The 288,358-nt window shown below is 45.1% G+C and overlaps 1 protein-coding gene and 1 non-coding gene across 2 annotated transcripts; one reads left to right on the forward strand and one right to left on the reverse strand.

Moving 5' to 3' along the window:
* Positions 1-31,480: 31,480 nt before the first annotated feature.
* Positions 31,481-31,851, reverse strand: LOC147693591 (small Cajal body-specific RNA 2). The gene has a single exon (XR_015299663.1).
* A 475-nt stretch (positions 31,852-32,326) lies between these two features.
* POLD3 (DNA polymerase delta 3, accessory subunit) lies at positions 32,327-179,321 on the forward strand. The gene is made up of 12 exons (XM_086933813.1): positions 32,327-32,569; positions 57,490-57,545; positions 58,547-58,649; positions 84,503-84,542; positions 85,064-85,196; positions 88,243-88,492; positions 91,431-91,503; positions 121,804-122,014; positions 140,226-140,329; positions 152,984-153,081; positions 172,329-172,407; positions 178,282-179,321. Exons 1-12 carry the CDS (start codon positions 32,513-32,515, stop codon positions 178,473-178,475), a joined length of 1,398 nt encoding a protein of 465 aa, XP_086789939.1. The 5' UTR covers positions 32,327-32,512; the 3' UTR covers positions 178,476-179,321.
* The last annotated feature ends 109,037 nt before the right edge of the window (positions 179,322-288,358 follow it).

The following is a 288,358-nucleotide window of genomic DNA, read 5'->3' on the forward strand; positions in this document are numbered from 1 at the left end:
TTTCCTCATTTGCTGACCATTTTATAATTCCAAAGAAAAACCTCGGGACGGAGAGAAAAAAAATGAAATACCTAAATTAAGCAATACAGAGTGGTCAGCAGACAGGCTAGATTGTTATTTACATCCACACATATTAGAACCACTTTACAGAGTTTGCCAGTGAAAGCGCTTTCTTTTTTTCTTCTTTCTTTGAACAACATTGTTTTCCCATGGTGGGGAAGTGCACCATTCATAAAGGGACTGCAATACCTGGTTGATGGGTGAAATGGAAATGTTTAATACAATCGTTTTCAACTGTTTTAATTATTTTAGCTTATAAAATGAGTACTGCGGCTATGTGTTCGGGGATGTGATTTTTTTTTTAACCAAACTGCTTACATTTTGAAAGGATATAAGCAATGGACATTGAAACGGGTCCCTTCCTGGTCCTGTAGCCATGTCCTGAATTTTTCAGGAAAAATCACTTCAATTTCTGAATAATGAGTTTAAAACTGTTAAGGTAACCATGTTGTTCCTGAATACATTTCACATGATTTGCTTATTCTTGCATTCCTTATGGGTGTTTGCTTTTTTCAGGATGTTCTTAATTTTTTTTCAGGCAGCATTTTACTGTTGTGTAGTGCATAATTTGAATTTAGTTGCAGCACAATTGAGCGGTAGCTGAAGGCAGTGCAAATTTCTCTCAGTGGGGCACTATTGTGTTCAGTGTGGGAGAGGATGTGGCACTCTGGACAGAGCTGCTGAGTTTGGAACTGGCGCACCACTTTCAGCCTTCATGACCAGTCCACCGGACCGCACTCCTGACCGAGCTAATTCCGATGCTAAACCTCAGAAGGACCAATAGACCTTAGAACCCCTGATGTTTTAGCACCCGCAGGTGGACCCTAACAGTGGCAAGTGTGAGTTAACCTTGAAGGCCTGTCCACCCCAATCCATACTGCAGTTCACCTCCAGTCTTGCGAGCAGGCATACAAAGAAGCACACCCTAGATCGACAGTGACTGTCACTGAGGTCACAAGATCCTTGATGCCAGTCCACCTCACCCATTGGTACCTCCATTGGCCTATTTCAGCAGTAGTGGTGCAACTTACCAGGGGTTGTCAATGTAGGATTTGCATGCACACCAAACTTAGGGGGTGATTATAATGGAGGTGGAACCGCCACATCGCCCCAACAGTGGCGGTCCCACAGCCATCGGTGACTGCATCTACGCCAACCATATTACAATGGCGGGTGGTTCCCTGGTGGTCAGAAAGACCAACCGCCACGCACCCGACTGGCTCCTTGAGCCCGCCAGCGCGGAGGAGGGGCTTGTGGTTCCTACAAGGCTGGTGGTACCTACCAGCCACCACAGTAAGGATTACGATACCCCTTACCCACCAGCCTATCCATGGCAGTTCCCCCACCATGAAATTTTGGTGGAAAGGGACATTGGAGGCCCATAGCGGGCCCCTTTCCCCCAGACATGGGACCTGGGGGGCATCTAAGAAGCCCCACTACATATCACTGCACCATGTGGCAGGCATTGCATTGTGCCTGCCACGTAGTGCAGTGATATATGTAACATGTCAGTTTTTACATTGCGGCAGATGATGCAGCCAGCGGCACCTGCTGCAATGAAAAAGATAGGCACGGCGAACGCCATAGTGGCGGTCGCATTGTAATGCCTATCGTGGGGCCGCCACCTTGAAGGCTAGTGGCCCCATTCCCCGATTCGATGGCGGACGGACTGAAGTCCGCCGGCCTTCGTAATCAGCCCCTAAGTTTGCAAACTTCATGGTCTCTGCTTCATGCACAAACACTTTTAACATGCGCAGCCTTCTTTCGGGCCTCTGGAGTTATGCAACAATGGAGTCCAAAATTATGTTGCAGTGTTGACTAAATGATGCAACAATAAAAAGGCTGCAGTGTGATGTGGTGCATTTTAACACCATCACTGCTATTGATATTTTCCTCCCGTCATCAGCGTGCGAGGAGGCTACGCCATGACGAGCCCAGCTCGTCATGAGTGTGGAAGGGGTTAAGATACTTTATTATTTTAACATATTTATACATTCTAACAGCCTCTGCAAAGCTTTTGCCTCATTAGTACCTGTGTAACATACAAATGCAGCAGAGGGAAAGGTGACCAGTCAACCTTTGCAAGGGGCCCTGCACTTCACAGAACATAAGTCGCATTTCTTTTAGTCATTTTTGATCCGTTTGAGCTACAAAATTGTTTTGAGTCAAATTGTTAGATTATGCAGCAGATGATGTATTATGTGGCAAATATGATACAGTACTGTAATGGTTGTGCACAAGCGATTGAATTGAGGGAAAAGGATAGACTTTGTAGCGTGCCACAGAGGTTTTACTCACTAGACCATGGAGTATTAGGCTATAGCTTGAAAAAAAGCACACAATTTCATTCTTTAAAGGACTATCCTAGCATGATAGCCCCGCAACATCATCACAATTGTACCACACGTTGAAACGCACAGCCCAGGAATTTAAGAGCACAGTTTAAATCGACTCACAGCGTTTTTCAACCTTAATTAACTTTTTGACTCACATGAAAATGTTTTTTAAATTCGAGCACTCCTTGGAGAATTATGAGCACGCTGGGCACAAATCGCATATATGGCAACCTGGATTTTATTTATCACACCCAGCGATAAAGCACACAACGAGAACCACTCGTTTTTGCATAGATAACAAAACGCCTTTTGATAGAATACCATGTTTAGATACGAAATCTGAAGGGTGGCCCCTCATTTCATTTAATGTTCACTTTCAGATATCCCCTGACGAAGTGCATGATGATGCACGAAATGCATTGGGAATAATCTCTCTGTAAGAAGTCGCTTTTACCACAGCAGAACAAATGTGAAAAGCTTGACAAATTTCAAAATACTAAGGAAATTCATGAATTGAATGAATAAATTAATACATGATTCTTTTACCTTGGATGATCTGCAAATTATTTTTGGAATACTACTTTGAATAATAATTAACCACATCACTGCGTTCCCATGCTGCGCCCAGAGGGTCATCCTTTGAGTTCAAGGGATGCTTTTTTCAAGTTATAGCCTAACACTCCATGGTCTAGTGAGTGAAACCTCAGTGGCACGCTACAAATCCTATCTTTTTCCCTCAATTCAACCGCTTGTGCACAAACATCACAGTACTAATCTCCCTGCCCTATAATGAACTAGGGCCTTATAGGATAGGTCATGCCAATCATAGGGGTACCCTAATCCATAGTGCACCCTAGTGTATGTAGGTCTTTCACAGTATCTTTAAGTGTCTCTTTCAGAATAGCACTGGCCCTGTGCCTGTTCAGGCAGAGGCCAGGGTCAGTCAGAGTCAGGTACCACCAGTACCAGTCAGCAAAAGGTTGGGGAGGGCACAGGATGGCTTTGCAACACTAAAGAAGCACAAACTCAGAATGTAAAACATAACACCATGGTTGGGGGTTCTCTTTTGAATAATCAGAATTGATTTCTATCCTAATTAACTCATTTTCCAACTTTAGGATAAGGAAAGACTGGGGAAAAATCATAATGTTCTAATCTATACCTTGAAGTTTTCATGCAGCTCTTTGATGACGGTTATAAGCTCACTGTTCAATGTTAGGATTTTAACGTATAAACTGCAATTACTAAAATAATGTCTCAGACAAAAGCAGTAACTCACTGACCAATTTACATGATATGCATTTTGTGATCTGCGTGCTACACATTCTTTGCAGCAGGCATATTAACCCACTGTGGCTACCTTACCATGAGTCAAAACTTCCACTAGACAAACCTCCGATCTCTCTCAATAAAGAACATTAATCAGCAAAGTTATCTTCACATTTTTATTGTTGCCAGAAAATTGCTGGAGACCAGGAATGCAGCAGCAGGTACTTTTCAAATCATAATGCACTTGCAAACACGACGCCTCCACCCTAAGTCAGCGACCTATGTTTGCTTGGTGCAGCAAGATTCATATACATGGTTCTTTAACATTTGGTCTGATTACTATATGAATGTAAATAACAATAAAGCATAAATGAAAATTGTTACAACATGCCTGCTTTTCTCAATATTTCACTTCGAAAGTATGCGATTGTATTTAACGGGCAGTGATTTGTATGGGGTCACTGGAAAGTCCGCAAGGTTGTCCCTGTCCCCCCAGAATTTTTGTGTCTCCTACGCCCCTGCCCCCGGGAGTATCTCTATGCTTCACACTGGTTATCATGGGATAGCACTGCCATCGCTGGGCTATGAAGAGGAGGGGAACCCAGGAGACAAACCTTGACAAGCACACTGCTTAGAAACCGCAGAGGCCACATCCAAGACTCTACTGCCACCTGCTGGGCACACCGTATTTTAACAAAACACTGAACATTCCGCATCATTGAATGACAATTACACTGCACTGTGCAAAGCTCACAACGAACTAACACTGGCCTCGTATTTTAGGTAGACGACAGGGGAAGCGCGAACAAACATGTCGTCTAGAGCTGTTTGACCTGAAGGTCCCCGAACATATAGAATCAAGGTATATATTTTATATGTGGGTTGGAACGTACACAGGGACAGGCAAACTGTTGGACCACACGTCTAAACTGTACCACCAGCAGCTAAGCCACAAGGGCGGCCAACCCCAGATGGAAACGCGAAGATGATTTCATGTTTTATGTCATTTGTTGTAAATGTAAAAATACCAATAAAAATGTTTTAAATATATATATATATCCTTTGCTTCTTTGCTGTCCAAACGAGAGAGTTTATCGTATCCCCTCGTTTTCTCCGTTCACACCCTCATTTTCCCCTCTCACAGGTATTATGCCGACAGGACGGGGATACAGGAAAGGAGCTCTGACCCGACGTGGTTCAGGCAGGGCTTTAAGTGTGATGAAAATACAGGGGAGGTGAGGGGGAAGGGGGTCTCTAAGGGGCGTGGCATATGTAATTAATTGCGTGGCTTAAAAACACCTAAGCTAAAAACCTGTGCTTAGCATAGTGTGCCGCCAGACTGGTACTTTGCTCTTTCTGTCATTGCCTCCAGATATATAATCCAACAAGTAATATTACATCTACAAGCCAGGACTATTGGTTTTGCCAATGTTTGTTAGTTGCATAAGATAAATAAGCAGCAGCAATGGTATCTTTGTATACGTAGGTAAAATGCTTCAGTTTTGAAATGATGAGACTGTGAAAGACCTACACGAGTCTCTTTGACCTTACATCAAAGGCAGTGGAGGGTGGCACTCCTGCAGTTAAGGGTTTACTTCACCCTGAGGGTGAGGGCAAAAATAGAGGGTCTAATAGGGAGCCGTCTCAGCACCTGCTTTTTAGAACTGTTGAGCACCGGTAGGACCCGGCCCACTTAAAGCCTTGACTTTAGAGTAATTAAAAAAGGCCTAGCAGTGGTTTAGGGGGGGTCAGCCGTGCTCCAGCCTTGAAGCAGAACATACATTCGGGACCTACGGTAAACTGCAGCACTGATGTTGGGTGTTTTTTCCTTGTGCTGGACTCCCTAATAGTGGCCAGACCTCCTCGGACAATGTCTGACACCAGTCCACACCGTGAGAAATACAGGGATCACTTCAGATGAGAAGCGTTCTCTCTCCACAGATACTGAGAAATTACCCGGCTTCTGTTATCTAAAAAAACATTATTAAAGGAACTTCTCCCCTTTATTCCAAAGTCAGCGCTTTCTGCTATTATACAAGCATAGGTTGGCGCTAGGTTGGACTATGGCTCGCGCTCTTGCTTGGCCTTCTAAAATACGCACCTAACAGCAGGGCCGGCGCTAGGCATGGGCAGCACTCCAGCCCACAAACATGCAGGCAGGGCCGGTGCAGGTAAGAGCGGTGGGGGGTGGGGGGGGGGGGGGGGGGGGGGAAGTCCGCAGACAACGTAATAGAGAAAAAAAATATATTAAAATCACTTACCTTGCGCTCACCGCATCGCCAAGTCATCGATGCGGCTAACACAAGGTAAGTGGTTTTATTTATTTATTTATTTTCCCTATTCCATTGTCTGCCGACTCCCCCACCCTGCCCTGCCACGCCCCACTGCTCTTACCTGCACCGGCCACGACTGCCAACATGGGACCCACAGCGGTGCACCACAGCCAAGCCAAAGGGCCTAGGGATGCCACCTTTCAAAGAGAAAAATACCGGCAATTTCTTTTGTTTCAATACTCTACATAGGCCCAAAATCGTAGGTATTCAGGTGTAACGACATTTCTGCTTTTGTTTACTTTAATTGCCAGTCTGGGATCCTCAGCAGCAACATTTTAAAGTGCTTTCGATTCATATTTGCTATTTAAAGTATGTATGAATAATAAATAAAAATAATGGTTTTTGGTGATTTTGCCTATTAGGTACCGCAGGTGCCAGTAGAAAACCGGCCAGGTGGCAACCCTAGCCAGGCTCACCAGTCCTCTTGTGCCCCTTGCTCATCTAACTGAAAGCAAGGTGTCTCATTGCAGTTGTGCCCAGGCCTCACTGCTATGATGTAGCAAGGCGGAGTCCGGGGGGAGGCTCCTACGGTCTCAGATGAAGGTTTGTCCTGCAATCAGATCTCCTGCCCTGCTGCCCACACAGAGGCACCACAGGATGTAATTGTCCAGCAGTTTAGCTTCTCCACAGGTTTAACCCTCTCAGATGCTCTTAGAGCTGCATAAGAGGCGCTTGTATGTGGCTGAAACACGTGAGTCGTCTGCACCAAGCAGCTTCTGGAGCAGGGTCATCTATTGAGATGCTAACAGCACCGAATGTGGTGGGCTCCGGGGGAAGCAGAGTCGCAGACTAGTCTTCCCCCGGGGTCTTTCTCGCAGGGGGGACAGGCTGGGGTCAGGGGGTGGGGTTTGGGGGTGGGTATAAGAATACAGGGAAGGAAGGTGGCTTCCTCATCCTGCATTCTGGCACCATCGGGAGGGTCAAGTTTAGGAAAGGTTTAGTAAGGGTTTAGCCTAATGAGTTAGTGTATAGGGTGCAGGCAAGCGGCGGTTTCAGCGGAGCCACTGGTCGGTGGTGTCTGGTGTCGGCGAGCGGTGAGTCGCGCGATGGCAGTCGTATCTGATGAGCTCTCGGGGGCTGCTGGGGCCGCAAGGCAGGCCTAATACTGTTGGGAGGGGGAGGGGGGTGTGGGCCCCTACCAGTGCCGGTTGGCTCAGGAGACGCAGGGATGCAGGCAGGAGGCCTGGTGGAGGGGGCCAGGCCCACAGGGGGTGAGACGCTGCAGCAGGTGCCTGCATTGGGTACAGTTGAGCTGGGAGGTGCAGAGGGGCAATGAGAGGACGCTCCCATTGACCTCTCTCATGGTTCTTGTGTGAGCACCCACACACAGGGGGAGGTGCTGTTAAAGGTCAGGGGGAGCCTGTCCGGGTGGGGAGGCAACCAGGCAGCCTTTTAGTGGGGTGGGCCCATGGGGCCAAGTGCAGGGTGCGGGGCCCTGGGGGATTGCCCACCCCTCCTCCCGCAGTGGGAGGCCATGCCAGTGGAGGAAAGGATCAGGGAGCAGTGCCTCCTTATCCAGGAGATGGAGGCACGCTGGGCAGAAATGAATGCTGCCAGGGGTGGGGAGGTCTGGGACAAGATGGCAGTGGGGCCCCCCTACACCAACCTCTGAGGAAGAGAGGTGGGTGGAGCAGGAGGAGAGGGACAGAGAAGACAGGGGCAAGTGGGAGTGGGCACGAGATGATGGGGGGGCCACCGTCTAGGTTAGGGACAGCCAGGACGGCTCTGAGGCCCGATGGTGCCGGGGCCCGCCCAGGTTGGAGCTACCTGGGGGGTAGGGGGGATCCAAGCCAGCAAAGGTCGGCAGAGGGTGGGGTTGCATGGCGGGACACAATACGGCCTCTGGACGCCGGCTTGAAGCAGCAGGGGGTCTGCGGCGGCCTTTCCTCTAGTGCAGGAGTGGGCAACAGCGTCGTGTGTGGCAGGTGGCAGCGGTATTAGTGCGAAAAAGAATAAAGGTGTGAAAAGAGCAGTGAGGGAGGTGTTGTGGACACCTGTTGAAGTGGAGCCTGAAGTGGAACTGGATTATGACACAGAGAGTGATGAGCTGGAAGACGGGGAGGTGAGGGATGACGAAGACAGGACAGTAGGGGCAAAGAGCAACAGCAGGATTGGTGTTTTGCATGAAGCAAAACCAACGAAGGCCAAGGCCAAGGCGGAGACCACCAAGGAGGGCAGCACCAGAGGAAAGGCGGGAGAGACACAGACGGCCTTGACAGGTGAGGGGCATGGTGGGCGGCTTGGGACGGGAGTCCTAAAGGGGGGTGGAAGAAGGCCTGCCGGTCGGTGGGGGTGGGAGACAGGTCTGTGAGGGATTCCATAGTGTCACCACAGGGAGGAGCAGATGGGGGTGCCAAGGGGAACGGGGTGGGCAAGAAGGTGGCAGTGGCGGGAGTACAGACAGACAAGACGGACGGGTCAGATGACAAAGGGGGAAAGGGCGAAGACAAACATCCCCAAAAACTGCCATATATGGGACTGGCGATGCCACTTGGGTCACATTTGTCGGATAAGACTAGGAGTAGAATATGGTAACAGGAATATGTGGATGTGTTTAAGCTATTGTACAGAGAAATACAAGCAAAGGAGGGCTCTAAGGAGGAAGAATGGGAACTTACGAGACGACCCAGGAACCCGATGAACATGGAAAATTTGACATCGGCCTTTCTCATTTACGCAAGTATTTATTTCGAGAAACATCTGAACAGGGCCATAGCACTACTGAAGTACATGGATATCATTAGGAAAGCCCAGATGCATTTTGGGGGTTTTCCCTGGCTGAGTTACGATGAAGAATTCCGGGCTAGGATTAGCGTGAACCCTGATAAGCGATGGGGGGAAGTGGATCAGGAACTGTGGATACTGTGGATGTCTTCCACGCAATCCTCAGTGTCTACTCACACAGCCAGCAGCTTGCCCGTCACGTACCGGTCCTTTCTGCCGCATCCCACCCATCGAGGGAGGGGAGGAACTACTGCCAGTCCAGGGAGTGCGGGCCACCAGCCAAACCAGGTAGCAGCAACACGGGAGCGTGTTTGAGTTACAACAGGGGTTATTGTTCCCGTTACCCCTGTAAGTTCAAGCATGAGTGTTCAAGTGCAGGGGACGACATGGGGACATACCCAATGCTTTACCTTGGCCATGCCTTCAGAACAGTGGCGGTCCACGATTGGAAGGGGACAGACTGGGAAGAAGGGCACCTACACCAGGTAAGGTGGAGGCGATGGGCCCTTGGCTCTCGCATTACCCCGACACGGAGTCGGCGTTGAAGATTCAGTGGGGTTTCACTGAGGGCTTTCGGGTGTGAGGAGATGGGTAGACAACTTGAAATCAGTCAAAGAATTGCCGGGGTGGTGGCGGCCAAGCTGAAGAAGGAGGTGGACGAAGGCAGGATAGCGGGCCCGTTTGTCGACTAGCCTGTGGACGTCTTGATCATTTCCCCACTGGGAGTGGTGCCTAAAAAGGAGAAAGGTGAGTTTTGCATGATACATCACCTCTCGTGGCCTGAAGGGCAGTCTGTTAATGTTTTTATCGCTGAAGCAGACTCAAGAGTGCTCTATGCCTCTGTGGATGACGCTGTCGCCTAGTGTGTGAGTCGGGGCGGAAATGGCGAAGTGCGACGTAAAATCGGCCTTCCGCCTGCTGCCCATTCACCCTGCGGACTTCTCCCTCCTGGGGATGCAATTTGCAGGTGCCATCTACGTGGACAAGGTGCTGCCCATGGGGTGTGCGATTTCCTGTGTGTTTTTTGAGATGTTCAGCACATTCCTTCAATGGGCTTTTACACAGATCAGCGGGCATCAGGAAGTCTCTCACTACCTGGATGACTTTCTCTTTCTGGGCAAGGTATGTTCAGGGGACTGCGGCAGGGCACTGTCACAGTTTCAAGAGATGACACAATGCTTTGGAATCCCTTTCGGGCCTGAGAAAACGGCTGGTCCCAGCTGTAGACTGAAATTCTTGGGAATTGAACTGGACCCTGTTCAGTGGATAGCTCGGCTCCCTAATGCAAAGGTGGCAGAAATACAGGCGTGCCTGTTGTGGGCGATTGGGGAAAAGAGGATCGCATTGAGGGCAATGCAGGTACTGTTGGGTATCCTGAACTTCGCGTGCAGGGAGGTGAGGGCGGGACGGACGTTCTGCAGACGGCTCGGCCTGGTCATGTCGGGTGCAGTCTTACCACACCACAGAGTTCGGATCTCCATGGGGGTCTGGGCGGATCTGAGAACGTGGCTGACTTTCTTGCCTGATTTCGATGGGGTGTCACTGGACTTTGTGGAGGAGAAAATGGTTTGGCAAGTGCAAATGTATTCCGATGCAGCTGGGGCAGCGGGCTTTGGGGTCTTCTGGGATGGTAGGTGGTGTGCAGAGGACTGGCAGGCCCATTGGGTGAAGCCAGGGGGAAGCATTGCGTGTATTGAGTTTTTTCCCCTGGTGGTAGCGCTGGAGGTGTGGGGTTCTGAATTCCAGAATCGGTCTGTACTGTTTCATCTGGATAACATGACTGTGGTTGAGTTGGTCAACTAGCAGAGAGCAAGGGATTTGAGAGTGCTGCGTTTGTTGCGAAGCTTTATGCTGAAATGTCTGAGATTGAATGTGGTGTTTCGAGCAAAGCATGTCCCAGGGGCAAATAATGACATTGCGGATGCTTTGTCTCATTCACAGTGGCGGCGGTTCCGGCGATTGGCACATGGAACAGACCAGTGTAAGACCAAGCTGCCGGACGCCATCTGGGCCTGGGGGTAGTGAGGGTGATAGGCCTAGTGGAGAAGTCTATAGCTGACACCACGAGACGGACCTACAGATTGGCCTGGCGGAGTTTGGATCCTTTATGGGCTGGTGTGGGGAGACGTTGGCCGGAGACCACTCAACTATGTAACAAGGAGTGTTACAGTTTGTCTTACATTATATGGACAAAGGTCTGTCTTCCGCGAAGATTGAAGGGAAGTTGGCAGGAGTGTCTTTCTATTGCGGTTTGTTTTTTTGGTTTGATCCCACAATGGATGTGATCATTGGTAGGGTACTCAGAGGTAGGGGCAGAGAGAGGGGGGGTGGGGAGGAAAGGGGTGTTAAGGGAGGCGATTACGTTTAACTTGTTGGTCAGACTAGTTGAGGCGTTACCTCTATGTTATTATGACTGTTTTGAGGTTGTGGTTTTTCGTTTATGTATGGTGTGGATGTTTTTTGGGGCGTTCAGGGTGTCTGAGCTGTTGGGTACGAAAAGGGTAGGTGGGAGGAGATATGAGAAGTTTAGGTTGGATGAGGGTCACCTGGGGATTTGGTTGGGGCAGTCCAAGACGGATCAGTTGGGCGAGGAAAATGGCTTTGGCTGAGCAAGAGTGGTTGCGGGGGAGTGTGTCCGGTGGCTGAATGGCGGAGGTTTCTACAGGCGATGCGGGCTCCAAGTGGGGAGATCTGTCATGTGTCTGGGGCACGGGTGACAGCGGCACAACTATTGGTGGTTTTGCGCATGGCCTTGCGACGGTTAGGGATGAATCCGGCAGGTTTTGGGACTCACTCTTTCCGTATTGGGGCGGCGGCAGCGAGTCTGGGTTGGTCCTGGGATGGGATTCGGCAGATTGGGCGATTGAAATCTAGGTGCTGCGAGCACTATGTGCATAAATAAGGGGACTTACATTGGGTATTGCCTGACGGGGGGTGATGGGGGTTTCAGGAAGTGTGATACTAATGCATTTTTCTCGCCGTAGGTTGCGTGGGGGGCCAAGACGGTCATGTGGATCGTTGGTCACTCGTTTGTGCATTGGCCTCCAAATATGAGAAGCAACAGGTGTACGGCCGTAACTTGGGACTCAAAGGAAGCCATCGTGAGGTGAATTGGTGGGGAAAAGGGGGGATGCGATGGGGGGCACTATTGCCCTGGCTCACGAAGATGTTCTCCCAGAAAGGATGCCCGCACTTGTTAATACTGTATTTGGGAGAAAATGATTTGATTCGGCTGTCGGGTTACAGCTGATGCAAAAAGACTTGGAGATTATGAAACAAAGAATGGCGGGGACCTGCATTGCATGGACAGAATTTGTTCCTCAGAGAGTATGGAGAGGGGCAATTAAACATGGGGCTGTTGAAAAAGCTCGGAGAAAGCTTAACAGAGCGATGAGGGTTTTTTGTGGGGAGAAGGACATTAAAGTGATTGCTCATTCAGGACTGCGACTGGAAGAACCGCTACTGTTCTGGGATGACGGTATGCATCTTTCAAGAATGGAAAACGCATATTATATGATGAGATGAGGGATGTGGTTAGCAAATTACGGAATGAAGCTAATTGGTGTAAGAGGGTTGTTTGAGTAGGAGGGCGAAAGATGCACATTATGACCCGGGGAGGGGGGGGGGGGGGGTCAGGTAACTGTCCTAAAGGGGGTTCCCTGGTTGGCGGTACTTGGGAGGGGTGGGGAAGTCACTGATGGGCGCAACCATCCCTCGGGGGGAAGAGTGAATGATGGGGGGGCTGGAGGCATGAGTGTAATGCCAGGTGATACAGGGGAGAAAGCTAGAAGAGAAGTAAATAAATGGATGAAGAACGGAACGGGTCATGGAGTGGAATGAGAGGTGAGTTCGGACTGGGTGAAGGGAGTGAATGGATGAAAAGGTTGATGTTGGGGGTTTGTTATTGCTTATTTGTTATTTGATATGTTGTGCAGCCTGGTCCTAATAAATGGCCTTTTATGCTTAAACATCAGCATGGACTGTTTATTACGCGATGGTGGGTACAGGGGAAGCAGAGTCGCAGACTAGTCTTCCCCCGGGGTCTTTCACGCAGGAGGGCCAGGCTGGGGTCAGGGGGTGGGATTTGTGGGGTGGGTATAAGAATGCAGGAGAGGAAGGTGACTTCCTCTTCCTGCATTCTGGCACCATCAGGAGGGTCAGGTTTAGGAAAGGCCACCTGCCCACACTACAGTTCTACTAGGGTTTGGGAGCTGGGTAGGCTAAGAGTGCCAGGTTAGGAAAGGTTGCAGGGTTAGCGGTACTTGGGAGGGGTGGAGGAATCACTGACGGGCGCACCCATCCCTCGGGGGGGAAGAGTGAATGATGGGGGGGCTGAAGGCATGAGTGTAATGCCAGGTGATACAGGGGAAGATGCTAGAAGAGAAGTGAAGAAATGGATGAAGAATGGAACGGGTCGTGGAGTGAGAGGTGAGTTCGGACTGGGTGAAGGGAGTGAATGGATGAAGAGGTTGATGTTGGGGGGGGTTTGTTATTGGTTATTTGATGTTATTTGTTATTTGATATGTTGTGCAGCCTGGTCCTAATAAATGGCCTTTTGTGGTTAAACATCAGGGTAGACTGTTTATTGCGCATTGTAAGGTTGTATGCAAATTAGATGGCCCTCGCACATTCCCATTCTGCCTGGGGCCCCAACAATCCTAGAACAAGTCCTGCTTTACTGACTTCAACTTGTGCAGAACAGCACAGAGCTTGTACTTCTTGTACTACTGCGTCCTGGCTAGATTGCAGAGCACTCGAAATCCTTGTCCTAGCGTGCCTGCTGGTGCAGAAAGTGTTTATCTACTTTGAAGAATGGCATGGTATTGGTCCGGCTTTTATCAAGCCAATGTTCTGCAGCGGCGTATCTGCTTAGATGCCCCAAACAGAGAATGATCAGCAGGGGGTGGGGCTTGTATTTCAGGCAGCAACCCTCTGGAATTCTATACCATTAAAATTATGATGCCAAACTGACCTATCAAGTTGTTTGAAACCCATCAAGTTTACATCATAGATGGATTCAGTCTATGAACTACTCTTGCAGCGCCAGGACACACTGGTGCAATCATGTGCTTTAGAAACACATAAATAAATAAAGTAATTCGCTGATGATGCAGCAAGCAAGAGTGTGCTGCTATTTTAAATAGTCATTGGCAAAGACATTTGGTCTGGTTTTTCATTAGATCTAGCGTTTGCATTAGCAAGTCTGTACGTCTGGTTGTATGGGTGGATGGATGAATGAATGAATAATTGCCAGAGTGCATCACATGGCTGATGGTCAGCGCTTGCGTCTGATAATGGAGTTTTGGGACAAAAGGCTGCAGTTTTGAATTCTCATTGCACCAACCTTGCTCTTTTCCTTTCCGAAGCCACTGAGCGCCATAAATATGGGCGATAGTAACACATTTTATTTACGGTGTTACAAACAATCACTGGCAAAGCCAATAGGTCTTCCAATTTTATAAATCCAAGTAATACTTCCGTGGTGAGTTTCATTGTGTGGATCGGTGAGTAGGTGAACATGATCATGAGACCATGATTGGATGGATGAGTGAGTGCATGGCTTTAGTGAGTGTTTGGGTGCATGGATAATTAATATGCGAATGGGTGCAACAGCACAGAAATAGAAGGGACAAGGAAGAGGCACAATGAGGTAAACTTCAACACCAACAAAGCAGAAGTAACTATTGAAAAGTGTTAAGCAACATTATCTTTTAGGGGTGGATTGCTTGTGCCACGAATAAAGGGGCTACATTATGGGTGCCCTAGCATCGACCTACTTTTGATGAACATGCTAGTGTAACAGCAGCAGGTTGTACGACCTGCACAGCCATGAAAAACAATGGATCACCGTGCAGTGGGACTGGAGACTCCGAGAATGTGAACCAACACCAACACCGCCAGGCGAGTTCTCAGTGTCCTTTGGTAGGAGATTGTACAACAGCAGGATCTGGACATGCCGGTTGCAGGGCATCCAAGATGCAGTGGGGCTGGAATAATTTTCAGACTGAGGGCTGCTATCAAGTTAACATCACAAAAGTCATAGGATTGTGAACAAGCATTTGCAATGCAATAGGTCTCACATTTTAGAAACTTTGACCTATTTGTATTGTAAATGACAATGCATTTTATTTATGTGTTGTTTTTTTAAACACATAAATGACAGGCATTGTCGTTTGCAATGCCAGTACCTCAAAATCTTGCAATTGCGAGACCTATTGCATTGCAAATTCTTGTTGGTTAGTAGCTTTCAGGGCAACACAGCCGTCCAGCAGTAGTACCACTACCACAACAAATGTCCCCTTTACAAGCAATTGGAGTCTGATGGCGGAGGGGTACTACATTATGTAAGTAAATTCTAGTTTGTCAACTGTTAGAAAAGGGATTTGAGTAACATAATTTGAGATGTGCACAAAGGTTAGGGAGTTTCATTTCTCAGCACTGTTGTCAGAAATGCAGAGAACCTAACACTATATGCATATGTCACAAGTAAAAGTATAACATATCTTAACCCCATGATACTCCGTGGCAGGGGTCCCACTTAAGGCAACATCAGAAAGTGGTCTCTCAAAAAATCTGAATATGTAAATTTACCAAAACTGCACATCAGCTTCCTCCACACCAGCTCGTCTGAAACTCTCAGAGATAACCGCCTAAGTGCTTCATGCAACCACTATTTGCACATAGAATGTGAAATAATCTGAATGGCTTCCTCATTAAAACAGAATGGTTTTGTCTCCCATGATACTCCCAGTTGTTCGCCTGTTTGGGGGTGACTAAAGCTGCAGCGGCTTGCGGTGCTGAATGGCTTGCCCGTGAAGTTGCCTCTCTGGTAAGCTGTTATTCTAACCATAAAAGGTAAAAAGAAGGCAATTTTAAGAATTGGGTTCAGCTACAGCAAGCCTGAGGCAGAGAGGCTGCCGAAGAAAGACAGAAATGAGCAAGGTGGTATCTCTCCTTGTGCACGCGCTCCATGCACTCGGGGGTGGTAGGTTTCAGATCCTTGTACAAAACTCCAAAAGTCCGGGAACGGAAGTGTTTATAATGTTGCCTCTTCCATAGTTGCGCTTGTAGCTTGGTGGTACTGGTAACTAATAATGTGGTTGGTGTTGGTGAGGGAGGGTTTAAGAGTAGTGGAACAGAAAATCAAGTCAGGCCTGGTGGGGGTGAAAGGTTAGTGAAAAGATTTTTTTTTAAAGCGAGAATAGAAAGAATGACAACGGATCGGTGCGAGGCCCAAGACAAGAACACTACACAGGGGAATAGCACAACATGTTATTGTGTTTTGGTTTCTTCAGTTTATTTGTGTAAACTACCATCATGCGTTTCATTCTAGCAGGAGTTTTGGACCAACGAGTATCTTCTTCCCGTTTGGAAAAGAGGCTTTTTTTAACCAAAAATGTTCACACTTTGGTATGTACCTCTGAAAAAAGTAACTACTGCTCCAAAGCAAGAGGATGGGAAATACTGTGTGCCCAAAAATTATCCCCTGGGCTGTTCCCACTCGTGGGCACAAAATTGTGCAAAGTACATTTTACAAGTGTTCCATTTGAGTGTTCTAGTTCGTGCTTGGGTTGTGATGGGTACAACGGGGAGAAAGGGGCTCGATCCAGTGTCTTGTACAGGGGTGGGTCGATTTCATTTGTTGTGAAAGAAAGGATACACCAAGCCTCATTTGACCACATGTTAACTTGTATTGAGTAGAGAGGACACACCTCGCCTCGTACACCCCTTACCTGGCCTCACTGCTACAAACGGACTGTGCAGAGCACACGGAGCGCGCAGATCAATGGCAAACACATGGATGGTTGGAGGTAACTCAACCCTGTCCCTGGAAATGTAACATACCATTTTGAACATGCCTCAATGAGGCATTAAATCAAGATGGACATGCAACCCACAGAGAGGATTGTGATACGAGGGTGGAAGGTGCATATGCTGGAACCAGTCACTTGGTCTGCATCAATAAGCAGGGCAGGAGCAGATTTGTTGCAGCACAAGGTGAAGTGTCATACATCTGCACAGCCCACTGCCTGTAAAGGCAAATGGCTCCATCTGCTGGAGGCACCCTGAGCAGGCGAGTGGTTGTTGGGTGTCTGTGGAGCATATGATACCAAAATGCTGCAGAGGGAAAGAAGACTGGTCTTCAAGATGCCTATGGCCTATGGAAGTCAGGTGCGCTGCATCAGCGTGGAGATGCCTATGAACTGAGGCATCAGTTCCATCTGTACAAGAGCAAGAACGGTGCAGGATCCACATCACCAAAAACATATATGTTGGAGCACTTGAGACGGTGTCACTGTCACCATGCTGCCAACACAAGCTACTTCAATATCTCTCTCTTAATGCTTGTTTCCCTGTAAAAACAAATGTTCCGCCAAACAAAAAGCTCTCCAGAACTGCAATGAATACTGTTTTCAAATCTGAAAGAAGTAAAATCGGGAACTAGCACAGGTTTTCCGCTGTTCGCTACAGTCCTCAACAGTTTTCCGCATTAGGTGAATGAATGAATGAATGGTGCATTTGTTTAGCACACGACCTCAGGAAGAGACTTCTAGGTGCTTAAAAGCCACATTACCCACGACAGAGGTAGGAGTCTAGCAACATCATTATTTGTTAAAAAAAATTGGATTTTACCCGCTTTTTGAAGCTTGTGTAATTGGATTAGGACTGAAGGGGAAATGGACGTCAGAAAAGAAAGTGATCAGCCTTTCTTGTCTATTTTTTAAGCTTTGGTGTCTTGATCAATCGTTGAGATTTTGTTCACAGGAGACGAGAAGGGAAATACCAAGAAAACCTGGTGGTCCTGTAGGAACCTGATGGCGTGCGATGACGCGAGATAGCTAATTATATTTCAAATTAATAAAACGACACAGACACTGAAATAAGTGAAGTGACAGCACCATAAAGGCATGATTGAAAGGAGTAGAAAAATAAAAAATAAATGCAAAACAACTATAATGCTTATTAATAAGTTGCAATAACAAGATTACATATGAATATAATGTTTTATTATACATTTATTGGTGAAATAATACAAACCTAATGAAATGGTTTAGCATTTCTATTGCCTTTCATTGTAACACATCATGGAAAGATAGTCGTGCAATTTTGTAACAGAAATAGGTATAAAGCTGAGACTTTTAATAATGATAGGAGGGATCAATATGAATATAGAAAACTGGAAACAAATTTAGTGAAATTATTTTTTAGACTAATTTACATGTATGGATGTTGAAAAATTGTAGAAGTATGCAATTTCTAACGTTAATCATTTTCATGTAATAATCCTTTGGTGAAACACTACTATTATTTCTTAATATGAAATGTTTGAGTTAATGCATTATATTTGAATATCATTTGAAGTGTATTTCATTGAATCTTGACATTTGCTCAATTAAGGCTTTTAAACATGTTCTTTCCTAAATTGAATTATTTCATAGCTTAATACAATGGATGTTTCATATTTTCCCTGAATGTTGCTTTGTTTGTTCTACACATGTAGCATCTTGCATTCTTTAATGACATTCTTTTAACGTTCAATGTGAAATGGTTGGGTGAGAAAATTTATATTGAACATTTGCCTGACACCATGGATGAATATATTGTAAATTCTCATTGTCAACAAACCTGTGAGGCCCGGAAAGTCAGTTGTTTCCCATGACCAACATATCAAAATTTTATTCAGAATTTGAACGAGTGATCAACCATTTGATGACATGACCATAGTGGAGTGATAATACATCATAAGAACATCAGAAGGACTATAAATGATGGATCAAGGAAAGGGGGAGCGGAGCACTTTTTGGCTTTTTCTCTCAACCTGCCCAGAGCCCATTTGAGCTTAAAGCCCCACTTGCTCTTTTCCTCTGCGAGAGGACCAAATGCTTTTTCTATGATTTTATAGAACCATCCTCTTGGTTCTTATCTTTTGGACTACCTTTGCTAATGCTGCTGTCTTTAGCAAATAGACCGAAATCCTTCTTTGCCGAACTATCGATTTTTCTATTCCCCATGTTTTAGCCTTTTGCTAAAGATTTTGCTTACTGAACTTTCAGGACTGCCTGGTGAGCAATCAGATTTTGTCCCATGTTCATAGACTTGCCCTTAGAGGACTTGAATGCGACTCCATTTTATCCATCTTTTGCTTTAGAATTGTGAATGATGTTAGAAAATGCAATCATCCTTCTGCCTTGGACGGTGGTAGAAATCTGTAACCTGAAATTTATGAATCTACAAACCATCCTCTACCTTTAATGGTGGTAGGATTATGTAACCTGTAATTGAAGTGAATCCGATACCCATCCTTCTGCCTTTATTGGTGGTTGGAATCCAGTAACTGTGATTCTCTGATAACCATCCTTAGGAGAAACTGTGACTAAATGTGTGGTATTATACTACATGCTGTAATATTTTTGACTGAAATGCTTACTATGTTACTTACAAGAACTGATTTTAGATCATTAATACAATAATAAAATTGCTTCATTTGCTTAGGTCTATTATTGTGTCCTGATGTTCTTTCATTGACCTGTGCTATTTGAATTCACGGTAAGCTACCAATTCATGGTCCTCATTGAGTGGCTAACTTGGTTCTGGACACCCTAACTCCTACCCCTCCTAACAGCAGTGAAAGATCCATCAGAGGACCAACGCCTCTGTGGTAAAAGGTAATGCTGCGATTTGTCGAATCGTCAAAGGACCCAGTAAGGTTAAAGTGAAGGGAAGAAAGTATGAGGAGATAAGTGATCATTTTTAGAATGCTTTCGCTGGATCACATGCAGTGCAATATTTTATGGCAGAGACAGAGCGCTTTAAAGAGACTTCTCTGGGCAATGGATAGCCAGTGCAGTTGTCTTGGGTGGGTTGAAATGGGTACACTTCTTTTTGGTCCTAAGATGGTCCGTGATGCAGCAATTTGCACTAACTGCATTTTGTGTCACAGTAGGTAGGTTAGCCAACCAATAATTAATTTCAACAATACAGCCTCGATATTATAAGGGCTGGACTAGATCTTTCCTTGATGATGTTGGAAGGAAAGTATGGATCATCCTGATGGCTGCTAGAAGATGAAAATAAGAGCAAGTGAGAGACTGGATATGTTTTTCAAAGTTGCATTTGCAATCAGCCATGACTCCTAGGTTTCAAGTTTGGCAGGAGACTGTAAAATATATAAGGAAGTGAACCACAAGTCACTTGTCCATATGCTTTGCTCTTCATAAATATGGACTTCAGTTTTATCACCACTAAGTACCATACAGTTGATTCCCTTCCAGTAATCCACTTCCCCAAGGCATGATGAAAATTATTGGGATGTAACTTTAGTACTTCCATCCAGCCTTAAGATCAACTGAGTGTCGTCAGCATAGGCATAGAAGTTAAAGCAGAAGGAATCAATTGATCTGATAGAGGGGATCATGTACAAATTGAAAAGTGTCGGACTAAGGGCAGAGCCCTAAGGGACATCAGTTCAAATTGGCTTACTTTGGGGATTGGAAACTGGCTATTCAGAGAGCTTGAGTATTGTCTTTTAAAACTAACTCTGAACAGTGTGTATGTGATGCCAAGCCAATAGCTGTGAATCGTTTCAACAGTATTTCATGCGAGATGATTTTGAAAGTGGCCGATAGCTTCAACAAGACCATGGATGCCACTTCTCCATCAAACCATTCCAAGACCTGACTGAACCAGGTAAACGATCAAAGTACATTTCCAAGAAACCCATGAGATGACAATTCACCATGGAGTCTGTGATTTTAGTGAACAGAGAAAGAAGAGAGATAGGACAATAATTTAACAGTGCAGTAGGATTAAGGGTAGATTTTTAAATAACTGGGTTACAGTAGCTTTTTTTCCACAAAGTAGGAACAATAACCCCCAAGAGAGAAGAATTGAAGAGATCAGTCAAAGTGGGAATGACTGGCTGTAGCAGGGAGGCTGGGCGGGAATTAAACATTGCTCCGGTTCAGGACTGGTGGAACCCTAACTCACGTCCTGCCTCTCTTTCATCGTCCCGGGAACCGTGGGAGTCGGACTCGGTCAGCTGGTGGGAGCAGCCCGGCCCGCAAGGAGAGGAATGTACCTTTTACGGGGCCGGCTTCGAGGCAGCGACACGCCCCCCTGCAGCGTCAATGCTATGCCAACCAATCAGCGGAGGAGAACCGGACAGGCCCCTGGATGACGTGCAACCAATGGAGCCGCTAAGAAGCCCGAAAGGAGGAAGAGCGGTGTGCAACGACACCGAGGCGGAGAAGAGCGGAGAGCGAGCCAACGTGGAGAAGAGCGGAGAGCGAGTCGGCGTGGAGAAGTCCGAAGGAAGCGAGACGGACAGAGGAGCAGAGCCAGGAGGCCAACGTTTCCGCTCAGCGCCCAGCCACGCTCACGGAGGAGTGTGGCTCTCCCAGGTGCGTGACCGGGTAACCGGGTGGCTGGGGAGGCGGGGCGCCTCCGTGTAAATTTGTAAAAAGACCCCATTCTTCCCTGCCTGCTTGACCCGTCCCTTTCCCCGCCATCATCTCTCCCCGACCCTTACTTCCCTACCTGACCTAGTATTTTCCCCGCACCGAGCACAGAGTGTTGATAAGCGCACAGGTGTCCTCACTTCCCTGGTTCCCCCTCTTGGGTATAACTACTCTCCCGAACACCTTACTGAGAGTGTTCTTTTCTCTCCTCCCCGCATGTGGCGCTGGAACACCACAAGGGACGATGACCGCGCCCCCAGAGAACAAGAGCGGAGGCGTGCAAGTCCAGGAAGATCCAACACCCTAGCTGACACCTTGGATCCGGCAGCCCTAGCCCGCGAAAGTCTCACTCAGAGACGCAAAAAGACCTTTATAAAAATAAAACCTTCTTTAGCACGCTCCCGAGTCAGTGTCCCTCCTTCTGAAGCGCCACACTGGCCCAGTACTTTTTTTTTTTTACAGTTTTATATAGCACAAGCTAGACCCAAACATTGGGTATCAGAGCACTTTACATGAGCACCAGTTTTGTTACATGAGGACAAACTCATTTGTGTTAGGCATGGGGAGATTAAGTGATTTGCCCAGAATCATAGGATGTTGAGCACCGCTGCTGAGACTCGAACCTGGTTCCCCAGCTTCGAGGTCGACCGCTCTAGCCGTAAGGCTACACCCTCTCCCCAAAATGGAGTAGATGGCACGCATCATTGGGGAAAGAAAGGGTGAACAATTTAAACACATTAGCAGTCTGGTTCGTCGTGGCCAACTCAAAATGACCACACCTTACTTGTGGTTGTTTGTGATCATTAGTTTGTCCTAGATGTTAAGTCAGCTTTACAATTGTATCATGGAAAAAATTGGATAGGGTGTTGCACAGGTCTTGTGGTGCGGGAGGGTCACAATTTGCCGCAGTGAAGGATGTGCCATTGTGTTATAGAATTTTAATGTTTAAATTCTAATGTGATTTTTTTTTACCTTACAATATGGTTGTAATATGTCTGTGCTTTCGATAGTTTGTGTTTTGTACTGTTGTAAGAGGTTTTTCTCAGGGTTTCCCGACTTCCTCCACAATCTCTCACTTCTTTTAAATTTTCGTTTGACTTCTTTTAAGCCTTCTGTATCCACAGGCTTTTTGGCCAATTTATTCTGTGACTGGAGGAGTTTCTGTGGAATAATATTGCCCAGAGATGTGGATATCCACTTATTTATAAGATTTGAATTGACCTCTGGGTCCAATGCTGGGAGTGAGGGGGAGGGAACACTTAATCCCTTGCTCCTCGTCTCACAGCCAAGCTTTTATCTGGCTTGCCCCATCATTGCAGACAGGAGGGGTGTAAATATAATTTTACCTTTCCAAAACAAATGAAATAAAATTAACTTATTTTCCGACCAGATCACCCACTTCAGGGTGCCAAATAGGATGATGTATGACAGAAAACCAGATCCAATTAATGACCAGGCGAGTGTGTAGAGCTGGGAGTCAGGAGTTGCAAATCTATGGCACCACAGGATTTCTAACTTTTCATTTGCATTATCCATGTGCACATTGAAGTCACCAAGAGCTAATCATTGGCCAGTAGGCATGCAGTTATAATTTCAAGGAGGAAGTTAAAGACCTGGTCCTGGTCGGCTCTATATGAATATTAATGTACACACAGAGTGAGGCGATATTGTAATACTAAATGTAGATTTTCTGCATCATCAATAGGGAGGGTTCTGTAGGAATTAATTTTTAAACTCTCTTTATTAATGCAGATCACCCGTCCTCCTCGTCAGTCAGGCCAGTCTAGGTGATTAATATATTGTTCAGGGATGGCCTGTTGGGTTTCTGGTGCAGAATTCGACTTGAGTTGTGTATCAATAGAGAATAAACAGCCCAAAACATGGTCATTGATGCGTTCATTTATTGCCAAGCAATGCTTGACCAAAGAACAGGTGTTAATAGAGGCTCACTTGTTCCTGGCCATAGGGCTCCATGTCTATCTAGAATGTTTGTCAAATATCAGTCTGTATATTTAGAGCTGGCTTTCTGTCAAATATATACTTCGAAAATGTTGTTAAGATGCTCCAGGTGTAAGCAGCTTACGGGGTTAAATGACAGGATAAAAGAAAGTCTCTACTGGCCTTCGGGTGCAACCAGCAGCATGCTTGGTTCTGGGGTCAGCCAAGGCGCGGATAGACGTGCTTTGGCAAACCGTCGGTGCACCAGCGTTGCGGATGCTGCAAAAAAGTCATACATAATGGCTTCTTGTCAACATCTGGAGCTCTAATGTCAGTTTGTCTCCTCCCAAAATAGTGCTCGTGCTGAACATAAAAGAGGGACTAGTGGATAAATTTAAGGAGAACTTGAGAGACAAATATTAGCTGACCAGCTCTCAGATTCTAACAAGGTACTAACAAAGTGCAAGGTGTACCTAACAGGGCAGTAGCTCTAAGTGCAAACAGGATCTACTTCTGAAATTTTCTCTGCGATACCATCTTTATGATGGAGGAAAGTGTATTTATGGAATTTCCTCATTTAGGACTTCCTTTAGAAATTAGATTTTACACTACTGCCTAACTCTAAATTAGCAAACACAAGATGATGGATGGAGTGCTGAAACTTTTCAACCACTAACCCCCAGTCACAGATCTGGGTTTAATCCATCATTCTTTTGCTCATTCGTGGTGTCTCAAATCAAATTAGCTTGCTACTTGCCCCCCTTCTAAACACTACCATAAGGTCTGGGGACTTCCCGTCAGCATGGAAGAAAGCATGCGTCAGACCCATCTGAAAGAAGCCCTCCTTGGACCCATGTGATGTTACAAGCTACCTACCGATCTCTTGCCTGCCTCTGGCGGCTAAAGTTCTAGAGAAAGCTATAAACTCAACAAAATCTTTTACTGAACTCTAATAATTTGCTTAACAGCTCACAACATGGTTCCGCTCTGGCCATTCCACTGAATCTGCATTGGTCATGGCCACAAAGGAAATCCGATAGCAAATTGATACGGGTGGCAGGGCAGTCCTAATCCTACTTGACCTATCTACCGCGTTTGACATGTTAATCATGTAACTCTCAAGCAACGGCTGAAGGCAAGTGGGATCCGAGACAGTGCGCTTGCCCTCCTCACCTCATTTCTGACAGGCAAAGAACACATGGTATGCTGGGATAACCTTAAGTCAGACTCATTTCACCTCCCTTGCAGAGTCCCACAGGGGTCAGCGCTTTCGCCCACATTGTTTAACGTATATGAGACTCCATTGGCCAAACTAGTCAAAGACCACGGCTTTTCGCTTGTATCATACACTGACGATACGCAAATCATAATTTCTGTATCTTCCGTTGGCTAGGTTTCTCAGCTGTCTTGACCACATCATACAATGGATGCACCTTAACTTTCTAAAATTAAATACTCAGAAGACGAAGGTATGGAGTTCTGCACTGGTCCTCCCATTTGGAACTCTACTTGGTGGCGGACAGTGGCTGAAGTCTGTCCGTCACCAGTGGCCAAAATGAGAAACCTGGGAGTTGTCTGACACTCAGCTCAGTTTCTCGGGACAGATTAACCAAGTTACCTCAACCTGCTACTTCAGGCTAAAGATACTGCAGAAGATTCTTCAGTTTCTCCCAATGGAACTGAGGAAAACTGTAGTGGTAGCGCTCGTATTATCTTGGATTGACTACTGCAAAAGACCTTTACCTAGGGGGTGATAAACGGCAGTTAACCAAGCTACAATTTCTGCAGAACGGAGCAGCCCAAACCCTACTCAACATCCCTAAATAAATCATATCTGGGGTCATAAGGAATCTCCACTGGCTCCCAGTCAAGGAGCGGATTGAATTCAAGGCAGTATGTCTGGTACATAAAACCTTGTATGGCGGTGGACCAACAAAATATGGACTATGGCAAACTAAGCACCCCTGGACACGCACTGAGATCAGCTAATCGGGAACTGGTCAACGTTCCGATAATCAGGAAGTCAAAATGGGAAGATAGATGCATCTACTATCTAGCCTCCTAGCTATGGAACAAGTTGCCACTGTACATTAGATTTCAACCTGTTCGGACAAAATTCTGGGGCTTACTGAAAATGTGGCTCTTTTCCACACAATAATGACCGGGCCTTCTGGGTTCCACCTCACATATTTGTCTCCCCAGCGCCAAGACGCCTCGGCAAATCGAGCGCGTTATACATTTCTTACTTACCACTATGCCACTCCAGTTTGGACCCAGCCATATGCAAATCAGTCTTGACCCTGCTCCTCATGGAAACAGTCCAGGCCAGGCTAGCTTGAATCCAGTGGCACAGCAAGCAAGGGACCTGTGTATCGTATATTGAGACATTTGCTTTCTTCTAAACAGTGGATTTTTTTCATTTTAGATTTAATTTATATTATGGCCACCTTGTTCTCCTCCCTCCCTGCCTGGTGTTTATTGGTTACTTACTGTAAACCATCAATGTGTTCCCCGAAGAAATTGGGTGGACGGCTAACCACCAGAACCGAAACACGCATCTGCACCAGCGCCTTGAGGACACCAACGATTAAAACTTATATGAAATTTGTACTATATATAATGAGATAAAAGCGAATTTATATTATATTTAACAAGATGCCATTACAGATTAATTACTGATACACTTTTGGATTGGATCATCCTGGTCAGTTTGTTTCCTTGACCCTCGTTTAGGATGATCTATTTAAGGATGTTCGATGCTAAGGCTCTATATATGCTTTGTTTACATAGTATGAATGGTTGTGTAGTAGTTGGGTATGAATGGTGTGTGTAAATTCTGAGTGATAGTGAGATATGTATTTTGATTCTTGGGAGGTTTGTTGGAAATATATGTTTGATTAAGCACATGTATTGAATGCCCATATAAATAAGAAAAAAACAATTTTAAATATATACATTATTGATAGTATTTTGTGTTTTTGATGGGTGCCTATGTCCACTGGCATAGATACATTGGTCCATCACTGGCACAACCTGGTTTTAATTGCTGCCAAGATGCAGTCGTACTGGCATTATGAAACCAATTACAGAAGGGTAGAATGCTCAAGCAGAAGACAATGTTCGGGCCAGTGATTTACAAACATGGGGACTAGTGAGGGGCAGTTACAAAGCAGGAGAGGAAGCAAGCATATAGAATACCCTTCAATGCAATCTGGTGGGTAGTGTTACGCCTGCCAACTGTTGGGTAAACTAGGAGCACTCCTGAGAAAAGTACAATTATAGAGCTTTGCTACCCTGGTTGGAAAGCATTGTGATACATGGATACTTAATAGATAAAGAAGAGACAGGTATGCTGACATATGGACCAACTGCTGCGCAACAAGAGTGATGTTCAACAGGCTTGTTTGACATACAGCTCATGTGCCCCAACATGCCACACTTCCAGTGCACTGCCCAAAGACCACACAAAAAAGTGAAGTGATTAGCAAAGGAAATATTAAAGAGCCAGAGCCCATTATGGAATAGCAATATTCCAACCTCAACAAGAGATAATCATGGACTAAGTGTGAGAGGAGAAAAGGTACACCTTGTCTGGGAGTATGGGTTGAGGGGTAGGAGGGGATTAGACGCACAGGCTACATGAGGTGTTCAAGAGAGTAATCACTATGAAAGGAGTCTAGGTTTGCACATTATAAAAATACGTATTTTACATAAAGAAGTTCTAAAGAAACAGGGGTAGTGGATAGGCAGTAGCAGTTGTTTGCAGCAAAATATGATAAATTGTTTCTTCAATTCATGGGCCACGTACCAGGCAGGAACAAAACAATATTGTAATTTCATGTAGTACAGAATAAAAATGAAATACTTTTGCCATGTAATAGCAGGTTCCGTTTTGGGGATACTCATTTTAAGAAACCAGGAAGAATAAATGTTTGAGTTAGACCTGCAATGATTTAGTACAGACATGCATTTTTTTTTAGTTTGTAATCTGCAACTAATTTTAAGAAATGCAGATGAAACAATTATCCACTGCTCTCCCTTACTTGCAGGCTAAATGTCAAGAGCTCACAGCAGGTATATTGGCCAACCAAAATGTTTAGTCTTCTGCTTTGTGTACTGAAATCATGCCTGCAGTATAAATGTGTTCATGTATTTTAGTAATGTGTAATGACCCACAGCATTGTGAATGGAGCCAACAGTGACTCTCATCACTTATCGATTACACATCATGTACAGACAACTATGCAAATATATGAAGATCCCTTGACTGTGGGGGCAGAAGATTTCCCTTTTCTACTGGGGATGTTACGCGATTTCTTTTTATTTTTGTTGCTCATTGGAACTTAAAATGATTTCTAGGATTCTGTATAACTTGCATTTGATCCTGAATGACAATTTAGTCTGCATCGCCTAACTTCTTGAACTTTGTAATAAAACCCATTAATTTTCCCTCTAAACTACAAAGAACTCGGTTTTTGAGTGTTAAACATTTCTTGTAATTGCAACTCTGATAAACAGATATTGGCCGGGTCCTTTTTTGTACAAATTATTCCATATGAGAGCCGCCTGAGGTAAATTTGGGGGTACGTTTTTTTTCTCCCACAAAGCTATGCAAAAGAATCTCCCCCCTAAAAGGACCATATCTTCTAAGCAGGTTTCCCCAACCAGAGAAAGAGGAATATTGCTCCTGAACACAAAACATGCAATAATCACCTAAAGAAACAAAGAAGGGAATCCAAAGGAAGGAGTATGACTCAAATCAGCCTATCTTGTTGCCAAATAATTAAACCAAAATACAGGCAACAAGACTACGGACCGTGGAGACTTGCTCATACACCAAGGTTTATACCTCAGCAATCGAGTAGACTAATCTCTGGAGGTTACACTGTCTAGAAAAAAAAATGTAGAAGACTCCAGAACATAATACCCTGAGATGCCAAAATACATTCAGTTAAGTCTATTAGATGTGCTTGTTTTTAACAGTGAGACACTTTGGCTCAAGCTTTATCGAACAGGTCACCCTAGTCAGACCCTCCAGGATTTCACAATTTGCAAATAAATCACGAAATATGCAGTTTTGTAAAAATGCTGCGATTTTTACAAAACTGCCCGCGAAATTTTGAAAATGCAATCTTTTTTTGTTGAGATTTTACCTCTCAATTCCCCACTTTTGGGAAACGAGGACCTCGTGTGGCCATTTTATGATGTCCTCAATATTGACTAAACTCATATTAATCAACGAAGTAAAACATTAGGGGGAAGGCAAACTTTTTGCATAGCACTAAACTCTACCTCGGTCTGCTCAGATCACCTGACACACACTGTCTTTTTCTTGGAGACACTCACCTATTCAACAGTTTGCTTTGTCAACACCTTGCTGGCTTATCAGGCCAAAATAGCACTATATCGAGTAGAAGCCTCCATGTACAGATCCCAGGCACACTGTCTGCCTTTCGCCTAACATTTTCCTTGGATGTGGAAACACCTCACAGACCTACTCATATGTGAACCTGTGTACCCCTCACACATATTCTTTGTCCTCTCACCATTAGCAGTGACCACCGGCAAACGTTTTGATTCCACCTGTAGATCCCCAGACTATAGAGAATCATGTTCTATATCCGATTTTGCCTGAAGGTATGTTTGATTGTTTTAATCTTTAAATTGTATAATAATTATTTATTGGCTCACCTATCTACTCACCACATCATAGCAAGCTCGGGTTTCTGTATTTCATTGTGTTGTATTTGGGCTTGTGCTCTTGTACTTCTGATGTCTAGTTTAACTTAAACTTGAGGTCCCGGAACCAAGGGGCAGTTGAAAACAAGCATTTGCAATGCAATAGGTCTCGCATTTACGAGAGTTTGAGCTATTCGCATTGTAAATGACAATGTATTTTATTTATGTTTGGTTTTTAAAACAAATAAAAGGCATTGTCATTTGAATAGCGCTTCAGACATTAAGTAGGTCAATATAATTGCCATATACAAGGGCTTCTTATTTGGCATCCAACCAGCAGGGCAAAAACAACTGAGCATATCCACACAGATGACTGGTCTTTGAGGGTGGAAAAAGAACAAAGGCATACACAGAAAGGAGGTATATTGCTGCTAACTCGAGAATGTGCTCAGTGCCAGCAAGACAGGGCAACAAAAAGATTGGGTTTGGGGTGACATACATGCCAGGTTACACCCTACTTGTCACTAGGGTAACCAGGAACTGAACAGTGAGCTTGTTAAACACAAGATTCCAATTAACTAAGCATACTTCCTACAGAAACTGAGATCGACATAGACGAGGTACCGAGGCCATCTGGAAGACATGTTGGGTTTTATCACAGCTAAGACATAGCCACAGAAAGAGTCAGCAAACGGGTGCCAACAAAGGATAATTGGGATTGGCAGATGTATGGAGGCTAACAGAAAGCAGCTGCTGAGTAATTCCCAAAACATCTGGGGCTAGTAAAAAAGCTATTATGGTCTAGGTGAGGAAACAAGGACTCCTCTGTGGGACAGCACTGAAGCAGACAAACCTGAATGAATAATAAAAGGTGTGAGCTCAGTGAACTAAGTGCACTTTGGATGCAAATGGTATAACTAAAGTACGTGTACAATGGAGGGAGGGGGTTAAGAATAAAACGACAGTAAATTAATGATGTGTACAGACTCAGTTGTATGGACTTGAGTTTTATAGACTGAGAACTCAGTCCGGAGGTATTGGAGCACTTTACATGAGCGCCAGATACACAGTAATTTCCTTTTTTTAAATGGCACAGGGATATTAAGTGATCTGCCCAGAACCACAGGATGCTGGGTTGAAGTAGAGACTTGAATCTGGTTCCCCAGTTCCAAAGTCTGCTATGGCCCTTAAGCCAAATCCTATCCCCTGTGGGAATGGCGCATAGCTGTCATCAACTGAATTAACTGATCAAAGATAGACAAGAAATAATTAACGGAAAAGATCACAGAAGTAAGTCATCTGAGATGAGGTGATGTAATTCAAGAATAATAAAATAAAACACACTAGAGGTTCCTGAACAAGGTGTAACCAAGAAAGTGTTACTAGCAAGGATGCGTTTTTAGTTTAATAGAGCAGATGGGATTTTCCAACACCTATCTTAACCAAATGAACTTAAAGGCCTCTCCATGGCTATCAAAAACAACAAAGTACATGTTAACAGGATTCCATTGCGCGTTCTTGTAAAAGATGTGAGAGACAGAAAATGTACAATTAGTTTGAAAAAGTGGCAACAGCGCTGCTATATACGAGGCATGAGAACCAGAAACGAACAGGAGATTGGCACTTGTCACAGGGGTTTCACTCCCATATAAGCCTGCCGAAATCACACCCCAAATATAGGAGTCAAAGAGGGTGGCGACCTTCTGGTCTAATGTGGAGAAGGATGGTGGTGGGGTCAAGTCGGGAGAGATAGAGTCGTCATGCAGCTTACAAGACATTTTACCAGCAGACAGTTTAAGAAAACGACAAAACAAACTGGGAACTCAAGTAAACTTTGGTCAGGAGGGGGGAAGAATATGGGACGAATGACTGAGATAGGCAGGAAAGAAAAAATAATCCGATTGGGATGCAGCTCTATCTAAAAGGGTAATTGCAGTACTGCCCTTTCGGTCCCATTACAGGAGAAAAGTCAGAGGACGCAAAAATGATACAGCCAATAAGAGAACAACGCAGCCACTAACATCGATTGCTCCTAAAAAGGTGGACAGCATCTCGAAGCCATGAGCAGGTATTCCGTCGGCAGAGTAACTATTCCCGACTCGATATTCAATGGCATGGTGGTAGGAGGAAGTCGACGAAACAACTCCCCAACAATGCAAGGATTATAAAGTAACGGTAGAAACAGGCACGGTATTTTTCACACAAGTCCGTTGACACTATTAATGAAGAATAGAGGTTACAAAACGCGAACACAAGAATATTCACGTATTAAAAAGTTTAATTTTTCCAGTATCTCCTGTTGTAAGGGGCGAGAGTCACTGTGTAAACATCGATCACACTGCAGTCTCACAAAACCTCGACCTGCGCCATCGCAAAGTTGCACGCTGTTAAAAAACACAAAGACAAGCACACTGCCCTTAAACAAATAATGATTACATTGGAAACACTGCAAAGAATCCGAAAAACATGGGCAAAGTCTATTCAAAGACACAGACGATAGGTCCTGGTACCTTGCCGATCTTATTATGCACAACTCCTTTTCAGACAATTTTTTGTTCGAGTAAGCCACCCTATCACCTTATTTACGAATCTCGCGCCCATGACCCACACACCGGTGATCGAAGACTTCCCCAAGACGTAGCCCCTTCGGAACTCCGTAGTTAACACTACTACAGGCGGGAGCTCAGATCAGGATCGCTGAATACTCATGGGCGGGTTCGGTGCTCTAGGCCGAAGCCTCGCACCCCCGGCCTAGTATATCTGATCGAATCATCATGTCTGAGCCCCGAAGGACGGGATCCGCTGCCTGATTTGAAAGCCCCTGCGCACAGGGCCCAACAACGGGGCTAGCGTCGGAGGAAGTCTTCTCATCCCAGCCCGAGGCCAGCAGCGGAGAACCCCGGGCCGGTCAAATAAGATCAATGTGTATAAAGGGCTGAGGGGAGAGCAAGCACACATCATGCGTACAAATTATAAACACTCAAACAACAAGCACCGCACACGGAGACACGCGCTACACATGCTCTCACACAGACATCTCTCCCACTCAGCAAATTTTTACTACTGCGTAGACCAATTTAAATGATTCACGCCCGTTGCATTCTGGGTCAGAAGCTAAAAACGTACGGCTCTAAATCTGTGATGAAACGGCCATCTTAGAAGAATTTCGTCTATCGACCTACGCTAATATTTCAAGACAAATTAAGTTTAAAGTGTACAGGACATTATCTGATTAAATTTTTTTTGAAATTCATGAGAAAAATTATATAAACAGCAAAATGATTGCCAGAAAAATAAGATTAAGAAAGCAGTTTTAGGTGACTGGAAAAAAAATATATTTTATGTTTGTGTTTGAGATAGCGCCTTCACTAAAAGTATATGCTTTCTACTGGTGTTGCAAAACGAGTCGAAAGTACGTTGAAACTGTGTTGGAATTGTTGTCCGTCTTTTCGGTTCTGTCTTGCGTAGCGGTACTTTGACGTCCGTGTTGGATCTGGATTGGCTCTTTCAAGAAAGATGTCTATGTTTCAGGCACGCGCACAAGCAGCCGACATCTTGGCGTCCTCTGGTTGCCCATGGAAACGAACTTTCACCCGCGTGACGTTGGAGTGACGGTTCCCGCCAGTCCAGGACGTCTGCTGGTTGAGGAGGAACGTGAAAGGATTGAGTGACAAGAGGATCCAGAACCGATAAGCGAAGTGTAGGGGCGGTCAGCATGGACGAGCTGTATCTGGAGAACATAGACGAATATGTGACGGATCAGAACAAGATAGTGAGCGCTTCTTATGCTTGCATTGTGATCGGGAACACCCCTGTACTGAAAGTCATGTTTTCGGGGGGGGGGGGGATATGCACACCTGTCTGTTATAAACTACTTGTCTAATTTATGCATCCTCCCCATTGTTGCTTCTGCCTTGCTGCTCAGCCATTTGGTGACGTCATTTGGAATGCTGAGGATGTTTGTGCTTGAGTGAGATCAGTTGGTGTGAGAGGGTTGAGCAGCAAGGAGGCTGCTCCCGGTGGGCCATATATTATGGATCTTACATCATCTTGAAAGCTGTAATTGATGAAGCATTATAATAAATAAACCTGTTACCTATTTCTATAAGACCTGACTACTATGTTTACTTAATTTTAGCACTGTCTTAGATCTCACATGTGCTTCTCTCGGGTGTACATTTTAGTGGCCAAATCTACCTCATAATCGTTGAAGGGCATATGTACGACTGTCGTTCTGCTGGTAAGACTTTGCAGTATTAGCACCAGAGTGCAATATACACACCTCCATGTAATTGCACTTATATAGCGCTTACTACCCCTAACAAGGCGTCAAAGCTCTTTTCGTTGAGTAGCACACTACTCTGGAACCCAAAAAGGATTAGTGGTAAGTTAGTTTAGGGAGATATGAAATTAATTTGAGCGTTGGACATCTGAGTTTATTTCGATTGAAAAAAGATAGTGGAGTGATAGAAGAAGGAAGGGTTTGCATTTAATTAGAGCTTGCTACCCCTGATGAGGTGTTGAAGCGCTTTTCGGCAGGTAGCACGCTACTCCGGAACCCAAACAGGATTAGTGGGGAATTAATATAAGAAATATGAAATTTATTTGAGCGCGGTGGACATGTAAGTGTGTTAGTTAGATTACAAAAGGATCATGAAGTGATAGAAGAGGAAAGGGTCTAGAACTTTTTTATTTTTGAAGATCATAGCAGTAGGAGGAGGTTTTGCTGTTTTGGGATGAGTAAAGGGTAGGTTGAGGGGGTAAGAGTCGGAGGGAAGGGTGTAGAAAAGATTGTTTGGGAGATCTGAATAGTAAAAGGGGTTTGAGATGATGCATGGAAGGATAGAGGAAGGAAGAGTCTAGAAAGGGTTATTTTGGGGATCATTGTAGTAGAGTGGGAGATGTGAAGAGTAAAAGAGGTTTGAGAAGATGCAAGGAGGTGTGGAGGCAGGAAGAATCTAGAAAGGGTTATTTTGAGGGTCATAGTAATAGAATTGTGTTTTATGAGTCAGAGAGTGGAGGTAGAGGATAAATTGAGAGAGGTAAATCCAGAGGTTTTTATTTAATATATCCCAAGGACACGTACGTCTGTTGCACACACTGTTCGCACCCACCTGCAGTTGAACCTCTGGTGTCCCATCCTTCTGTTGTTACACCCTCGGGGGCGCCTGTACCTCTCTGTATTGTCCTCTGGATTTATATGTCCGTTACACCTCCAGAGGCACCTGAACCCCTCATCCCTAACCTAAGGAGTTTATAGGTCACTTAAATCATTGGGGACACACGTATTGATGTTGATCACTTGTTGTAGTGTATAGGCTCCGGAAAGCCATCCTGGGCACAGTAGGTTTAGATGATCTTAAGGCATTAATGTTTAAGTAGGAGCAGGAATCTTGTGGTGCACAGCAATTCCCTGGAGAAAGTGTCTATAATACACCCTGACATTTCCTAGGCAAACATGTTGCATCACCAGCCAGACCACAAGCCTAATAGAGAGGTAAGTGCTGGGATATATAATACCCACAGTATAACAACATCTACTTGTTATAGTTCAGAGGGAATCGGGTCCTCACCTTGTACCAGTCTGTCATACCCTGGGGAAAGGGGTACCCCTGCAGTTAAACAGCCAAGGACAATAAAATCTGCTTGTTAAACACCCTGACACCTCTATCTATTTATTTATTTATTTACGGGTTTATAACGCGCTTGAATCAACTCCCGAAGGAGTATCTCCGCGCTCCAGAAACACCAGTGGCCAAAAAGAGGCAATACATCCTATACAGAGATCCAGGTAGAATAAGTCTCAGCATATCCAGGTTAAACCTGAAACATGAGGGTTTTCAGTTTTCTTCTAAAATTAAGGTGGTCCAAACATTGTCTTAGCAAGAGAGGAAGCCTGTTCCATAATGTCGGGCCAACCACTGATAGTGCCTTACCTCCCTGCCTAGCTCTTCTAATCAAGGGCACCCTCAGGAGCAGCTGGTTACTTGACCTTAGAGAGCGCGCAGGGACGTACGGAACAAATTTCTCTGCCAAGTACAAAGGTCCTAAGCCATATAGTCCCTTATGTACTATGCAGCATATCTGGAACTTAACTCTTTGGCGGACTGACAGCCAGTGCAGTTTTTCTAACAGAGGTTTGGAAGGGGTTCTGGGCGGAGCATTAAGGACCAATCTGGCCGCAGTGTTCTGCACCACTTGGAATATGCCCAATACCTCTTTATTTGCAGATGCTAGTAGGCCATTGCAATAATCCAGCCGACTGAGCACTAGAGCTTGACCCTAAGTTTTTCTAGTGGAGTCAGGAAGAAGCGGAAATACCTTGCGAAGGAGCCCTATCCTATGGAAACAGGACCCTACTGTGTCATTTCCATGTTGTTTTAAGGTTAGCTCCTGTTCAAGGCGGACCCCAAGGTTCTTAATCACTTGCTTTGGTTCGGGAACTGGCCCAAGCTCTACACAAAAGGCCACATGCACATCTGTCACGAATAGTGGGGGCGCAGGAATATCTTGTATCCTACACTACAGTGACATTTATTTATTAGGCCGTCAGCTGCACAAGTCTGCTGTGCCTTCCTAAATATACTAGTAAAGCCCCCAGACGTACATGTGAATCCTATATACTGGATGATTCACCTGGCAGTTATACCCCAAGAGTACATATTTATCTACCAGGATAACATGCAGCTTTACATTTTTCCCATGGTCGCATCTGTCTATTAAACACACAAGGGACTGTGCAGATTTCCTTATATCCCGGAGACACATGTGACGGTTATGCAGTGAAGGGTGAAATCACATCAGTTAAAAAGAGTATAGGATCTCATATCATACCCCCTGCTGGCACAACAGTGAGTTATATTCTCAAAGGAACTTTAATTGGGATCAATGTGAAAGTTGGATCTATAGTGTGTTTATATTTCCCTGTGAAATCCTCTAAGAGCATGTGTGAATGTTCAAGTACTCTGATACACCTTTGTCAGTTATTTTCTCTGGCGCTACAGCTGTCTTACAAACCCTTGTAAAGAACATTTGTCCTACATGCAGTGCCAATCAAATTTGTCAATTATACTGTACAGAGAATACGTATATCGGGAATACACACTGAGAAAGCAAAAATCTTTGATTCTACTTTGGGGCTCTGCTATCATTTGAACCATCATGATTCCCCTGTCACATGTGCTTTAGGGAGCACATGTCGAGTATACACATTAGACTATTATCGATCTCTTTTACCACTTAGGGGACACCTCTGTCAGTTATACCTCCAGGGACCAGAGGCAGTTGTTTTCATCCAGGAAAGGACGTGGCATTTGCTAGTCACACTTTTGAGGATCTCTATGGGATTTCATCTTCCATGCCATATTTGAAAGTATGCCCAAATGTCAAGTCCAGAATAAAGTAAGGTTGCTGAAATCATATTTGTAACACTTTTTAATTTTTTTTATTGGAAAATCTTTGGGATCTTGGTCACTGAAGTGAATAATATGTAGTTGGGTTTTTTGCCCAGAGTGAAAGGTTTAGGGTTTACCCAGGGTTTGTGACATTCACAGTCTGCAGAGGGAGTCCTTCCATCTGGTGGGGAACTGTGTGGTAGCAGAATTGAAGGGAAGTAGGAGGAGACTTGGACTTGAGTTGTGTGTGGAAGCAGTCAACACATTTGAAAGCAGCGTTTTGCTTGATTCACCCATTTTTTTGCGTGGAGAAGATGTTTACGCTAAAGCAAAGGTTTTGGGAAATAAGGGCCATTGTAATACAGACGGGCTTACAGAAGCTGTTGTGGACAAAAAGTTCTCGATACTTAATCAGATTACCGTAGATCATGGTAGAGAAAAATCTATTTTTGTAATGAAAGTAGGATCTATATAGTATCTCGCCTTATTTGTGGGGAGACTGTCCTACTCTGATATGGATTTGGGTCAGTTGATCATGAGTCAAAGACGGAGCTGTTTCAATTTGTTGAAATTGAGGAGGGTATAGTTGGGGTGGCAGAGTGGTTGTGGCAGTACACAGAGGTGGTAAGGCATGATTAATTGATGAGTAGCTGATTCAGAGAAGTGAATGAGAGATTGCTGAGCAATTGTATTGAAATGGTTGTAGTCAACTGTATCCTTGGCCATTAATTGACTTTTATGTCCAGGCCCTTGCTTCAGTGGGGAGGGGCATTATGTTGATGCAGAAGAAAAGTTCCTGGTTACTTACAAGTAGTATTCATTACACTGAGTTCAAATCTTTTTCACCACAGTCTCTACTGGCAATACTCAATTTCTAACAACTGAAATGGTTTCCATACTAAAGATAAATTAAAAGATACTCCTAATATGGTTGATTTCCTGTTCCTTTCATTCTGTGCATAAAGATGACATAATCATATTCTACATCCTTGTCATACCAAACATAAAAGCTGTGGAAAATAATGTACACCTTTAATCTATTTCTGGTTGCACCCCACCTGATTGGGAGGGTAACTTAAACTGACGAGGAAGTCCTAAACTCAGAGTAATGAAGATTACTGGTTAGTTACCAGGACATTGCCTTGTCCGTCTTCCTAGCCCAAGTCCTAACTGGGTGAGAGTATACCCAAACAATAAGCGCAACCAAGAATGCTTGAGAAAACTAAACTTTCTGCAGCAAAAACATTAATGTATCAAAGAAGAATTTTTAAGGAGTCATGCATCTCAGCATCCAGCAGTTTCACCCAAAACAGAAGACACCCCGCCCGCAAACCTGAAGATAGTAGTTCTGGTAGTCTAAGGGAAAGACCAGCTTACTACCATACAATGTCTTTTGTTGAGGCGCCTTTTAACATTACCACAGATGCAGACATTCTTCTTGTTTATCTACCATGCTCTGAACCAGGCATGGATTGGTACTGATTCTCCCAAGCCAGGACAAGTTAAGGCTGGTCTGTTTCAGCCATCTACTCAACGTAGCTTAAGAACGTTGAGAACCTGCACCTGATAGACCAACAATTACTAAAAGAGATTGAACCTTCCTAAAACTCACAGTTCTTGATTAATACATCTCTATTAATATCTAGTGTGTGAAGTCTCTCCTCCTCTACAGAGAAAGGGCACTGAAAATAGGAAGAACTTGGGTCTTGAGATATATGAAAGCTCGACAGGACATTGGGCAAAAATAAAGTACTTGATCACAGAAATACATTTTTCTGGAAGAAAAGGGTAAACATAAAGATTAGCCCCTAATTTCCCATACCTTCTCCCAGAACAGATAGACACAAGAAATCAAACCGTATAAGATAGGAATGTCAAATCAACAGACTAACCACTCAGAAGTGGAACACCAAAGAGCCTTCATAACTAAAGGCAAGTCCCGAAATGGAAACGGTGAATGAACCACAGGTCTTTTCAAGAAGAAACTCTTTAAAAATCTGGATACTAAGGCATCTAAAGTCTGCACCTCTGACTTCCCGATAGCTTATATTCAAACACCAAATATCTGGCACTGCCAGGTGCCCTCATACATGTTTATGTATAGGATTAGGATGGGGAGGGGGGGATATTCTTATCTTCACCCAAACTCAGATGCTCATTTACACAGTCTGACCTAATCCTCTGTGCCTACTTGATTAATATATTTTAAAGAAAACGGAAAAGAAAGTAGTCAGTCAAGTCACTCAACATACACCACACCCACTCTAATTAAGTGTATGTGTACCACAAAAATAAATGTGTAGAGAAATGAGAAAGTATCTCACATGTGCACCACCAAAGGAGCTACTGGCAGGTTCTCACTAGCTTGCCCACGTTATTGTCATCATCGATAACATTCTCGTATAGAAAAAAGTGTGTGTCCAGTGAAAGAAAGTTGTAGAGACAAAACATGACATAAAGGCTGTAACGACCGGGTTCTCGGACCAGATGGGATCAGCTCCTGAGAGCCCCTCCAACCCAGCCGGAACGTAACCACCTCCCTCCTCAGGACCATCTATCCAGGCACCTGGGTACCTACCTGAGATGGGGAACACGCAATATACAAGCTCATATCATTAGAAACACCACTAAATCTATAGGGATTACTAGGAATACTCACTGATTACTAAGGATATCCATGCCCTACACCACACTCATACCTCATAGTCTCGCGACCACATGGGTCCAGACTAATCTACCCTGGGGCAGTTCTGATTATTTACCATTACACACTGATCACCATCAGTGCTCACTCAACACACAATCCGGCGTGCCATACACACTGGGCTGCAGCCCCAGTGCTCACTCTTTATCCGGTCCACAATCTGGCGGACCTAAGCACCAGTCTCCTACCTGGTGTTCTCATTAACGCCACTTTCCCTAGAGGCGATCTCATTACACACCGTGTCCCCCCGGTGCTCACTCAAGCCGCAATCTTGCGGGTATACACACTGACCACAATCAGTGCTCTCACTAACGCCACTTACCAATGACGACCACTTTCCTATGAATGCCTTCAGCTCTCTGTCTCTATGTTGGGAAGTCTCTCTCACTATTCACTAAGGGTTCGCTACTACAATATTAGGAGTTAGAACGGCTTTACAAATTGAAATATGTACCTTCTGCTCTTGATATCAAATGTTCCCTCTCTCCCTCATTATTCAGTCACCTCTTACCTGACCGGGATTCACATCCGTTCATGCAAACAATGTCTGACTAGAAGACCAGGTTACCCTGATTGAACAAGAATACAAGGCACATGTCGGTTCACTAAGAACTGGGGTATCTTTATTACAATATGGCAATAGAACACATACACAGATCTGCGGGGTCTCTATGACTAACAGGAACTTTAACACACCGCTGAAAGAAAAGGATTAGACATACAGTATGAGGACAAGGTTATCTGCGGGGTCTCTATGACTAACAGGAACTTTAACACACCGCTGAAAGAAAAGGATTAGACATACAGTATAAGGACAAGGTTAATATTTATAAAGTAAGGAACGAGGTCACCTTGGGAGAATGAAGTCTTGCTCTAGCTGTCATCTGGGCTCCTCTCTCGTCTGTGCCTTAGCTCGTCTTAGATTCTCTCCTGCACTCTTGGACACACATCTGCGCTGATCACTTTGTTCTGGATTTCTCTCCCCCACGGACTCTCTCCACCTTCAATCTAATGGTTCCTGCCGCTCTGATAACCGTTTGTTCCACTAGCTTTTTCACTCTGCTTCTAAATGTCTCTGTGCCAATGTCCAATTAACTCCAGCTGCTCCCACAGATTTATCCACAATATAACTTCAGTCTCTTCTAAAAGGCATTACTTCAGACTCCAGCTATTCACAACTCCTCCTGATAAGTAACTGCTTCTGACTGCTTCCTTCAATTCCAGCTCACTGACTGTCTGTTTGTCTTCTCTCTGTTCCAAGCATCTTCTGTCTCTTCTCCTCCTGCAACTCCACACCTCCAACTCTACCAACACTCTCCGCTCCTCCAATTCAACTCAACTGCTTCTACCACTCCAGCTCAACTCGACTGACTTCATCTCAGCTCTTTCTAGCTCGAACTCTTTCTGCAACTCCAACAACTAACTGACTCCGCCTCTGCACTTCACTAATATAGAATGCTGTTTCCTCATGGAAAGTTCCAGCCATCAGCCCGCCGCCCATCAGATCCCTGCACCACTCCGCGTCAAGGACACACACCCAGCCGGCCGGCCTTTTGTTGTGTCTTCCACACAGAGAATAATACAGCCTACCGATAAGGGCTGGCCCAGACCGGTTCTCTCCAAGTGAACAACAGCTTTAACTATAAACATTACCTTTCCCCTTGAAGCATCTCATCTCTGCAGGGATGGAAAGCAAAATGGAGTCTCTTTAGTTCTGGGCCTTGTAGGCCTGAGAAGGATGAAATAACCCTTAGCTCTGTCAGAGTACCTACACAAACCATAATATAAAGTCAGGACCACAGGATCCACCCTCTACTATAGGCAAAATAATGAAAGGCAAAGCCAATAGGCAATAGATGGATTAGAGTAAGGGATCTGTCATCATATAAAGCAGCTATCCTCTTCTAGGTCTGGAAGAAAGGGCTTAAAAGGGAAGAATACAGCCTATAGATGTGAGCAAGCTTAAAGTCTTTATCACTCCGAAATAGAGCCAAAAAGCCTGTCAAGACAAAGGCCCAGTGAAAAACAAGACAAGAGAAGTCTCTAATAAAATTGAGCTAAACTCACACACATACTTGTAACTTTTTAATCCGAAATGTGAGTTTGCCCAGCAATAAAAAACACAGCATGTTGTGAACCACTTCAAGGCTTGCCAACATGTTTCATTGCCAGTTATATATTAGCAGCAAATTCATCAGGGCAACCAAGGTCAGCAATCACCTCCCTGGACATCTAACAAAAAATCAAAAATGACTAGTGAGAGCCATGGGCCCACGTACCAGCTCCCACTTAGTCATAAGGGTGTATATTGTTTATACTTTCGATCCCTTTCAAACAGCATATTTGTTGCTTATAGGTTCATCGCTATCCAGATACCTTCACACGCTAACTCAACCCGATAGCTTACACAAAACCATCCCTCATACAATCCAAGATCTCCATAGGGTCAAATGAAGATGGATTCAAATCTTTCCCCCAGTTGGATGTAAAGGATTTCCCAATGCCTAGCAAAAATACGAAGAGTAGCTTGATGTCTAGATTGTTGAACGGAGGAAGCAACTTCCTCTGAAAAACAAAACTCCTGAAGGTTTAATCTTTCATTTCCAGACCCGCAGCTGAAGACTGCTTAACCCTGGCTTGCTGGGGACTGGAGGGGCTAAGGGAGCTGGATCTAGTGGAAGAGCCCAATGCAGAACCACATATTTTTAGAAGAAGCCTGACCCAATTCCATCTGGACCCAAAGGGAACCACAAAGAGCACTTTCACATGGTCTGATTGGATCTTGTGTAGTACCATGGGAATAAGCAGAATTGGTGGCAATGTGTAGGATTGGACTTGTTACTGAGTACAGATCCACCCCTCAGATGATCCACAAGTAAATCACCCCTCCCCGGAAGATATACTGCCAATAGACTGACGAGATGAGATTGAGCTCAAATCCATATCTCATGAGTCAAAGTTGCTAGAGTGAACAAAACCTCCTTCCCTCCCCCCCATGACCCCATGATGATCTATGCAAGCCCTCAGCGCCCGAATGTCCGAACCACAACTGATTAATTGCTTGCTAATGGCACAGATTGAAAAAGAACGAATTGAAAGCCTTCAGCTCTTTCCACTTGGATGTAGTTTGAGTGAATTGTGGATCCTACCTGCCTTGCACTTGTCTGTCCCTGAAGGTTGCCCTAATCCTCTCCCACTGGCACCTGTCATGAGTACATTCTAAAAAGGAGGGAAAAAGGACCACCCTCTGCACGTGGATTTAAAAAGCAACCACCCTACAGATCCTGATCAGTCTGAGGCTAAATGGTAAATGAGTGGCTGAAGTCCTGAGAAGTAATGGTTCATTGTTTTATTAGGTGATAAGCAAACTGGTATAAGTGAACAAGTGTTCAATAAACAATTGCAATGGTGATAGCCATACCCCTGTGTACTATCAACCATTCTCTGACTGGTGCCTGAGACTTCGCCAAGAGATTTGCTAAGTGAGACTGCAATATGATTCTTCAGTGGTCATCAAAAATATCTCCCCCCCCCCCCCCCCCGCCCCCCAAACCCCCCGGAGGTGCTGAACTTGATTCTCATGAACTAGATTGTTGTTGATGGAATAGAACTGGATTTTTCTGCATTCAGGACAAAGCCAAATATGGTCCGGATTCTAGAAATGGGCACGAAATCCTTTGCTCCCTTAGAGAAAGAAGGAGGAAACAGCCAACCAATCATCAAGGTAAGAAAACCTCTAATACCTTCTTCATTAATTTTACTTGCACATACAGCCAGCAACTTGTGAAGGTTCTATACGCTGAAGAGAGACCAAATAGGAGGATCTGAAACTGAAAGTATCTGTTATTTAGCTGGATTCAGTATAGCCTCATGGACTTTTTGTGGATGGGGATGTGTAGGTCCCTTACAATTTCTATTTTTCTATTTAAAAATATTTATAGAGCGCACGTACACCAGCGGTTTCATGGCGCTAGACTGACAGATGGCTAAACCTGGGGGGAGAAGCTGGGGGAGTTAGTTGAGAAATTTTGCAAAAAGATGTGCCTTAAGCTGTTTCCGGAACAGTAGGTACGAGGTAGAGGCTCTGAGCTCCAAAGGCAGTGAGTTCCAGAAGATCGGGGCGAGGGTCGCGAACTTAGAGCCTCCCCATTTCTTCCTCCGGAACCGTGGGACCGTGAGAAGTGATAGGGTAGAGGACCGCAGTTCCCTAGTGGGAACATAGGGAATAATTTCGGATGAAATGAAAGCCGGGGCCGTGCCCAGTCGAGCCTGAAAAGTGATAGAGGCAAGCTTGAACTGGACACGGGCACAGACCGGGAGCCAGTGGAGGGATTTCAGAAGGGGAGTGACATGATGGGATTTAGGGAGTTTAAACACCAGGCGCGCCGCCTGGTTTTGGATCTGCTGCAACCGCCGAAGACTATATGCAGGAATGCCTGCATATAGGGCGTTGCCGTAATCCAGGCGGGACACGACCATGGCAAGGGTAATCAGTTTAAGTGCATCAAATGAAAAAAAACGGGACACCTTGCGTATGGTGCGCAGTGCCAGAAAGGAAGAGGAAACCACAGAGCTGACCTGGGAGTGAAGGGTGAGTTGGGAGTTAAGCTTGATGCCAAGAGTTTTTACTGAGGTCGAGGGGGCAGGCGGGGGGCCAAGGGAAGGGGGCCAAAAGAAGGGGGACCAGGGGCTGGGCGAACCACCCGTCAACACCAGCTCAGTTTTGTCTGGGTTGAGCTTGAGATGATTGTGGTTCATCCAGTCCCGGATGTGGATCATGATGGTTTGAAAGTTGAGAGCAGAGTCAGGGGAAGAAGAGAGGTTAAAGACAAGCTGGAGGTCGTCCGCATAATTAAATACGGCGACCTCCATTTGTTGCAGTGAAAAAATAAGAGGGGAAATGTATAGGTTGAATAAGAGGGGGGAAAGGGAGGAACCTTGGGGAACCCCGCACTGAACATTACGGAAGTCCGCAGTGAAGTCAAGTCTTTGGATGTGAGATAATCTTCTCCCTCCACCCCCCCCCCCCCCCCCTTCTGGAGCGGCACCGTTTAGTCCAATGTCAGCATCTTGAACCTCCGGTAAGTAGCATATTTGTTTACCTCCTTGAGGTCTAAGAGAGGTCTGTAGGCTCTGAAGCTCTTCTGCACTAGGAGCATTTTGAGCCTTCGGTAGGGACAAATCTGTTAATCTCTTTGAGGTTTAAAAAAAGCCTCTAGGCTTCAGATCTCTTCTGCACCAAGAACACAATTGAATAGAACCATTTTCCTCTTTCTAATTTTGGTACTAGGATGACCACTGCTTTCTTGATTAGGCCATAAACCCCCTCCAAGAGAGCATTCAGAAGAACCAGACCATTTGTAAAAGGAATTCAGTGAAAAACATCTAGAGGTAGACTAAAAACCTTAATAACCTTGGAGCCCCTCCTCCTTAGCATGATTGAAGTTGAAGTTGAAGGGTTTTGTAGAGCGCTCTACTACCAGGCGGTTTCTTGGCGCTGTAGGAGGAAACCTGAAACTGAGGGAAAGGGGGAAGGGGTGTTAAAAGGAGTAAGTGTTAAGAGGAGTAGGCAGAAGAAAAGAAATGGGTTTTCAAAGCTGCCTGAAAGTCAAGGTAAGAGGGGGTGGATCTGATAGCTAAGGGAGGGCATTCCAGAAGAGTGGAGCGAGTGCCGAGAACCTGGAACCACCCGATTTCTTTTTGCGGAAGCGGGGGACCTGAAGGAGGGACTGGGTGGAGGAACGGAGAATTCTGGTTGGAGTATAGGCAGTGATTTTAGATCTGATGAATGCAGGGGCAGTGCCGGCTAGGGACATTAAAGTCAGGCAGCCCATCTTGAAAAGTGTGCGTTCCCTGATGGGGAGCCAATGGAGGGTCTTAAGTAAGGGAGTATTGTGGCTAAATTTGGGGAGCCTGTAGATGAGGCGTGCCGCTTGGTTCTGGATGAGCTGTAGGCGCCGGCACTCATAGGCCGGGATGCCTACATAGAGGGCATTGCCGTAACCTAGGCGAGATAGAATCATTGCCAGAGTGATGATTTCGAGGGCTTCGGCTGAAAAGTAGCGTGAGTCTTTGCGGATGGTTCTCAGGGAAAGAAAGCAAGAGGAGACCACCGAGCTGATTTGAGGTCGCAGAGAGAGATCTTGGCTGACTTTGATGCCCAAGGTTTTCACTGAAGCAGAGGGAGACGGGGGAGAACCAAAGATGGGGGGCCAGAAAGCGGAAGACCAAGGATTAGAGGGGCCACCGATAAGGACAAGCTCCGTTTTATCGGGGTTTAGTTTTAGTTGGTTGAGGTTCTTCCAGTTGTAAATGAAGGTAAGAGTGGAGTGGACCGTGGAGATAGAATCAGAAGAGGAGGTGAGATTGAAAATAAGTTGGAGGTCATCGGCGAAGTTGAACGCCGTGACCTCCATGTCCTGTAAAGCAACAATGAGCGGGTATATGAAGCCCTCCAGGCGAGCAGCCTGAGAGCGGTCTGCCAAGAAGGAGGTGATCAACCGTGTCAAAGGCAGCGGAGAGATCGAGGAGGACTAGGGCCTGAGGGGAGTTGGTGTCAGCTCTGCGTCTGAGCTTGGAGGGGATAATGGGGTCGGCGCCGGGTTTCTTTATGATAGGAATGACCATAGCAGATTTGAATGCGTCAGGTACGGTACCTAGGGAGATAGAGGCGTTGAGCAGAGTCAGAGGGGGGGCCGGACAGTGGGAAAAGATTTCCCTTAGGATGTGAGCCGGGCAGGCATCAGCAGGGGAGCCTGTTTTGACCTTTCCCAACAGGGAGCAGAAGGTCTCTTCTGAAATTGCAGGAAACTGGTCGAAGGAGGAAGCAAGTGGGGGTAAGGGAGGGCAAAAGAAGGAGGGAGGTGCCAGGGGGATGTTCTGCTTTATAGTGGTGATCTTTTCAATAAAAAAGTCATTAAGGGTGTTGCAGAGGAATTGGGAGGGGATGGGTCTGGGCACAACTGTCGGAAGCAGCAAGCTCATTCACAATTTTGAAGATCTCCTTCGGTTTATTGGCTGCCCGATGGATTTTCTGAGAGAAGTGTTCTAACTTGGCAGTAATTATTGCCTTTTTGTAGGCCCGAAGGAGAGTCAGGTAATGAGTCTTGAGATCTGGGCCGTAACTGCGGCGCCAATGGCGCTCAGCCTGCCGGAGTGCCAGTTTTTGGGCTTTCAGGGTGTCGGAGAACCAGCGGTTGGCGTCATGGGGACGGCGCGTTCTCACCCGTCTGAGAGGTGCAACTTAGTTGCAAGCCTCTAAGAGCCAGTTATCAATGGTAGTTACCTGCCTGTTAGGGGGCATTTCTGTCAGGGTGGGAGCGGAAGAGGCTAGGGAATGGCCTAAGGCGGTTAGATCTACCTTATTCCAGTTGCGAGCAAAGATATTTTTGGGGAGAGGAGGGATATTCATCTTCCCCAGGGGGGTGGAAAAGGTAATCGGGGAGTGGTCGGACCAAGCACAAGGGGATATCGAAGGCGGCGAGATAGAGAGATTGGTGGACCAGACTTGGTCAAGAATGTGACCGTGAGTGTGGGTGGGGGAGAAGATGTGAGGGGTAAAGTTCAGGCAATGGAGGGTATCAGTTGGTGCACGATTGCAGAAAGTAACTTTAATAAACCTCTCCCTTGTCTGGGAACTTGAGATGGGTAGTCATGCTTTTGAGGTTATGGTGTGGCTGCAGGTGACTGGAACTGGTCGCTTCCAGGGGCCACTTTGCCATGACCCCTGCTCGGATAGGGCTGTACAGCTCTCATTGTTGAGGCAGGATAAAAGGCTCTTCTACAGCTAACAAACACAGAAAAGGTCCCAGGGGTAAGTTTATAGACCCTACTTGTTAAGCCCCCTGAACAAAACTGACACCAACCCAAAATTAACAGAGAGTCCAAATTGAACAATGTACCTGAATATACAAGGAGGAAATGGTTCTAACTAGAACGAGTTCCCATCAGTCCACCATCGAGACCGCCCTTCATCATCTGGGATCTCTTGTGTAGTTGTAAATCACAATCAGAGGTAAAAAAACCTGTGCTGGAAGGTGAATACACCATGCGCAGGAAAAACCATCTAGATGCTGATGTGATAGGAATAGCGTATCTTGTGGTGAACTGAATAGCAGTGCTTAGAAAATTGTGAATGTGTGAAAAGAGAAAGAAAAGGTTCTAAAATTAGGTCGTGATCGGGACAGTAATTTTAATATAAACCCTCACACTCCTAAATCAATAAAAACAGTGCAAATTAGTGGTATAACAAATGTCCACTAAAAAAGGATATAAGGTCGACATGTTTCTGCAGACTAGTGAGGTCTAGAGATCCCCTGCTGCTTCTTCAGGACCATTAGTGCTACTGCTGAATTAAACCATATCACCTGAGAGTGTATGTGCGATCATCTTCTCATCCTAGACCATAAGGAGGAAAATAATATATATAAAAAGGTACAGTGTCAAAAAAATACAATTTAACCAACATAACATGCACTGAGTTACAAAGTATGTAGGATATACTGGTCAAGGGCAAATAATGACCAGCATTTGGACCGTCAGAGTCAGTCAACAATCACTATATTAAGTGTGTTATTACAAGTGTAGATTCACTCACCCACGTGATGGGAAGGAACAGCTCCACCTCACCTGGCACGAGCTCAGGTAGTGGATGCACCGCACTATAAAAACAATGAATAAAAGATGTTTTTACATCTATATATAATCCCTAGTCAGACCTGTTTTAGCATGCGCCACATCCGCGTCACACACCCACAGATACATCGGTACGTCTCCTGGTCAAGTAATTTCTATCTCCTACAGTGATCGTGATAGTCTTTACGCTAAAAAGCCAATAATAGCCAGTCCATACATGACCCACACAATGACTCACCTCTCCGTCTGTGCACCGGTCGTCCCTCTAAGCTCTATCGTAGGGAGGAACCAACTCGGTGCACCCGCGAGGTTTTTATGCCTGGTTCTTCTTCCGCAATTGGCGCCGCGCATGTTCTGACGCACCTATTACGTGGTGACGTCAGACGCGCTAGTGCTGGCGGGCGCGCTGTTAGTGTCGGGAATAGTAGTTCTTAAAGCCCGTTCATACTCGGCGCCACGCACTTGGTGACGTCAGGCACGCTAAAGCGGACTGATCGTGTCGGGAGTAAGTCCCGTTTATGTGTGTGCAATTTACATCCTCATTCAGGGAGTATGGGTGTAAAAACATTCCCCAAAACCTTGTGGCTCAATAAACAAGGTTAGTCCTGTACCTACGCTCGCATGGTACTTAGACATGCTCATAGCCTTTTGTATATCGGCTGTACTAATGACAAAGGAGAAAATGAACCTCGTGTGGGATACTATTGCCTGTCGCTCCTTAAAAGCGATATGCTGAAGTTAGCCATATAATATCTCATATTCAGATAAAGCTATGATCACTGGTAATGAACAAGATCATGTCAAATAGTATCACTATGTTGAATAAAAGGTTCAAACAAAGGTTGAAAAAATGGCTATAACTTAAAGAGACATCCATGGGATTTCATCATTCAATCCGCATATATCACTGCGAAGTCTATAGACCCATTTTTGTTCACATTTCAACAAAAATTTTGCAATGTCGGTTACAGAGGGTGGAATCCATGGTTGGTCTAATACCGTCCACCTCATGTCAGTAGGTAGATGGCCAACTTGCAAAAAGTGATTCGTCATTTTTGTGGCTTGTTTACAGCAGCGAATTGAACTTTTATGCTCCGAAATTCTAAGCCTGATTTTTCTAGTGGTCATCCCCACATAATTCAATTTGCAAGGACAAGTTATTAAATAGATCAAATTCGAACTATTACAGTTCGTGAACCGTCTTAGTTGCCAAGGTCTGTTAGTGCCTATGTCTATAGTCAATGTTTTGTTAGTTTGGGGGCATGCCGCACAGCTACCGCAAGGGTGGTGTCCAGTAACCGAGGGCATGTCCCACAGGGTTCCAATTGCCCTTGGAAGCGTGGTTTTGGGTCTAGTGTGGACCAACTGATCTCTCAGGTTTTTGCCTCTCTTAAAGGCGAATAGTGGAGAAGGTATGGAGTCAGTGCCTGTTTTCAAGATCTTCCAATGTTTTTTAACTATTTTCTGAACTTGGTTCGAGAGTGTGCTGTAAGTATTTACACATGTAATTCTCTCTTGCTGGGTTTTAGGGAGGGCTAGTTCTAACAGACCTTCCCTATTGTTGTTAGCAGCCCGCTTTTTTGATTGTTTGATCAAGCGTCTCGGATATTTCTTATCTTGTAAGTTTCTCTCTAAGGCTGAAGAGTGTGTGCCGAAAGCCATTTTAGTGGAACAATTCCTCTGGATACGGAGGAATTGCCCAAAGGGCAAGTTATCCCTTAATGCCTTCGGATGGAAACTATTATATGGAAAAGGTATATAGATGACATCTTTGTCGTGTGGCGGGGAACGGAAGACGAACTCCGCCAATTCCATTCTTGGTTAAATGAGAGAAATCAGTATCTGAGGTTCACCATTGAGTTTGACAAACAACAACTAGCATTTCTGGACCTGCTAATCTCGGCATCAGATGGGAGCTTACAGTCCGAGCTGTACCGCAAGCCAATGGCAAGGAATTCCTTGCTTAGCTATGATAGTTATGATAGTTAGATAGATATGATAGCACTGATAAAGTCATTCGGCATATCTGTTGTCAACTATGCCGATGACACTCAGTTGATTTTTTCATTTGAGGGTTCAGAGACTATTTCAAGGGATGTCTTTCACCGTTGTATGGCAGCCACAGCAGCATGGCTGCGAGCCAATGCGTTGCAATTCAACGGGTCAAAAACGGAGGTACTCCACTGCTCCTTGGACCGAACTCCCCGTACACTACCGGCAGATTTCTGGCCAGTGTCCATCCCGGGATCGGTGGAGGCGGCAGAGTCAGCTCGCAACCTGGGAGTTCTATTCGAACCCAATTTGCAGCTTGATGCCTCCGTAAACAAAACGGCAGCAACATGTATGGGTCTGCTCCGTGTTCTACGGAAAATCTTGCCACTTCTTCCACGGGGCTCCAGAGCTGAGGTAGTGCGAAGTTCCATTCTCAGTAGGATTGACTACTGCAACGCACTACTTCTGGGTGCCCCGAAGATTCTGGTCCTAAAGCTCCAAAGGATACAGAATATGGCCGCTAAACTGGCCTTGTCTCGACCACGGTCCGCCTCTTCATCGGCAGCTTTGGCCGATTTGCATTGGCTTCCAGTCCAGCAGAGAATTGCGTTTAAGGCTCTCTGCCTTGTTTTTAGGGCCCTGCATGGACTGGGACCAATACCTCTTCAGACTCTCTTCCTCTGGTATCAGGCAGCCAGACCTTTAAGATCATCTTCGGCGTTCTTGGTAAAAGTCCCTAAAATTAATAGAACGAGAATGGGTGGTCGCGCTTTTAGTTTTGCGGCTGCCACGCTGTGGAACACTCTCCCCCTGGCATTAAGGAGCTGCCCTGATCTGCTCACTTTTAAAAAGAGCCTTAAAACTTACCTGTTTCCCAGAGTAATGTAGCTGTTTTAATAGATGCACGGTTAGGTCTCAGCGCCAGGATACCCTTGGGGGTGACAGTTGCGCTTAATAAGCAATAAATACAATACAATTCACAATTTTCTAAGCACTGCTATTCAGTTCACCACAAGATACGCTATTCCTATCACATCAGCATCTAGATGGTTTTTCCTGCGCATGGTGTATTCACCTTCCAGCACAGGTTTCTTTTACCTCTGATTGTGATTTACAACTACACAAGAGATCCCAGATGATGAAGGGCGGTCTCGATGGTGGACTGATGGGAACTCGTTCTAGTTAGAACCATTTCCTCCTTGTATATTCAGGTACATTGTTCAATTTGGACTCTCTGTTAATTTTGGGTTGGTGTCTCTTCTACAGCTAAGCCCCCTCCTCCTCCATATGAGCAAACAGGAGCAAAGAACTTCCTATCTTCCGCTGACCACTTCACCATGTCTTCCAGATAATGTCCAGAAAGTTTGGACCCAGAAAAAAGGTAAATGCACGAGCGTGCTTTTCTGTGAAGCATCCCTCTTCCAGGAGCTCATCATGGATATATTCTTGCTGAGATTGCTGCTCTTGATGATGCTGCACCTTCCCCAGTTCATCCAAGGAAATTTGGACAAGAAATCTTGCTTCTCAGTCATTGACAAACCCCTGCAAAATCAACTCCCTGCTGAATTTGGCCAGACAGATATTGAAATTCCTTAATGAGGGACTGAATCGCTTAATTAGACCATACACTAGCTCTTTTTACTGCTGCATTGACCTTTACAACAGTGGTCCCATGCAATATAGGGTATAGCATACTAATAAATACAGACACAATGGATTCTGTATTAACTGACTTATCCAGCCAGATAGAGGTCAGAGTGCATTTCGTTATATCAAAAGATGGAGGGAAAATATCCTTCAACAAACTCACGTTGTGGGGCACAACCCTGTACCTCATTTAAACACAAAACACTTTAGTACAATCAAAGTGAAAGGAAGGAAAAAGGAAAAGTGCAAGTTTGCGATGCAGTCTGTGACATACCTTGGCCATGTTTTGTGCAGAGAAGGTGTTACAACCAAGCCATCATTTGGTTGAGAACACCCGAAATGCTCCACACCCAACTAGTAAGGACGAAGTGATATAATTTCTGAGGCTACTGAACTTCTGTGTTAAATTTGTAAGAGGATTTTCTAGTAGGGTTTTCAACATATAACAATTGTTGAAGAGCAAAGTGAAATTTCTTTGGACAGAGGCTTGCAAATTAGAATTTGAAGACATATAAACAGCCATTAAGGATCCCCAGTTTTGAGAATCTTTGACCCTGAGTTTGAGCATGTTGTAACGGATGACATCAGTAACAAAGGGTTGGGAGGTGCATTTTCACAGATAACTTTAGGGGGGAAGGAAAATAATATTGCGTATGCTTCTTGCTTGTTGTCCCCTGCAGAGGTGAAATTCACAGTAAAAGAAAAAGAGACCCTTGCTTGCGCCTGGGCTTTAGAGCATTTTCAAATTTTTATTTGGGGTAGACATTGCATAGTTTGCTGTGATCTCAAACCCTTAGTAAAGCTTTTGACTACTGAAGGCCTATTCAAAGTATCGGTAAGAAAAGCATGGGTGTCCATGAGGCTTCAAGATTGTATTTATACAGTTGAATATGTGCCAGGAAAAAAATATATCGGCTGACAAACTATCATGTATGCTCAATGAAATGCAGGAGTGTCAGGAAAGTGATTGGGAAGACTTTCAGATTGCATTAGTCCATGACCAAGGTATGGCACCGTTTAATGAAGAAGAGTGGCAAAAACAATGTTCTTTGGATACCACTTTTCAGTAACTCCATGTTTGTGTCGAGCACGGTTGGCCCAAAAAGTATTTAAGTAAGAAAGAAATGAAGGCTTTTTTGGGAAATAAGAAGCAAGTTGTCTGTGGTTCAGGGGAGTCTGTAAGGAGGAGATAGTTATTCCTCCCACTTCTTTTCAAACAAGAATTGTTAAATTGTGCCATGAGGGTCATGCAGGCATCCTACAATACAGAGCAACGGATTAAAATATGGTACTGTTGGCCTGGTGTAGACATGTGTGCTGGAAAAAAGTGGCTATAGACATAATAGGACCCATTGGGTCTCCTGCTAAGTACGTTATTGCACTAATTGATGACTTTTCTAGGTGGCCTGTAGTCAAGATGGTGGAAAAGGTTGATTCGGCGAAAGCACTTCAATTTGTTGATAAAGTTTCTGTGGATGAAGGTTTGCCAATGCAGATACATAGCTGTAATGGAGTAAAATAGGTGTCAGGTATAGGACCACGCCTTTGTACAATCCCAGTGGCAATGGCAAGACTGATTTGCATATTACTGGGATGGCAAAGTGAGCTAAAGAACGATAATGGATTCAACCTAGATCTGTGACTGGGGGTGGGTGTCTGAAAAGTTTCAGCTCTCCGTCCATCATCTCCTTGTCTAAGATTGGGAGATTTAACAGGGTACTGAAGAATGCCATTCAACTTGCTACCAAGAATGGTAGTGTTTGGGAAACACAGAATTTTAAGACCCTGTGGATGTATAGCACCACTACCCATGAGTCTTTGGAAATTTCCCCTTTTAACGTTATGAGAGGAAGGGGAGCTAGGACCAAATGTAACCTGAATGGTTGTTGCATGCCGTGGACACCACTGTGTTGGTGGGTGAGGTAAGTAAAAGTATTGTGACCAAACAGCAGAAGTATAAGGAGATGTTTGATCTGAAGAGAGAATAAGGGAATGTTGTGATTAAGGAAGGTATGTGGGTCAAAGTAAAAAAAAAAAACCTGGCAGATAAGGGAAGGTGAAAGTCAGTTCTCTCATCCTGTAAAGGTTACTAAGGTTTTGTGGTACACTGTGTTATTAAGTGATGTTAAGGCGTGGAACTTCAGGAGAATTGCAGTTTTAGTTGGTGAATGTAATCTACAGGGAATTTCTGGAGGAGGCATTGAGGCAAGGTTGGATGAGTAACTGGTTCAGTTGAATAAAGATGATGCCGGGTTGAGTCACAGGAATACTAATGAAGAGGAAGGAGAACACTTGGGGTCACAAAGTGACTGCAGAGAGGAAGATGTAATTGTTGAGGAGTAAGAACAGGAGGGTGAAGGCGCAGTTGGGCCTACTGATCTTGATGAGAGGAGTGGTGGCAGAGAAATGGAAGGCTCAGATGGCAATAAGAGAATTCGGGTCCAATCCAGGTAGAGGCCCTGTTTTGTTTGTGATGAGGATTTGGATGAGTGACTGTGGAGGAAGTAGATTTGTAGATATTGTAAAGTTTTATTTTCTTTATTTGTGTTGTTTATTTTTATTAAACGGGGAAGATGTGTTATCTTGGGTATATCTAGTGCACAAGTTTGCACATGCTCTGCCTTTGATTTCATGCATAGTGCATGTGCTCTTTTCCCTATGTCATGTATATTGTTAATTGTATGGAGGCGGTTTTATGTGCGTGCCTCTGCCATGTTCTAGATGCTGTGGAGTTAGAAGCGGCAGATGCAAGGGAACGGAACAAGGAAGGCTGTGCCCTGGATCCGCTCCGTACTCTGGTGGTTCAACTCAACTAAACGTGTTTACTTTTACACTGTGTGGATCCCTCTTTACAATGCTTCATTCCTTTCCTCAATCATGAATGGAGCAGCAGGCTGTCATGCTTACTCTTCTGGTATTGGCTAAAGAAATCCTTTTCTTCAAGAGGCTCAGATGTGGATGGCATAGCTAGGTTTTCTCAAGTGATGCAAGACCTCCGTTAACTTTGGTGCCTGAACAAAGTGTTCATGGATCTCCTCATTATTTACAGAATCAGAGGGAAAAATGTGCATTCTAAGAACTGTAGGTGGAGATGGTCCCTCTCTCGTAGCAAAACCTACGTCTACAGCAGTTAATCATCTGTTGTAATGACTGTTTAGTGATTCTTTCCCCCGCTGCTGCCTCAAAATGCCAAATGCAGACAAATCTGCTTTTATCTGCCTTTGTTGCTGGCTGCTACCCACTTGAGGCAATGACTGGCAACTAAGTTTCGCACCACTCTTCGTGAGGCTCTCGTGCGCCATGCTGCAGAGGCCTGCTGAGTTAGAGAGATGCAAAAGCCATCTGATGGATGGAATGCTTGAATTAATCTCAGGCACTAGCAGGATCAAGGCTGATTTGCATATGGCTGGGTCCAAACTGAAGTAGCATGGTGGCCGAAAAGTGATGTATTGTGATGTGACCCAAGCCAGTGGCTGAGATTAATTCAAGCATTCCACCCATCACCTTGTTGTTAAAGTAGAGAGTTACAGCACACATAGCCTCGGAGATAAATGCAGTGGACCCGGCACTCAGCTGAGTGATTGTCATCTCTGAAAACAGGTGCACCACGCTACCATAACCCGCACTGCAGCACCCAAGATTTTAGGGTAAGACAAGAAACTAACCAAAACAAGCGTTTGAAATGCAATCGGTCTCACCTTTGGGACCTTATATGTATTTAACTATGTAGCACATTAGCTTGGGTGCTGAAACATCTACTGTGTTTTTAACATGGAGGGAAAGTCAGCACCAAACTGCATGACACTCCATGTATGGAAACACATGGAGAGAAATATTGCCTTTCTGTTGGAAATGGTATAGTCCAAAACTCTATTTTTAATATAAAATCAGGGCCTTCTATGGTCATATAACTGAAAATAAAAGATCGGAAAAAAATATTATTGTCTAACGTGCTCGTGGAAGACAATTTCTAAGGACTGGAATCTAGAGAATGCTAAAGCGATTCTGGTATTTTACTGACTTTTGCTGGTCATTTTCTACCAAGAAAGCTTAATAGAGGCAGTTGCCAGAAAATAAAAAAAGAAAGTCCCTCAACAGAAAGCAATTCTGGTATTTTACTGACCTCTACTGGTCGTTTTCTATCAAGACTGTTGAATAGAGGCGGTTGAACAAGCAGAAAGCAATTCTGGTATTTTACTGACCTCTACTGTTCGTTTTCTATCAAGACAGTTAAATGGATGCAGTTGAACAGAAAAAAAAGTGCCTTAGCAGACCAGTCCTAGGGCTGATCTCCAGATCCCACAAAGAACATACATATATAAGTACATATTAAAGTATATACAAGAGGTCTCAAATTCTTGACCTAAAACCCTTAGCCTGGTAAGCAAAGCTATCTACTCGTGCATCCCGGGAACCATTCTTCATTGCAGAAATTACAAAAGAGGAAGAAGTATATGACTAATTCTTTTTAATGCACACGCAGGAACAGTGGGTATGTTTTAATTCAGCTTTAATATGAAATCCTTTTGTCATTTAAGATAAAATTTCACCCAATAAGTACTGAGATGAGGAAGGAGATAATGAGAAAGTGACCTGTCCATATCATTGGAGTGGAGCAATTGAGGTTGGTGGCTATATTTCACACAAGGTCAGGGCAATTACATACACATATGAGGACATGGTCAGAGACAGTGATTGTCTGAAGCTCTTTGGATGTATATCTGGGAGACTTATTCAAAACTTGAAGTAACCACAACTGTGGTTGATTCTACTGTGAAAAAGTCCAATTTTTGTATTCAATGTTTTTATACAGAGCAGCTTCACCAGTCTGCATTGGCATGCTCTACAGTTTTAACAACCATTTAAGAAATATATATTCATTAATATGTACACGGTAACAAAACTGTTTTGGTGAGGTTGGGATAGAGAGGAGGGAAGTATGTGAATTACCTGAGGACAGATAACCGGAGGTGAGAGGGTTAGTAAAATGGAGGGGTTGGTACTGATTTCAAAATCTATGGGATGAGTGGAGATCGGCGTTAGTAGTCTTTATACTCTTAGTTTCAGGGTTTGTGAGTGGTAGAGTTTTTAAACCCCTTCTGGAGGAGAGTATTTTCAGTTGTTGTCTCGGATAGGTTAGTAAGTTTCAAACAATATGGTTCCCACTCCCATGAAAGATCCGTACTTGTCTTGCTTTAGACTTGGGTGGTTCTAGTGAAAGGGTGGTTTTGCTTCTGGAGTACTGGAGTCAACAGAGTGTGTCAAAAGGTTTGTCAGGTTGTTGGGTCTTCTATGATGCAAGCCATGTGAGTTATGCAGCTAGTTTTGCATTTTAGTTTGGTCTCCAGTGGGAGTCTTTAGAGAATTTCCTTTTTCTGTGACTAGTCTCTCTGTAGCTGGAGTACTCTTTTGATGGAGGTAAGATGGCTGTTCAAGCACCTAACTGAACTCTGCACAAATAGCTTTGTGAATCAGGTAAGGTCTATTTTTAACCCTTGTCCTTTCCTTTATCTGTGTGGTACATTGCAGCATATCTTGACAAGATGTTTAAGGCAATCCAATCCGATTTTTCTACTCCGGCCAGACGTGCTCATGTAAAATCTTCCAGATAATCTGCCAATCAACCTATTTTGCAATGAGTACCTATTTTAAGGAATTTCTTGCTCACATTTTGTGGTCTGGCTCCTGCAATAGAAATGTGATCCAGATTGCATGACTCAACGTTTTGTTAACTTGCAAGCAGTGTTTTAATGAAGTGCATACTTACTGCCAAATAGTATTTAATGTTCTAGCTCGATTGAGCTAGGAGGCTGATTCCTTCGGATTCTCTCATTTTCCACAGGGGCAGCTTGCTGACCAAGCTGGCCATGCTGAATAAAGGGCATCATACTTGGACATTCACAGATTTGGATCAGGACCTCATTTTTCTCCATTTGACTCCTAGCCAGCTGTCCTACACTTATTGCTGTATGCTACCCAGGCAGTCCAGCACCACCTTTATACAGCAGCCACCTTGAATTCAAGCCAGGTCTGTGTGATGTTGGTCTTCAGCTAACACCGCAGACAACAGGCTTGGATCTCCTGAATCAATGGGAGCATAGTGGCATATGAAATATATGGAGACGTAAGAAGAACCCAGTGGCACTTTGCAGTGAATAAACTGTTGGGGAGATGACGTTCATGCACTTAATTCTTGTCTTCTCTCAACCAGAACTATTTCAGTTGGCCGGGACAGCGACCTACGTATAGTTTTGTCTTGCATGAATAAACATTTCATTTGTTGTATCCTGTTTCCTCAACATTTGTTTCTCTTCATTTCAGGTGACCTACAAATGGCTCAGCTACACTCTGGGGGTGCATGTAAACCAAGCTAAACAGTGAGTGTTCACCACCTCTTCCTTTAGCACCTTTTTGTTGGTACATTGTTTTATATTTTGTTTCCTAACTAAGAGCTGAAAATCATATTTCTATTTTTATTCTATATATTTGTTCGACTGATGAACCACATACGTTTGTACTTTCCAGTGCTGTCATTCCTAACTATGAGGTTTTTCGACTGCAGAATCTCTTTATTTCTGTTGACTGTCCTATGTGGATGTGAATATATTGAGGAACGGCCTTTAACAGTTTTGTGTTACAGCTTCCCGATTGTTAATTTTATTTTTGGATCCCTTAAATTGAGATGAAGCTAGGGTGCTTGTAACCTCACTGCCCGCTTCTGGTCCAATTAAATAATCTCATCATTTGTAAGTACACCTACAATTGGTTACTTAAGGTTGTAATTTCTTAATATAGTTTTCATATGCTGTTTAGTTTAGTTGCGAAGAAACTCCAAATTACATATCCAGTTTTCTTTTGTTATTTTAATTGCGATTATTGATACCGTTTTTGTACATTTAGATATCCTTTGATCTATTTTTGCAATTGTCTAGGCCCTCTTTGTGATTATTAAACATATACCATATTCACATGTTATTGTATTAAAAAATAGACAGTAATTTTAGTAAAGGCAACGCTTCTTTAATGAACCATAATGTGTTGGATAAAGGAGTAAAGCAGACTTTCTTAGTAAGGACATTAATATAGTGCTTCCATGTCCTTGATCTCTCCTTAATTGACACACTGGATGAATTAAACAACTGGAAGCAGAATTAACTGTTAAAGGCACTTTTATCCCTTTTCCCGAAGACTCATCCACTTCATCAATCTAGTCAAAATTGTCAGTAAATTTAACATATAGGTTCCCACTTAGATGTTCGCACTTCTGTGATTTGACTAATACCCCAGAGGAGAAAGGTGTATGACTTTGTTTCTTTGTTGGGGTTGAAATGTGTCACCTTTGCTGTCTCTGTAACCTTCTTGTTCCTACCCTCCTCAGGATGTTGTACGACTATGTGGAAAGAAAACGAAAGGAGAACTCCGGAGTTCAGCTGCATGTAACCTACCTGGTCACTGGGAAGCATGTTCAAAACGGGTACCCAGTGAGTTTTTCTCACCTTCCTTCAGCTCTAACTGGTTTACACTTTTAAGATATGTTATATTAATTTATTTGTTTGTTATGTAACGTTCTGGCTCGTGACTGGACCAGCTACGTAACACTACTGAGGCCGATCTAGGCTAAATCAATCCCCTTCCCAACGGTGGTTGGATACATGTTCGTGAAGGGACAGGGATCTCATGGGAGTTATTTAGGACCAATGTTTGTCGTACACCTTTCTGTACTCACTGGTACTTGTCCTTTTCAAAGTAGAATGGGGAAGTCCGCTTAACAAAGTTCTTCATAAATACTGTCAGACGTGTAAGGAGGCCCTTGGAGTCTTGTCCAGTGAGTTCTGCATTTTATACACCCAGCACCCAAATATTTAACATCTCACCCTCACCACTGCTTCTTGCAGTTGGTTCTGACCTATGTTACCAGGTTGCCTTGTTGAATTTTCAGCTGTGGTCCAGAATCTAAGTGACGAAAAAAACTATAAACATATAGGTGCGTATGTTGAGACGAGTCTGGCTACTTTGTTTTTCGCAAGCTTTGTAATGTTAGGATAACACCAGGTCCCCGGTCAGTTTAATGCAATGCTTTACCTGAATCAGTGGAACCAGCCAACCTTCTTAGCTGCAGGTCTGTGATGGCCAAAGGAAAGATTTATGTCAAACTATATTATGGAATTCTATAAAGCATGTGACCATGTATAGGTGGCTGGTAGCTCTAGAGGCCTTGTAAACAACATGCTATGTTTTTACAAAGTCTCCAACTCTGCACATGTCTGTCTTGGAGACATTTCCTTCATCTTTAAGTTTGTGTTGCAGACACAGTGATGTTTTTGTTTAGTGCTTCCTGATATGTGCTAGAAAGTCCTTCGGACAGTGTCTATAAGGCCTGCTTCTCATTTTATCTTTTGGCTTACCCAGTATTGTTTCTAGAGTAGGACACTTATGCTGGTGTCTCCAGACCAATGCTCTCCATGTTTATGGCATATTACTCTCCATCAGAGGACTAAACTACTTCCCCTTGACCAAGCTAGTTCTCTTCTCATTGCTACAGAGAGGTATGGCGCTTGAATGCTCTTGGCAGTTGTGCGCTTTATAAGTTCAAGAATAAATAAATGAACTAAAAATAAACACATACTTGTGGGAAGATTGCCCAATGACTCTCCTTGGTAGCTCAGTGCAGTATCCCTCATCATATGTGAATTGCATGTGAGACTTGAGTGCACGTAGGGTTTGATACCCCTGTTAGGATCTCATCAATATGTATGTTGCTCATTAAGTTGTAGAGTGCTACAAAGTGTTAGTGGCATCCAGCGTTAGCTGTCTCTTCACTCGCTGCTTGCTCACCTGTGATGCTCTTTAAATTATGCCCTTGTTCTAGAATTCTTGTGAAGCCAAATGGAAAGTGTGGCTTGAATCATCATTCAGAGAAATTACCTTTTTTATTGCACCAGGATAAAATTAAACTGCTTCTAGCAGGTCAGTGTGTGATGTGGCCTCACCCAAGCAACATTAGAACAACAGTGTTGCCTGGAAGAAATGCTTGTGTGCACACCCCTCACAGATGGGCATGTGTCTTTTTCCCTCATCCTGTGGTTTGTGCTTCTGGCAAGGCCAATCTGATTTGAAATGCAAAGCAACAAAAGGACTGTTTTCTCTAAATCTGCTTGCTTTGAGATATGATACACACAATGAGCAATACATTTTCAGATCATTGATTTTGCACAAAACCTTAACGCTAACTTTGAAGTTGGTGAATAGTTGGTTTGGACAGCTGCCCTCAGGACCGGAAATGCGCTGACTTTTCCAGTCTACCCATTGTTCAACTTTGTACTTAATGAAGCTCTGCACTCCAAGAGAGGACCTGAGACTGAATCCATTGTTGTTTTTCTTTTGAGTTGTGAGGACTATATATATAGGACTGCAGCGAAGATCTATGCTTCTGCGCTTAGCTACAACCTGGTAGATCGTCAGGTGCATATAGAACCTGCATTACACCTCCATAGTCAAAGATTCAGTGTGCCCACAATACAGTGAGGTACTTATTGCTGCTAAGTTGGACCAATACCAGAAGTAATCCCCTCCTACCCCCCCCAACCACCTCCCCTTCCAAACCTGACTTGAGGCTTATCGACTTGAGGATCCTAATTAAAGGTGCATGCTGCAGGAATGAAGCTGATAGATGATCTTGCAAGCAACACCTCATACAGTGTTTTGCCACACTGCTGTAACCCCATTCATCCAGAGCCAGATTCATTGCTGCTCCCCATACATTAAGATTGCAGGTATGATGAGTACGTCTGTCCGTTCACAGAGCCACAACATTTGCCTGCAAATGTGAACCTGCAAGCTGCACCATGGATGGTAGTCAGTCACCGCTATAATGCTCTACACTACAACCCACGCTGCTGAGAACAAGCATCCTGACGAACTGACTTAAGAGCTGCAGGAAAGATGGAGTGGTTTCTCACCACACATGCATTAATAATCGACATCTGCATAGCTCCTGTGCTGCAGCTGCACTGTTTGACTACACCGTGCTGGAAAACACTCAAGAAGCATAACCACCCAAAGGCCGCTCCAGCACCAACTGCGTGTGCAAGCACGATGTCCATCATCGCTAGACAGAGCAACACCAATGGTAGTCCCCCACCTGAATTTTAACTAGTGGCCTCCAATTGCAGAGACCGTGAATAATAGCAAAAGATCCCAACTTCTCCAGAGAGACCTTGAGACTCGTAAGAGACGATCAAACAATAGCAGCTCCATGAATCAGACTCTAATGCATATGTATGGAAGCCAGAATAAGCTCTCTTTAGTTTTCTGTGTGATACCAACAGACAAGTCAAAGTAAGCCGTGAGTTGTTCCTAAAGGTGTTTGGCAACAAACTGAAGGAATGGTAAGTTGACATCAATTCAAATGCCAAAATGCTTACCATTTCCACACTTGGTCTAGCCTTGCTTTTGAACTTAACATGGAATATTTTTCTACTGCCTTTTGACCCTATCCACAAACGTTTTCCAAAAAAGTCAGAAAACAGCCTATAGGTTTTATTCAACTATTCATATAGAATTCTGACTTGCAGAAGATTCACAAAATCCCCCGGAGTATGCATGAAAACCTATGCAAGTTGTTGACTTCCAAACTACCTTTAGTATCCTACAGTTAGTTGTATGTATTGTTCACTGAGTAACTATAGCAGTCAGTCTTGTGCAATTGCATACTTAACTTTTTATTTTTTGCTACCTGAAAAATGTTTTTGTATTGGACTCTCATTGAAATATGGATTGATGATGGAAGGGTGTTGCATACCCTTCCACACCTTAGAAATAAACAAAACTATGTTTTATCAGGAAAAGTGAGGCAAAAAGTCTGATGATACTTACAAAGTTCCAACTGTGTGTGTGTTGCGTTTTGCTTGGGCGCTTCTCTCCTCCGATCTGTTGGGGAAAACCTATGTTCCCTTAACCCACAGTGGTCACTTCAGAAATGCCCACATTCAAGTTTTGGATTGCAGCAGCCATGATTTACTGCATGCCAACAAGAACATCTAACATTGACAAATAGCCTTCTTTCACACAACCCAAAAACACTTGGCACGCACATTCCTTGCTAGTATGCCAATCAAGTCTTCATCCTGCAGTTAGTTCATTCAGCCTTCTGTGGTAAATAATTTTACCTAATCAATTTTTCCGTATAATTATCATTACAAGACAGCTCATAAAAATGAGAGGCAGAGTCCGTGGTATCTGAGTCATACGGGTTTTAATGGAAAAACCTCGAGGTTGGAGATCATGTTCCGTCACCACTAGGGTTCGGGAAGGGACAGTCAACGTTTTATTAACATTACACATTATATATAGTAAAGTAACATAATTGAATCCAATACAGTAGGCGTAACAGGTGAAAAAGAGAAGATAAGAACACATGTGCGTAACAGGAGGCGTGAAAGAAGGCGTGTAATAGGCGTACACGGAGGCGTGCACTGTACATGTCAGAGAAACGTCACAAGAATCGTCACATGTGGGTGGGTGCATAGAGAAAGTTGCAGGATCAGCAGAAAGTGCGGATGCGCGCGCAGCTAGCATGACGTGACATAGTCGTGTAACTGGGGAGAACTTTAACACTAGTAGAGGAGACAGAAGTCTGGGATGTCAGAACGACCTGGACCTATAACATATCTGGTATCTTATGTTTGGAGGATGTATTATCTGGAGTAAAAGGTCTCTCGGGCAGAGGCTATTCTATACTGAATGCTAGTGCGTGCATATGTGTCTACGTGCAGGGGCCATGGGCCTACTATGGCAACGGGAACTGTAAATTACTTGCATAGAGACAGGAAGGCTTGCTCTTTGCTCTGCAGCCGGGGAGATGTTTACCTAAATCACTAGACAGGAATGTATTTTCGAGGAGGCTGGACAGATAACTTGAAGGCAAAATACGATCTTGGCAGGCAGGCCAGGTTGAGCCAGGCACCGCTTCGCTTGGCAGGAAGTAAGGCAGAGGTCAGGGATACGTGTCCATGCTGCAGCTTTCAGAGGCAGGAGGCAGAAAGCAAAAAGGGCTCGGAGACAGAAATCAGGGCCTAGCTCGGCAGAGCCAGGAAAAACGTAAAAGTGTACCATGTAAAGACGTTGGCATGGTATGGTTAGGAACTGAATTATCGATCCATTCATGGTGGATCTGAAAGAGGACATGTTAACGTTGGACGCAAATGTATTTGCGTCTTCATATTCGGTCATGGAGGGAAATTACATGTACTTGAAGCACGTACATGGAGACGTTGGGGTTCACGTTAGGGGACATACTTGACCATAAAAATTTCAATTACCTCATTCCCTCCTTGTCCCCTACGGACCCTTCAGGATATATCAATCTTCATGAGTCCATCTATCTGTTCATATAACATCATTTGCTCATCTTTTTTCATACGGGATTTGGATCGTGGACTTGAATGGGGAATACATGATGTGGCGCACAAGCCACAAATCGCTGGCCCACATTGTAGACATAGGCAACAACTGAATACTATGAGTAGGGCTATTCCAAGGAAGGATAGGACTTTCCATCCCCAGGCTGATATCACGATCCAGAGCCAACCGGACCAGGTCCAGGTGCCTGGATTTTGGTGTATCTGACTTGCAATCTTGTGGAGCCGAGTTATGGCTCTATATACTGACGGTGCGTTATTTGGAATGAAAACACAACAACTGGATCCGATGACTCTACAAGCCCCGCCCCTATCTGCCAGGATGACGTCAAGGACGAGACGATTTTGAAGAACGACAAGTCTCATAGCAGACTGTTCGTCTGTTAAGTTACCTAGGTCAAAAGTAGTTTCATTTACTACTGCTTCAAGGGTTCTGGTCAATTTACGTATCAGTTTACTATTGGAGACAGTGCCTAAATAAGGAAAGAATCTTTTATTGAAATCTGTGTATTGTTCCCATGTTGTTTCAGCGTAATCGACAATCGGGAGATCTCTCTTGGGTCTAACATGAATGAGATGAGAATTTCTATGGTAATCAGGTGGGGCTAGAAAAACAGGTGGCAGTAGGAATGCAATGTAACAAGTACCATCCCAGTCTGGAGGCAAACTTATATAAGCTGTATGGCCACAAATGAAATAGGAATGTCGGGAAGCTTTGAATGTAGACTTGCCGTTATCACTGAATTCAATAACTGTATTACAATCGCTGTGTCCTAGATGTACTGAACCATTCTTTCTAACGCATAGGTCACCCTTCACTGGCAAAACTGATATTGAGGGTAAGTTCGAACTAGTTTCTGACTGGACATTCAAAATCATGAGGCTAAGTGTAAAATTACCTAATCCATATACTTCATTTTCTAGATCGGTACCTGTCATTTGGGGAAGACCCTCCTTGACGGGGAAACATGCCTTATTCATAACTGTATTCAGGTCTCCCCATATCCAATTACCTTGGGAAACTTTAGACTTACTATCTAACGTAAACCATGCACCACATGAACCATTATGTGTAAACGGGTAAGGAAAAAGAGGCAAGGCTCCCGTCATTTTCTGGTAGGGAGGGGGTCGGCCACATACCCAGCAATTAGTGGCATTGCTGGTCTGATGGGAATGATGGTAACATACGGATGAAAGAATTGTTGCGCAGTGCAAGTCGATAAGAAAGTTCGTACGGGGGCAGATCACTAAAGGTGTGGTCTGCAGTGTCATTGAAAGAAGAATGTGCTTGTATCGGAAGATATACATGTAAAACATAGCTTAGACATATAATCGTAAGACTCAGAAAAAACATGACAATTAAAGTAACAATACATCTACTTTGGAGATTCTTGCAATATTTCTGTTTCTTGATCTCCTGTCTATCTCTATCTCTCTCTCTATTGGGGTCTATCTTATACATGTCAGGAACCTGTCTAACCGCTTCACCCAGGGGGGGACTTAAACAATTAAACTGTCTGACTTACTAGACCTCAACTTTAGTCTGTATTCCTGGGACGGAGTTTTCTCTACCAGGGGGAGTTTAGTATCAACGATTGGAATGTGGCAGTCCTGGGAATCCGTTTTTGGCGGAAGTCCATAGCATTTTTTCACGTGGCTCGAGTGGAGCCAATTTTTTCTGCCCTCTAGTTTCACAGCAGTCCTTGTGGTCATTAAAACAATCTTCGGCTCCTTCCAACGGGGCTCCAGAGGGCTCGACCGTTCAAAATTACGGACATACACAAAATCACCAGGGACGATCTTGTGTGGCTTCACCTCGGTGTTGTCTGGAAAGGCTGCTGCGACCTGTGAACGACATGATTGTAGTGCAGACATCAAGGAAGCAAGGTAATCTGTCAGCATATTACTGTCAACATCGGTTAATTTACGGGGCAGAGGCGTCCCCCACATCTTCGGTGGCCGGCCAAAAACCACCTCATACGGGGATAGCCCTGTCCTAGAATGGGCTACCATTCGCATATAGAAGAGAGCAACTGGAAGGGCTACTATCCAGTCTACTCCTTTTTCTGCACAGACCTTGGCAAGACGTGTTTTCAGAGTCTGATTGTGTCTCTCTACTAATCCAGCTGCTTCGGAATGCCGAACACAGTGGAACTTCCATTGGTAACCTAACAAAAGGGAAACCTGCTTCATGAGCTCGGACGAGAATGGCTGTCCGTTATCTGAATACACGACACGAGGCAAACCAAACCTCGGGAAAAATTCACGAACCAACTGCTTGGCAGTGGTCGGGGCAGTGTAATCTGGGACTGGATATGCTTCTGTCCATCGGGGAAAGTGCACATACAACTACGAGGACGTACTTGAATCCTCGGCATCTGTCCATCTGGATATAATCCATCTGGAGGACTTCAAAAGGGTGATCAGGAGGATGAAATCCACCTTGCTCTACGGGAATGCCTTTACCTGGGTTGAACTGACAACAGATCATGCAAGTACGCACTTTCTGTTTTGCTGCTGCTCGTAAATGCTTATTGAACCAAAGGTTTTGAATACTGTCTAACATGGCTTTTTCTCCTAAATGTGCAGGACTATGTGCTGTGTTAATGATAACCTGAACCATAGAGTCGGGGAGAAACCATGTGGCTTTTCCCTTCGTCATCCATCCCTGTTCTGTCTGAATCCCTCCTAGTTCTGTCCATTTCTTGATTTCGTCTGGAGTAGCATGTGTCTGTATGTCAATTACATCTAGGGCGGGATCCCTAACTGTCATGCAATGTGTTGGAACTACTGTCTTTGTCATATCAGTCGTATGAGTATGAGTCTGAGCTGTATGTTTGGCTGTTCGATCTGCCAGGTCGTTACCCTGGGAAATAGTATCTGTGACTTTCGTATGTGCTTTACACTTCATGATGGCTATGGCTGTAGGCAAATGTATTGCTTCTAACAGAGCTTGAATGAGGGGACCATGCTGTATCTTGGCTCCGTGTGAAGTTAAAAAACCTCTCTCTTGCCAAAGGACTCCGAAGTCGTGTACAACTCCGAATGCATAACGGGAATCTGTGTATATGTTAACTTTTAGGTTCTTGGCTCGAATACAGGCTTGGGTCAGAGCAATGAGCTCTGCTGCTTGGGCTGACAGGGTGTCAATTCGATGTGTTTCTATGACTTCAGTTTCATTGGTCACTGCATACGCGGCCACTAACTCTCCTGTACTTGTTCTCATACATGAACCATCCACATAAAGTGTCAGGTCTGGATCTGGTAATGCGATATCTGTCAAGTCTTGTCTGGGCTTCGTCATAGTGTTAATGACTTCCACACAGTCATGTGCCATAGGGTCTGTTGTACTTAACGGTAAAAGTGTAGCAGGATTCAGTGTGTTGCAGCGTCTGATTTCTATGTGTGGCTGGAATAATGTCAATTGATAACCTGTCAGTCGTGCTATAGTCAAGTGCTGAGTCTGTGTACGGTTTAAAAGAACTTCCACGGAATGTGGAACCTGTACTGTCAATTGGTGTCCTAATACTATGGAATCACTTTGTCTAATTGCTAGAACTGTTGCTGCTACAGATTTCAAGCACGCAGGCAGAGCCTGGGCTACTGGATCTAATGTACTGGAAAAATAAGCACATGGTTTGTGTGAACCTGCTTGATCTTGGGTGAGTACTGACAATGCAGTACCTTCGCGTTCTGTGACAAAAAGTGTAAAAGGCTTGCTGTAACATGGTGTCGCTAAAACAGGTGCTTGACATAGGGCTTTCTTCAAGTCGTCAAAAGCTTGTGTATGTTCCTGAGTCCAAGGGAGGACAGTCGATGACGCTGCCTCCTGGGTTGTCAACTGTATAAGGGGCTTGGCTAGATATGCATACTGAGGGATCCATTGTCTACAGTAAGAGGTGAGGCCTATAAAGGCCTGTACTTCTTTTTGTGTCTTGGGTTGTGGCATATGTACAATTAACTGGATGCGGTCAGGTGTAAGCTGTCTCCCCCTCTTGGACAGCAAGTGACCAAGGTACACAACTTGCTGAACACAGAATTGCAGCTTCGAAGGAGACACTTTGTGTCCCTTGTCGGCCAGAAAATATAGGACTTTCAGAGATGCATGTTCACATTCTTGTTCACTTCGGGCGGTGATCAATAGATCATCGACGTACTGAAGTAGGGCAGTGTTAGCAGGCATGTGGATACTGTCAAGTTGTCTTTTCAATGCTTGGCTATAGATACTCGGACTTTCCGTGAACCCTTGAGGTGCACGTGCAAATTTAAAGCTTCGGCCATTTAAACTGAATCCGAAAAGGTACTGGCTTTCCGGATCAATGGGGACACTAAAGAAGGCATTCTTGAGATCTATTACAGTAAAGAACACCGCTTCAGAATCAATAGCTGTCAATAGGGATGAAATATCTGGGACCACTGGAAACTGAGGTATGATACATTTGTTAAGCTCTCTAAGGTCAATCACTAGACTATAAACAGGAGGTGCATTTGGATCAGTACGTTTAAGAATCGTAATGATTGGAGAATTACAAATATTGGAGTCAGTTTCTACAACTACTCCTTGAGCAATAAGTTCGTCAATGATTTTCAATAAGGCTGCTACAGCCTCAGGTGGCAATTTGTATTGTCGGATTCTGGGCAGAACAACTCCTGGCTTGAGTGTGACACGATATGGTGTGACATGCATACAACCTACATCAGTCTGACCTTGTGCCCATAAATGCTGTGGTACATTCTGTAATCGGGGATCAAAATCTCTCAACACATAGTGACCCTTAAAGTCACGCAAAAACAATCTCACTCCTTCCGGAGAACAACATATTACAGCTCCTAGAGCTTTCAGCGTTTTAATACCAAGCAGGTTTTCTGGACATGACTTCGTAAGCAATAAATCTGTAGTACGGGACAATGGACCAACTGCAAGGGGAACTGGTTTCGATACTTCATTAACAATAGGTTTTCCTGAAAATCCAAGGGAAACATTCTGTGAGCCTGAGAGGGGTGCCCCTGGAACCTCGTCATGACTGATGGTAGTTCTGCTTGCCCCTGTGTCAATCAAACATTTTCTGTCTTTTCCTAATACCTGACTATGTACATAAGGACCGTCTTGATCTACAGGAATCTCGATGAGAGGCAAACCTACTTCCCTCTCTAGGCTATTTCATGAATACTGTTGGTAATCTGGATACTCTGACTGTGCATACTGGTACATTTGCTGTGTAACGTGTTGTGTTTCGGCAATGGGCTGGGGCTGGGGTACCGCTACGGTCTGTTGCTGAACATGTTGTGGAGCAGGTTGCGGATTCTGTTGAATATTCTGTTGAACGTATTCTGGTCTAGGCTGACGTGGTCTTTCTTTCGTTTTGCCTGTAGCAATATTGTGTTTCAGAACGGCACAATCACTAATAAAATGACCTGGCTGTTTGCAATAATTGCAATTTCCTTTAACAGGACCTGTAGGACGACTAGTCTGGGTGTTTTGCATGTTACCCCTCTTCTGACCATCTGCTGGAACAGACTGGGCAACGAATACTTTCATTTTCGTGTCTTTCATGCGTCTCTGTTCATGATCGTGTTCCTCTCGGATTCTATTCTGGTGGTACTGTAACATTTGTAACATTTGGGAAGGCGTATTTGCTTGCCATGTACTTTCGACTTTCAATACTCTGTTCTTAACCTGGGGCAAGGAATTCTCAACTAATTTGGTTACAAAAAGATGTGGGAACGACTCGCTACTTGTTTTCAGGCCGCTATTAATAATAAAACATTTCTCGAATCTAGAATAAAAATCACTAGTGTCTTCGTCTGGTTTCTGTTTGCAGGCTGAAATTGCATCCCAATCTTCCTTTTTAACTGTCAATAATCTAGGCAAGACCTGTACTAACAATCCTGGTAATGCTTTAGTTTTGTCCCCAAGACCTAAACCTGGGGTACGTCCTTTTTCTTCATCTTCTAATTCGGTCCAATTAATCTTTTTATCTCCCACCTCCCAATCCTTCTCTTTCAGTTTCTCGTAAATCCCTGCTGGCAACAATACCTTTAACATTTTAAGAATGTCTGAATATGTGTAATCACCCATCAGTAACATGTCTTTTAATTCACGGTGGAACCCTGCAGGGTCTTTATCGTGACAAGGTACAATTTTCTTCATTTCCAATAATTCCATTTTAGTCAAAGGAGTGTATACAAATGCACGTTCAAGCGTATCATCTGGCTTCCGAATTGGATGTACTTCTCGTAAAGGATTCTGTCTGTCTAGGTGATATGGTTGTCTTACTGGGGGTGGAACGGAAACAAGACGTGGAGTCAGGAACGTACTATATTTGTGACGTTGTTCTAAAATGATATCAATTAAATCGGTACCTAGGCCTCTCCATCTTCTCAGGAGTAAGTCTTGCAATAAATTATACAGCGGACCTGGATCAGACTGTTGGTTTTCATACTGGATAATGAGATGTTGGGTCATGTATATACCAGCTAATCGCTGTTCTTCTGGAGTGAGACTTAAAAACGTTTGCACTACTAGATCATCTTTATATATACTGTCAACCCCGGCCCATTGGACTGCTGACCGGGCTAGTTCCTGATCACGTAAGGTAGTGAGTTCATGATAACCTATTCTTTCTTTCAGGATTTTATCAGTAACTTGGAATATATGTTCAAGAGAACATTGCTCTGGTATCGGGTAAAGGTATTGTTTCTTGCTTTCTAGACGAATGGGTCGGTCGAAAGGACTACCTAAAGGATACTGTTTAGGGAGCTTCGCTCTACCTACATACGCTATCGTCTCTTGAGTCGCTGCTGGATTCTCTGGCTCTTCCTCCTCGGAGGAGTCTTTATCGTCTGACTCTACTGCCCTATCGGCATTCTCTCGAGTATACATGGCTACTATTTCTTTACGGATTTTTCTAGACATGGCATCTATACAATTCTGTCTGTCATGCTTACCATCTGCAATATTCTGACTCCATTTAGTCAATACATCCATCTCTTCTTGTACAAAACCTGGTCGATCTCGTTCTCTTATCAAACAATTAATCAAGAAACGTAATATTAACCCTTGTGTCTCAGTTTTCTGATGTGCCATGGCTTCACGAACACATTCAGGACCTTCTCCAGTCTGAATAAAATGATATATCTTGTCTAGATGGTCTGTCATTCCTGGTAGTATAATCAAATAATCTGCAACACGTCGTACACGTAACGAGGCTAACATCATGGCCCCTTGCTTGCCTGGAATGGGATCATATCTACAATCTGTAAGATATTCTTTAAGCTTTTCAGAAGGGGTCGCTTTCGGGGTACGCTGTGTAGCTAATTCTCTCATTGTCAGTCGATGTACTTGTGGCGGGGTTCGGTGGTAGCCTCCTACGGCACCTCCCGAAGCGGAAGCATGAGCATGACTTGACGTCATTGCGTGTGGGAAAGACACATTTAACGGGGACGACTGAGTCTTATCTGTAGCAAAAGGGTTAAGAGGACCAGAAGTAGGGGGACCAGTGGCAGCAGCAGAAGGGGAAGTGACAACAGGTGCGGGAAGTAATCCTGGACGCGGAGGGGTCGTGGCTCGATCAGCAGGAATATGCTGTGGCAGGTTATTATTAGCAGGATGTACAGGTACATTGGTATATGCGGGAGCTACATCATCTAAATAGGAAGAAAGGAAAATATCTGCTGCGGTCTTATGGTGACGTACTTTAGTCGGAACCAATGGTGGTGGCAAGTTACTGGGTACTTCCGGGGTCGCCTTAGGCAGGCCCTCGGCAAGAACGGGATACATGCCTGTAATAAGTGCATTTCTTTGGCGGTCTAATTGTTCTGATCTGACCTGCTCTCCTTCTTCTAGTAACTCTTTTTCTTTGGCTTTTTCGGATTCTTCTCTACTTCTATCTGCTTTTCTGAGTGCTTTTTCTGTTCTTCTATGCGATTCTTTACGCCACAATTCTATGGCATCTTTCTGTGATTGTCTGGCTTTCTTTTTCCATAATGCTTCTTCTACTCTCATGATGCACTCGGCATCCCATGTTCCTGAGACAGGCCATCTAAACTTTTCTTCTAAGTGCTTGGTGTAGTCCACCCACAAATCTAAATACAACACCGCGTCTAAGCCGTGCTTGTGGTACATAAAATACCCTGGAGTGTCCCTAGGCGGGACAGGAACTGCTTCTTCGAGTATCCCTTTCCTAGTTCCTATCTGACGTAACTTCGAAAATAACGGCATTTCTACTTTTGCTCGAACACAATAAACACAGGAATGAAAAGCAAACAGTCATTCATACCACGACATGAAACGCATTAAAACATTTCGAATGGACACTGTCTAGTACATAAAACACAATGCTTGGAATCACGTGAGATAATGCTAGAAGGCTTGAATACTGAATCACTGAATCACTGAATTACTAGATGCACTGCTAAACAGTACAGACCGGTCCCATAAAGAGACACGTCATACCGCGCTCACCTAAGTGAACACGTACGGACCAGGACTGTGTACCCAGACCTGTCTTGACTGGACACAAACTAATGCACCCGTCTAGATGCGTCCCTAGCAACGGTACTCACCGGGAGCAATACTTGAACTTGAACTTGAAGGCCTCGGACTGGACTGGACTTCTACCGGTACTGCTACTACGCATGCGCCTCGACACTTCGGAACAGGTGGGCCTCTGGATACCTTGGACACTGCTACTCTCGGCTGGGCTCTGGTCGGGATCCTCCGCACTCCTCACCGCCTCGTCTGGATGTCGACCGCAGTCTCCGTCACCTCCGTAGGCCTGAGGGAGATACAGGAAAACCTGCAGATGCGCATAGGTGTCCGTCACGGCTGTGGCAGGGGGCAAGGCCTGCGACGCATCGCCGGCGCGTGGGGTGGGGGAGGGGTCTCTATTCGGGCGCCAAATTATGTGGTAAATAATTTTACCTAATCAATTTTTCCGTATAATTATCATTACAAGACAGCTCATAAAAATGAGAGGCAGAGTCCGTGGTATCTGAGTCATACGGGTTTTAATGGAAAAACCTCGAGGTTGGAGATCATGTTCCGTCACCACTAGGGTTCGGGAAGGGACAGTCAACGTTTTATTAACATTACACATTATATATAGTAAAGTAACATAATTGAATCCAATACAGTAGGCGTAACAGGTGAAAAAGAGAAGATAAGAACACATGTGCGTAACAGGAGGCGTGAAAGAAGGCGTGTAATAGGCGTACACGGAGGCGTGCACTGTACATGTCAGAGAAACGTCACAAGAATCGTCACATGTGGGTGGGTGCATAGAGAAAGTTGCAGGATCAGCAGAAAGTGCGGATGCGCGCGCAGCTAGCATGACGTGACATAGTCGTGTAACTGGGGAGAACTTTAACACTAGTAGAGGAGACAGAAGTCTGGGATGTCAGAACGACCTGGACCTATAACATATCTGGTATCTTATGTTTGGAGGATGTATTATCTGGAGTAAAAGGTCTCTCGGGCAGAGGCTATTCTATACTGAATGCTAGTGCGTGCATATGTGTCTACGTGCAGGGGCCATGGGCCTACTATGGCAACGGGAACTGTAAATTACTTGCATAGAGACAGGAAGGCTTGCTCTTTGCTCTGCAGCCGGGGAGATGTTTACCTAAATCACTAGACAGGAATGTATTTTCGAGGAGGCTGGACAGATAGCTTGAAGGCAAAATACGATCTTGGCAGGCAGGCCAGGTTGAGCCAGGCACCGCTTCGCTTGGCAGGAAGTAAGGCAGAGGTCAGGGATACGTGTCCATGCTGCAGCTTTCAGAGGCAGGAGGCAGAAAGCAAAAAGGGCTCGGAGACAGAAATCAGGGCCTAGCTCGGCAGAGCCAGGAAAAACGTAAAAGTGTACCATGTAAAGACGTTGGCATGGTATGGTTAGGAACTGAATTATCGATCCATTCATGGTGGATCTGAAAGAGGACATGTTAACGTTGGACGCAAATGTATTTGCGTCTTCATATTCGGTCATGGAGGGAAATTACATGTACTTAAAGCACGTACATGGAGACGTTGGGGTTCACGTTAGGGGACATACTTGACCATAAAAATTTCAATTACCTCACTTCTGTCCATCTGACTATATATTTTGTGTGAGTAAGCAAGCGTCTGTGTGCATGGTTACCTATACATATGTTGGTTTGTGTGCTGTAGTTGTTGTCTATCTCCTAGTTGTGTGTCTGTGTCATGTAGATCTGATAGGTGTCGGCGGAACTTTGAGTAGAGGCGTCTTTAGATCTGTTGAATATGCATTTGTGCAAGTATGTGTAATCTGTCCACTTGTTCATGGGTGTTTCTGTTTGCACACAATATGCAAAGACCAAAACTTGTGGCATTGCCAGTTGCTGCATCTCTTCAAGCTCTGTTAATTTGCTTTTTACAGAGTGCGACCTCTTAGCCTTGCATTGCACTAAGTAGTGCCACGTCTGTGGCATTGTGTCAAATTCTGGAGGTCTCATCTTCAGGATGTGTGGTACAGTTCGGGAAACAAGTGACTAGAATCAGCGGGTGTGCACCACCAAATGTCCAGTGACAAGTGGGGACATACATGTGTATTTTAGTGTCAGGGGGACTTGAAGAATCCATTCCTCTATTTTTTTTATAAGTGGAAGAGGACTTTTCCATCTTACAAGTATTCTGTTTAGAAGTTCTCTAAAGTGCTTCACATCTCCTTGGGCTTTTCAGATCATTAGTACATAAAAGATATAACAATGAGTGGTACTTGGTCCACAAAAGGTTGAGTAAGCCTGATGTTTATGGTTGATTACAAATAGGATGTTTTTTTGTGGCTCCGATAAGGATCTTGGACTTAGTTGAAAACCTGGTTGAAAGGTGTGACTTTTAGGAGAAGAGATACCCAGGTTATAAGGCTAGTTCACAGAAGTGACCCTGAGTTGATCCCTACCACTATTAAACTTCAGTCTTTGAGCTGTTCAGAAAAAAAACTTCCCTTCCATCTAAAATGTGACTTGGTGTTAGCACTGTACAGTGCTAGTATAATGTTCCTTCCAGTTCCTGAGATAAATATATATCTAGGTATCATTCGCATACATTTGGAATTTTACCTGATAGTAGCGTAGCACTTGTACTAGGGTCAGCTAACTGGAGAGTAAGCCAGAAACAGGAATGATCATGTAGAAGTCCACATTGCACTTTGTGAGCATGTCACAGGTCCTGTTCATAATTGTTGGTTTCAATTGTGGAGAAATAATTTAATCTGCTCAAGCTGTCCCTGGCACTCCCACAAATTCCTGGATTCTTTTTTAGTGAAATAGTGTGGTTGACCATTTCGTAGGCAGCTGATAGGTCAAGGAGGATTAAGTATACATATTGGCCTTAGTCATGGATGTAATGGAGATGTTTCCAAGTATCTGTAAACTTCTCTTTTCAAAATTGTGCTTCGGTATGTAATGTTTGAGATTGGATGTTAATTGTATAATGCTTGAGGGTCTTCCCTTGGTTTCTTCAGGAGATGGGTGGTGATTGTTCCAAAGAAACAAAAACTATGCCATTTAAAGACCTGTATTGACACTGCTCATGAAGTGGCATCCCCTGCAGAACGTTCTTCATGAATGCCTGGGGGTATGGGCTTACTGAAAGATTTAAGGTTTTGACTTTCATGGCCAGCTTCCTCCCTTCTAGCAAGGAGGAAAAGAGATATAGAGGGTATTCCACACGGTGACTGTGCAATTTGTTATTGTGAATGGCTCTCTAGATATTTGAGAGCTTACCCTTGGAAAAAAAGCCCAGCAAATCTTTCCAGTGGCACTTGGAGGTGGAAGGTGAGTTTGAAAGATGTAAAAAAAAAAGATTCAGTTGGTTTAGGGCCTTGTTTATGCGCTTGGTAAAGTACAAATCTTTCACGTCCTTAATTGCCTTGTGATATCAACTTCTCTGGCTTTAGGAGATGATTTTATCTGATAGTGATGATGAAGTGCACCATTTGCATTCCAAATGTCAACATTTTATTTTCATTTCCACCTGCTGATGTCCTACAAATTGCTAGTGGAATTGATATGACACTTTTGTTTTCTTGTCCACTTTTTTGCTAATTGGTCCCAACTGTGCATATATTATCATAGAGACTGGTGATGAATGGCTCAGAACCACAGTAGATAGTGTAGTGCTGACTTCTAATTTCCTTAAATTATTTAAATGGCTGGTTGTGAGTGGCATCCCTGGTTTGGTGCAAGGGCATGGCAGATACTTCAGGTTGGTTATGTGGGGCGTGATTAAGTAGTAGGCTGACCAACATTGAGGCTGCACAGCTAGTAATTATAGTAATAGACTCTTGAGGCGGAAGCCGGGAGTCAGGAATAGCATCTCGTACCTTTTTATGTAATTTTATTCTTTTCTGCACCATTTAGTCGATCGTAAATCTAGTGTGTGTCAAGCTAACTTTCGTTTCACCTTACCCAGTGGATCGTAAAGCTAAATTTGTGTGTCACTTTTAAAAATTGCTGTGTTTGTGCGCTTGTATTTAAAAAAGTGCGCATTGCCCTTACCTCCTCCTTCGTTCGCCCAGAGACTTCGCGCTGTTCTCAGTGGCCGAGTGAGGGCCTCTGGAACGCGGAACTAGGCAGGAACAAAATACCTTAGGCGCCATATTGGGCGTACCGCTGGTTCAGCGGGCTAGTGTTTAGGGCGATTAGGCCCTTCACTACAAAATGCACCTCCCACCTCGGCCGCGCAGCGGACGAGCGCAGCGGGCGCGATGATGGCGCGCCGGAGGTGCGTCAGAGGTAAGCCCATCTGCGCTCGTCCGTGCTAGGCAGAGCTCAGAGCCAGGCACTATAGATAATCTTCATCAGCCCACACTCAGATACTTGCGAGAAGCGCTGATACACATGAAACGAGATGTAACAACTCCCTGCTTACACTCTGTGCCTGGGGACAATCCCTTCAACCACTGCCTTCACTGCCCATACAAGTTTAATCTGAATGTGCCTTCACAAACCACTCCCACCCTAATGCACATGGCCCTAGTCAACTGTAGATCGCTCCCAAAACACTCAGTAGAAATTTACCATACTTTAGAAAATCTCCAGCTGGATATCCTTTTTCTGACAGAGACATGGCTGGGACCTGATTCAGACCCCGGCTTCATTAAGTCCCTTCCTCCTGGCTATCTTATCCAGCATGTAGACCGATCAAAAGGGAAGGGAGGGGGAATTGCCATAATTTATAGGGATCATCTTTCCCGCCGTCTCCAAGGCAGCCCCCTCTCGGACTGTGAAAATGTCCTATTTTCGATTCAAATCTCCCCATGTAGATCTCTCTCGGGACTTCTTATCTACCGCCCGCCAGGCCCAAGAGGACAGTTCTGTAACTCACTCATGGAACACTCAGGAATACTGGCTGCCACTCACTCTACCTTTATGATCCTTGGGGATCTCAATATCCATTTCGACAAGGGTGAAGACAAACTAGCCTCTGACTTAATATCAGACCTGGAAACCCTCCAGCTTAGGCTGCAAAGCAGGCACCCCACCCACGCAAAGGTTCACCTCCTGGACCCCATTTTTTCCAACATCCCTGATCTTACAACTCTAGGTCCTACCCCGTTACCATGGTCAGACCACTTTTTAATATCGCTGAATTGGTGGCTCCCCACCATCGCTCGCCTCAAACCTCCAGCTAGCAAACCTACACGCCCTTGGGCCACATTAGACCTAGAAAAATGGAAGCATAATTTAGAGCGCTCCCCCCCACTACTAGTCTCGGATCCTGCTTCAGCCGACTCCGAGTTCTCTAAATGGATCGGAGAGTCATTGGATAAGACCCTGACGAAAAAATCTACCTGTAAACCTCGGGGTAAAATTACCTCGCCATGGTTCACCCAGGAAATACGCCTCTTAAAAAGGATCTGCAAAGAACTGAAAGAGTGGAGAAAAAACTTCGACCCTATTAAAAAACTAGAATACAAACACACGATTCTGAATTATAAAAAGGCCCTCAAAATTGCTCAATCCAACTTTTTTGAAGAAAAAATTAAGTCATCCGCCAACTCATCTAGGGAGACCTTTCAAATTGCTAAACAACTTCTCAAAACCCCAGATCCCCCCCCCCCCCCCCCCCCCCCCCCCCCGGCCGTTGAACCCTCAGTCAACCGGTGCAATGAACTAGCTGAATTTTTTTACTCCAAGATCAAGAACATCCTTAACTCCCTCCCCTCACAAATACCAGACACATCCTCCCTTCCTAACTTGTCCAGCTCCATTCCACAAACAGCAGAACCTCGGCTAACTCGGTTCGCTCCCATGACAATTGACACTCTTTCCCCTATACTTCACTCAATCAAAAGTGGATCTCCATTGGACCCGGCACCTTTCAACATCTTAAAATCAGTTGCCCCTACCATCCTTCCTTACATGGCAACTCTGATTAACATCTCGCTCGTCCATGGTATTGTCCCACCTAGCTGGAAAAAAGCAATCATCAAAGCCCTAATTAAAAAACCACATTTAGATCCCCTAGAGTTAAGCAATTTTCGGCCGATCTCCCTGCTTCCAGGCATAAGCAAGATCGCGGAAAAATGTGTCAATCGTCAACTCTCCAACTACCTCGAAACCAATGACCTCCTTAAACCCTCACAGACGGGCTTTAGGCCCGGCCAGAGTACGGAGACCGCGATGTTGGCGGTTGTCGAAGAGGCGAGAAAGATTATTGACTCGGGAGAATCAGTGGCAGTGATCCTCCTGGATCTAAGCGCGGCCTTCGACACCGTCAACCACTCGATACTGGTCCATAGGCTTAGGGACCTTGGTATAACAGGACCAGCCTTGTCCTGGCTGGAATCTTTCCTTATTGACCGGTCATTCCAGGTAGCAGACGGTAATTTCACCTCCAGGCCTACTGCTATACACTGCGGGGTCCCTCAGGGCTCATCCCTGAGCCCGACCCTTTTTAACGTATACATGTCCCCCTTGAGAAAATTGTCGCCCCATTGCAATTAAGCTTTTAACCTATGCTGATGACACCCAGTTGGTGGTCTCTCTTAGTCAGCATAGCCAGTCTTCCACCAATCTCTACACATGTCTTAGTTACATTACCAAATGGATGGACATGTCCCATCTCAAGCTCAATAGTGAAAAGGCGGAGATCATGGTCCTGGGCAACCAGTTACACTTCCGCCCCGAATCCCTGTGGCCCCCTTGTATGGGCACACCACCTAACCCCAAACATGAGATCAAGAGCTTAGGGATCTGGCTGGACGAGGATCTTAACTTCTCCACCCAAGCAAGGAAAACGGCCGGCGTTTGCTATGGTCTCTTACGGACCGCCAGAAAAATCCTTCCCTTACTCCTGGCACAATCCCAAAAACTTCTGATTCAGGGCCTTGTGATGTCCCGTCTGGACTATGGCAATGCCCTGTATTTGGGGGCCCCCAAAAAGGTATTGACAAAACTCCAGACGGTCCAAAATACTGCCGCCCGCCTTCTCACAGGGACACACCGCCGCTGCTCAGCCAAACCAGCCCTCAAAGCCCTGCACTTGCTGCCCATCCAGGAAACAGTGCATTTTAAAGCTCTTTGCACTACCCCTAAAATCTTGCAGGGAAAGGCCCCACCCATTCTAAAGGACCTGGTCACCCCCCACAGGACTAACAGAACCCTTCGTTCTTCACATTGCAACCTGGTATCCGTACCTAGGATCAGGAAGGCCCGCTCGGGATATAATGCTTCCAAGTTATGGAACTCACTACCCTCTGACATTCGGGCCCAGCCCAATCTTCTTCCATTTCGTAAGGCACTCAAGACCTGGCTGTTCCCATAACACTTCTTCCTCAATTCTTGTCATATCTATCACTAGCGCTGGGACGCTCACGGGCAGCCATGCGCTTTACAAATCTGTAAAATAAATAAATAAATAAAAATAGTAATTCTGTTTCAGAGTTAATGAAGACAGTGAGGTCCGGAGCATGACCCATAGCTCAATTAAGCTGACACATCTCTTGCATGAAGCCAACAGCATTCATGTTTTCAGTTGGCTCTGAGGATATTTTTCTATTAGGCTTGTCAACCCACAAGTTAAACTCCCCAATAATAATATTTTCTGGAGAATGATTAGGCATCTGGTGAAAATTCTGTTATATTGTCCAGAAATAGGTGGTTAGATCCCAGTCGTCTCTACATGATAATTAGGATAAAGGAGCTGTTTAGGTTGACGTTTGCATTGCAACAATAAAAAAAAACAGGTTACAGACTTCTGTTCAGGTCAGGGGTGAGGTGTAAAGCACTAACTTCTACTCCCACCCAGCTAAGCATATCTGCTTTTATTGATGATTTTATATTCAGGTGGCACCAGTATGGCTAAGAGGTGACCAAGTTGTCCTTCAACCATGTGTGTTCATCAGTCCAAAGTCCAAATAGATGATCTTGTAGTTAGATAAGGAGGACCTGTAGGTCTACAGCCTTTTACATATATATTAATGAGCTCTTGATTGAGGAAAGAGTCTGTTGCGAGTTGAGAGATAGGATAAGCTATAGTCTGATTATTCTTATCACTTAACTTGTTCAGATCCTGTATTCTTGAAAGGCGGCTGTGTGGAATAACCTTGATACTAATGTGAATGTAGTTGTTGTATCTGTCTGGCACTGTTGGGAGTGAGGTTGAGCTTAGCACTGAATGACGTGGAATGAGAGGATGGTATCCTCCTTGTCAAAATAGGTCACTGAGCTCTGATATTTTGCTATTATCTTTTGGTTGTGTTGATTTATAGGTGTTGTGCAACAATGAGTTGCAACATACTCTTTTTGGAGGCCTAAGTGTGGGGTGAATTCTGGAAATAGGGACCTGTTACTTTACGTGGGTGCGATTAACTCATATTCCTTTTCTTGACATGACTGTACCATTGGATTCAATGTTAATTTTGTACTTTCTATGATCGAATGCATTTCCTGGAATGGCAACTTTACAGCTGCTTTGGGTATCTAGGTTTTTGAAGTTGGTGAGTTTCGAGGTGAAAGTCTCCTGCAATTTTCCATGTTGCGAAAAATAAGAGGTCTGTAACTGTAATGCTAGTTTTCGTGCAAGTATAGAGATTTATGATCAGGGTCTGCCGGGTTTTGTTAATCACAGGCATGTTTGAAATTGTTCTTAGCCTTCTTAGAGATAGTAGTTTTCTGGTGCTTGATTGCAGATGTCCTCACCATAGTGCTTGATAACATCCGCACTAGGGTCGATGGGGGACAGACCTCCCTCCTGATCCTTTTAGATCTCACAGCGGCCTTCGATACCCTATCTCCCTCGGTGTTAACATCTCGACTGAGGGAGATTGGGGTCCGGGGGTCGGCCCTGAGACTCCTTTCCTCTTTTCTCGATCATAGAGAGCAAAGGGTAATGCTGGGCCCGTTCCTATCTCCATCCCTGTCTGTGCAATGTGGGGTCCCTCAAGGGTCAGCGCTTAGCCCTACCCTTTTTAACATTTATGTGACCCCCCTTGCCAGACTTATTAGATCTTTCGGGATGGAGGTAGTTTCCTACTCGGATTACGCCCAGATCCTCGTCTCTCTCTCCCAGTCAGTTACGTCGACTGCCGCCAATTTTAGATCCTGTATGGAGGCAGTCGGCCAATGGATGATTCACAATTCATTGAAACTGAATGGGGAGAAGACGGAGGTGATGGTTTTTGGAGGAAAGGAAGAGATCTGGTCTGCTGAGTGGTGGCCGAACTCACTGGGTGCCTGCCCCGATCCTACCTCCTCTGCAAACAATCTGGGGGTTATGATTGATCCCACCCTTAGTATGTGCCAACAGGTCAACAGGACTATCTCGACCTGTTGGGAGATCATCCACATTCTAAGAAAAATCAGGCACTATCTGTCCCTCCAGGCAAGAAAGCAACTAGCCGTCGCACTTTTGGGCTCCCGTCTGGACTACTGCAATGCGCTGTATGCTGGACTGAATAAGAGTCAGCTGCAGCGCTTGCAGGTGGTCCAGAACGCGGCAGCGAGATTTGTTCTCGACTTGCCCAAACGTGCCTCTGCCACCGATGCTCGGAAGCAGCTCCACTGGCTCCCCGTCGGGGATCGCATCCTCTTTAAATCCATGTGTATGGTGTACAAAGCCCTAGCTAAAACTAGCCCTACGGGCATTGGATCTATCCTGTCTCAGTATAACCCCGGCAGGAATCTTCGTTCCTCTCATAAACTCCTACTTTCTGTGCCTCGTGTCAGGAAGACAAGATGGGGAGGCAAGGTCTTCTCCAATCTGGCCCCTAAATGGTGGAATGCTCTCCCTCTGGAAGTAAGGTCCCGTCCCACTCTTCAAGCCTTCAGATCTGCTTTAAAGACTCACCTCTTCACACGTGCATACCTGTAGTGGTGCTTTGCAAACTTTTTGATCTGGTTTAGATAGGCGCCTTGACACCTTCGTGTTTAGTTTTGCGCGATACAAATTGCTTAATAAATAAATAAATAAATAATGTCCCTGAACCTCATTTGCAGAGCATGCTGCCAATTCCCATATATCGTTGGATGAGACTGGCCATGGGAGTTTAGGTAGCTGCTAAAAAGTGTAGACTGCATAGAGCCTAAATATGTCCTACTGATCGACCTGTCAAGTGGCACCGCAAGTCTGGCCCGTGGGTAGCTTTCCATCACACTATGAAGGGGTTGGGTGCGATGTGGGTTTGATCAATTAATACTAACATTACAAGAAGATGTGGCATGATTACCATTCATTTGAAACCATGGCTGGACTTGAGAAGGCGGTGGTATCTCTTTGAGGCAAGCCTGAGCAGAATCACACAGACCATTAATAGTGGAAAAACTCAAGAAAGGCAGAATGCACCCTTCTAGATAGTTGTATAAACATCCTGGTCATAAGCAATAACGGAAAAGGTCCAGTATATGTTTGCTCAGCAAGGTAGTGCTCGAAGCGGCCTGGCGGGAATAGGTGTCCTAGATGTAGTTGATTGATCTTCGAGTCTGATATGGTTATTCAAAATGAACATAGTGTATTAAGTCCAAGGCACTGTGAAAACAGACTCCAAACATGTGAGCATGTATTTTGTTAGTGCAAATTACATCTGGTAGTAGAGGAGGAGATGCTATGGGAAAGAGGGGCATTTACAGTGCCTTCAGCCATTGTAGCATTATGGCATCTTCTGATTAATAGGATGTGAACATATGCGCGAAAACAGGAACAGATGGAAAACACCACTGGAATGTTTGGTGCACCATGATGTGCTTGGAAGAAGAATGTGTTTATGGGCAACCGATAGTAATGTAATTTTTCTGTGAGTATTTCAAAGCAGAGGACCTGTAATCTAAGAAACAACTTCTGGGAGAAGTAGTTTTTTTTATTTCTTGATTATGATAATGATCTTTCTTTTTAGAATACGTTCATATGTATTTTTGTAGACTAATGCAAGGAGATTGTCTAAGCAGCTTTAGGTTCTCTTTCCGTCATTTTCCGTACTGCTTCAACCCCAGCATTTCTGGGTGTGGAGTATGAACCAAGCTGGTTTTTAGATACAGTTCAGGTTGAGGCACCTGTTCTTGGAGTTGAGTCTTGTGATACAAAACCATCTCACCAAATTTCATAGATTAACATTTGGCATGATGTGCATTAAAGTAAGTATCTTGAGCACTCTAAACTCTGGAAGATTCTGACTGAGAAACAGTTGAGTTGAGTGGCCTTGTTTTTAGGGAGGATTAACAAGTGACAGCCGAGTTCCCAGATTCAGAGCGCAGACCAGTCGAGAGCAGGAGCATCACTTTAACAGAGACATCCAATGTCAACCTACAGCAAGGAGAAATGCTGATTGGATGCAATTAATCCCATCCTCCCCAGTAATTCCAGCTGATCATGACAGATGACGTTGTGTAACGAGTAAGGTGAGGATATCTTGGAGCGAGCCTTGAAGCCAGCGGGTCATCAATGGTGCAGATGGGGAAAAAGGGTCATTGCTTTTGGCAGCTCCTCCTCCTTTGGTGTCGGAGGTCCCAATGCAGCTATGAACTACTACCATGTTGTTACCAGCACATTGCCCCTAGGGACCCATGGATGGTAATTCAAACTATAACGCATGAAACTTGAAGTGACTATACGAGACTGGTAGTTCAATAGTTTTAGACAATGCTCGGCTTCATGAAAGCGTGGTGAATGCGTAGAATAGACATTCTACATGATAGACACAGGAGCAATATGGTAAATTGGACAATATGTATTGATCCTCTGAGTTTGAATAGAGAGAACAGGGCAGACTGGAGGCCTTTACCTGTCATCCGGTTCTCTGTGTCTGCAGCTCAGTCTGCACCTTCCTCAAAGTGACCTAAACAATCAAAATAAAAACAAACACACACACACCCATCTCCACCCACACACACCTTGCTCACTCCTGCTTTCTCTCTCTCCTGCGCGCGCTCTCTCTCTTTTTTGCTCTCTCTCTCTCTTGCTCTCTCTCCTCGCTACTTTGATGTCACTTGGCTTCCTATCTTTTTCTTCTGTTATCTAGTGCCTGCTTTTGTCTTGTGCTTATTTTCATTGAATCCTTCATGTTTTTGTAGCAGGTATAAAGTTTCTCTCAAAGTTTTTCTTTATTACTTTCTGTTTATCCTTTCAAATTTTTTCCATTGCTTTGCCATGTCATTTCTGTCTACTCTTGCTGAAGTGTTAATTTAAAATGCCTACAATTTTCTCACAAATCACTTTATATTTTTCTCCTGCATCTCTGTTCAAATTCATATTACTGTGCAGTATAGGACTGAAATTGCTAGCTTGTCTTCAATATGAATAAGTAGCACACATATATAAAACAATGTCCTGCAATAGTTGCTCACTATTAAGATGTGTGGGGATGCACATTAGGATTAGTTTAGAACCCAGTATATACCTGATAGATTTCGAACTTCTTGCTTATGGTTTCTTACACTGGCATATTGTGTTTTTGCAGTATCACAAGGTGGCCGTAGTAAAGGAAGAGAAGTTGGAAGGTAAGCTACAGTTACAATTAAAATTTGAGACCCATGAGTGCTAAGAAATGGCGATTATCCAGCTTTTACAAATGTTTTGTCCCTTTGATTTTGGACTTGGAGTTTCTATGTTAGACAGGCTGCCCCAGGGTCATTGTCTCTTGGCCCTTGACACCCACCCACCTCCCTATCACTGCCGAGCTCACCGCAGGCCACTGCCAGCGCTACCGAAGGGCCCATGACACCCGACCAGTAGGCCAGTGAGCGTCACCCCCCCACCCGAAACGCCAATGACCTCCTCCACCCGCCCTGAGGGTGAGTGACCACTCCAAAATGTATTTCACCTAATCCAACACTGTTTTCTAGGTACAACACAAAAAGCATGTTGCTGTCCACCAGGGTAATTGTTTGCATCTTTGAAGAGAGTTAGTTGGACTTTTTTCTTAAATGTATTTGTTCATCTTTGGTTTGATGTTCAGCAGGGAACTTTTTAATCACCTGAAAGCTTGCACAAGCATTGGTTTGTATTCTTTTCCTTGCAGCTATGAAGTCCAAGCTTGCAGTGATCAGCAGTGTGCATGTCTACAGCATACAGAAGGCGGTTCTGAAAGACAGTGGGCCCCTCTTCAACACAGATTATGATATTATCAAAGCAAACCTTGAAATCTGCAACAAGTGAGTACAACAGAGAAGTCTTTGCAACATTGGAGTGCTGCTATTTCCTACCACAAGGGTCTATTCAGTGATGGTAGAAACCCACCACCACTAGTGTACGGGAATAGGATTATTCATGATTCTGGCAAATAGTGATTTTAATCACTTAGTCATCGATTATCCGAGTGGCCACTTGACTCCTGGCATCTGTTCTCGCAGACTGCACTTAGTAAAACTGTTCCATTGCAGTTTCCTTCCGTCTAAGGTGTCTCAGTACAGTTACATTGCATGTTTTTCTTCCTCTGCTCTCACAAGCGACACTCTTTAAGTACTGCCGTATTTGTTGGCAACCCTCAAGTACTGTATCACTAGATGCTGCATGATTGCCTATTGGCCTGGGAGGTGAACCAGGTTTGTAATGGATTCCCTAATTTCAGATGGGCTGCTCCATTATGGTCAGTCAGAGGAAATTATCGGCCTCACATGCGTCCATGACACTGGACTTCCGTAAGGTTGTTGGTGTCTTTACCCACCCTATTTACTATCTACCTGCACTTGCTTCTGAGAGCATCATGGGCTTGTGGGCGGGAGAAAAATCTGGATCTGCTGTGTCAACATTTAACAATGGGATTTGACAAATGGATCTGCTTGAGAATCAATTCTAACCTAGCAATTCTACTTCGGAAATGAGTCTTAGTATCAGACGACAGAAAAATTGAGTCATATTGTGAAATTCATAGGGCAAATTTCCATTAGTCCTTTGATTTGCTGTGCCAAGTGTTTGTGTATTGGCTCTGTACCCCAGTTCTTCTAGTTTATAGTAGTTATTTATCACATCCTCATATGTGAATGGCTCATTCCTCCCCTGAGAGGGATTGAAGGGATGCTAGCATGCCATGTTTAGTCTGGACAGCTTCCAGAGTTCTGAAAGGGAGGAGAAAGGGTCACAAGGTGTTGTCATACACTGCCTTCCTCTCTCTCTCTCTCTCTCCAACCCTCTTATTCGCCTCCTGTCCTTACATTAAGGGTAGTATTTTTCTACCCTGAACAGGAGGAGAAAGGGTGCCAGTTTGGGAGCTGTTAGCAACCTCCATCTTCCTAACTGTTGACTGTGGTTAACACCCGCCCTTAAAGGAGGCCCGCCCCATCTTCCTCCCCCGGTGTTCTGGTATGACAGCCCTCCGTTACAGTGAAGAAGGAGCTCGATGGCCACTGCTCTGCGTTGTACCCCTGAGGAGCAGGGGTTCGTGTATAACTATAAGCCTGAAATCACTCTGATCACCGGAACCACCAAGGAATGTTAAGATTCATCCATACGTTCCTTCCTAAAAAGATCCCTTTCCAGGCTGGTCTCACCATCTTATCTGCCACCAGAGACACCATTGCTGAGGTCATTGTATAGGTAAAGGACATGTCTGTACATAAGCCTAATAGCAAGTTGGAGGTGATCTTTCTGTCTTAGCTCAGGGGCCTTTAGACTAAGCAATCCTTAATGTTTTATCTTTTTTGACCGGACAGAAATCTTGATAGTACTTGTAAATGGTACATTGCCATCAGATGCCCTATGTAGTATCATTATTTTCCCAGGCATCTACATCCTTAAATGCATCTTCCTCCATCCTGCAGTTACGGATACATACTGGTTCGACCACTTTCAACTCCATTATCTCTATAAAACTGCATAATGAACAGCGTTTTTCAGAATGCACATGTCTGTGGTTGAGAAAAGAGTTACTTGACAGGTAAATAGTCCAGTGTCCAGAAAAGACTGCATTAATACCCCATGAAGGAATAGGCAATCGAAAAAACAACATGAGTATACAAGGCAGTAAATGACTAAAGACCACAGTATTAGCATTGAAGAATTTGCAATACTTGATAACTAAGACAGTAACACGCCAAACCTGCAAAAATGCTGGCAATACAGTGCTGTAGATATTTTTCATTAATGAGATTCTCCTGTTATAATTGGAGGCCGTTGTGGAATGGCCGTTCCACAATGAAGAATGCATTTGCTCACCACTAAAAAATATTGTTTTTTAAGAACAATTATGTTTATTTTCAACCCCTCCACACTATACCTCTTGCCTACTTCCTCAGTGGGTAACCTAATGTTCAGAGCAAAAGCCTGCTAAGGGTCCCAACTTCTACCTTTCATAAATTGAAGATCCTAACTATAATGTTTATTGAAGAACACATTAGCAAGAGTCTTTAAAATGAGTCTTTAAAATGACAGTGGCAGTGTTCCTCTTATATCGTGGTGCTTTTCTATCCTTCATGCTTGTGTTCCCTTCCACTTATAGCTCAGACCAGGAACTGCCTCACTTTAATTTGTACATTCCTTTTTTGTTGTTTTCTGAAGTGAGGCTCTTTCTAATGAAATGAACACTTCAGCAACATTGCAACCAGTAGAAGCTGCTACCAGACGGGAGTGGTGGGGCGAGGGGGGAGGTGGAATGAAAAAGGGAAAAAAAGCACAAATAAACACCCTTACCTAGCTACAGCCGGCCAACCGGTCGCTGCCTTTCTTCTGTCCTCTTCATCTTCAGCTGGCTGCTGCCTTTCCTCCGTCCTCTTCATCTCGAGTCTGGCAGCAGGAAGCACCCGGACTCTTAGGCTCCCCACAGCCAACCATAACATTGCAATGCAGCGTTGTGATTGGTCTAATCGCTGTGGCAGACAGGCAGTGGGAGCCTTTGCATGTTCTCCACCCAGGCTGCAATTCAGCCTCGGTGGAAAACATGCAAAGTGTGCATGAGGCTTTGGCCAGCCCGAGACGGCCGGCCAAAGCGTGATGCGTGCTTACAGAGTGTGCCCACCACTCCTCCCCCTGCAGTGCCATGGCGTCACGGAGCCCAGCTCCGCCCGCACATAACCAACTGAGCCGGTGTAGTAGAAAAAAATCAAATACATTCACACAGATGCTATTGTTTGGGTATGGAACATTAACCCCTTTCCTAACAGTCCTTCTAGAATAGTATTGATGTAACTTTGTTATACATTTGTATTGGCTAATGCTGACATTTGTGTGGAGAATCCTTGACAATCTATAATGTTTTTCCTGCAGATTTAGTGCCATTCAGTGCTCCTTTGCAGTACGTAGGGCTCCAGCAGAGATCGCAAAGTCTCAGAAGAGTTCCCAGCCATCGAATGAACAGCAGGTGACCAGTGCGCCAATAACCAATGGCCATGGCCCACCACCTTCCAAGGCCGCTTCACAGCCACCTAAAGGGATTATGGGCATGTTTGCTGCAAAAGGAAACTCAAAATCTCAGACAGCCGGCAAGGACTCGAAGCCTGAAGTGAAAGAAGCCCCAGTAAGCAGCCTTTTTTTCTTTTTCTTGCATACAAGAGACCCTGTTCCTCTTCCTCATAAGGGTGTTATCCTCTAGTAAACCTTCTATCATCTATATTTTAAGCTACAACTCCCTTTTTCCTTCATCACAAAGCCATCGACGCATCCACCAAAACTGGCCTTATCAGCAACAAATAACCATCTTGAAACAACACCTTAATGTTACTAGCAGTCCCTAACCACAGTGTAATCTGCTGTGATGGCTACTTATTTCTACCCCAATAACTGCCTTTGACGTCCACAAACCACTACCCCATTCATCAGCAGATTAGTAAGGCAATCAACCTCTTTACTTTCAGGAACACAGCCTCTTCAGTCAGCCATTCAGCCCTTTATATGTCTAGTTATCAACCAATAAATGTATGCTGTACCGATCTGCACATCTGTCACATGAGCCAGCAATGGATATCTCCTGGTAGTAAGTGTGGCTTCCAGTAGCACAATTGCATCAAAATCCTGTAACCTAAGAATAGTGGGTTTGCATGCTTTGGAAATCAACATCTCCAACACGCGAAGTAGAAATAGGGCTCATTTGTGCATTGCATGTAAATGTAATGGCCCGCGGCCAACTGCATACATGATGTGAGATGACGCGTTCTTAAGATGCACAGCCACGCAGCCCAGAAAAAAGACCCACATTTGTATACATGGGCAATTGTAGAGCACTTGATACACAGCCCAGAAGAAAGACCCAAATATATATATACATAGGTAATTCTAGAGCACAAGCCAGGCTAGGAAGCAGCACAATGATGTTCAGTATGTAACACTGATTCAATAGTATGTACTTGTAAGAAGAGAACATAAGGGAAGTCTGCAAAAGAAAAGTTCCTTTGAACTTAGGCTTACAGACTCTGTGTACAGGGCGCCCTTCTGGTGCTGAATGAGATGCTCCTCGAAATTGTGTGCTTTTAGTTTTTGTCTGAAGTGCAGGGTGACTGGGCAAGCCTGATTTGCTGTGGGGAGCTATTACAAATCCTTGGTGCTTGTAGTTTGTTTGCTAGTCCTTTCTTTCTTCATTCATCGGCTACTAAGTTTGCAATGTTTTGACTTTTTGTAATGTTGGCCATCATAGATAAACTGTTTTGTAAAGAGGGTGTGTTGTGCATTGTCACGGCTTTCTGGGCGATACAACAGGGAGATGGTACATGTTTCTTAGCTTGCTAACCGTATGCATTTCAGGGTGAGTCTGATGCTTTAATAGATTAATGCGTCCACTGTAGAGGCCTTTGTTCGGTCTCATGGTCACAGGTTCAAATCCCGGTGGGTCCACTCAGCCTTTCATCCTTCTGAGGTCGGTAAAATGAGTACCACTGAGTTGGGTAAAATAAACATCTGGTATTCAGCACCAAGATACCTTCTGGGTGAATGTGCACTTTACAAATACACATACACATGTTATGGGTAATCGTGATAGTGGTTCTTTGATCCCTTGCAGTGACAGGCGTTGGCTTGCATAAATAACGGGCTAGAAGGAAAGACAGGAGATCCATTTCCTACCCTTGTTTATGCCTTTGGGTTAGGAATGTGCAAGTAGCCATCCCTGAGAAACAACACTGCTTTCTGGTTACTGGAAAATCAATGTATGTTGCCAGGAGTTTGCTGCATTCACAATAAAAACTCAGTCAAGTGTGAAGACACTAGGACCCAATGAGGGAGATCCTTATGGCACAAAGGAAAACGTTATTAAAACTCATTAGGAATTAAAAATGGGCATGAGAGATAACACAGGTTGGTACTATTATCAATATAAAACATTGTGGTTCGAAGCTCCACTTTATTAATCAGTGCAACAGAATCACTTAAAAATGGATCATTTATTTCTTGAACAATTTTGAATCCTGGCACTAGCACTTTTCTGAACACACCCACCACAAGATCTATCCTTTCCATTCAATCTGAGGTTTTGTTATGATTAATTGGTTGCCATTTGTCGTTGGTTTCCGTCCATCCTTTCCTCCTTGCTATAACAATCACTGTAAATGTGTATCTTTTCATACAATTTGTTATTTCCATTTAATTGCTAAAAATACCCGCCACCCTGTTTTTTTATTCTCATTTCTTAAAGATTGTCATTGATTCTTCATTTGTCATTGTGATCATAGCCCACATGTGCCACTGTTGTCTGATGGAACGTCTCCAACTTGATGTACTTCCATATGTGACGTAATGTCTTATTGCGCTCCGAGGGCTTTTGCTGTATTATCATGCATTATATTCCTAGACAATTCTGATGGAAATATTTAATGTAAATGCGATTTTTATGTCTTGCATTACTCTCAGTCCTTATAAATACCAATGTGTTATGTATTTTCTGACCTTTTTGTGTAACATGAGGATTTAATGTATTGACTTGTAGCCTCAGATTATACATTGAAGATAACTGGCCATGTGGCCTGGAGTTGTGTGAGCCGCTGTGTTTTTCTTCTCCGATTTGGGTTGACCCTGCATAGAATCTGGCCTTCCATTCATCTTGCGGTCACTGTAGGCAGCCCACCTTGATCATCTGTTCTCTTCCATCCAGCACAACCCACTGCATCACTGCAGTATCAAAGGCTGCCACTACACCTGCCTGTCAAGTACCCAACAGCCCTGGCCCCATGAATGTACTATCTTTCATGATTCAATCTCCTTACACACTCTGCGGTCATGCCAAGAGCTTGCCAAATCGCACTTGCACCGCGTACTTTCTCCCATTCCACCTACCTGTGTGTTGAGTTCACCGAACCCCTTTCTTTTGATATTCCAAGCTTGCCATCAGCAAGGCATAATTGTTTGGTCTGTTAATGATAGTTGTTGACACGTTTGTTGTGATGCTGAATACAAAAGATCTTTATATTAGTGTATTCTGCAGCTTCTTGCTTGGACTCTTACATCTTTGTTCTTCTGTTCACTGGCAGGCATCCACTGTAAGCAGCAAGTCAACAGCAAAGTCAAACGCGGTGAACAACTTCTTTGGCAAAGCTTCTATGAGTAAGTATCACATTGCTGTGTTCAGGTTCTAGTGGACCAAAAATGGTCATTGACAGTATGTCATCAGGACTTGACTGCCTCTGAGGGGAGTTTCAAACAATTCTTTGTAAGTCCTCAGTGTGGCTCTGTTAGATAAGTACTTGCAGCTTAAACATCTGCAGGTTATGCGTTCGAATACCAACAGTGCTCATTCAGACTTCCACCCTTTCAATGTCCGCAAATCAGTACAATTACAAAAGGAATTATTACTGTCAGCTTCTAGAAAAAAAGGATAGAATTGCTGTCATTCAGAACAACAGGCGAAGGTCATTCAATCAAAGAAGTACATAAAAAGATGAGTATTTGAGACTTTAGTGGAAAATAGACAAATCAGTGGAAAGATTAAAAGGATTATGCGCCATAGCGAAGAGATTTTACAGGTCTGCCTGTAAATACTACTGAGTAGTCTCTCTGCGGCCCTTTTCAAGCACCTGGTTGGACCAGCTTATCAGTTTGAGCTGAGAAATGGATAGGCTGTGACTCAAGCATCTCTAACTACTGACCTGGAGATAATTTGTAAGCTATCCTGTCAGAGACTGCCAGCAATCCATTAAAATACTAGTGTGTACTGGATTACCTTTTGCCAAAAGATGGACATATATCTACAAACCGCACTGTATATTATAAAAGGGTTTATTAAATACTAAGGTCCAGTTTAAGTGCAGAGTTAATGAATATGCATTATTGCAAATATAAAAATTGTTAAAATAGTAAATACAATACACAAAAAAATATATAATTCAATATGTTTGATAGCAATCATTAAATCAAACCAATGATAGAATCGAGCTTTGTTGTTGTCCACACTCCTAGCTGATATCTACACTAGTATCAAATGTCCTAATAATGAGTTTCCTAGATGGCCTTTAGTATGCATATCTTTTGCTCATAGCTAGAATATATTTTCTCAAGTCTGCAGCCTCGCTTGCAATAGGCAATGCCAGTCTCTGGCTGCTGTGCTGTACTAGTGAGAAGTAGAAAAGATAGCCCCAGCCTGTGCCAGTGGGTGTCATTCAAATAGCCTGTTTGTGACTTTGATGCTCGCGTGAAATGCTGAAGCTTCTCTCTCCACTAAAGTTCATGTGCATCAACATTATATATTGATTCCGAACATTTTATTTGAAAAATTGCCTCATCACCTTTGATATATGGTGTGAAAAGAAATGTTTGAATTCTCCAGTATTAGGGGTGTCTTTCATAGATTCACATGCCTGAATCATTCCCCGTCGTCGGAGTGGGAGTCCCACGGTATATAAAAATGTAATAAAATGCCATAATACATATAGCAAATATCAGAAATACACAACCAGGAAGTAAAGTAGCACCAGCTACAGTAGAAAAAACCCTCACACTCGTGACTATTCTAGTCATTATGTCTTAGTCCAAACTGCAGCCAATCAGGCGACAGCACCCACCAGAATGTTCTCCCCAGAGGCTCAGGCTCTCAGATTTTCTACTGCACGTCGTGTGAAGGGAGTATTCCCTGAGCTCTGCTCAGTTTTTTCTTCTACACAGTTAGTTTCTTCAACTTTTCATATGTCTTCTTCAAAATCCCTTTTCAGGGCCTGTGATTCTTGTGGGAAGCAAAGACTTTTCAAGGAAGATCCCCACAAGAAATATTTATATTGCCTTTATCCTGACCATAAGGCAAAGGAGTGCAAGATCTTTCGGACCTTCCCCCCCTAAGACCATCAGGGATAGAGAAGGTCGACTACTATTGTGGCTAAACAGACTCCAGGACAAGGAGGACCCTTTATCTGAGGTAGGAAGCTTGGCCTCTGGGTCTTCATTTATTTCTACTAAGAGGAAGGCGGAAACTGAGGTTTTATCTCCAAGGGCTAAGGTGACTAAGAAGGCCCAGTCCTCTCAGGATGCTCCTGGGCCTAGTACTTCGAGTAAGACTCTCCCACCTGCTAAAGGTGATAGTACGCCCTGTAAGAAGTCTGGGAAATCTTCATTTCCCAAGAAATCTTCAAAATCTGTGCCTCAGTTGCCACCTTTGACAATTTCAACGTCAAAAAAGGACTGTTTCCTCCCATGTGGCCACGTCTACCACCTGCACTATGAATTTCTCCTCTCCAAAGCCTACTCTTGTCATGTCTTCGGCTTCATCACCTACTCTGGTTCATGTTCAAATCAGGCCTATCTCGTCGTCGACAATTGTCCCGTCGACGGCTAAGGTACCGTCGACGAATTCCTCGTCTACGACTTTGATGTCGGCGGTTGGATCCCCGTCGACGATGAAGATGCTGCCGTCGACGAAGTCATCGACGTCGACAGCGTTACCGTCGACGGTTAAACCCTCGTCGACGACGAAGTCCACGTCGACGAAGCCACCGTCGACGGCCTCGACGGCGTCCCCGTCGACGGTGTTACCGTCGGCGACCTCCGCCGACGAAAAGATCCTCGTCGACGACGAAGACCACGTCGACGAAGCTACCATCGACGACCTCGACGACGACCCCGTCGACGACGATACCGTCGACGAGACAACAGTTTCAACAGCAAACTGAGGTACCATCGACGCCGCCTCTGTCAAGCTGCACTACCTTGCAAGTTTGGTCAGCGCATACATCAGGGATTCCTTTGCCATCGCCTGCAACTACAGCTACGCTGTTGAGGAAAAGAGCAACCACTGAGACGATTTCTTCTACGCCAGTAGTGGCAGACAAACTTTTGGATTCCGATGAGGAAGGATCCTATGAGGATGAAAATTTTGGAGCAGCTAGAAGTCCATCTGACCTCCGAATTAAAGTTCAAGAGGATATAGAGTAAGAGATGTATGAAACTGAGCCTACGTCACATGCAGATAGGCCTGCTCCTGGCATGCAGATGCCGGACGATTTATTTCGCAATCTGCAGTATATGCTCAGTGACTATTACAGACGATTCCCACCTTCAGAGTCAGGGGAATCTCAGGTTTCTACACCAAGACCTAAGACAGCGACTCCGCTGGCTAAGCAGTCGCATCCAGTGGTTTCTGTGACGTTGGAGGAAGAACGTCCAACATTATCTGCGGCGCACGATACAGCTCCTCAGGCAGAAGAGGAAGAATTCTCAGAACACGAGGAGCAAGAAGAAGGAGAACTGGACAATGTTTCAGAATCGTCGGAGTATGAGGATTATAATGCAAACACGCCCTCTCCGGCAGAACCTACTACATCTGAGTCACCACCCGTGGACATTGCCTCTTTCCACAAGATCATGGATAGGGCAACAAAGAGATTCATGATAACCATGGAATCAAAGCAAGAAGACTGCTTCTTGTATGATTTCAAGTCTATACCACAGAAGCAGAGTTGGACCATTCCGATTATAGAATTCATCTGGAAAGAGGGCCTAAATATCATGTCAAAGCCAAATTCTCTACCGGCAGTGCTTCCGAGAATAGATAAGAAATATAGGGCGCCGAATTCTTCTCCGGCGTGCCTTGTCGGACAAGCTAAAGCGGACTCTTGTGGTAGCGCAGGCAGCGCAGAAGAGGTCTTCTAATCCGACATCTCAAGTCTCTGTTCCACCAGACAAGGATGGAAGACGCCTGGATTCTATCGGTAAAAAGGTTTCTACTATTGCAGCAACGACCATCAGGGCCGCAAACTCCCTAGCCATATTAGGGAGATACGACAGGCAGATGTGGTCGGACATCTCGCCGTATATGGACAAACATCCCGAGCCAGATCGAACTGAGGCAAAAAAGATCCTTCAGGAAGGAGAGTGTGTCTCTTCTGAAATAATTGACGCTGCAGTGGACGTTGCTGCAACGGGATTTCGACAGCTAGCGGTGGCAGCTGTTCTCAGGAGGCAAGGATGGTTAAAGGCAACATCCTTTCGGCAAGAGGTCCAAACAAGGATTATAGACATGGCATTTGATGGAGAGTACTTATTTGGGAAACATGTTGATGATGCTCTGGAAGCCATAAAAAAAAAAAAGATACGGAGACAGCACGTTTGCTGGGTACTCTGCAATACAGGAAGTCTTCCTTTCGTGGAGCAAAAGGAAGAGGGAATTTCTCTAATAGAGGAAATTATAACCAGCAGCGCTCCTATTCTTCCGCTCAAGGAAACCAAAGATTCCAGCCATATAGACAGCAGACATATGGACAAAGGACAGGAAGTTACTCCCAACCTCGAGGAAAATCTAATTATCGAGGAAGAGACAGTAAGAAATGAGGTACGCATCCTGCCACCACTTTGTACCAACCCAAACCAAATTGGAGGAAAAATATCCCAAAACTACTTGAATTGGTCCACAATTACCACAGACAAATGGGTTCTGGATGTGGTAGCCAGAGGTCACATTTTGGAATTCGTAAAAACTCCCCCAAATTGCCCCCCAAAAGGACCGCCTCCAGCGCACCTCAAAGAGCTTTTCGCCCAAATCAACACCATGATTCGGAAAGGGGCAATAGAAAGAGTACCTCATCATCAGAAAGGAAAAGGCTTCTACTCAAGATTTTTCCTTATTCGCAAGAAGTCGGGGGAATGGCGTCCCATCCTCGACCTGCGTGCCCTAAACAAATTCCTAAAAAAGCTGTCATTCAGGATGCTAACACTCCAAGAAATCCTCCAATTTCTTTCGGCAGGGGAGTACATGGCAACACTCGACCTTCAGGATGAAAACTACCACGTACCGATTTTTCCCAGGCATCAGAAGTTTCTGAGGTTCAGAGTGGCTGGCAGGGACTTCCAGTTCAAAGTTCTTCCATTTGGACTGCGTTAAGCCCCCAGAGTGTTTACGAAGATACTGGCCCCGGTGGCTGCCCACCTTCGGTTGCAATCAATACAAATATATACATATCTGGACGATTGCCTTATCAAGGCCAGTTCTTTCGACATGGCACAAGATCACATCCAAACGACTCTGTCACTGATGCAAAGCCTGGGTTTCTCAGTAAACTTCGAAAAGTCACACCTCACGCCAGCAACAAGAAAGACTTTCTTGGGAGCGACGCTGGACACCAAGCTCGCCCAAGTATTCATCTCAAGAGAAAGACAGGAAAAGATTCAACGGGAAGGCGCCACAGTTTTAATTCGGACAGACAACACCACCTGCATGCATTATCTAAACAAGCAGGGAGGCACAAGATCAGCCCGGTTGTCACAACAAGCACAAGAGATTTGGAGTTGGGCCCTGACTCACAATATCCATCTGTCAGCGGTCCATGTTCCGGGAATCGCAAATGTGCTAGCGGACTCTCTCAGCAGGTCCACGGGCTGCACTCACGAGTGGGAACTACATCTACCATCTCTAAACCGCATCTTTCAGCTGTGGGGGCATCCGGATCTGGACTTGTTCGCGACATACCAGAACCGGAAATGCCCATACTTTGCAAGCTGGGTTCCCCACAAGGACTCGTGCGGGGATGCCCTTTCGCTGAATTGGAATCAAATATTTGCATACGCTTTTCCACCGATACCTCTGATCCCGAAAGTCATCAGGAAAATGAAGAAGCAGCCATGCCGGTTGATACGAATTGCTCCACGATGGCCCCGGCAATACTGGTTCACCGAGCTGCTCCTTCTCTCGGAATGCAACCCTATCCAACTTCCACGCATTCCGAATCTTCTCTCCACCCAGCAGGGCAAGGTGTACCATCCGGACCCGAACTCGCTGAAATTGTCAGCTTGGCTCCTCAACACATGGAATTTGCACATTTAAATATTCCACAAGACTGTCAGGAGGTACTGGCGAAGGCCAGAGCTCCATCCACGATCAAAACCTACAAGCTTAAGTGGAGGCGTTTGTGGGCATGGTGCCAATCCAATGGTCTACATCCCATTCATGCCAAACCGGAGCAAATCCTTCCTTTCTTTTTGCATTTGGCCAGATTGGGTTTGGCACATTCTACTCTTAAAGTCTTCCTGGCTGCCATTTCTAGATTTCGTCAAGATGGATCAAATTCTTTGTTTTCTGTGCGGATCATACAACAATTTTTCAAAGGATTGTTTCGTATGTTTCCGCCTGTACGTAAACCTCCTCCTGCATGGCATTTGAATGTGGTACTAACTCAGCTCATGCGTCACCCTTTCGAGCCGATCCATAAGGTGGACCTTAAATTTTTGACATGGAAAGTATCATTATTACTAGCCTTAACATCTGCTAGAAGGGTTAGCGATATTCAGGCATTTACCTCTAAAGCGCCTTTCATCCAATTCACCACGGACTCAGTGGTGCTACGTACTAATCCAACATACATGCCAAAAGTACCATTGGACTTTCATTTGAATGAGCCGGTTGTCCTAAAGACATTCTTTCCAAACCCACAGTCTCCAGCTGAGAGAGCTCTACATTCATTAGACATTAGAAGATGTCTTAAGTTTTACCTATCAAGAACCTCTGCCATCCACAAAACGGACCAGCTGTTCGTGGCTTATGGGCGGCAACGCCAGGGATGTGCAGTTTCAAAACAAACCATTGCTAGATGGGTCTCCTCTACTATTGGACTTTGTCATCAACAGGCCGGTAAACCCTTACAGGCCTTGCCAAGAGCACATTCTACAAGGGCGGTTAGCTCTTCCACTGCCCTTTTTGCTGGTGTGCCTCTTCGACAGATCTGCAGAGCTGCTACTTGGTCTAGCAGACACCCCTTTAATAGACACTACTGTCTAAATTCAGCAGACGACGCAGTTGCTTCGGTTGGAAGAGCAGTGCTGCGCAATCTTTTCAAATAAGGTGAGCCTCTGTTTCCACCTCCTCCTCTATGCTCTTTAGACGTTATTTCAGATGTTGATGATAATTGTTATACATGTACAATGTATCTACATATATAGATATTTATGTATTTGATTCTCTGACGTCTACGAGCGTTATGCTAGGAGCACTGCTTACTATTCTGATTCAGGCATGTGAATCTATGAAAGACACCCCTAATACTGGAGAAGAACAATAGTTACTTACCTGTAAACAGGTGGTTCTCCAGTATTGGTGTCTTTCATAGATTCACATGCAACCCGCCCGCCTTCCCCCAGAGACTCACTCAGGCATTATGGAGTCTACTCCGGTGCGAGAAAATCTGAGAGCCTGAGCCTCTTGGGAGAACATTCTGGTGGGTGCTGTCGCCTGATTGGCTGCAGTTTGGACTAAGACATAATGACTAGAATAGTCACGAGTGTGAGGGTTTTTTCTACTGTAGCTGGTGCTACTTTACTTCCTGGTTGTGTATTTCTGATATTTGCCATATGTATTATGGCATTTTATTACTTTTTTATATACCGTGGGACTCCCACTCCGACGACGGGGAATGATTCAGGCATGTGAATCTATGAAAGACACCAATACTGGAGAACCACCTGTTTACAGGTAAGTAACTATTGTTCTTCTCCTGCATATTTGCCTAATCCTATTTATTTTTTTCTTTTATTAAAATGATACTAGTGTAATATATTCACTAGAAAAAACATAGGTTTCAGACATGTTATATTTAGGAATTAGCATTTAAAAAACCTTAGAAATTCACTGAAAAAACCATAGATTATAGGGGTGTTCTAGTTAGTTGGACATTTCACTCGTACAAAACCATTGAAATTCCCGCGTTATAGTTAGTTGTACTAACTATAACTCGCGTGCCCGCAATCCACTGCTGATGATGTCACATATTCCCACTGTCATCCAATCTGTGGTGGCCGGACGACTTGAGTCAAGCCCCTGTACCAAAAGACTCAGTACGGAACCTCGGTGTTCGCTGGGACAACCAGCTTACCTTTGAAGCCCAGGTGCAAACTGTAGCAGGATCTTGCTTTGCAAAGATTAGAACAATAAAAAGACTCATTACTTATTTGCCCACTGACTGTCGAAAAACAGTGGTTCACGCCCTGATAACCTTCCATCTCGATTATGCCAATGCACTGTATATAGGCATTACGGCCGGTCTATGTAACTCCAGACGGTCCAGAATGCGGCGGCTCGTTTGGTGGAGGGTATTCCTCCCAGACATCTTATTACCCCGCATCTCCGTAAATTGTTATGTTATATTATGTTATGTTATTGAGCTTTTGTATAGCGTACAGCTACTCACAGGGAGTGTCCCGACGCTTTCCACCCTCAACTCATATTGAAATAACACAACACAGCTAAAAACAGACAACAGAACAAAACAAAAACAATGGGCAATAAAACAGACTAGGAGTTAAAAAGCCAGGTCTTCAGGCCCCTCCTAAACTGGAGCAAATTGGCAGTACTCCGAAGAGAAAATGGAAGCAGATTCCAAAGCTGGGGGGCTCTGCAACCAAAAGACCGCCCTCCCGCGCGGGCCTTCCTCACCCGTGGAACCACCGCTCTGCAAAGAGCTTCCGAGCGGAGGGAACGAGCTGGACGATAAAAAGTCAGTCTCCGCTGCAGATATCCCGCTCCTGATCCATGCAGAGCTTTATGCATCAGGGTCAAGGATTTAAACTGGATCCTCTTCCTAATGGGGAGCCAATGAAGCGACTGGAGCAACCCGGACGCTCGAGCTCGTCTCCCTAGGCCAAAGATCGCCCGGGCAGCAGAGTTCTGCACCACCTGAAGGCGCTGGACCAGATAATCAGGAAGGCCGAGAAAAAGAGCATTGGCATAATCTAGCCTCGAACCGACCAGAGCCTGCACTGTAATCCTCCTGTGCTCCTCAGATAACAAAGGCAAAAATTTGCGGAGCATTTTCAGTAATCCGTAGCAGGTGCCGGCCAGGCCAGGATGTGAGTTCGGAACGACAACTGATTGTCTAGCTTGACGCCCAAATTTTTGGCCGCCACTGAAGACTGTGCAGGAGGACTCATGTCGGACGGCCACCAGTGCTGCCACTCCGGATCGGCAACGCAACCAAAAAATAAGATTTCGGACTTGCCTGAGTTGGCCCTCACACCGTTCCGCTGGAACCAGTCGAAGACCAGCGCAAGGCAGTCCCGGATTCTCTCTCCCACAAACTCTTGATCTTTCCCGCATGTGAAGAGGGGTTGCGTGTCGTCGGCATAGGAGACGATCTGGGCCCCATACGCCTCCACCAAGGCCGCCAGAGGGGACATAAAGATGTTAAATAATGTGGGGCTCAACACAGAACCCTGTGGAACCCCAACTCCCAATGGCGGCATCTCGGCAGAGCTCTGGGAAACCCAGACCGTCTGGCGGCGGCCTTCCAGGAAAGAAGTAAACCACCTCAGCACCGTCCCCCTCAGGCCAATGTCATAAAGCCTAGTTAGAAGCGCCTTGTGGGGGACGGTGTCGAAAGCCGCCGAGAGATCTAACATGACCAGCATGGCCCTGCCGCCGGCATCCAGAGTCTCCCTGATGATCTCAGTCACCTCTATCAAAGCTGTTTCCGTACTAAAATTAGGTCGGAAGCCCGATTGAGATGGATGGAGCAGATTATTGGCTTCCAAAAAACTAGAGAGAGCGCCGTGAGCATGTTTTTCCGTAAGCTTCGCTAGTGCTGGTAACAGCGAGATAGGCCTGTAGTTCGCCAAGACTTCGGTGTCAAGGCCCGGTTTTTTTAGGAGGGGGATCACCATCGCTCTTTTCCAAGAGCTAGGGACCCGTCCCTCCCTCAGGGAGGCATTAAGGATAGGGTTGACCAAAGGGTTCACCACTGTCACCATCCCGGCCAAAAACTTGTCAGGGCAGGGGTCAAGTGGCGAGCCAGATTTGAGGTTGGCCAACAACGTAAAAGAGGCCTCGCTGGAGACAGTAGGGAAGTCGGACAGCACTGCCACCGAAGTCTGCGGCAGTCCAAAGTCCAGCCTCGCACCACTCCCTCCATCCGGTTCCTCCACGAAGGTGGCCTGAATGGCCTTGATCTTATTTGTGAAGAAACCAGCGAGATCGCATGCCCAAGCATCCGCCGAAGCTGGAGGGGGCGGATGGGAGCTGGGGATCGTAAACTCCTTCACAATATTAAAGATCTCCTTACAGGAGTTCGCAGATGCCTCTATCCTCCTAGCCAGATAAACCCTCTTGGCACCGAGAATGTCCCGATGGTAAGCCTTCAACACCGCCTTGTAGGCAAGTTTAGCCTCCCCATCGTACACAAGGCGCCAGGCCCTCTCGGCCACCTTGCACTGCCTACGAGCCACACGGAGCGCCTCCGTAAACCACGGGGCAGAATGCCGAGCCACCGTGGACCGGGGGACAGCCTTGGGAGCGAGGTCTTCCAACCGATCGGTAATTGCACTGGCTGCCCATAAATAAAAGATGTCAATTTAAAGCCATAACATTGGCATACAGGGCTACGCAGGGCATAGGCCCGGCTTATCTCAAAACCTGCTTACGTCCCTATCACAACGCCAGATCACTACGCTCAAACTCCCAGCTTCTCCTAGTCATCCCTAGGTTTAAGAGAACCCGAAAGGGAGGGAAAACTTGTGAACTTTGCGCCTCTCAGCAATGGAATAAGCTCCCTTTATCCCTCCGAGCCTGTCAATCTGAATCTCTATTCCGCAAGGCCCTCAAAACCCATCTTTTTGATCTAAAATCTGTTTTATGTGCTCACTGCTTTCGGATTCATTAGCGCCGGGACGCCCCGTTGGGGCAGCTGGGCGCTTTACAAAAGACACAAATAAATAAATAAATATTACATCATTCATGACATAGTCATCATTAAAGCCCGGGGGTGGCGGTCCCCGTGGCTGCGGGGGGGCCCTTAAGCTCCCCGCATACATTAAATTAGAGCCCCGGGGGTGGCGGTCCCCGGGGCTGGGGGAGCCTCAGAGCCCCCCACCCATTTAAAAAAAGCCCCAGGGTTGGAGGTCCCTGGGGCTGTGGAGGGCCCTGTGAGCCCCCGCATACATTAAATTAGAGCCCCGGGGGTGGCGGTCCGCGGGGCAGTGTGGGGGGGATTGGGACCCCTCACACTTTTTTTTAATAATGCCCCCGGGATTTGGCCCCCCCACCCCGGGGGCAAATTACCATATTTACCGGGAGACAGCGTTTCCTTTTTTTTTTTTTATCGCTAGGATGGGCGGATCCTACGCACATCCCGCGATTTAAAAAAAAGAAAGAAAAAAATGTTTGGCCCCGAGCTGGCCTAGGGGGTCAGGGTGTGTCTATGGTTGGTTGTTGTGTCTTTTATATATAAGCTGCATATTTGATTATTTGTTGAATATCCTATTTGGACAGGCAACTGTGCGCAGAGGCCAAGCGGTTTCGCTTGACCATATTTTCTATTAAGTAACTGGCGCAGTATGGGCATTGCGTCTACCTCTGCAGCACGCATAGTATAACATATATTTAATTTCTCATTGAGTAATGTGCATTTAGCAAAGGTGTGCCTCTCCCACCACTAATTTCTGTTTTATACCCTGTCCACAGGGAGTGAGCACCCATTCGAAATAATGTCCTTTGATGCCATAACAGGTCTTACAGACAACCGGGCTAGCACTTTAGCCTACACGAATGAACAAGCTACGGAAATATATTCCCTTATTCACGACATCAGGTCCTTCAACGTGCTGGAGTTCTGGACTTTTTGGTTCCGTCCAGAGGTGTCAGGGAACAACACCCAAAGACCCCGGAGTTCCACCTGCCTTGGTGCACAAATGAACAGAAACACGGGCTTCTCGATGGTGGCGTCAAAGACCAAAGGTTTATTACTGCAGGGACACAGAGGTCACAGAATCTACACACGGGCAGAATTCAGGAGACTGTTCGATTTGTACATTGAGGGTTGCTCCTTATATACCAAAAATTGTGCTCTAGGCAAATATTTCACATGTCGGTACATTCCAAACCTTTTGTGTCTCTAAACAATAAATATTTGGCGTTACACAGGAACTGTCGATAATATCTGATACCAAACATCACGAAGAGGGGTTCCCACCAGTCCATCACAATCCCTTGTCAATATTGCATTCAAGACCCGGACCGCCTCATCATAAAGTTCGTTACCTCCCCCTAATAAAAGCCCAGAAGGAAAGGAGCAGAGCCAGATGCAGAAGATAGAAAAGCGGGATAAGAGATGTTTGTAGGTTGTAAATGGGCAAGGCTACCGGCTTCGGCCGCCTAATCATGATCAGGTACAATGGACAGGAAAACCAGTTCAGGTGGGCTGGCCTCGGGCAGAGGAGGCAACCTTTGTCGAGTCATGCAGCTTCAGCGTGATCTGGTTTAAGGTGCACGTGTCATGTAAGAGGTGAATCTCCGGCTAAGGCTACGTGTCCTTAATCAAAGTGAAGTGAATGAAAATGATCAGAGGCTATTGCATATGTGAGGGCAAGGAACCACAAAATGGCGGCCACGATCTAAGATGGATGCCATGGGTAGATCAGAAATGTGTTCATAACAGGAGTGCTCTTACTTGTAGCGTGGCGAAAACACTAGGATATACTAAATGGATCATTTGCGGTTCACTGATACCATTTTTATGTATTTCCGACAAACTTGAAAACACGGGTTCAAATTGTCACGGAACCGTCACGGAACCTCAGACCCTCCTTTTGCCCTTACATAGGCAATTACTCAATCTATGTCTGAATCTAGTTCTATGCTCATCAGGTCAGTGACATGTTGTTGTATCATCATCCTTTCTCGTGTCTTTTCTCCAAATGCAGGTGGTTTCCTAAAACAGGTTGTAGCACAAAGACTACACAGAGCAGGACCACACTGGATAACCAGACAACATGAGAATAGGAATATTAAGATGACACCAATGACCACCAGAACCTTCCATCCCCACGCTGAGATCAGAGTCCAAACCCACTCCATAAAGGACCAGTTTCCCTCATCTACATGTATGGAGTCCGAAATCTTGTGCAACTTAGAGATCGCCTCGTAAACTGTTGGAGCATTATTAGGAATAAAGACACAGCAGCTCGATTGGATCATTCTGCATACCCCACCTCGATCTGCAAGTATAACATCTAGAACCATACGGTTCTGCAATGTCATGAGCCTATCCGCCTGAAGCTCAGCTGTCAGATTGCTAAGGGCACCAGCAGTTTCGGTAATAGTAGATTCAACTACCCGTGTTAGCTGACGTATGTTTCTACTATTGGCCATAGGCCCCCAGAACGGAAGGAAGCCTTTGAAGAAGTCTCCAGCTTCCTGACCAGCGGTATCTTCCTTACTGAAAACACCTCTAGCTACTCTTATTCTGTGGTAATCCGGTGAAGCAGTGTATGTCGGAGGCAACAATCGAGCAATATAACATGAACCTGAAAAGTCAGTAGGCAACCATGTATAAGCTCTGTCTCGACAGATGAAGTAGGTACCCCTGGCAGTAAGGAAGGCAGGGGAAGAGTTAGCCGGAAACACATAAGTCTCTACGCACTCACTCCTCCCTAGCTGAGCTCTCGGATTTCTCCCATTACCTTGTAAACAGACCTGACCTCGGTGAGGTACGACCCAGATTGGAGTTGAGCTTTTACGCTTGCTTTCTCCTAAACTAAGGCGATACTCTGAAGTATTCCAACTTAAATATACTCGCAATTCGTCTCTAGGGTAAGATGGAGTATTATTGACGTCTTTGATCATGTCAATAATTCCCTGGACTAAAGCTTTGTTGGCAGAGTTATATTTAGTGGAGCGTGGTGGACGTGGAGGATAGGTTTCAAGGGCATAAGCAAAGATGGTTTGAAGGGCCTGAAATGATCCATTGTAGCTGAAAGGCAAAACCAGATAGGGAATACCTTTATCCATAGTGTGAGGTATCAAGCCACACACCCAACAGTCTGTCGTGTTAACTACCAGTTGGTGTTGGTGCAAGAGCTGTACAAAAGTATTATTAATGAATTCTGAGCGTCGAGCTTGCTCATGTTCCGGAAACGAGTGAAAAGAGTGTATAGAAGAAACAGTGGAAATAGCTGAATCAAGGGGAGGCACTGTAGAAACTGGCACAAAAATCAAATTTATGCTTAAGACAATTCCACCCACCAATGTTGCTAAAACAATCAAAAATGTAATGGCACATTGCATCAAGAAACATTTGCTATGAAGAATTCTATTTAGTCTGTTTCTGCGAACGTAAATCACATTTTCTCGTTGCAGCGCAGGAAGTTCCATCTTCTACAATCCGCTCGCGACCACTGATGATGTGTACGTAGATGAAAATGCCTCTGTCAGCCCTGGGAGTTCCCAGTACTAACAGAAAGATCGACCTTGTGTCAGACCCCTGCAAATTCAAACTAGGCACACAGCCACGACCCTACGGCTACCCAGACGGCAAGGCAATTTATTAAAAACAATAAACAATAGCAAACTTCCTGGCTGAAAAGCAAAAAAAGTCCAATGTATATAAATATCAAAATCACAATATGCAGTTGCCTGCTTTATTAGTTCGTTTTATGGCTTCTAAGGTTGTATTTTTTCCTTGCTGGTACTGTTTGATCGGAAAATAGTGTATCACTAGCAGCTGTTGCAGAGTTTACGTTCGCAGATGGCAAAGTTTCTTCTGATGCTGGAGACAAATGTTCAATGTTCAAAGTAGTCTTTTCAAGAGGAGAGTCACGTTTCAAAGTGTCAGAAATCAAATCGGCATCGCTGAAAGTGACAAATTTTGGAGTTATTTCAGATTCGGAGGCACCAATTCCCTTCTTCACCCAGTCGTCGTAGGGCAGCGGCAGTGGAACACGCTTTACGTGAGAAGCGTGGATCCAGTTCTTCCGGCCAGCAACACGTACAGCTGTCCTCGTTGCCAGCAGGATTTGGAAGGGGCCGATGTAGCGAGGCTGAAGATTCTTTGTCCTCGCGAAGTTCCGGACCACTATGAAGTCACCCGGTTTCAGTTGATGCCCTGGACTCTCCGGAGGCTTTGGTAAAGCAGAAAAAACCTGTTGATGAATAAGACTTAATTTAGCAGTCAAGTCATAAAGGTAGTCTATCAACATAGGATATTCAATGGAGCAGAATTGTTTAGGCCTTGGCACACCCCAGACATTTGCCGGGCGGCCAAATACAATCTCATATGGAGAAAGCCCTATTCTAGAATGTACTGTTGCTCTCGTTGATAACAAGGCCAAAGGAAGTGCGTCTGGCCAAGCCAAACCTGTGGATGCTTGAATTTTGGCTATTTTAAGCTTGAGGGTGCCATTGTAACCCTCGACTAAACCAGCAGACTGGGGATGGTTCGCACTATGAAATTTTTGTTTCAATCCTAGACCAGCACACACACTCTGCATAACTTTCCCTATAAACTCACTTCCGTTATCTGACCATACAATCCGTGGCATTCCATACCTAGGGAAAAATTCTTTGAGAAGAATTTTGGCAGTTGATAAAGCAGTGTTGTCCTTTAGTGGGTATGCTTCTATCCACCTGGAAAAAGCACAAACTACCACCAGGACGTATTTTAAATTGTTGCAGCGTTCCATGTGAATGAAGTCTAACTGTATTACTTCAAAGGGACAGGAAGGAGGAGCAAAATGACCAGCTGGAGTTGGAGTTCCCTTGCCAGGATTATGCATCAAGCACACCATACAATTTTTCACCACTCTCTCTGCACACTTACTGATTCCCTCATTCTTCCAAACCGGAGCTAACATCTTACATATCCCTTTAGAACTTATGTGCGCCACTCCATGCGCCATCGTCACTACTGCAAGCACATACGCATCAGGCAACATCCAACGCTGCTGTTCTGTCAAATCGATCCAACATCCATTCGAGTCCAATTTGCCCGTACTTTCTCTCCATACGCGTTTCTCTTCCTCAGTCGCTTCCTTCTGAATCTCTTTCACACTTTCCATTGTGTCCTCACACATTCCAGACTCAGCAATCCATCTTGCAGACGTAGCAACATACATTCTACTCATCATGTCTCTAGCTGTCTGTTTAGCGGTTTCATCAGCAAAGGCATTTCCCCGACCAACATCATCCGTGATTGCTTTATGAGCACTGCACTTCACAATCGCAACTTCAGTCGGTAAGGTTAGAGATTCTAACAAGTCGTTAACTAGCTGACCATGTTGAATCTTAGTCCCATGGGACGTAATGAAACCCCTTTCTCTCCACAACCGGCCAAAACTATGGGCCACGCCAAATGCGTACTGACTATCTGTAAACACATTCACTCTCTTTCCCTCAGCTAAAACACACGCTCTCGTAAGAGCTATTAACTCTGCAGCTTGGGCAGAATTCTGACTCACTCTTGCAGTCTCCACAATCGTCTTCAAAGTCGTTACCGCGTAGGCAGCAGTCACATCACCATTCTCCAATTTAAAACATGACCCGTCCACATACAGCGTACCATCTGGGTCGGATAGAGGAGTATCTCTCAAGTCGATACGACCTTTTGTCTCTTCCTCCGTTTTGAAATAACAGTCATGTGGCTCAGAATCACTCGACTCTTGATCAGTCGGCAACAATGTTGCTGGGTTCAATACATTGCATCTTTTGATCTGAATATGACTCGCTAATAACGTCAGCTCGTAACCAGATAATCTCGCACTAGTAAGGTGTTGTGTCTTCGTTCGGTTCATGAGTGTGTCCACTGCATGAGGAACCATGACCACTAGCATATTGTTCATCACCAAACCAGCAGATTGTCGAATGGAAGCTGCAGCTGCCGCTGTAGCCCTCAAACAACTAGGCAATGCTCTAGCTACCGGATCTAATGTTGATGAGAAATACGCACAAGGGCGTTGTTTATCACCAAACTTCTGTGTCAAGACACTCAACGCGCAACCTTCTCTTTCGTGAACGTAGAGCGTGAATGGCTTACTGTAATCAGGTGTGCCCAATACAGGAGCTGAACACAAAGCTTTTCGTAATTCAGCAAAACTCTTTTGACATTCATCAGACCATGGCACCGGACTCGGAACATTTTTCCCAGTCAAAGCTACCAATGGCTTTGCTAAAAGTGAAAAATTTGGGATCCATTGCCTACAGTAAGAGGTAATACCTAGAAAGGCACGTACTTCCCTCTGTGTGCGTGGAACACTCATCTGCGTAATTGCTTTTATTCTTTCTGGGGTCAACTTCCTTCCCGCCTTTGACAAGAGATGACCTAAGTAGGTTACTTCTTGGCAGCAATATTGCATTTTGGAAGGTGACACCTTATGATTCAAATTAGACAAATGATGCAATAGTGAAATTGTAGCTGCCTTGCAAGTTTCCTTGTCATCGGCAGCCACCAAAAGATCGTCTACGTACTGTACTAGGGCAGAACCTGGAGGAAGGACAAAAGAATCTAACTGGCTTTTTAAAGCTTGACTGTAAATAGATGGACTTTCACAGTAGCCTTGTGGAGCGCGTTTAAATCTGAAACTGCGACCTCCTAAACAGAAGCCAAAAATATCTCTGCTTTCCTCGGCTATCGGAATGCTGAAAAAGGCATTCTTCAAGTCGATGACTGAGAACCAATTGGCTGTAGCGGGAATCAATGTTAGCAAGGCAGTAATGTCTGGCACTACAGGAAACTGCGGAATTACAATCTTATTAACTTCTCTAAGGTCTATGACAAACCTATAGACTGGAGGCTTTGTAGGATCAGTTCGTTTCAAAATCGGCAATACAGGACTATTACAAACATTTCCTCGCGTTTCTTCAACCACACCTTTTGTAATCAAATCTTGCACAATCAATAAGAGTGCACGCTCACCTTCATTCGATATTTTATATTGAGGAATTCTTGGAAATTTCACATTCGCTTTCAAAGTTACTACATACGGTGGAATCTCTAGTAGACCTACATCATTGGGACCAGTCGCCCAAAGAGAATCAGGGAGTGAACGTAGCTCCGGCGGGAGTGCGTCCATTGACAAGTACATCGGAGAGGTGAGTCTTTTACCCAAAGTAAGCTGTACTCCTTCCGGAGAACAGTACAATGTCGCATATAGTCGTTTTAACAAATCTAAACCAAGCAGATTTTCATTACAACCTGTCGTCAAAATTAAGGGTGCTTTCAATTGACACGGTCCAACAGAAATAGACAAAGGACCAGATATCGGGTTGTACACAGGGGCGCCTGAAAAACCTACGGAAACATTTGTTGAGCCAGACAAAGGTGCGCCAGGGAGTTTCGCATGCATGATAGAACTTTTTGCGGCACCAGTATCCAACAGAAACGGTTCGACTACACCTGATGTTGCTACTGCGACATAAGGCCCACTCTGATCCACTGGAACTGATACTACTCCCTCTCTCCGTCCATGGCTGTCCTAGTACCCATTTTGTTGAAATCCCTCTTTAACTTCACAATAATCCTCAACAAGATATTGCTGAGATCTATTCTGTTGAGCTGACTGTACATTTCGTTGATCAAAGTGATTAGAAGGACGATCATTCGTTTGTGGAGGCATAGCACCTCGTCCCCGACCTCTAGAATTCTGTGCAAAACCACCACGACCTCTCTGAGCTGCTGCCGCATTATTTTGCGCTAAAATCTGACAATCATTTTTATAGTGACCCTCTTTCTTACAGTACGCACACTGATTCCACTGGTATTGAGGCCTGGTCGGATTATAATCTGTCTTTTGATACGAATTCTGTTGCATATTAGTCTGATTCGTGCGAGGCGGATACGCCTGCTGTAAAAGAACTTTAGTCTTTAAATCTTTCGTTTTCTTCTCTGATTTCTCCTTTTCCTCTTTATCCCTATTTTCATAGTACTGTGCAGTCGCAAGTATTTGCGCTGTCGTAGATACAGCCCACGCACTTTCTGAGTCTTTCAATTTATTGCATAATTCGGGTAACAAATTATGCACAAATTTATCGACAAACAATCTCTGTCCTCCTTCAGTGCTCATATCCTGACCACTATGGTCTACAAAAGTCTCTTCGAACCTCGTGAAGAAGTCGGAGACACTTTCGTCTTTCTTCTGCTTGCATGCGGATAATTTATCCCAATTAACACGCAATGCTGGCATCAGAGTCTTCATTAAATCTATTATTCTGCCAGGAAGATTAGCAATTAGGGGTTCGGGTTTCGCACCACCTGTTTGTTGAGCATCTGCTGCAGTGATAGCTGCCCAATCACCACCTAAAGCAGCCTGATGATCCTCTCTACGTATTTTAGCCCACACTGGTTGTGGAACTACATTGCCAAATAACATATCAATGTCGGCTAAGTTCATTATACAAGCCTCAACTGTCTGTGTTAATTCCTTGTAATATCCGGCTGGATTCTTACGTGGATCTGGCAAGGCCTGTTTCACTGCTAACACTTCTGCTCGCTTCCACGGAATATGTATCCATACTCTTTGGAACTGTGCTGGAGCAGCTGCAATACCCGCATTATCATCACGTTGTACTGCTTCGCGCCAAATTGGAGGAACTTCCCTCATAGGATATTGGCGACTTGGCTTCATTCTACCTTTCTCTAAATCTCTCGGGGAACGAAGAGATGGATCAATCCTAAAACTCAAAATGAGTTCCATCGCTTCCTTTATATTATCGCCCACTATCATTCCAGCAGCAAACTCTTTTTGAACTTTAATTAAATCTTCCAAATCTGATTCGACATCGTCTTCTTCTATTTCCTCACGCAACAACGAGCACATCTCGTCGAAGACGTATCGCTGCGTTGGCTCTCCCCATTGCATAAATGTCTCTAACACATCTCTCGTACTATATCTTCTAACTTTTGTAATCCATCTGAGAGCCGTGGAGTCTAAAACTCCCCGTTCCTCAGTACTTGGAAGCTGACTCCGTCTCTGAACAGAGTCAGGAGTAGGAGTCTTAATCAAGGTTTTATATATAGGCGACAGCATATTAGTAACAGAATCAGTGATTCTTCGACGAACAGAAAGTGGAGTTAGCACACTCGCAGACATAGAGAATGCAGTAGAGGTAGGAATAGATGACGAAACAGTAGGAGTATCGAGGAAAATAGTTTGAGGACCAATAGGTACAGTGGTAGGTATAGGAGCGGGCAGTGCGGGAAGAGGAGGAGCTGTAGGAACATTTACATTCACCACAGGAGGTATAGGAACTTGATTCTGAGGAACAAGGACACCAGGTTGTCCAGCAACCGGCAATTGAACATTCGGTATAAGTGGAGCCGCAGCACCTTGTGCGTACGGTGGAGGCGACCGTAACAGATAAGATAGCAGAGGGTCGTTTTCGGTATCCTCCAATATCTTAGCCATTTTCGATGGCAAGGCAGGATAGCACTTGTCAATCGCTAAGTTACGCTCTCTAATGGCTACATCTATGGCTTTCTCACACTCGTCAGCCTGCAACTGTTTAGTCGCTTGCTCTAGAGTTAACTCTTCTAGTTCTTTTTGCTCTTTTTTCAACCTTTTCATTTCTCTCTGTTTGGATTCTTTCCGCCAATAACGAAAAGAGTCAAACATTGCCGGCCGGGCTTTCTTCCTAAACAATTTCGCTTCTAAATTGTCGAGAATCTCTTGTTCAAAACTACCATGCAGTGGCCAACTAAGGACACCATCCTTCTTACAATAACGGACCCATATCTCATTATAAGTTATAGGACCCACACCATACTTACAATATAGGTCATATAGGGGAGTCCCAATCGGAGGAACCAGACAGGAATCCTCTAATTGTGAGTCACTGTTGCAACTAAAACAAGACAACATTTTCCGACTTACCATTTTCAGTCCGGAACACAAAACAAACAAACACGGAACAAATTGTGCACTTGAACCAAGAACTTAGGCCTACCAAAAACGAACTGATGTATCGATACCCAAAACTGAACCAAATAGATTATCGTAATTAGAACAACCAAAGATAATCTTACAAAACCAAACCAAACCAAGAACCGATCAAGGATTTTTAACAATCCTCACAAAAGTAACCAGCTAGCTATCACTAAATACTTAACTGAGTCACTGAAGACGTCACCAAGGAGAAACCCGTCACGTTTCGCTGTACTAAGGACTGCACCACTTCGGGTCCAAGACAGGGCGACGGTCAAGGCAACGGCCCACTGCAGCCGTCCTGAACGGGAACCCTCGTGGAAGAGAACTTCAGGGCCACTTTTGCGATATGCCGGGATCGATGAAGTGGGGCGCCTCCCTCAGGAATCTTCACACGAAGTTTCTCGAACTCTTCAGGCTTTTGGACCGGTACCGAATGACGTCGCCCCACGTTGGGCGCCAATTGGAGTTCTGGACTTTTTGGTTCCGTCCAGAGGTGTCAGGGAACAACACCCAAAGACCCCGGAGTTCCACCTGCCTTGGTGCACAAATGAACAGAAACACGGGCTTCTCGATGGTGGCGTCAAAGACCAAAGGTTTATTACTGCAGGGACACAGAGGTCACAGAATCTACACACGGGCAGAATTCAGGAGACTGTTCGATTTGTACATTGAGGGTTGCTCCTTATATACCAAAAATTGTGCTCTAGGCAAATATTTCACATGTCGGTACATTCCAAACCTTTTGTGTCTCTAAACAATAAATATTTGGCGTTACACAGGAACTGTCGATAATATCTGATACCAAACATCACGAAGAGGGGTTCCCACCAGTCCATCACAATCCCTTGTCAATATTGCATTCAAGACCCGGACCGCCTCATCATAAAGTTCGTTACCTCCCCCTAATAAAAGCCCAGAAGGAAAGGAGCAGAGCCAGATGCAGAAGATAGAAAAGCGGGATAAGAGATGTTTGTAGGTTGTAAATGGGCAAGGCTACCGGCTTCGGCCGCCTAATCATGATCAGGTACAATGGACAGGAAAACCAGTTCAGGTGGGCTGGCCTCGGGCAGAGGAGGCAACCTTTGTCGAGTCATGCAGCTTCAGCGTGATCTGGTTTAAGGTGCACGTGTCATGTAAGAGGTGAATCTCCGGCTAAGGCTACGTGTCCTTAATCAAAGTGAAGTGAATGAAAATGATCAGAGGCTATTGCATATGTGAGGGCAAGGAACCACAAAATGGCGGCCACGATCTAAGATGGATGCCATGGGTAGATCAGAAATGTGTTCATAACAGGAGTGCTCTTACTTGTAGCGTGGCGAAAACACTAGGATATACTAAATGGATCATTTGCGGTTCACTGATACCATTTTTATGTATTTCCGACAAACTTGAAAACACGGGTTCAAATTGTCACGGAACCGTCACGGAACCTCAGTGCAAGGGAGCAGTTTGCCAGAGCAATTAAAACAACTTGAGTTTTTGACAAAAAGACAATTGAACCAGCGCCTTCATGCGTCCACTCTTGTGCAGTACCACCGGGCAAAGAGAATTCCAAGAGGTTTGAGGATGCCAATCAAACCAATGCTATTTCGTTTTCACATGAAGAAAGACTTTATGGACCGTTGGTATGCAGTGCTTAACAAGTGTTCCTTGGATTTAATACTGCTGTTAGTTGAAGAACTAGCAGTGGTTATAAAGGAAATAACGGATGAAATCACACTCATTGAAACAGATTGACAGTCCAGGATGGACTCAGAAGATTGGTCTAAATTTCTAGAAGAGATGAACATCAGAATGGAGAAATATACTAAAGAGATTCAGGAAGGGAAACTTAGGAAATATAAACGAGATACACTGGACTACAAATTAAACGAAGTCTACACATGGGCGGAGGTGTATGCCCAAAGGAGAACCTTTGTCAAGCGAACTCCCAACACATCATCACAGGAAAGTATTGCATCAGAGGGAGACACCAATGTCAGTAGAGCACCACCACGAGTAGTAGAAAAAACCACAGGTGCAAGTGTCACGACACCAGCAGAAAGTGCCTCTGCTTCTAAAACGTCTTTTTCCGCCCAGGATGCGGATACAACCCAACCACCGGGAAAAACAAAAGGAAAACCAGGAGAGGCAAAGGAAGTGGCAAAACCAAACCTGAGGAGTACCAAACAGACCTAGTGATTTAATATCTCCTCACATGAAATGACTACTCAAGAAACTAAGGTCCTCAATAAAGGACTTAATTTTGTACCAACTTATCCCACTAATTTGTTGGAAACAGAAATTGAATTTTTCAAATTCATGAGGACACTACGTCTGAGATATTTTTTCTCAAACCTCCCAGACCAGACTACAGATTCTAACCCAAGTGATTATTTGGAATTCAGGCCAAAATCAACTTTTCAGGCACCCCATCACATAAAATATTGGATGCATTCGAAAATCTTGTAATGAATGATATAAGACAGATTAACATAAAGAAAAAGTGCTACTGGAATTTTTCAAAACACGACAGATTGGTCCTCAAAGAATTGGCAAATAATGACAAAATACACATTCAACAAGCAGATAAGGGCAGTGCCATCGTCATCATGGATCAGTTGTTTTATGAGACCAAAGTAATTGAACATATATCTGATGTCAACACATACCTAAAATTGGACCAAGATCCTATCAAAGAATTGAAAATAACTCTTGAAAAAATACTAGATCATGCAGAAAATATGAAATGGATCACCAACAAAACTCGACAATTCCTGACAGTTTCATTTCCTAAGCAGCCGGGAATATATATGCTGCCAAAAGTCCATACGGATCTTTCAAACCCCCCTTTCCGACCCATTGTCACCGGGTGCGGTACCATCTTTGAACCTCTGGGTCGATACATCGATCAATTCTTGCAACCTTTTGTACAATCATGGTACTCTTACACCAAAGATACTACACGTTTTTTGCAGAAACTGATGAATGTTGAGGTAAAACCAGGCATGTTGATGTGTACACTAGACGTCAAGGCCCTATACACCTCTATCCCTCATGTGGCTGGTATAGAGGCTGTGGAATGGGCCCTTCTAAAACAAGAGGAGTTATCTGTGAATAAGATTTTTTTGTTGGAACTTTTGCGCTTCTGTTTACACCACAGTTATTTCAAATGGAATAATGATTTTTATTTACAGAACAAGGGCACTTCAATGGGCTTTTCCGGAGCCCCGGCATATGCCAATACTTATATGGCTAGATATGAGGACATGTTTCTGGTGACAGACAAAGATTTCACTGACAATATAATTCTGTATTGTCGCTACATTGATGATATTTTTCTAATATGGCAGAACTCTAGAGAGAAGTTGGAACAGAAGATAACTCAATTCAACATGTTTGATGAGAATATTCAATTCACCAAAAATATTGATGATAAATCCATTCCATTTTTAGATGTGCTCGTGAAACTGGAGGATGATGTGATTCATACAGAAGTATATCACAAGGCAACAGATAAGAACACTGCACTCATGTACAACAGTTTTCACTCTAGGAACTTAATCAATAATCTGCCATATTCATTAATGTTGCGTGCTAAAAGAATTTGTTCTGAAGAGGAAACTTTACAAACCAATCTCAATGCCATCATTACTAAGTATGTATCAAAAAAGTACCCTGAAATTGTTCTGGAAACAGCAAAAGACAAAACACAAAGGCAAACCAGGGATTCTTTGTTGACAAAGAAAGTGAAACAGCCGGATCAACGCCAGGTATTTGTCACCAAATAATCTACAAGTTCAAATGAAATTAAAAAGAGTATAAATCGACATTGGGAACTATTGAGACATGAAACAGACTTTAAACAACTTTTTGTAAATAACCCCATTTTTGCATACAAAAGGTCTCAGAACATTAAAGAACTTCTGAAATCAAAACCAGGCTCTCAAACAACCATCTACAAAGGAATGAAGAAATGCCAAAACTGTGTTCAATGTAATAACGTCATGGTAACTGACACTGTGAAGCATCCCCATACAGGAGAAACCATTTCTACCAGGATAAATGCGGATTGCAACACCATGAATGTTATTTACGCAATTAAGTGTCCCTGCGGTCTGTTGTATGTGGGAAAGACAGAACGCAAGATCAAGACCCGCATCTCAGAACATAAGAGTACGATCCGTAATAAAAACACTAACAGCAGTTTGGCAGTTCATTGGGACAATAACAGACACATCATAGCCCAGGTTCGATTCCAGATCCTTGAAGTTGTTACCCCCACACCAGGAAAAAGCCTAACCAAATCTCTGTTACAAAGGGAGATATTCTGGATAAAAAGATTAGACACACAAGATCCCAAAGGGATCAATGATCGAGTAGATTTAGCATGCTACTTGTGAGTTCTGCATGAAACTTGTGCGCAGAAGGACTGGACCCTCATATTTATAATTTGATTTGGACCATGTTTGACCTTCGTAGTAAACACCATGTATATATTTACACTGGTTTATGTCATTGTTATTCTTATCTTATTTTGACTATGGCAGGAACACCTATATAAATCACTTTATTGAGGTTCTCATACTTCACATCATGGCGCCCGTATACACACTGATTCTATCATCCTTTGTTGTGAATAAGTCCGTTTTTTATTTTTGTGACACCTATGAGTCATGTTTATGGTCACCGCGCGCTGTTCGGCGTTCGGATCCGTGAGAGTGAACACGATCGGGAGAGTTGATCCATCTAGCAATCGTCTTCGTGGTAGCAGGTACGAGATATCACTATCAGCATAGGGCTATTTTAGGTTGATTCACTTGAGACGGTATATTGACTGTGCTTTATTCATTCTTTTCAGACCGCTACTTATATTTTTGGGCCAAGCTTGGTGCATGAGAAGAATGGTTTTTCATTGGTAATGGACTTATGCTAGAAACCTAAGGTTGGTTTGAGCGATATGCGTCGAGTTAAAACATAGTGCTTCTCTTTCAAAACGTTTTGTTAGACAGACAACCACTGATTCTACTTTCATTGAAAAAGTTTTGTTGTTAGATTTACGAGACAACAGGGTTTGAGAAAAGGTCCTTGAGGTGTATTCGTTAACGCACTGCTAACGCAAATGCGTGTGCTGTTTTTTAATTCACCAGGAATCACCATATTTTGCCCCGAGAGGAAGGATTTTGAACATGTCTTCGTATCGTCGAGGCTCTGTTTATTTTAGGTTTCAAGTGAGTCTGTCGTTCCTCAGCCATATGTTATTTGTTTCATGTCCATACCGAACGAGCGGGTCATTTCCAGTTTTTGTTTATATTTCAGCACATCGAGGCACACTGCCCTTTGTGCCCTGAGCAGAAAGATTAGCAACGTGCTCCCGCTTCACTAAGCCATTGTTTTTCATCAACTTCAAGTGAGTTCATTGTGAAAATGTTATAGGTTGCAATCTCGTGTCCATCTTGAACACTCTGGCCACTTTTGGTTCACTTATATTGTATATTTCAGCACACCACAGCGTCACGTTTTCTCTTGTCCGGACACTCCTGCAATTACATCTTGTTTTCCTGTCGTCTTTTACACTAACACAAGTGAGTGAAATGTTGATTATCATCTTTTGATCAATGGCATGTAAATCACATGATATATGGTTCTCATTATTTTTATGATTCTCCTTACTTCATGTTTTAGGCAAGCATTGTTCTAAAGCCTTTTTAACATCATGTTGTTCGCTGTAGTGAATTGTAAACTGTACAGTTGAAGGTCCTTCAATAGAGTAAAAAGTGCATTATGTTTGTTTTTCAGGTATCGCCCCTGACGAAGGGCCGCGAGGCCCGAAATGCATTGGGCAAGGGCAATCTGTGAGATAAAATAGGATTCTTGATAGGATTCTTGATGTGATTCAAACATTTGAGTTCTTAACATGTTGAATTTCAAGTAGAATTCCAGAATCATGAACATTATGACTTAAAATAATGTGTTGAAGATAGTAAAAAAATACGTATTGATTCAAACTTTACATGGTTGTTGTGTCTTTTATATATAAACTGCATATTTGATTATTTGTTGAATATCCAATTTGGACAGGCAACTGTGCGCAGAGGCCAAGCGGTTTCGCTTGACCATATTTTATATTAAGTAACTGGCGCAGTATGGGCATTGCGTCTACCTCTGCAGCACGCATAGTATAACATATATTTAGTTATTTAATTTCTCATTGAGTAATGTGCATTTAGCAAAGGTGTGCCTCTCCCACCACTAATTTCTGTGTCTACCCTGCCCCATTTTCGCATTTTGCGGCATTTGTTTTTGGTTTCTTGTGCTTCGGTTCTACAGAGGCACAAGATGGCTGCCAACAGTTCCTGATTTTGACTGTTGTCAGCCAATTAGCATACAGTTCGTGCACGGCAGGGTGCGGATCCACCACACCCATAGATATATAAATGACTTTAACTGTCATTTTCTCAGGAACTACTGAACGGATTTACACCAAATAAGCAAAAGGCACCTGTCTGAACTGAGGACTATCTCTTTGCCAACTTTGCTGTAATTCCCTTCAGCATTTCGGGCTGTAGCTGCGGCTAAAGGTCCTATGGGAAATTGCATGGGGAAAACGCGTTTTGGGACCCCCTTTTTTCTCGGCCCCGCTTAATGAATCATCATGAAACTTTCAGGATAGGAGCGGACTGGAGCTGGCCAAAAGTTTAGACAATTTTGCGCAGATTCGTCAATCGGCGCCAAAGTTATTCCAAATAGAATGTTGCGGATTTCCTATGGGTAATAGGTCCTAACTATAACTATCTACTGGTGACCGCCAGTAGATAATGTATATCTCATATGAATTGTTGATGCACTATTAACTTATACTGAAGAACCATTATACTATGAATACATGTAAATGAAACTGCAAACAAAGCCACACACTTTGCAGTGTAAATGATAATGAATACACATATTAATAAGTGCAGTTGATGGGTCAGAAAAGCAGGAAAAAGGCAAAGAACATTACAAAACTGTCTGAGAAACTCTTGACAGTTCTTGAGAAACAAACTGAAGAGACAACTAGAAGGTCCTTTAATGCAATAAACGTAAGCTAGTGTTTTGAAACTTTGTCCTGAACGGCCCCTCCTTCAATAGAATTTTGTGTAAAACACCATTTATCTTTCATTGTACTGAGAGTCCCAATGCTGAACAGAATCTATGTTTTGTAGGCAGTGTTACTAATTTCTGAAGTATGATTTATTGAAAAACACAAGATGAATTCACACATTTTGTTTCACATTGCACATCAAAAGCCACAAGAACCATTTTCACATAAAAAATTAAGTTACTGAGGCATAGTGAGCTTGTAAGACTTTTCAGAAGTGCAGCAGACTACTTTTACTGTAGAAGATGTGTACCGATCGAAAGGTTCCAAAACTTTGTTGAGTGCTACAGAGGGAGAAAGCAGAGCATATTGTACATCACGTGTAGTTTCTGGCATTTCATCTCACACTGGATGCAAGTCTGTCTTCTGAAATATTCTTTCTAGGCTGGTTTGGAAAACAATTGAAACTAAGATTGTAGCATAGTAAAAGGGCAGCATGTCCATTGACTGGTCTCGTTATTAATAGCTATTATTTACTTCTCTTCAAATCCCTCTAATTTCTTTACACAGTCCTACCACATACTGCATGCTGCAAACTTTCAGTAATATAAGTACTATGAACATGATGCTAATACTTTACACATTCTATAGTGAATGTAGCCATAACCTGGTGGTTTTAGATGGTTTCTCTTAGTGTTCATACTGTTAATGTATCCCAAATGTACATGATACTCGAAAGTTTGTATTGTTTGGCTGTGAAACCAAAAAAACTCAGATGGCAAACTGAAAGTGGACTGTTGAGTTAGAGTGTGATGAGGAGTGCAAAGTAGAAGAGGTTCTGTTTTAAAATGCAGCTCCTCATAAAGTTTTTTTGTCCTGATCTTTAGCCACTTCACTTTGTTTTCTATAATAACAAAAGCAAATCGCTTGTTATTTAGCTCTCCTCGATATCGAAGTATGTCCCACTCTAGACTCTTACTGCTCCGTAAAACTAGGCAATGGGTTACTCCCTTTGAGTCCCATGAGAAGGTCACTTTATCCAGTCTGTAGGGGATGGTAAGTAAAAATATGATAGCACATTGCATATTTTGGGATAGACTCTTTCGTCTGTGGTTACCAATGAAGATATTGTTAACCATAGGTGGCTTTGTTTTAAAAGGATACATCATAAGAGTAATGATCCTGTTTGGAACACCTAGGCGTGCTTTACGTCCTGGGGAATGTGCTTGATCCGGAACACCTAGGCGTGCTTTACGTCCTGGGGAATGTGCTTGATTCGGAACACCTAGGCGTGCTTTACGTCCTGGGGAATGTGCTTGATCCGTAAGGGCTTATTAGATATGAATCGGTGTTAAATTCTTTGTCTAGTTGCTATTTAATTTTGAGATTGATAGAACATATTGGTGATGTTCTAACTCCGTGCAATTTTAACTTGACATATGGTCAGATACGTATCACTGACATAATAAACAGGGCCGACTGCCCTTGTAGTATAGGTACTTATTAACAAGGGAGGACAATACAGCCTTAAGAGAGAGCCCCCGCTTAATATTACCACGTAGTATTGCAGGCTGATGGACCTACTGGAGTGACCCCAATGAGGACGCAACGCCTTTTGCTGTTTGTCAGGCTTTAAATTCAAGAATGGGTGGTTTAACTGAAATAAAGTACATTACTAGTTAGTGAACCGCCAATGCTATAGCTTGTAAGACCATGCAATTGCTGCTTTTATTAGCACCATGTGGTAGTTGTGTAGTATGGCCTTCTCATAATACTTTCCCCTCACTCCCGCTTTTGTTGTAACGATTCCTAGAGGTTACTCCAGTATTCACTTCAATCATGCTATATACTGTCTCTTGTACTCCAAATAACAAACGAGCACTGCATTACGTAAGAAGGTGGAACATTTTCTTTAGGATGAGGAAAGCACATGGACAGTGAATGATAAGCGCACTTGGTGGTCATCGTGCACGGCATAAAAATAATTTACACACTGACTAAAAGCAAAAACAACAGTCTTCTAACCCTGTCATAAAACGGAAAGCTGTTTATAACCCAGTATCCCAAAGTAATTAGTTGATTCATTTTATTTCACGATCAATAGCATCTTCTCAAAACGTATTGCGTGCTCCATGTCTTGTGCTTGATGTTCACTTGTTGGCACTACTTTTTAAGCATGTCAGTCTGTAGACGATTCAGTTTTAGGGATGATGAATTACTCATCTCTGCAATTCTGTAAAGCACATGTGCTACCTTATGCAAAGAGGATCAATGTATCTGTAACAGTAATGTATTCTCTGTAAAATCAATAGATACTTATGCATGGTTACATCAAGCTGTATCATGCAGTGATGGGCACAGTCTCTGGGCACTTTAAATGAAAATATGGTTTTGTTCATGTTCTAGTGATCAAAGTAAGTTTCTCCAACATCAAAGCCTAAAAAGCCCTTCTTACTACTACTTTAGTATCTGTTTTGGAAGCACACACTCTCACTGGATGTTTTTTGTTTACTGTATTTTATGGTGAATGTTTTGTGATTTTCTGTTAAATCGCATATTAGTGTGTATAAGTAAAGTGATTAGAATTGCTTAGTAAAACAGAAATGTTCATACATTCTCCATTTTTTCTATCCACACCTTGTTTCTATGCTGTAATTTGCATAAGAATCCTAGTTTTCTTTATTTATTCACAGAGAAAAAAGCTAGCTCAGATTTGGAGCAAATGGTGAAAGAAGAGAAATCCACGCCTCAGCTCGTGAGTCCAGAGCCAGAAACGGAGGTGTGTATGTCTTCGACTGTGGACAGACCTGTGGAGAAGGTAGAGGAAGAACCTGCCGAACAGCCAGTGGAAAGCCCTTCATCCAGAGCAGCTCCAGCAATGCAGCAAAAGAAAGGAAAGAAAAGGTAGAGCTGAAGTTTAAAAATATGCTTTGTCTTATCACCTCTTTTTTTTCCTTGGGGACTAAATGTACTAGAATTAAATGCACGACTTGAAAGATTGAGTGGACACACTAAAACTTATTCCAAAGGGGCAATAATCAATGTCCGGTTTTATTGAACTTGGCATGACTGTGCCTTTCCAAAAAATTAAAATGCAACAACAAAGAAACATTAAAAAAAAAGAAATGAAGACTGCTTTTTGGAAGTACAGTAAGTATAAAACCTTTTTGGCAAAACCCCTTAGGGGAGCAAAAAACGTTGACATTGCAGAAGGGAAATGGGGAGGTTTAACCCTTTGTCTGCCCTACTGATGTATTTCCACGCCTCACAAAATGGTGTCCCAAGATAGGCTTGGGACATATATATTATATACATATGTGCACAGTCTATGAAATTGTTGACTTTTGCGAGAGGCCAAGACTCGCAAGAGGCAAATATCTGAGTGGGTCATGATGCCACTCCCCTCAACAATGGTAATAAATAACATATTATACTCTGCACATAAGGTTTATGCAATGGCATTTTATCCAGTATTTGGGTGTCTTTCATAGATTCACATGCCTGAATCATTCCCCGTCGTCGAGACGGGAGTCTCCGGTATATAAAAAAGTAATGTCCTAAGACATACATAAAGAGATTAGGTCTAAGGGGCTCGCCTTAGTAACCTATCTAGGTCCTTATGCAGGAAGGACCAAACAGAGTAGGCTCCAGGGTCCCACCTTGGTAGCCTATCTGAGTCCTTTTGTAAAAAAGGACCAAAGTAAAAGAAACAACCAATCAGCAACTACCTCCCTCTAGAACCTTCCTGTGAGGAGCCTCAGTCTCTCAGATTTTCTACCGCACGTTGTGCTAGGGAGTCTCCACCTGAGTTCTCCTCAGGAATATTGGATTTTTCTTCTAACTTCACAGTTTTTTCGACTTTCTTGCTATGGCTGATGTCAAGAAGAGAGCACTTTTCCGTCCCTGTGCCTCCTGTGGTAAACTGAGGCTTCACGTGGACGACGAACATGAGGAATGCCTATATTGCCTCTATCCTCACCACCAGTCCATAGACTGCAGGATCTGCCGTAAGTTCTCCGTCAAGACCCAGAAAGACCGGGAAGGGAGACTTCTAATTTGGCTAAACAGGCTTAAGGACAAACCGGAAGGCGACCTCATTTCCGAAGGTGAGAGCATGTCTGGCGCCTCACAGTTTTCCCTGGAGAGGCCTAGGGCTTCCTCGCCTGGCCACTCAGCGACCCCTCCTAAGAAGTCCAAGAGGTCTTCAGAGGGCAAGCCTACCGTGTCTAGCAAGGACCTTCCTGTCCCCAGGAAGCAACCACTGCTTACGGTGACGACGGCGCAATCGGCGTCCACCTCATCGCTAAAGACCGTCTCTACATCAACAACGACGGTATCGACGACGATGGCGTCGTCGGCGTCATCCTCGTCGACGACTCTGACTCACTCGTCGTCATCTGGAAGGCCGCTTTCATCCTCCGCTCCGTCGACGACACGACCGTCGACGAGGACGTCGACGACGGCACCGTCGACGAGGACGTCGACGACGACACCGTCGACGAGGACATCGACGAAAGTCACACCGTCGACGAAGCCGTCGACGAAGGGCACTCCGTCGACGAAGGGTGCTCCGTCGACGACGGCGCCGACGACGAAGCAGTCGACGGCAGAAAAGCTAACTAAGGCACCGTCGACGAGAACGTCGTCGACGGACGCACCGTCGACGAAGACCATACCGACGGCTACTGGTACCTGGAAAGAATCCGAGCTCCTATCACATGCGATGGACGCTCAGACATCACATGTCTCCATCAGAATCACCAAAATACCGATTACTCCGGAGACGACATCGCCTAGTAAGGTCCAACAGCTGACGCCATCCTGCCTCTTACAGGATCAAGAACCGGAGGAGGAGATGTTTACCCAGGCCACCAGCCCCTCGGACTTGATAGTCAAGTGCCAGAGTACGGACGAAGAGCAGGAGGTTGAAGAATCAGTTCCTCCAGTTGTGCCTACCCAAGTTCACACCCAAGTGACCCCAATGGTGTGCTTGCCAGCCTCCTTAGTTTCAGACTTGCGCTTCCTCGTGCAGGACTACAAAGAGCGGTTTCCACAGAAAGCCACCTCTGCTGTTCCGCCAACTCCGCAGCCAGCTGTGACCGTTCCCCTGCAGGTGCCAAGACATAAGCCCCCTCCACTGGTTCTTCCTAGGACACAGGACCCTGCTCAAGACCCCGTCTCGTCCGAGGAAGAGGAAAGGGAACATGAAGAAGGAGAAGTCCGAGATGATGATACGGACGTGGATGCAGACCAAGACTATGTCACTCACTCTCCAGCCTCTCCGGAGCCACAATCCTCTGAGTCTCCACCTGCAGATATTGGAGGTTTCCATAACCTCATGGAAAGGGCAGCCAAAAGATTCCACATGTCCATGGAATCTCAGGAAACTGAATGTTTTCTCTATGACTTTAAAGAACAAACAAAGAAAACTACAAGATCGATCCCGATCATTGATTATCTACTTAAACAGGGCAAGCAGCTCATGCAGTCTCCAGCCTCCCTGCAGGTAATCGTACCCAGATTGGACAAAAAATACAGAGCTACGTCATCAGCTCCAGCATGCCTTACGGGTCACCCCAAGGCGGACTCTGTGGTCACCCAGGCGGCGCAGAAGAACTCGCGTAACCCTGCATCACCTTTATCGACTCCACCAGATAAAGAAGGCAGGAAGTTGGATGCAGTTGGGAAACGTTTTTCCACTACCTCTGCGACAACGGTGAAGATCGCCAATTCCATCGCTCTTCTCGGGCGTTACAACCGCCAACTCTGGGCGGACATCGCGCCCTACATTGCCGACCTGCCAGACGATCTTAAAGCGGAGGCACATTCGCTCCTCCTCGAGGGCCAAACATCGGCTTCAGAACTGATCGACTGCGCCATTGACGTGGCCATGACTGGATTCAGGCAGCTGGCGGGCGCCGCTGTCCTAAGACGCCAAGGCTGGCTTAAGGCCACCTCTTTCAGACAGGAGGTCCAGACCAAAATTTTAGATATGCCTTATGATGGTGATCATCTGTTCAGCGAGAAGATTGACGAAGCCCTCACGGCAATTAAGAAGGACACCGACACAGCCAGAGCCCTAGGCACTCTGCAATCTCGCAATCAGTCCTTTCGTACCAACAGGGGGAGGGGACAATCCTCCTATAGAGGCTCTTATCAAAATAAATCCTCTTACTCATACTCACAGGGTAAGACGCAATTCCCACAGCGCCAAAACCAGTCGGGACGTCAGTCCTCCTTCAACAAATCGTCCTACAGAGGAAAAGGACAGAAGAGACCAACAGGCAATCGCCAATGACTCTACCAATTGGCCAGCCCCTCCACCATCGCTCTCTTTGCGACTTGGAGGAAAACTTTCCTTTTACCTTCAAAATTGGCGACAAATAACAACGGACCGGTGGGTTCTACAACTTCTTCAATTCGGCCACTCTCTGGAATTCCTCTCAAACCCCCCACGGACACCACCTGTCAAGCGTCCTCACAGACACCTACGGCTGCTTCTACAAGAACTAACTTCCATGCTCCAGAAGGGCGCAATAGAAAAGGTTCCACACGCCCAGAAGGGGGAGGGCTTCTATTCCCACTTCTTCCTCATCCACAAGAAGGGGAAGAAATGGCGACCGATCCTCGACTTGAGAGCTCTCAATGTGTTTTTAAAGAAGCAGTCGTTCCGGATGGTCACGCTACAAGAGATCCTGGGACTCCTGGAAAAAGGCGACTATATGACATCACTCGACCTACAGGACGCCTATTACCACATCCCTATTCTCAAGGGACACAGGAAGTTCCTAAGGTTTGCAGTCGCAGGGGTACACTACCAATTCCGCGTCCTCCCCTTCGGCCTCAAATCTGCTCCAAGGATCTTTACGAAATGCCTTTCTCCTGTCGCAGCCTATCTCCGCCAGCAGGGTCACCAGGTCTTCCCTTACCTGGACGACTGGCTGGTAAAGGCTCCGTCGAGAGCAGCCGCAGCAGCATCTTCCAGCGCCTGTCTGCATCTTTTCCGCCGCCTCGGCTTGACCCTCAACAAGGAAAAGTCATCCCTAACACCAACCCGAGTCATCACTTTTCTAGGAGCGACCCTGGACACGGAATGCACGAAGGCCTTTCCATCTCAGGAGAGAAAGTCGAAACTCATCTCCTTGGCCAGGTCAGTGGCATCCAAAAAGACTCTGACCGTCCGTATCTTCAAGTCGCTCCTCGGCATGATGTCGTCATGTATCCTACTCGTCCCGCACTGCCGCCTAAAAATGCGCCCCCTGCAGGAAGAACTGTCAAAACAGTGGACTCAAGCGGCGGGATCCTTCGAGGACCGCTTACGAGTCACCCAAACTATGATCAACAGTCTACAATGGTGGAGATTAGACAAACACCTGTCGCAAGGACTGCCGTTCCTGCTTCCGGCGCAACCACATATCATTACCACGGACGCATCCTTGGAGGGCTGGGGTGCAGTCCTGCAAGAACTACAGACCAATGGAAAATGGACGCCACAGGAATCCAAGCTCCACATCAACATTCTGGAGCTACGGGCAGTCTTCCTGGCGCTCCAGTCGTTCCTCCCGCGCATCCGAAACTCCCCAGTGCTAGTCAGGACAGACAACACCACGACGATGCACTACCTGAACAAACAGGGAGGGACGCGCTCGCTCTCTCTCTCTCTCGAGAATCTCAGAGAGTTTGGAACTGGCTTCTACAACATGGCATCACCCTCAAAGCCGAATACGTTCCAGGTAAAGACAACGTCCTGGCGGACGCCCTCAGCAGGGAACAGTCCCTGTCCCACGAATGGGAGTTAGACGAGAGTGCACTGGACTACATCTTCGCGAAGTGAGGGACACCACAGATAGACCTCTTCGCCACCAGGGAGAACGCCAGATGCCCAAGCTTCGCAAGCAGGCTTCCCCAACCAGGATCACTAGGGAATGCATTTTCCATAGCTTGGCAGAACGTGTTTGCTTACGCCTTTCCGCCATTCCCACTGATACCCAGGGTAATCAGGAAAATGAAATCGGAGCCCTGCACCCTGATCCTCATCGCCCCATCCTGGCCGAGGCAGCACTGGTTCACGGAGCTCCATCGTCTATCGGTCCATCCACCTCTTCGCCTACATAGCCACCCGACCCTACTCACGATGTCTCACGGGCAGGTTCTCCACCCGAACCTGGGCCCTCTGAAATTGTCAGCCTGGCTCCTGACTACCGCGAGTTCAGTCATCTAAACATACCACAAGAGTGCAAAGACGTCCTGTCCAACGCTAGAGCAGACAGCACAAAAAAGACTTATACTCTCAAGTGGAAACGCTTCTGCGTCTGGTGTGAGAAGGAAGGTCTACATCCCTTCCAGGTCACTCCCCAAAAACTCCTGCCATATCTCCTACACCTGGCGCACTCAGGCCTTGCCCATGCGTCCATCAAGGTCCACTTGGCAGCAATTTCTAGGTTCACTCGAACTTCTAGGGGCCCCTCCCTGTGGGCGGACAGGCTCATTAAACAATTCCTAAAAGGCCTCTTTAGGTCCTTCCCTAGACCAAAACCTGTCCCTCCAACGTGGCAACTCAACGTAGTTCTTCACCAGTTGATGAAGCATCCCTTTGAGCCTATCCACAAATCGGACATCAAGTTCCTGTCGTGGAAGACAGCCCTCCTACTGGCACTAACCTCGGCCAGAAGAGTAGGCGAATTGCAAGCCCTATCCATCCAGGACCCGTTCTTACAATTCAAAGAGGACAGAGTAATCCTGCGTACTAACCCACGATTCATACCCAAAGTCCCTTCGGACTTCCATTTGAATGAGCCCGTGGTTCTTAAATCATTCTTTCCGAATCCATCTTCTCCGGCTGAGAGATCACTGCACTCTTTAGACCTTCAGAGATGCCTAAAATTCTATCTTGATAGAACAAGACAATTCAGGAAGTCATCCCAACTCTTCGTCGCATTCAGCAGACCTAGGAAGGGCATGCCCATATCAAAGCAAAGTATATCAAGATGGATCTCTTCAGCTATAACTCTCTGCCACGAGAAGGCAGGACGACCCCTGGACTCACGGGCCAAAGCCCACTCTACCAGGGCCATGTCTACGTCTGCGGCACTGTTTGCCGGAGTGCCACTCCTGGACATCTGTAGAGCGGCGACCTGGAAGTCCCCGCATACCTTTACCAGGCACTACTGCTTGGACGCAGAGCTGACGAAAGACGCAGCAGTGGGCAGAGCAGTGCTTCGCCATCTATTCCAGTGAGGTGAGCCCTCCTACTTCCCGCCATCCTTACCTGGTATGCACATTTCTTTATTACTAGATTCTGCATGACATTGTATGCTGTTGCTTATACAGTCACAAATGTTCCTTATTTGCAGGTGTATACGTTCTGTATCAACACAGGATGTGCATATTGTATTGCTTGCTACTCTGATTCAGGCATGTGAATCTATGAAAGACACCCAAATACTGGATAAGAAATGCGTTACTTACCTGTAACTGCAGTTATCCAGTATTAGTGTCTTTCATAGATTCACATGCACCCTCCCGCCTCCCCTGGCAGGACTCACCTCTCTCTAACAGGTTTACACCTACCAACTTGGTGCGTACGAAAATCTGAGAGACTGAGGCTCCTCACAGGAAGGTTCTAGAGGGAGGTAGTTGCTGATTGGTTGTTTCTTTTACTTTGGTCCTTTTTTACAAAAGGACTCAGATAGGCTACCAAGGTGGGACCCTGGAGCCTACTCTGTTTGGTCCTTCCTGCATAAGGACCTAGATAGGTTACTAAGGCGAGCCCCTTAGACCTAATCTCTTTATGTATGTCTTAGGACATTACTTTTTTATATACCGGAGACTCCCGTCTCGACGACGGGGAATGATTCAGGCATGTGAATCTATGAAAGACACTAATACTGGATAACTGCAGTTACAGGTAAGTAACGCATTTCTTCCTGCGTATTTGTTTATAAAACAATAAAAGGGATTTAAACAAAACCACAATTTAAGGGGTTAAATTAGGACTGTATGGTAAAATCACATTGAAGAAGTCCTGTTACTATTAGGAGAGTTGCGTACATGAGTAAAGTATTTATTACTTGAAGTGCTTTCCGTTGTAAGTTAACCTCCGCTCTTGAATAAACTCAAATTTGACTTTGGGCTGTAGTAATAAATGTATGAATATGCATTGTTTAGTACAAGTTCACTTGATAACGTGTTATTGAGCTACAATTGTTTTTAGAGCCATAAAATAAATACACGCACGCACGTCCCCCCCCCATCTCAACCCCCCAAATAATACTGTAGGCTCTGTATTCTTAAGGAGGGACAGTCTCTTGTTGGTAGTGGTGTGAAGGAGTCGGCTGGGGCCCAACAAGCTCCTGAATGAAGTTGGAATGAGCAGTCAGATTACCTCTTCCATCTTCACATTCATGTCTAATGGACTGGAGAGGATTTTCCACACCCTGCTAGGTCATTCATAAGTGTTGAGATTGTGGGGTGGGGCTATGGGAGGGGCTACGGCCAGCAATTACTGCCTCCAGCTCCCATCCCCGCCCCCTCCCCCCGCAACGCCCTCCAAAGTTATCCCACTTTTTATGTATCTGGATATGTTTGGAGAAGCCTAGCTCCAACTACCATCCCATTCAAAATTCATCAAACTTCATCAACAGAATTAAAAACAGGAGGTGTACACTAAAATGAGGAGAACTAGGACTGTTTGCTCACCCTCCCCTTCAAACCCCACTTCCTGGTTAATTTCTCTGTAATTCTGGATAGTTCCTTTCTCCCACAATGCTCCTCAGAACAGAACCAAGTCTAACTGGCATAAGGCTAAGTCTAATATGAGATGCCATGTTGGGCAAAACAATGATGGCCTGGTATGTGGCACAAAGTAATTACGAGTGGCTTAGATTAATTAAAGCATTCTATTTATCCCTCTGTAGGTAGTGCCTGAAACATAGCATGCACTGTCGCTTACAAGACATTTTGTTAATGTACATGGGACTTCGAGCCCGCCCATTGCTTACCATTGGTTGGCTTCCTTATCATTTTCATTTCCTTGTGTTTGAGGCATATGAGCTGCAGATCTCACACTGTGCATTAGATCGCCTCCTGGTGTTGGGCTCAGATCATTGCATGTTGTTGTAGTCTTTGGAAGAAGTCTTTGTAGTCACGAGATAGGTGACTCCTCTCTTGGACGATAGTGGGCATGGGCATCGACTCCATCCTTAGATGTTTTTTTCCTCTACTGGGCTCGGATGAAACTTTTCCGCTCCGGTTCGAAATCTACTTTTCAGTACTTCGACGCGTAAAATTTTCTTCAAACTTCAACAAACGCCTCTCAATATTGATAGACATTGACTCAACTTCATTAGCTCGATTCCGGTCGTCGACGCGGGCCGTTGGGCCTACCCACGCCGTGAGGCCTACACCTCATGGAAAGGACGCCATTCAAAAGATGCCCCGAGTGTGGAGCAAAATTTCCACACAGTGACCAACACGAGGTCTGCAACCTGTGCTTATCGCCAGAACACGACAAATTCAGCTGCACAGCCTGTGCATCCTTTCGATCAAAAAAGACCATTCGAGACCGGAGGGCCCTTTGGCGCGATATGCAGGGATCAGCTCCGGAACCAGTGGATATCTTCGACGAAGGTCCATGCGTCCCAGAAGAAGATTCTGATGATCTCCAGATCGTGTCCGAGGCAGATGAATCCGATGACTTCATACCTTCGGGTCAACGCGTGAGTACCACTGCCCCTACCCCAGCCGAAACACCAAAGTCGAAGGCAAAGGTCAACACTCCGCTTGCGGGGCCCAGTCGAGACCGAAAAAACACTCCGAAAGCCCCGCCATCGAGCCCGGCTCCGAAGAAAATAATGAATCCTTCCGTTAGCTCCATACCAAGCAAACCGCATGTGCCGATACCACCTAACGAAGCCTGTTTCCGATGCCCCAAAAACAGCTTCCACTCCGAAACCGATACCCTCGATGCCGAAACAGGCAGAGCCTGCTTCCGATGCTTCCAAGTCCACGAAACAGGCTTCGGCTCCAAAGACAATATCTTCAGTGCCGACATATTTTCCAAAGGACTCCACATCAGCTCCTAAGGCTAAAGACGAGCAACAAACAGGTTCAAAACCCAAAAAATCGGCGCCTATGGCTGTGCCTCAAGATGAGGAGCTTTTCCAACCAGATCCTTTACAAAAAAGTATCTTTATTGATCCAGAAACAGGACATGTTTCCACTACACCACACAGGAAGAGGAAGTCTGATACAGCACCTACACCTCCAGTGCCTGTTAAGAAGAAGGACTCTGCCACATCTCCTATGCACCCTTCTTCTGTATCTCCTTCTCCTCTTCCTTTAAACATTTCACCTCAACATTCTCCTCCTCATTCTCCACCACATACACCTCCTCAGGATGTTGATGTTGATGATGAGTATAGCATGGGGGGAGGGAGAGACCCAGATGACCCTTTTCTCTACCCAAAAGGTTCACCAGACTGGGAGTATCCAAACCCACAGGACGTACCAGATATTCCTGACCCACATACATATCCATCTAAATCTTCTCCTCCAGAAGACAATATTGGGTTTGGACACTTAATTAATAGAGCTGCCATCTATCACAGTGTCATGAGGCATTCAGATGAGGCAGAGGAAGATTTTTCATTAGACACTTTTGACCACTCCCAAAAATCTGTGCAAATACTGCCAATGATTAAAGGAGTCATTAAGCATGCACCAGAAGTGTTTAAAGATCCTGTACGAGCTAAAATCATGAACCCAAGAATAGAGAAAAAGTACAGAGCGGCTCCTGGGGACCCTGCCTACATTAAAGGACGGCTACCCTTAGACTCCCTAGTAGTTTCAAATGCTAGGAAAAGAGCAAATTCCCAAACATCAGGCGAAGCACCACCTCCTGATAAAGAATCAAAGATCATAGACGCTTCAGGGAAAAGAATAGCTGCCCAAGCTGGCAATACATGGTGCAACGCTAACACACAGGCTCTCCTCGCAAGATAAGACAGGGCTCACCATGATCAGTTAAAAAAGATCTTACAACATCTACCTAACCAATATAAGGCACAAGCAAATTACCTCATACAAGAGAGTAAGCTTATATCAAATGCCTCCATTAAATGCACACTTGATGTAGCAGACACTGCATCCAGAGCAATAAACACCAGTGTCCTCCTTAGACATCACGCGTGGCTACGCATGTCAGGATTTAAGCAAGAAGTGCAAACTACTATCTTAAATCAACCATTCAACCAACAACAATTGTTTGGTCCAGAGGTAGACACAGCACTTGAAAAAGTGAAGAAATACTCTGACACAGCGAAGTCTATGGTAGCTCTGCAGTCCACTCAAGCACGAGGCTCCTTTCGTCGCTTCTTCTACAGAGAAGGCTACAAACAAGCTGGAGCAGACAATTCAGCTTCCTTTAAAACAAATACACAAACATCCTCCAATAGAGGATACTTTAGAGAAGGCTACAGAGGCAACAACAACCAGGGAAGAGGTCGAGGAAATAACAATAATCGAACCTCTCCCAACACAAACAGTGACTTCCTTCTGCTTCCCCAACAGCATTCCACTCATGTAGGGGGCGGACTAACACAGTTCCTACCTGTCTGGAATTCCATCACAACAGACAAGTGGGTAAGACAAATTATCCAGTATGGTTACTGCCTAGAGCTTACAGCTACCCCTTCACATATACCACCCAGACAGCGTCCAATGTCCACAGAACATCTAACGCTGCTCCAACAAGTGGTTCTCTCATTGCTGCAAAAAGATGCAATAGAGCAGGGGATTACTCGCTCTATTTCCTAATACCCAAAAAGGACGGAACACTAAGACCAATTCTAGACCTAAGGCCTCTCAATCTGTATATACACTCAAATCATCTTCACATGATCACTTTACAACAAGGGCTCCCATTGTTGCAACAAGGCGATTTCCTAACCACACTAGACCTCAAGGACGCCTACTTCCACATTCCCATACTTCCTTCTCACAGGAAGTATCTCAGATTTGTACTAGAAGGACATCCCTATCAGTTCAAAGTCCTTCCATTCGGGGTCACAACTGCACCACAAGTGTTTACAAAGTGCCTAGCAGGAGTAGTAGCACTTCTCAGAAGACAACATATCCACGTCTTCCCATACTTAGACGATTGGCTCATAAAAGCCAAGTCATTCAATCCGTGTGTCCAACACACATCTCAAACAATTCAAACATTGCACAACTTGGGGTTCACAATCAATTGCACCAAGTCACATCTCCAGCCCTCTCATGTTCATCAATACCTAGGGGCTATGATAAACACTGATACAGCTCTAGCTTATCCCAGTCTAGCCAGGATACAGAGCATTCAAGCCTTAATCGCAAAGTTTCAAAACCAACACTCTCTCCTAGCCAGAGTGTTCATACAACTAATAGGCATGATGGCATCTTGCATTTTTACTGTACCATATGCAAGACTGCAAATGCACCCATTGCAGGAATGTCTAGCACATCAGTGGAATCAGGCTCAAGGACAACTTACAGACCTGGTGTTGGTGGACAGCCGCTCACATCGCTCTCTGCAGTAGTGGAACACCAAAAACTTGTCCAAAGGGCGGCCATTCCTCGAACCTATGCGACAGATAGTACTGACAACAGACTCATCCCTCACAGGATGGGGAGCCCATCTGCTCCACCATACCACTAAGGTAAAATGGACCGCTCAACAAAAGGTGCTTCACATCAATCAACTAGAACTGCTAGCAATATTCCTAGCACTAAAGTCCTTCTTGTACAGAACAAAGCTTCTTGATCCGGACGGACATGACAGCCTTGTACTATATTCAAAAGCAAGGAGGTACACATTCCTTCCTACTGTCCCAGCTCGCACAGAACATTTGGAGATGGACCATTCCACAAAAGATATACCTGCTTGCAGAACACCTTCCAGGAGTTCACAATCAGATAGCAGATCTGTTAAGTCGACAGACACAACAGTTTCACGAATGGGAACTACATCTGCAAGTTCTTCTACCATTCTTTCACAAGTGGGATCATCCAGACATAGATTTGTTTGCCACACACGAAAACACAAAATGCCCAACCTTCGCCGCCAGGTTTCCACACCCACTGTCCATGGGTAATGCGATATGGATGAACTGGTCAGGCAGATTTGCGTACGCTTTTCCGCCAATCCCACTAATACCACTAGTAGTACGCAAGCTCAGACAACAATCTCTCAAATTGATCCTGGTAGCTCCCACATGGGCACACCAACCATGGTTCACCACACTGCTAGAACTATCTCTAGTTCCACACCAAAGACTGTCTGACACCATCCATGCTAACGCAGAACCATAGAGACAGCAGACATCCACATCCAAGTCAACTGAATCCGGCGATCTGGCTCCTGAAGTCTTAGAGTCTGGCTACCTTAACCTGCCACCAGACTGTATGAATATCATTAAAGAAGCCAGAAGAACTACTACTAGAGCTTGCTATGCTGCAAAATGGAAAATATTTGCCATTTACTGCACAAATAATCAAATAGATCTTCTATATGCTTCCATCCAGAATATCGTCTGTTACCTTCTCCATTTACAAAGATGTAGCATATTCATCTATACGTTTACATCTTGCAGTCATTGCAGCATATCTACAAAATAGACAACATATGTCGTTATTTAGAGTACCTGCAATCAAAGCTTTCATGGAAGGATTAAAACTAATCATTCCTCCTAGGTTACCACCCTCTCCAGTGTGGAACCTAAACATTGTTCTTACCAGGCTCATGGGGCCCCCCTTTGAACCTTTACATAAGTGTGCACTGCAATTCCTTACATGGAAAACCGTGTTCCTTATTGCTATTACCTCTCTTGGGAGAGTTAATGAGATTCAAGCTTTAACTATACAAGAACCATTTTTACAATTACACCGTAACAAGGTGGTTTTACAAACTAATCCAAAATTACTTCCTAAAGTAATTACTCCTTTTCATCTAAATCAATCAGTAGAGTTGCCAGTGGTTTTTCAAAACCCGGACTCTGTAGCACAAAGAGCTCTACACACACTATATGTAAAAAGAGCTCTTCTCTATTACATTGTTAGGACCAAGTCCTTTCGTAAAACAAAGCACCTGTTTGTAGCTTTCTCTCCACCACATAAAGGCAACCCCATCTCTAAAGCTGGAATTGCAAGGTGTATTGTAAAATGTATACAAATATGCTATCACAAAGCTAAACGTACATTAACTGTTCCTCCTAGAGCCCACTCCACACGCAAACTAGGAGCCTCCATGGCTTTCTTAGGGAACATTCCCCTAGAAGACATCTGCAAGGCAGCACCATGGTCTACAACATACACCTTCACTAAACACTACTGTGTTGATGTGCAAGACAAGCCGCAAGCTGCAGTAGGTCAAGCTGTCCTCAAAACTCTCTTTCAAACTAATGCAACAGATACAGGTGACCACCGCTAGGGGAGATACTGCTATACAATCAATGCACAGTGTGAGATCTGCAGCTCATATGCCTCGAACGGAAAATGCTACTTACCAGTAAGCATCTGTTCTTGGCATGTAGAGCTGCAGAGTCTCACACGCCCACCCGCCTCCCCGGGGCCTGTATCTGTTCCAGTTCTATCTTAATTAGATACACACACATGGACATCCCTTTTTCTATTTCTAATAACTCCATCATTTCCCATCATGGCGAAAAACAATCTAAGGATGGAGTCGATGCCCATGCGCACTATCGTCCAAGGGAGGATTCACCTATCTCGTGACTACAAAGAATTCTTCCAGACTACAACAACATGCAATCACCGAGCCCAACACCAGGTGGCGATCTAATGCACAGTGTGAGACTCTGCATCTCTACATGCCAAGAACAGATGCATACTGGTAAGTAGCATTTTTCTTCTCTTTGGTCAGTGATTGCCAGCTTCACTTCTCTTCATGTGTTAGTCTTTTCCCTGGAACATTTGCCCAAGTACTGCTTACTTTCAGCATCCTTTCTTCCACTGCTCCCCCTTTCGTTTGTTGCCCCTTTGTCCTTGTTGCTCCCTTGTTGCTTCATTGTTTTTCTGCCCCCAGTACCCCAAATTGTTATTTCTGTCCCCTGCCCCCTCTCTTACCCTTCTGCATTCTTGCTTATCCAGTCTCCTTCCTAACCTAATCTGGTATGGCACAGTGGTAAAAAAAGGAATGGACTGAGATGTGGGCGAAGTAATTATGTCAGTGGCTAAGATTATTTCATGCAATCCATTCACCACTTTGTTGTAATCTTCATTGTGATGCCTTCCATATGGTGAAAATGCCCTAGATGTGGGTCCTGTGCTCATTGTGCCACTGGAATCAAGTTGCATCCAACTGAAGAGGCCCAAATAGACCTAGACTAGTATTGGGGTGCTTGTGTACTCGTTCAGAAAAGACCTTGCTTGGCAGTTCAGGCTGGACAGTTCCTACGGGAGCGCATATAATATGCTGAAAAGTAACAGATACTGTAGAAATGTACTCTCTGGAAATGTAATGCAAATACGTTAGAATAAATATGTAAAATGTCTGTGGAATGAAGGTGTGGTCATTTGAGTAATAGCACAAGATCTATATAGAAAACCAACTAATGAGGCTTCTGACAAACTTAAACTATCATTTTCTGGAATAAACACATAAGAATGTATCTGCGTATAGACATGCCACACCACTATTGGCAGAAAGAGAACGTCTGTATTGTGCAGTGTTAATGGTATAATACCAAGTGAAAAATAAAGGAACTTTTCTAACAAACCCCATGAACAAAGTTTGTGGTAGAGACTGAATGACTAACTTAGAATTGCCCTTTCATTTTTACTTTATCTGATTTATAGAACTCAATAGGAATGGACACACAAAGTGATATGTAAACACAGGTTTTGTCTGTGGAGTCAAAGGTTTAAAAGACTGATATCCATAAAACAATCTGTACCAATTTAGACAAGTGCAGGAAGGCGTAAAACAAACTGTACCAATTTAGACAAGTGCAGGAAGGCGTACCTGTCTCATTCCAATACTCCTTACTGCTTGGAACTTGCAGATCAAGTAACCAATGCATACCTCAAAGGAGTTCCTAACTTGCAATGTTTGCCATCAGTTTAGTGAGAGAAAGCATCCCAAACTTGAATTGTGATTAATCTTTAAATTTGAAAACATTTACATATAGATGCAGTTAGCAACACACACTAAATACACAAAGCAATGTTTTTGCTTAGCAGCAACAGGAAAATAATATTCTCCCAGAAACCTTTAAAAGTCGCTGGTGAATAGAAGTTCATATTTTTCCTTTCTCAATAAAATGCTCATCGCCTCATAAACATTTCTGACTTGCATTTGCTGTAAAAAGGGACCAAAGCCCATCATAGCAAGGTATTTTGTGTTGGGTTATAACCTACATTGCTTAGTTCCATGATAAAATGGATATAAAAATGCTATGCACACTTAACTCCAAACAATGATCAGTGTCGTCCATGGAGGGACCTCTCACAATATTCGCATTATAATATCGACCTTTGCTAACCTTTATATTTCACAGTATCGCTGACCAAAATATAAAGGTAAGTAGATGTGGAGTTAAATATATTACTTATAGATTTGTAGTTTAAAAAGATAGATATCGGGGCCAAGTAAAAAGGTGGGGTCTCAAAACACAAAATCCCCATGCATTTTCCATGGACTTCTTTAAGAAGCTCTACTGCTAAAACTGCTGAACGGAATTACACCAGCTAGATCTTGGTCAATAGAGTGCACTTTTTGGGATTTGGTGTAAATCCATTCAGTAGTTTTTGAAATATTAAGGTTAAAATAATTGTATTTCTAGACGGTTAGGTTAAACGGACTCTTGCAAGAGTTCCTCAAACCCAGTTAAAAAAAACTAGAGCCTTTTGACTGGCCCAGGTAGCTTTTTTTCCCCTTGGGCCAGTTCACTCCCACAAGAGAAAATATGTGCTGGCAGCCATTACAGGACTATGGGACTCAGTCCTCTGTACTAAAGTTTAAAAATAAAATGAATATAAGGGGGCAGGGTAGAGATACCAAGACCCCGAGGCCCCTTTGGGGGGCGGAACCAGAGGTACCGTGGCTGTAACATAACTTTAAAGAGGGAGGGTCATGCTTCTCCTCAACAAGCTTCCCACAAGCTCCCCACAAGCTTCTCCTCCCCTTATGCATTTTGGTCCCATGGTTAGGGTCCCCAAGGCCAAATAAGGCTAGAGGAGAGGGGCCGCATGGCATTTTTTTGTACTGTGTAGTGTCCCTGTGGCCTAATAAGACTTTGGGAGGGGGCCTGCGCAGCCCCTTCACTTTATTACATTCGCCCCTGGGAGATGGTGGGGCGGGGGCGGGGGGGTCCCCTGGGCCTATTAAGGCTCTGAGATGGGGTCTGCATGCGCCCTCACCAAATAGTAAGGTATTTGTCCCCTGGGAATGGAGTTCATGCTAAGTCTCTGGAAGGAGGTGCCACGCTCCCTTATAATTACAATAGGCCAGGGGTGATGGGGTCGCAAGGTTTTTTAAGACTCCGGATGATGGCCACACACCCTCCACCCCTATAATTAAAATATGGCCCAAGGTTTAGGGTCCTCTGGCCTATTTGGGTTTTTGGGGGTGGCCATACACTCCCTAACCTAATGTAAATATATTTGGCCCCAGGGAACGGGATCCCCGAAGCGTCTTAAGGGTTGGGGAAAGGGCCATACGCCCCCCTAGCCTATAATTTAAGTATGGCCCTGGGGGATGAAATTCCTGGACCCATTTTTCCACCCTCCCATAATGTTAATGTATTTGACCCCGGGGTATGGGGATGCCAGAACCAGTAGTGACTTGGAAAGGGGGCCTGCATACGCTTGCTCCCTTTTTAAAAACAATGGGCCTTAGGGCCAATAGTGGCTTGGGGAGGGTGATGTATGACCCCCTCCCTCGGCTAGGCATTGGCTGCTTGCAAGGGAGACTGGAAGTAGTGCCTGGTCGCAGGCCAGGTACTATGGCCAACAGCAAGCCGTTCACAGGTCAGGGTTGCTTGACTGAGAGGGATTGGCCACAGGATCTAACAGCAGGCCATACTGTGCAACCAGTATTTATTATGGTAATACAATATTACTTCACGTTAAAATTATAGTTAGCTCTGCTAAATAGAACTGTTGAATTTGTGTTTCTTTTTAGTTCAAAATGTTGTTGTCACTAACCTATTCACCTAAATAAAACGTCACTTTAACCCATTTATTTTTTCTGTGAATATATAATGTATATGCACACGCAAATACACACACATAGGTCGTTATTATTCACCTTGATATTGTGACATAGGTCCTGCCATGCTAATTATTGTCCATATTAAGCGTATGAATGATGATTGTAGCAAATGTTCTTACTTAGATGAAGCAGTCTGGAAAAAAACCTATGATTCTGCCGGGTAGGTCTTCAAATCCTTTTTTCCAGTAGGGTAGGCCTCACTCCCACCTCCTTATTGGAGAACAAAACAAGTACAGTTGTCCAGTGTTTTTATCATGGATTCACATTTCTCTTCCTTGTGAGGCTATGTATGTGTTAAAGCAAGTGCTAAATGTGGTCTTCTCTCCTCTTTAACTGCCTTTTGGACAAAAAACACAGTAGGTGGGCAAATATGTTAAATGTGTTTTTAGTTTCGTGTATTAAACGTACTGAAGATTTTAAGTCTGGTTACAGGGAGTAATTTAAAAGCAAGTGAATTTCTTACAGATACCAATGCTAGAGAACTGTAATTACAAAAACAACTAATTACTCCTGTTCTTATTTGTTGACATGCTACCGTACAGCGGGGTTTGGGAGTCCGAATTTGTCTCATGTTTTTCCCTGTATTGTCGCCTCTGCTGTCCTTGTGATTTTGATAAAATGGCGCCTATGGGCAGGGGGTGCTATACTGAGTGATATGTAATGTGTAGTTGTATAGCGCACTATTCCCTTAGAGGGTGTCCTGGCGCTGCATCCAAGTCCCACTTGAATTGTTTCTTTAGCCGTACTTGTAGTAGGAATTTGAATGAGGTAAACTTTAATACTCAAATTTGTTGCAACCTTCATCACAAAGTCTGTTTTTCTTTTCTTTTTAACATTTGTGGACAGTAAAGTGAAACGTTCTGATGTATCAGACAGTGATGATGAGAAAACTACAAAAAAGAAGAGGAGAAGAATTAAAAAGCCGGTATCGGAGAGCAGTGAGGATGAAGGTAAGTCAAGAAGCTACAGCTCCTGTTGGCAGTGCTTAATTTGAGCCAGTAGTTTCCGTAGGCCGGCACCAGCAGTTAATTATCATGCACTTATGACAGCTGCCACATGGTCACAGTGGCACTGTTTGTATACTTTAGAGATGAGCAGAACAGCAGTTGTTTATTAATTCAGTATGCTTTAAAAACAACTAATATCTGCTGCCAGGAATAGACTGATTTGTCCCTTGTAGCAATGTGCTGAAATGTAGTTGTGTAGGTTTTGACATTGGCATCTCTGGTAGTGGCAATGGGTGGTGCAAGCTGCAGAAGCCTCCCGACCAGACCCTGGCACTTATTGGTTTTACAAATTAAACACTCCTTGTTCCCCACAATAATTCCCAGTTGGGCTATTTAAGAGGGGGTTATATTTTAAAGTTTATCAATAAACAGAGTGATCACGCGGAGAGGTGGGTGTTGCATTACTTTAGTGCTTGCAATCAGATGTTGGAGTTCAGGTATCTACATTCAGATACACCTTTCTCACACACAAACACTTTCTCAAACTCCTCCGTCAAGCTTACTTATTCATCCTTTTGCAGGCTCACCTTTTCACGCTTGCTCTCTTTCTCATTTTGTCTTTTTGTCTCTGTCCCTCTCCAAGGGCACACAGTCTTGGAGGAATGTTTCATGGCCTTTTGGGTGCTTGATGCTTTCTAGGTAAGCTGAGATAGAGCTGAAATAGTCGATAGCCTAGGGTCAAGTAAATCTTCTTGTTCCCATCATTGTATGTATATATGTAACTTGTATAACCAGGGCCACTGGAATTATACAATAGTGCGGCCGCTGCGATTTCCGCTTAATTACAAATTTTCAGCATTTGCCATATAATCCATCATCTCTCACGTAAGCTGCAAATTTTAACAAAACAATAATAATTTTGGATCTGAGAGAGACAGTTAGTTATAGATTCCTTACCTTATAATTACACCCCCAGGCGTCAGACTGGATCCGGACAATTTTTCCTTAGCAGTACCCCTGCGCGTTGGTGTTGACTCTGCGTCAGTCGTTGTCGCCGGGATGACATTGCAGTGTCTACTTAGATGCCGCCCCTGCACGTTGCCGTCAGTTCTTTCTTTTTTTGCACTAGCCTAGTGCAGATCTGGAGAGAGCTACCCCTTCAGTCACTTTTTGACTAAACTTTTTCAACCTTTTGTTGGTTGCTTTTTCGAGTCTTTCACTCCTGGTGCGCGTGGGATGTCAGACTAGGGTCAAGCGTTGTCTTGGCTGATGTCTGTGATGGACCCGCACCTTGTGTGCCTTTGGTGTCTGGAGCGCGACCATGTCCCAAAGTCGTGCTCTGTCTGCCGAGCCATGAATCCAAAGTCTTTGCAGGAGCGATCCCGAAAGCTCTTGGTGGCCGGAAGGTCGGCTCCGCGTTGCTCCCGGTCTCGTTCGAGAGGAAGGTCTTGAGGCCGCTTGCAGAGCCCTCGCACCTCTTTGCACTCAGTCTTTGAAATCTTTGGGTAAGTCGAAGCTGAAGAAGCGCTCTTCCCCTTCTACCTGTCAGTAGGCTGACACGACGTGGGACTCGGAGCGTCGTCGCTCTAAGGCTCCATCTCCAGTGCCTCCTTCAGGAATAACTCCGCGCCTCCCCTCATTTCCGGGGGCCGGAGCGTCCCCTGCCTAACTTTCTAAGTTCAACGAGGCCTTCCACCTCGTCTTTGGGCAACCCGACTCCGCCGGCGCACCTTTGGGCCCCACGAACCGGTCGGGGTCCTGCGCCTTCGATACCAGCGCCGGAGCGCCACTGCGGATCCATGCCTGGATCCGGACTGATGCTGGTCGATCGTACTCTACTTTCCCCGGCGTCGATCCTGCCGACGGCGCCCCTGCCCTGACCATGCCCCCAGTCAACGACGTTCCCATCCTCACTCCCGAGATAGACCCGAAGCTGGACCAACATTGGTCGACATCGGATCTGACGCCGGAGGTTACTTCTGTTTCCCTGTTCATCCATGGTGTTCTCTATCACCCAGAAGGTGGTGTTGAGGACTGGTAGGGGTCGCTGGGCCCTTTAGCAGACCAGCTAGAAGAGCAGGACTGGAAAGAGGACCTGGGTGACGCCAATGGTTTGGACACTTTTCCAGACCATGGCATGCTTTCGCCCCCTACCGTTGCATTGGAGGCGGGTGCGTCCTACGCTGTGGTGGTGAGAAGGGCAGGCGAGGTCCTGGGCCTTGAGCTCCCTTCAGTGGTGGTCAGGACTAACCTCCTGACAGAGGCGCTTCAATCTGCGGTTTTAAAAGTTAAAAAAAATGCAATGACAGGTATTCCCGCACAGTGGAAGTCACGTTGCAAAGCTGGACTGGTCACCTTTCTGATGCTTTTTGCCATATTTGTATGTAAACTAGGTGCAGCTAATGCTAACAGAGCGTTACTAAGTTAGAAATGATGAAACAATGAAGTAATACTATTACAAAATGTGCTGTATTATGCCACATAATTTGCCTTTCCTTGCTGCATATTTCTGCTCAACCATGCCGCATAATTTAGCCTTCTCCTGCCACATAATTCCAGTGGCTCTGTGTATAACGCGAACCTAGTAACACAGCAAGGGTGTTGTACAAAGATGAGCAAACTGCACACGAGGAGCCATTGTTACCTAGGGAGAGAGGAGACTGGAGATAAGGTTAAAGAGATGGTCTTCGAATGGATACACAATCGCAAGGATGTCATAAGAATTCAGTGTATTTTCAGGAGAGAGGAGGCTACCATCAGCGTTTAGAAAACCTTAAAACGAAGCCAGCTTCGCTTAAATGGGCAATGTGTATTCTGTTATCGAGCTCTCAGGAACTTTTTTTATTCCTCATTTGAAGGTAATCTGTTCTAAATGTTTGTCATCTCTAATCTACAGCCTCAAATCTTTCTCTGGCAAGTTATTGAAGCTGTTTGACGTAAAGCAATGCAGCTTGTTTAGATGTATATTTAATTTTCCAAGATAACCACCTACGGTTAACATTTTGCTTTACCCGTCGGTCCATAGCTTTAAGAAGAGCCCACTTTGCCCCTGCCTTAAAATGTCTCTGAACCCTAGAGAAAGGGCTCATAGGACACCCCGTTTCTTCCTCGATTATTTTTTGTTTTGACAAACGTTTGGAAGACCAGTGCGGATCAGACCACTAGATGGCACTGTGATGCAAAGCATGTGATGCCATAATTGAGATAAAGATGCAAATGCATCTTATTTGTAAATGGTATTTTAGATCCTTGACAGCGCATTTGTCTACAAGATATATTTCTTACACGATGCATAGAATGGGCTTCAGTCAGCTCCCTTCAACCATCAACTTATTAGAATTGATCTCTTTCTGCCATTGCCTTGACATTGTCACTTTATATCAGCCCAGCAGAGTATTTTGCTCACCTCCTTGATGTCATCTACTTAGTTTATTATTCGGCCTAACCATAACATGGCCTCCTAAGTCTTTTTTTAGGTCTCTGCTACCGGGCAGTGCACGCCATCCGTTGCAAAAATACCTATTGTCAGCTTACAGTGGGCTTAGAGCCTGCCCATTGCTTACCATTGGTTGACTTTATAGTCCCTTTCATTTGCTGGCTTTTTATTTATTAACTTGTGTGGCCTGTCCTTCCTCTTCTTGTGTTTGTTGTTTAAAGCATGGCCTCATTACTTGTTTCCTTCTTTTGCTTACTTTTAAGCACACGTTTTTTTCTTTTGGGTTAAACACTCCATGAGAGTGCATGTGTTTTCAGTCTGTCTCCGTAATGCACTTTTCTTCTCTCACTACCATCTCTGTGTTGCTCTGTCTCTCATGTTGCTTTCTCACTTGGCAGTGTGCTTCCCCCCCTCCACTCTGTGGTGGCACATGTCCTCATGCGCTTCTCCCCCACTATGTTGTTTTCACGTCTGTTTGCCTCTCCTCCTCCCCAGCGCCCCATTGCTCTGTTACCCATTGCTTCTCTTCCCAAATGTTTGACATTGTGCATTCTCCATATTATGTACTTCTCTCCCTATCCACACCCTCCTCGTTGCTCCACCCCGCTTTCAATCGTTCTTTCTGTAGTAGGGGATCTCTGTGTATAGTCATAATCTAGTGAATAGTCCCGCCCATGTGCGTGGACCCCGGAGCAATCAAAAATAATCTCTTAAGCTGTCTTCATTGCAGTCCTGCATAGACACTTAAAAGAAAATTAAAGACAATAATGCAGACTACACCTACAAGGCTACACTGTCCAGTACTTCAACTAGAAATGCCAAGGATATAACACCAATAACACATTCAGCACAATCTGTCAAGTTTCACCCACAGAGAAACTTTCCTCCTCTCACCAACTCCTTGGAATGATAGAGAGGAAGGCAAGAATAGACCAGCCTCCATAGGCTGCCATTATATGTCTGGAAAAGGGATACTGTGCCTTTAAGGAACTCTCTGGAGACCCTCGGTATCCCAGCATGCTCAGCCCCTTCCTTTTACTTTCAGTTCTTTTTTCCGGCTCTTGCTAGCAGGACCCTGGAGCATTGAGCTCTCCCTTTTTGGGTAATTTGTTAACTTTTTAGCACTTTTAAAGTGTTAGAGTGTGTTCACTCGACGTGTTTTTGCCTCTTCTTCACTTTTTTGGTGATTTGGGAACTCTTTTATCAAATATGCCTGCCTTATTTGAGAATGTCCAGAGTGTGACAGGAAGAAGGCAAGATCTGATCCTCACAGGGTCTGTATCCTGTGTCTCCCTTCTTCTCATGTTCCTGGGACTTGTGAGATCTGCCTGCAGTTTTCAAGTAGGACCCTGAAGGACAGAGAGAAGATCAGGCTCCAATGACTGGAGCAAAGAAGACAGCAAGGTCAAGATGGGTCTGAGCAGGAAGGGGCTTCTTCCTCTGCCCGTGCTGAGGCCTCTGGGGGCCTCCCCAGTAAGAAGAAGGCCAGAAAACATCACTGGTCTCCGTCGACGTCAATACCCTCGACGTCGGCGTCGAGAGGAATGACCACGGTCTGCTCCCCATCTCCCCAGGGCACTCAGTGTCGCAGAGGAGAGCATCGCCCTCCAGGATGCGTTCCAAAGCCAGGACTGTGTCCTCGGTCACCACAAGTCCGCGATGGCGCCGTCGCTCGACTACCAGGGGTACGGCCTCTAGGTCCCCTTCTTCAGGTCAGGCGAAGAGAAGGAAGAGAGGGGAAGAGGCTCGGGGCTCGGGGAACTCACAAGTTTATTCCCCCGCCAAGCCGAGGTCGCCTACACCGCCTCCGTTACCTAAGGACCCTCCTCCACGTAATCCGCCTCCGCCTCCTCATCGTCCTCCGCCTCCTACACCACCACCTCCGCTGAGGTCCGCCTCGTTGCCACATCTTCCGACACCGCCTACGGGGCCACCACAACCTAGGCTCCCGTTTAGGCCTCCACAGCGCCCTCCGCTGCGGCCCGTGGAACGTCCGAGGCCGCGGAGGTCGAGATCTCGCTCCAGACGGAGGGATAGATCCAAGAGTCTCCGTCGCTCGTCTACAAGATCCAGACGGCGCCACAGGAGACACAGGTCGAGGTCCCGCTACACAGATAGCTCTAGTGCCAGGGACTATTCTCCTACCCTGACGGATTCCCCTCAGACGAGGGTGTCTAAAGTAGACGACCTAGTGTTTTTCCAGGATGTGTTGCTACGAGGGGCGGCTAAACTGGGCATCACGCTCACTGTGCCCGCGCCACTGACATCCGTCATCTTCGAAACGCTGCACAAGAAGCAGTTGTCTCGTCCTTTGCTCCCCTTGGTGCCTGGGCTAGTAGAACCGGCCATGGAGCTGTTCCTCGCGACTGGGTCTACGAGATCGGCACCTTCATGACTGTAGAAGAAATATAAGGCTCCTGACTCGGACCCAGCATTTCTTCGGGTGGATCCCACGCCTGACTCGGTGATCGTGACGGCGGCAAGAAAACACGCCACCACCCCATCATCAACAGTGCCTCCTGACAAGGAGAGCCGCTGGATGGATTCGGCAGGCAGGAAGGTTTGCGGGACGGCCTCCACATCGATGAAGGCCGAGAGTGCCTCCGCCCTATTGGGACGTTATGATCGGGGTCTGTGGGAGTCCCTCCAACAGTTTGTGGAACACCTTCCCCGGGGCAAGAGGGAAGATTTCCAAGAGATCCTCGCTGAAGAGCTGCTGGTTTCTAACCAGGTAATAAGTTCTGCTGCAGATTCTTCCCTCCTGGCAGCCCACGGGTACTGCCATGGGGTCAACCTGAGGCGCCACGCCTGGCTGCGACTCATCCTTGAAGCCCGAGGCACAGCAGCGGGTTGCTAACCTACCCTTTTCCGGCGAGACACTCTTTGGGAAACATGCAGACGACGAGATGGCCCGCATGAAGGTGGAGGCGGAAACCCTGACGGCTGTTGGGTTGGAAAAGCCTAAGGAACAGAAAAAGACCTTCCGCCCGTTCCAGAGGCGGTACGGGCGCAAGTCAGAGGGCAAGGTTGACAGGCTGGGCAGCAACATCAGCAGCAACAGTTCCAGCGGAAACGGTTCCAAAAGCGCCAGAGGGGCCGATGTGGTAAACAGTCTTCCGCCGCGACCCAAGGCCCGGCTGGGTCTAGGCCCTGAGCTGTTACTTCCCCTTCATCCGTTACCTGCTCCGGTGGGGGAAGCATTCAACATTACCAGGCAGAGTGAAGAAACATTACTCAGGACAAGTGGGTGCTGAATATTGTTTGCAATGGATACAGTCTTCTTTTCACCAGCCCGCCTCCAGCGATTCCACCGGTCGGCTCGCAGTTCCAACTGCGTGAGCTCCAGGCGGAGGCCGATACCCTGTTAAGAAAAAAGGCGATAGAAGACGTCCCTCTGTCTCAAAGGGGAAAGGGTCTTTACTCACGCTTCTTCCTAGTACAGAAGAAGGACAAGAACGAGTTCAGACCCATTCTGGATTTGCAACAAGCAAACAAGTGGATTCGCAGGGAAAAGTTTTGCATGCTGTCTTTGCACCAGATTTATCCTCAGCTGCAGAGGAGAGACTGGCTGTGTGCGATAGATCTGCAAGATGCGTACTTCCATGTGCCCATTGCACGGAAACGTCGGACGTTCCTGCGCTTCCTTGTCGGCGCCAATCATTATTAGTACACCGTACTACCGTTTGGACTGAAGTCTGCACCCAGGACTTTTTCAAAATGCATGGCTGTGGTAGCAGCACACCTGAGAAAGAACAAGGTGTTTGTCTTCTCGTACCTGGACGGTTGGTTGATCAAGGTCGCCACCTTCCAGGAAGCACAATTTTACTTCAACAAGTCGGCCGTCCTGTTGAACCGTCTGGGGTTCCACATAAATCTGTCCAAGTCTGTCTTGATTCCTGTACAGTGCCTGCAGTACTTGGGAGCCTCCATCAATACGCTGTCGGCAAGCGTGTCTCCTTCGGAGGAGAGACGCTTATCCATCTTTCGGAAGGCTCAGGCTCTCATAGCTGCTCCATCTACAACAGTGAGGACGGTGTCTTCTCTACTGGGATCGATGGCCTCTTGTATCATCCTCACTCTGCACCCGCGCCTACACATGAGGCCGCTACAGGAATGTTTGGAGGACCATTGGGACCACAGGAAAGGGTGTTGGGACTACCGGATTCAGTTGTCTCATCACGCCCAACAGTCCCTGAGATAGTGGTGCTCTGCAGAGAATCTCCTCAGAGGGGTTCCTTTCCACAAGGACATCCCGACTCAGACTATCGTTACGGATGCGTCCCTCCTGGGATGGGGAGCGCATTCAGACCATCTACAGATCCAGGGAACGTGGTCTCCGACAGAGTCCACGTATCGCATCAATTTCCTGGAACTCAGAGCTGTTCACTTGGCAGTGAAGGCCTTTCATCCGTCCTTCCAGACCAACTCCTTGCTTGTGCAGACGGACAATACGACAACGATGTATTACCTCAACAAGCAGGGTGGCTCTAGATCGCGCACACTGTCACAGGAAGCGCAGGCGATCTGACACTGGCTGCTAGCCAGAGGATTGACGATAAAAGCAACTCATCTGCCAGGTTTGCAGAATGTTCAGGCGGACGCCCTCAGCAGGTTGCTTCACGAAAACCACGAGTGGGTCATAAACGACTAAGTGCTCGACGACATCTTCGCCATGTGGGGCACTCCAGGCGTGGATCTATTCGCCACCGCAGAAAACAGCAAATGCCGCGGCTTCGCCTCGAGGCATTACCAGCCGGGGACGCTGGGGGACGCGTTATGGATCAGTTGGTCGAACAGCTTTCTGTACGCTTGCCACCCATTCCCCTGATTCCAGCGGTGCTCATCAACCTGTCCCGATCCTGGGCACGGATGATCCTCATTGCGCCGGAATGGCCCAGACATTGGTGGTTCACGGACCTGCTTCACCGGTCGATCCTACCTCATCGGCGGCTGCTGTGTCGGCCGGACCTTCTCACGAAGTTCGGGGGGGCAGATGGTGCAGCCCATCCTCTCATCGTTGAGTTTGGCAGCATGGCTCCTGGGATAGTGCAATATGGCCACTTGAATCTTCCGGAGGATTGCATGGACATATTGAAGGAGGCTAATAGCCCCTACTAGGACCTATTATGCTTACAAGTGGAAAAGATTCTGCCTCTGGTGCAGGTCTAAGAACTATGATCCGACGACCTGCAAGGAGGATGTTATCCTTCCATAACTTCTGCATCTAGCTCAGTCTGGCCTTAATTTTCATTCCATTAAGGTTCATCTGGCTGCATTGACTGCTTACAGAAAAGGCCCGTCACAGACGTCCTTCTTCCAGATTCCTGGGATTAAGGATTTTTTGGAAGGGTTGAAAAAGGTGTTCCCTCCTGTTCGGCTTCCTTCGCCTTCACTGGAACTGAAAGTGGTGCTGTCTAGGCTGATGAAGGAACCCTTTGAGCCTATCCATAAGGCTTCGTTGCAGCACCTGTCCTGGAAGGCGGCGTTCCTGGTGGCCATTACATCGGCCCGCAGGGTGAGTGAAAATCAGGCATTGTGTTGCCAGGAACCTTATACTGGATTTCATGCTGCTAAGGTTGTTATGCGTACTCACCCTAAGTTCCTTCCCAAGGGGATTTCTGTTTTTCATGTTAATCAGACTATAACTTTATCAACATTTTTCAGAATTCTTCCACTCCAGCGGAATGGTCTCTTCATTCCCTGGATGTTAGGAGGGTGTTGAAATTCTATCTGGATAAGACCAAGGATATCCGTAGATCCGACCAGCTGTTTGTCAACTATGGGTCGGTTAGGACTGGTCTGGCTACTTCGAAACAGTCAATATCTAGGTGGATTGTGTACTGTATCCAGCTCTGTTATCAGAAAGCGAATAAGACCTTAGAGGGTAAGCCTAAGGCTCATTCTACCAAGGGCACAGTAGCTACAACAGCTTTGCTTCGAAATTTTCCCATTTCAGAGATCTGCAGGGCGGCCACTTGGAAGTCGGTCCACACCTTTGCTAAGCACTACTGTCTGGACTCGGATGCCAGAGCAGATGCTCAGGTTGGGCAGGCTTCGCTGCAGAATTTGTTCACACAATAGTGGTGTTGTGTATATATTTCTCCACCGCCGGGTTGTTTTAGATGGGCTTGCCATTCTACACAGAGATCCCTACTACAGAAGGAGTAGTTTCTTACCTGTAACTCCAGTTCTGTAGTAGGGGTATCTCTGTTATAGTCATAAGCGCCCGCCCTCCTCCCCGGTGGAGAAAATGGTATTCTAGTGTATGCTACAGGCCTTGCTTTATGCACCTTCAAAATGAACTGAAAGTAAAAGGAAGGGGCTGAGCATGCTGAGATACCGAGGGTCTCCAGAGAGTTCCTTAAAGGCACGGTATCCCTTTTCCAGACACATAATGGCAGCCTATGGAGGCTTGTCTGTCCTTGCCTTCCTCTCTATCATTCCAAGCAGTTGGTGAGGGGAGCAAAGTTTCTCTGTGGGTGAAACTTGACAGATTGTGCTGAATGTGTTATTGGTGTTATATCCTTGGCATCTCTAGTTGAAGTACAGGACAGTGTAGCCTTGTAGGTGTAGGCTGCATTATTGTCTTTAATTTTCTCTTAATGTGTCTATGCAGGACTGCAATGAAGACAGCTTAAGAGATTATTTTTGATTGTTCCGGGGTCCACGCACATGGGCGGGACTATTCACTAGATTATGTCTATAACAGAGATACCCCTACTACAGAACTGGAGTTACAGGTAAGAAACTACTCCTTCTCACACACCTATTTGACTTCCCGTTTGCAACTGTTTCCTTTTTTCTCTGTGCCTTTTTGTGGTTTTTTGCTCTTTTTGCCCTGCTCTTTTCACTCTCTCGCACCTTTTGCCCACTTTTTCTTTCTTTTCTCTGTGACTTTTAGTGCTTTTGTGCACTCTTTGACCTGCTCTTCTCATGCTGTCTGCTCTTATACTCTTTCACTCTCACACTTTTGAACTCTCTTTTGCCTCTCTTTTTTATTCTTTTTCTGCTGTTCCTTCTTTGCCCCGCTTTTGCTTCTTTTGCCTCCTTTGGTTATGGTTTTCTGCTTTCATGCCTTGTTGCCACCCTGTGCTGCGTTTTCACCTTGTTCTTCACACTACCACCTGCGTCTCTCCCCCGGTCCCTCATCCACTTTCCCCACGTTGATGACCTCCCACATATTAGTGGCGGCTGCAGCATGGTCACGCAGGCAAGCATAGATGCGCCTAGTCTAATCATCTGCCACCCTACCACAGCTCAAGATGTTACCCCACTGCATTCCTTCACGCCCTGAAGAATGCCTATCCCTGCTGTGCTGTCGGACTTCTCCGACCAACACCAAAGATGTGTTGTCCAGCACCAGCTGCCACTTCTCCGGTGACCCCGCCTGCTCTCCCTCCAATCTCACAACACTTGCATTTGTGCACCCAGAAACAAATACGCCCCACCTCCCTTCGGCCAGCACCCTACTTGAACATCCACTCTCTCATCAAACATTCCATCGAAATCTGGGTCCTCCGTCATGACTTTTCCCCAGGCCTGCTCTTCCTCATAGAGACCTGGCTGACACCTACAGCAGCCCCAACATCACGACTAGGATCCCGCTTGTATACAATGTCACCAGACAAGACAGGCCCAGGAAACCCCTAGAAGGAACCTCAATGGTCTACAAGGAACACATTTGTAAGGTCCTCACCGAAGCTGACGCCACCAACTAGCTTGAATACATGGCTTTCAAACCCAGCATTTCTAATACCACTACCCTGGGGGAGCCCTACTCTACAGATCACTAGGGCCAACAGCCAAGTTCGGAAACTTGTCGCAGACATTATTGCCCCCTTTGTACTCCACTCCAACTCCTTCATCCTGCTAGACGACATACATTTTCAGCTAGAGGACCTCACCAACGTGAACGTCTTACATGGAAAGCCTGTCTGAAACAGACATCATAATCCCAATGGCGTAAACATCACCCTAAAGGCGCACAGCTGATGACGCAGGTGTTTACCGCCGGCGCCTCTCGCGCCGCAGTCAGTGGGTCTGCAGAAAGGGGAAACACCCGTCTTCCCCCATCAGTGATGAGGGTGACTTCGCTCCCCTTTTACCAGGCTATGAGCTGAACGGCAGTGATGGCATCGGATGGTTTTCCTTGAGAAGCAGGAAAGGTGACACAGCTTTCATACAAATACTACTAGTCTTGGGATACTGATTAACAAACATTTCTGTAGGGAAAGTTTGACAGCCGATTAGGATTGTCTTTTCTCATTTTTATTTACGATAAATCTCTGATCATAAGAATCCATGTAAAAACCTGCTAATGCATTTTAGCCTCCTGTCCTCGCATTCGCTGTAACTGATACAGAAAATAACTTCTTCTGTACGGTTGTGTTTATGCTTATGCTTGGTTGTGCTCAGTTCACCATGCAGGCAGCACAATCTTACCCTTTTACTCAGCGTTTCCTAACCTGTTTACATATGTGATCTCCCACTGAATCACTAACGGAAGCCGGGGACCCTGGCCTAAGCAATTTCTACAGTTCGAACCTCAAAACAATTATAAAAAATACAGAAATAAGCATGCTTCAAACAAATGCATAAATTAACAAATATTTAGTTCACAAAAAACTATACAGAAGTCACAATTTTTATTTAAAAAGAAAGGTTGAAGCTTTTCAAAATGTAGTCTTTCTAAAAACGAAGCAGTATGCCACAGGATAAGGCCTGCTGTTGTACCTAATTATTCGTACTATAATTTTTGGTGTATGTTGTACAAGTAAACAGCACTAATGGCCAAAATATAGCAATTTTAGTTTTTTTGGTAACACAGTTTTGAACAATTGGATGAATATCATAACAGTAGACATGTCCGAAAGCCCGACATGGAAAGCCTTTCTGAAACCCAATGGCGTAAACACCGCCCTAAAGGGATTATGAGCGGCCTGCGACTGGCCAACAGGTTCCTTGAGCCTGTCAAAAGCCAACCGGAATGACTGGCCAGTTTAAACTCCGACCACATTCTTTGTAATTAGGCGGTCGAAGTTTAAACAAAGGATGTCTACCTGTGGTCGGAGGATTTCTTACTGGCATCCTAATAAGCCCCTGTGTGCCTCTCTTCAATCATCTGTTTGCTCAACTGTTGTGCTACACTGTCATCCTAATCTGAATCATCTTTAATCTGGCTCATATAATTACATGTTCAACTTTTCCCTGTTTTGTGGTAGATGTGCCCGCTTCACCTGTAGCCATGGAAGAACAACTCCAGTCTCCATCACCGCCGGAGCCTGCAGTGAAGGTGGAACCGGAGTCCCAGCCTGCTGAGGTAAGAGCGCACACTGCAGGCTGTTTGTTGCTGATTCACTGAAAACACTTGCAAACATCTAGAAGAGAGATGTAGAGGGAACAAGGGAAAATGTATTTTCTCCATTAACTTTAAAGACTTGGAGGAGGTTTTAAATAGAAAAACGCTTAAATAGTTTTTTTGTTTTTTAAAGCATTTTTTTAGATAAAAAATCCCTGCAGTGTCCCATTTAAATTTGGAAAATAGGCATGAACTCTGTGTGAAAACCCATTGCACATATCTTTACATTACAAATGGTTGTCATGTACGGGCCTCGAAAAGCAAAAAATATGATATCATAAAAATATTACCAGACCTGCAAGTCTAGTGACTTGAATAATCTACTCGACCTAACTGTAATGTACTTGACCTGTAATATGGTTTCAAATTGTGGGTTCTAAGCAAATATTTTGTTTTACACGTATGAAAGCATCTTAAAATATGCAAGTTCAGTGTTTGTGCTGGATAAAAAAACTCTTTTGTTTTATTTTAGAGACTAAACTTTTGCTCCATATATAATAAGAATCTAGTCAGAAAATGGGTTACTCATGACCCCTGACTTGCCTCTTAGGTAGGGTTGGGCGATCTATTCGGCTCTGCCGGCGGAATTTTGGCCACTTTGCGTTACACTTGAACCTGGAGTGCGGGCGAAATTCCGCCAATCGCTGCGTGCCAGAGTTTTTTCTTATGCGCAGCTCGCTAAAGGGAAGTTTACGAGCGACATTTGGTATCCCGTTGTGTGATTTTCAGGTGGCAGAAAAATCAACTTGAAAAGCTGTGCCCTTTGGCTGTTCGCTCTGATTTTTCAGTTCAGAACAAGCTCCCGACACTGAACCACAGTGCCAGCAGCACAATCTGCCTAATTTCCGCTCATACACAGAATTCCATGGGTTAAACTCTGAGTTCCGCCCAGCTCTACTCTTAGGTCACTAATAGCATTGTCATCTGGGCAGGGCAGGAATGTTTCTCAGTTTGATTAAAAACTCACTAGTAATACATGTATTACTAAATCATGATGTGGTAGCGGGAGTATCATTTACAAACAGCACATTTTCAGTTACGCAGTTGTACGTATAAAACTATATAGCGTATAGACAATATGTGGAAATGGGGGTTCTTTGAAAATATTTATCATTTGCACATCACTAAGTAAAGTGATTTGTTTTCATCCTATTACAAGACATGTTATCACAGTTACAAAAATGTGCTTTCATAGCTACTGAAATATATTTTGAAGTGTTTGTAGAGTTCAGTTATTTAAATGTGTGTTATAAAAAGAACCTACAGCCTTTCATTTTACTGTTCGTACAGCAAAATAGTCCGGTAGTTCCTGATACAAAATCTTTTACCTTTGCGGTCAGAGAAAGAAAAGTAAACATCATCTCCAGGATAAATAAGCCGCAAATTGTTAAAACACATAAGCTGACATTTGACCTCCTTTTCTGAATTCCGAGCAAATATGACCTGTTAAAAACAAGATTTAAAGGCATCTTTATTGCTCAATCGCTTTCTGAGAGAACAGAACACTAGTTCTTTGTCAGCTTGCCAGAACGATCAATAGGCCCTAAAAATAGCTCACCTTTATACAATCTTACTCACCATAGCGAGTGGGCAAGTAGATTTCTTGAGGCCTGATGCAAAATCTTCATCCCTAATCAGATTGTAAGTTTAAATCCTATTAAAGAGACAAGGGCAATATTTGTAACTTGACTTCCTCTCTGCAGCTCCTTTAATGGCAAATAATAAATGGCAGAAAATATTTTAAAATGGATGAGAACAAGCCCCACATTAAAACTCCACAGACTTTCTAAGTTTCCCTGATTGATGCGGTCATACACAGCTCCTCAAAAGTGAAGCAAGCCTTTTGTGATAATCCCTTGCTTGCCATCATTCATCCTCCTCTTCTTTATGGAGAAAACACTGATGATCGCAGAACAATATAATGATTATACAAACGGTAAAGCATCTAAACCAACCATGAACATTATGGTGCCAAGAACTGGATCCCCAGACTTTGTTCCCTAGGATCACGCTACAAGAGAAAAACAAATCCATAAGTGAGATGCCAGAAACAAAATAATACTAACCTTCTCACTTATAGTAGATATCGAAGACTCTTCTCACAGTAGTGAGGCAGATTTTTAGTTATTTAGCTAGATCCGGAGACTTGTTATGACTAGTTTAAAACCTGTCTATTACTTACTGTAATGCGTAAGGAATCGACTTGTCAATTAAGTAGTAAAAGTAGATTCATAAGACCAGTCTGCCACTCTGATAACATTTCGTTACCTCCCATAAGATAAAAAAGCTCTCTGATGCCATAGAATTCTTCTCAAATAAGCTCCTAAGGTTTATTAATGGTTTATATATGAATTCATTGCCACTCCCTTTAACACCCTAATCCCATCTTGCCACGGTGGGTGAAAGAACTTGGGCAAAAGGCTTCTTGAAAGCAATCAAAAGTGGAGTATCCAAAGGCAGTCTGAAAACATACATCTGTGTTTCCTAACATTGGAAACATTTAACCTCCCTGTTGGACAGGCCACATGAAGGGCTGCTCTCCCCCGGCCCAAACCGGCCCGAGCCCGGTCACACAGGTACCACACACCACCCTTGCACGTCCTCCGTCCCCTCAGGGACCCCTGCCTTCGAACATATCGACCTCGTGGGCCCGCTCCACTGCTGGCCCGCGCGCCCATCCTGGGCGCCATCTTGGACACTCCACCACGAGGCCGCCTGGCCCCCGATCGACCTCAACCCTGGGCCTGGCCAGGCCTCAGACATCCCGGCACCACCATCCACCCAGGAGGTGAGCGGGCTACTTGGCAAGTCAATGGGAGAAAGAGGTGTCGATGGCTCTCCCCGCCAAGTGCCGCTCGCCCATCGCCTCCCCGGGCGCTGGCCCCACCCCCCTGCTGGGTGTCTGGACTCCCCCATCCCGGACCTCCCGACCTCCAAGTGCGAGGGTCCGGACATCAAAGAACACCAGCCCTATAACTGGGGCAGCTCCAGAGCAGGAAGGCAGTTGTATCTTGGAGTCGAGAGACGTAAAGAAGAACTCATCCTTGACGGACTACTGGCGCTGCCGTAGCTCTGCCTTGTGCACCATCGCCCTGCCTGCTGGGGCTGCCACAACCTTCGTAACCTTCGGAATCCTTCATCGTCGTCGGGACCTGCTGGCGTGGCCGCGGACCGTTTGCAACCATCATCTTCATCGGGACCTGCTGGCTCCGCCGCGGACCGTCGCTTCCTTCGTCCATCTCGGGACCTGCTGGCTCCGCCGCGGCCCGATCATCTAGAACGCCGAGCTCGAGGATTGAGAGCTATTTCCATCTTTTGGTAACCAAGACTGTCCAGCTACCCTTTCCCCAAACCAGAGACCAGAATTGAGGGGACCCCTGAGTCCAGACCTCCTTGTACCATTTTATCGTACTTTAAGAATCGCCTATAAAATCTCGTTGAACCTTACCCTTGTGTGGTGTCCGTCTGTGGGGGGGAAGTTACTTGTCTGTACGGTCACTGGAGTCGGCTCTCCCTGGAGACCGCTCCCCTTATCCTCGGCCGACCCTCCCGGTCCGTCTAACATTGGTGGCCAGCGGCGCGATCCGAATCACCGCATAATCGTACAGACAGTAGCTCACCCCACGACGAAATCAAGATGACAACTAAAGAAAGCGGATCCACCGAGAAATTCCAGATGGAGAAATTGGACGAGTACAACCATCGTGAACTAAAACAATTCTGCATCGAACTAGGTATCGCTACCACCGGACTAAGTACCAAAGACGATTTCAAGCATGCCCTAGAGTCTTGGGCAGAGACCGGGGTCGCCGGAACCCCCGATCGAAGCATCGCAGCAAAAACCACCATGGCTCCTGAAGAGCAAAGAACGGGTCTCTCGCAAGACGAGATCCAGGAACGAGAAAAAACCCGACTACACGAGCTAGAAATGGCTCGGCTCAAAATGGACGTTGAACTTAAGTTGGCCGAACAGAAAATAAATTTAGAGCACCTGCGTCTCCGAGAAGAAAGAGAGGAGAAACAGAGACAAAGGGAGCTCGAGGAAAAGAAACTGGCATATGAACACGAGCGACGACTAGCTGAGATTGATTTACGCAAGCAGAATAAAGAAATAGGGGTGTTCGAGCAACCCCACACCCCAGGGACAACGGAGAAAAAGGTACACATCCCCAAGGATGTCGTTCGAGAATACTTCCGAGAGGACGACATCCAGCAATGGTTTAAAGCCTACGAAATCGCTATGACTGCACACCGGATCGATAGAAACGACTGGGGAGCCGGCCTATGGGGGAGATTCCTCAATGAGGGCCGCGACACCCTGCTACAGCTCCCGGACCACCAGATGACCTCCTATGACCATATGAAAGCTGCCCTCCTCACCCGCTATGGCCTCACACCCGAAATGTACCGTCAGAGGTTCCGAGACTGCACCCGCATCCCGGGTACAACTTGGGTGGACTATGTAACCTACTTTAGCCGAGCCTTCGAGGGCTGGATCAAAGGAAGCAAGGTTACAACCTACGAACAACTGTTCAATCTCATGGTATGGGAGCACCTATCGAACAATTGTTTTATTGAACTCCGCCAGCACCTCCTCGACAGCAAGTTAACCGATCCCCGGCAGCTCGCAGCCGAAGCTGACCGATGGGAAATCACCAGAGTGGGCCGGAATGGGTCCTACGAACAGAACCGGAACAACAATGGTCAGCACCGTCCCCGAGGAGGAGGAGGAGGCCAAGGACGCGGAAGAGACAACGCTCCGGTCGCCCCCGCGGTCAGCACCACCCCCCCGGCCAACCGGGGCAGCGCCCCGGCGCGACCGGGATACCGAGCCAATGTTACGTGCCATCGATGCCAACGAGTCGGCCACTATGCCAACGATCCAAATTGCCCACAGTACCAGAGCCCAAGACCCCGCCAGGTGGCTGCTGCTGCCCTGGGGGAAGAACAGATCTCCGAGGAGCAAGAAGAATATGAGCAAGAGCATCAGGAATGGGAGCCAGCCGCCATGGCTCTAGCCTGCTTAGGGGGGAAAGACATGGTCCCGCGGGTCCCCCTACCCGCTAACACCCAGAAGTACAGCCAATGGGTGAGCATCAATGGACGCCGGGCTGAAGCCCTTCGTGACACTGGGGCCAGTGTAACAGCCGTCCGCTGTCACCTGGTGACCCCGGAACAGTATCTACCGAACATTCTCTGCCCTGTACGTTCAGCCGATAACTCGGAAAGTCTGTGTCGGATGGCCTGCGTCCCTTTCGAATGGGGGGGGGTCTCCGGCATGTTGAAAGTCACGGTCCGAGACGATGCCCCCGTAGACTGCCTCCTGGGGAATGACCTTGAAAGCTCCCCGTGGGCCGCCGTAGAACGAAGAGAACACCTGGGGATGTTAGGCGTCCCGGACTGGGCGTGCGTCACCACCCGGTCCATGGCCGCCCGTGCCAGCCCCCGCCCAGAGGAACCCGAATGGCCGGCGCCACCGCCTCCGGTCGCCCCAGCCGAAACCACCGACCGTGACGTCCCCCCAGAACAAGCTCAACCTCCAGACCTCACTAACCTCGACCAGTGGCCTCAAGAGGGGGGGCCCACGCAAGAACAATTTCGCCAAGAACAGAAGACCTGTCCCTCCCTCGAGGGACTCCGCCAGCAAGCGCTCGCCCAAGGCGCAGGGGATACCTCCGGCACTCACTGGGTCTACTGGGACAATGACCTGCTGTACAGTGAGCAAAGAATCGCGGAGCTGGGGGCCAGCCGAGTACTGGTGGTGCCGCTCCGTTTTAGAGACTTTCTGCTAAACCTGGCCCACGATGTCCCCCTGGCGGGACACCTGGGTCAAGATAAAACCTACAGTCGTCTGGTGACCCACTTCTTCTGGCCCAAAATGAGGAACGATGTACACCAGCATTGCCGATCTTGCCCCACGTGCCAAGCCAGTGGAAAGAGCGGCCGCAAACTAAAAGCCCCCCTGCAACCTTTTCCCGTGGTCACCACCCCGTTCGAGAGGGTCGGAATAGACATCGTGGGGCCCCTGGACCCGCGCACAAAACAAGGTCATCGGTTCATCCTGGTGCTAGTGGACCACGCCACCCGCTACCCCGAGGCTGTTCCCATGCGAACTGTGACAGCCCCGGTAGTCGGCCGGGCTCTAATGGGGATCTTCTCCCGTGTGGGCTTCCCCCGAGAAGTCGTCAGCGACAGAGGCACGAACTTTATTTCTAAATATATGAAGTCCCTCTGGCAACAGTGCGGGGTTATCTATCGATTCACGACCCCCTATCACCCTCAAGGAAACGGACTCGTTGAGCGGTTCAACCGCACGCTCAAAGGGATGATCGGGGGGTTGGAAGAACCCCTCCGTCGCCAGTGGGATGTACTGCTGCCGTGCCTCCTCTTCGCATATCGAGAGGTTCCCCAGAAGTCCCTGGGCTTCAGCCCGTTTGAACTGCTATATGGACATCCAGTGCGGGGGCCGCTCAGCCTAGTCAAAGAGGGCTGGGAGATGCCCCCTCTAAAGAACCCACCAGATGTTTTCCGGTACCTCCTAACACTCCGCAACCAGACCCGGCGGTTCAGAGAACTGGCAAAAGCCAACCTAGAGGCCAGTCAAGAGGACATGAAAAAGTGGTATGACCGGAATGCCTCCTCCATCGAATTTGAACCTGGGCAACAGGTATGGGTGATGTCCCCCACCGAACCCTGCGCCCTGCAAGACAAGTGGACGGGGCCCTTCAAAGTAGTCGAGCGCAAGGGTCCTGCCACCTATCTCATCGACATGGAATCTTCCCGGAACCCCCTCCGGGTCCTCCACGCTAACAGACTGAAACCCCACTTTGTGCGCTCCGAACTCGGCCTCCTGATGGCCACCGACAATGGGGTTGAAGAAGACTCCGAGCCCCTGACTGACCTCCTACGGACTCAGGAGAAAGACGGCTCCGTGGATGGGGTCCGACTCTCGGAGGCCCTCACCCGAGAGCAACACCAGGAGTGTCGAGTCCTCCTGTCACAGTTCGCCAACCTGTTCTCCCTCACCCCAGGGGTCACTTCCTGGTGTGTGCACGATGTGGACACGGGGGACAGCCCCCCTATCCGCCACCGGGCCTACCGCGTGCCAGATCGGGTACGGGCCTGCATCCAGGAAGAGGTAGCCAAAATGCTCACACTCGGGGTCATCGAGCCCTCAGACAGCCCCTGGGCCAGTCCTGTAGTACTGGTCCCCAAAGCGGCCGCCCCTGGCACCCCACCGGAACTCCGGTTCTGCGTCGACTACCGGGGCTTGAATGCGGTCACCAGAACAGACGCACATCCCATCCCCCGGGCGGATGAACTAATCGACCGCATGGGAGCTGCCCGCTACCTCAGCATTTTCGACCTGACGGCGGGCTACTGGCAAATCGGCCTCACACCCCGGGCCCAAGAACGTTCTGCCTTTTCCACCCCCGATGGGCATTACCATTTCAAGGTCATGCCCTTCGGCATGAAAAATGCCCCAGCAACATTTCAGCGGCTCGTCAATCAGGTCCTGGCGGGGCTCGAAGGGTTCAGTGCCGCCTACCTAGACGACATCGCTGTATACAGCCACCATTGGTCCGAGCACCTCCACCACCTCCGAGCAGTGCTACAAGCCCTTCAGCGAGCTGGCCTCACGATCAAGGCCAGCAAATGTCAAATTGGGCAAGGATCTGTGACCTACCTCGGACACCAGGTGGGAAGCGGCCGGGTGGCCCCTCTGCAGCTCAAAATTGCCGCCATCCAGTCCTGGCAGCCACCCATCACCCAGACCGAGGTACGAGCCTTCCTGGGCCTCACGGGCTATTACCGAAGGTTCGTGAAAGACTATGGTACTATCGTGGGGCCCCTCACAGAACTCACGTCAAAAAATCAACCCAAAAAAGTCAACTGGACCCCGGAGTGCCAAACAGCATTCGAACAATTGAAAGCCGCCATGTGTTCCGCCCCAGTGCTCCAGGCCCCCGACTACAACCGGGAGTTCGTCGTCCAGACGGATGCCTCCGACCATGGCATTGGGGCAGTCCTGTCTCAAGTGAACACCGAAGGCCTTGATCAGCCAGTGGCCTTAATCAGCAGGCGCCTCCTACCACGGGAACAACGATGGAGCACCATAGAGAGGGAGGCCTTCGCTGTGGTATGGGCCCTCAAGAAGCTCCGGCCCTACCTCTTTGGCACACACTTTCGGGTGCAGACCGATCACCGACCCCTGCAGTGGCTGATGCAGATGCGGGGGGAAAACCCGAAGTTACTACGTTGGTCCATCTCCCTACAAGGGATGGACTTCACAGTTGAACACCGGCCTGGGCCGGATCACGCCAACGCAGATGGCCTGTCCCGGTTCTTCCGCCTCGACGAGGAGAGTCCCCAAGAGGATGGGTAACTCTCCCCGCCTTCAGCTGGGGGGGACGCATGTTGGACAGGCCACATGAAGGGCTGCTCTCCCCCGGCCCAAACCGGCCCGAGCCCGGTCACACAGGTACCACACACCACCCTTGCACGTCCTCCGTCCCCTCAGGGACCCCTGCCTTCGAACATATCGACCTCGTGGGCCCGCTCCACTGCTGGCCCGCGCGCCCATCCTGGGCGCCATCTTGGACACTCCACCACGAGGCCGCCTGGCCCCCGATCGACCTCAACCCTGGGCCTGGCCAGGCCTCAGACATCCCGGCACCACCATCCACCCAGGAGGTGAGCGGGCTACTTGGCAAGTCAATGGGAGAAAGAGGTGTCGATGGCTCTCCCCGCCAAGTGCCGCTCGCCCATCGCCTCCCCGGGCGCTGGCCCCACCCCCCTGCTGGGTGTCTGGACTCCCCCATCCCGGACCTCCCGACCTCCAAGTGCGAGGGTCCGGACATCAAAGAACACCAGCCCTATAACTGGGGCAGCTCCAGAGCAGGAAGGCAGTTGTATCTTGGAGTCGAGAGACGTAAAGAAGAACTCATCCTTGACGGACTACTGGCGCTGCCGTAGCTCTGCCTTGTGCACCATCGCACTGCCTGCTGGGGCTGCCACAACCTTCGTAACCTTCGGAATCCTTCATCGTCGTCGGGACCTGCTGGCGTGGCCGCGGACCGTTTGCAACCATCATCTTCATCGGGACCTGCTGGCTCCGCCGCGGACCGTCGCTTCCTTCGTCCATCTCGGGACCTGCTGGCTCCGCCGCGGCCCGATCATCTAGAACGCCGAGCTCGAGGATTGAGAGCTATTTCCATCTTTTGGTAACCAAGACTGTCCCGCTACCCTTTCCCCAAACCAGAGACCAGAATTGAGGGGACCCCTGAGTCCAGACCTCCTTGTACCATTTTATCGTACTTTAAGAATCGCCTATAAAATCTCGTTGAACCTTACCCTTGTGTGGTGTCCGTCTGTGGGGGGGAAGTTACTTGTCTGTACGGTCACTGGAGTCGGCTCTCCCTGGAGACCGCTCCCCTTATCCTCGGCCGACCCTCCCGGTCCGTCTAACACTCCCATAATGTGGCATCATTAGGAAATCTTGTATACAATGTAGCGGTCGAAAAATATTGTGTACGTCTGATGAGATAGAAAGATACTTCATAGGGAAAAAAACTCTGCCTACATCTAAAGCCTTTGCATCTGAAACCATTTGAAAGGACAACAGCCATAAAAGAATGGTTCACCTTTAACTAAAGTATGACCAGCTTGAGTAGCATAGTAGTGAAACTCAAAGGTTTACTACCTCTCCTGTAGAAGCACCATCCATAAATGAGCCATTCCACACACCCAGATTGAGCATTAGTGTGAATAGATGGAACCCAGAAATATGCGTGACTATGAGAGATTTATGCAAAGACTAGGGACATCCCAGGAACCCATGAAAACTCACTGAACTATCAGCAGTAGGTGACCCTCAAGTACCAGTTCATGGGAGGAGCCCTCTGAGTCCAGTACCAGCGGTGGAAAAGTTAGACTAAACCTGAGAAAATGTATCTATTTCCAAACGTAGAGGAACCCATACTACACAGGCCAGCATTTAGACATTAGTGCGACCACTGCGCTCTGTCCTTCCCGACAAGGATTAGAGATCGAAGAATCATGAAGAATGAGGAAACTCATAAACCTGATTGTCTACCTACGGTTGGAAACAAGCATGAGTGCCCACTCCTGGGGGCGTGGCTAGCAGCCGGAGGGAATGGTCGCTTGCTAACGAGACTCCCGGCCCTCGCCCGACTATCCGCCCAATAGATCCGCAATGCGACCGGGGACTCCTCTGTAACTGGAAGATCCCCGTCTCGAATCGTTTGTGCACGCCCTGCTGAAGTGTCGGCCCGATCGGTGCCGACGATTGAGCCCATTGAAGAGAGGTCCCTTGCGTCCCGGATGATGGCGGCCGTTTCGGAGCTCCGGCCTCATTGCTGACGGCTCTTGGCTGCTGGGGACGGAGCCCTGTTGGAGGTGGCTCCTTTCGCCCTCTCGTTGCCCTTACAGTGGTATTGGTGCCGTTTGCGGCTCATTTGGTTCTGCTGCGGGCCTGTGGAGACTGTTCTGTGCTGGCTGCAGGATCGAGGATTGTAGCTTGCACGCACGCCGACGTAGACCCGGGTGACCCCTTTCCCTGCACTGAGGCCGGATCGTCGGCGGAGCGGTAGGTGCCTGATCTTAGACCCATCCTCTGGGCTGTCATCCTTGCCACAAACTGCTTCGAGGCCCCGGCTCCTTGGCTCCCGACGCAGTCACGATCCGCTTGCGCCCGGGGGACGTCCCACTCCTCCTGGGCATCCCGGGAGCCTCTTGCCATACGGCGACCCGGCGCCATTGAGGTGCTCTTCGACTTTTGTGGTGCCCTCACCTTTGCTGACGCTGCCCAGTGGGCCACGGTGATCCTTGAGTGGCGAAACGCATTTTGCGGCAGGAGATTGGGCCTTGTGATAGTCTGCTGCACCGGGTGCTCCTGGGGTGCGCTGATTTCTTCTGTTGTCTGACCTGCCCTAGCGTGGGGAGTGGCTCAGGGGGGTGCGAGTAGCTCCCAGGTGCGAGATAACCAGAACTGATGTGCAGAACTCCTGCCCGCCTTCCTTCCGGCCCCTTTTAATTCCAACTGCACTGGGGACCGGGTGCACAGTTCTAAATGGTGTCTAATAAAGGCGCAAAGCCCCTGAGCCAGAGACAAATTAACAAGAATTCCTGGGGCTCTAGAGGTGACAATAAGGACGCTCGGTTGGTAACACATGTCAGGCGCTCCAGAGAGGGGGTTTTAAATTATTGGTCCATGCAGGGTTCACCTCTGGGTCCCGTGGTACTGCGATTCTTGTTCGTAAGACCCTTGCACTCACTCACTCCCGGACCTGGGCTGACCCCCTGGGCCGCTTTGCTCTAGTAGAAGCCACTTGGGAAGGGTGCCCCCTGAACATAATTTCTGCATACCTTCCACCAACATTGGTCCGAGACTCCCTCAAGGAGCTGGGCGCCCAATTGTTAGGCTTCTCCCCGAGTACACTTCTAATTGGTGGGGACTTTACCATTACCATGTGTGATGACCTGGATCGTAGACCCAAGCGGGGATCTCATCGTTAGAATTCGGACCTTGCAAACTTTGCATGCGCTTTGGGGCTAGAAGATATATGGCGCCTTCACTTTCCAGACACACCGTACTATACACACTACTCTAATGCACACAACAGTATGTCTCGTATCGATTACCTCTTCTGCCCTGCTGCAGACGTCGGTTTCTTTGTCCGCCCGAAGGGTCTTCCACGTGGCATATCTGATCACTCGCCACTTACAGTGGACCTGACATATAATCAACAATTTACGTGGGGACCCATTATCATTAATCCCTGGCTACTGCAGATTCCAGATACTAGGGAAGCCCTCCAAGAGCGCACTGACCTTTACTTCGCCGAGAATGTAGGCTCCGTGAACTCGGCGATTACGCTTTGGGAGGCGTAGTTGGCGGTGGTGAAAGGTGAGGCACTAACTCTTAAGATGAGCTACCTGCGTAAACACAGCAATCAGGTCCTGCAGGCTGAATCCGATCTCATCCGCCTGGAGGAGTCCCATAATGCCTCACCGTCTGATGCTACAGCTGCTCGTCTCCGTGCCCAACAGTTGGTTTATAAGGCGCTGGCGCAGGAAAAGGCGCAAGCGCGGCTGCTACATTCGCGCCATCTGGTTTATGAATTTGGCGAATGTGCGGGCAAGAAGCTTGCCTGGCTGGAACGTCGAGATCAAGGGTCCAGATGGGTGTCATCCATAACTCGGCCGGATGGAGTCGTGGTCGTGGTCTTGGACCCACAGGACATAGCGGAGGCCTTTGCCGACCACTTGGAAGGTGTTTACACGGCTGGCGATGGTTAAACGTCTACCGAGTCCAGGCAACTACTGGATGAGATGCGCCTCCCGACCATCTCGAATGCGGATAGAGTGGCCCTCGACATCACGGCGGAGGAGCTTACCTCGGCTCTGTTTGCCGTTAACTCCGGAAAGGCTATGGGCCCCAACGGGGTCCCCGTTGAGTTCCTGAAGGCCATGGTCCCTGACATTATTCATCATCTTCAGAATATGTTTACGACAAGCCTGGAGGTGGGGGTCCTCCCGCTCGATCTTAGGTTAGCCTCCATCGCGGTCATCCTCAAGCCCACTAAACCGCCCACCGACTGCGTCTCTTACCGGCCGATCTCCCTGATTAGCGCAGAGGCAAAAGTCCTGGCTAAGCTCCTAGCTAATCGCCTCCTCCTGGTACTACCCTCCCTGATACACGACGACCAGTCCGGTTTTCTGCCGGGTCGTAATACGGCGTTAAACCTTCGGAGAGTACATAACGTAATGAGTCGCCAGTCCGTCATACAACAGGACGCGGCCATCCTATCCCTCGATGCTACGATGGCGTTCGACTCGATCGAATGGCCCTATCTATTCGAGGTCCTCCTCCGCTTTGGCTTTGGGCCTCAGTTCATTGCCTGGGTGCGCCTGTTATATACAGACCTCTTGGGCCAATTTCAGGTGAAAAATCACACCTCTAGGAGGTTTCGTCTTCATCGAGGGACGAGGCAGGGCTGCCCCCTGTCCCCCCTGCTGTTCGCCCTCACCCTAGAACCTCTGGCTCATTGGGTCCGTACAGATGTCTCTATTAGAGGCCTCCACTGGAATGAGGACGTTGTGCACAAAATATCTCTATATGCGGACGACATTCTGATATACGTGTCGTCTCTGCGGTCCTCTATCAACAGCCTGTTTCATGTTCACAACAATTTCGGAAAATATTCGGGTTACTCTATAAATTGGACTAAATCTATTGTACCTGTTGCATGCCGCCCCCCCCCCCCCCCCCCCCCCCCCCCCCCCCCCCCCACCCTCTCGCTTGCCCCGAGTGTTTTCATTCGCGATAGCCACGGAAGGGTTTCATGTATCTGGGTATTTATGTTACACCCGACTTTAAGACGTTCTACAACCGTAATTTGCGGGGTCCCCTGCGAAGGCTCCGAAGCGATGTTGCTCACTGGCGGTCACTCCCGCTGTCCCTCCCAGGTAGGGGGGCATTGTTTAAAATGTTGGCGTTCCCGCACTTTCTATATGTCCTTCAAAACTGCCCTTTTTTGCTCCCAGATTCATACTTCCGGGCGGTGGAAAAGGAGCTTCGACTCCTGCTGTGGGATGGGGCGCGGCTCGGATAGCTCTTTGCAAGCTCTTTCAAGGTTGGTACGATGGGGGCATCGCCCTCCCTAACCTCCGCCTCTATTATTGGGCATCGCAGCTGGTGGCTGTGAACCAATGGGTACACGGTTCGCCTTCTAATCCGGCCTTCCTGTTGGACAGATCTCAATCTGGGCGAGAAGGCTATCTGGGGGCCCTCTACAGTAAACCAGCTAAGACCAGATATGTGGGGCCTATGGCGCATACAGTTGCTATTTGGCACAGGGCCAATAAAAGTTTGGGATGGACAGGTAGGGTCTCCAAGGCCACACCGTTGTGGTCTACACAAAGTCTGGGTTCCCTCTGCTTTCTTCGGGGCTTCGATAGGTGGGACTTGATTGGGATCTCGGAGGTGGGAGATCTTGTCCATAAGGGTAACTTGCTGACCTTCAGTGACCTCCAAGCCAAGTATGCTCTCGCACCTACTGAATTTTTCCGCTATTTGCAAATCACACATGCCATTCGTGTTGCTGTCCCTGACCTCTCCTCCATACCCAAGACCTCCCCTCTGGAAGACAGGCTATTATCGGAGCCTCTCCTTGAGAAGGCTATTTCCCTCACCTACCGTAAGCTCTGTAATAACCTCCCTGATTCCTTGCAGTCACTGCGGACCAAGTGGGAGGCAGACCTGGGTCCCCTAGACGAGGAGGATTGGCGGTCTGCCCTAATGTCCCCGAGGGAATCTGCTATTTGCCATAGGTTTAGGCTGATTCAACTGAAGGTTCTTCCCAGGGCGTATATGTCTGCTCTTACTCTGGCCAAAATTGGACGACGCCCTGACCCACTGTGCCTGCAAGGATGTGGTCTGCCTGGCACCTTCTACCACATCTTGTGGGACTGTTCGATGGTGCAGAGGTTCTGGAGTGGTACGCTTCGTAAAATGAGCACCTCCTTGGGTAAGCCGCTCTTGCCGTCGCCCAGGGAATGTGTCCTTAACATCTGGGGTGCCAATGATTTAAATGAACAGGAGTTGCGGTGGGCGGCGCTATGTTTTCTATTGGCCAAACGTTCCATAGCTATGAAGTGGGGTTCCCCAGATAGACTGGTGGTGGTGGGATGGGTAACAGTAATGGATTGTTACATGATTGCTGAAAAGACGGTCTACAAGACACGGGGCTGTCCGAAAACGTGGGATAAAAAATGGGGGCACTGGATTGTCTACCTTGGCGAACTGTGTGACTCTCCTACAGTTGAACTGGCTATGTCCTGTGTGGGGCCAATGGGAGGGCATGTACGCTAATTTGCGGTTTGTTTCTTCTATGAATAGTTTTGATTGCATAAGACTGCTCGTGATTCTTTTCTAACTCTGCCCTTTTATACCACTGAAACATTTGGCGACACTGTTATTATGTTCATAAAAAAGAAAATGTAAGACGTTTGTTTATCCTCAACAAGTAATGACTTCTGTATGAATCTACTTTGTTACGCCGCCGGACCCTGCGTTGTCGGCTGAAGGGCTGTGTAAACCCGACAGTGCTGAGAGGTGGTTTTAAATTACGCAGCCGGCCCTCAGGGTTGTAGGCTCGATGCTGTGTGTCTGTAGTATTGTATAATAAAGGTCTTACAAAAAAAGTGCCCACTCCTAGACCCATGGGCAATTGTAGAATCAGGGAAGTGTTTGATATCGACGCAAGGCAATGATACATGCTATTTATTTTATGTTCTTATAAAGCGCCTGAATAGACCCCCGAAGGGGTATGCTCCCACGATTTTTTGCGGCATTAGAAAACAGTCTGATCCAAATCACAATGATAGGTCCTGAAAATAAATGGTTTGATACCCCTAGAAGATATTAAACCTGTGCAATTAAAACCGCTTTCTAAACAGAAATGCCTCAAATCCCTGGGTAAATCCCCAGGGACTCTTTGATCATGCATCAACAACTGTTTTATATATCTGACTGCCTAAATGCTTTCTATTCATAATACTCAAATGTCTTTTCCGTGAACCAGACGTTTCACTGAGAAGGAACGTAAAAGCCTTTATATTCAATTTGTGTCAGTCCTTCTTCGGTTGCCCATTTTACTCCTGTAACCACTTGTCCATATCTGGGCCATTTCCTAGCTTGCAATTGTCTGACTTCAACATGGTATCTGGAGCTCGATCTGAAATAGTTTTTTCATTTCAAGTTTCCATTTAAGAGACACACCAACCTACTCCTTAATTGCATCTGGAAAAAGAGAAAGTATTGCCAAGTAAGGAAGGCTTTTCATCAACTGAAGTGCTTTGAATCGCTGAAAGGCCCTGCAGTGCTGGGGTTAGAATTCAATTGTTGTCGAAAATAGCCACAATCCTGGCTAATCTCCTCTGGGACAGATGATCAAACTTCAGCACTCCACAAATCTTCATTTTTATACTCTAGATACTCTAGCTATTTCATCTCAGAACAAAAGGGTGTGAATTCGCTGATCCACCAAGAAACTGATTAACTGAATCTTTGGAGCTGGAACTAGAATCCACTTCTTGTGACTAATGACAAACTCCAGCTACTGAAGAACTGGCATAGGCATCTGCATTTTACCCATTGGCCTCGGCCTGTCCGTGGCATGAACAGAATGTCAGCCTTGTCCACTATCAAGGTAATCCACTTCCATCTTAACAGACCCACTATCAGTTTGAGGAGCTTGGTGTCGAGCACCATGTTGCTACAGAGAGACGTATGGAAGAGAGATGACTTTGAACTTTTCTTGACCCCAGACAAGCTGAAGGAGCCTCGATGTGTAGGCCACATTGAAGCCTAAAGATAAGCATCCTCTAGGTTCAACTTGACCACCCAATTTGCTTCTAATAAGGAACCCCCAAGTAATGAATGCCTGTCATCTTGAACCATCTGCTTAAGACGAACGTATTCAACAACCTGAGATTGATGACAGGATGTCTCTTTCCCAAATGAAAAAAAGACTGCTGATAAACCCAGGGACTTGTAGAGGCTGCCCTCTCTGTAGCCTTTTGGTAAATGTTGACACACTAGGACATAGGCTTTTTGAGATGAAACCAAGGCCTTTGATGAACCTACTGCCATGGCTGAAAATAAAATGATGTTCTGTAACTCTGCACAGCTTCAAGTATCTGTTACTGAGATGTTAGAAGTTCCCTTTGATGGAGAAAGTGGGTATGTTTGTTCTCTAAGAAAGTTGGGTAGGAAATATTAATTTGAATAGGACCTGCTTTTAGCAGCACAAGATTTTCTTGACCCCTCTGGTATCTGCTCTTCCACCGAGTGCCTCGATGGTGTAGGCAAATCGGCTCCTGCAGGGCAGTACTCGGTAGACCTCTACATGCTCCGTTTTAAGGGGCCAGAGGAGCTGGCTAAATATCAGGAACCCTCGGCTAGAAATATAGGGATAAAACGTTCTCTTACGATTCTCTATGTTTTATCCAGCAACGTAAACATTTGTAGGTAGGTGGAAATGTCTCTAATAAATTCCCACCAAACAGTTAATTGGCATCAGACCACAAGCATACACACAGCTCTCTTGCTCCAATCAAGAATTGCGGACAAAATTCAAGACTGGCCAGATTCATCCTCTGATTCTGCTCCATAACCCAAGTTAAAAGCCAAGCAATATCTAGAATCTTATTCTGACATATTTAAATGGCGTGTTTATCCCTTTTATTAGGATCCTACCCTTCTGCCCCAAAGAGGTTACCATGCCCAGATCTAAAACCAGTATCTCTTATAGCATTGTGGGTGAAATTGTACGAGGGGGCGCTGACCTTAATATGCTCCTTTTAGCCTTGTCGGTGAAGATTGAACCCTATGGCTGATCATTCATTGGGAGTCAATTCCGCCTCTAAAAGAGGCTGGATAGTGTTTGAGTCGAAGGAAGGTGCACCTAGAGTGTCCAGAGTAATGTTCGCATTTAAACCTATCCTAGGACTTTTAGCTAAAATATTTTGGCCACAATAACCGCATGTTTATACAAAAGTGGACAATCCACATTTTAAAGTGAAATCCCCACTGAGTTTAGGAGGAATGCATGACAACGCATCATGTGACTGCTCTTGCACTTAGCACATCAGGTGTGTCCTCCCTGATATCTTGGACTAGAAAAAGGTCTGTGTCAAATGACTAAGTCGCCTCAGTCCTGTGCTTTTCGTGCCTCACAATTCTTGCCACGCGGGACAATAGAGGAATGCTCACTCGACTGCTGTCTGGAATGTTCAACCTCTTGAACTACAAGTCCTTCGCAAGGACAAAGAAGCAAAAGATCATTTAACTCTGCAATCATTCATTGCCCCATTAATAGCTGATTGTAGTACAGACTACAATGTAACTTGAACATCACTGGAATCAGTAGTAAGCTGCTGCACCACATCCTCCACCTCCCCAAGAAAGACCTGGGACGAGCAGTCCGAGCCCACCCTCTCACCTTCCAAACTCTGCTTGTGTAGAGCTCTCTTACCTTTGTCTTACACAAGCCAAACTGGAGATCGAAAACCAATTCTAAATGTACCCAAATTACAATAAGATTCCCTAAACTTTCACAGGTGACAGCAGACCTCAGCCAGCCTGTAGAAACACTACTCTTAACTAGTCTAAAATAAAATATTTTCCTTTTGTTTTTCTTTGTAATAATTTTGTAAATATGCACAAAAATCAGCACTGTACTCTCAAAAAAGGCAAGATCATTTCTGTGCCCATAAATACCGATGAAAGAGCCTGTCCAGATATTAAAATGATGATCCCCTTAATAGCGGCATCTCATTCCTCGGCTCATCTCTTGAAAGGGAGAGAGCCGTGCTCTCGAAGTTAGTTATGCCCATGGACCCCAGTGAAGGATCAGCGGGACAATCAAAGCTCTGTAGCAAATATAGGAGGCTGGCGCCAAAAAAAGCAACTGGAGCAGCAGCACACTAATGTGACTCCCTTCTCTGCTCAACTCTGAAATGCAAATGCAATGAAAAAGGGAAACAGCAAGCAAATACATAGCACAAAAGCCTCTGGCCAGTCACATGAATGTGTTGCCTTCCAAACCATCCAGTGCCTCCCCCTTGCACTCACTGCCCCATTCCAATCCCTGCCATGGGCGATATCATGACGTGCAGAGGTCGCCCACAGCACCCAGTAGCTCCAGGTGCACTGTAGATATCGCAGCCCTAAAAAAGAAGCATACAGGACATAACTCCAAAGTACCATAAAATACCAATACAGCGAACATGCGTACACTTATAATGGAAAATATTGACACTATTTGATCAACAAAATGAGAAAGAAATTATATACTTACCTTGTGGAAAGCAGCAAAGGTCGACAGAAATGGTGTCTGTCAAGTCCTATGAAGTGAGGTCTGCTTCAGGATTGGAGTGTATGTCCTCCTCATTATCATCACCATCTCAAACTGCTTTCAGTAATTTGTGATTAGTGATTCCACCATTAATTGCTATTAGTTCACGTACCGAGTACGTGAACAGCTTCATTTCAAAACATGTCCTCCTAAATATTGGGAGTGTGAATATTGTCTTCATTCACTTACTGGTAGTTTTTGTGTATCTAAATGCTGAATTTAAACTGTTTCTAAAAGCTGTTGTCTTTGAAATAAACACTCCAGGCACATACTACTGGGAAGAAGAGAAAGCGGAGGCGGGTGCTCAAGTCGCACACTTTCATGGACGAGGAAGGATGCATTGGTGAGGAAATGTATATATGTATTTTAACGTTCATGCATTGCATTTGTGTATTTGAGTTAACATTGATATGATTTTAATTTTCTTTGAACAAATAATGCAGTAAAAGTACCCTGAAATTTAAATTAAATCATAAAAAACCTTTGTGCAGCTCTGAATGACACAATTGCAGAGTTCCCATTCCCTTCTGAATGATGGTGAAAAGACAAACTGGGGGGAAGAGCACACAGCAAACCAACTTAAAGAGGCACTGTTGGAGCATTAGAAATGAGCATTTATCTCTTTGACCTCACTTTGTTTGAGTAGGGCCTAGTTGCATTTCTTTTCCAATGGTGGAGCTATTCCCAGACAATGTGGAAAAATGAGCAAGCGCCATTGTTGTTAGTGAAAAAAAGCTAGTTGGAGAAAGGATGCACTAAAGGTCTGTACAGACAGAAGACCCTAACTCTGGCATACAAGGTCTGTCTGCCACGAACATGTGTTAATGAAGTAAGTCCTATCACAGTGCGGTTTCAAGCCTTTTTATATATCCCAGTGTCTCTTGTCACCCCTTTTCCAAAGCCACGAATTCATTTAGTGTGCCAAGATTTTTGCCTGCCATTCACCTGAGCTCCCACCGACCTCCAAACAATCAGAAGAGACAGTTTTAGAAAGGGCAGAAATTGCCATTGCCCGATCTATTCTGAGGTCTTGGACGGGATAAATGAGGAGTAAGTCACAGGAGAAATTGAAAGTGCAGCCTACCTCACTACCAGTGAGAGTGCAGGAAGGGATCCTCTTCTGCACAACCCAAGTTGACTCTGTTATTTCCATGTTTGTGTTGTCGGCTCTGTGCTGTGGACGATAGCATTATTATTCATAGTACGCTTTGGCTCATCGTCTCTGTGCTGTGATCATGTTGCCTGCAGCGGACTGGTGAGTCAGCCAAGAAGGTAGGTTTTCGAAGCTGGCCTGAATGTTCTTAATTATTTTCAGCCAAAACAATGTTTTGCTGACAAATCATTCAACAGCTAAATAATCCAGTCAAAGATGCATTTTGCACAACATTTCTGTCTCCCCTTCCTCCTAGAAGCAGGTATCACATCGGATCCTGCATTCTACACCATTGGAAGCCTGACTTTGATTCCAGGCTGTTCATACTGGGGCACTTACAACAAACAACTACCTGTCCCAATAGATGTAAACAAAGCCCCAGATGGGGGTCCTTAGATAAACATGCTGTCAGCAGAGCAATATAGTTGCAAGGAAAATCAGTCACACCACATGTTACAAAAATACAAAATGTATTTTGTTTTAATAAATATTTCAAAGGAATATCTTATTAGCATAATACATATAAAGGCATCACAGAGACAGAATAAATCTTAAAATATATCTTCCCAAACTCCTCTCTCATAATGCACATTCATTCCTTCATATTTATCCCCACTCAACACACAACTTTAAGTCTCAATCACACACTTAATTACAATCTTACAAGCACACATAATGGGTAAACGCCACAAGATGGTCCTGAGACCGAGTGGTACGGCTCTTCTTGGCAAAGGGGTGACGGGTAGGTATCAACCAGCTTCCCCTTCCCAAAAAACGCCAGCGCGCCTTTCGGTGTGTGGCCCCAGCCGGGGCTACACCTTCTGCAGGGCGAAGAACAAAGATATCGAGAGGGTTGGAAACCCAAATCCAAAGGGCAGGGAAGTAGAAGTTCAAACGCCTGGGGGGTGCAGCATAGAAGGCACCAGGCAGGTTGCCTCACTAAATGCCGTGAAAACTCACTCTAGTGAGTTTCAGAGAATTCCGATATGGAGCACAATCCTACAATAGGATATCTATTTTTGTTGTTGTAAGAGGCAGGCAGCAACACGAGCCTTGAATCAGGAACCATAGGCCTACTGCAGATCGGGGTATTTAGCCCTCCGGTTCGTGGATTCGGGCTTTCTTGACACGGCCAATTCAGCAATCTCAGTGCAACTCGTCAGGCTCCTCACTTCCGGCTGGATAGAGGCGGCATGCTGGGGCACCAAAATGGAAAGTGAAACAGTAATTCTATACCTTTTTATCTGTAAAGCAACTACCTTTAAGGACCTTAGCCAGACCAGCTTTACCAAAAAATATAAATCCCCACAGCAAGGCCTGTAATGTAACCATTTCAGTATTGCCAAGCTTGTAATTCACCCTAGCCATGTTAGTATTGAACCGCTAGTTTAAGACTCACATTCAGATTAGTTTGCCATGATCTCAGTACATTGAGCTCTGTAGCCAAGCCAGCATTTCCCCAATGGATTAATATACCACAGCCTCTGAAGCATTACATTGAGGTTGGTTCCACCCCAGCATTATGTGGTCCATAGGCAAACCATTTCCACATTACCCAATTGGAGAAAGCAACATAGACAGTCCGTATTGCCTCTGTAGGTTAAAGCTCTTCACCAGGCCCGGTCCATATTAACCCGTATATGCACCATAGCAAGACCAGCATTGTAGCTCTACTACTGTGCTGCTGTGTCCTCCCTTTCTACTCCTCCAGTTGCTGTAGTTCTCGTTGATCATATGAACCTGCTCACCTCTCACACACGGGTGTTGGAACGGGGCCACAAAGAAAAGAGCAAGCTACTAAACTAGACCATCCCCCTGTGTCCATGGTGTACACTGTCCCACAGGCTCTGCCTGCAGCCTTTGTTCCAATCAGTATATTCTTGGCCCTGCCCACTGTGTAGTCCGCTAAATACATGTACAAAGATTTGCTGTATATCTGCCCATGCATTGATTGCAAGCCATTTAGCAGATGTGGTTGGGGGTACCAGGAAATCCACCAGTGCTCAATCCAGCCCACCTCGAGCCCTTCCCGATTCGTGGGCTGCTTTGTTTGGGCACGGTTGTGATCTGCAGTCTTTTCCTAAGACTCTTGTGGTATGCGTTCACCCCCCTTTAGGTCATAAATGTTATTGCTCTTGCACTGTTCAACTTACCCAGGTCCAACCCTGCTCCTACTCCATATAATGCAACATGGACTCACTGTCTACTACCCAAAATAGAGACAAGCTGCATCCCCTATTCTATATAGTTATCCATGACCTTGCAACTCTTATTTGTCTTGCATCATTTGGTCACAACACTCTGACCTCCAGCAAATCCTCCCCACCCTGCACTGGACTCCCGTGCTACTGGACCCACGAGTACCCTGTACCTCCCAGCTTACTAGCAGGTCTTCAATGCCCATTTTATTGTGTTGTCAGTTATTGGAAATGTAGGCATTGCAGAACTCGTAAACTTCAAAGCACCCATACAGCAGACAAATAAAAAAGGTTCCAAAAGCATAAATAGCATATAAATCACACAATGAAGTAATTAACTGATAAACTAGAATATTACATTCAAAATATAATACTTGAAAGCAACGGATGCTTCATGGCCAGGGGAACGCCACTATCTGCCATCCTGTCCTTTTGGAAGCCCTTCCTTCCCACCACTCCAAGCTCAGATTCTCTCTTCGACCCTCTTGCCTTACTCCTATGTACTGTTTGCTGATAAAGCACATTTTCTGTCAAGTTGCCAAATTAGTGCAAATATTGCTCTGCCCAGAAACCAGTGATCATGGTTTTTCTTTTGGAGTATGAGATCTGCTCTCCTCTGTTCTTTCCTTGCATAGTGGACAATGCACAGTATTTCTGTGCTTGTTGCTTTGTTTGTTATAGCTGCACTCTCATATCTGCTGTTGGTTACATGTAGCTTGCTGTTTCCCTGGACTACTCATCAGCCAGTTCTGCTGCTGGTGCTCTTCAGATGTTCTCTTTGCTCCACCTTCTGATGCGGCTGTGTCTCTGCCCCTATTCCCACCATCTGTGCCCTGACTCCTCATTATCATTCAGGCTGTATTCTCCACCTCCCCAAAACAGACACAACTCGGGTTGAGGAGGACACGATGGAGTTGAAGAAGGAGGGTGATTGTCGGGGAAGAAAGCGTGCAGATAAAAACTGGACAGCACAGGAGATTGATCTTGAAGAGAGAATGCACACACCTGAATTTTAAAGAATGAATTCCTAAATTAAAATGAGATTTATTAAACAAAAAAACAATGAATAAATACATTATAAAGATGTAAAATGAGTAACAAAGGCATTCAAAATCCAAAAAGAACATTTGTTTAAAGAAAAAAATGTAACAGTGGGCTGTGGCTTACAGCACTATTAATAATATATTATGCATTCGGTACCAATACTACTGCTGGTTATCACTGTGATTCCTGTCCTGATTGAGCAAGACAGTAATTAATTATTATTATTATTATTATAACTGTCTTGCTCAATCAGGACAGGAATCACAGTGATAACCAGCAGTAGTATTGGTACCGAATGCATAATATATTATTAATAGTGCTGTAAGCCACAGCCCACTGTTACATTTTTTTCTTTAAACAAATGTTCTTTTTGGATTTTGAATGCCTTTGTTACTCATTTTACATCTTTATAATGTATTATTCATTGTTTTTTTGTTTAATAAATCTCATTTTAATTTAGGAATTCATTCTTTAAAATTCAGGTGTGTGCATTCTCTCTTCAAGATCAATCTCCTGTGCTGTCCAGTTTTTATCTGCACGCCTTCTTCCCCGACAATCACCCTCCTTCTTCAACTCCATCGTGTCCTCCTCAACCCGAGTTGTGTCTGTTTTGGGGAGATAGAGAATACAGCCTGAATGATAATGAGGAGTCAGGGCACAGATGGTGGGAATAGGGGCAGAGACACAGCTGCATCAGAAGGCGGAGCAAAGAGAACATTGAAGAGCACCAGCAGCAGAACTGGCTCCGTCACCAGCACAGCCCACCCGAGGCTCGTGACAGAGCGGTTCTGTCACCAGCGTGGGAGGGGTTATCTCCTCCCACGCTAGTGACAGAACCGCTCCGTCACGAGCCTCGGGTGGGCTGTGCTGGTGACGGAGCGGTTCCGTCCCAGCCCGCTCAGAACGCCTGCGCGGCAGCGATTTTGCGCCTGCGCTGAGCGTTCTATTGAGCGGGCGGGGCCGTGACGGAACCGATCCGTCACAAGCACAGCCCACCCGAGGCTCGTGACGGAGCGGTTCCGTCACCATCGCGGGAGCGCCGCGCGCACCCCGGCCCCTAGCGCTCCGGCGGAATTGCAACCACAGCGAAAGTGTTAAGGGCCTGATTTAGAAGTTGACGCAGCGGCACACACCTATACAAATGTGACGGATATCCCGTCCACCGAATTTCAATCACATTCTGTTCTAAGGGGATTATAATTAGGGCTCCCGGTTTTGTGATATTTATTTTTGGCACATTTCTGTATGTATTTATCCATATTTATTTTTTGCTAATTTTATCTGTATTTGTCCATATTTATTTTGGTTTTTGTGCAAAAATGACGCTGAAATTAGTATATTTCCACATTTATTTAACCGAGAAATATCCACTCATGCTTGAATGCCTGCCAGGTTTCAATGCTGTGAACACCAGCAGAAGATAAATCAATGCACTTATATGAAAATATGCATATTTCTGTATCCATCGTGTGCATATCTACTGCTGTTAAAGCCTCTTTACTAAAATTCCTTTCTTTTTTACTCCTTTTACCTATCAATCCACACAGCTATTGGCCTTGCAGTCATGGCAGACAGTATTTAGAAGTGTGAAGGAATTTAAAACTCTTACAGAGAGTGTGTTCTCACTTCCATGAACTGCAATGTTCAGGTCTTTTCAGTATTTCCACCTCCAGGGGTTGCCCATTTCACCTGGAGAGTGGGTGGCTGGACACATTGAAAGCTTCATTGGTTCAGTGGAAAGGTGATTTACTTAGACCTCTGTCCATGAAGTCGCCGGGCTAGCAATTGGGAAGCAATTAACATGTCTTTATTTTACTTTTAGTCACTGAAAAGAAATATGAAACTGAGTCCTGCACAGACAGTGAAAGTGAATCAGCAAAGCCGAAGCCTTCAGCACCTAAACAGTCGGCTCCTCCTGCTGCCAAGCCGGAGCCCAAAGCTTCCAAGAAGGCGGCTGCTGCTCCCAGCAGAGGAGTGAAGCAGGCCTCCATCATGGGCTTCTTCCAGAAGAAATGAGCCTGACCATCTAGCACTGCCCGTTGGATCATCTGGAGAAGATGCTGCTTCCTTGCCATCAGCCTGAGCGAGGGTACGAGTCACAGAGGAGAGCAATGAAGACGGTGTTGGATATCTTGCTTACCGTGTAAGCAAGCACTCGCATATATAGACAATTTTTTCATGCAATCAATGTTTTTATTCTTCTGAGTTTGTTTCGTAATCTTCTTTTGTGTTTTTTCATGACATGAAAAGATAATCAGTTGCAGTAAATGTATTGCTGGCTATCAGCTTGCAGGAAAGACTTCTAGTTACTCTCTGTAGCAGTGTTCCGATGAATCTCATTGCTGTCTGCGTTCCACTGAAAGATGCTCATGGATACTGAAGCTATTTTGTTATAAAGAAAGCCGCCTGTTATTGCTGGTTGTTATTCCGTTCTGTGTGTGTTTGCGCACTCCACTACTCGACCGGACAAAGCTATGCCAAAGCAATGGCATCCCACTCATTGTAAACCAATCACATGGAGATGCTGACAAGTTCATGTCTGATAGACCTCAGATTCATTGTTATCGCATTACTTAAAGTTGTAGAAATGGATTTAAAACTAACTTCGCAATGTGTTTATAAGGGAGGGGAAAGGGCATGGCTCAATATGTACAGTATGAATTGTTTGATGGATAAGGTCTGTTCACTTTAACACAGAATAAACCATTCTCTAGTCCAGCCCCTCCGGAAATTAAGCTATTACACTGACAAAAGCGAAGGAAACTATTTTTCATTACAAATGTTGCTCCAAGATAGTTTAAAGAAAGCACAGACTTGAATATATCACAAAAAGCTATAAATAAACATTCTTTATTGTAGAAAGTGTGAATAGTATTTTATTGTGGTTGTTACAAGCTTTACTGTTGTCTCGCCAGTTCACCTGCACCGCCACTGCTATGCAATATTGTTGAAGGTCAACCAAATCCCTGATTTGGATCACTATTAGTGCATATTACCTATATGCAGATTCAGTCTCAAATGCCCAGTGCATCCCACTGCCATGTGCAGGTTTAGTCTCAAATGCACAATGGAGGCTCCCTATGTGCAAATTCGCCATAAGCAGGAGCCTCGAATGCCTGGTGCATCATCACTAAATACCTTGCAGCATTCTATTAACTGAGATTCCCTAGACACTGTTCAGTGGCTCAAGCTCTGACAAGCAATGAGGAGGTGGATATATGGACTTCTAGTCCCAGCGCCCCCTATTTGTGGGTCAGATGAAACTGGGTTAACACTGAAGAACACAAAGGATCCAGTGGGGCGAGAAAAGATTTGGATGGTTCAAACTGCAGATTCACATTTAAGCTAGAGCCCAATACCCATAGTCAGGAAAGTACATTCCAACATGCCATAATGGGAGTAATGAATAAATTAGGGTTTACTGTGCACATTCATTCAATGGTGCAAAAAGTTAAGAAAATAAAAAATGAAACATCCCGTTTGATCACGTACACCCACAAACACCTCTTACGCCTCAAAACCATGGAATACATGAGGAATGGAAGTCCTAAGAAAAATCCTGCTAAATGGATTTCAAGGAATCGGAAACTTCTTTTTATATGGCTAATAGTTTGCATTACTTCAGCTAAATGTTTGGTAGTCTGCAAGTTGGTAATCTTTGCTTAAATTGCTGTTAAATATTTTATCTTTCTTTAAAAAAATAAAAAAGACAAGTGCTAAAAAAGCAAACTACTGAATGGAATAACTCGTATTAGCCAAGGTGTTCTGTACTGGAGTCTAAGCCCCAGTTTCTATTTTATACGGACAGGGGAGGGACTAGGCTGTCTCGCTGTCTGCCAAGGTAAGTTTTAGGTCTGGCTTGATGGCGCCGCAGCCGACATGTTACCAATAGAAGTATATCATTTCATGCTATTTGCTGTTTGGAGTATCCAGCTTCCAGAAAATGCTTTCATTAGAATGCATAAGGGACTATTTTACATCTGAAAATTATGGTTGGTCATCACTCAGATTGTCACATTCAAATGTATCTTCTATATGCATTATATACAGAAAACAGTTATTTTTTGCTACTTTCTTCCCCGCATTGGCAAAGTTAAAATGGAACACTTTAGTTTAATAAGCTGCATTTGTGCATATAATGCAGGTAAACAACATTTGTGAAAAAGCCTGTACATATGTGCACTGGTACATTAAAACTAGACCCATTGGTTACTATATACATGCCTTAAGAAATGTAACCTATATACCGTGACATAATGTAGAATTTGCAAGGTTGATGGCAAGTGCTTGGGAAATCTTCTTGATATTGACCCCCAACCACACACTTCCCTTGTGGACTGCACGGTGTGCGCAAACCTAGCGTAAAGATAAAAGCCACTGGCAGGCCAACCTTAACCGAAGACTCGATACTTCATTGGCTGGTGCAGGAACTGATGGAAAACCACACCAACTGCAGAGTTATGTAGTATAGGGGACTACCCTGATTTGTTAACAGGAGCCTGGGGTATTTGTATTGGATAGACAAGAGCTCTTAAAGCGAAGCAAACTTATGAACGATTGTACCACAACAATCCATTTTCAATCAATACAATTTTTTTTATGAAGCATTACGTATTAATGCAAGAATACATTATAGCAGAAAAAAAATTTTAAATGGTGAAAAAAGCAGAAGGTGCAGGAAAAGAGGTTCTGTGCGTAAGGGATTCAGATAAACGTGTATAACAATGACAAGTGCAAATAATTATTTATAACAACACAATCAAAAAAGAAAATAGAAGAGCGCAAGTTGTATTGTCAAATGAATACACTTTTGTAATACTGCAGGAGGTTCATATGGAGGTAGTCGACAATGTTTCGATCCTGAAAGATAGGATGGTCATCATCAGGACTGAGATTTGAAGAGTACAGGAGAGGATTGACATGAAGAGCTGCAATTTTATGGTCCAGAATAAGAAGTTGGACAAAAAATTAAAGCACAGCCTCCTAGGAATTAACCTGAATGATGCGGTGTTGAACCAATAAAGTGAAAATCGAGCACTTCGACTGCAGCGATGTAACGGAAGAGACAAATGGAGCCCAGCCAAAAATTTTACCAAAAATTGACATGGTCAAATAAGAGCATGATTTGGTCACATTAATGAGGGTGGCTAGAGCAAACAAACTAGTGCAAGGAACACCAAAAGGCATGGACCTTCTTAGCCACCACGAACAGCATAGAAGACCAGCTCGCACTATGAGTATAGGTGGAGAGATTGTGACAGCACTGCAAAATATGGCAGCTCCAGAAATGCATCCCAGAGCATGGATGCAGAATCAGACAGAACATTTGCTGCAAGCATGCAAGCAAAGACGGACACGAAAAAGGAGGGAGCACAGTGTCCCAATAAGAGCAGTCAGACACCCAAGATATCTGGCAGGAGGGGACTCCGGAACAAAGGTGCACAAATGCAACAAGGACAAACTGTAGAAATTTTTGGCGAAGGGCCATCACCAATGATTGAGATACTGCTCCTCCTTGTCACTGAGTCGTGCACTTGTCTAACTTATATTGGCAGTATTTCATCTAACAGTCACTATAAATCAGTTGACTCAATGCATTTACCACTTTTTCAGGCTGGTGTTCTTTTTCCATCCATTCTCTGCCTTCCACCCACCCCTACGATATTCCACTTAAGATGATTACTAAGATGGACTGTTGATTGGTGGCCTCATGGCCTTTAACACTAAAATACAAAACATATTCGTGACCTGTTCATGAGAAAAAAGTTATTACATTGTGTTAACAAGACCTCTGTGCAGTTCACTATTCAATTTGCCAACATTCAGAAACGTTCTCTTTATGACGTTATTATTGCGTCTCACGAATTTGCAAGATATTACATTTTCTTTCAATTAACTATTTGTCCAATTTTTTATTGAACACTTTAATGAAAAAACCTCCTGCAAAAAATAATTTGATTTTCAGCCAAATAACACATAAACTCTCATGAAGATTCACAAAGCGTGGAGAACCAAATTGTCACAAATTAGTGCAGTCCTAATCGTAGACAACAAGCCGCGTGTTTGGCCTTGAATCTCCTTTCTGAAGTATATTTATGGTATTTTTCCCGTGGTCAAGTGTTGTTTAGTTCGAGGCAAATTATCTCATCCCATTACTTCACTGTCTCGTGGCCAGCCTCCCAGAGAGTGGAGAGACTGGAGGACAGTGTGCTGCACATCCAATAGCAGTAAAAGGGTCCAGGTGCTGAGAGTGGGGGTGAGCTCATAATCTCTAGTGTTGATGAGCCATATAGCATGGCAGTCATCGCCCTGCAGTTAGGGAATAGAGTGAGGGAACTAAGACATATTTAGGTTGATAAAAGCCTGCTTTCATAGAGGTAGAACAGGGTGTTCTAGTCCAGACATCCTCGACATTTGGCCATATAAACACTCATTATCTATCTGATCTAAACCACCTATCTCCTTAGGTTTAGGAATATACCTGCTCTGTCATTTGTAGGCCAAAGTAACTCTTTAATCCTTTCTAAGCTCTCTTTTCCTGGGATTTTAGGACCCAGGAACTCCCAAACCTCCCCCTCTCCCCCCCCCCCACATTGCTGGGTAGTCTGCATTCACTCTGACATCTCTATTTTCAAACAAAATATATTTTTTAACTTTACATTAAAGCTAAAAAATACTGAATATATCTTCCTTTTGTAGTTCTTTCCAAACTTGACTCCGCAATGTCAAAACATTCTTCGCAATCCTTGTTAACTCTGTCCTGTCCTCATGTTCCTCTTATTACATTGCATCCCAACAATGCACAAACGAAAGGGTTGGGTGGCATTGATTGCCTGCTTTCAGAAGGAGAGTATGTCTACATGTTCAGTGCCCCTATCACTTATTTAACTGCACCCCTTTGTAGGGTGCCATCCGGACTCTACCTACAGAAGAGTTGAGTACACCTCTCAGGCCATGCACAGACAGTATGAGTGTATGTGTCGACTTTATTATCCTTCGAGCCGGGCATGCTCGTTATCCAGGCCGCGACTCCCTACTCTGGCGTCTTGAAAGGCTGCTGGTTGGCCCTGGCAGCACCACCCCAACGAATGCCCTATTCAAATGTGGCAATTGTGGCTGGATCAGCACCAACTCTACGTTTGACCTTCCAGATGCAGGGCCTGCACCAAGTGCGGAAACACAAGTTTGTAGGAGTGCTGGACAAGGCCATAGACTGCAATCCCAGAATAAGTTGTGAGCCACCTTGGAACACCTCTTGCTGGAAGACAGCACCTCCCATGCTAGCAGCAGTGGGTCCCGCTTCATAACGGGCAACCTGGACAGCGAAGATGACAATGTCTTCACCACCCATCCAGACAACTGGGTCAGAAAGCTGGCCCCCATGTGCACCATCATGGTCGGAGAAGTGGCAATGCCTGCCCTAATAGACACAGGTTACTATAAATTTCATGGACTATGACTATGAACAGTACAAAAAGCTTTAGCCACTCCTTCGAGAAATCAAATGAGTTCTTTGGTTACATCTTCTCCAAGGAAGGAATGCGGATCGACCCAAGGAAGGCCGAAGCCATCCGCACTGCACCAACACCCAGAAATGCAGGAGAAATAGAGTTTTTGGGCATTGCCACATACTGCGGCCGGTTGATCATGACTGGCATCCTTGTCGGAACCCCTTAGGACCCTCACGATGGTATATGTCAAATGGGACTGGACTAACCGGGCAGAGAGACTTTCCGGAACATAAAAAGGAGCAATGCCACAATGGCATACCATGATACTAGATGGAACTGGTCATTGATGCCAGCCCTTTCGGACTGGGGGCCCTCCTCATGCAGGAATCGAGCATCAAAATGTGGGTCTCGATTGCATACATCAGCATAGCACTCACAGCTACGGAAGTCGGGTATGCTCAGATTCAAAGGGAGGCCCTAGCCATCCAGTGGGGTTGCCGCCATTTTCATCTCTTATCTGTGCGGCTGGCACATCGTGTTCATCACAGACCTCTGGTTCCCCTTTTCCCTGGGACGTCACACAACCTGCCACCTAGGATAGAACAGTGGGCTGTCGAGCTACATATGTACAACTTTACGACTTACAGACCCAGAGCATGTAACCCTGCGGTCTTTCTCTCAAGGCACTCGGGAACAAGGACGCGGATGAGAGGATGGAAGAGTTTGTCAACACGGTTGTGCAAAGTGCCCGCCCTGGGGCGATGACATCTGAGGACATCCGGATTGCAGCTAGCATAGACTTCTGTCTTCAAAGGCAGTGGACTATATTCACAACCGGCAATGGAACCATTTTCCGCATGGAGCCAGAAGATGGAACTCGGAAGACAAAGCTGTCACTCAACGATGGCATGCCCGCCACAATCTTAGCTACACCATAGATGGACTTCTCCTGAGAGGCTTTTGCATCATGGTCCCAAGGACATTTTGGTCGTGAGTGGCCGAATTGGGGCACCAGGGCAAGACCAATGCCAGGCTAAGGAGGAAAGTTTGGTTCCCGGGGATGGAGGATCTGGTAGACAAGGTGGTCCCTAAGTGTGTTCTCTTTCAAATCAGCAAAGTCGCACCAGCGCAAGCCCCAGTGGCCACAGGGAACAGTCCTCTATGACCGTGGACCCACCTCAGCATGAACTTGGGAAGTTTCCCAGAAGGGAATTTTTTACTATCGTCATTATGGACGACCATTCCAAATACCCATTGGTGGAGGTGACTCAATCCACAGCATTCAAAGCAGTGCTCCTGGTGCGCGAGAAAACATGTGTACTGTTTGGACTGCCTCAAATAATCAGAACCAACAATGGACCACTATTTCATGGCACGGAATACGAGAACTATCTCCAGAGTCTTGGGGTCCATCACAGAAAGATTACACTAGCGTGTCCCCAAGCCAAAAGGGAAGTGGAGCACTTCATGAGGACCCTCAAAAAAACTTTAAGGATAGGGGTCGATCAGGAAGAGGACCTCTAAGAGAATCTTATTTAAAAGCCTAACCTTGGTTTTTAAAGCCCTTCACGGTATTGGCCCTAAGTACATCGGGAAACGCTTCTCTTTCTACCTGCCTAGCAGGGCTCTGCGATCTGCTTCTTTGGCTAAAGTGGCTGTGCCTGCCATCAAGCGTTCCAGAACTGGAGGCCGGGCTTTCCGGTATCTGGCTGCGCGGGGCTGGAATGAGCTACCTTTGTTTTTACGAAGGGCAAATAGCCTTCTTGCTTTTAGGAAGGAATTAAAAACTTGGCTTTTTTCTGCATAGGGGTTTTATTTGGTCTTTTTCCTTCAGTTTTTAGTTGTTGTGTTGTCACTCTGTACCAAGTTCTCTTCGCCAAAGCGCTGGGATGCTCTTCGGAGTAGCCGTGCGCTATAGAAGAAAATAAATAACATAACATAACATAACAAAGCATGCCCTAAAAAGGTCCTAATTGCCTACTGGGAAACCCTTTGCCTCACAAATGAGTGCACGCTCCTGGATCTCCTGCTGCAGTAACCCTCCAGGGACACCATCCCAGCCAGCCGCAGACAGCCATTTTAGATGACGGGGCTCGGCAAGATTAGTGACAGGGAAACAACAGGAATGCCAGCTGAGACCAAGGCGCCTGCAGACCAACCCTCAGGGTAGGGGGCACAGTGTTCATTAAAGATCACCACTTTGAGCACAAAGTCCATATACCTTTTGAAAGGAATTTGTGGCAAATCACCAGGATGCACGGGTCAATGGTCACAGCCTTGAGACAAGGAGAAACTATAACCAGGAAAGTGTATTGGTTCAAGAAGGCCCAAGGAGCCGCAGTGCCAGACCGGGCCGACACTTGTCCTCTCCTCTCTGAGGAGAACTGGAGTCTGGAGAATAGGGAGCAGAGAGGAAGGAGGCCCCAGCCCCAAGTCCAGAGATTCAGGCAAGGAGACCGCAGGACACGTCCCCCGTGTCCCAACAGAAGGCAGCTGACCCGAATGGACGATTGCGAGGTTTCAGAGGGACAGAGTGTGTGTGGAGGAACCAAGATCTGAAAGGAGGAACCCAGAGAGAGAGAGAGAGAGATGGCTGAAAACTGGCCTGGAGAGGGATGTAGAGTACCACCCGGACTCTACCCACGAAAGAATTGAGCACACACCCTGGAGGCCAGGTGCGGCAGACAGAGATGAATAAATGGCGGTGGACTGCTTGAGGCCATGCCCAGACAGCAAGAGTGTGTGTGTCAAATGTAATTTCCTCCAAACCGGGCCTGCTCCTCATCCTGGCCCCAGTTCCCAGTTCCCTATACCCAGGCCCTAGCTCTCTATACCCTTTGCAGTCCAGTTTTACACGTGCCCACTTACGGGTGTCACCTAGTCCGTCCTACCCCATCTCCACTAGCACCTCCTAACCTGCCCTTTGATAAGCAGGCATAGAACAGTGGTCCCTTATGCAAAGCTATGAATCATATGTTAGAAATATATTTGTATCCATCATAAATATCAATAAATATTAACCATCAATAATAAAGTGAAACGAGGTGAACAAATGTGCTCGGTGTTCAAGCAAATTGCGATACACGCATGTAATGTACAAAAATATATGTGTATCACAAATTTGTTATGTACAAATAAATAATATTAATAAAGCGTTTTTGTCTTAGTAGTCGATAGCGTTTCGATCCTTTAAAATGATAGGATAGTCGTCAGGACTCCCTTATACCAAGAGCCCGAGAGGAAAACTCTATATAGAGAGAGGAGAAAACACCAAAGGGGAGGGCGGGGGTTCATAAATATGCATAGCATTATGTACATACACATTACACGTTATGGTCACTTCAGAGAGGTGGTACATGGGCCTTCAGTTATTCATTGGTATGTACAAATGTGTTGTGACCAAAATGGAGTCTCAAAACATTCACACTTTACCTCCAGCTCAAAGATGATGGTAACACATTCACATCCCCAAGGGACCCCTTCCCTCTTGAGAATGGTTGAAAAAATATTTTTTAAGAGCATCTGCTGTTCATAGATGCAGTTCTGGGCATTACCCTTCTGCACGCTTTCCCTCCTCTTCAGAGGATCCTAGACAAACAGCAATGGACCCATCCTTTCAGGAAGGCGTGCAATTTCCAGTCCTGATGGTCTTGCACCTCCTCAGTCTGCTGGCATGCTGTATTCTCCTGGTCACAAAAGCATACTGGCACATGAGGTCTCCACAGTGGTGACATCTTAGGCAGTGGGTCAAGTACGCAGTAGATTCGCTGGATATCATAATTGTCTACTGAAATGCTGTGGCATATGTGATTTGGTGGTAGACAAGGAGAATCTTCTCAAAGCAATGTCTTGTCCCCCTTTGGCCGTGGCAGCAGTATTGATGGGTGCCTCCACTCTCAGGTGGGGATCAGGGGTCTCTGGTCTCCAGAAATGCAGAAGCTTCATGTCAACCTTGTAAAGCTGCACGCAATTTGGCTAGCACTCAAGATCTTCCACTCATCCATTTGTGGCTGCTTAATCCACATGTTGACGGACAATAAAACCATAAAGTGGTATGCTAAGCAAGGAGGAGTAGCTTCTCAACTCGTTTGTCAAGAGGTGTTCAGGCTCTTTTCTTTGGCACACAGTCAGGGGATTTAGATGACAGCCAATCGCGTGATGTGGTCTTTGAATGTTGGAGTTGACATCCTGTGCTGGCGTTATGTTACAATCACAAGTGGCACCATCTACTGGAGATGCTCCTTGACATCTTCACCATGTAAAACACTTCTAAGATGGACTAGTTCAGCTCTTCTGAAGATGCTCTGACCTGCGCCCTCTTTTTTGGGGAAACTTGGTGGATGCGTTTCATTTGAGGTGGACCTTTCCACTTCACTACTCATTTCCTCCATAGCCTTGATTCCTTGAGTTCTGAGGAATGTTTTGCAGGACCGGGCCAAAGTCATTCTTATTTCCCCAGACTGGCTGAGAAGGTTTGGTACACAGACCTTCTCCTCCTGTTTCCCCCCCTTCAGCTGTCTCTCAGGGAGGATCTCCTCTCCCAGGTCCTGGACACTAATCTTCAGTTTCCACCTTCATGCCTGGAGAATGAGTGGGGACACCTGATGATCCTTACAGCTGTTGCCATCCTGTCCGCTCGCTGCCCTTCCGCAAAATCTGTAAGTTCTGAGTGATGGAACAACTTTGTCACATGGTGCACGGGTCCCTTGCAAGTCCAATTGTCAGAAGTCCTCCAGTGCAGTGTGCATTTGGAACCCTTGGGTTACTTGGTGACAATGTCTACGTTCCTGTGTCTCTCAGACCAACATTCCCTGTTCGAGTTCCCTACTGTGATCAGGTTCCTCAAGGACATGACTAATTTGTACTCCCCCGAATCCTTTTGTTATGCCGCAGTGGGACTAAATCCTATTCTTAACTTTTTTGATGGGAGCTCCTACAAAGTTGCTAGTTGCAGTTGTTGACTATAAAGATAGTCTTTTTGGTTGCCATTACTTTGATGAGACAAGTCAGTGAGGTGCAATCCCTGAGTGTCCATCCGCCATTCACAACCTTTTTGTCTCACAAGCTGGTGTTGCGTACCAGAGCTGCCTTCCTTCCCATGAGTTGTTAATCTGTTTCACCTTGGTCAGTCCATCACCATTTTATCTTTCTACAGCCCACCCCATTCCATGAAGGGAGAAGGGGCAGCTGCATCGCCTCGTTCCTTGGTGGGTTGTTCGTTTTGACAGCACTAGGGACTTCAGATCGGACAACCAGAGCTTTGTTGGCTACTGTGGCAGTAGGAAAGACAAATTGGTTCAGAAGTGGATGTTGTCCCACTGGATCATCCTCTCTATTAAAATGTGCTATGCCTTTGCTAAAAAGGAACTGCATAAGGCTATCAGGGCTCATTCCACTAGTGCCAAATCATTGTCTTCTACCCTTGCAGGAGTTATTCACATCGCAAAGATCTGTAAGGCGTCAACAGGTTTAACAAACAGCACAATTTGGACTCAGAGGTGCACAAGGACAGGCACTTTTCCAGATCTGTACTGGAAGATTTTCTCATCTAACCATCCATCAGTCTGCTTCCTGGGAAAGTATTGCTTGGAAATCTGTTCAACAGATGAGGAATCTGCAGACAGAAGTATCCATCAGAAGAAAAAAATATTTACCTTTGCTAACACTCTATCTGCAGATTCTCTCAGATCTTTCCACATCTTCCAATTAGAGTTTTGCACTACACTGTATCAAATCAATTTTGCTTCATCTTCTAGCCTCCAAGAGATGAACAAAATCGGAATGAAACGGACGTTTTTGCCCCAGGGTGGGCAGTATACAGCTTCAGTGACATCACTGGGCATAACTTCCAGCACAAGCAGGGAACCAGCTCCACCTACCATTATTAAAGAGCTTTGAGGTTTCCAGATCCAGTCTGATGCCTGGAATTATTCAACAGATGAGGAATCTACAGTTAGTCTACTAACCAGAAAGATCATTACAGAGGGTAAGCAACTTTCCTCTGTGCTCAGTGCCTGACTTTCCATTGTTAACTCGACACCCCCATATTAGAGTATGAAGTGAAAAGGCACAATTAGACAATTGAAGGTAGGCAAAGCGCTGGGCCCCAGCGACTACCAAAGTGCATTTTATAAAACCTTCCTCCACAAGATACTCCCTTGACCGACATCATCATTTATAAGTTTGCTTCTGAGGGCTCAGTGACACCTTCCATGACAGAAGCTGATGTATCACCCATTCTAAAGCATGGAAAAGACCCCTGAAGCTGTGGCTCTTATAGGCTGATTGCCTTACTAAATATAGACTTAACATTATACACCGAAATTGTATTGAATAAATTGGACAAACTACTCCTGGAAATCATACACCCTAACCAGTCGGGCTTTGTCAGTGGCTGACAAGCCCATGACAACATCTGTAAATGAATCTATTTAATGAAAAAGTAGGGTCGTCCTGGTCACAATAGATTCAGAAAAGGCGCTTAACTGCATGGACTGGGATTTTATGAGATGGGTTTTGCAGGTAGTAGGTATTAGTCCCCACTTCATCTCAATGACAATGGTCAACTATACAGTCCCCACAGCAAGAATAGCTTTCAGTGGCCAGGTCTCCTAACCCTTTGAACAGAGGAGAGGTACAATACAGGATGGCCCCTGACTCTTCTCTTGTTTGACTTTAGTATGGAGCCATTAGCTGCCCACATTAGAGTAGCTAAGACCATGTTGGGGCCTAACTAGAACAGGCATCCTCTGTATCTAAAGGCCAATGAAACATTTTCAGGATATAAAATACGTATCCAAGTCTGATGTACTTAATATCCACCCCCTGATGAAAAAGAGGATGATTCAAAGGTTAGATATCCGCTTTGGTGGACTTCTAGATGAGATAAGTACTTGGGGATCCATCTCAAACCCAAAGGCCTGGTTCTGTATCAAGCTAATTACCTCTTGTTACTCAATGAGATGATCTATGCAGGTGGGAACCTCTTTTATTATCCTGATTGGGCTGAATCAATGTCATAAAGCAGATTCCTTTACCTGTTTTAGCCTCTCCGGATGATGGTAGAGGAATTGTTCTTAACTTCACTTCAAGCAGCTATAAATAGGTTTGTTTGGAAGAACTCTGGGTCATGTGTCTTATTGCTGCAGTAGGCGCGGGTGGAGAACTCCGCTCCACCCGCGGAGTGTGCAGAGATTTGCCTACTTTGCGTTTCGTGGAGAACGCGGAGTAGGCAAATCTGCGCACACTCCACAGCCGAGCAGAGTAGGCTAGCCCCCGCCTCCACCCCCCCTACTAACAATTAATTATACGTTAATGAAAACGAAAAAAACCCACTTGCCTGCACTGTGGTGTCCCCAGGCTGCCCTCTTCCTCGCCGTCTTTGGGTGATCCTTGCGAAAACTGCGTGCTCGCGCGCATGCACATTTCTCAGCGCACATGCGCTGCCCAGGTCAGCACCTCTTCCTAACCTATGTAGGAAGGTGCATGCACTTTCCCACTTCCTTGACAGTGAGGATGTGCTTAAGACCCTGAGGCCACACGAGAGATGGGCCCTAGGGGTATCCCATAGGATGGGCCGAACTCCGAAGTAGGAAAATCTCCATATGTTTTTTTTTCCATTCCTGGACAGGGAACATTCTTATGTACCTGCCCAGCCTTCAGCCTACTGCCCCCCGTGCCTGTCAGGGCTTGTCTGGGGAGTGCCCTCTTGTTATGGGAAAATCTACTCACGGTTGGCTGAGGCGTAAGTGATGCCAACCTAGGCAGGGGCTCGATGGCATCCCACAGACCTGCAATGACAGGCCCAATGCAGGGTTGACGGCTATTCGGTGAGTGGCATACAAAGTGCTGCATCCCACTTATAGCCAGTAACGTACACGCCCGGATATCTAGTCTTGATATTTACAGAACGCACAGAGATACGGCACCTAAACATCTCACGCACTCACCCCCTGCTCAATGTGGGCGAGGCGGGCACGCACACATTCGCTCTGCAGTACAGTAGGAAGGTGCCCAGATTCCTCAGGTTGTGTGGAGAGGGTCGGCAAAGACTAGGAGGAAAAAGCTCAATGTTTTGGGGTAAATTCCCTTAAGAAGGCCATGTCCAACACCCAATAATGTGTATATTAGTATACCAGTGGGCACAACCATTCAGATATGGGATGCAGTAAATAGCTAGGAAAATTTAACTACATTTCCCCCCCCCCCCATACACACCAATATACACTAACCCAGAATTTGCTCCAGCACTAGGGAAGGGCGCCTTCGCTAGATGGCAACAAAGTGGCTGTAGATATATAATGAACATGTTCCACCAAGGTGAAATAAAATCATTCTCACAATGTAACCTAGGTTTCAATCTGCCTGCAAGTGAAAACTGTGATATACACAATTTCGAAATTCAATTTCGCATTCAATTAATAAACAAGTGGTGACACGAGACAAAGCATCATCTGAAACATTATTGGTCGCTCTTACAACTCCAAGAGGGCTCATATTTAAATTGTACGCTATGAATGAATGAACAAATTAAGTTTTGATTTCTAAAGCGCAAACTTAGCCCAGGGGCGTCAAGGCGCTACAAGAGGGACTGTCGTACAGAATTAAGATAACATGCTCAAACTGATGTCTCTGTGAAGAGCCATGCCTTCAAAGCCTTGTGGAAGAGGGAGTGTGACACTTGTCCAGGGCGGAAATCCCATAGCCTAGCAGCGGCAATGGAAAAAGCCCTGCCGCCCCATCTAGCCTTCTTAAACCTCGAAACTGTCAGCATATTTTTGCTAGCTGATCTAAGCTGCTTAGTAGGAACATCGCGCTGAAACAGCCCTTTAATGGAATCAGGGCCTAGGCCATAGAAAGCATTGTGGGTTAGACATAGGGTCTTAAACAGAATTCTTCGATCAAGAGGAAGCCAGTGCAGCTTATTGAGAGAAGCCGAGACTGAGTGGTATTTCGGAAGATCCATCACCTGCCTGGTTGCTGCTTTCTGCACCAGCTGCAAACGGTGTACCAGGCGCTTGTTAATGCCCAAATAGGGGGCATTACAATAGTGCAGTCAAACGAAAGGAACTGGGAAATTTTCCTGAGAATCCTAATGATCCCAAAGCAGGTGGACACTGTTCTGCTAATCTGCAGGCTCAGAGAAAGAGAGTTGTCCACTATAACCCCTAAATGGTTACCATGGGATACAGGGCAAGGACAGCAACCAAGTGTGTCTGGCCACCAAGTCGTTGGACCAGATGTTCTGTTGGTTTCCAAAGATCAGGACCTCTGTTTTTTCCCCGTTAATTTTGGGATAGTTCTCAACCATCCAAGAGGAGACTGCCTGCATACAGTTTTTGAAATTTGTGGAAGATTCCCTAATGCTGTGGGTAATAGACACCATACTTTGCGTGTTGCCAGCATAGGACAACACCTCCAATCCAAAGGATCTTACTACCTTAGCCAGCGGGGCTACATAAATATGAAAAAGGGTCAGGCTCAAAGAGGAGCCTTACGGAACTCCACATAACAGAGGATTAGGAGCCGAGTGGAATTGACCTATTTTCACTATCTGTGCCCGATCACTGAGGAAGGAGGTAAGTAGCTTGGGGGCCGTGCCCCTGATCCCTATATCCCTAACTGTTCCACCAGTCTCAAAGGAGAAAAGGTATCAAGGGCTGCGGTAAAGTCAAGAAGAACCAACAGCGTTGTGTGCCCTGCGTCGACCTGAGCACAGATGTTATTGAGTACCGCGTTTAGCGCTGTCTCCGTGCTGTGGTAACTTCTAAAACCATGCTGCGAGCCATCCAGCAGCTGGTAATCCTTTAGATAGGAGCTGAGGTGAAATTTCAAATATTTCTCCTGAATTTTGGCTGGGACTGGTAGCATGGACATTGGGCGATAGTTCTTTAATTCCGCTGAGTCCAGAGAAAGCTTTTTTAAAAGAGGTTTGACCACTGCAGTCTTCCAAGGGATAGGGTACTGCCCCACAGAAATAGTTACATTAAGTACTGAGGTAAGGTGGGAAACAATAACTTCCCTTTCTATTTTTAACACCTTCAAAGGGCATGAGTCCAGCTGAGCCCCAGATGTAATTCCCCCTAGCAGGTGGTCCGTGAGTCCTGGAGACATGAGAGGGATGGTAAATAACCTAGGTACCTCCTCCGTGGTTACAGAATCATTAGAATGGAGGTGGAACGTATTAGGGGGGACATATAGGGCAATTTCAGCACTGGACGTTTCCAGCGAGGAATATATATCTGTAATTTTAGTACTGAAAAAGACATTGAGATAGTACTACACCCCCAATTTGGGCTTAAGGTAAATGGGATAGAATGTTGAATAGAGAGATTACAGATAAAGAGAGGAATAGACTGGGGTCATATCTACACAAATGCTTTGTTTCCATTAAGACTAAAGAGATACATTATTAATTGATCTATATCGGGCATCTTCAACTCTCAAGACTTCACAAAATGTTTCCGAGTTCCAGCCCCTTATGCTGAAAGCAGTGTAGTCAGAAGTGGACTTTTGAGCATATTGGGTTGGAATGCCTGCAAATCCGACCTTTTAGATTGAAGTGTCTGAAGGTCTGCACACAATCTTAATCTTCCCCTTGCTTTTCATGCCAGTCTTGTTCTTGTTGGAACTAACACCCTTGGAATTTAAGGATGTAACGTTTAATGGAAAGGTGATAATCTGGAGCTCCCTGAGAGCTGCAAAATTAGCCATATCATTGTGGAGGAAAAAGAAAGATCACTTCCCCCCACTCACCCATCTATCGGCCAATGGTATGGGAGGTATGGGAGGAGATATAATAGCAATTGAACTCTTGACTAGCAAAATTAGGTAAGAGCACTTCACAATCGCGGCGCACTAGGCCCCAATGGTTGACTATCTCTCTAAGGGCCTTCCCAGCGTCTTATGCTGACCACACTTATGAGTCTTGGACATGTTTCAACACAAAACAGACAGTTCTATTGAGACAGGTTCTATATGACATTGGCCAAAGTTGACTTTTGAAGATGATGTTTCTTTGTCTATTTTTCGGATGGGTATGGGAGGGTGGGGGATTAGGCTAGGGGTTCAGTTTTCTCCCGATTGGGAGCAAGTTCTGTTTATATTTTGTAATTGTATCTTCAAGCACAGAAAAGTTCCCATGTTGGCTCCCAAGTGAACATGCTGTTTATCCTCAAGTCATACCAAAGGGGGTGATGGACGGAGTGTTGAACATAGCAAGCACTCGCCCCCAGTCAACTGATCTGGGTTTAATCCATCATCATTCTTTAGCTCACTCTGCCACCCCAGTTCAAACATGGCCTGATGCAATTCAGTCTGACCCTGTGCCTCATGGGAACAGTCCAGGCCGAACTGCCAAGCCATGTCCTCCCTGGACCAGAAACAAGCATCCTGGGACCGGTTTCTGGCTAATCAGCCATCATCAGCCAGGCTAGCTTGAATCCAGTGGCAAAGTGAGCGAGGGACCCACATCTGGGCATACCCTGCCAACTTTGGGTGAACAAGGCAAAACCAAAGGGGATGATGAACGGAGTGTTGTACATTGCAAGCACTCACCCCCAGTCATGCTATCCTGGCTGAAGAGGGGTGAAACCCCGAAACCCGTCCTAGGATGCTTGTTTCCAGTCCATGGAGGACCTGGCTTGGCAGTTCGGGCTGGACTGGTCCCATGAGGCACAGGGTCAAGACTGATTTGCATATGGCTGGGTCCAAACTGGAATGGAATGGTGAGCAAAAAAACGATGGATTTAGACCCAGATCTCTGTACTGAGGTGAATGTATGACATTGTTCTGCATTCTGTCCATCAACTGTTGTTTTTGCATTTGTCACCCCGAGTGGGACGGGTATGCCCAGACATGGATCCCGTGCTCACCATGCCACTGGAATCAAGCTATCCTGGCTGAAGAGGGGGGAAACCCCGAAACCGGTCCTAGGATGCTTGTTCCCAGTCCAAGGAGGACCTGGCTTGGAAGTTTGGGCTGGACTGTTCCCATGAGGCACAGGGTCAAGACTGATTTGCATATGGCTGGGTCCAAACTGTAATGGCATGGTGAGCAAAAACAATGGATTTAGGCCCAGATCTCTGTACTGGAATGTATGACCTTGTTCTGCAGTCTGTCCATAAACTATTAACTGAGTAGAGAAGTGTGGCTCAATGGTTAGAGCGGCAGACCCTGATTTTATTTTTGCCATTTATTGAGCGCGAACGAATACCCGCAGGCGTCTCGGCGCTAGATTATTCACATAATTTTCCCAAGATGATAAAGGCTCCTGAAGGTTAATTGTCGATATTACTGATTAAAAAGTCAGGTCTTCAATCTTTTACGAAACTGCAAAAGTGAGGGGCTTGTCCTAATGTGCTGCGGCAGGGTATTCCATAGTTTGGGTGCCGCGACTAAAAAGCGGCGATCACACCATGAGACTGTTTTAGACCGTGGAACCACTAGTTGGTTAAGAGTAGCAGATCAAAGCTGTCTGGCAGGTTTATAGGGTATCAGCTGGTCCTTAAAATAATGCGGTCCTTGATCATGAAGTGTCTTGTATACTATGCAAAGTGATTTAAACTTGATCCGATTCCGGATCGTCAACCAATGATATTTCTTGATTGTGTCTGATATGGCTGAAAACTTGGGTGTTCTAGAAAGCAGACGTACTGCTGCATTCTGTATTGTCTGAAGCTTATTGGTTACCCTGACCTGGGCATTTAAGAATAGGCCATTGCAATAGTCAAGGGACGATAAAACTAAAGAACTAACCAATGTTTTAGCAGCTACATCAGGCAAAAACGGGATGATTTTTCTGATCAATCTTAATTTGTGATGGGCTGTTGCCGCTATTCTGTTCGCATGTGCCACAAAGTTAAGATCCACATAAAACATTACTCCCAGGTTCCTGACCTTGAGGGCTGGGCTAGGAGGGACTCCAAAGGCTGATGGCCACCAGGTTGCTGACCAGTCTGGTAAAAGGGGTCCAAAGATGACCACCTCCGTTTTTTCGGAGCTTAAGGCAGTTGGATGCCATCCACTCTCCGATTGCTAGCATTTCGCGTTGGAAGCGCTCTGCCACCTCGTATCCATCGCCTTTAATGGCTAGAACCAATTGTGTGTCATCAGCGTAGGAGGTTAGGCTCATCCCATATGCTTTGATGACATTGGCAAGGTCCGACACATAGATATTAAATAGTGTCGGACTTAGGGATGAGCCTTGAGGAACCCCACACGGTAGTGACAGCTTGGCAGATTGGTATGGCCCCAGGGTGACAGCCTGTTTTCTGTCGGCCAGGAAGGATGCAAGCAGATCTCTCGCTGTATGGTGAATGCCCATCTTTCCGACACAGTTGACCAAGATCTGCCGATAAGTCAAGCAGTACAAGTACTGCTGTCCCTCCCTGGTCTCGAATTGCCCTGATGTCGTCTGCGGCTTTGATTAAGGCGGTTTCAGTACCATGATATCTTCGGAAACTGAATTGTGAATCATCCAGTAGAAGATGTTTCTCTACATGCTTGGCTAGTTGTTGATTCATGGCTTTTTCGATCACTTTGGCTAAAAAAGGGAGGCTTGCAATGGGCCTATAATTCTTTAATTCGGCCTTATCCAGACTCGCTTTCTTCAACAGGGGTTTCACTAGTGTGTTCTTTAAGGAATCCGGGAATGTCCCAGAACCCAATATAGAATTGCAAACTAAAGTAATGACCGGGATGAGTATGTCCATCACCGGTGGGAGGACTGAAAACGGACAAGGATCTAGTGCCGATCCTGTTTTAATAGAGGAGACAATGATCTTTATTTGATCGGTCATGAGAGCCTTAAAGCTGGTCAAAACCTTACCCGAAGGCAAATAAAAAGGAGCTGTTATTGTCGGGTTCGGAGTAAAAGTCTGGTAGATGTCGTTTACTTTAGAGAAAAAGAAATTGGCCAGTGCATCACATTATGTCATATAATTGCCTACTCGAGTTTTTGGCTTTTTCAATTTGATCTGAAAAGAATGTTTTTTTTGCCTCCGTAATCATAGCTTTATAAACAGTCAATGAATCTTTATATTTGGCCTTACTCTCTGTATCATAGGCAATGCCTTTCCCTATTCCTACTCAGTTGTTTTTGCCTCCTTAGTTCCTCTGTGTACCATGGGGCAGATGGTGTGGTTCTATTTCTGGATTGGGTTTTAATTGGTACTAGGAGATTAGTGGCATGGCCTAGCCAGTCATGAAATTGTCGAGTTGCGATATTAGGATCAGTGGACAGAGATGGGCGTGTACTGTCCAGTAACTTTGCTAATTCAGTCTGGTTTATATTTTTCCATACTTTAAAGGAACCTGGGATAGGCGTAGTGACCTTTTTTCTCAAGATTTCATTGATCAGTCCAGGGCATGGGTAAGATGTTTAATATATGTAAGCCCTCAACGTTGGAGAAGATACCGTCTAAGGTATGTCCCGCCTGATGGGTGGGGGAGGTGACCATTTGTCTGAGACCCAGTGTATCCAGGTCTGTAATAAGGGTGGAAGTATCCTTATCGTTGTCTTGTTCTAGGTGAATATTCATGTCACCCATAACTGTGAAAGACTCTTCGGTGGCTATCAACTCCAATATTGTACTTAGGTTGGCAAGAAAAGCGGTCCTTGTACCTGGAGGTCGGTATAAGAGTACTCCCTTGAAATTGAAAAGGGCAGTAAGCTTAATACCGAACTGCAGGGCTTCGCATGCAGTAGCTGGAATGGATGATGTTCTTACGACAAACCGTTCTCGAGCTATAATGGCCAGCCCACCTCCCTTTTTTATTACCCTATCCTGTCGGTAAACTTTATATCCATGAGGTACAGCAATTACTAAATCGGGATCTGACGAGTCATCCATCTACGTTTCAGTAATAAAAAGTACATCTAAATTATTATCGGTTATAAGGTCCGCTATTTCCTGACTATGCTTACACACTGATCGCGCGTTAATGAGGGCCATAAGAATATTGATTTCTTTAAAATAAGCTTGTGGCTTGGATTGGGTCTTGGTGCTATTTATAGATATCGTACAGTTGCAGTCAGGGCATGTAAGAGAAGCATTTTGTAATACTTTTGTTGGATCATGCATTATACAACGGGAAGTGGGGAGTGATCGAAGCTCCGTCAAAAATGAATGGGAATAGACCAACCTGTGATCCGATGGGGCCCGGCCAGGGGTCAAGGCCCTAGGCCCGGTCTCAGCGCGGACTGGCGATGACGGGCTTGCCTTTGGCGCGCCTTCGGCGCACCCGCTGCGCCCGCCCGCTGCGCGGGCGGGAAGGCCTGGTGTTTTTATACATGTTTCAAGAGGATTAGAGGAGGGTGGGAGGCGTCCAACAATTGGACCGCGACCCTTTCCTCCCAGCAAGATGGCGGCTGAGGTGGGTGGAATCACGGTGTCAGCCCCGAAATCGGCTGCGCCGTGCCAGGAAAAATGTCTTTGGCAGCTTCGGTGCGACGCTAATCTCGCGCCGAAGTACAGGGAAGTATGATTTAAAAAAGCACAATTAAAATATATACATTTTGTAAAATACACACGTACTTCGCTGATCAAATACGTGGAATTTAGCAATAAACAAAAGGTTGAGCTGAGAGCCCCCGGCTTCCGCCTCAGGGGAGAAATTAGGCAAATATCGCCCCGATGATGTGTTACGCCCCTTAAGTATCCCGGGACGGCGGGAGGTGTCCAACAACTGGACCACGACCAGATGCAGTAGTCTGGCCGGGACCAGGGTTCAATTCCCGCCTCGGCAGGTCTCGGGCTCAATTTCCTCAGACCTGATAATTCTCGCCTCGGTGCCTATTCTGATCATGAGCCCCACTCTGCTTCTCTGGGCAATAGCTTGCTTAATGTCTACAACGGCCCCAACAACGCTGAGGGTGCCTGACTTCACCTTGGGGGTGCCCAGGAGTGGGCTCCTCACAGGGAAAGGCCAGGAAGGATTCCTCGGTCGTATTCGTACAAGCGCCGAGATGCCTCCGGGTGGTTGTGCGCTATATAAGTGCGTAATTATCATTTTATCATTTAACTGTTGTTTTTGCGTTGATCCTCAAGTGGCTAAATGTGTATGACCCGATGTGAACAACAACTGAGTTTTGCTTTTTTTTTTAAGTAAGAAAGGGGTAGTAAGTTAGAGACAATCTGTATCAAGGATTGTGCAGGCGTTTGAAGGTAATGTTCTAGAGCTTCTTCATGTTCAAAAGATTGAATTGTTGACATTTATTTCTTTACAATGAACTTCATTGTATACTTGCGGGATAAGAGGGGGGCATTGTGTTTATTCTTCTCAGCTACTACTTGTTGTGAGCATCATTCACATTTTAGATCAACCTACATGATAACTGTTGGAAAGTGGACAAATGAGTTTTTCCTACTCTATGAGAGAAATCCACAAATGAAAGGAGTTGATCTCCTGGATCACAGACAATGGTATGGATGGTTATAGCATGCCTGAATACAAGTTGGCCTGATGCCACCAATTGTGGTTTGGACCGATAACTGAGTGCCTGCTGTAGCCTATGTGATAAGACTGGAGGTCTGCGGACAGAAGACCTACCAAATAAGCCCTACTAAATATCAGTATAAGTTTAAAGTGTTTGAAAAAAGGAGTGCCTGGAACACTACCATAGTTCCCTCCTCCCTCATCTCAGGTACATGTGCAGTTCTGCACAAAGTCACTGCCGCCTTCTGGCAGCTTACTTGTTGCTGCTGGCCCCTTCCCTGATCCTAACATGCTCTCTGATCCATTCCTGTTCTATTTCTTGGCTAGTGAGGGACCGCTGCTGGACCCCATGGGTGCCCCTTTGCACTTTGCACGCTCTTGTGGTAGACGGTGTTTCTACTTTCAGTGCCGGAGACCTGAATTCCCTGAAGGCAACGGCATCAAGCACTTCTTGTTCCTCAGGTGGCAGTGCATGCGGGATTGCACTAAGGCTGTGAGCAAGCAGACTGGAACCCTGACCTATGTGTGACCTTGCATGTCCTATGGGGGTCGCCAACAGTCGCTGCTGCGATCCCTGTCATGCCCCATGTGACCCCTGTTACTGCCTTTGCGACCTCTAGCATCAGCAGTGGCAAAACCAGTGGCAGGAAGAGAAGCAGCTCGTCCTTATGGATGTCGGTGGGGTCTACACTCACATCGCTTTTTGTCAATTTCTTATACTAAGAGTGAATAATATTTCATTATTGGCTATTAGTATAATAAACAAGCATTGGCATAGCCAATAAGTCTTGCTTTTGGGACCTTGTAAGTATTTAGTTATGCAGCACAATATCCTTGGTGCAACAACATCAACTGTTGCATGGCTAAACACTTATTCGGTCCCAAAAGCGAGACCTATTGGCTATGCCAATGCTTGTTTAATGTGTAACTTATTTCGCTAGTAGAAGGGTGAACACACAAAACATTAATGAGGGTTCTAACTTCACAGTCAACAGTATGGGATGTCCCTGTGGCAGCAATACAGGGCCAAGATGGGTGAACCTACAGACAACCAGGAATCTTAAAAGTCCAGAAATTGAACATTCAGCAGTCAGTCAGGGGACATTTATTCAAAATCTATATTAACTTGATAGCAGAGTGAGGCAGTCAAATTGTGTTTGTTAAATACGAGCATAGTTGAAAAGCCTGAAAATCCACACCCTGCAATCAAAGGTGCAAGATGCTCGGATGGATTTATCCAGTGTGAAGAGGATGGGCACATAGATTCTGCTGAACTTCGGGCACATTGACAGGGAGGGGGGTACCTTGGGGTGCATGAGCGAACTGTGAGTAGCTTGAGGGAAAAGGACAGACTTGTTTAGTAGAGGGGGCGCATGTAAAACAAGATGAGGGGGTCCAACAACTGCGGCCCACAGTCTGCAAATGGGCCTCGAGCTCCTTGCAATATCTATCTAAATACTGTCCACAAATGGCTCAGGGTGCAGGGCTCTTGAAATGTCATTATGAGGAACCTGGATCACAAGCGCAGATTGAGTGGTAGCATAGAGAACATGCAGAGTGTGAGAGAGTGCATGAGAGAGTGTGTGTGAGAGTGTGTGTGAGGGAGAGTGTGTGTGTGTGTGTGTGTGTGTGTGTGTGTGAGTGGGTGAGTGTGTAGAGAGAGTATGCGTGTGTGTAACAGAGTGTGTGTGTTGGTGAGAGAGTGTGCGTGTGGGTGAGAGTGAGAGTGTGCATGTATGAGAGAGTGTGGGAGAGTGTTGAAGAGTGTGTGTGAGAGGGAGAGGGAGTGTATGAGAGCGATTGTGTGTGAGAGAGAGCGTGTTCGTGTGTGCATGTAACAAAAGGCACAGTGAACACTATGGGCCCGACTCACAAAGCGTCTTTGTGTAGTAGAATCACAGGACCACTGGAATTATGCAACTGGAAAGGGCCAGATTAGGAGCAAGAAAAGGCACATTATGGAACACAATGCAGCACATTGTGTGATAGTATTACTTCATTATTTTGTCATTTTATAAGTTAACATAATCTTGGCAAACGTTTTACCTCATTATTACCAGTTTAACGACCAAATATATCAATAAGAATCTTAATAGTGGCCAATAAACATTTGTGTAGGTTCTCCCACAGTGGTCAGTTTGGATAGAAACATTTTTTTTGTTAAAATCATCATGTATGCAGCTGGTGATTGATTGTATGGCAATTCGATAACTATGCGGAAATCGCCACGCATGCCGAATTGCAAAATTCCAGTGGCTCTGGTCTTAAACCACGACTACTCATAATCTGCCAGAAAATCTTTTGAGAACCGAGGCTTGCGTGAAATCGCGCGTACTGCCATAGCTGGTATCCGCATGCAACACTCTTAATCGGATCTTAGCTGGGAACCATGCGCCTAGAAGCGAATCAGCACACACCGAGCCGCATAGGGAAAACAATCTTTACTCTGTTGCTGTGTATCAGCCACAGAGCAGTCAGTGATCTCACTGGCAGCTATAGCGCTGTATAAAAGATAACCAGACTTTAGGCGGTACCGCCTGAGTTAAGCCCGAGGTTGTGAAATCGATAAATAACATTTTCCAGAGAGCATCGGAGTGAAACATTCACCCGCGGTCTTCCAAGGACTGTGGCCCGGGTCTGTTGGAATCACATGGCCTAGTAATGTCTCCGAAGAGATACAACCTTTCTAGATAATAAAACCAGACATTAATGAAGTGGAGTGGTCCGGACAGCAGGGTTCACGGCTGCTCACCTAGGCAAGAGAAAGTTAATGGAAAATGTCTTATGTTTTCTGCAAAGACTCGGGCTGCTTTTAAACTAAAAGCCTGCATTCCTTTCCTACAGATTCACGCCGGCGCCGACTAGCAAACTGCTGCCCTGTACACGACTTGACGTATACATTGATGCGTGTGTGTGTAGGCTACTGACATTGCTCTATACAAACACATATGTGCAAAAAGAGAGCAGAGGACTCCGTAGAGGGTACATAATCCGTAATTATGTATTATTATACATCGCTATGGTCACATGGATTCCATGAGGGACAAGGTGCAGTCAGTGAGCGAAATGCTAAGCAAACCACATCAAAAGTAACTGCTTTCAATAAAACTCAGAACAAGCACAACAGGTCTGCCGGCAGCAGGTGGAGGTGCGCGCACGCCTCGCACGGCAGAAAAGCACAAGCACATGCTTCCTTCGATATCAGCAGGGGGGAGGGGAGAGAGGAGGGGGCCAGCACGATTTACTCACGGGAGCGAGGGGCTGGCACCCCGATTACTGATAACATTTGGCGCCAGCTGCTTGCTCCTGCGAGTGAATAGCCAGACATGCACGCGTTGCCATTGGAAGCAATGCAACGCATGCACGTTTTTGCCGGGAAAGCTGCATTGATCCCAAGAGGTCTCTTTCCTCTGCATCGCATGCCCGCTGCAGAGGCGAGACCTAAAAATGTATTACAAATAGCTGGAATATGACTTTTCCTGTTAGCTGAGTTAAGTAAAAACACATATTTTAAAATGTATGTATATTGTGTGCATGCTTGGCTTTTGAGTGTGTTCATGTAAGATAGAGAGAGAGTGTGTGTGTGAATGAGTGTGCATGTGTAGGTAGAGTGTGTGTGTATGTGTGAATGCATGGATATGTATAAGCATATGAATGTGTGAGTGAAAATGAAGATCAAGTGGCATGTGAAATCACTTCCACTACCCCTGGCATTTTGGTGAATTGATGTCCATGTGTGTCACAGTTGGCCTTCGATCTCAGTTGCGGCGACAGGCAGTGTGTTTTGGGACTGCGGAGTCATGTTTTCTGGTGTATGGAATTTGGTATTAACTGGTATCCTGATTGACACTCCCTGCCTTTACTGTTTAAAGTCATCTGGAGTTGTTGGCAAGGCGGGTGTGATTGGATTTTTTCAAGATCTTCTAAATGGGGCTGCGTAGTAAGACTCAGACCCATACAAATTCTCTACAGATTCTCAATGGTCGGTATTGTGTTGCCCAATGTCCCTCTTCCTTGCCTCTGTCCTTGCTCAGACCCCCTATCACACTGGCAATTTCGCTGCATTGCATGTTTTTAAAGCAGATGACATTTCCCACCCCAAGAGCCTGGTCTATAGGGCCCAGCCTTGTCATAATACACTTGGAATTTCCCTGTTTTAGCCCAGTGAACGGATACGATAGCAATTATTCGTTAGAAGCGACTTTCGCTTTTTAAATCATCCCACACAACAGTAATTCGGATTTGGAACTGTCAGCCATGATGCATGGAGTTTTCATTTGATGACTAGAGGAATCCACAACTATTTTACATTCATAATTAACTTAAAAACGTTTCTAATTTATTATAAAGTTTAATATACTTTTTAAATGTTCCCTTTGCTTTACCATAGGAAGATCTCCACCCAACTGTGGTAAAATATTGAGAAATGTACAAAATTTGTTTAACTCGAAAGAAATTAGTAAAAATAATTTTCTGTTAAATATTACCGCTCATTAATTTGATATATTTACTTTACATGAAAACACAATTAATTGTTTACAGCACTATTAACTTAATTGTGAATTTAATATTTAACTATATTAAATTGAATAAAAATATTTTTTCTAAAGTTTAAATTAATAATAAATTCCAACTAACATTTTTTTTATGATGCATGAATAATTATTAAAAGTGATTAAACAAATGAACTTTGCCAATTTTACTTGTGAATTACCCATGCCTATGACCTGGACCGATCACTTTTTAATACATTTTAAATTTCCTATACCACTAGGGTCAAGGACAACCACTCAGAAAGAAATAGTAGTTATCCGTCCTTGGCATAAACTAACTCCTGAGGCATTTTCGTCTCACTTCATACCTCCCAGTAACAACCATGAGAACATCGAACTTATGGTAACCCAATTGGAAACATCTATAAAAAACACTCTAGATTAAATCATCCCAGAAACCTCTGTTAAGGCTAAGAGCACTGCTTCACCTTGGTTCACTGAGGTCCTGAATTGTGAGAAAGCGACCTGTAGAACAGCTGAAAGACGCTGGCGGAAGAACCGAACGCAAGAAGACCGCGATAAATATAAACTCATTCATTCTAAATATCTAAAAAACATAAAGAAAGCAAAAACACACTACCTTTCTCAAAGAATAAATAAAGCGGCCAAGTCAAACAAAGAACTGTATAAAATCTTGAAGGAGTTCACTTCCCCCCTAGTGGAGCGCTCCACTTTTAGTCCCATCTCAGAGTGGGTAAACTCACTATCTTGTTATTTCGACAACAAAATCAAGTCAATCTACTCCTCTTTCCCAGTAGATAATCAGGATAGGCCCATGTCAGGCACAGTATCTCAAGAGAACATGGCTTTCACTGACATTACTCACCCTCCGTCTCTAACTGAACTTGAGCCTACCACTTCGGACGAAGTATTAGAAGCCCTAAAAAGAATTAAATCAGGCTCTCCTACCGATTTATTGCTTCCTCTTAGATGTAGTGGGATATTCCCGGTTTTGGCTGGCACGTTGACTAACATCTATAACCGCTCCTTTGAAAGTGCCTCTATTCCTAGCAGCTGGAAGTTAGCCCAGGTCAAGCCTATTCTCAAGAAGCCCAACAGTGACCCTTCCACCCTATCCAATTATGGGCCTATATCCCTTTTACCATTCTTTGGGAAAGTACTGGAACATCTGGTGAATAAACGACTTACCACCTATATTGAGACACATGCTTTGTTTGATCCTTCACAGTCAGGGTTTCGCGCCGCACATGGTACAGAGACCGCAGTCATTGAGATAGTGGACAACATTCGGCTCTCCCTGGATAGAGGTGAGTCAGCAATTCTGATCCTGTTGGATCTATCGGCGGCCTTTGACACCATCTCCCACAGCATTCTGAAACATCGTCTGTGGGAGATTGGTGTCTGGGGCAATGCCTTAGCCTGGTTCGAAGACTATCTCACCGGCCGCTATACCTATCTCAAAATGGACACCCATGTGTCTGGAAATAGGCCTCTCACTGTGTCGATTCTGAGCCCCCTTCTGTTCAACCTATATGTGACCCCACTGGCCAATATTATAAAATCTTATGGCTTCTCCACAGTATCCTATGCCGATGATACGCAGGTATTAATTACCTGCAATTCTCGGTGTCCGGACACATGTCTAAGGTTCAAGCAGTGCATGGTTCATATTAGCAGATGGATGAGTGATAACAAGCTCCAGCTTAATTACAGCAAAACCGAAATCTTGCTATTTGGCTCAGCCAAAACTATTTGGTCCCAGGAGTGGTGGCCTCACGAACTTGTTCCCTGCCCAGAGCCAAAAGAAGTGGTACGTGACTTGGGCATTGTGCTAGACAGCACTCTTTCAATAAAAGCACATGTGAACCAAATATCAGGCATATGTTATGGTATACTTAAACAACTGCGTAAAATCTTTAAATGGCGACCTCTAGAGGCAAGAAAACCTCTGGTTCAGGGGCTTATTATCAGCCGTCTAGATTATGGTAATGCCATGTTTATGTCAATCAATGAAGGTGTGCTTACTAAACTCTAAATATCACAGAATGCAGCAGCCCGGTTGGTACTGGGATTACCACCAAGGTCTGCCTCTGTACCTAGCCTAAAAAAACTACACTGGCTCCCAGTGCGGCAAAGATGTCAGTTTAAAATCCTAAGTCTCACCCACAAACTCCTCTATGGCACAGGCCCCACCTACCTGGCAAAGAAATTAGCGTGGTATAAACCATCTAGAACTTTAAGTTCAAGCACAAAGTCCTTTCTTGTTCAACCTAAGGCGCGTACCTCCAGAAATGGATGCAGGGCTTTCTCCTATCTGGCACCGCAGCTATGGAATAAATTGCCTTCCCATTTGCTGTCCCTCTCTAACCATCTAGCGTTCCGCAGGAGCCTGAAAACCTGGCTCTTTCCTAAGTAATCTCTCTCTCACCCAATTTTTGCTCCCTGCAATGGTTAATTGCCGTTTCTCTGCCAAGCGCCCTGAGACCTTTTTGGTGAATTGTTGCGCTATATAAAAGCTTTTGACATTTGACATTTGACATTTGGCATTGACAAGTTAAAGTACTTTATTTATATTTAAATAAAATATAATGCTACATTAATTTATAAATTCAAAAATCAATAATTAAATAACCAATATAATTTATATTCAGATATCTTTGTAACATTAAATTGTATTTAATTATATTTTTAACAATTTTAAATAATTTCATTTGACATTATTTCCTATTGGGTCTTAATTCAAGTCCCTACTGCCATTATTTTCTATGGAGGGTGTTGCTGTACCAGCGCCTTGAGACCCTACGGGTATGTAGCGCGCTCTATAAGTGTCATTGATTGATTGAGTGGTTGGCCATGTGTTTGGGTCCCTTTTTGGCTGTTGTAACTTTAGAAGTGCAGTTTGTGAATATCAATGGGCTCTTTTTTGTGAGTGGGTGCATGTCCTTTTCCAAAGCTAACCCCCCTAAGTCTCCAGAAACCCCTTTTCACTCCTCCACAAACACTCCCATTTAGTAGTTAGCTGTGCCCCTTTTTCCAGCTTCTCCCCCGGTCCCTCCACATTTACTACTATGTAGTAAATTTACATGTGGAAGGATCTCCTCATAGAAATGATAGGAGAGATGGGGGTGGAGATTTTCACTCTAGATTTCTAGATAGAATTTTGTTGCACTTTAGTAGTACCATTGTAGTTTGTGAACAGGCCCCATTGTTCAGAGTTCGGAACAGCTTGAAACAGTACAGTTCATATTGCGTTCGGGTGTGCTTGATATTAAGCGGTAGTGTAACTGCTCCAAATAAGGAATACCTTAAGTACAATTCACCACTATTAAAAAAGTAAATAGAAGAAGGATATCGCTGTGATGTAGGTATTATTGTAGATGCAGTTCATATAGCTGAAAAATGCTGTATAGAATGTTCAAATGTCTACTTCTTGTTTAAAGCTCATGGGCAGAAATTTAGCTCAAGGAATAAAGAGTCATTTTTGAATGAGACAGTTTTGCTAAGGACCCTTAGTTAATTAATGTTTTCTGCCCAATGCTGTTTCTGTACTAGATATTTATTATTTATTTTTATATTCCTAATTTTTATTACTCTGTTTGAGACTTAATTAGATTGCTTGGAGTATCCATAACAACAAAACAAAGTCCCTAAAACAATTTAGTGATGGTTTTGCTTTTCTAATTTCCAATCTTCTTTTGAAAGAGACCTCATTAATATTAAAGGGTGCATGCACAAACCTTTTTGCCGGTCGCAATCTGGCCTATGCGCAGAATCAGCCCGTTTGCGAATGCAAAAAGGTTTTTGGCATGTACAAAGCCCAAATAGCGATTCAGCAAGTTGTTACCGAATCGCAGTTTGGGTTCTGTGATTCTTAATTAGGAAGGGGTGTGTCAAGGACGTCCCTTTCTAATAGCAACTCGCTGTGCCGTGTTGGAATGTTTTGTAACCGAAATGCGTTCGCACAGCATTCACTTTTACCACCAAATTCTATTTAGTGGTAATAGGTCCTCAGGGGGACCCCTTCCTGTGAGACTTGGCCCTTTCCCCAGAAATGTTTCGCTTTTTATCCCCTGTTAATTTAGAATGCCCCTATTGAAACAACAGTGTGTAGGCCTTGTGTGGTGGAGAAGGGCCTGTGTAGTGTAAAACTAGTGTTAAAGTACAGGTACTTCCTACCCCTAACATGGCCGCCACAGACCACTGCTGCAGCAGCGTGGTTTAGAGGGCGCATTCTAGTAGCCAGGGGCTGGCTGGAACCCTCAGGCAATGTATCCATCTTAGCCTGCCAGCCTGTCCACAGGTAGAATGGTGGAACCTCCTGGAAGCCTCTGGAACCTTCTGGGAGAGGTGAGGTGACACCAACTGTCAACTGGCACTATAAAAGGAAAGGGAGGGAACTTTCCTGAGGAGAGAAGCTGAGGGGAAGACCTGGGGAAGTACCTACGCAGGAGGATAGGCAGTGGGGGTCAGGGCAGGGTCTTATGATGCTGGAATGACAGGGCCTAGTGTGCTGCTTTACAAGTGTTGAGGTATCCTGTCCCCCCCCCCTGACCTAGCCCCGCGGCAGGGAACCCCCAGGGACCACTTGAGGGGATTGGCTGAGGAGATCCAACACCAGCCACCAACTTAACCCCCTTCAAGGAATAAGAAACCAAAGGAAACAAGAACCCAACTGCTACTTACAAGGGCGCAAGAAACAGCTGCGCCAAGAAGAAATCAAGGAACCAGTAACCAAGAAACTTACAAAGGCGCAAGGAACATAAAGCGCCAAGAAGAGACTGAATCTCCACAGGACATTTGAAGAGCCACCCAGGTATCGGCGCTGTGTTGCTCCCTGTGCCCCCTGACGCCACCTGGGGTCCCTGCGCTAACCTACCGCTGCTGTTTGGCATGTCCTGTGAGCTGCCTCTATTTTAAAGCAACTGCTGATGAAGCGCCAACCTAGAAACTGCCTAAGCGCTACATTGCCCTCCAAGCGCTTGACTGGTGAAGAATTGCTGTGTCCTGTGGGAGCGCTGTGAATTGCCTGCAGGGCTGTGGAAGTTGCCCCCCCTGTAAAGCGCTGTGAAGTGCCCCAAGTGCTAGGACTGCCTGCTGAAGCGCTATACTGCCCGGGAACTGCTGTTTGAGCGCAAGCTCCCAGAACTGGGGTGCCCGTGGAAGCGCTGTATGCCAGGAGATGGCTGGGGCTGAAGCACCGCTGGTCCCCACGAGGCTGCCCCCCTGTGAAATGTGATGAGGGAGAGAAGCGCCGTGAAACCCCCCTCAAGCGCTCACCTGCCACGTCCTGGGAAAAGCTGTTACTGGGCCCCATTGGCCACCATTGTGCCTCCAGCACTCCCTGAACTGGGCGGAGGCCCGGATTGTCTGGTGGGCCCTTAAAAGTTAACCCCTGGCTAGGGGAACCTGACTTCTTGTTGTCTGAGGCCTGGGACAGCTTAGCCATTATGGAATGCTTATTTAGGCCTTAGGTATGGCTAAGCCTAGACTAATGTATTGTTCATCTTAGCCTGATGCATAGATTATCCGGGCTTAAGGAGATGTTTCTATATGCATAAGGGAAGGTTTTATATGTGCAAGCCAAGTTCTTTAAGCTCATTCTTGCTAAACGAAATGCTTAACTTGTCTAATGGAAAGTTCTTCCCTAACTAGGGCCTGGTTCTCTATGTCTAAGGAAATGGATATTCTTCCATAGGAAGATGGTGATTAATTACCCACCAGTAAATGAGGAGATGTTCCATGCTGGGTTAATGAAATGCTGGGGTTGTTATACTGAAATGTTTATTGGAAAATAATGAAAGGTGATGCCTTTATTGAATGTTGATGCATTGGTGAATTGCTTCCTTTACTCTAACCCAAGGAACTGTGTTGTTGAACTGCTTATCTTTACTGCAGGAAATGTTTACCCTGGTATTGGACTGGTTGAGAGGTCCCAAGGCCCATAGTTTATAGGCCTCAATTCCTAATAGGGTAACCCCCCCCCCCCTGTTTAGGGGCTGTAATGGAAAGCCTACCATTCCCTGATGAAGAGAAATAGCGAGTGATAGACCCAAACCCAGGGATTTTCCATATTCCGCCTAGAGTCCTGTTCAGCCTAGGCCTTATGAAAGGTTTACCTATTAGTAAATGTTCACTAATGCTTGAAGCCTGACTTATTTTGGGATTATTGAACTGTTGGGCACTGAATAAGGAAATGTTACCCTTATCCGCTGAAATGTCATTCCTGGTTAAGGAAGGGGTCGCTCCTGCCAATTGAATGCTTTACCCTCATTTGAGGCACTGTTTATTCCTGCGTTTTAGGTAATGTTATTGCTGAGAAATGCAGTGTTTGTGCTACTAATGAAATGCACATATTACAATAGGCCTAGTTATTACTGCCTTATTTAGGGGAATGCTCTGCATAGGCCCAATGGAATGTGCAGGTCTGAGGCATGAAATGGTTGATCTATTATTAAATGTTTACTTCTGCTAAGAGAAAGGCTACCCTGATTGAAGGAAATTCTTACTTGATAAGATAGGTAATACTGACCTAATGAAATGTTTTACGTTGACTTCACAGGAAGTTCTTCATAGGCGTAAGAAGAATGATAACTCTGATCTACAGTTATTTATGATACGTCATTTATGCCTTCCTAAGTTTTACCCCTAATAGGGGAGGAGGAGCCTAAGGCTGAGGCTAATAGGATGTCACACCTTTAGTGAAATGTTTCCTCATTACTTAACGCAGTGTTGTATTCATGACCTTATAATGTATTTCTTACAGGTGATGATGAGAAACCAGGCCAAGGTCAGGCCTGTGGTTATTTAATATTTAATATTTATTATTTATTCATCCAGTATTTATTGCCAAGTGTTCTCACACATGTATTTTAGTGGAAAGTTAATAAGCTAATTTTATGATGAATTCCTAATACCCTGACCCAGCTCTATCTTAATAAAGTTAACTTGAGTTTTTACACAAACTCACTGGAGTGGTGTCACTAATTGCGTGCCCAGGTTTCTGACCCAGTGGTTGCGTGTGCTGCATGGTTGCTTAACACATATGCTTTCTGATGCCTACCCGCTCGTGCCATGCTACCCTAGGGGACTGGTGACCCCAGTTCCAACATATTGGTGTCGAGCGGTGGGATCCAGGACTTGTGACCATGCAGCACCCTCCATTGGGACAGGGTGCACAGCAATTGGGCTGCACAATTATTGTGTGCGTAAGCCAAAGTAATTGACCCCTCCACTGTCTAGCCTGTAGAGTGTATCAAGATCTGTTTGACCTAAACCTGTCACCCACGTCCTGGTATCTTTTCCCAGATTTATCTGAGTCCCCACCTGGCATAATGGAGTGTTGTCAGGGGATGGGGGTGCCTGTTGGGCGGAGGGAAGAAGGAACTCCGTACCACTTTGGGGGCACGGGTAGGAGCCCACCCAGAGGGGAGAGGGGATGGGGAACAGGAGGGGCAGGTCACACCCAGGGAGGCGGGCACACCAGAAGACCCAGGCCTACTCAAAATTGTTGTGTCTGACAAGGTGCTACCGGGAGGATGTTCTGGGGCAGGGAGTAGAGTAACTGGGGGTGTGCGTTGTCTAAGATGATAGAGCATGAGAGGGAGAGTGAGAGCCTTGCAATGGATGAGAGGAAGCTGGTGCACAGGCTTCAGCTAGAAGAGTTAGAGCTGAAGGCCTTGGAATTATGTGTACCAGGTGCTTCCAATGGTGGCAGCGTACCCGAGGTTCGGAGTTTAGACCAGTCACAGAGTGTAGGACCTGGACTGGGGTTTCAGGATCAGGAATTGCCTGACCTGGAGGGTGGGGTACCGGTAACTAAGGACCCTACCAGGGTGACTCTCAGGGGTACTACTCCAGGTGGGAGGGTGCGGAACCCTGGGAGGGGGTGCAGAGGGAGGAAGGACTCTCCTCTGGCACCGGTCCAGCCATGGGGTTAAGATCCTGGGTTGGATGGCCAGGTTCAGGGGTTGCCTGACCTGGCGGGAGGAATCTCTGTATTCAGAGTTCCTCCGGTTGTGACTCTCAGGGGTACTACTCCAGGTGGGAGGGTGCGGAACCCTGGGAGGGGGTGCAGAGGGAGGAAGGACTCTCCTCTGGCACCGGTCCAGCCACGGGGTTAAGATCCTGGGTTGGGTGGCCAGGTTCAGGGGTTGCCTGACCTGGCGGGAGGAATCTCTGTATTCAGAGTTCCCCCGGTTGTGACTCCCAGGGGTGTCCCGAGGTGCCCCAGCTGTGGTCACTGGGCCTGGAGTGTTCTTTAAGAGAACCCCAGGTTGGGAGACTAGGCTGTCCCGATGTGTCATCCAGGAGGGAGGGTGCGGAACCCTGGGAGGGGGTGCAGGGAGAGGTAGGTCTCGCCCCTGTCACCAATTCAACTTAAGGGTTTAGACCCTAGGTTGAGGAGGAGAGTGGAAAAAGGTACCACGGGCCTGGGGCGACTGCCCCCCACTCTGAGAGAGAGTAAGGGCCAGAGACATCTGGAGTGGAGGTCTGTCCTGGCCGCATCCCACTAGGAACACCAGTGGGGTGGTTGGATTAGCGAGGATGTCATGGTGGTATTGGGCCTGCGTCCACCTTTTTCCGCCCCAAGCAGGGAAGCCCGTCAAGGGAATGATCAGTCTACCCTGGCTTTTGGCTGGGGGGGAGATGTGTGAGACTTGGCCCTTTCCCCAGAAATTTTTCGCTTTTTATCCCCTGTTAATTTAGAATGCCCCTATTGAAACAACAGTGTGTAGGCCTTGTGTGGTGGAGAAGGGCCTGTGTAGTGTAAAACTAGTGTTAAAGTACAGGTACTTCCTACCCCTAACATGGCCGCCACAGACCACTGCTGCAGCAGCGTGGTTTAGAGGGCGCATTCTAGTAGCCAGGGGCTGGCTGGAACCCTCAGGCAATGTATCCATCTTAGCCTGCCAGCCTGTCCACAGGTAGAATGGTGGAACCTCCTGGAAGCCTCTGGAACCTTCTGGGAGAGGTGAGGTGACACCAACTGACACTACCAACTGTCAACTGGCACTATAAAAGGAAAGGGAGGGAACTTTCCTGAGGAGAGAAGCTGAGGGGAAGACCTGGGGAAGTACCTACGCAGGAGGATAGGCAGTGGGGGTCAGGGCAGGGTCTTATGATGCTGGAATGACAGGGCCTAGTGTGCTGCTTTACAAGTGTTGAGGTATCCTGTCCCCCTCCCACTGACCTAGCCCCGCGGCAGGGAACCCCCAGGGACCACTTGAGGGGATTGGCTGAGGAGATCCAACACCAGCCACCAACTTAACCCCCTTCAAGGAATAAGAAACCAAAGGAAACAAGAACCCAACTGCTACTTACAAGGGCGCAAGAAACAGCTGCGCCAAGAAGAAATCAAGGAACCAGTAACCAAGAAACTTACAAAGGCGCAAGGAACATAAAGCGCCAAGAAGAGACTGAATCTCCACAGGACATTTGAAGAGCCACCCAGGTATCGGCGCTGTGTTGCTCCCTGTGCCCCCTGACGCCACCTGGGGTCCCTGCGCTAACCTACCGCTGCTGTTTGGCATGTCCTGTGAGCTGCCTCTATTTTAAAGCAACTGCTGATGAAGCGCCAACCTAGAAACTGCCTAAGCGCTACATTGCCCTCCAAGCGCTTGACTGGTGAAGAATTGCTGTGTCCTGTGGGAGCGCTGTGAATTGCCTGCAGGGCTGTGGAAGTTGCCCCCCCTGTAAAGCGCTGTGAAGTGCCCCAAGTGCTAGGACTGCCTGCTGAAGCGCTATACTGCCCGGGAACTGCTGTTTGAGCGCAAGCTCCCAGAACTGGGGTGCCCGTGGAAGCGCTGTATGCCAGGAGATGGCTGGGGCTGAAGCACCGCTGGTCCCCACGAGGCTGCCCCCCTGTGAAATGTGATGAGGGAGAGAAGCGCCGTGAAACCCCCCTCAAGCGCTCACCTGCCACGTCCTGGGAAAAGCTGTTACTGGGCCCCATTGGCCACCATTGTGCCTCCAGCACTCCCTGAACTGGGCGGAGGCCCGGATTGTCTGGTGGGCCCTTAAAAGTTAACCCCTGGCTAGGGGAACCTGACTTCTTGTTGTCTGAGGCCTGGGACAGCTTAGCCATTATGGAATGCTTATTTAGGCCTTAGGTATGGCTAAGCCTAGACTAATGTATTGTTCATCTTAGCCTGATGCATAGATTATCCGGGCTTAAGGAGATGTTTCTATATGCATAAGGGAAGGTTTTATATGTGCAAGCCAAGTTCTTTAAGCTCATTCTTGCTAAACGAAATGCTTAACTTGTCTAATGGAAAGTTCTTCCCTAACTAGGGCCTGGTTCTCTATGTCTAAGGAAATGGATATTCTTCCATAGGAAGATGGTGATTAATTACCCACCAGTAAATGAGGAGATGTTCCATGCTGGGTTAATGAAATGCTGGGGTTGTTATACTGAAATGTTTATTGGAAAATAATGAAAGGTGATGCCTTTATTGAATGTTGATGCATTGGTGAATTGCTTCCTTTACTCTAACCCAAGGAACTGTGTTGTTGAACTGCTTATCTTTACTGCAGGAAATGTTTACCCTGGTATTGGACTGGTTGAGAGGTCCCAAGGCCCATAGTTTATAGGCCTCAATTCCTAATAGGGTAACCCCCCCCCCCTGTTTAGGGGCTGTAATGGAAAGCCTACCATTCCCTGATGAAGAGAAATAGCGAGTGATAGACCCAAACCCAGGGATTTTCCATATTCCGCCTAGAGTCCTGTTCAGCCTAGGCCTTATGAAAGGTTTACCTATTAGTAAATGTTCACTAATGCTTGAAGCCTGACTTATTTTGGGATTATTGAACTGTTGGGCACTGAATAAGGAAATGTTACCCTTATCCGCTGAAATGTCATTCCTGGTTAAGGAAGGGGTCGCTCCTGCCAATTGAATGCTTTACCCTCATTTGAGGCACTGTTTATTCCTGCATTTTAGGAAATGTTATTGCTGAGAAATGCAGTGTTTGTGCTACTAATGAAATGCACATATTACAATAGGCCTAGTTATTACTGCCTTATTTAGGGGAATGCTCTGCATAGGCCCAATGGAATGTGCAGGTCTGAGGCATGAAATGGTTGATCTATTATTAAATGTTTACTTCTGCTAAGAGAAAGGCTACCCTGATTGAAGGAAATTCTTACTTGATAAGATAGGTAATACTGACCTAATGAAATGTTTTACGTTGACTTCACAGGAAGTTCTTCATAGGCGTAAGAAGAATGATAACTCTGATCTACAGTTATTTATGATACGTCATTTATGCCTTCCTAAGTTTTACCCCTAATAGGGGAGGAGGAGCCTAAGGCTGAGGCTAATAGGATGTCACACCTTTAGTGAAATGTTTCCTCATTACTTAACGCAGTGTTGTATTCATGACCTTATAATGTATTTCTTACAGGTGATGATGAGAAACCAGGCCAAGGTCAGGCCTGTGGTTATTTAATATTTAATATTTATTATTTATTCATCCAGTATTTATTGCCAAGTGTTCTCACACATGTATTTTAGTGGAAAGTTAATAAGCTAATTTTATGATGAATTCCTAATACCCTGACCCAGCTCTATCTTAATAAAGTTAACTTGAGTTTTTACACAAACTCACTGGAGTGGTGTCACTAATTGCGTGCCCAGGTTTCTGACCCAGTGGTTGCGTGTGCTGCATGGTTGCTTAACACATATGCTTTCTGATGCCTACCCGCTCGTGCCATGCTACCCTAGGGGACTGGTGACCCCAGTTCCAACACTTCCCCTTTGTGAATGTATGCAAAAACGATTTTTAAGACCGGGCAGTGGTCCCACGGACCACTGCCTACTCTTCAACAAGCATTGGTAAATGCATTTGGTTTCGCTTATGTGATTAATAATGAGCCATTTTTTGTTGTAAGTTGTAGCTTGTGGAGTAGTTGCACGATATAAGTTGCAGAAATTCTGTTAAAGTGTTATGACTTGTTTAGGTACACAAAGGCAATATATTGTGCTGTTACTTGTGGTATAGTGCGGGTAACTAAGAGCAACATTTTGAAAAATGAAAGAGGGAAATAATGGAATTAATTGATGAAATGGCAATAGTATGTGTTTAGAGAAGTTCTGACAACTTTTGGGCCCGTTGCCACTGAACCTGTTGCGCAATTCAAATCATGTCCCTAGTGCCAACAAGATAACTGCACTTGTGACTGACTGTTTAGTAGTAAATATTGCAATATTTGGTGTTTAGAGGGGCTCCTAGAGCTTTGGGCCCTGGTGTCACTGCACCTGAAGCACCATTGAAATCATGGCCCGTGCTTTCTAGATAACTGCACTTGTGACTGCCTGCTTAGTAGTAAAACATAACAATAATTAGGTGTTTCAAGGAGGTCATGACAAATTTTGGGCCTGGTGCGACTGCACCTGCTGCACCATTCAAATCATAACCCTGTTGTCTGCATGGTAACTGCATTTGTGACTGCCTGCTTAGTAGTAAAATACAACAATATTCGGTGGTTAGTGGGGTGCCTAGAGCTTTTGGTCCTGGTGCCACAGCATCTGCTGCACCATTCAAATGATGACCCTATTGCCTGCACACAGGACAAGATCTAACATGGTTAGTCATAGAGAAGATCACTTTGGGCAGAACGGGTGGGAACCTGACGACAGTGTTGAACACCCGCGAACTGAAATGGATGGCTATTTTTGATTCAATCGCCAATGGCCTCAATGAAACGGATAGCAGTTATGCCCAGATGGCAACATTAGGCCAATAACTATGGTGTTTTCGTCAGGATGTACTGCGTTATAATCATGATAAGAATATTATATTAGATATAAATGCACTGATTACGTCTACTCCCTCATGTCTGAGAGGTGCATGTTTTCGATCTACAGAGTGTTTTGGCCACTTAATAACTCTTTACATGATACAGGTTTTCAGTGAAAGATCTCCCTTGTTTTACAGCATGTACAATGACCAAACGTCTACACCCTCGTGTGGGAGAGGTGCACGTTTTGTAATCTAATTAGACCCCCCTTTTTTCGAGTAGTGAGCCTTCGGTGTCCATAGAATAAGGCCCGTCATTAAACCTAACAACTCCGCACATGGGACAGGTTTTCATTGAATGTTCGCCCTCTATTTATAGCATGTACTATGACTCTACCTTTACACCCTCGTGTGGGAGAGGTGCACGTTTCATAATTCGATTAGACCCCCCCCCTTTTTTTTCCAAGTAGTGAGCCTTCTGTGTCCATGAAATAAGGCGCTCTTTAATTGCAAAAGTGTTCCAACATCTCACGATTGTGCCCATTTAAACACCTCCCTATCATTTAATTGCCGACCAAACAGCCGTACTCCTGTGTTGAACAAGCATCAGTCAGTTAATATTGACCGCTAAATTTGTGATACAGTTGGCCCGAAATAATCTCAATACTTAAACAAATGAATTCATCTTCATCAATAACAGCAATTGTTATTGTTGCCCGAGTCGCGGAGTAGTATTTTCTCACTCTCCATTCTACCACATGATCACGTGAGTGAGTTAACAAGACAAACGCGGAAGTAATTTTCACTTCACGTATACCCAGCAGTGAATACTGTGGAGACGATAGACCGCGTCTGCAACCACAATTTATATGAGTTATAGCTAGCGTTGGCGGCTTTAATTATTTTTGACTTTTCCGTTTCCAGGTTTTTCCGAGTATAAGCCTTAATAACACCGGTTCACTTAACCCCTTTAGACACTCGGACACAGACCGAAAACGAAGCGCATCTAATGCAACGGATCTGAGGCGGCTACATTCGATGCCCCTGGCTGTCAAATGTAAGTCTTGGGTCAAATCCTGTTTTTAATAATGTTAACACACGATCTGATTTCGTGTCCAATTGTATATTAAGACCATCCTCCCGTTTTCTCCTTTAGTGGAAACCAAACGTCTGACGTTCTACACTAACGCCCAGAGCAATTAAGGAGGTTTTTGAAATCCAACGTGATTGCCTGACAAATGTAAGTTTCCTTGATCAGGTAATTTATTTAAACACACTCCAAGTAGTGCTGGTGCTGGACATATTCCTTAACCATATCCCTCTTGTTCCTCCAGTGAAGGCCACGTTGAAGCCAAAACCAATTCCTACTCCCTCTGCATTGACCGACGGACTCCAGCTCTAAGTATAAGACCACATGTGATTTAGATACCCCAAAAAATATTTTACAAATATTTTGCATGTGTTAGCGAAGCTGACACTTGTCGCTTATTGATTCTTGATACCATTCTGCTCCTCTCTAGTTGGCCTACCTACTAGCCACAGACCACACAGAAGTTGGTCTTCCAGATTCTCGAACATCGGAGCCGGTTGGCCCGATACACCATGGTAAATAACCTTCTTCTATTAGTGGATAACTAATTTTAAACTCACTTTTCTATTTGAAATTATTAAATCCTCCTTTACCTTTTAGAGTTATCTGGCCCCGTCACCACTTTCCCTGTCCTGATGAAGACCCCGTCTAAGGGCTCAAGTAAACCTCCCATGTAGGGGTCGAAACGTCAACGGCTCTACTTGTCTTGTCATCCGGCACTACCCATGATCTAAATATTTTCAAATGTGACCGTAGAATAATTTGTGTATTAGTTTAATTGTATTTTTGGCTTGAATAAGTTACAGCCTTCTTTACATTAATTATGAATGGTTCTGCTTTGAATATGAAATTGTGTCTTTTTCTGTGATTTACCTTACTTTTTCCATTCCACACTTTATCTTCTCTCCCTTTCCCTTGTATATGGGGCTTTATTAATTTTTACGTCAAATATTTGAACTATTTCTATAGCATATTGTGATTAATTGACAATTTTGCTTTATTAAACATGATGAATTTTGCAAACATAAAGGTTTCAAATCAATAATTGCGTACCCCTCCTTGATACGCTATTCCTCTGGGACCCCTATATATGTATCATAGTAGTAAAATACAACAATATTTGGTGTTTCATGGGGTACCTAGAGCTTTGGGCCCCAGTGCCACTGCACCTGCTGCACCATTCAAATCATGACCCTGTTGTCTGCAAGGTAACTGCACTTGTGACTGCCAGTTTAGTAGTAACATATTGTATTGTTATTGCATTTGTATAGTGGTTACTACCCTTGACGATGCGTTGAAGTGGTTTTTCAGAAAGTAGCACACTACTCTGGGACCCATTGAGGGTTAGTGTTGAATTAGTATAGTGAAACATGCAAGTACATTTTAAGTGGTGGATAGGTTAGTCAGGATAGCAAAAGGATAGAAGAGGAAAAAAGGTTTGCATTTGTATAGCGCTTGTTACCCCTGATGGGGTGTTGAAGCATGCTACTCTGGAAACCCATAAAGGATTAGTGGTGAGTTAGTATGGTTTAATATGAAAGTAATGTGAGTGGTGTATATTAGTCAGTTATTTGGAATGAGAAGGATAGCGGAGGGATAGAAGGGGACGAAAGGTTTGCATTCATATAGCACCTATTACCCTGGATGGGTGTTAAATCGCTTTTCTTTCGAGTAGCACGCTACTCCGGAACCCATAAAGAATTAGTGTTGAAAATTAGTATAGTTAAATATGAAGTAATTTGAGTGGTGGATATGTTATTCAGTTATTTGGATAGAGAAGGGTAGGTGGCGGGAAACAAAAAAAAAGGTTTGTATTTATATAGCGCTTACTACCCCTGATAGGGTTTTGAAGCGCTTTTTTTGGCGAGTAGCAAGCTACTCTGGAATCCATACAGATTAGTGTTGAATTACTATGGTGAAACATTAAATGAATTTGATTGGTGGATATGTTAGTCAGTTACTTGGATTGAGAAGCGTTGGGGAGGGGTAGAAAAGGGAAAAAGGTTTGCATTTACATAGTGCTTGTAACCCTGATGGGGTGTTAAAACGCTTTATTGGCGAGTAGCACGCTACTCTGGAACCCATGAAGGATTAGTGGTGAATTAGCATAGTGGAATATGGAATTTGAGAAGTGAACATGTTAGTCTGTTATTTTAATTGAAAAGGATAGTGGAGGGATAGAAGAGTGAAGGATTTTTTTGTGTTTTTTAATTTCGTTTTTTAGGGTATAGCAGTACGGTAGGCTTTTGTGTGAGTAAAAAGGGTTGTTGGAGGGGAGGAGTCAGAGGGGAAAGGTTAGATTTGGGGAAACGGTATAGGAAATGAGGTATCAGATGATGCAAGGAGGGCTAGAACAGGAGAGAGTCTGGAAAGGTTTAGTTTGGGGATCATAGTAGTGGTATTGGGTTTGGGATAAACGTGAGAGTGTGTGTAGAGGTTATATTATAGATGTATAGGGTGAGGGATAGGGTAGTGCATTGGAAAGAGTAGTAGAAAGAAGTTTGAGATGAGTTAGAGAGTTGGACTAGAAGATATATTGAGAGACGTATAGGCTGAGAAATAGGGTAGTGCATTGGAGATGCCTAATTTAAAAAAAGTGATACATATATAGATCCATAAGTACATTGAAAGAATATAGATGCATAAAGGAGGCAAGAATATGTAGATTAAAGATATTGATAGAGGTACAGTATGATAAATAGGGTAGTGCACTGGATATGCTTTTTCAGGAGAAAAGTAACAGACATACAGATCCAAGTACATGGAGGTACATAGCTGCACAATGGAAGCAAGTACATGTAAACCCTACTGAGTTTGATTTGCTTTGTCTCCAGTCTGACAAGGTATTTATGAGTGCACAGTTAAGGATTACTTATTGGCCCTTTCAGACTTTCTTCATCTGTTTTTGAGCTTATGCACAGCTTCACCATGAGACTTTTATTATCCTTGCGACAGTTTTTCTGATCACAATCATTTCTGCATATTGCTTTATTGAATTGCAGTTGTAATCTGTCCAGCTGCCATGTACCACCTTTTTCTCTGACAAGCAGGTGCTTCAGACTCAAGCATAGTTTCATCTGAAAGTGGTGTCACCTTTTCACGTGGGGCAGTCCATCCCGCTTTCTGTGTTCTTCTTTCCTACACATCATTCTGAGGAGGAGAGGCTACAACCTTAGTCTCTACATTAATAGGAGCATCGGGTGGGATGATCAATCCTTTGTCAGAACTGCCTGTGCAAAGAAAGGAAAGGCAGTCTAGAAATGGACTTTATTGACGTGGATTGCCCTTTACATTAAGCTGTCCTATGCTCTGGGCATAATTGAGCCTCTTGAGGCCTACAAGCTCATTCCTTCAGGAGTAAGGCTGTAACACAGCCCTAGTTAAAAGTGGTCCTGTGTTGCATGTCTGCCACGCTGCTACTTGGGTGCTTGTGGGTACCTTTGCCTGGCACTACTGTTTTGACTGTAGGGTCTGCTGGAAGGGTCCTTTCGCCTTCTCCATCCAGAACATCTTGCTGGTGTAAAGTACACTCTTCAGGCCCACCAACTTTGGGGGTACTGCTTTGAAGTTGATTCAAAAGGGAAGGAACCTGTGGTTAGAAATATCCAACCTTAGAACAGGTGACTTTTCTTCAGACCTGCATGTATGTTTGTATTTGGTATTTCTATAGACGAACCTAGCCACAAGGCAACAGAGCACACTATACATAGTCAAAGGCAAGCTTATAGTTGACGAATAATAGAGAGATAGCTCAGTTCTGTTACTGTCTCCATAGTAAAGCGTTACATGTTTCCTTTCATTTTTCTCAACACGTTTTAAATGGACACCCATATCCAATCATTTGGTTTGGACTAGGACTTTAAGTCCCACTTTTAAGTTAATTTCTGCTTTGAAAGTGAAACGAACATTAATTACAATCTCACGTCTTTGGTGCGCAGCACCTAGAAGCCCATCCACAATCCTTTAGTGAGTGTCCTAAAGGTTACAACACTATACTACAGTCAGGTGCAAAATCCATGCAAGCAATTAGCATCCATTCACTATCCCCACTTCAACACCCTCCATTTCTCACACTGCTCACCACCATTGACCCAGCCTTGGGTATCCTACTCTGGCCCCCACACTTTATTTTGCCACCACATCACCTTTGTCCCTTTCGTCCATTCGCGCCAGCCATGCACTCACTCGTGTATCCATGCACTCACTTATCCATCCAGCCATCTGTCCATGCACTCACTCATGTATCCATGCACTCATTTATCCATCCAGCCATCTGTCCAAGTCAAGTCAAGTCAAGTCAGGAGATTTGTATAGCGCGCTACATACCCGGAGGGTCTCAAGGCGCTTGAAGAAGGGAGGGGAATTACTTGTCAAATATCCAAGTTTTAAGTTGCTTTCTGAATGCTAGGTGGTTCTGAGTGAGACGAAGGTGAGTGGGGAGTGAGTTCCAGGTTTTAGCTGCAAGGTAGGAGAAGGATCTACCTCCCATGGTGGTTTTATTGATGCGAGGAACGGTAGCAAGGGCTTGGTTGGAAGATCGTAGCTGGCGAGAGGGGGTGTAGAAGGAAAGTCGTGTGTTGAGGCATTCGGGTCCAAGTTCGTAGAGTGCTTTGAGAGCGTGGGTTAGGAGGCGGAAAGTAATCCTCTTATTGACGGGGAGCCAGTGGAGATTTTTCAGGTGGCTAGAGATGTGGTCTTTACGCGGAATGTCTAGTATGAGCCTGGCTGATGCGTTCTGGATGCGTTGGAGTTTTTTCTGGAGTTTTGCGGTGATACCGGCGTATAGGGTGTTTCCGTAGTCCAGGCGACTTGTAACCAGTGCATGGGTGACTGTTTTTCTGGTTTCGATGGGGATCCAGCGAAATGTTTTTTTGAGCATGCGGAGAATGTTGAAGCATGATGATGAAACGGCGTTGACTTGTCTGTTCATCGAAAGTGAGGAGTCCAGGATGACGCCCAAGTTCCGTGCGTGGTCCTTCGGGATGGGTGCTTTTCCAAGGGCCTCTGGCCACCAAGAGTCATCCCAAGCGGAGGGGGAGGTACCTAAGATAAGGAATTCTGTTTTGTCTGAGTTCAGTTTCAGACGGCTGTGCTTCATCCACTCGGCTACTTCTTTCATTCCTTCATGTAGGTTGGTTTTAGCTGTGTTAGGGTCTTTGGTGAGTGATAGGATCAGTTGGGTGTCATCCGCGTAGGAGATGATGTTGAGGTTGTGTTGGCGTGCGATGGTCGCGAGGGGGCTCATGTATACGTTGAAGAGGGTGGGACTGAGTGAGGAACCTTGGGGTACGCCGCAGATGACTTCAGTGGCCTCAGACTTGAATGGTGGGAGGCGGACTCTCTGGGTTCTTCCGGTGAGGAACGAGGTGATCCATTCCAGTGCTTTTCCTTGGATTCCGATGTTTCTGAGGCGCTGTAGAAGGGTGCTATGGCAGACTGTGTCGAAGGCTGCGGAGAGGTCGAGGAGGATGAGGGCGACTGTGTCTCCATTGTCTAGTAGAGTTCGAATGTCGTCTGTTGCTGCGATGAGGGCGGTCTCCGTGCTGTGTTTGGCTCGGAAGCCAGACTGTGAGGAGTCGAGGGATTTGTTGCTTTCGAGGAAGGCGGCGAGCTGGTTGTTGACGGGTTTCTCAATGACTTTGGCCGGGAATGGAAGGAGCGAGATGGGGCGGTAGTTTTTGAGTTTGGTGGGGTCCGCTGTGGGTTTTTTCAGAAGGGCGCTGAGTTCGGCGTGTTTCCAGCTTTCCGGGAAGGTGGCGGAATTGAGGGAGCAATTGATGACGTCTCGGAGGTGTGGTGCTATGATGGAGTCTGCTTTGTTGAAGATGTGGTGAGGGCATGGGTCTGTGGGGGATCCTGAGTGGATGGAGTTCATCAGGTGGATGGTGTCCTCAGTGGAGATTGGGTTCCAGTTATTAAGGATGTTCAAAGGGGGTGGAGGTACGGCAGTAGGTTGGGTAGGATGGTCTCCGGGTTGGTTGTCGAAGCTGTTGTGGATGTCTGCGATTTTGTTGTGGAAGAACGAGGCTAGGGAGTCGCAGAGGGCTTGAGAGGGGGTGATATCATTGGAGTTGGCTGAGGGGTTGGTGAATTCTTTGACGATGTTGAATAATTCCTTGCTGTTGTGGGCGTTGTTGTCTAGTCGGTCTTTGAAAGCGGCTTTCTTGGCCGACCGGATTAGTTGGTGGTGTATGCGGGTGGCGTTTTTGAAGGCATCCCTGGTGCTGGTGTTTGGGTCTTTTTTCCAGGCCTTCTTGAGGGAGCGACAGAGTTTCTTCGATTTCTTAAGATCATCGTTGAACCAGGAGGCGTTTTTGCTGCCTAGTTTGATTTGACTTTTTTTCAGCGGTGCTAGGATGTCGGCGCTGTTGGATAGCCATTGGGTGAGGTTAATGGCTGCTTGGTCGGGGTTTGAGGAGTGGGCAGGGGGGTTTTGGAGAAGCGATGAGGAGATCTGGTCGATGGTGATTTTGTTCCAGTTTCTTCGCAGAGTAGGTTGAGGATGGTTGTGAGTGGTGGTTTTATTGTAGAAAAAGTGTACGCAGCTGTGGTCCGTCCAATGGAGAGTAGTGGTGTGACTGAAGGAGACATGTTTGCTGGAGGTGAAGATAGGGTCGAGTGTGTGACCTGCGATGTGGGTGGGCGTAGTGACAAGTTGTTTGAGTCCGAGGTTGGCGAGATTGTCCCGAAGAGAGGTGGCGTTGCTGTCATTGCTCTTTTCCAGGTGAAAATTGAGGTCTCCCAGTAGAAAGTATTCCTCGGAGGGGAGGGCGTGTGGGGTGATAAAGTCAGTGATAACGTCGCTGAATTGTGCACGGGGTCCTGGAGGCCTGTAGAGGAGGGTGCCTCTGAGTGTGGTCTTGGGGTCGGTGTGGATCTGGAAGTGAAGGTGTTCGGCACTAGCGAGGTTGACGTCTGAGCTGGTTGAGATGCGGATGGAGTTCTTATGGACGATAGCGATGCCTCCTCCTGTTTGGTCGGTGCGGTCCTTACGGATGATCTTGTATCCTTCCGGGATGGCAATGTCCAGCCATCTGTCCATGCACTCACTCATGTATGCATGCACTCACTTATCCATCCAGCCATCTGTCCATGCACTCACTCACCCATTTACGTACTCAATCACTCTCATCACTCTCATTCATCGAGTCGGTCATCCGATCATTCTCTCATTCATTTACGCCCACCTGTCCAACCACACAATTAATGAAGAGGCACTTCCACTCATAAGCCACACCTACTTACTTTGTTTCCCTCTAAGACTACAGATGAAACGGTATAGAGTTACAGTTTGCAGCACACACACTCCAGCTGTGTGTGCTCTCACCAGATGTATATAATATAATGGATGGTCTGGCACTCCACGGTTCTGGCTTTACAGTATATATTTCAGGTGAAATAAGTTCCACACACTCGCCTTTCTACGCTCATTTCCAATTCACATGTAAAGATAGTTTTGGAAAAATATTTAAAAGGTGTTTTGAGATGCAAAAAAAGAATTCCTATGACTCAGGAAAGTTTGAAGTACTAAGCAAGCAGACAGGCTCTTTTCAGTGCCAGACAGAAGTAAACAGCTTTTAATGGGGCCTGGCATTAGCATCAGTCTGGGTGACATGAATTTGCAGTTTTAATGTTTGCACTCAATTTGTCATCCTTTGCCTGCTGGCAGGGTGGACTTTCCATTACCTTCCTGCATTGGGAACATCACACCTGGGGGCTTCTCGGGATATTTCTAAACTCGACTCATTATTAGTAAACGGGCCCCGCATATTCTGGTAAAAATGACAAACCGACGAAAGGTTGCGGTTTTGTAGGTAAAAAAACATAATTAGACCCATTAAATAACCTTAAAAGCGATACTTGTGGCGTAATAGGGCTAGACGCCGTAATTGCTAGATAAATAAACACATGAATAAATACACACCAATAAGCTAATACATAAATACATTAGATTCACTGATCACACGAAGAGCTCACTTAGTGTTAGGATTTGCAGTGAGTTATTACTTGTTTTTAGCATGCTGGCAGCTGAGTCTTTCTGGAGTGCAGCTGGTATACTCATGTCTGTGAAACTATTAGCTGAGAGCAGGTGAGGGCCCTGATAGCACTTGAAAGCCTCTGCACCTTTCTCAAATGTAGGAGCTCGAGGCGAACAAAGGACTCTATGACCCACCTTTCTCGGCTCCTCTTTTCTCTGCTTATATTTTAGAATGTTCTAAGTTGATGGGTTGCACGTGACTGAAGAAAAAGTTTGTAAAGTTAGATACACCTGGTATACACCAATAAAGCACACAAAAGTGGGTGGGAGGGAGGCTTGCAGTAAGTCCAATCACTGATTAATTAGCCTGCACCCTGACCCTGCACCAATAGGAACAGTCCACTGAAGTCCCAGGGCAGGCCTTTCCTGCCAATATGTGGGTCCTCTGCTAACTGTGGCCCTGGAAGAACCAAGCTACACCTGGACGACGAGCCCCAATCAGTGCGAAACTGGTCCTGACTTCCTTGTGCTCCAGTTCAGGGAGGGCCTGGCAGTTTGGGTTCCTCGTCACCCAGGCCCTCGTCACCAGCAGGCTGGACTACGGAAACGCCCTCTACGCAGGAACATCAGCCAAACTCCTGAGGCGGCTGCAACGCATCCAGAAAACCTCAGCGCGCTTGATCCTCGACATCCCCCAACGTAGCCACATCCCACCCCACCTGAAAGACCGGCACTGGCTCCCCGTCAACAAGAGGATCACCTTCAAGCTCCTCACCCACGCACACAAAGCTCTGCACAACACCGGCCCAGCATACCTCGACAGATGACTCAGCTCCTAAACCCCCACCCGACAGCTCCGCTCCGCCGGCCTCGCCATCGCCATCGCCACATTCCCTCACATCCGAAGAACGACTGCCGGCGGCAGATCCTTCTCCCAGCTCGCGGCCAAGACCTGGAACACCCTCCCCACCAACCTACGGAAGACCCCTCAAGACCTGCTGACCTGCTGACCTTTAGAAGACTCCTCAAGACCAGGCTTTTCGATCAGTAGCAGCACCCCCCCCAGCGCCTTGAGACCCTCACGGGTATGTAGTACGCTATATGAGTGACCTGATTGATTAATTGATTGATTGATTGGACTCTTCCTACTTACAGGGGTAAGAGTTATTTGCATATATCTGGGTCCAAACTAAGGAGCCATGGGGGCAAAAGAAGGTTGGAATGCTACCCCAAGCCAGCAGTTAGACTTATTGCAAGCATTGCTACCATCATCTTTTGTGGGTTTGATGTACCGCCACAAGTGGCCCGTGTATGCCCATACGTAGACCAATGCTCAATGCGCCACTAGAACAAAGCTACCCTCAACTGATGAGCCCCAATCAGGGTGAAATCAGTCTTGGGGTGCTTGTGTTCCAGTTCAGGGACAACCTGGCCTGGCAGTTTGGGCTTGTCTGTTCCTATTGGCACAGGGGTAAGAGTTGTTTGCATATATATGGGTCCAAACTGAGGTGGCATTGTGGGTAAAAGAACATTGGAACGATACCCCAAGCCAGTTGTTAGATTTCTTGAAAGCATTCCCCACATTTGCCGCATTTGACAGGGTCTCTCTTGATATTCTGAGAGACAGGCTTGCAAATAGTGGCATCACCAACAAGGCGCTGGCCTCGCTAACATCCTTTTTGGAAAACAGGCGACAAGTAGTAACACCATGCAGTCAAAAATCAACAGAAAAACAGTTGCCATTAGGGGTCCCACAGGGCTCGTCCCTGAGCCCAACTCTGTTTAATCTTTATATGATACCGTTGTTCACTTTGATTGCCACATTTGATATCGAATCCATTTCATACGCGGTTGACACTCCGCTAATTCTCACCCTCGACAAAAATTCCACAGCAGCTGTAGAAAAATTTAGTTATTGTCTATCTGCAGTTATGAACTGGATGAAACTCAGCCATCTCAAATGTAGCAACCAAAAAACTGGAATCATGCTGCTTGGAAAATGTAATCTCTTCATGCCCAAACAGTGGTGGCAGCCGAACACAGCTCCACCTCCCAACACAGTACACACTTTGAGGAATTTAGGGATCAGTTTCGGTTCCACGCTATCCTTCCACAAGCAAGCCCTCGCTGTGGCAGACATGTGTTTCAACACGATACAATTCCTGGATCTACTTCTTGTTACTGCTAGGAAAACAGTTGCAGCAGCATTAATCCTGTCATGTCTGGATTGCTGCAACAGCTGGTATGCAGGACCAAAAAAGCCTGTTCTGAAAAGATTACATTTAGTCCCGAAAGCGGCAGCTAGGCTGGTACTTAACCCCTTGGCCGCGGGGGTAATTCCCCCATGGCGCGGGGAGAGTCGGGGGCAGGCAGCGCCGCGGCGCCCGAGTGCTTGTGAGAAGCCCAGCTCGTCATGAAGCACAGTGGAGCTGTGCTCATGATGAGCTGGGCTTGTCACAACCCCGTCCACTGATTGCTTCTCCCGCACAGGCGGGGAATCAACACGTGTGGGAGGGCCGCGGCCGTTATGACGAGCCCAGCTCGTCATAAGCACAGCTCCACTGTGCCTCATGACGAGCTGGGCTCGTCATGAGCATGGAAGAGGTTAAACTGCCTAAGGGTTCTTCTTCAGCAGCAGCACTCAGAACCCTTCACTCACTACCCACACTTAAAAGGATTATTTTCAAAATGTGCATTAATCATCTACAATGCCGCTAGGGCAACGTGAGCTAAATACCTAAGGTCCAGAATCAGACCCTATATCATCCAACGCCTCTTGCGGTCATCCTCCAAAAACTTTTTAGCATCTCCCATATTCTATCTGACATCTAGAGGGGGTATGGCAATGGCCGTCCTGGGAATAAAAGCTTGGAATACCTTGCCCACCTAGTTGAGTCTGGCACAATATGAACTAATGTTTAAACAACTTCTAAAAGCCCCAGACCACACTGTGCTCTCTCTCATCTGATCTCTTTTCCCCCTGTGTTAGCTAAGTTTTTCCCACCTGAGATTTCCAAGTTCTCTCCGCTAGCGCCAAGATGCTCCTTGGAGTGAACGTTGTGCTTTATAAATGCACTCATTCTTTCATTCATTCACATCCCCTTTTGTGTGTTTGATGTACCACCCCAAGTGGCGAGGGTGTGCCAAGCAGTGGTCCCATGCTCAATGTACCACTACAACAAAGCTGCACCCAACTGATGAACCCCAATCAGGGCGAAAACAGTCTTGGGTTGCTTGTGTTCTAATTCAGGGACAACCTGGCTTGGCAGTTCAGGCGGGGCAATTCCAGGCTAGAGCAGGGTCAAGACTGATTTGCATATGGCTGGGTCCAAGTGGAGGTGGCATGGTGAGTAATAGAATGATGGGTTGGAATGCTACCCTGAGTGATTGTCAGTGGTTAGCCTTATTGCAAAGAGCCTCCCATCACCTTTTGTGTGTTTGATGTAAAACAATAAGACTTGTGGGATTTTCAAGGGTGCTGTGCCACCAACCAAATAAATGTAGACGTAATTTACACGTAATTGAATATTTTATACTGTTTTTACACCTTGCATTCATAGTGATGCAATATATAGAATTCTGCTTTGGGACACCCTTTGGTAGCCATTGGTTGTTGGAGGGTCACTTCATTTATGTTCCCGGCCACAGAAAAGCAGGTCTGCCTCCTTCAGTCATTGGTAACCTTGTCAGCATCATTGATTTTTTTGGGCCAACCCATAAAACATTTATTTGGTGTTTAGGGTGTCAGTCTGTGTGAGTGATGGCAGTTAAAGTGTGATATCGTGTGACTCTGCCTAGGAGGGGCCATGTATCAAGAAGTCCCTCTGCAATGTACCACACATGGGACCTGCAGCAAGCCCCTGTGTGAGTCTCTGTTGTGTAGTGCAAACAGTGGAGACACTGAATTGCGGTTCCATACATAATGTAATCAAATACACCAAAATCATAAATCCAATTTCGAGAAATCTAAAACACCCAATCCAAGATGGCCACCATAGTTTTGCAACTTCTGTCGTGATACTATATAACCTGACTTTTTATGGCAATTGCACATAATTTGCTGATACTTTGAACTTATTTGCCTTTTCCAAAGACTTCATTTTTCACTTTTTTACTGCATTGATATCTTTCTTACAATTTTTTTAAGTTTACAATAAATTTAGAAAAATTTTGATTTCTAGACTTTATATTTCAGAGACACTACTAAACTCTAAAGGAGCTGTTAAGTTCGGGCATATGAAATGCAGACACTGCTTTTTAATGCCTCTTCTATCCAACTGCATGATTCAGCCATCCTCTTGTTTGCTCTGTTATGTCAGAGAAGCGCAAATCACTGGGCAATTGGTTATTATGACGAATCAACAAAAAATAGAGGGAGAAGGAGGTTAAACCAGACCAGGTCGGCCTCCAGTCAGTATATGCAATACAGGAACCCTATGTGAAGGGTCCAGAGACCTGGTAGGTATAGTGTGGTTACTGCTTACTAAGTCAGTGTGTACCAAAAATATGTAAGAAAGAAAAATTTCTTTCTAGAGTCCCCTCACTCACCGGGGTTGCCCCACGGTGACATGCTTCATCATTCGGGCCATCCCAGTTCTCTACGAAAAGGGGCGTGCTGCGACAAGGCGACTACGCTGGAGCACTGGTTTTTGTGAGATGACTATGTGTGGTGCAAGTGTGGTGATGGTGGAGTGGGTGTGGAATTAAAAATACCGTGCTAGTGGGCCTCAACAATTTATTTTGCTCCTAGTGTGGTATAAAAATTAAAAAGGGGTAACACTGTATTCTAACTTTTACTGAGCTAGATCAGTGTTATGGTCAACATGTTTCAAGCTCCCCCAAGCTTTTCTTCAGGACCATACAGGGTCCAGCCCTGTATTGCCACTCCTGTTTTCAAATGAAAAAAGTGTTCATAAAAACTAACTATTTATATTAAACGCAGTTGTTAATAAAACATGCGTGTTGTTGTACATACGGTTTGTATTTTACTTGGAATTCTGAAAAAGAGAATAGAAGTCGTTAAATGATGGACACCCCCTTCCGAAAAAGGGGGGAACAACTCACATGCATCTCACTTCATCTAGGGCGTGGGTGTGCCCTGGGCACCATACTGGTGCGTGCTGGTTTTCAAACCGGTTGTGGAAAAATAAAACACTGTGAATCAAGTGGTTTAGTGGTTTCACACACAAAACATATAGACTTAATGTGACTATTGACAAGACACACAACACATACACACGAAATAATAACATGGCAGATGGTTATATTTACATAAAAGAGTGTTTGATTACACCCCATGGTCTTAGGCAAGGGCAGGAACGCCTCGTGGAAACATTGCTGAAAAAGGAGTTTCAAGGTTAAAGTTAGAAGGCTCCTTTACCGTGTATCCTTTTAAAATTGCCAGTATCCTTGCAATCTAGCGTCGTTTGTACACTTACTTCCTATCGGCAAACCCGCTCGGTACTACCTGATGCTTCCTCACCCGACCGCATACTGAAGTGGAACGGGGCTCGCGGTGTATTTAGAAGGCGCGAGCTTCCGGGTTGCCGGAAAAGGCTCTGTTCACTAGAGCGCTTGTTTGGAGCGGCCATCTTGGTGGTATATTATCGCGCTCGGCGCGAGTGATGGAGAAATTCAAGAGTTACTTTGGAATTATACCGAAATAAACGATAAAAAATAATTTAGAGTGATGCTAGATACGGGGGCATTTTTATAAATTAATTTAGAACACAGGTCTTCACCCACGGAAGGATGATGTTTTTGTAAGATAAGGCTAACCATATTTCAATATTGCTAAGAAAAACGGGTGTTTGGCATTTGGTAGATCTGAGGGCTAGTGCCTATCTTTATTTGGAAGGCAGTGGAGGGTGTTATGTTCTTATGGAAGGTATTATTCATGGTTGCGGGGTTTTTTTTTATTGTTGGGGGCAGTATTGCAATTGTAATGATTCAGTTTTGGTTTACACCATTACAGGTCATTTCATTGTTACAGGTGGCCTAAGGGCAAAAGGCCCCCCATGGGATTTCATCATTGAGTCCCTGGGTGTCCGTATGTAGACGAAACACCCATCTTTGTTCTTTCTCATGGAGGATTCGTTCCAGGTTGTCTTTATTTTTGACTGCTTCTATGACCACCCAGGTTAGATCATTAGGTGTATGGTTCTGTTCAATGAAGTGGGTGGTCATTCTCGTTGTGGCTCGTTTGCACCTAATGTTACTTCTGTGCTCTACTATGCGGGTACTGACCTTTCTAGGGGTCATTCCCACATAGTGTAGGTTGCATGTGCAGGTTATCAAGTACACAACTCCACTGGTATTGCAATTGGAAACTCCCTTTAGCTCCCATTTCGTAGTGTTGTTGAAGGTTATGGTTTTGGTTGGGGAAGTCAAATGACAGACACTACAGTTGTTACATGGGAAATGACCATCCGGTAGTGGTTGGGATCTTACTGTCTGGGTTGTTGATGTGGGACGGGTATGTACCAAATAGTCTTTCAAATTTTTCCCCCGCCTATGGCTGAACATTGGGGTTGGTATATTTAGGCCGCCGCTGTTGAGTATTGGCCAATGTTTTTTGATTATTTTGGACACACTGTCCGAAACTTGATTGTACGTAGTGATACGCAGGAATTGTAGCACAAAATCTGACTACCTAACCCAAGCGGAGGACCTGAGCGACAAGCTGAGAAACAGAAAATACCCAAACAAACTGATCAAAGAGGCTAAGAAACGGGCGGCAAACAACAATAGGGAAGCACTATTAGAACCTAAGGAGAGAACACAACCTGAGAACAAAAAACCTATCTGTATCACTACGTACAATCAAGTTTCGGACAGTGTGTCCAAAATAATTAAAAACCTTGCTTTGAAGTGTAGAAGGTAACACCCTGTTACTCCCACTTACATGAAAAGAGGCACCCCACCGGTGGGTGACGAAAAAATGGTATTAACTAGTGAGGAACAAAAGTAGAACAGTGGTACAAAAATGGTACAAACTTAGCCTGATTAGATTTTTTGGCACTTTAATGTCATTCTTAAATTAACCACCCTCTCAAGAATATTAGAATTAATGGATTTATTTTAAAACAGAATTCTTGTTGCTAATCTCTTTATTTGGCCTCTTGCACCTACCTGCATACTCCTGAGACTCATTTTCAAGCCACTGTGTCATTCTATGTTGTAATGGTTGCAAGTATTAAAAAGTGAAAGTTTAAGCAATGTATTTTAAAACAAAGGTGGGATTGTATCCGTTGGTAATTGTATTGGGAAAGCCAGAGGTCTGTTTTAAAGCTTTAGGTGACGGAGTATGCATGTTTGTGTGTGGTATTACAGCTTTCTGCGCTGGTGAATGTAAGAATGAGTTAGGGGGTTTAATGCATGAGTTGAGGTTCCGTGAGAATCGTAATGACGTTTTTGACTCGTTCGGATATGGACGAGTTTGGTATCTATGAACCGCAAATGACGAGTTTAGTGGGTGTACGCGTTTTCGCTATTCTACGTTACACCATTCGTCTTATTCGTGGGCTTCTTCATCTGAACCCACGGGTTCCATTTTAGATACGGCATCCATTTTGTTTCTTGCTTCAAGTAGTCAGCAAACGGACACTGTCCGCTTCGTGACCCTGGGATTCCCAAGCTCTTGCGGAAGACACGTGTTCCTTTGAGGGTGTCTTTATGACGAGGGGGATGACACAGCAAAGGCAGATGGCTCCGCTCGAGGCTCATCTTGCCGTGTCGGTCTATTGTTCCAGCCGTGCATGCATTAAGCACAAATCCTTTGATCCTGCAATTGTGCTTCCGATATTGCCCCCCTACACTCTTTTTCAATCTGTTGTCTATCTTTGTCTTGCTTGCACCTGTTTTTGTCTCTATTCTTAACTCGTTCACAGCCAGAATGGAATGTACTTAATGGTGAGATAACGTACTTTTACAGTTGGGAACCGGCGATGCTACTGTAATTATGTTCGGGGCTTGAATACATGAAAGCAACCCTTTTTGAAGTTTACTGTGGGAACTGAGCTGTTACCTTTTGTTCGCCATGTTGTGCTATGACTAAAATATGTATAAAAGGAGCGATCCACTGTTGCAATTCGAAGCAGTCTCTCAGAACCTACACTACGTGTACTTCTTGCGATTTCTGTATCCCTGCAGTAAATAAACTTTGATCTTTGACGCTGAAGGAAGTGTCCCGTGTCTCTGTGATTTGTACGCCGGAACAGGTAACCCACAAAGGTTTCAGGTGTTGTTCCCTGGCCCCGCTGGGCCTTAGAATAGCCCAGTCCTTCAGTTGGCGCCCAATGTGGGGCGACATCAGCGGTACCGGTCCAAAGCCCGACGATCGTGAGGAACTTCGTGTGAAATCTCCGAGGGAAGGTGCACCCGCTTCATCGATCCTGTTGTCGAAATAAGTGGTCCGAAGACTTTTCCCGCAAAGAACCCCACCTCCTGACAGCTGCGACGGACTGATGCCCTGACTGTCGACCTGTTTTGGCACCTGGCGTAGTCCTTTGTACGGCGAGACGATTGACGGGCCTTCCTGGTGACGCCATTGTTCTTTCAGTTAAGTATTTGTGGGTCTCTCCCAGAAACCTTGATTGTTGTTGTTGAAACTTGGTTGTTTGCATGGTTCCATTGCATTTGTGGTTCTTAGTTGTTGGTTCTTAGTTGTTGGGTTTTATTTGACGATTGCAATTGCCAAAAACCGAGGGTCTTGCATTTTTGCGAGGACATCGTAATTCGATAACCCTTGAAGTTTGTAAACTCGGTTAGTGTGCACGATGCCTGGCTGTAGTACTTTGTTTGGTTTCCTTAAATGTTGCGGTACGGATTCCCGGTTGGAGGACTCATGTCCGATACGTCCAGTCGGAACTCCAATTTATGAGCTCTATAGTCGTCACGGAGTGGGTCCTATCGTATATAATGATTATTGGATCCGTTATACTAAAAGTGATGGTGTCCTTAGTTGGCCACCCCATGGTAGTTTCGAAACTGCAATTTTGGACAATCTTTTTTTTTTTTTGGTAAACCTTTATTATACTTAAATCAGTACAATCGCGGGCAAGCAAAGCGCCAAGAGCAAACACAGACGTTATTACATCCCCAAATTGCCCCATTGTAGCTCAGGATAATGTTCGTATTATCAAATACCAGGATGAATGAGGTTTCTTTTTTCTTTTGGGATTCTAAGGAACAGGAGCAATAGCGAGCAATCTTTTCAAAGTCTACAGCCAATTATCAAGACATACAGAGGCGATCAACTGGACAGTTAAAGTGGGAGTAGGGGCGAAATAAGCAATACTGAACAGTCATAAGCGCAGTCTCCATACAGAACAAATCAGTGCCCCACCCCACAAGAACTGAATACGCCATAGATTTCCCGAAGAAGAGAACAGAAAAGTGCAGAGAAAAGGGCCATAGAATCAAGAAGAAACAAGAAGATACTCAGTACCCACCCCGCACCCCTGCAGAAGGCCATGGCCTATCCCCCCAGCATTGTACCCATCGCCCTAATGGGAAACCCGAAATATAGTTAGAGAAGAAGTGAAGAAAGAAGAAAGGATGGAGGAGGAAGACAACCAGCAGGTACATTTTCAGCCGCCCACCCCCGGACCCCGCAACCGTTAAGATACCAACGTTCGACTCAGTCAATGTCCCGCTTGTCCCTCCTAGTCCCAGCAAAGTGAGCATTAGCAATCCAGAAAACGTCCTCAGCCTTGCCCCCTGCGATCAAGTGCGTCAATGGAGTCCAGCAGTCCAGCCGCCATCGTGGATGAAAGAGGCGCCCGGGATGGCCACAACAGAATAGGAAGCTGTCCACCAAAATCTACCCAGACCAACGCTGCGTGTTCGAGGACGATACAAAAAAGATCAAGGCAAAGCAGTAATCCCCCAAAGGCAGCGGGCCAGTACGAGGACACCAGCTCCAGGAAAGGATGAAGAGTCACGCCACCAGACCACAGAGGAGTTGCCGGACATGGCGTCCGGGGACGAGACCCCAACCATTGCGTGAAACCACGAACACCAGACCTCTTTTGGACCATTGCGGTCAGCACTGCGGCGGAATCAAAATCACGGTCTTCCAACGCCTCCGTATGTACCTGGGTAGGCAGTTCACTGTGGTCGGGTGCAGGGTGTGGCGCAGTGCCCCGCACCTGAGGACAACCACGGCCATCAGGAGCAATAGCATCAAACCGGCTCCCCAGATCCTGGGCATTATCATTAAGGGCAGCTCGTATAGCACCTAGAGCGCCCAGAATATCGCAGATCCCCAGCGGTGCCTCAGGAAGAGAGGATGCAGCAGTTCTCTTCACCCGAGGCTCACGGGCGTGTAGCAGCTCTTGAGGCCGGTCGTCATCATCACATGTTACCAGCAGACCACCCCGCCGACACTCCGCAAAGTACAGCCGGGCTAGAGACACAGGGGCAGCAGACTGCATTGCGTCACCACTCACAGCACTGATACAATGTCGGCAATTACCCGGACTCTCAGTCTCGGTCCAGGGTCTCCACTTCCAAGCGCTGAATGCGCGATGCACAAAATGGCTCCCACTACAGCGCAGGGGTAGACAAAGGAACTGTACGGGCCGTACACAAGCGGGGAAACGATACAATGTATTTCCCTCAGTTACAATGATTCCAGGCCTGCAAGACCGCAGGGCGGGATGAATCGCTGCAGCGGGAAGCACAGCGCGACAGTCTCTCACCGGCCGATCGACTCCGCCCCGTCTTCGATGGCCGCTGTTGTTGTGGCCGGGTCCGGCCGTCCCTCACAAACAAAGACCCGGTCTCTCAGCCATTAAGGGCCGGGGAAGAAGCGAGGATGTTTCACCACCGGTACCGCTAGTAACGAGCCGGGAAACACACCATTGTGATCGGAATCGTTTCCCCGTTCCAAAAACTGGGCTCAAATGCAGGATAGATTGCAGGATGCTGGAGGAAAGCGTGAAGGTCGGTGGAGCCGAGAGTCTAGGCGGCCATCGTGGTTGCAGGCTAAGCTCCTCCTCCAATTTTGGACAATCTTGAAGCAAAATTGTTTAAAAGGAAAGCTAGGGCGGCCATGTTTGATTCCTTCCGGTTATGGCGCAAAGAGGCCAAGCAGAAAGAAACCAAACAGATTAAGAAAAACAAGAGAGAAGGTATCATTACGGTGATGAGAAATGCAGAGCAGGGGGCGTGGCTAGCGGCCGAACATGGCGGCAGCATAGAGGACTAGCTCCGGCAGGGAAGCGGCCTCTCCAACTATCCGTACTCTAATCCGTGGCTGAATCACACCTCAGACGGAGGCACCGAACGCCCGAGACCGGGTGGAACTGGCGGCGAGTATCCGGACGAAAATCGGAGGCCGGATGGCGGAGTTATCGTCGAGTGTCAAGGCGATCGGAACACAGGCCTGACTCCGGGGGACCCAGTGGCGAGTGAAGCCGACCGGAAGTGTGCCATACCCGGGGACGACATACCGGAAGTGTTCGGGACTGGAGAAGTGCCCCGCGAAACGACCAGCAGACAGGGTCCTTGTCCTGGGAAACGACGTGTGCCATAACAGAGGGAGGTGCGGAGAGACCGTCTGGAATACCGAGGAGATAGTGTACGGCCGGAAGAAGCGGACCGTCTGATACGACACGAATACTGTGGCGTTAACCCCTATCCATACAGGGGCTCCTCCTTGGATCGGACTGTGGGCCACATTGCATCGGTGACCGATCCTTTTGATCCCTTCGTTCCGGAGGCCTGCGCAGTAACTACGAAAACACTATGGCAGGGAAGGGTACTAAAGGTGGCACGACTCAAACGCGTATTGAATGGTACACTAATGACAAGACCGCGTCCCCTCCGGCGAATGGACGGCACACTTCCACGAAAACAGTGGACAATGTGGGAACTAAGAAGGCGACCCTGGAGGATGTCATGAGAGCACTCACACAGGTCCAGACGACGGTGGGTTCCATCTCGACCGAAATAACTCTCATTCGCGCGGATCTCCATAAAATGGCCGAGAAGGTAGGGTCGCTTGAACTGGTGAAGGATGTGTCGGAACTACAGATGGCTATGGAGGCAGTAATGGCAGAGAACAAAATCCTAAAGGACAAGCTGGACGACCAAGAAGGGCGCTCCAGACGGAACAATATACGCATTCTTGGAGTTCCGGAATCGGAGGGTACGAGAGCAACGGATCTTTACGTGGAGGACCTCATCAAAATGCACCTCCAACCTTAAGGGCTATCAGCCTTCTTTTCGGTCGAAAGGGCACACAGAGTCCCGGGCGGCCAGCCTAAACCAGGGGTGTCCCCCAGACCGATCCTGGCGAGACTGTTTAATTTCTGTGATCGGGATGTCATCCTCAAAGCAGCACGGGTTTCCCCGCCTGTGAAGATTCAGAACTCTACATTGGCATTTTTCCCGGACTACACGGCCGAGGTGGCCAGACGTCGGAAAACTTTTTTGGACGTTAAGAAGGAGCTCAGGAAACGAGAGATTCAATATTCCATGATCTTTCCGGCCAGACTCCGGGTAGTGGCGGAGAACAGGACTTGGTTTTTTGATAACCCAGAAACTGCCCGAGACTGGCTGGATGGCTGGCGTCCTGCCTCTCAATCTCGCCGTCCTGGACGAACTAAAAATGGCCAACATTCGAAAGACCGTGACGACGTCCGGGATGCAGACCTAAACAGCGGCAGAAGCTCGCCGATGAGAGAAATGCAGAGCAGTTTCATCGAGACAAAGAAGAGAAGGAAAAGGAAGTTTTTGCTAGACTGCAACATATGGCGGTGGATAAGTGTTATCCCGTTTTACCGTCAAGTTCTGATAAGAAGGGAGAAGAAGCGGTAGAGGACCATTTGCTGTCCTATCTACCGAAATCACCACCTCCATACGCACAGGATACTACAGCTCCTGTGGTTCCTCCTGTACCTCAACCTGTTGTTCCGGCAGCTGCTGGTCAGCCTGCCGTTATTCCTGTCCTCCCGAATCCTCTTGTTCCTCAAGTTGTCCCTGCTCCCATACCTGCCCTTCCTCCTACTGCTCCTACTGCTCCTACGTTTAGCCCTCATGTTGTTGCCCCTGTACTTCTCTCCTCTTCTCCTTCTGTCCGTAGTCGTATACCTAATGCTGTTGCTAATCTTTACTCTCCATTTGGACCGATTCTTGGGTCCGATGTTTCTGATGTCTCTCAGAGACGAAGCCAAATTCCTGGTGGTAGGGAGAGTGAGACGTTAGTGAAAATGACACGTAAATGGATTAGGCATCCTGCTAAATACACCCCGCGCGTAGTTTTCGAGACGTTCTCTCAGTTTAATGAGCCCACACAAAGATTCGTGTTTGAGGAAATGTGTAAATCTTTACGAGAGGAGTGGGATAATGATGAGGTAGACAATGTACCGCCCGAAATGACTGAACTCCAGAATCAGTTTTCGAACGGTATGATTGTGGGTAGTAATGTTCGACGTGCTTTGGAGCGTCTCTTATCATTTCGATCTACAGTACAACCTTGAGTATTGTTTAATGACGACACTGAGGAGTGGATGGCACAACCTGGTCAGTATCCCATGCGAGAAGTTCCCCGGTGTGGATGCCAGGTAATCCTGCTGCTAACCCTGCAATTTTGCCACACTTCCAGAGAGTCTGGATATACCTCCCGTGGAAACGATCAGAGGTTTTACAGTTGAAACAATCTCTACCTGACCCCCGCAAAAATCCGGCAGGTTATTATAAGGAGTTATCCCAATTAGTGGATGCTACTATTATGAACCTTGCCGATATCGACATGTTGTTCGGTAACGTAGTACCTCAACCAATTTGGGCAAAAATCCGTCAAGAGAATCACGTAGCTGAGTTAGGCGGTGATTGGGCTGCTCTTGCGGCGGCTGACGGACGACAAGTTGGTGGGGCTAAGCCTGACCAGCTCATTACGGATCTGCCCCAGAGGATTATTACACTTATGAAGACACTTATGCCAGCAATGAGAGTTAACTGGGATAAATTGTCTGCGTGCAAGCAAAAGAAAGACGAGAATGTCTCCGATTTCTTTACCAGATTTGAGGAGGCATTCATCGATCACAGTGGTCAGGATATGAGCACTGAGGGAGGTCAGCGACTGTTTGTCGATAAATTTGTGTCGAATCTGTTGCCTGAACTCAGCAACAAATTGAAGAATTCCTAAAGTTCGTGGGCTGTTTCTACCACTGCTCAAATATTAGCCACGGCTCAATATTACAAAAACAGAGAAAAGGAAGAAAGTGATCGTGCAGATAAGAAAACGAAGGATCTTAAGACTAAGGTTTTGTGACAGCAAGCGTATCCTCCGCGCTCGAATCAAAATGACTCACAGCAGCAAAATCGATCGCAATCACAGTCTTCTTGGACTCAGTCGCGTACTGACTCCTCTACACCGAGATCTATGCTTGGGTATAATCAATGCGCATATTGTAGAGGTGAAGGCCATTTGAAGTTTAATTGTCCCGTTTTACGAGACCGAAATAATTGCGTTTCGGCTCGAGGAGGTCGTAGTGGTCCACAGCAGGCATCTCGTGGTAGAGGTCGTGGTGTCCCTCAAAATCAGAATGAGCGTTCTACCACTTCGTCAGACTCGAACAATTGCTTTGATCAGCGCGATTCATCATCAGGTAGATCTGCACAGTATCATGTGGACGACTATTATGTCGAGCATGACATTGATGATGGTAATTACTAGGACAGCCACAGACAAAGAGAGGGAGTACTATCAGTTCCGGTTGATCAGAGAGGGCCTTACGTTGCAGTTGCCACATTGGGCGTAGTTGAGCCTTTTCTGTTGGACACTGGTGCAGCAAAAAGTTCCATCATGCATTCGAAACTCCCTGGCGCACCTTTGTCTGGCTTAACAAATGTTTCCGTTGGATTCTCCGGCGCCCCAGTTAGCAATCCGGTTTCTAGCCCTTTGCCCCTTACAATTGGGCCTCGTGAGCTAGAAGCTCCTTTGATTTTAACTACTGGTTGTGGTGAGAATCTTTTGGGCCTGGATTTGTTGAAACGGTTATATGCAACTCTGTATTGTTCTCCTGCGGGAGTGGAGCTTACATTGGGTCAGAGAGTGATCTCTCCTATGTACTTGTCAACTGATAAGCTTCCACCGGAATTGAGTTCTCTTTCTGAGTCTTTGTGGGCAACAGGTCCCAATGACGTGGGCCTGTTGGACATATCACCCTATGTTGTTCAATTAAAATCGAATGTGCGATTACCACGTATCCCCCAGTATCGTATCTCTCTTGATGGTGAACGAGCGCTATTAGCGATCATTTATGACTTGATCAAGAAGGATGTTATTGAGGAAACTCGGGGAAATGTGTGTAATAGTCCTGTGTTACCTATTTTGAAACGAACTGATCCATCCAAGCCTCCTGTGTATCGTTTTGTCATTGATTTACGAGAGGTAAATAAAATTGTGATTCCACAATTTCCTGTGGTGCCCGATATTACGGCTTTACTGACTCTGATTCCAGCCTCTGCCTCTTGGTTCTCAGTAATCGATTTGAAGAATGCTTTCTTTAGCATTCCGATTGCTGAGGAAAGCAGAGATCTATTCGGCTTCTCATTAGGTGGTCGCAGCTTCAGGTTTAAACGCGCTCCTCAGGGCTACTGTGAGAGTCCATCGATCTACAGCCAAGCTCTTAAGAGTCAACTTGACGCGTTTGTGTTACCAGCTGGTGCGGCTTTGATTCAGTACGTTGATGATCTGTTGGTGGCTGCTGACACTAAGCAGATTTGCAAAACTGCTACAGTATCGCTGTTACAGCATCTATGTGACTTACATCACAAGGTGTCACCTTCTAAGCTACAATATTGTTGTCAAGAAGTAACCTATCTAGGTCACTTATTGTCAAAGGAGGGAAGAAGGTTGACCCCAGAAAGAATTGCAGCGATCGCTCGAATGACTGTGCCAACAACTCAGAGAGATGTGCGTGCCTTTTTAGGTATCACGTCATACTGCAGGCAATGGATTCCAAATTTTTCATTGCTAGCGAAGCCATTGTTAGCCCTCACGTGCAAGGATGTTCCGACTCCTTTGCCATGGACTGAAGAGTGTCAGAAAAGTTTTTCTGAATTGCGTGATGCGTTGTGTTCGGCTCCTGTGTTAGGTACTCCTGACTACAGTAAGCCGTTTACACTATACGTTCACGAGAGAGAGGGTTGTGCGTTGAGTGTTTTGACACAACAATTTAGCAGTAAGCAGCGTCCATGTGCATATTTTTCCTCGACCTTGGACCCAGTAGCTAGAGCATTGCCGAGTTGTCTAAGAGCGGCGGCTGCAGTGTCCATTCGACAATCCGCAGGCCTGGTCATGGATAATATGCTTACGGTGATGGTTCCGCATGCAGTTGACACTCTCTTAAATCGAATGAAAATTCAGCACTTGACGAGTGCAAGGTTGTCTGGTTATGAGTTGACGCTTTTGGCAAGTCATATATAAATAAAACGTTGTAATGTGCTGAACCCGGCGACTTTGCTGCCGATTAATATGGAATCAGATGATGTACCACCACATGATTGTTATCTACGAACTGAGGAAGAAACGAAGGGTCGTGTTGACCTAAAAAACACTCCATTGGCAGGCCCGATGGTACTTTGTATGTTGATGGTTCGTGTTTTAAGTTGCCGAATGGCGATGTGACGACTGCGTATGCTGTGGTGACGTTGAGTACGGTTGTGGAAACTGCGAGATTGAGTCAGAATTCAGCGCAAGCGGCAGAGTTGATTGCGTTGACGAGAGCGTGTGTTTTGTCTAAGGGAAAGCGAGTGAATGTGTTTACAGATAGTCAATATGCGTTTGGCGTTGCACATAGCTTTGGTCAATTGTGGAGAGAAAGACGATTTATGACATCGCATGGCACGAAGATCCAACACGGACAGCTCGTGAACGATCTTTTGGACGCACTTACATTGCCCAAGCAGGTGGCAATCATCAAATGCAGCGCGCACCGAAAGGTTACGGATGATGTTGGTCGTGGTAACGCGTTTGCGGATGAGATTGCTAAGGAAACAGCTAAGAATCTTGCAACCCGAATGTACGTTACGAATTCAGTGAGGTGGCCGGCGGAGACTGGTATGTGTGAGGACACTGCTGAGAGTGTGAAAGCGATTCAGAATGAGGCCACTGAAACTGAAAAGACTAAGTGGAAAGAAAGCACGGGAAAATTAGATGCGCATGGATGTTGGATTGATTTGTCGGAATGTCAGAGGTGGATGTTACCGGATGCATATGTGCTAGCCGTTGTGACTATGGCTCACGGCTTGTCACATATTAGCGTGAAATGAAATGAAATGAAATGAAAATAGATTTCTTAAGCGCATGGCTGCCCAAGAGCGTCCCAGCCCTCTTCAACGTATACATGAGCCCCCTCGCGGCCATAGCCCGCCAACACAACCTCAACATCATCTCTTACGCGGATGACACTCAACTGATCCTATCTCTCACCAAGGACCCCAGCACCGCCAAAACTAACCTACACGAAGGAATGAAAGAAGTCGCCGAATGGATGAAACAAAGCCGTCTGAAACTGAACTCAGACAAAACAGAAGTCCTCATCTTAGGTAAATCCCCCTCTGCATGGGACGACTCCTGGTGGCCGGAAGCCCTCGGAAATGCACCCATCCCGACAGACCACGCACGGAACCTTGGCGTCATCCTGGATTCTTCACTCTCAATGAACAGACAAGTCAGCGCCGTATCCTCTTCCTGCTTTAACATTCTTCGCATGCTCAGAAAAACATTTCGCTGGATCCCCTCCGAAACAAGGAAAACAGTCACCCACGCTCTAGTCACGAGCCGACTGGACTACGGAAACACCCTCTACGCAGGCACCACCGCTAAACTCCAGAAGAAACTACAACGAATCCAAAACGCCTCAGCCAGGCTCATATTAGACATCCCACGCAACGAACACATCTCTGGTCACCTTAAAGACCTCCACTGGCTACCCGTCAATAAGAGGATTACTTTCCGACTGCTTACCCACGCACACAAATCACTCTACGACATCGGACCAGATTGCCTCAACTCTCGACTGTCCTTCTACACCCCCTCCCGCCAACTTCGCTCTTCCAGCCAAGCCTTCGCCACTGTACCTCGCATCAACAAGACCACCATGGGAGGCAGATCCTTCTCATACCTGGCTGCCAAAACATGGAACTCACTCCCCGCTTACCTTCGCCTCACCCAGAATCACCTAGCGTTCAGAAAGCAGCTTAAAACGTGGATATTTGACAAATAATCCTCCTCCCCTTCCTAAGCGCCTTGAAACCCTCTGGGTATGTAGTGCGCTATATAAATGTTTTGACTTGACTTGACTTGACTTAGTACACACCATAAGCTTCCATGACCTCAAACAGCGGACTCAACCTCCTCTTGGAAAAAGGAATGTCTTTAGAGATTTCCGAAACTTCTGGAGGCAGGGTTCCAGGCGGAGGGCAGCAGGAAGACCGTGAAAGGTATATGTAATTATTGTCTCCTGTATGGAAGAATGATGGTATTGCTAAGTGTGCTGAGAGGGTGGTTAAGAATTGTATGGTATGTATGATGTATAATCCTGGCAAGGGCACCCCCACTCCACCTGGCCATTTTGCTCCTCCTACATGTCCCTTTGAAGTCATCCAATTGGACTTCATCCATATGGAGAGATGCAATAACCTGAAGTACGTTTTGGTTGTGGTTTGCGCGTTCTCCAGATGGATTGAGGCCTATCCTCTTAAAGATAATACTGCCCTGTCCACCACGAAAGTCCTACTGAAGGAATACTTTCCTCGGTATGGAATGCCACGGATTGTATGGTCGGATAACAGAAGTGAGTTTGTGGGGAGTGTGATGAAGAGTGTGTGTAAGGGCCTTGGAATTCGACAAAAATTCCATAGCCAGCAGGTTTAGTTGAAGGGTACAATGGCACTCTGAAACTAAAACTTGCTAAGATTCAAGCGACGACTGGTCTGTCATGGCCTGATGCCTTGCCTCTAGCTCTCTTGTCGACCAGGGTAACTGTGCACTCTTGAGTAGGGCTTAGCCCATATGAGATTGTGTTCGGCCGTCCTGCGAACATTTGGGGAGTCCCGAGGCCTAAGGCATTTGATAGTCTCGAATACCCAATTTTGATTGATTATCTTTATGATCTGACTGCTAAACTGAGGTTAATTCATCAACAGGTTTTTGAAGCTCTACCGGCACAGACAGAGGGTCCTGGACATCGGCTCCAACCGGGTGACTGGGTTGTCACCCGCAACTTTGGGAGAAAACGTAACTTGGAGCCAAGATTTGTGGGTCCCTTCCAAGTTTTGCTGGCTACAAGGACTGCAGTTTGGTTGGAAGGCAGAAAGAATTGGGTGCACGCCACCCACACCAAGAAAGTCCCGATCCTTTTGCCAGCAGATTCTTGGGTTCGAACTGGGATTGCCGCAACGGAAACTGAGACCCCTCTACGTTTTGTGCCGTTTAGTGATGCTCAACCTGTAGGAGACAATTCATTGCAGCCAGATACATCTGTTGAATCGTCAGCATTGGAGAATTCGAGACTTGAACTGTCACCTGATCAATTGAACACTGGTTCACAACCTGACCAATTATTTGAAGAGCAGACTCGACCTGGAAGAAGTCGATATTTTCTTCGTTCACGTGACAAAGACTAATAAAAATCCTTTTTGTTTTTCTTTTTTGAATTCATTTTACCCCCTTACTGTTGCCACGAACATTATGAACACTTGCATCTTCTATTGATTTTTGAATTCTTTTTCACGTGTGTTCCTTTTTTTCTTCCACAGCTAGGAGTTTTGTATTAAATTGAATGTTTGTTTAAGAAAACCTTTCATCCAGGTTGACCGTAGGGTCGTGCGGGTACTTCCTTCTGTTTAGCAGGTCCCTGACACTAGGTTGGTTACTTTTGTCGATTCCTGGGAACTCCTGGAAATTGATAATCGCTACTCAGAACGAAGTGCGTCAAGAACGTTACGGACGGTTTTTAGAGGATGGATTTCTCTAAGCTGTTGGAAGTAGAGAGGATGTCGGCTCAAAGATCGAAATTACATAAGGTTGTACGAGCAAAATGCTTTCTGTTTCAGGTATTTCTGCTGTTTCTGACTGTTTCTATGTTATTAGAGGGTGGAGTGTATTTTGGAATACAGTCGTCTTTGCCTTCCACTTCACCTACTTCTTCTCTTAAACTGAATTCTATTTCCACTGTTTCTCCACATTCCTTTCATCCTCTGCCCCAACATGAACAGGTTAGACGTGCGGAATTCATGAACAACTCCTTTGTCCAGCTCCTACATCAGCATCAGTTAGTGATGAATGCTACTAACTGTTGGGTGTGTGGGTTAATGCCACATACCATGGATAGGGGTATTCCGTATTTGGTTCTTCCTTATAGCTCCCAGGGGTCAGCTCGAGCATTCCAAACTATGTTCCGTAGTGCACTAGATTCCTACCCCCATCGAGAGTCACGCTCTGCAGATCCTGGTCCCGGCCCGTACCACAAGACTTTGGCAAGAGCGATTGTTGGCTTGGATAGAGATATTTTTGATGCATCGCTTATTCCAGAGGAAGAGGTGCGAGCATACAAGGATCTGAGTGAGGCTGAGTATAGCATGTCAGTGGATGATAGACAGCTTAAAAGCTCGTCTCCGATCTGGATCGTACCCCATCTCGGTAATTTTTGCTTGCAAGGTCTTGGTCGAAATCTGCGAGCTCAGCTTGGGAAGAGTGCTTGTACTGAAACGTATGTTTTACCAATGCTCTCTTCCCCCGTTTTCCTGACTGCCAAGGGTACATACTTTATATGTTATGATCGCGCATATACATGGTTGCCCCGTGACTTCTCGGGCACCTGGTATATTGCGAATCTGTTGCCACCGACTTTCACAGTTGCCTCGAACTATCACAAGACTAGAGTTGTGAGAGGCATTATTAGCAAAGAGGACACTGCCGGTCAAGAAGCAGGAGACTTCTTTAAGGGTTTCCTTCCGTTTTGGGGACCTATGGTTAATAGTAGGAACCTGAGACAGTTGACTCGTGTGGTAGAATCGACTGCTAACATAACTGCAAGTGCTCTTGGTAATCTGACAGCAGAGCTTCAGGCGGATAGGCTTATGACGTTGCAGAACCGTATGGTTCTAGACGTTGTTCTTGCAGATAGAGGTGGTGTGTGCAAGGTGATCCATTCGAGTTGCTGTATTTTCATCCCTGATAATGCTCCAACCGTATATCAAGCCATCTCGAAGTTGCATAAGATCTCCGAGTCCATACACGTGGACGTAGGTGATTGGACGCTACTAGGATGGTTTTGGGGCCTGATGTCGACGTGGGGTTGGAAGATTTTGATGATCATCGGAGTTGTTGTAGCGTTTCTGTTCACGTGTTGTCTTTGCGTGCAGTGTGGTCCTGCCTTATGTGGCCTTTGTGCTACAACGTGTATAAGATGGCCATCTGTTACCAAAGAAGCATTGATGGATAGAATAATGTTGCAGCAACATCTGAACGATCTGATGAATATCGAGATCGATTCTGATATCGACTAGTGCTTGCCTACCTGAGGGCAAAAGGAGCGTCTGAGGTTCCGTGAGAATCGTAATGACGTTTTTGACTCGTTCGGATATGGACGAGTTTGGTATCTATGAACCGCAAATGACGAGTTTAGTGGGTGTACGCGTTTTCGCTATTCTACGTTACACCATTCGTCTTATTCGTGGGCTTCTTCATCTGAACCTACGGGTTCCATTTTAGATACGGCATCCATTTTGTTTCTTGCCCTCAAGTAGTCAGCGAACGGACACTGTCCGCTTCGTGACCCTGGGATTCCCAAGCTCTTGCGGAAGACACGTGTTCCTTTGAGGGTGTCTTTATGACGAGGGGGATGACACAGCAAAGGCAGATGGCTCGCTCGAGGCTCATCTTGCTGTGTCGGTCTATTGTTCCAGCCGTGCATGCATTAAGCACGAATTCTTTGATCCTGCAATCGTGCTTCCGATATTGCCCCCCTACACTCTTTTTCAATCTGTTGTCTATCTTTGTCTTCCTTGCACCTGTTTTTGTCTCTTTTCTTAACTCGTTTACAGCCAGAATGGAATGTACTTAATGGTGAGATAACGTACTTTTACAGTTGGGAACCGGCGATGCTACTGTAATTATGTTCCGGGCTCTTGAATACGTGAAAGCAACCCTTTTTGAAGTTTACTGTAGGAACTGAGCTGTTACCTTTTGTTCGCCATGTTGTGCTATGACTAAAATATGTATAAAAGGAGCGATCCACTGTTGCAATTCGAAGCAGTCTCTCAGAACCTACACTACGTGTACTTCTTGCTATTTCTGTATCCCTGCAGTAAATAAACCTTGATCTTTGACGCCGAAGGAAGTGTCCCGTGTCTCTGTGATTTGTACGCCGTAACAGGTAACCCACGAAGGTTTCAGGTGTTGTTCCCTGGCACCGCTGGACCTTAGAATAGCCCAGTTCTTCAGAGTGCGAAATTGAGTAATAGAATGCATTCATGATCAGCCACTGAGTGCCTAAACTCTCCTTTAAATGAACAGGCACTTTGAGGTAAAGGCCAAACCTATTGCCTCTGGGTCCCACAAAGCGTTGCAATCACGGTCATCAATTTATTTTGAGACCTCGGTCAGAAAAAAGGATTTCAACCCCTATTTCTAGATCCAGTCCTTCTGACTAAGCTGTGAATCCCACAGGTTTGTCATGGTTTTAATGAAGAGGCACAAGATGGCGAAATACTTTCCATTTTGTGATTTAATTATTACTTATAAACAAAAGAATAGAAAATCAGGCTCATGATCGCGCCCTGTCGGGCGGTGGGAAACTCAGGGAAATTTAGGTCTGTGCAAAGTTGAAAAAGATCGTAAGGTTTTAATTACTTTTATTCCAAAGGCAGGCTCCACAAAGTGTGGTTCTGTTTTGGAGTCTAAATCTAGGCTGTACTTTATGGCAATAGTATGGACTCATTTCAATGACGCCACTCTGCCAATGACTTGGAATGGAACGGTTCTGCGAAGAACATCAGTGGCTGCGTCTCCTCTTCTTGATTGATCTGTAGGTCTACTTAAAAGTATTGCTTAGACCTGAAAACCCAAGGCCAGAAGCCAGTGGAGACTGTCTCGTTCTGTGTCAGGACCAAAGGTGATGCTTATGCATGCTCCTTCCTGATTTGTTGAACAGCAGCCAAAACACCAATCATTGTAGAAAGAAACTACAAAGACCAACAGACCTTGGTGTAAGGACTACAGATCCCAAGCATCAGTTCAGAACCATAACCAAGCCCAAAAAATCCTCTCAAATAGGAGTGCATTGTTTACTCAAGGCTTCTTTTTTCTTGCTGCTCAGCTCTGTGTCAAGTACTCCTCAATATAAGTATATATACGTAATACTGTGTATTATCGTGTAAGTGTTAGTGGTGTCATGCTAACAGCGGTCAGCAGCACCACTTATTTTGTACCTCTTCTCGGGACAGCTGGGTGGAGTGCTGCCGCATTGTGTGCCTCTGTGGCGCAAAAAGCCTCAGTACTTCGGCATCTTGCCCCGACAGGGGCCCTATTAGTGGACCTGAGTTTTGTCATTAGCAGGAAAGGACAAATATCATTCCCTCCAATCACAATGAATTCTGGACTTCGTCAAGGACTCGTACTTTTCTCCTCCCAAATCAAAAGATGAGCCTTATCAAGAAGGAGATTTGTTGGGTTTTAGGGTGAGACAACGCCTCCCTTCATTGAGTAGCCAGGCCAGTAGGCCTGTTTCCAGCTGCCATCCAGGAGATGTTTATAGGATCCCTCAATTACAGGGCTAGCCGACGATTGAGCTGTGCAAGGACTTGGTCCTAGTGAATGATGGAGTCCACCAGGAGCTTTACTGGTGGCTCGCCCACGTGGAAGCATGGAACAGCAGAGCCATCTTCAGTCTGGGTTCAGACATGTTGATCAGTCGAATGAAGTCTCCGTGGTTGAGCAGAGAGATATGGAGAGGTGACCACAGGTGACAAATGTCTCGAGTGGAGTCTAACCTACAAGGACCAGAAATCCATCAAGAGCTGCTGATCTTCCTGCTCCGTGTGTTTAGTTTCTTCTCCAGAATCAACCCAAAAGCATAACACGGTCTGGCTCACTTTATATCACCTGTAGAGTGGGAATTGGACTATGCTTTTTTGGACATTTCTAACCTGAAGCTGAGGACTGGACAGTATATGCTTATGAAACGCTTGGCAATCTTGATTTTGACACCAAACTCATCTGCTCGCAATGATGTATATAGGACTAATTGTTCTCCATGAAAATTTCTCAAAACAGCACCTTTTGTGGCATACAAGTGGCCCCTTTTGAGCACCTGAGACCAATTCTAGACCCCATTGAATTTGTACTCGCGTTCACTGTAGTCATGTGCCGGCGCAGGCACCCTTGCACCATGGTGCAAGGATGCCTGCGTCGTGGGAGATTGTTTTTGGGCCGGAATGGGCACCTTCCTGCACAAAAGTAATCACTACAGACATTTTCCTCTTTCAATGTTTGCTGTGGAATGCAGCACGCATTGAAAGAGGAAAAAACGAGGAGAAGTGAAAACATTTCTCCTTGATGCGCCTCGCTACGACTCCCCTCGGGAGGCGTAGCGTTCGGACGCATTTCCAGATTTACGCTTCCTCATAATCTGGAAATGTGTCTGGTTCCATGTGTGTTGCGTGGGAACACCCACAGCAACACCTATATAACGCCCCTTCCACGCAGAGTGCTGTGTGTAAAAGGGCCATATTTACAAGGACAGGAAAAGTCACGCAGGGTGGCTTTTCCTGTCCTTGTAAGTATGAAGCAGTAAAATGCGCCACCAGTACGTCACAAAAAGTGACGTAATGGTGGTGCAGATGGCTTGTAATTCTGCCCCTTACTTTGTGCTTCTCCAGACCAAGCATCATTAAACTCTACTGCCTACCAGTATAGATGACATGTGACTCCTACACCTTGTAATCCTCTGGCTTATGTGACATTTCCTATACACTGATAAACACGCATATGATTAATTGTCTCTGTGTAGTGTGTGTGATGTTAAGTGCTCTGACAACCTACACTGTTATGAGTGGCGGTGGCACTATAAAACTAAATAAAGGCATCCTGGAGCGAGCCAATCACCTCCAATTAAAGGGACTCTTTGGATTTTGCATTTTCTTAAGTGCCACTGGTGAATGTATCCATTGCTAGCATTTCAGTGGCAAGCAAAGGTACCGGTTAGAGTTTTTTGCAGCTTTTTGCATCCCTTTCAAAGACATGTTTGCTGCGCACCTCTTTTGATGAAGAGTGGGTCTCCAGATCCCTCTGAGATCCTGTCTTCTGGGTGAGCCTAGAGCTCTTTACTCGGACTCACAGATTCACGCCCCAAAGGTAAACCCACTGGTGCAATAGTGTATCGATTATGGGAGCAGAATCTCTCTAGAGGGAGTGGGTGAGGCATTACCACAGGACCTCATTCACCAAGGGCATTGTGGTGCTAGGAGTGCCCTGAAGATATATCTCACTGAGAAAACCAAACAAGTGAACTAGCAGAACAGATGGGTCTTTAACCCTGAACTCTGCATTTGTGAACAATGATTTACCAAATATGAATATGCAATTTCTATCACAATGAGGAATGAAAACCGAAAAGGGTCTTCCCCCAAGGCACATCAGCTTGAAGTGTGATACAGAGAATTGCCTCTGGGCGCTAGAATGCACCAAGCAGGGTGCCTCATGGTGCTGGAGATTAGGTGGAATACATGCAGGGTCAAGAGCGTGGCCGGCTCACCTCGCAAGACCCAAGAACCTATCTGAGATCCTCTGACTGACTGGAGACCCCTGTAACCCCCACTTGCCTTCAAAGCCCTCTCACATTTGCGAAGTTTGTAGACCCAACGTGGACGTCTTATCCTGGATCAATCAATCAATCATTTGTAAAGCGCTGTGAATCACCCATGAGGGACTCAAGGCACTGGATGGCTTCTTCTGGAGGGTGACACTGGACGACATAGAGTCTAGGTGACCCAGATAGAACGCTGACCCGGCTACAACTGGTCCAAAGTGCTGCTGCTCCTGGGAGGCTTTGTGAGAATGACACCTGAACCCCTGTGAACCTCCACTGGAGGCAAGGGGTGGGACGTGTGATGGTCATGGACCTTGTAATAGTCTCTGTGGTGTATCCTCAACTTTTTTTTGGGCCAAGTCCAAGAAACATCCCTCTGCCTGGGCCGAGCTTTTCTAACCAAGGCCAGTCCATCTACTCGTCTTTCAATCATGTTCACCCACGTCGGTTTACTTTACGAGACGCCTTTTGAGTCACCACAGCCCTTAGAAGGTTTTGTTTCCCAGCGATAACTTCAAAATTAACATAGCAAATGATGTATTTACCAATTTAAAACTAAACAAAGACTCTCATACTAAACTTCAGTCAGTGTGCCGCATAATTTAGCATCATAGGGCATCATGACCTTGAGTCAACATCCTACCAAACTAGTGTACAGTTGTTTGATTCAATAAAATCCACACCGTTAAATGGCATTCGTTTCTAAACTTTCCTCTCTGCATGGCCTCTCCATACCTTCTCCTCTCATCCCTCTCACCCATTTCCCTCTCTTCGCCTTCCCTCCACCTTTCTCCCCTCTTTCCCTTTTCCCCTTCTCTCCCCTCTCTGCACACCCTCCTTACCAATCCTCTTCTCTCTCCCCCATTCTTCCTTCCTCCATCAGACACTAACATTTTTATTATTTTTAAGAAACGTTCTGCTTCAGATCACACACTTCCTGAGGTGATGCTAGGCCTTGGATTGGATCTGCTACTTTCCCAGATACTGACTCGTCTCCTCCCCGGGTGATTAGAGCCCGCGACTATTGGGCAAATATCGGTACAAGAGTGAGTTCAAGTGCCCCAAGGGAATGTTTTTATTGTATTGTAATTTAATTTATATAGCGCTTACTACCCCTGACTACTCCGGAACCCATAAAGGATTAGTGATGAATTAGTATAGTGAAATATGAAAGTGATTTGAATGGGGGACTTGTTAGTCGATTATTAGAAAACTCTTAAATATGGGGCACATAATTGCCCAATAGACTATCAGCCTGATTCATAAAGCTTTTTTGCGCTCGCAAAGGGCCGAATTCTGAGAATCCGGCCCTTTGCGAGAGCGATTTTTGCATTTGGGATTCAGCATCCCAAATGCAAAAATCGCTAATTGCGATGTCGCAAATGTGCGAGGAATGACATTTAAGGAATCTCTATTAGAGATTCCTTAAATGCAATTCAACATCAAATTTAAATTTGCGAATTCGCAATTTCTTGCCGCTATTTACCGAGAGGTCAGACCTCTCGGTAAATAGCAAAAACATAGAAAAATGCTTTTAAAAGCATTTTTCTAAGTTGCATGTTGCACACACACATGTCCTTTGGACATGTGTGTGCGCAACACCTGTTCAAATGTGCATTTTAGGGGTGCTACAGGGTGTCCTTTGGACACCCCTGGCACCCTTAAAATCGCTATCTGATTTGCGAGTAGCAAATTGCTACTCGCAAATAAGGGATACTCCCCATTCATTCCAATGGGCCTTTTGGCCCATAGGAATGAATGGGGAGAAATTCCTTTTTTTGCGAGTAGCAAATTGCTACTCGCAAATAGAGAACATGTAGGAATCGCTATTGATTTAGCAATTCCTACATGAATGCCGTTTTGCGTGTCCTCAATAGCGAGTCGCTATGATTCGCTATTAGGGCCACGCAAAACGGCCCGTACATGAATCAGGCTGTATGTGTTTTTGCCGGCATGGAATTTCGAGTTAGTGAAAGATTTTAGCATTAACCTCATGGAATGTAGTGATCACAATTTAATAAAGTTAGAATTGGGAATAGCACAATATATGGTTTGCGACAGAGTTATCTGGCAAGAGACAGAGTACCCGAAGCGGATGACCACTAGGTTATCTGAAAAAATCTATAGAGAAGTTAGCAAGCCTGCAACATAAGATTCAGCTAGGTTGTTTGAAGGGCCAAGACCTATTCTGGTTTGTGGAAAAAATAAAACAAGTAGTAGAAAGTATAAGTATAGAACTCAGGCCCACTGCAAAAGAACAGAATAAGAAAGGAAATACTCAAAGTAAGAACGGAACATGGTTTAATCAGGATTGTTTAATGAAAAAAAGAGAAGTTAGGAGAGAAGAGCGTAGCCTACGTAAAAAATTTACACGAGCAAAGGCGGAAAACTTAATCAAAATAAAGAGAGAATATAATATGTTAATCCGCAATGTAAAAAGGATTCATAAAGAATCTTGCTGGGGCAAATTATTGGAATCCATTGAAAATAAGAACCTACGGCAATTCTGGAAGTTAATACAGTCAGCCAGGGAACCCTTGATTGCACCAATGACCTGTGTAGTAGAGGAAGATGTATGGGCTGAGTATATTCAGAAATTGTATGCCCCGGGGAGGTTGTCGGATAATTTGGTACCAAAGCAGTGGAGAGATCTATTAGGGGATCTCAAACATGATTGCTCAGTAATAAACATCCTTAGGATAATTAGGACTTTAAATTTAACTAGAGCAGCAGGCCCGGATGATATGCCGGCCCTGATATTAAATTCAAACCAGCCTTGGTGGGCGGAATTCTTCTCAAAAATGTTTACTTTAATACTAGAGCAAGGGCTGATACCTGCAAACTGGAAGGGTGCAATAATAAGGCCTCTGCATAAAAAAGGAGATGTACATGCCCCTAAAAACTACAGGCTAATTAACCTATTAGATATAGGAGAAAAGATTTTTGCTAAGATGATACTCGGTAAGTTAAAAGAGTGGGCGGATCTTCAGTCAATCGTACCAGTGGAACAGGGTGGGTTTAAAGAAGGCCACTCTACGATTGATCATTGTTTTGCCCTGTGGGTCTTAGCTAGGAAATCGATTGAACAAAATGGCAAATTATGCTGCTGTTTCGTCGATTTCCGAGCTGCCTTTGACTCAGTAGATAGAAGCAGCCTTTGGGAAGTGCTAGAAAATTATGCATTACCGGAGGGCATATTAAATATTCTAAAAGAATTACATAGTGGCAACTGGGCCCAGGTCATTAGAGATTCAAAGGGCTCATTAACGCAGAAAATCCCTGTAAAGAATGGCTTGAGACAAGGGTGCGTTTTGGCACCCTTGCTCTTTTCAATCTTCCTATCAGACCTTCCCGTGGTTTTGGAAGTTGAAAAGAGTGCGAGCCCGCGCATGAATAATAATAAAGTTGCATGCCTTTTATATGCTGATGATCTAGTGATCGTGGACCAAACTGAAATGGGCCTCCAAAGGAAATTAAATGCTTTTAAAATATATTGTGACAAAAAGTTTCTATCGGTGAATATGGAGAAAACAAAGATCCTATGTTTCGGGAAGAGGGTAAAAAATTTTAAATGGTTTTTAGGTTTAGACAAATTAGAGGTAGTAAATGAATACAAATATCTAGGCCTGTGGTTTGACAGTGCATTAAAGTGGAATACCCATGTGGCGGCACAAACTTCAAAGGCGTACTCATCGGTCTGTGGATTGAAAAGATTTAATAAGGACTATGGTGACATGTCTCACAGACCGGTACTAAAGGCATTTGAAGCTATGATACCCCCACAAGTTCTCTACGGCGCTGAAGTGCTCTATCTGAGTGGTAAAAGGGGTTGGGACCGGGAGGAGGGAAAGATAATTAAAATGCTGTTGTCCCTACCTAACGGATCCATGTTGCAAGCTATTAGATTGGAGGTAGGCTTGACGGCATGGGAGGTAAAGGCACAAATGTCATTGCTAAGATTTTGGAACCGCCAGACGCCCGGTGGTGATCAGAAGGTGTCAATTTGGTGCAGAAAGGAAATACAAGCAAGCAGTTTACATTGGGCACGGGAAGTGAGGAAAACCCTTCAACTAGTAACTGCGCAATTAAAGTTGACCCTCGAACAACCCTTATTGGACCTAGTTTTTACTAAGAAAATGCTTAGGGACCGAGGGCAAGAATATTCCAGATCACAAGATCTGGAGTACCTGAAGTTGAAAAAATCAGTAAACTGGGTAAGGAATGAATGGGAAAAGGATGTCCGGTTCCCTTATTTGGATGTGTTATCCAGTAAATGGTTAAGGTACGAAATCATGAAGGTTCGGGTAGGCTTAAATCCATGGAAGATCGATAGTAAATTAAAAGTAGCCCTGATCCAACCTGATGGTATTTGTAAATGTGGCCTAGGTGTGAAGAATGATATTTTACATATATTACTGGACTGTACATGGATTTTAACAGTGCGTAAAATGTTTTTGCGTCCAATATTTTTAAAGTATAAGGTAAACACACGATCAGAGGCTGTTGTTCTCCTTACTGAAATGTCGTTTTTAGATATCACAATTGCGTTGGGGAAATTTTTGAAAGCAATAAGAGAAGCTGTAAAGGAGACAACCAAGGAAGTTGGGAAATTTTAAGATATTAAGATTTAAAAAAATGGAAAATATCAATTTAGTGCTTTTATGGTTTTAAATGTGTACTGAGTGTTAAAATGAACTATGATGTAAAATTTCTATTGCTAAGTGGATCCATGGTCTTGTGTATGGTTTATAGACTATTGTCTAAATAAACTTTGATTTTACTACTACTACTACTAGTCGATTATTATGGCTCCAAAGCACTGGGCAGAGAGGCTAGAGCTGTGCTTTTAAAGTGTCATCATATCAGAAAGGCACTGGTCTGCTCATGGGGCGCCGCATCCAACCTGACTGCAGCATACTCTTTTTGTATTTTTTCATCAAATTGATAACTCTGTTTTCTTTAACCCGTTGCGTGCTCGTGATGGAGCCGCTCCGTCAGGCGCCTCGGGTGGGCTGTGCTGGTGATGGAACGGTTCTGTCATGGCCCACTCGCCGCGCCTGCGCGGCGCTGATTTTGCGCCTTGCCGGCGTGTTCTATTAAGTGGGCGGGCCGTGACGGAACCGTTCCGTCATAAGCACAGCCCACCCGAGGCTCGTGATGAAGCGGTTCCGTCACGAGTACGGGAGCGCCACGTGTCCCCCCCTCCCTCTTAGCACTGCGGCGGAATAGCTGCCGCAGCTAAGGGGTTAATACACCCCTTGACCCACATTTCACAACACTGTGCACTGGGCACAAATCAAGAAAACTAAGCATCTTTTATCAAGGATATTCATACAATCTACAGGTGCACACCCTCCAATACAGATTTCGGAATCTCAGGAAGTCACAAAGAAAACAAAGTACTGCAGGAAACCTGTAATAGCGAAGGTTTCTTTCCATGAGAGCTCCTGGAAACCCTGGGCCTCATTTATGAGGCTGTGCGTCACTTTTACGCAGCTGGTGCGTCACTTTTTGTGACGCACCAGTGGCGTAAAAAATGCGCCTTGTTGCGCCATATTTACAAAGTGACGCATCTAGGTAGATGCGTCACTTTGTAAACATCTGCGCCACATTATACCTGTCTGACCGTTTCGATGGTGGACCTGGGTTAGCAAAAAGGTCTGTGAATATTCCCCAAATTTGCCTTGGAATGGCCACAGTTACCCTTGGAGAAGGTTTTACTACACTGAAATATGGGGTAATGTAATTTTTCGCATGAGTAAATGGTTTACAAGTCAAGGTTCACCTATCTGGCTACTTCGCACCCGTAAATCAACCATTCGCGATTGTAAACCGTAAATTGACTTAATTTAACTTTCTCTTGTAAAAGGAACACGGAATTGTTTTTCGGTTTTCCCCTGAAAGCAGATCTTTGAGCTGCTTATACATAGAGAACAACAAATATAAGTTTAAAAATCATTTTCTGAGTCTGTGCGTAGTACATCATGAATATCGAACCATGAAACTTGTATATGGACCTAGTTTCCTGTGGCGATAAAGGATGCTGCTTAATGTAGACTTGAGGAATACATGGTTTATTTAACAGAGAGCCGCTAGGTGGCGGCAACGGTTCACTTGAAAATCCGAGACACAGAAAGAGATAGCATACATAATGCACACGTAGAAACGCAATTTAGGGTTATTGGTTCACGCCATGGGAAGTCACGTGGATCTTTAAACCTATATAGAGCAAGCACTGGCAAAGCCAATAGGTCTGGTTTGCAAATGTGTCCTGATTAAAACATAGAAAGCATAAGCTTGCATCTATGAAATAAATGATGTCCGATGATTTGGTGTCTTTTTGAGATGTACAATAGTATGTCATGCATTGCAACGTAAGCACGCTACAGAACGTGGAATGATACACCAAACAGCCAATAGCATGTGGTAAGACTGTCAGACTCTTCTGGGTGGAGTGAAACCCCATTCTAGATGTTAAAGAAGTATTAGCATTAGTAGGGAGTCAAAAACACCAGTGGTTTGACCTCTACAGAAAATAGTTTTTTAAGAGCTTGCCCCAGAGCACTCCCATAATCCCATTATTTTTTGACAAAGTGCTTAAAAGGACTGGTGAACTAGCATCCTTAAAACCACTTCTATTTTGGGTCAGGTTGTGGTCAACTCCGAAGCTACACCAATAAAAGGCTCGCCGCACAAGAAGTTCCCAACTTGGACCGGTCACACCATATTTCATTACTTACGTTAAATCCATTTTTAAAGATCTAGGTGGCATATTTACAATAAAGTGGCAGAGTGTGTTGTTTGCCTCCTTGGCTTAACAACATGCTCCGCCACTTCTGAAGCGCAGGACTGCACCCTATTTCCAAGAATATGGTGCAGCCCTGCGTTTCCCCCTGCGCTAAATTTAGCTGCCTAGAGCCAATGCAGGCACCCTTGCACCTTAGTGCAAGGGTGTCTGCGTTGAGGGGAAGATTGTTTATGTGCAGGAAGGTGCTCCTTCATAGGAAATTTGCTGTTTCTATGTGTGCCGCACAAAGCAGCACACATAGAAACAGCAAAAACGGGGAGAAATAAAGCATTTCTCCTCATTCCGCCTCTTTAGGACCAGGTGTTCCCTGGTCTTAATTTTGGCACTGCCCCATATTTACGGTGCCCTTGTAAATAGGGGGCAGCTTCCAACTCAATGGGTGGTGCAGTGGAACGCCCACCACAAAACCCATTGCCCTCCCCTTTCACACTAAGTACAGCGTGAAAGGGTGCCTTATTTACAAGGCAGCGTTAAGCCACGTTCAGTGGTTTAACGCTGCCTTGTGAATAAGGCGAAGCACCTATCGCCATCACAACGTCACTGAAAGTGACATTGTGGCGGCGATAGGGCCTTGCAAATATGCCCCTGGCTTTAACTCTTTCCGTGCTGATGACCGAACCGCTCTGTCATCAGCCGCGGTGGCGCTGTGCTGATGAAGGAGCAGTTCTGTCAATGCCCGCTCGCCGCGCCAGCGCGGTGCAGATTCCGCGCCTGCGCTGGGTGTTCCATTGAGCGGGCCGGGCCATGACGGAACCGCTCCGTCATGAGCACAGCTCAACCGTGGCTGGTGATGGAGCGGTTCCGTCACCAGCATGTGTGCGCCGCGCGGACCCCCCGCCCTCTTAGCGCTGCGGCGGAATAGCCGCTGCAGCAAAGGTGTTAAGTACATATTAGAGCAACCCCTCATTGATTAATAATAATGTTAAGGCTAAAGTAGAAGTAGCATTTTGGAACAGCAAGATTAACACCTGTCACTGTAATGCCAAATCAGGGGGGTTGGTGGCAGCGTTTTTCTCTATTAAACCGGAACCTGCAATGGAACCATACATGGATGCAATCCAAGCGTTCCAGGCCCGCACATTGTTCATGAATATCAGGCCGGCCATACTGTTGGTCAGCAAGTTCACCTACAACTAGTGCTCAATTTGTGCCAGTGGTTTCCGGAGCTGGGCACTGCCACTTAATTGTCAGCACAGGCTCTAGTGACAGTCCACCACAGGGTGGCGCTGTCTTTTGTTAATTTTGAGATGAGCACAACTGTGTTTATTTAGTCAATATACGTTGAAAATGAATGATACCAGCTTTGTGTGACCTGAAATAGTCTTAATTGTCACACTTGTAGGAGTGCAATGGTTATGAAGGTACTGCCATTGGAAGCTCTGGCAGGATATGGGTGACGCAGGCTTTAGTGGCCTTCCAAGAATGGCCCTGCCACTTAATTGTTTATAAATTAAGCACTGCCTGCAACTGCAAATCCAGTTGGGACCAAATCTTCACTTTTTGCACTTTGTAACAATGTGATCAAGGATGTTGAATACCTACTTTTTATGTCCCGCATATGTAAGGCCGAGGACGACTTTGATTAAGACGATTTGTAATGCTTTAGTTCTAAAACATTTTAAAGTGGCCTACTGAATACTTCGGCCAAACACTAGCTCCTTTGTAGTCTTCGAACTCAGTCGCTATCTATACTCAGTCTAGCTTTTAAGGACGAGGTTGGGCATCTTGTTATGACCCTTGAGCCGACCGCTGCTTGCATAAGTGTCTTTCCTTTTTTATTTATTCTTTTAATTACTTCCATGTTGGTATGACATAAAACAATATGGTTTATGTTAGATGAATTTATTATGCACTTTATCCTATTTACAATTTTATGTATCACTTGGTCCATGCAACACTAAGGGCCCGATTACGATGTTGTGCAGAAACTTTCCCCCCGCCACCGTATCTGATTCGGCCCGACCGGTTACGGTGCGACCGAATACTATTCGGTCGGTTCCCATTGATTCCAATGGGAGCCCATGTTCTATCCCTACAACATAGGCTCCTATAGAAAAATGGGGTGTCTGCTGAAAATCCTGCACCCTTTCGCGGGCACCCCATGGGGCCCGCCACACAGTGCAGGGTTTAACAGGGGGGTCCCTAGGGTACCCCTTCAGCCCCCAACCATAAGCCGCAGGGTGATGGGGCCCTGCTAGGGGCCCCAAAAGTCTTTTTCTGATACGCTTTCCGTGTTGGACAGGCCAACTCGGTAAGGCTGTTGGAAACTGAAATCATAATCGCTCGGTCAGAAACGCTGTCTGTAGAGCAGTACGAAGAAGTTTTGACTGACACGGATGCTCCGAAAGCCATTCAGAACGAATTTGGAAAGACCGTGTAGTTTACAATCCGACCCGAACATCATAATCGGTCGGGCGGTTTGTAAACTGACCTAGTCGAGGGGAAGGGTTCCAACACGGTTGAGGAGATTCCGAATGTCGGGAGGAGGCTTTCTGAACGACATCGTAATCGGGCCCTAACAATGTGATTTTAGATGTTAGGCCAAAATATTTTTATATCTGTCTTACCATCATTGTCTGCTGAATGTACTGTAGTGCCGCGTTCTAAGAAATTGCTTTATGTATTAATAAGGTTTGTATGTGATTCATTTCTTTTTTGATGTATGGCATGTTTTATAGGCTAGTTACCAACATAAACATATACTACCAGTAGCAGAAGGTGCGCTCACAGCTGCACTTGCAGACTAAATGTAAAAAGTAAGTAATTAACATTTGTTGAATTTGGGAGAGCCGAGTAGAGGTTATTTGAAGGTATTTAGGCGGCACAAGTAAGGTATATACTTAAGGGCATATTTACAATTACTGGCGCATCCCTGCAAATTAGCAGGGATGCGCCAGGAATTGTGCGCCATGCCTCCGCCACCCATGATGCGCCGCATTTACAATGCGGCGCACCATGGGGCAAAAACGGCACAGATGCGTCACACATCTGTGCCGTAAAGGTATTGCATTGATGGAGTTGCGTCGCATGCGCGACGCAGCTCCAGCAATGCTCTGGGGGGCCCATTCTACTAATGCTGCGTCAAGCCTTACGCCTGCTTCAAGCAGGCGCAGGGTTTTGACGTAGCATTGGCCTAAAAGTGACTGAGTGAAATCTTGTAGATTTCACTCAGCCACTTTTAGGAGGCGTTCCTGCGCCGGAACGCCCCCCCCTGCACCAGAACGCCTCCTTAAGGCGCAGGGCTTTACAATGTGACGCATCTCCCAGATGCGTCACGTTGTAAATAGCCCGCACCATGGCACATCTTTTGCGCAGCCGCTGTGTCGCAAAAGTGACGCAACGGTGGCGCAAAAGAGGCGCAAGTGGCTTGTAAATCTGCCCCTTAGTGTCTCACTGCCTCCCATCCTTTTTTGTGGAGGCCTAGTGTAAGAGCTGACCCAGTTACTCTACCTGTGTGCCACCCTGCCCTACACTCCTAGCTCACCACAAGGCATCTTTCATGTAACTCGTTTGTACAGCGGTTCTAATTACAAAAGCATATATGCTTCCGGAGAGGAAGCAGGGTCTTAGTTGGTGATTTGTGGAGCATACCACACTCCAGGGCTTTATGTGGGGAAAAAACTAGGGATGCTCTAAAAGGGGTGAGGCAAACCTCTTAAAGGGGTGTGGCCTATCCAATTTGGGGCATGGTCTAAATAATGGCTAAAACACGTTGCCAAATCTAATAGCTCTAACATAGGCAGGAGCTATTGGCTTTGCCAATGCTTCTTTATTATACCACCATGTGTTTTGGACTATGCTCATGTGCATGCTTATTTTGGACTCCTTCTTGGATGATATCATAGCAATCTGGGAGTTAAGCCAAATGGCACATGTTCCTGTATTCCTGGAAATGACGGATATGTGTTTGCCAGGCGTTCCTCTCTGCTCTCATCTATGTCAACTTTTGAATTAGTAACCAGGTGTATTGATGATAGGCAGGTTTGTCAAACGAACCTTGTAAGTATAGTATAAGTGCGAGGCCTACGGATTTCTTCCAAATATTTGGGGTATGTGGTAGTAACGGTGATATTTTGTAAATGTCTTGCCCGCTTCCAAAATGTCTGCTCATTCCACAATCCTGAGACCTCGGCAGCAGTAAAGTGCCATTAGTTCCACAACACGGTCAGCTTGTTAGCACAAGCTAGCCATTCCTTTTGACTTTTAAATTGCACTTGTTTATTGTACTTTTCAGTTACTGCATTATCGCCGATTTTTTAAATTGTTAGGGGCTGATTTGGGGGGCTTGTAAATTGCTACAATATCTTGTGACCTACCTCCCTCCTCTGTTGGGCACAAGGGGCGCTAGTTGGGACCATCAACAAAGGGGCTTCACCAAATACATTAGGGCCTCCAGCGTATGCTCCCCGGTCCACCACAGCGTTTGCTGATTGAGTGGAGGGAGCGCCAGGCTACAGTTTACCCACTTCCGGTGGGACAGTCTAGGCCGCCATCTTTGAGGAAGAGACGGTCTAGTCTTTAGCTCCACTGGTCATAAATGGAGAGATGGACTCGGAAGCGCAGCGGACGTGCGCAGCGGGCTCGCTGGCGGCGCGTCGAAGGCGCGCCAAAGGCAAGCCCGTCTACGCCCATCCCCGCTCGGGACGCGATCAGCGCCAGCCACCCTGTTTGCTTGGAATCAGGTAGGAAGTATTCAACTAGACACCTGCTTGATTTAAATTCCAAACATGGGTGTGACCACAGTAGCGAGGTGTGGCTCACTGGTTAGAGGCGGCAGACCCGGAGGCTGAGAACGGCCCGGGACCAGGGTTCGATTCCCGACGCGGCAGGGTCGAGGACCAGGGTCAGCGGACTGATAATTCTCGCCTCGGTGCCCACTTTGGGCAGTGATCACACTCGGTAACTCTGGGCATTAAGCTTGCCTCATCGCTACAACGGCCCCCCACAGACGCCGGGGATGCCTGGCTTCACCTTGGAGATACCCAGCATGGGACCATCTCACAGGGAAAGCCAGGACGGGTTCCCCAGCGGTCATTCGCGCCAGGATACTCCGGTAGTAATTGAGCGCGCTACAAAACACCTTACATTTACATTTACATTTACACTCTCTGGAGGTGGACAGAATCATGGCTCCATTAACATGCCTGAATTGTAAGACTCAGCTTCCTTTTTGGGCTAAGGAGAAGAGAGTAGTGATAGTCAAAGGAGAGGGCCCTCAGGACCTCATTAAGGGTGGTCTGATAAATGCACGTTCATTAGGCCTTCATGCCCTTGAGGTCAAGGAGCTGATTATGGATAATGATTTGGACTTTTTGGGTATAACATATATTGGCTTAAAGAAGACTCAAACCCAGACATTGCAGTCGCCCTTCCGCCTGATTTTACAATAAATAGGGGGGATAGGAAAAGTGGTAGAGGGGGAGGGGTAGCGATGCTGCACAAGAAGACATTGCCTTGGAAGTTTTTTTGCTCCCAGGTATTAGTGGAGCTGGACACATGGGCTTCTGCTGTAGTATTACTCACACCTTTTCGTTCTCAGGAGCATTGGTGTACCGGCCCCCAGGTAATAGTAAGGTTTTTCTGGATTCCCTTGGAGATGCGCTTAGTGAGGCGATGCTTAGGTACGCCAACTTTACTCTCCTCCGTGACGTCAATTTTCACTTAGAATCTGCCGATAGTCCGGGGGTTCAATCCTTTGTGGAGACAATGCAATTGTTGGGTATGGAACAAATGGTCCCGGGGCCAACCCACAGGGCAGGGCACACACTAGATGTAGTCTGCACCAACCTTAGCACTCTCCAGATTGGAAAGCCATCCCCACAGATCTGGTCCGACCACAGCTTCATTCCACTATCTATCCCAATTCCGCGGAAGGGGCATAGAGAAGGGACGTTAGCAGCAGGGCCTCCAAGGATAGAGTGGCAGCGCTTACTCACAAACAACTTGCTACAAACAGTGGCTCAAGACAAGGTTCCCACTCTTACAGGATTCCTGGGGAGGACACCAGTAGGTTCCATGCTTGGATGTCGGCGATAGGGGAGGAATTGATCCCAGCCGGTCGTTCAGCGGGATTAAGTAAACGGAAACCCTACAAAGACCCCTGGTTCTCTAAAGAACTTGAAGAACTCCACCTGCAATCGAAACAGCTGGAACGTAAATGGAGAAAGTATTATGAGGAATCCAATCGTCTAATCTTTAAAAAGTTTAGAAAAACATACCATGGAGCCATTAAGTCAGCAAAAAAGTCTTACTTTCACGACCAAATTACTAGGGCAAAACACAATCAAAAGGACATCTTCGCTATTGTAAAATCATTTATTGACCCCAATGGGCTACATGTTGAAATTCCCCCCTCCCAAAAGTTATGCGAAGATATTGCAATCTACTTCGATCAAAAACTTAAAGTTATTCAAATGAATTTTGTGAACCACGACCCCTTGGAGCCTTTAGAGTTACAGTGGACCTCTAATAGTGATGGTAGTGTAGGCCTCCAAGCCTTTGGACTGGCCACTCTTTCCCAGACTAAGGAAGCTATCTTGGCCTGTAAATCAGGTTCTGCTATGGATGCTTGCCCACCGCTGCTTCTACACCATATAATTCACATCTTTAGCCCGGTGGTCAATGAAATTGTGAACTCCTCTTTAGCCACAGGGACAGTTCCAGACGAATGGAAATTTGCCATAGTAAAACATTTAAAGAAGAAACCAAATGCTGACTCCTTAGATCTTACTAATTATAGACCTATATCTCTGCTACCCGTTTTGGGCAAAATCACAGAGAAAATTGTATATAAGGAGCTCTCAAATTACTTAGAAACAGCAAAGGCTCTGCATCCTCGTCAATCTGGCTTCCGACCAAAATACTCCACTGAGTCGGCGCTACTTGAGATATCAAATACTATCAAATTCATTTTGGACGAGGGCAAGAAGGCAGTCCTGATTCTTTTAGACCTGTCAGCAGCGTTTGATTCGATCTCACATAAAATCTTGCTTACAATATTAAGAGCATGTGGTATATCAGACCTGGCCCTGGCATGGATTACATCTTTTTTGACCAACAGGACGCTGGGATGGATCACTGGCATAATCTCGTCGACCACAACATCGTGTTGCTAAAATATCGGCGACATAATATCGACTACCATTATATCGGCATCCAATACTTATTTAAGAACCTACAAAAATATCGACTACTAATTATCGAATATAATAATTATCGTCAACACTAATATCGAAAGACAAAATATAGAATAAACAAATATCGTTTATTCAATAATTAAACAGTACACAACAAAAATATCGAAATAAAATATACAGATGACACTAATATCGAAACTAAAGGAATATCGACACAATAAAAAATAACTAAAACGTTTTAAATACAATACAACTATATATTTTAAATACGTTATACACTCCACAATAGATATAACACTAAGAATAAACATTTTTGAAAACACATACAATAAAAATAATTTTTTTAACATATATCATCCAAACATTGCAGTGAATTTATAAATAAATAGAATACTTTTAACATATATGTGCTAAATATTATTACATACATTTTAAATAGAACAAAAACAAACCTGGATTACTGCAAAACTATTAAACAAATAGCATTTTCCCTACACCAAACCTAGCAATTAAATTTAAAAAAATTCAAACCAACCAATGAAAAGCTCACAATCTTAAATCATTCAATCAAATAAGGTAACTAATCTAATACACACTATAAAAGGATTATTTTGCTACGGCTATTTCCTGCTTCTAATTCTAAAGAAAGAAGAAGGTGATACTCTGACGAACTTTTCCAGACAAGACTCCTACAGAAATAATTAAAGTAAGTTTAACTAATTTTTAAAGAAAACAAAAGTAGTAGGCTAAAACTGTAACTATTTCTCTAAACAGTTTAAATAACATTTATTTTTTACCTTTTACATTTCTTCTACAGACATCTCCAAAACACAGCAATACAAGTGGAACTGAATATTTACTACAAAATCCCTATTGTAAGTATTTTTAAATGTTCTCTAACACACCAACTGTATTTATAAAACCTAAATTTCTAATACACATTTTATCTTTATTCTACCTTCTTAACAGTAATTTCGAAGACATCCAAAAAATTACTCCATTAAAGCTAAAGACTACACAAATTAAAAATGTAAGTATATTTTGTGATTTATTTAAAAACCCTAAAATGCTAACTACAAAACTGCTTCCCCCTAGAAACAGCTCAAAATGTAATTAAAGAATAGATTATCAGGTTATTTTCATTTTCTACCAACAGAAAGATAACAAGGAAATACAAGAAAACGCTTGAAAACACCTTCTCAACATTTCGAATTACAACAAAGAACAAATGTAAGTATACTCATAGAAATATGAATGCATTTAAAACATGTATAGCAGTATTTAAACTTAAAATATATTTCTTTCTAACCTTTCCTAGCACTACAAATGGAAACATGACTGAAGGTACAGAGTTTGTTATGTCGCAGAAAAACAAGCTTTTACTATGTTACATGGGGTATGTTTATACCCAAGAAAAGCAGTCAGGATGCAAAGTATTTTGGAAATGTAGTAAATACTACTCTAATAAATGTTATGGTAGGGCTACAACAGAAGAAGCTAATGTACTATCTACCAAGGAACACAATCACCCCCCTAATATAACTGAAATTGAGGTCAGGGATGCCCTTGAAAGCATAAAAGAAGCAGGTACAGGGACTGACAAACCAACAACCCAAATATTAAAAGAGGAACTCTTAAAAGTTCCTCAACATGCTTCTGGCCAACTCCCATCAATGGACTCCCTAAAACGCACAATTGCAAGACATAAAAGAGTCACAACAACAACTCAACCTAACCCTAAAACGTTAGAAGAAGTTGTTATTCCCCCTGAACTGAGTATAACACATAATAAGGAACCATTCTTACTATTTGACAACAAATGCCCTACCAATCGAATTATAATGTTTGGTACTGCTAACAATCTAAGAAACTTACAAGAGTGCCAACATTGGATGATGGATGGGACTTTTAAAACATGTCCTAAACCATTTTACCAACTCTACAGCATACATGGATTATACCATAATTCTAACATCCCATTTATTTACTGCTTGTTGCCCAACAAACAACAAAATACTTACACAGAAGTCCTACACACAATAAAACAGGAAACAAATAATTATTTTCCACAGAAAATAATTATTGATTTCGAACTAGCTATGATCAATAGTATATTAAAAACTTTTCCTCACACAGCAATACAAGGTTACTATTATCATTTTAATCAAAGCATTTGGAGACATCTCAAAAAATCTACATTAAGCATACTATATGCTACAAATAGCACCTTTGCATACCAAATCAAAAAATTAATTGCCCTATCATATGTCCCTGTTACAGACGTAGCAGAACATTATAACATCCTAATAGATAGCCCATATAACAAAAAATATGAGGAAAAACTAGCACCACTCCTAGACTACTTTGAAGATACATGGGTGGGAAGGCTACATAGATCAGGACACAGATGCCAATCTAAATTTCACATAGCTTGGTGGAATGTATATTTAAGTACACTGAATCAAGTAGCTAAAACTAACAACAGTGTAGAAGGATGGCACAATGCATTTCAAGCTACCACTAGCAGAGGAAAACCCACTGTCTAAAAACTAATAGAAGCTTTACAAAAAGAACAGAGCTACCAAGAGCTATGTATACAACAATCAGTAACCCAAATAGGACCAAAACTAACTAAACAAACAAAACAAATGTTTCGACTACTCCAAAGTCAAGTCACCCTATATCCTTCTACAAGAGGCCTAGACTATATTTCCTTAATAGCCAAAAGCCTACTGTGAATTATCTACACGAAAATAACAATACTGTCATTTATTTAATAACATTGTGATAAGTAGCATGTCAATTTTAAATCATAATAAATATTACATAATTGTCAAACATATTTATATACCAAATAAACAATTGTAGACAATTAAGCAATATTTGATATGATATAAAATATAACAATAATAATATCAATCACATTTCCCACCCAAATAACTTACAATTCATGTTGCTGAAGAATACGTAATCCAACCACTTGTAATTGGTGTACTCCACTGCTAATCCATTACAAATCCAATTTGGGAAAGCCTCAAAAACCCGAAAACAAGTAAAAATAGAAAAAACGCTCCAGGAAATCCCGATAAAAGAAAGTATGTTAACTTTATTAATTAAAATTACATACACACACTTTTCTTTACAAAAAACGCATGGTCTTCTCCCAATCCAAATCGATACCCTTAAAAACCCGAAAAATAGTCAACAAGAGTAAAAATCGCTCCATGAAACCACGAGAAAAGGAGAGAGAGTATAAAAACAATACTTTAATAAAGTAATACAATCTCTTCTCCCAAAAAAAACACATCTTTCTCCGTAACGAAATGGCGAAATCCCGGAACATGTAAAAAATATTGAAAACAAAACCAGCCACAGAAAGCCCCCAAACATTTACAAATATACCTAAACATTGGTATAAAACATTAAAATACACCGATATTAACATCACACTCAAAGATAGACTAGGCCTCAAAAACTCACAACACCTCCGTAAAATCCAAGTAACACCTAAAACATACTAAAGCCACAACTAAACACACACAGTAACACTACACACCTCCAAAATACACTCAAACACTACTACTCTATAACATATAATAGTAAAATTCATCTTACCTTTCGCAACGCGACGCAGCATCCAACCGCGAGCTTCTCAGGTCCTGAATGAAGCAAAATAACCGTACGCGGTTAAAAAAGTAGTCCCATTTAAACAATAATAGAAACTTAAACATATTAAATACAATGTTCTAAGTAAAAATAAAATATACTACCAGACTTAAAATGTTATACATTTATTTCTAACCCATAAAAATATTCTTATATTAAATCTCCTTAGCAAATTAATAATAAATAATAATAACATATTATTAATTATTATTAATACCTAATTTATTATATTAACATTGTAAAAAATACATATAACAAATAAAACTTGAGTTTATATATTATTTATATTTATGTTTAATTTTTAAAGTTACTATACAAATATTTAACGTTTGTAAATTAATAATAAATAATAAATATTATTTATTCTTATTATTAATCATATTTATGTATATATATATTGTAAATAAATACAAATCCTAATTTACACTTAAGTGATTATTTCCAAAATGTTTTTTTGGTTATTTGTTAAAATATTGAATAATTAATTTACATTTGTACATTAATAATAATAATTAATGTAATATATTAATTATTATTATTAATAATAGTATGTATGGAGGAGGAGCCTAGCCAGCAACCGTGATGGCCGCCTGAGCCCTCGGCTCCGCCGACCCGTCTGCTTCCCTCCCGTACCGCTTCTTCTCCTGCTTGCTGTTTTGTGATCGTGGTGCGGTACTGGGTTCGGGAAGCGACGCTGGTTCTAGCGATGTGCTCCATGTCCGTCTCCCTGCTATGGAAGTGACGGGACGCCTTGCTTGCCTGATTGGGATCGGCGAAGGGGACCAGTCCTTTGTTCTCGGCTGCGCCTGGCCGGATAGCAACGACATCGGCCATTGAGGGCAGGGCGAGGCGGCCGGCGAGAAGAGGCAGACGCTCTGGACCTCCAGCAGAGACGCAACAATTTCTACTGGGATTTCCACGCCTTTACAGCATCATCCTCGTCGTCGCTACAATTGTATCCCTCTCCCCGGTCGATCCTGTGAGTCTCCTTGTCTTAAAGCGGAGACGGAGGGGGCCATCTTGGGCGGAGTGGCTAGCGCTTGTAATTGACCACCTGGACTGTGCTGGGGGCGCCTGCTACGGCCGACTACTGGCTGCCACTATACGCGACGCTAGAATGGAGGGTGCTGTCCTGGCCCCAGCGCCCTGGCTGTGCTTGTCGGGGAGCCGAGTTGATGGCCGGCTGTTAGGAAGGGATACTGGCGATCGTACTCGAGGGCTGCCACACGCCTGCGATCCCCATGTGCAGGGAATTGCAGAATCATCCCCTCCCGAGGCGCCCTTGAATATCGGCGATGTATTGAGTGCTTTGGCCGATTTGCGGGATGCCTGGGTTGCAACGCCCGGGACCTGGAGGGCCGCTTAGATGACATGTTGCCTCCGCTTCCCTTGACTGGCCGAGCTGGTGTGGGACACTTCGCCACACCCTGGTTTCGAATGTTGCGATCTGCCTCCTCAGGGATGTGGTGAGGCGCTGAGAGTGAGGGAGCCGCACATCTTCGTTACGAAGCCGGTCACAGCAATGGAGAAAAGTGGGATTCCTGCATTAGTACAGTTGCTGGGGGATCGCCCTTGGACACCATGTCTGTTACTTCCACCGGGATCTACTGGCGAGACTGGTACTTTTATTCTGGGCATGCTGCTTCTGCTTGGATTGTCTAACTTCGGAGGACTGCTGCTGGGTGTTTGCCTGCACTATACCTTTGTGGATCACACTGCCCTGCATCGGATGGAGATTGTTGGACGGTGCCTTGACTCGCTGTGGTCGTTTTGGCTGCTTCTCCTGTTCCGTATGACTCCTTCGCCACTGTACCTCACTGGCACGCTGGATCGCAAGGGACAAGGTTGACTCTTCTTTTCCCCTTCCTACTTGCCGTTGCTTGCATTATTAGGATTGGGCTGGATAGACGGGGGAGCTGGACGTTGGCTAGGATTTGATTAGGAGTCGGGGGTAAGGTGGCCGATAATATTCGTGATGCTGTTTCGGGTGCACATGGTTGGCCCTCCTCCGGTAATACATGTTTCCTTTTTCTTTTCTTTTCTTCTTCTTTATTTCGGGTACTCTTTTTGGGCGACAGGCACACTGCTAGGGGGGGGGGGTAGGCCGTAGCCTCTGCATGCGTGTAGGGTGGGGGGGGGGGATATTATTTTATCCGTTTGGTTCTATGGGCCTTATTTTTCTTCTTTCTGCATTCCTTTTTCTTTCCCTTTTTTCATTGGGTCAATGGCGTTAGTTGTAGGGGGGTGGGTAGCAATTGGCAGGCAACATATTCTGTGATTGTCCATCCTTGTGTGCTGTTTTGGTGCCGCCATTTTGATGATGTCTCCACGCTCGCTGTATTTCTTTGCTATGCGTCGCCCACTTCAGTTTTGGTTGGTATGTTTGGTCCTTGATCCTCCCTAGTCTCTACAGTTATTATTCTTCATAAAAACTATTAAAAATAAACCTTCACTTCTCCTGCTCCTCGGTAGTATGTATCTTTCCAGTGTAACTCGAGTCGACTGTACTTCGTTTGCAGAACTACAGCGGTGCCGTATTGCTTGCTGAAGTGCTTCAAATGTTGTTGTGGCCGGCCGGATGGTTGTAGGCCCGTAGTTGTATCATGACATTGTGCAATAAAGGTTTTCAAAAAATAAAAAAAATAATAGTATGTATGTATGTAAATAATTTAAAAATACATATCAAACATTGTATGCAACTGTACAAATGATTGACTATTTTATATTGTATTAAGAAAATGTATTTATTTAAAAGCTTAGTATATACTTAATATTAATTAATTGATTACAAATATTAATTATTATTAAGAACATTGTATTTAATATCTATAAATAATATACAAAATATATTTAGCATGTAAATGTAAAAAATATATACTTACCTGTTTATTATTTTCTGTTCATGTAAATATTCTAAATATTTAATTAATAAAATTAATATATTATATATTAACATTATTAATTAAACATTTAATGGACATTTACAAAAAATGTTTATCATTTTTTTTAAATGTTTAAAAATGTTGACAAACTGTATAACAATTCTGAAATAACACTGTATATATTTTTTGAAAAATACTGTTAAAAAGAAATTTTTCGGGAAATGTAAAACATTAATGATTATGAATAAATGTAATGTAATACATTCAATTTACCTAACTGTTTATAAAAAAGCTTACATAATTTGTATACTGTACATATTATAAACAAAATCTGTCAATATAAATTTTCAAAAACTACTAATTTTAATAATAAAAATAAATTGTTATATTTAAATTATTATTATTATAATAATATTTATATATTGACATTTAACTAGTTCCATTGAAAATATTTATTGTCCAATTATAATACTACCTCATATATTATTTACATTACTTTTGAATTTTTTTAAAAACATATATAACTTACTATTCCCACTCCAGTCAAATAACAGTTAAGTAAGGTGCTATACACTAACCCAATAAAATTTACTATTCAAACTCCACTCAGGTCAAAAACAGAGAAGGTGGTGGACACTGACCATATACAATTTACCATTCCAACTCCAGTCAGATGAAACTCAGGGAAGGTGCTGGACAGTGATCCAATATAATGTACTATTCCAACTCCAGTCAGGTGAAAAACAGGGAAGGTGCTGGACACTGGCCATATACAATTTACTATTCCAACTCCAGTCAGATGAAACTCAGGGAAGGTGCTGGAAACTGACCAGATACAATTTACTATTCCAACTCCAATCAGGTTAAAAACAGTGAAGTTGCTGGACACTGACCATATACAATTTACTATTCCAACTCCAGTCAGATGAAACTCAGGGAAGGTGCTGGACACTGACCAGATACAATTTACTATTCCAACTCTAATCAGCTTAAAAACAGTGAAGTTGCTGGACACTGACCATATATAATTTACTATTCCAACTCCAGTAAGTTGAAAAACAGGGAATGTGGTGGACACTGACCATATACAATTTACTATTCCAACTCCAGTCAGGTGAAACTCAGGGAAGGTGCTGGACAGTGACCCAATATATTTAACTATTCCAACTCCAGTCAGGTGAAAAACAGGGAAGGTGCTGGACACTGACCATATACAATTTACTATTCCAACTCCAGTCAGTTGAAACTCAGGGAAGGTGCTGGACAGTGACCCACTATAATTTACTATTCCAACTCCAGTCAGGTGAAAAATATGAAAGGTGCTGGGCACTGACCAAATAGAATTTACTATTCCAACTCCAGTCAGGTGAAACTCAGGAAAAGTGCTGGACAGTGACCCAATATAATTTACTTTTCCAACTCCAGTCAGGTGAAAAACAGGGAAGGTGCTGGACACTGACCATATACAATTTACTATTCCAACTCCAGTCAGATGAAACTCAGGGAAGGTGCTGGACAGTGACCCAATATAATTTACTATTCCAACTCCAGTCAGGTGAAAAATATGGAAGGTGCTGGACACTGACCAAATAGAATTTACTATTCCAACTCCAGTCAGGTGAAACTCAGGGAAGGTGCTGGACACTGACCATATACAATTTACTATTCCAACTTCAGTCAGGTGAAACTCAGGAAAGGTGCTGGACAGTGACCCAATATAATTTACTATTCCAACTCCAGTCAGGTGAAACACAGGGAAGGTGCTGGACACTGACCATATACAATTTACTATTCCAACTCCAGTCAGTTGAAACTCAGGGAAGGTGCTGGACAGTAACCCAATATAATTTACTATTCCAACTCCAGTCAGGTGAAAAATATGAAAGGTGCTGGACACTGACCAAATAGAATTTACTATTCCAACTCCAGTCAGGTGAAACTCAGGGAAGGTGCTGGACAGTGACCCAATGTAATTTACTATTCCAACTCCAGTCATGTGAAAAACAGGGAAGGTGCTGGACTCTGACCATATACAATTTACTATTACAACTCCAGTCAGGTGAATCTCAGGGAAGGTACTGGACAGTGACCCAATATAATTTACTATTCCAACTCCAGTCAGGTGAAAAACAGGGAAGGTGCTGGACACTGACCATATACAGTTTACTATTCCAACTCCAGTCGGATGAAACTCAGGGAAGGTGCTGGACAGTGACCCAATATAATTTACTATTCCGAATCCAGTCAGATAAATGTCATGGAAGGTGCTGTACACTAACACTATTTAAGGTAATATTCACACTCAAATAATGTAAAATTCTAGTAATGTGATGAACACAGACCCATTATAAATTACTATTCCCACTCCAATCAGATTAAATTCTGAGAAGGTGCAGGATAATAATCATATGAACTGTACTAATCCTAATACCATTAATTTAAATTAAAAATGTAGTTTTTACATCTCACTCTATATCTCATAACGCATATAAAACAAACCTCACATTGATATATTATATAATATTATTATAAAATGTTATTTAATTTTTAACATTCATAATTATTTTTCTATATTACTATATTTTTTCTAAATAATTTGGCATTTTTAATTAAATATTTAAAATTTGTAAATATTATTAAAAACATTGTACATTTTTTCAATATTTTTAATTTTGCATAATTTTTTGCAATATTTCATTAAAAATTTTGAAATTATTTGGCACAATTTTTATTTGTAAAAAAATATTGCAAAATTTGTAATTTCTCCCAAAATTTTATGATTTTACTATAATAACATATTCTAAAGCTCAATAATCACCATTACACAAAATTAACTCCATATATACATTTTTTTGCAAATTATAAATTTAAATATAAATGTTTGCATATAATTATAATAATTTAATTTTAACATAATATTGAATACATTTTATAATTATTATTACATAATCCCCACCCTTATACCCTATTAAACCAACATATTACTCCTAAAATGATTGTAAAAGTTTTTAAAAATTCAATTTTTTTTAAACTTCTTTTTTTAAAACACTCCCCACCCTTATCCCCTGATAAACCAAAATCCCACTCCTAACATTTAAAATACTTTAAAAAATATTTTAATTTAACATTTTTTAATAAATTCTTACATTTTCCAATATTTTTTTAAATTTAAAATGTATTATTTTAAAACACTACCCACCCTGATCCCCTATTAACCCAACATCCATCACTAAAAAAAACATAAAATACAAAACGAAAATAATTATAAATTTTAAATTATTACAAAAAATGTACACATTCTACAATATTAACACTTTTTTCTAATATTATTAACATTAAATACAATGTTCGATATTTTTTACTATCTATATATTTTTTTCGATATTATTTACATTCTATATATATTATTTCGATATTTTAAACTACACTAACAATTAGATTTTAACACTACTCGATATTTTTGATTCAATAATTTTCACTTTGATATTAAATTAGTGAAAACTATACAGATATTTTTTACATCGATATTATTTCTTTTGATATTTCTCTACAAACTATATTTTTAACTCGATATTTTGTCCATTCGATATTTTGAAGTCAATATTATGCCCAGTTACCCTCATCCATATCGCACTGTAAAGAAGTTGAATGGTTCTTAGGAGTAAGGCTGGAAATTCCTAAGGCACCAACTTTTCCCAAAGTTTGTTCCTTGGGACACGATCAAATGGAGCTTTGAAGTCCACAAAGCAAAGATACAAACGTGTGGGTATTTAGGGTGTTTTAAATTTATTAGAGAGAGTGTTCCTGTACCTTGACAGAGTCCGGTTTGGTTTATGGGAATTCCCATTCCCTTCCCATTTGGTTAGGTGTTCCAAGAGTAGTGCTGCAAATGATTTTGCTTCATTGTCAAGAAGTGCTATAAGGCTGTAGTTACCCAGAAGGAGTTTTCACTGCCCTTGTAAAGTGGGTAATGATAGTTCCTCTCCGTGAGTGTGGGACGTATTCCTTTGTGATGGAATTGTTATATAGCAGGCAGGGTTAAGGTGACCATTACTCAGGGTTGAATTTACATAGTGCTTGTGGGAACCCATTTAGGCCTGTAACACCATCACAGTGTCCTTTCAGGATTACTATATGAACTTGGGGTGGGTTAAATTTATCATCTTAGGGAGATTGAATTGTCTGCTTGTACCCATATTATTTTGTGGGTTTCCCACTTTTCACCCAGTTTTTTTCACAGTGTCCTCCCCTATGGCCAGTTAGAATTGCTCCTGTCTAAACCATGACCAGGTTATTTCATCAATATTTGAGTTGTTTGCTGAGTGATGGCCTCTCTCAATCCCATTTGCTATTCGCAGAATTTGAGGTAATATTTCTGCCAGCAATTAAACTATCATAGCTTCATTACCGAATCTCCTGCTGCCATGTCTTAGTTAGTACATATAATAATTCACCCATTCATGCTAAATTCCATTCCACTTGTTATTGCTCTGTATTCATTTGTTCAATGATGCCTTTGGGAAATGGCAACATCTTTAGTCTTTTCACACCAGTCTACCTCTGTAACAGGTTCTTTTACTCAGTCTATCGGAATAATAGGGAAGGAATTACCTTTCAGCAGCTTTGAGCGACTATGGGAAATGTATGACCATTTTTAGCAGTCGCAAACAGAGATTCTTCCCATTTGCGACCATTAAAATAGCTTTTGCCATGTACCAACCCTATTTTGTGAGTTGGTAATCTATTATCGACTTGCAAAATAGGGTTTGCGTGTCGCTATTAAGAAAGGGCGTGCCAAGGGTGCCCCTTCCTAAAAGCAAGTCACGGGGGATGTACGATTGTTTTGCGACCGTAATGCAGTTGCAAAACAATTGCAGTTTTTACCTCCCACTTCAAGTAGGTGGTAAGCCAGTGCAAACAGGAAGGGGTCCCCAGTAGACCCCTTCCCTTTGTGAATAGTAGTGAAAACGTTTTGTAAGAGCAGGCAGTGGTGCCTACTTCTAAAAAATGAAACAGAAACATTTCAATTTTCTTTTTGAAGCGCATCCTGTTTTTCTTTAAGGAATACGGGCTGCATTCCAAAAATGAAAGTTGCTTTATTTAAAAGCAAACACAGGCATGGTGGTCTGCTGACCCCAGCAGGCCACCATCCCTGTATCACTGCCGATTCCCAATGAGTCGCAAAATGAAATGTACTGATGTGTCTTAGACACATTAGCGATTCCCAATGGGGTCGCAATTAACCTGCCTCATCAATTTGCGACCTGCCTCATGAAAATTGATGAGGCAGGTTCATTGCGACCCCATTGGGTATCTCTAAATACGAGTCCCAAAAAAACGCAATTAGAGACTCGAAAAGTGAAATGGTCGCACATGTGGCCCTTGGTCTTGACAGTACAGCAGCTTTGCCAGACTTGGAAAATGTCTACCAAGCAAAGATTACTTAAACCTGGAGAAAACAAGCAACCATCTTACTTGATATCCTCAAGTATTGCAAGTTTCTGTGGTCACTTTAATTGTTAAGGCGTCTGCATGATCCAACTATTATCTTCAAGGACTGCCCTTCATTACAGCCGGAAGCACTTTATAATATAATCCAGTTATTCTCCCAGGAGCGTGCAGTCCTGCTCCAATAGCCGTGTTAGAACCATCATGCTCCAGATAGATATTCTTAGTGTAGTCTGAGCATTCCCGCTGAATAGAATGTTCCTTTTAATTGCTTACCTCTGCCAGAGTTAAAAAAAACATCACTTGTGTATTTGGGAGAAATAAAACTATAACTTGACACGAGATGAGAGAATTGCCATACTTTTCGGGATTTACTTAAAAAATACATTCTTGTAGTAAACATAATTGAATACACTTCTTAATTCACTTCCTTTCCGAGCCCCACTGGAATACATGCATCCATATTTCCTAATTCCGCTGAGGATATTTCACAAGCTTCTTTAACAATTTGTATTTTTTCTAAAAGTATTTTACTTTTCTCTCGCTGTAGCTTCATCTCAGTATCCAAGTCATTTGTAAAATTGTTTTTGCTCAGGCATATTTTAGACTTGTATTTACCAGGACTGCACCAACTTCTGTCTCCGCCATCATATTAGCCTTCATTTGCTTTGGTTGAAACATTTTTTAAGACCTGACAAATTGATAGTAGTTTCAGGTATTAAGAATCTGGGTTTAGGGGAATCGGCAGCGCACGCGATCCAAGATGGCCACCGCACCTTGAACTCTGGTTTTTTACATGCAAAGACGATGAAATTGGCTGCCGATAAGGACTGCACCACATCTTTTTTTTGTCACCCAGGTGCTCCTTCATGCTTGTAGTGATGGTGGGCTGAAATTTGGAGGTCTGGTGCCTCTATATGACGAATGGTAGGCGTTTTTCCTTTCTCCTCAGAAGGGCTCCTTCTTCCCTTGGTTCTGTCTGTGAGCTTCACACACAGAGGAGCCAGGCTTGACCTGCTGGGCACCTCCTTTTTTGAAAAGCCTCTCCTCTCTTAAAGGGGTTTGTTCCTGCCTCCTGCTGGCCACCACTTTCATTTCTGCATAAAGTTAAAGGGATTTTGGGGCATATTACCAACAACTAGCGATAATTTTTGTCTCTAACTTGTTTAGAGACAAAAATTATCGCCGCACATCGGCGATTTTTATCGCAGATAAACCTTGCTATTAACAAGGTTTATCGCAAATGCGATAAAAAACGGCCGAAATGCATGAATATCGCTGAAAAGTCAGCGATATTCATGCATTATCGAGCAAATGCTCTTAGCCATGTTATCCACCTCCCATTGGATAACATGGCTAAGAACTGCTCAGGGCAGGTGTTAGCTTTTGGAGATATTCCCGCTTAGCGCGAATATCTCCAAAAGTTGGTAATAGGAGATAGCGATGTTAGCGACTGTTTTCAGTCTCTAACATCTTGGCATGCCCACTTTGCATCTCATTAGTGATAAATATCACTGACATGCAAAGTGGGGCCCAAGATGGTCGCTATCTCCTACTAGCTGTCGCTAACTAGTGTTAGCGACAGCTTGGTAATAGGGAGATAATTTTATCTCCGCTTTCTTGACTTTTAAAGCCAAACAAGCGGAGATAAACCCCCTTGATAATATGCCCCTTTATCCTTTGTTATTCCCTATGAAGCTTTATTGAGACACTGCTTTGTGACTTTTTGAAGTTGTTTTTTGCTATATTCATCATGTTTTTACGTCAGAAAACCACATTTCACTTCAAATCTTTGATATTTGAGGCCTAATTTCTTTTATTATTACTTGCTTTCTCTCTGTTTGTCAGTGTGGATTCCAAAACAGTGTCAAATAAACGTAAACAAGCTGTTTCACCTCCTCCTACCAAATCCAAAGCCATTGTCTCACAAGATAACTAATTGGCAAAGATTGTGGGTTGAAATTCAAGCTATCTATATAAATATTGACACAATTTCTTCAGATATTAAAAATATTCATAGAGATATGGCTTCATTTGTTGCAGACAATGAGATTAACATTTGTGATAATACTAAAGCCATCATGACTATGGCTCCACTTCTTCCTCAGGTTGCGTCTCTCCAACTTTCCTTACTGGATTCGGAAAATAGAAATAGACAATACAACTTATGCATATTTAATGTCCTGGAGAGAGTTGAGGGTTAGAGTTGTCGTCTTTTCATGGAAAACCTTTTGCCCAAAATATTAAATATCAAATTTCCAGACCGTTTTCAGATTGATAAAGCTCACATGATTCCCTCGACTCATAAATCTCACCAGGTCAAACATGGACAAATCATATTTAAAGTGCGGAGGCATCATCACCTCCTCCTCATACGAAAAGCTGCCAGAGAAATAACGTTGCTTCTAATTAAAGGAAATAAAGGCTTTATTCATCAAGACTTTGCAAAGGAGACAGTTCAAATATGACAACAATTTTCAGAATTAAGACCTCGTCTGCGAGAAACTGGCTACATATATGGCTTTTTGACCCTGCGATTATGCTCATCTGGAAAAATTACGTCTCCAAGTCTTTTTCAGCTCTTGCAGATTTAATCAGTTTTTTGGATCAGTACAATCCTATTCTCATGGACTCATAGCCTTCTGGTTCTGCGGGCTAACATTTTATAGTCCTTAATGTAGGTTGTTATTCTCTCATTATGCAGGTGCATATGCTGGTGGTTTTTCTTGCTTTGCACCTCCGTTTCCAATGTCCTATTGGTATGAGGTCTTTGTGACTGACCTCTCTGTATGTTGTTCATCTTGTTTTGTCTTTTTTTATATGGGCTGCTATTCTTTTTCTTTCTTTCTTTCTTTCTTTCTTTCTTTCTTTCTTTCTTTCTTTCTTTCTTTCTTTCTTTCGTTCTTTCTTTCTTTCTTTCTTTCTTTCTTTCTTTCTTTCTTTCCATCTTCTCTATTAATCATAGGATAATATGTCAAGGCCACATAAGTTAACTGTTGCTATCTTGAATGTGAAAGGTCGGAGATACCCTGTTAAAAGACGTAACATTTTAAAGTATCTCAAAAAGTCTAATGTAGATATTTGATTTTGTACAAGAAACTCATGTGGATGATAAAATATTACATACTATGTCTAAAAGTTGGGTAGGGCTTAAAGTTTCGTCTCCTGCTGCAAAACGTAAAAATGGTGTAGCTATATTTTTTCACACAGAGCTCAGGTACAAGTATTGTCTCATCATCATGACGCAGATGGTAGATTTGTACATGCTAATGTTCAAATTGACAAACTCATTTTACATTTGGTCAATATATATGCTCCTACATCTGATGATCCTGCCTTTTGGTCTTATGTTTCTACTGAAGTACTCAAAATTGGTAATGTGTCCCTTATAGTAGGTGGTGATTTTAATCTTATCAGGGATCCTTTGTTGGACCGGTCGTCTGCTTGCAAATTCCTGCCTAATAAGGCCTTTTTTGCTTTAAAAACCTTTCTTTCTCTTACCATATTGGTTGACTTTTGGACATTGAAGCATCCTACAGATAAAGAATTGAACTTTTATTCCAATGCTCACTCCTCTTTTTCTAGAATTGATTACTTATTAACTTCACGTAATCTATGTCATATGATTAGTGAAGCAATTATACATCCTAGTATGGACCATGCTTTGATTTCCTTTTCTTTATGCATTTCTGACCCCCAAATTCCTAATAAAAAATGAAGAATGAACTCGGATATGATTCTTAATTCAACCAACTCTAAAAAAATGGCCTTAGCTATTAGTGATTACTTTTTTAATAATAATTCTTGTGACACTTCCAAAATTATACATTGGGATGCTTTTAAAACTTACATTCGTGGAGTTTCAATTTCTATTATTGACGTAAATATATAATTTACTCTCTTAATTTCTATGCAGGTAAGTACTTAATCAATAATAACTCAAATCGGAAAGAAAGAACCAGAGTCCGTGGTGTTAGAGTTCTTAGGGGTTTTATTCCTCAAAAAGGAATGGTCAGGACCATAATATCATGTTCTTCCCACCGCAGGGGTGGAAGAAGGGATAGAGCGCTACATTTTATTGACAGTACATAGCTTATATACTTAATTCATGTCATAGGAAACAGTATAGTAGGCGTAACAGCTGATAGAAGACAAGATAACAGTATACACGTGTTACTAGTACGTAATCAGAAGGCGTGGACTAGGCGTGAACTGGAGGTGTGTGCTAGAAACGTCACAGATGGGTGTCACAAAGGGGTGGCACTAACAGAAATGTTGCAATGTCAGCAGAAATCGGAAGCTTGGATGCGCGCGCGCAGCTGCATGACGTGTGATTGACGTGAAACTGGAGGGTGCAGGGGACTTGACATTTACACTGACGGAAAGAGACAGAAGTCTGGCATGTCAGATCAACTTGTACTTCTATCATATCTGATATCTGATGTTTAGGAACCATATTATCTGGACGGAAAGGTCTCTAGGGCAGAAGCTATTCTATACTAACTGTGGATGCGTGTATAAGCGCCTAAGTGTCTGCATGAGAAGCGTGGGCACGGGGCCTTCCATGGAAGCATGGCAACAGAAGCTATGAATTACTTGCACTGAGACAGGTCGGCCCTTTGGCCCTGTAGCAGAGGGGGGTGTTTACTGAAGCTAGTAGGCAGGAATGCATTTTCGAGGAGCGGAACAGATAACTCGAAGGTTATAGTCAGTCTTGGCAGGCAGCAGGCTGAGCTGAGCGCGATGGGCCGCGCTGGAAGTAAGTCAGAGTTCACGGATACAGAGGCAGCCTGGGCTGAGGCTGTCAGAGTCAGAAGCCAGAAAAGAGGCTCGATGGCAGAAATTCAGGGCCTACTTTGCCAGAGCAGGAAAACATGTAAAGTACACTACAAAAAGACGGTGGCATAGCATACTTAGGAACGGGTTATTTAATCCATTCAGGGTGGATCTGAAAGAGGACAAGTTAACGTTGGACGCAAATGTATTTGCGTCTTCATAGCTGACACAGGAGGGAAGTTACATGCACTTTCAGCTGGTACATGGAGTCGGTGGGGTACGCGCTAGGGAACACAACTTGACCATAAAATTTATATTTCCTCATTCCCTCCTTGTTCCCTACGGACCCTTCATGATATATCGATCCTCATGAATCGATCAGTTTGTTCTTGTAACATCATTTGTTCTTCTTTCTTTCTTTTACGTTTTGAGAGAAAACTGGAATGTTCAATACAAGATGTGGCACACAGTCCACAAATCGCTGGCCCGCACTGCAGGCACAGGCAGCAACTGAATACTAGGACTAGGCCAATGCCTAGGAAGGATAGGATCTTCCATCCCCAAGCGGTTAACGTTGTCCAGAACCAACCGGACCAAGTCCAGGTGCCTGGATTCTGATGTATCTGATTTGCAATTTTATGGAGACGTGTAATAGCTTGATATACAGATGGTGCGTTTTGTGGTATGAAAACACAGCAACTTGACCCGATGACCTTACAAGCTCCACCTCTATCTGCCAAGATGACGTCAATAACAAGACGATTCTGAAGGACAACAACCCGCATGGCGGACTGCTCTTCTGTTAAGTTACCTAGGGCGGAGGCAGTTTCATTCACTACTGCTTCAAGTGTTCTAGTTAATCTGCGTATTAATTTACTATTTTGAACTGGTCCTAAGAAGAAAAAGAATCCTTTATTAAAATCGGTGTACTGTTCCCATGCCGTTTCTGTGTAGTCGACAAGTGGGATATCTCTTCTGGGTCTATTCTTTACTAGATTTGTATTTCTATGGTAATCAGGGGGAGCTAGGAAAACAGGTGGCAGAAGGAATGCAATGTAACAGGTACCATCCCAATCTGGAGGTAGGCGTATGTATGCGGTATGACCACAAACAAAATAGGAATGACTGATAGCTTTAAAGGACGATTTTCCATGATCACTGAATTCGATCACAGTAGTGCATTTACTATGACCTAAGTTTACTGAACCTTTCTTCCTCACACATAATTCACCCGTGACGGGTAATACTGACATAGTGGGTATAACAGGTGCGGCTTCGGATTCAACAGTAAGAATCATAAGGCTAATTGTATAATTACCTAATCCATACACTTCATTTTCTAGATCAGTTCCTATTCTAGTGGGGAGTCCCTCCTTATCAGGGTAACAGACGTCGAGCAGGACCAAGTTCAGGTTTCCCCAAACCCAGCCCCCGTCGAAAACAGCAATATCCGGATCTAAGGAATTAATTATTTTAAACCATGCATCACAGGAGCCATTGTGAGTGAACGGGTACGGAAAGAGGGGCAGAGCTCCCTTGTAATTCTGGTAGGGAGGGAGTCGGCCACATATCCAGCAGTCTGTAGCATTGTTAGTTTGATGGGAATGGTGTAGCATACTAATGAATGTGTTGTTGCGCAGCGCAAGTCTGTAGGAGAGTTCGTGTGGAGGTAACTCGCTAAAAGTGTGTTCAGCAGAGACATTGTAAACAGATTGTTCACGCCTGAAAATAGGGTAGTAGATAGGGAGAAGTATACTGGCAACTATGATCAGAAGACTTAGAAAAAACATTATTAATAATGTCACTATACAGTGACTACGCAGTGATTTACAGTATGTACGTTTCTTGAATTCTCTCTCTCGATCTAGGGGATACATGTCAGAAACTATTTAACCGATTCACCTAGGGGAGGACTTAAACAATTAAACTGTCTGACTTGCTAGATCGGAGTTTCGATCGGTACTCCTCTTGGGGAGTTTTTTCTCGTTCAGATACTGTAAAGTCTTTTGGCTCTACACAGTCTTTGGTGGGGGTGGACGAGTCTCGGTCTGGTTTCAGTTCATGGAATTTTTTCACATGACTCGTATGGACCCACCCCTTTCTCCCTTCGATCTTCACGGCGGTCCTCGTGGTGAGAAGGACGGTCTTCGGCGATTTCCAGCGGGGCTCCAACGGACTCTTCCTATCAAAATTTCGCACCAATACTAGGTCCCCAGGACGGACATCATGTGGCTTTACATCAGTGTTGTCAGGGAAGGCTGCGGCAACCTGTGAACGACATGATTGGAGTGCAGACATCAAGGAGGCAAGGTAATCTGTCAGCATATTGCAATCAACATCAGTAATTTTTTTTGGAATGGGCGTCCCCCACATATTCGGTGGTCTACCAAAAACCACCTCGTACGGGGATAGCCCTGATCTCGAATGGGCAACCATTCTCATATAGAATAGTGCCACTGGCAGGGCGACTATCCAGTCGACCCCTTTCTCTTTACATATTTTAGCAAGTTGTGTTTTTAATGTCTGATTATGCCTCTCTACAAGGCCTGCGGCTTCGGGGTGTCGGACACAATGGAATTTCCACTGGTATCCTAGCAATAAAGAAACTTCTTTCATTAATGCGGATGAGAATGGCTGACCGTTATCTGAGTACACGACACGAGGCAAGCCGTACCGTGGGAAGAATTCACGAACCAACTGCCTGGCAGTGGTCGGAGCAGTGTAATCTGGGACTGGGTATGCTTCGGTCCAGCGGGACAGAGCACAAACAACTACGAGAACATATTTAAATCCTCGACAACAGTCCATCTGGATATAATCCATCTGGAGGACTTCAAAAGGGTGATCGGGAGGATGAAATCCACCTTGCTCTACAGGGACGCTTTTACCTGGATTGAACGGACAACAGATCATGCAAGTACGCACTTTCTGTTTCGCTGCTGCTCGTAAGTGTTTATTGTTCCAAAGATTTTGTAAACTGTCTAACATCACTTTCTCTCCTAGATGTGCTGGACTATGTGCTGTATTAATCATGACTTGAACCATAGAGTCAGGGAGAAACCATGTAGATTTTCCCTTCGTCATCCAACCTTGATCTGTCTGGATCCCTCCTAGTTCAATCCATTTCTTTATTTCTTCTGGGGTAGCATGTGTCTGAATATCGATAACATCTAGTGTGGGATCTCTGACTGTCATACAATGTGTCGGTCCGGTTGTCTTTGTCATGTCAGTTGTCTGAGTGTGAGTCAATGCTGTATGTTTTGCTGTCTGATCTGCCAGGTCGTTACCCTGGGAAACAGAATCTGTGACTTTAGTATGTGCTTTACACTTCATGACGGATATTCCTGAAGGCAGATGTATTGCTTCTAGCAGTGCTTGAATGAGGGGACCATGTTGGATCTTGGCACCGTGAGAGGTCAGAAAACCTCGTTCTTGCCATAACATGCCGAAGTCGTGTACAACTCCGAACGCATAACGGGAATCAGTGTATATGTTGACATTTCTGTTCTTGGCTAGTATACAGGCTCGGGTCAGAGCAATAAGCTCTGCCGCTTGAGCGGACAGTGTGTCAATACGATGTGTTTCTTTTACTTCGGTTTCAGTGGTCACGGCATATGCGGCCACTAATTCTCCTGTACTTGTTCGCATGCATGAACCATCCACATAAAGTGTCAGGTCTGGATTTGTCAATGGAACATCTGTTAAGTCTCGTCGGGGCTTTGTTACTGCATTAATGATCTCTATGCAATCATGCGGGGCTGGATCTGTCATAATTGTAGGTAACAGTGTTGCGGGGTTCAGAATGCTGCAGCGTCTGATTTCTATGTGTGGCTGGAATAGTGTTAATTCGTAACCTGTCAGTCGTGCTATGGTCAAGTGCTGAGTCTGGGTTCTATTTAAAAGAACCTCTACAGAGTGTGGAACTTGTACTGTTAACTGATGGCCTAAAACAATTGAATCGCTCTGTCTTATTGCTAACGCTGTTGCTGCTACTGACTTTAAGCATGCAGGGAGTGCCTGGGCTACTGAATCCAATGTACTTGAAAAATAAGCGCAAGGCTTATGTGAACCTGCTTGATCTTGAGTGAGGACAGACAATGCTGTACCATCACGTTCTGTAACAAAAAGTGTAAACGGTTTGCTGTAACATGGTGTCGCTAAAACTGGTGCTTGGCATAATGCTTTCTTTAATTCCTCAAAGGCTTGTGTATGTTCCTGAGTCCAAGGGAGGACAGTCGAGGTTGCTGCCTCCTGCGTCGTTAACTGGATGAGTGGTTTAGCTAGAAATGCATATTGAGGAATCCATTGTCTGCAGTACGAGGTGAGGCCTATGAAGGCCCGCACTTCCTTTTGTGTCTGGGGTCGTGGCATATTTACAATTAACTGAATGCGATCGGGAGTGAGCTGTCTCCCCACTTTGGACAGCAAGTGACCCAAGTACACAACTTGCTGAACACAGAATTGCAGCTTCGAAGGAGACACCTTGTGTCCCTTGTCTGCCAGAAAATGTAGAACTGTCAGTGATGCTTGTTCACATTCGGGCTCACTTCGTGCGGTGATCAACAGATCATCGACGTATTGCAGTAAAGCTGTGTTAACTGGCATTTGAATACAATCTAGTTGCCTTTTCAGTGCTTGACTATAGATGCTGGGGCTTTCTGTGAATCCTTGAGGTGCGCGGGAAAATTTGAAACTTCGTCCATTTAAACTGAATCCGAAGAGATATTGGCTCTCCGGATCAATAGGTACACTGAAGAAAGCGTTCTTGAGATCAATTACAGTAAAGAACGTTGCTTCTGAATCAATAGCAGTCAATAGGGAAGAGATATCGGGGACCACAGGGTACTGTGGTATAATACATTTGTTCAGTTCTCGAAGATCAATCACCAGCCGATATACTGGCGGTGCATTGGGGTCAGTACGTTTAAGAATTGGGATGATAGGTGAGTTACAGATATTGGAGTCAGTCTCGACGACCACTCCTTGTGCTATAAGCTCTTCAATGATTTCCAGTAAAGCCACTACAGCATCGGGTGGTAACTTGTATTGTCTGATTCGTGGTAGAACAACTCCTGTCTTGAGTGTAACACGGTATGGTGTGATATGCATACAACCTACATCAGTTGGGCCTTTTGCCCATAGGTGATCT

Source organism: Lissotriton vulgaris, chromosome 8, assembly GCF_964263255.1.
Source record: "Lissotriton vulgaris chromosome 8, aLisVul1.2, whole genome shotgun sequence".
Taxonomy (NCBI): Eukaryota; Metazoa; Chordata; class Amphibia; order Caudata; family Salamandridae; genus Lissotriton; species Lissotriton vulgaris.

Coding starts and splice junctions, on each gene's coding strand:
- POLD3 (XM_086933813.1), top strand. CDS start 32,513: ATGGACGAGCTGTATCTGGAGAACATAGACGAATATGTGACGGATCAG. Junction 32,570..57,489: donor TGACGGATCAGAACAAGATA/GTGAGCGCTTCT, acceptor TCTTCATTTCAG/GTGACCTACAAATGGCTCAG. Junction 172,408..178,281: donor GGACGAGGAAGGATGCATTG/GTGAGGAAATGT, acceptor TTTTACTTTTAG/TCACTGAAAAGAAATATGAA.